Genomic DNA, 216337 nt, shown 5'->3' with positions numbered 1-216337 from the left:
TATCTCTCCCCCCCCCCCCCGTTCTGGACAATTAAAGGGGAAGTTTACCCTTATAACTATTTGGTTTCGATAAAAGGGTATAGTTGTCATCGGGGGGTAATCGTTCACAGGAGATAATTGTCCTAGGGGGTATATTCTGGGGGATAAATTTCCTGGAGGGTGGTTGTCTCTGGGGGAGGGGTATTTCTCGGGGGGGGGGGATTGTCCTTGGAGATAATTGTCCCGCGTGTTATCGACCGGGGGGATTGCCCATGGTGGTAATTCCTAGAAATCATATGTTATATCTGCAGTAGGTTTCTTGAGCGGTAAGCACACTATACGATCTGATTACGATCCGATTTCGAAAGACTTTGCCATAGCATTTGATATGAATATTCAAACATGTAAAAATATTAATAATCGAGGATGTTAGTAGTCGTATGATTAACGAAATCTAGATTTCAAGAGATATCAAGTTTCATTGGAGGAGAAAACAAGCAAAATCAGCTCAGAATCGTAGTAACGGCAGACTAGTATGGTACGATTAACTACGATTAAACGATTAAGACCATTTGGATCGAGGGAGGGGAGAGGGGTAGGTGCCGGTGGTAATATTACACAGTTAACAGAAAGTGGAAAGAAGAAAGTTGTATTGAACCTCTAATTTCAGTTATACATTATTTAATTCAAGTGAAGTGATGTTTCCAATAATTATGATGTGTTACTTTTATGTAGTTCTGTAATGTATCCATTATCCAGTGGTACGTTATGATGAAGATAAGTATACTTCTTTATTGTAAACAATTATGTGTATACCTTGTCCATGATTGTCCAGAATATTCATTTCACTGAGTGAAACAAATAACAGAATAATGATCAGTAAAACAAAAAAGAAAGACATTGCATCCAAAATTGCAATCAATTTGGTCCATTGACTTTTGTTAATCTACCGTCAGACATGACAGAGGCAGGCGCGGATCCAGGAATTTCTTACCGGGGGGGGGGGGGGGGGGGCACACGGGGGGCACCGTGTGGGAAAGAGAACATTATATATATGTGTTTTTTTTTAGTCCCAAAAAAATCGCAACGACTCAGCCAGCCGCTGAATAAGCGGGGGAGGGGGGGCCTGGATCCGCCACTGAGAGGGAATGATTAGGAATAAGGTGTCCCACACCCCTATACATCCCATATCCTCACGCGCTTTACCCCTTCTATATTCATCTATGTTTCCATATACCCTCTCTCTCTCTCTTCTCTCTCTCTCTCTCACACACACACACACACACACACACTCCTCCTCCTCTTCCTCTTCCTTCTCCACCACATTTTTACTCTCAGTTCCTCGGTTTCCAGCCTCCTCTTTCTTTCTCTCTCTCTCTCTCTCTTTTTCGTTCCACCCACTCTGCTTCCGTCCTTTCCCATTTTGTATTTGACGAGTTTAAGCCCCCATCACACCAAACTAGTTATCACTACGTTCTGGAACCGTCCTAGAAAATCTTAAAACGGGTTGTGGTCGGGGCAGAATGTGTAAAAATGTCTATAATACGATCCAAGTTCGTTCGTAAACAGTCCTCATTACATCCATCTCGTTTGTTCCCCGTCCACAGCCAGTTCATATTAAGTTCAGATCGGGTAGATTAGGCAGTCCAAGCCAGGCCGTAGTCAGTTTAAACCCATTATTAACTAGTTCTACCTCGTTCCCAATACGTCCAAACCCATTCTAACTAGTTCGCCACTTGTTCTAACTAGTTTTTAACCCGACCACCCCGTTCAGAAGCAGTTCAACTCTTTCTCATCTCGTTCTGAGGGCGTTCGAACGCGCTCCTAGAGCGTGTGCAATCATGACGTCCTGACTCGGGAGTGAAAAAAACCCAGAGCGTTCTCGCCATTCCTCATTCCCGTTCAACTTCTACGCTTTAGGCTTCGCAGATCAAGACGTTCAAGTCAAGCACCTATCAAACCAAACTAGTTCTCACTACGTTCTGGAAAATGTTGCCAAACGGGCTCAAACTGTGCGTGAACGGAGTGAACGTATTAGCAACTATTTACGATCTTTTTAAGGACTTCATGGACGGGCTCGGACTGGATTGGAAGGGACGGGTGGTCTAGAACTTTGAGCCTGTTCAAAATTCTCCCCGTCCTGCAATTGGACGGAGTGACAACGTACTTAAAACGAGATGGACGTATAACGAACGGAATTGCCGTACTATTAACGGAATTGCCGTACTTCGATCCTACTAGGAACGTGTTACCACGTGATGTGGTCGAGCATCAATTAAGAAGAACGCGATGGGTTTGTATAGCCCTCAAACCAAGACGGGATTGCAAAGCACGATAGAAGCGCGTTCGAACGCACTAAGAACAAGATGAGGACGAGTTGAACTGTCTCTGAACGGGGTGGTTGGGTTATAAACTAGTTAGAACAAGTTCCGAACTAGTAATAATGGTTTGGACTGCTTGTAAATATCAAATTTATCCGATCTGAACTTGATATGAACTGACTGTGGACGGGTACAGACGAGTTGGACGTATTGTGGACTGTTAATGAACGAAATAGGATCGTATTAGAGACATTGGTCCAGTCCAAGCCCTTCCATATAGTCCTTAAACAGGTCGCAAACAGTTGCTATTACGTTCAACTCCGTTCGCACACAGTTTGAGCCCGTTTGGCAACATTTTCGAGAACGTAGTAAGAACTAGTTTGGTGTGATGGGGGCTTTAGGCTCATTCAGATATGACACGGCAAGTTCGCAGTAAGTTGTTGTTGTTTTTGTTTATGACGTAACATGTATTTCTCTAAACCAAATATGTTTAAATACATGAAGCACAGAGCTCAGCAAGTACGTTCAAGTCCTTTGTTTCACGCAGTTACCATTCATTAGCGAGCTTTAGATTCTGACACCAAACGACCTCGACTACGAGTGACGTCATTGTTACATGCTCGTCGTTGAATCATCGTTAGGCCTCTCTTGCTAGCGCTTTAGATTGTCACACGACGCGGTGCCAATGTTTAAACGCATGCGCAGTGATATTCGTTTGTCTCGCGCGACAAATTTGGTATGTTACGCCATATCGATATCGGATTGTAGATATCGGTACGTCTGCACAGCTGTTCGAAGGTCAGCTGTGCAGAAAACTTCCTAATTTCGTCAAAATAGTGAAATTAAATAGGTTGAAGAAACGTGAATGATCAAATTAATAGATATTTGTTGTTTTCATTGCAGTCACATATCTTCTCGAATTATAGTCTCACAATATACTGTAGTCTTCATGGCTGGCTTCGGCATTTGTGTCCAACTCGTAGTCGTTGTGATCACTTCAAGTTAGGCCTAAATTTGCCCGATTCCCGTTGTGTCAATTCACATGCCAGAAGCAGATGGCGCACGCGCAATTCCTCAAAATGACGTCACTCGTAATAGAGGTCGTTCGGTGTCAGAATCTAAAGCTCGCTATTTACACGTTAAAAAAAACTTCGGCTGTGTTTCTGCGGCGGTTTACCGTGCCACATTTGAACACGCCTTTATTCTCTGACTTAGGCGTACCCATAACAAGCGCCCCTAGACTTGTTTGACCTGACCATTTTCCCACATTTTATGCATCTTAAAATATCCGAGTAATTTATTCATGATATTGATTAAATTTAGGAAAAGAACAAAGGGGGAGAAAAATCATAGCAAACAGAAATATGTGAGTAAATAATGAAATGTTTGCTAAAGATCTTGACAGTTTAAATGGGTTGACCTCTGTACGCCGTTTATAATAACTTTGAAAATCGGGAAGTATATCGCAAAAATGTTAAATCAAGATTTGATCGGCTATTTATTTGTGACCGTTTTAACAGCAGATATTTACCTATGCAATTTCACACAGCAGTTTAGTTTTTTTATATTCATTTTTGCTTGGTGCTTTTCCACATCACATCACTGAGTATCCAACAGGCTTTTTTGCCCAATAACAGTTTTTAAGGTCGGCTCAAAACTAAGATTGATGATTATGATCATGATCATCGGGAGAAAAAAGAAAACAGCGGCGGATTCAATTGGAGGCCAAATCAGAAACCCATCGCCCCCCCCCCCCCCCCCCCCCACCAACACAATTTTGGCAGCCTAAAAACGGGGCGAGCGATGGAAGAAAAAAGAAAGAAAAAGGAGTTAAAAGAGGAAAAAGGAGACAAAAGGCTCCCCCCTCAAAAATAATATTTAAAAAAAAAAAAATAATAATAATAACCATAATATCGATAAACTATTTGAAATAAGATTTCCTTTATAACTGCCTACGATAAGCTCCTAAATGACTTGGGGAGTGTTTCACAAAGATCCTAAGTTGAACTTTTCTCTAAGTTGGACTTAACGATTGTGGAAAGCCGTTAGCATCTTTAAAAATATTTTGTAAAAATAATTTTAAAAGGCAAAAAATGTTGATTCAAACATCTATATTTTCCATTATCAAGGGATTTCACGTTTTTAACATGGAATTAATGAAAAGTCTAAAATAGGCCTACTTTAATCTTTGTTTTTGAATATACTGTATACTTTTTAAGGCTACAAATGGCTGTCCATAATGTTTAAGTCCAACTTAGAGTTAAGTTCGACTTAGGATCTTTGTGAAACACCCCTAGATGTCACAATGAATTGAAGGTAGCAGAGAAATTGTAGACCGTGGCCTTGTCTTATAAAGAGTTGCGATTGACCCAGATCAATTGTAAGTCATGTAATATATCGCAAGTTTGCACCCCCTATCTCGTATGTACATTGTTGCGATTGGTATCAACTCTTTATCAGACGGAGCCCAGTAAGCAGCAGAGGATGCTATCATAGAGTATCAGCAACGCCTTTCTGTTTAAAGAAAACACAACAGGGGAAGGATGACATTCTGACCCCAAACCGTCAAGTAATTCCCAGTTTGGAACTGCGTTTAAACCACATATATCTTTTGTATTCTGGGCGCCGTCGTTTAAAGTTGCGATTGATCTAAACTGAGGAGCCTAATACTGCTTCTTGACCAAACCAACTTTACCTTGAAAGAAATTGACCACTTCGTATAAACAGTGGTGTACAAATGGATTATGGCGACCAGAGCAATCAATGATACTACGACAGCCCCCCCCCCCCCACTTCTCCCACTGCCAAACTAGATTTACTTAACCGAACAAGCGAGAGAGCAAAGCGACCGGCTTAGGGAAGTCTCAAGGGAGCTTAGCGATCGAGTATTAGGCCTATGTAGAGTTTCGCTTCTTGAACGTAGATAAGTGGTTTTCTATTCCTTTTCTTCAAAAGGTGAAGTTTTTTAAAAGGTTGAAAGTTGAATTTATTTAAAAAAGTTGAATCCCACTTTCGAAATGGATTAAAGCAATGGGAATTATATTTCGAAGTCGAATTTGGAACCATTTGATAACGCTATTTTCCCCCTGGAGCACAAAATTACGAGATCCGGTGCGACATAGTTATACGAGTCGCGTCCGAGCTTAGAAATGTTTCTATTTCTAATCCATTTTTACATTGCTCATTGGGGCGCATGTATACGCATGCTCTTGCCCCATACATATGTCACTGTAGGTATCCGATTAAGTGGAGGACCTTGGATTGAACAGGATTAATCACAACTCTTAATAAAAACACTGCTCTGGACTCATTCATGCTACTATATTTTCACTGATGATGTATATTGGTTTCCTGAAGAAAATAATACTTGTAAATGTCTAATTATTGTGTCAAAGTATATTTTAGGGATTTTATAAGGAGGGAAGTGATATACCAGCCTATCATTAATTTTGAATCCAATTCTTGTATTATCTTGATGTCACTTGATTTTAATAGGGGGGCATTTCAAAGAAGGTTAGGTGTAGGATAAACGTTCTGGACCACACCATGTACTATGTACATTATTTAGACTGCAAATCATGTCTTTCACATGGGATCAGGCCCTATTGTATGTATTATTTGGCTAAGCAAGTACAAATATAAATAAGTGGAAAATTGCAACCGGTCGCACTATAACTTGCCAATTTCAATAGTGCATTTCGAAATCGAACGGTAAGGTGACAAAATGGGATTTTGAAACACACCTCCCCAAAACTCATCTTTGCATTGAAAGATTAACAATAGTACAAATGTGTTTATTTAGGAAGATAAGTCACGTATTGAACAGTGCAACTGGAATGAGGAAGTTTATTTACACGAAAAATACATGAATGGTAACTAAGGGTGCGTTTATGCTCAGTGTTGAAGGCAGAAGCCGAGGGGGGCATTATGCCCCCCCCCCCCTCCACGATTTTTCGATTGCTCGGGAACGCATATGGATGGCGCCCCGCCGCTTCGAGTCTTGCGCAACTTTTAAAAGAATTTTTTTGAAAATCGGACGTACGGTTACAAGGTCACATGACCTTTTGTCTTTACATTGTGTACAAAACAAATGGAAAAGTCATTTTTCCTAAAAACAGATCAAACATGGGTTATTGGGTCTTGATTAAAGTTTAGGTGGTTGTTTTGGGAGTCAAAATAGTTGAAATGTAGTAAGAAATGAAATAAAACAACAAAAACAATGAAATACATAAGTTGATAAAACAATGAAATACATAAGAAATTATCAAAACAAAGGATAACATAAGGAATAAGCTGGCTCTTCCAATTTGTTTTGGTCGTATTATTATTCAGAGTGGTCTAATGAATATATGTAGTGAAAAAGAATGCTTAAATATGAATAATAGATGATTTATGGGTAAAAATGTGATTTTTATGACTTTATTTGCATAAATTACCATAAATATGCAAATGAGTGAATTTTTCAAAAAATTGAAATTATCATATTATTTTATACACTTCACTTGACATGTGTGCAAACTTTCGCGGCGATCGGCCACTTCGCGGCTGAGATCTTAAGGGGGGCCATAATGCCCCCCCCCCGGCCGTACTAAGATCTCAAATAGCCCGGCCTTTTTAGGGTTAAACACAACTCATGTTCGAAATATATCATATAAACATGAATTAAAATATCATAACAGGTTTAAATATACATAACATACAGAATTATGATATAAAATTGATGTACGTTGACTGTTTTTTAAAATTACTATTATGACATAATGAAATAGTTTAACCAAATTTCTTTTTATCAGTAATTAATCTCAATTTGGGGCTAGTATTTGTTGTATTAATATGCCGCTCATCGGTCAAGGATTAAATAGTAATATGTTTATTTATATAATGATACATGATTGATCAAAAAAATGTGTACATGCCTTTATTAAAAGCAACAATGTGTTCAAACAATCGCCTCAAAGAGTTAATGATTATGATACGGGGTGATGTATATAAATGATACATTGAACATGACTGATAAAGAAAATGTAGAATGGTTTTAAGCTCCCGGTATAACAACATCCATATTCACAGTATAAGAACAATATTTTCCATACATATTTGGGTCGTATACAGGACAATGACAAGTACGCACTAACCCCCGAAAGATTCCCCCACACCCCCACATAAATACACACGAACACAACACTACTACATGTAAACAACTGCAAAGCAATAAATGTACCGTATTTAATACAATGACGTCTGATTATGTATAACTAGTTAAAGGTCATTAAAAAAAGATTTTATTCACAGTTAACTTGAAAATTGAGGTGAAATTTATTTCCATCATCTTGACAATATATACAAAGATAAAACATGGAATTTCATAAACATGTAACAATATCAAAGTTACATATAAATTGACATATTAACAGCATTTAAAATATATAGAAAATAGAAAGGTTTAAACCATAGTACAAATGGAAAATGGTGCATCCGTAAAAGCCAGTAAGGCTTGACAATTGAATGCACCAGGCGCATAACTAATAATAACATAGGCTTGGAGGAAGAGAAAAAAAGGGGGAAAAAAGGGGGAGTATTAGTATTAGAGGTTTGGTCTTAAAATAAATTATGCATTATAAGGAGAGAGAAGATGTTTCTCTTCTTTGGAATGGATTATTAAATCTGACAGACTGTAAAAATGGAGGTAGGGAATTCCACATTTATGGACCAACATAACGGAGAGAATCGGTCAGTGTATTGGACGAAGCATTCCAATGATGGAATTTATCAGCATTTCTTGTGTAGTGGGTATGGACCGCATTGAAAAATCGTTGCATCAATGACGCAATTTGCAATTTATTAATATCATGAATATGTAAAGTATTAAATCTTCTAAATAAAGGTTGTGAGGGAGCTAAGAAAGGGGGATAAGAGCAGAGTCGTAATGTCCTTTTTTGAAGTCTATGTAATTTGAGTAACTTAGAGGGATGTTTTGTCACCCAAACAGAATTTCAATACATAATATATTGCAAAATAAATGCATTATAAAACGTGAAATAGATACGGAGTGGGATAACATATCTTAAGTGAATGATAATACCGACGCTCTGAGAAACCTTTTTTTGTAATATAATTAATATGGGAAGTCCAAGATAGGTTTTCATCGAAAAGTACTCCAAGGTAATTAAAAACTCTACACTGTTTAATTAATCTATTGTTGATTGAAATAGATACATTGTCTCAGGCAAGAATAGTCGCATCGTCTGCAAAAAGTGTCAATTTACATGTATTATGATGTATATCAAAACTAGCAGAGGCCCCAAAAAAGAGCCCTGAGGGACGCCATGTGATATATTTGATTAAAAAAAGACTACTTTCGTCAAGATAACTTTGAAACCATTTGCGAGGTAAACGTCCAACACCGTAAAAATTTAATTTAACTAATAATATATCATGGGGTATAGAAACGAAAGCTTTTTAAAAAAATCCATAAAAACACATATTGTATGATTATTTACATCAACATAATGGACAATTTAATCATATAAATCAAGAATGGCAAGACCTGTGGAAGAATTTTTTCCGAAAGCCATATTGTTCATTAGACAAAATGTTGAAACGAACCAAAAAACGTTATAGTCTATTAAAAACTAATCTTTCAAGTATTTTAGAAAAAGAAGGCAGAATGGAAATAGGACGGTAATTATCAACATTATATGTATCTCCCTTCTTAAACAAGGGAATTACTTTGGCGATTTTCATGTTTAAAGGAAAATCACAATTCTTGAGCGACAGATTACAAATATGTCTTAAAGGTACGAGTAAAAAATTGATTACAGACTGTAAAGATACTATGTCCCTTTTGCAGCCAACGTCAAATTCTATAGAATTTTGCAGGAATTATGAATATGTCATGTATGTCCTATCTGTGAAATTTAAACGTTGGCATGAATTGCAGTGTCCTAATACTCAAATTATGCAAGGAAACCCGTTTACTTGCTAGACTTCACTGTCAGACACTATTGAGTGACTGCCTGACCCTTTTCTTCTTTGGTAATAACATAGATAAAACGAGCTGTACGAGGTACATGATCATTTGTCTCAATCAATAACCCACTACTTGTAATGGCCAACATTTAACTGATTGAATCTTTGCGCAGCATAAAACGTACGACCATCCGCTACAATGATCTGAAAATCAGACTATTACTTACTGGCTCTATAGCTCTTAAGTCGATTCGACAACTAAAAATCGTTATTTCCCCACTTAAAGACATTTCCAATTTTGTTTTAGGAAAGTTCTAAATCAGTATTATCTTTCAAATGCCGTTGGAATTTAACCTTTTTATTTTTTGGACCTGCAAATGGAAATAGTACCTTTAAAAGACGTGTACTTATGTTATCATACCCTGAACTGTTCCCACTAGGCAATTTTTTAACAATATTTAACATTTCAGTGACAGTTACTGGTTTGAAAAATAAACTGTGAACAAAGTTACCTTTTCAAAAATCAGAGAATGAATGATTATAGTCAGGAATGGACTAAATAAGGTTTTCTCCAATGTTGACAAAATGTCATGAAAATATTTGCACTATCTTTTGGTTCATTTACAGTTTTTCCTTTGTATTGCAGCGTTTGATTACAATATTTCAATCAAAGCAGTGCATTCACAGTACTAAGAGTAGAACTGTATTTGTTTGATACAACATATTCTTCATAACTTTTCTAAATTCTTTGTGGAAAAGTAATGCCTTTTTCCCTGTTAATTTTGCCAATGTTTAGCATTTAATTAAGACATTTTGAGAGATTTTGTATTGCCTTCGAAACAGAATTACTCAATTAATCTATGATATTGTTCTCTGTAATTGAAAATCAAGAGACAAACAATTACTGAGAAGCAAATTTGAGTTTTTATAAAGCTTCCAGTTGTCTTAATTTGGGGTTAGTACAAATTCATAATCAGCACCGTCTTTTCTTGTGTTTGCAAACTGCGCAACATTCTGGTTCTCATAATCCAGGTTTGGTGATTGTAGACTTTTTTCTCTTGCTTTTTGGGACGAAGTCGATGAGGTAATAGCGATCTCCTGGTATGTGTTGTCTGCCTCGGGTCTGGGTTTTAGATCCATGTAAGGATCTTGTCTGTTCTTTTCAGTCCTGGCTGGTACTTTGCTTCTGTTACATGAAAATAGTCACATGAATAAATCCATTTTAATCCACATTCACCACTCTCCACCCATGTGTTTAATGGGTACCCGGTAGGATGCAAAAGTCATTGTTGTTTCAGTGCTTAGCATTGTGAGAGTTTTTGAAATAGCGCCTGCCTGAAATGCTCTCCATGGAGTGAAGAAAGTTGTCTGTAAAGTTCTTGATTGAGAAGACTCAAGTTTAATGGAACTTGTTTCCCAATGAATGTTCTTTGCACAATATTGCCCGTAAAGTTGGAATAATAGTTTTACTCTCCTTTTTTCAAGAAATCAATCTGATAATATGGTCTACTCTTGATAGATAAAATTTATTTTCACTCCCAACTTTATTGATTATTTTAAAGAGTCGTAGAGATTGATCAATATAGCTCTGAGAAGGTACACGTATAAACTGTATAATTAAACGAATAATTCCTATTGTCATTTATTTCACGGAAAAGGGTAAAATAAATCACAGGGCAAATAATTAAATCTCTAAATCAATGAATAAACTTCATGATGAATACAATCGAAGATACAGTAGTCTTCAAACTAAACTGCATTAGAAAGGAATGTCGCCATGTTCAAAATTATTGCAGATTCGAAAAGAACCAATTTATGATTTCTTTAAATCTGAATAGAAACAACTTCAACGGTTGAAGTGTGACACTGTTTCGAATGTTTATTCGAAGGTCTAACAACCTTATACCTGATGAAAATTTTCATGAAAAAACTCATGATTTGTATCGTGTATACTAGGAGACAGATTTTTAATGGTAGTATCTTTCTTCAGTTGTTCATTTCGTCTATTCATAACTCGTACAAGGTGAAATACAGGGCTAAAATTAATTACTAAAACCTTAAATTACCTGAGCTGAATTAGCAAGAAAGTAATAGCAACTGCATACAGCAACACGACTACAACAACTACAATCAGGCCGATTTCTAATCCTGAAACACGATCATCTGCCAATGAAAGAGGAAACAACAAACAAGCATTTGATTCTCCATTTTTTTAAAACCAGTGTTTCAACAAATATTCATAATTTGAATAATATTACTTAGCAAAATGATCTATTTTATCCTTATAGATAAAGAAGCGCAATCTGTTTAGGGCTTCAATATTACATCATATCACATACACTGATAACACGTAAGGCCGTGCATCTCAAATTTAAGATTGTTAAACGATGCCTTTAACTTGTTCTAGGACAATTACCCCAAGGACAATTATCCCACATAGACAATTACCTCCCGGCCAATTACCAACGGGACATTTATCCCACAATAGACAATTATCTCCCAGAAATTATCCCCAGGAAGAATACCCCCAAGACACCCTCCCCCCCCCCCCCTTCCAGGACAATTACCCCCGAATTAATTTAAAACCTACTTGTTATAGGGCCGCACTTCTACTGATAATTTACAGGGGGGGTAATTATCCTCGGGTGGTTGACCTTGGTTCTCCTTGTTTGGTTTGGTTTGGTTTGGTTTGGTTTGGTTTTATTTTCCGTATAATAATTCAAATACGTACAAAAATACAATTTACAAATATAATACAAATCAAGAATTAAAAACGGCTGGAATGCTCTATTCACAGCCATTGTTAAAATGACGCCAGGTTGGAGTGGGGAGAATTGTACTAGGGGTAATTTTCAGGGGATGGGGGGGGGGGGGGTAATTTTCTTATGGGTTATTTTCCGGGGGACAATTGTCATCGGGAGGTGGCTTTCCTTGGGCGTAAATTTCTGTGGAGTGTTTTTGTTCTTCGGGGGGTAATTTTCCGGGGCCATTATCCAGGGGGTAATCGCCATAAGTCATTTACCATGTCATTCATGAGACATGAAGAGAACAAAAACCATACAGAAATTAAGGAGAAGAAGAAGAAAATGATATAGATTCTGACGAAATCATCCTCGATAACGATAGCATAATGGATCTTACCACTTGGTAGCGTTCTGGTCTGAATAGAGATGCAGGGACCCGGTCCACCGACTGTCCTTGGACAGACAGTAAACTCATACATCACGTAATGTTGTAAATCCTCAAAAGATTTACTTGTCATCACAAGGTTTTCCCTTTGCACATCTTCCTCTCCCGTTTCACCGAATTCGTAGTCGTAACTTAAGGCTCCGTTCCGGTCTCCGCATGAAGGACTGCTCCAGGAATAATCCAATTTGCCCTTCACGGTGTTATCCACAATGAAGTCTTCAGGTGGCGCAGTTGAAACTATTCAGTGGAAAACGTTACAAATCGAATATCGTGTAGTTACTATATAAAAATATCATACTGATGTACAAAGTAACACCTTGTTTCCCGGACGTTAGTGTAACTATGACTGGTTTATCCAGCAGCCTTCTTTACCGTGCGTCCATTTGTGGCAAATGTAGGGGAAAAAATTGTGAAGCCAGATATACCTTTTTATATCAAAAGACCGATCTCTAACGTCTCTATCCGAAAAATACATCTGATTGAAGGGGGTAGAATCCGGCTTAAATAACATTGCGGGGCACAGTAGAGTTTAGTTCAGGAAAGTGTAAATGCATGAGTGGCTGAATCTGCCAGGACTTTTGAATTATTTGTATAAGGGTAGCCACCACTCCCTTTTTCACGTGGTTTTCTGTCTTTGTGTTTATTGGATCATGTTTTGATATAAACATGTACTAGTGATCAAATAGAAACCGGGAAGATTATATTCTGGCAAGAGACGCAAACCCATAATGGGAAATATCGCAGAAATCCGGCGACCGCTTCACCCCTAGAGTTTATTAAACGTAAGGCGACCTCACACCCGACGCACGGGCGCCATGGAATCGCTCTACGGCATGTCTACGGCGAACCTAGAAATGAAAACAGTTATAAAATCGCGTTATAATCCCACGGCGACTCGTACGGCCTGTAAAGATAGGGAGGTGCCCTAAGATGACCCTAAGGCCGCAGCAGATTCTCTGCGGCCGCCGCAAGTATCTGTCGATTTCGGGGGCGTACTGTCGCCGCATCCTAGCCGTAGAGCAAATGTGACCTAGGCATAAGCAAGATACCGCTGACACCTGACCTGGGAGAAGATATCATTAATGAGAGAACAAATTTCGAACACAGCTACCTAGATGTCTTCGGGTTGCCGGGAGAGTAAAGATTTATGCTCAAGACATTTCATGTTTGGATAATTGATGGAAAGTGCACTGTAAATACATTAAAAACCTTTGCTTAATATGTGTCTTTGACTTACTTGACTCAGTTGAGTTGTATGCGATGAAATAGCCTGTTTCTGCATCATAGCCTTCCAGAGTCGAGAGAATAGTAAATTCGTAGGTAGAGTAAGGAAACAGGTCTTCATACTCAATGCTTGTATCGCCTGTTACCTCCCACGTTACTGTATCCGCCATAGAATCGTCGCATTGGTCAATGAGGACGAGCCTACGTGATACGTTGTAGCTCGGAGCACCGCATTGGCTGAATGGCTCTGACCACGTGATCTCCAGGTGGTTGTACGAATCAGAAGTGACGTCAGCACTATCCACTGGTTGAGGAGCTGTGGGCAATACACAAGAATGGGGGGAATTGTTTGAAGGCCTATATAGGTATTGGCTTTTTAGGTATTGTTGGAAAATGTATACACAACTTCATGTTCATCATTCTATACAAGACAAAAGAAATTAAAATTCAAGTTTCACGGCCTCTACTACTTTGTTTCACAGAAAGTTAATCAGATTTGAAAAATCGAAAGCCCGTAGTTCGTAGACATGTCGTAAGGGTCATTGCACAATCATCGCATCGGAACCGCGCGGAGGACTCGCGCTGATCGTGCAGCAAACGCACGATTTTTCGGTGAACTTGGAGGTAAAAAAAGGCTTAAAAACGGCAGGGCGGCTGCACGGTAAACGCACCTTCTATGCGCAACCTTTGCACGGGCTCCGTACGATTTCCGGCGACTGTACGGCTACTGCATTGAAATTGCACGATTACCGTACAATCTCTGAGCAGGCTCCGTACGGATTTGCCCCTGCCTGCCCCCGAGGGCCAATACAAGAAATGTCAGGATGCTAAAAAAAATCGCACAAAAAATCGTAGACTAATTTATCGTACGGCGACCGGGGCAAATGTTATCCAGGCATAAGAGCTATTCATTTATAGTGGCAGCAAGGCCCTTCTTGTAGGCAGCCGACTTCATATAGGGTAGGTGCAGGGAATTGGAGACCCTTCAGCTCATTTACATAATTTACATAAACATGAAAAATGTTACACATACAAAAAGTTTTGTATTCTCTTCAGTAACTTCTTCTCTTTATTTGGTAACAAAATTGTGGGAATGATGAAACTGATTAATAAGATAACATTGATTAATGACGTCAGCACCAAAGTTGTCTCACTACCTACATGTGCAGGTAATAAGGGACAGTTACAAATCAAGACATTTTAAATACAATTTGAACGAAAATGGGATTGTTATGGTTACTTCAAACACTTTTTGAAAGAGATACATGCAGCCAATGAACTTACTTTAATTTTGAAACGATTTTAAAACATTGTGGCCCAAAATATTTCTTTACATGGACAATTAATAACCAACCAGCATCGGGTCATTGACTGTCCTCGGCATACTCAACATTCACAACAAACGACCCCCATCTCTCTCTCTCCCTCTTTCTCTCTCTTCAAACTTCTCTCCTTCTTTTTTTCTTTTAACCTTCCCTTTTCTCTCTTCTAGCATGTACTTGTATGATTATTATTGTTGTCTCGCCGAAATCTGACTCTCTTAATTTTCATTAATGTAATACATGTAATTTAATAGGAATAAAATGTTTATGTAATTATGATCATTTCCATTCCCTGCTCTCTCTCTCCCTCTCTCTCTCTCTCTCTCTCTCTCTCTATCTCTTTCTTCCTTTCTCTCTTTGTACCTCCCCTTTTCTCCCATGCTCTCTCTCTCTCTACTCCATTCGCTTTATCACTCTCACTTTCATGAGCCATATATATTCCCCTGCTCTTGTATATCTTTTGCTAGTACATCCTTTCACGTAATGTACATAAACGAACGCAATATAATTATGCTGTATTGTCATTATGTTACAGATTTATTTACTATGTTTCGTAATACTATTGTACATGTATATAATTTACATCACTGTACCTTTGTGAATTGACCCTTTTAGCATTGTGCTGCTGGTCAATCATTATATACCAATAAATTAATAATAATAATAATAATAATAAATCATGGACCTTGTTTCCCCCATTGCCTGCACACATTTCTGATCAGACACAATTCATAATGTGATGTGCAACACCCATTCAAAACATACATTGGCCATAAATTTTCTATGATGGTTGGCACACTTCATAAACTTTATTTTAAAACTACATTTTAAGAGCCACCCCTAAATGTCTGCATACACCACAACATTCAGTGAAAATTGTGTTTTTATATCAGAGCTAAATTTTACGATCAAAATTGGTTACCTTGGTCAATTTTACCAATTTTCTCGGAGAAAGAACACATTGTAGTCTTCAAAATGAATTGGATATATGCAGTTGTGTTGTTAAAGGCCACAAATGGCGCTATAGCTATATTGGAGCCAACACGGACAGAAAGTGATGGGTTCAAGCTTGGTGGTCTCCAATTCCATGCGGTCTCTAATTCACTGCACCTACCCAACATGTATATTGGTATAGAATCTACATCGAGCGCCTGCGTGTCCACAATAATTTGTGTGGCAATTTCATATTCTTTTAGAAAAGAATAAATAATCTCCAAAAGTTACTTAAGATTATATTTAAGAAATACTGGGAATTCGTCCTCTGTAATAATGAAAAATGAAAAAAGGAGGAAGAAGAAAAAAGATAGGGAGAGAGGAAAAGGGACACACGCCCTCTAAGGACAATGCAAGTATCTCCATCCCTTCGCCCCCCCCCCCCCCCCGATGACATCAGTGTCCCCCTAATGATTAAATTCACGCTACGATTGCGGGTTGGGATATAATGTTAGTAGGGATACCTACCCTGACAGTATGGTTTGACACTGATTGGACCACTCCTCACACCGGCTACAACCTGACCCTCGACCTCTCTTCTAACACTGACGTAGAAATGGTAGTCTCTGAAACCGGAAAGCCCTGTGATTTCAGCAGTACTATCTCCAGTGATAATTACAGGTACTTCGGATTCACCAGTGTTGTCTTTATCTTTCGTCCATGTGTAGTCAATCTGATAGGAGTGTACAGGGCCATTGCCGTAGTCGTAACCATCTGTCCAGGCATTCCAAATGAGCATGACCGAATCTTTGGTGACGTCAGACACCCAAGATGATTCAAGCAGTCGTGGAAGAGCTGTTTGGGTTGATAACAATTTTCTGATTACTTTCTTGGACCTACTCTCTAATCGATATTTAATTTTTCGACAAAGCTCTTTTAAAATCGTGCAGATGAGTTTTTAGTGCCCTAATGCGATGAATTATATGATAGATTTACATGTATCACTATAATATATATATATATATATATGCGTGTTACATATATTTATATTTATATACCTCTTTAGAAGTCTAGCCATCTGATTGGTGAAAATAGCAGTCGTGAATTGAGATATTCCCGCCTACCAGTCAATAGTCTTCTGGAAAAGTGCCTTCGTACCCGCCTACCGGTCAATAGTCTTTTTTAAAGATGCCCGTAGCCCGGGTAACAGGCCGCATAAATAAATTGTGCTCAGATCCCCATTGGTTTACGTGTTAAAATTGTCTTTATACGAGCGCGGACACCATACAGTGCTTGAAACTTTCAGTCATTTTTTCAGTGCAGATTAACAGACAGTGTCTCAGATTTCCCGTGATATTTCAACCGATCTTTACGCAATACAAGGATAAGGTAAGAATGCTTAGTAAACGTTTGTTTTAATTCGGCATTTAAAAGACATATCGACTGCTTTAAAGGGACTTAATAACATTGTTCAGATGAGAGAAAATGGTGCTAAGGTAGTGACTTCAATGCTAGATGTACACTAAAAGATGATCTGAAAGTTTGAGTGAAAAACGGACCATTATTAACCATACAATTTGGGAAAAACTGGTCTGATCGATTCCTTAATATTCCCAACTATATTATTACAATTTAATTACATTTTAGGTGAATATAAATCACCGCAGAGCAATGAATTGGCTCTATATTCCATTCCAGACATGTAAGTGTTCACAGATTTTTTTTATAGCCTGTTTTATGTCTTATTTTCAAGGAAAAACCGTTGGGAAAATTCAAAAATAGTTGGGAGAATTTACTGCTAATCACTGTTAGAAGGTGTTGCACAGTGACAGTTTTTTTTATGAACCTTCAACAATGTTACTGATTCGTGGTTTGGCTGTTTTGTAGGCTCTCGGGAACTAGCACATCGGCGCGCCGAGGGTCATGGTAGGATGTGCGCGCGTTCCCATGAGCCTATAAAACAGCTAGGCCTCTCAAAGCAGTCGATATCTCTCTACTATATACCAAGCATTATTATTAATGTACTTTCTACAATGTATTATACTATATATATATATATATATATATATATATATATGCATGAATGCGTGCGTGTGTGTGTGTGTGTGTTTGTGTGTGTACACAGGTGTTTTTGAATAGTTGTGGTAATGGAACTGCATTGCTACAGAAATAAGAATAGTTGTCGAAAGTCCGCATACTGTCAAGCAAAGTAACATACTATAAAATGATTATCAAAACTTATTTTCGTTTGTTCCATTTTGAATACCACTTTAAAGGACAACCTCTTCAATCCAAGAGATTTAAGATAAATTGGTAACATTTGATAAGTTTACGATACTTCTTCACAAGGAAAAAGGAGGGAAAAATAGGCTCATGAAAATAATGGTAATGCTCACAAGCATTAACGAAGTAATATCGTGAGGTTCTTGTTTTAGATCAAAGGCAACAGACTTGTTTACAGTCCTGTAATCTCTTTTTTTTAATCGAACAAAGATAAATCAATGTGCATGTAATAAAATATGAGAGAAATGGTCTCCCATAAGCTACATGTGATTGATTAATTGTATCCCTAGTCTAAACATTGCTTCATCTTGTCTACTGCAAGTTCTACTATCTTTCCTTTTGGAATTTCCCTTCTTTCCCGAGATACTCCTTTCCTTACCTTGTTGACAGTCTGATCCTGCCCATCCCTCAGCACACGTGACTCCATTTGGACAATGACCATTGGTCCTTTGACAGTCCACACCACCAGCACATTGACATGGATAGCTACAAAGGGTACCAAAATACCCGGATGGACAAGAGAGGTCCGATCTCAAGGCTAAAGAAAACAAGCAAACAAAGCAAAATCATGAAAAGATATGTGACTGACATAAAACTGTTTCTTTCAAACGAAATGGTGCCAAAGAAAAAATAATGTGTTAATATGTCCTTAAACGATGCTGCCTGTAGGGGGCTTTTGTGACAATGAATTATTCGATAATTGGCATTTCGACATTCCATTTTTGCACTACATGACTTAAGAAAAATTACTCTAAAAATATTATATATACATTTGATTGTATTTTTCTAATGATTTTCCAACAATGCATTGAGACAAATATTTATGACTATACAAAATATAGTTGCTCATATTTCTTTTAGATTATGATTATACATTATTAATATACAGTAGGTTTGCGGTTGCACCATGTGTGTGAGAGAGAGATTTGAGGAGTCCTGAAAAGGACTCTGACTCGGTAATCTTTCTTGGAGGAGTGTAGTCCTGAAAAGGACTGTTTGTTATCTTTCTTAGCATATAGTTCTCAGGAGAACTATAGCGCTTGGAGAGGATGAGTGGCTCGACGTTTCGAACAGTGGCTCGACGTTTCGAACAGGTTGACTATCCGTCGTCAGGAGTACAAGCTACATTATTAATGTTGCCCTCATATTTCAGTCCATACATGGTCAGCGGATTATAGCCCCACTGTTCTACAAGTGCTACCTCTAGTGCCAACTTAGGTCGTCTGTTGCAGTGTGGTTCCGTAACTTGCTGCGATGTTGGTTCTACTGAACACTATATAACGTAATGTAGAGTTCAGTGGGTTACGCACTAGGGCAGGAAGTACATCAGTTCAATATCGCTTTAACAGCAGAGACATTGCATCCCCACTAGATCACATTAAAATATAATAATTTAGAAGGACGATCACGAAACATTCTCCAAAGCTTACCTTGACAGTAGGTACCCTCATAGCTGTCTGAACATGTGCCTCCACATCCATTCACACGGTCGCACGTACCATCACAGTTACAATCCAGTTCACAACTAGCACCAAAATGATCACCGGTGCAAGCTTTCGGGAAATATTGAAATATTGTGCCAATGATTAGTATTTGACATTTGCATAAGTGTATCATCCACTGTCATCTTCACCAACCATCCGATGACACCTTGTAATAGGTATATACAAAATATATACTTTTGTGATCTAGAACAACAAAATATGACTCCATTTTCGGTTAGATGGAAACATCAGAGTAAATTGTATTTTGATTTCTCTTGAAACCTTTTGAATTATGAACATTTTCCATTAAATTTATGTTGGATTGCAACCACAAAAAACAGTGCTGTTTATGAAGCTATACTGAAATTTGTAGACAAGGCCAGAGCAATATTTAATGCCGTTTTTATGTTAACGACATAAATAAAAAGTGAAATGTCAAGAAACATACGAATGATGCAGTATAAATAAATAATATACATGTCTGTTTGTACACTGCCAATTAAAGGAAAATGTTGCCAGAAAGCCGTTAATTTATTGTTGTTTTAATTCCATTAGACTATTGTGCAGATTGCATATCTAATCAAAATTATGAAAAATGTACGAATCAACTAGATAGGGGAAATCTTTGTTTTAGATTATTATCATAACAGGGTAAGAGCAGTACTAAGTTAACCAAGCAAGTTTTAAGAAAAAGAAAACATTTTGTTTTTAGAAACACTACTTTTAGTCTTGAGACACGTTTTTGTTCATATACTACTTTTTATCTAAAACTTTCACAAAAAACATTTTCCTGTCCATTTCTAATTTTGGCGACTTGACAACCAAAATTAATTCTTTATTTGTCATCTGTAACTTTGTATGTATGATATCTATGCTTTAACATACCTGTTTGACACCTGTTTCCTCCAAATCCATTGATACAAGCCATCCCGACAGGGTTTGGTGGTGAAAATAACCGGTTTGGGCAGCCGGGGTTACCTCTAGAGCAAACCACACTACATGATTTTCCCCAGTTGTTGTCACCGCAGGCTGGTGAATGGAATGGCGTTTGCATGACCATGAAAACAAAGAAGAAAAGAAAGATTATTTGTTACATTTCAAGTGACACTGCACTGATGAACTTTCTGCCCTAGCGTATTGTTTATTGTACAGCACCATCTCATAGTAAACTTGCCAACGGTCCATAACCTAATTCTCACTTCGCAGATAGACCTACAGCTGACCTGAGACGGCGCTAGAAACAATTCTGCTGTAGTACTTTTAGTGGTAAAGGCCATATCTGTACGGGAGCCTATTCGCATACAAGCTATGCTTTTTATTTTGGATCCCTACATTTTACATTGCTTTTACTTTGCCTGTTATATCTACATATTTCGAAATTTCGTACTTATTTTCCGTACATTATACTTGATTTGAAATCTGTAATAAAATAAAAAAATTCTTGTGTAAAATCTACTTTTACATACAAATATAGGCCTGTATACAAAAAAAAAAAAAAAAAAATTATGTAAAATGTGGAATAAATAAAGTTCTTAACTTCTTATATCCGATATCCGGAACAACTTCACATTAATAGAAATACAAACGTGAAGGAAAAACACATAATTACCACTTCAGTAAATACACAAAAGCAAATTAAAACCTCATTTTCGCACTAAAAACGGTATGATTGATAATATGTAATCTATGGCTAATGAGCTTTCCGTTGATATATAATTCATCTATTTCATGTTTTACTTCCAGCAGGGTCTTTAATGACGTATTTTTATCTCGACGTTACAATTTCCAAAAACTACCTTACAATATCTGCGACCACGATTTTGCAGTTTCGAATATTTCGAAATTATTACGACGCAGTTCTTTTACAGTAATGCTTATTACAAGTTGTAATTCGAAAGGGTTGCAAAAGATGAAGGCCTTTTATACAAATGAAATACAAGAGCAAAAAATCTTAATCAGTGCACCAGTTCATATAATAACTATTAAAAAAATAATTACGCATTTCACAGTTATCTCCTTGGAATCCTGATCGACATACACAATCTCCAGTGACGTCATGACATACCCCACCAGCGTAACACACGGGACAGTTCTGTGAGCAATCCAGACCGTACTTGGAAGATGGGCAACCTTAAAACAGAATGTAGGAAGACAAACCATGACATTTAATCATCTGGTACCCACGTGAGGTCTAAGCAATACACTGCAGCTTACTGTGAACGGTGGCCATGATGACGCAATTCTAGATATGATCCTATCGTGATGCGAGTTCAAGATCAAGAATGACAGGGGACGCTAGGACTTGCTGGTGTCCTCATCTGTAAATGGGATGTTGCTTATATTGTATGGTCTTGATTTTAACGGAAAATCGGTAAAACGATTTTTACAATATATATTTCACTATAGACATCTGACAAAGATTAATCTTTGCATTACATAGAGGGGCGGATCTAGCTTTTTGCCAAGGGGGGGGGGGGGGGTTGACCCCCAAAAATCAAAAAATCGCGCCGTTTTACTGTTTTACTTTTTTGTTCACTTGGCCGTCCAAGGGGGGGGGGGGGGGGGGGTTAACCGCCCAAACACCCTAGATCCGCCCCTGACATATTTTACTGTACGCCGTTATTCAAGAAAAAAATAATACTTTGATGTATCGTTTGCAGTGTGCTGATATAGGAGGTACTTTCCGACGGTTTGTAATTCTGAAGATTTGTAATTTCGAAACATAAATTTTCCATTCCAAGGGTTCATTATTCCGAACATTTGTTTCGTTATTCAGAAGGTTCGTTTATTCAATGGTTCATAAATCTGAAAGTGAAATTGTGTTCGTTATTCCGAAATTGAAATAGGGTTTATACCGACAGAAAAAGAGATATAGGATTTGCTATTCCGAAAAGTTCGTCATTCCAAAAATACTATAGGCCTTCAGGATTTCTTGTCATTTTCGGAATTATAAACCTTCGGAATTATTAACCTTTTATGAAACCTCGTAAGAGTACATGCAACCGGTGCAGTAAGTCGGCAGAATGTTTAAGAAGTGTAGAGGTATTGAATTATGACGGTACCAATCTTCGTTTACTTACTTCTTACGATTAGCTTAAGAATAGCATGTTTTCCTGTTTCTCTGTTACCATCGACGTAGCACTCGTAGATTCCTTCATCTGACTTCCTGACGTCATAGATGGAAACTGACGTCAGTCCATCCCATTTGGTGATTTCACTTCCTCCGTTGTGTCGCCATCTCAAAGATGAAGTGTCTCCAGACTGTGTCGCCAACACGCCGAGAGTGACGATCTCAGCAATCCCTACCGTAATTGATAATTTCTCAGGCCAAACCTCTGAATTAGAATCTGACGATAAAGAGGAAGAATGTAATAGGTTGCATGTGCTTAATGTACATGCACTTTTGGTACACAAACATTGTAATGGGAACGTTTCAACACTTCTACTTTTTAAGAGTTGCTTAGGCCTAAAGAGTCCGTCAGAGGTTCAAGTGTACAATTCTTTACATATTTGGTAATTTCGTTTCTGCTATATTTATGCTCATCTTTAACCAGTGGCATTTTCAACACCCTATTGAACATCCTATAGAATCATGTTCGAACTACGTAATACGTCATGATTGTCAAGTTCGCTAATTGCAATAGGTGACGCACAAGGAATTCGCGCAACAATACAAGATTCGTCTTATTGCATGATTATAATCTGGAGTCTATTCTCCTATTCGATATCCGTATGCATCTACCGAATAAACAAAGTAAAAGTACAAATTAGACCTATATAATTGAGCCCTTCTTTAAAATATATAAATAAAATCCAACAGATCGATTACTTATTCCTTGTGTAGCAATCCACAAAGAACGAATTTGATTACGATTATCACTTTTCTTTGGTAAACTGGCAATAATTTAGTATAAAACCTATGCGTGCTACATGTATCAAAGAACCATACCACCGCGAAATTCGTTCAGCAAGACATTTCGCTCGGTCCATCCCTTGTAATCGACGGACATTCGGTATGCACCGACACGTGCATCTCCGCCACTCGTTTTATCAATATTAGCTCTGAATGAGTCCTGCCGGCTGGTGTCATATTTAATAAACTGTGTTCCTGGAGGCAGCCCTGTGTCTCCCCATTCTTGTGTTATCACTCCGCCGTCCACATTAAAGTAAGCTCCGTGACCAGTCTCTCCTGGTCCCGTGTCCACGTCTCGTCCGATGTAATACGTCAAGGAAAGATCTCCGGTTACATTACTATCCCCAATCATGAATATACCAAGGAAATTATCGCCAGTCGTGCCATCAAAGACACCTCCTTGTTTTAACAAGGCTGTGATGTCCAAAACAGTCACTGCAGTAGAAAATAAAATGTGAAACCGCGAAGTAGTTCTTCAGATAACAACATTTTTCAAGTACACAATGGTACAATTGATATCTCAACTCGAAAAGTTAAAGAAGTGTTCCCATAATATCTAAAACAATATTTGCGGAATAGAAACGTCTTAAATTGTAATGGATGTACAGGCAAATAATAGCGTTGCATGGTTTTACCCAGTGGCGTACGCAGGATTTTTTTTTAAAGGGGGGTGTTTTAAAATGTGAAAATCGCGCCGAAAATTTCGCAACGACTCAGCCAGCCGCTGAATAAGTGTGTGTGTGTGTGTGTGTGTGGGGGGGAGGGGGGGGGTCAGAGAACTCTGTTTTCCCCTTTTTTTGCTCTGGAAATTAGATGGAGGAGGGGGATACTCATTTTTGTCCTTTTTAAAACAATCAACAACATTTGAGTGGGGGTTTACCTCCACCCTGAGTACGGGTCTGGTTTTACCCCATATTTGTGAAATTACGTGCGATTACTAAACGACCTAAAAGAAGGACATGATTTCAATGTTTGGTTCCTACATAATCATATTAGATTTAGCACGAGTTCGTTCATAATCATAAGTCATTTCAAGTGCTCTGAATTGAAAAAATAACATAAAATAGACTTTATAATAAAACATGTATAATAATAATAATAATAATCCGTTTTTTATATAGAATTGCTGTATTTTCTCAACACGCCTCTACATCCCCACCCAAAAGAAAAATTCACTGATTTTCATGAAATTGATTGATTTCTACAAAATTAAAATATATTTCATGATATCGGCCTACCTATACAGATTGTTAAACTTTTTTTAAAGGTAGGAATAATATAACTCCACTGCTGAATTTGAAAGTCGGCGGGTTCCCTTTTTGTTTGTTGTTCTTGTTTTGTAAACTGTACGAGAAAGCGTACGAAAAATGTGAAACCTTGAGGACCCTAACTTCTGCTCGTCTGCCATTTAGGTTACCCCATTACATTTCATTAATTTATGCAATTTCTTAATAGTCTCTATCAGTACAACTTAGACACGGTCACAATTCAAATTTGAGCACTTTCTTTGTGACCATTTACCTTGGCATTGATCTCCAATCCAGCCATCTTCGCACCCACCGGAACAGGCCCCCGTACGAAGGTCACATGATCCTGTAGAGTCGCAGTGACATGTCTCAGTGCATCCTGCGCCATACGAACCATCAGGACATGCTTTAAGGAGATAAAAGAGATAACCAGCGAGAAGAAAAGAGGATCAGTAGGGGTTAAAGGAGGGGAGGTTATGGGAATTCACTAACCCCAAAACGAATTATTCAATCCCCGACCCCTTCCCCCCCCCCCCCGAAAAATTGAAGAATTCATTGAATGTTGTGAGGACCAAAAATTTGTGTAACCTAGCCAGTGCCGGGGTAATATTGAAGCACCATGAGCATCTTGCATGGTCATGATGGTGGATATGTGCTCAATAATATTGAAGAATGTTATGATATTAATATTATCATCAACATTATAATTCTATATTTTTTTAAATTATAGTTGTCATTTAATCATTATTATCATTATAATTATCATTAGTAGTATTATTAGTATCATCGTTGTTGTTGTTATTATCATGATAATCTTCATCAGTGGACCTCTATGAAGAAACATAGTGGTATATAAGTATAAGTATAAGTAGTGGTAAATAAATAACACACTAGAGGTAAACAAATATATAACAAGTAAAATATCAACATCATCAATATTATTATTGCGATTATTATCGTTGTAATCATTTTCATCATAATTTATTAATCGAATGTAGTATGACTTTAATGTATTTCCATTACATATTTAACCATGGCTACGGTACTTTACATGTATAAATATCCAACAAAGGTGAAATCACATCAAATAACGCAATCGTTCCTAGATTACGGAATGCCAAGCAAACATTGCTATGATAACCTGCATGTCATCTGGTTCTCTCTTACCTTGGTCACATCGTAACCCAGTCAATCCTGCAGCACACGAACATCCATACGGATCCGGGAGACAGAACACAGCTCCACTGCAGTCAATCCGACCAGATTCAAGGTTAGTGCAAGATCCTGAACATCCCTGTCCAAATTTACCAGCTTCACATGCTGTATACAATTTTGAATAGACATGACAGAGAGAAGTATTCATAGGTTGTGCTTATTTTTTTACTTTTACAAACATTATTTGTCGTATTATTACAATTCCAAGACAAGGAGAGTGGAAGAAAGGAAGAAAGGGAGAAAGAGACAGAGACAGAGACAAAGAGAGAGAGAGAGACAGTGAGAGACATATATTATAGAGATTGAAAGAGAGGGAGAGAATACTTATGGATTCCTAATTAATTCCATGTATTAATTAGCCAACAATTAAATTTATCTCATTTATGTTTCATGACCCATTTCTAGTAATTCCGATTAGAGACAAGTTATTTTACTTGATCTAGGACTGAGAAACATTCGCAATTAACGATATATATATTATACATGACTACATGATATGGATTAAAGTGCACATTGAAACCCAATCGTAGTTATCATACACTGCAACGTGCTTGGATCAGTAAGTCCTGACTGCTGTGGCGCTATGTAAAAGAATCGGAAGTAGTAGTAGAAGTAGTAGTAGTAGTATTATAGTAGAAGCAGCAATAGTAGTGGTAGGAGTAGTAACAGCAGCAGCACTAGAAGTTGTTGAATTTCTTCTTCTTCAATTTTCTACCTCTTCTATCTCTTTTCATTCTTCCTTTTCTCATTATTATAACTATTATTAAAATTGTTATCTTTAAGTATAATTATTACCATTATTATTATTGTTGTCCCTACCATTTGTTCTAATTACTATTCGCTATAATGTTATCTTTAATATCAATGTTTTTTTCTTGTATTATTATATCAGAGAGTAATAATATAGTATTAATGACTGCTTTGAGAGAAATAGTTGTTTTTATACGCTCAAGGGAAGGTTAGAATTGTGCTATTGCCCCGAGGCGTGCCGAGGGCAATAGCCCAATTGTAACCTTCCCGAGAGCGTTTAAAAACAACTATTTCTCGAATATTAAAGCAGTCATTTATACTTTTATATGCCGAAAAAAAATAGACTAAAAAATAAAAAATAACAAATAAAAAAACTTTTGTCAAAGATGGGATTCGATCTCTTGCGTACAAAAGGCGATGTAACTTAAGTCAGCGCCTTCACCCGCTCGGCTATCGCGCTCTGTTAACATACTTAACAGTTTTCTCTAATATATACATTAAAATGGATTGAAAACGGCTTCGTGTGATTGATGATTCGCGGCTGCTCCATCAATCGGGCCCTTCTTTTACTTTTGCAATGCATATTGGCACGAACTTAGATCAAGATCTATCGGCAGATGTTGTTTTTTTGTTTTGGAAGTTTATTTTCGTCTTCATGTCAACAATGCAAGATAAAATTGTCGGTAAGATCGATCGAGATTCAATTGTATTGAAATTACCTACCAATTATTTGCACACGTACGGTATCCTCGATCGCTCAAACCATCTTTTAACATGTAAACCTATGGAGTTACCATGGAGACTGACCTATTTTCCCAATAACCATGGTTATTGGGAAAATAGGTCTGTTTTTACAGGAACAGTTAAAGTTTATGAATGCAATTTCGACCAATCAGATTGCTGGATTACTTAAGTGAGGTATATAACAAGAATTGTGCCATTATCTTTTTCACTTACCAATTTGGCAGTGGTCACCACTGAAATCGGGAGGACACACACAGCGTCCACTCACATCATCACACACTCCTCCATTGTAGCATGTAGGACATGTGTACTGGCAGCCAGGTCCCCATAGATTATCAAGACAAGCTGTACACATTTTTTAAAGAAGTCATTATATGTATCCCGAAAGACGGTGAACGATTGATTGATCAATAATAAAGAATATCAAAATATAATAGTAAACTATTTGTAGGGATATCATAAATATGGTCAGAAACAAATGGGTTTTTATAAGTTAAAATCTTCAGCTCTTCACACATAATGAACATTAAATATTATCAATCTGTCATATCCTGCTCGTTACGAAAAGATTAAAGAGGGTTTTTAAGTATGATTATTGTGGAGAAGCCAGCCATTAACATGTATCGACAGAAAGCCAGAAATAATTGGATTCCAAATATCATTTGCAACGATTGACATCGAAAGCTCGTTTTTTTTTTGCATGTCAAATAATCGAGTTCTGATGCATTGTTTCATAATCGACTGAACAATGGGCAAAAAATGCATGTTCTGATCAGAGAGAATTAACTGATATCTCCCTGTTCTGATTATCTTTGTATCATTGGAAGACATGCAAAAGAGTACATTATTACCTCTAACAATAAGATTCACGAGTCCTCCTCTATCTGGATCGTCAGAATAGTAGTAATGGTGAATCCCAGCATGGTCTGCTTTCTTAGCCCTACTGATGTAGAGAGCATTCCCATAAACACTAGAAGACAGGTCACTTTGCCTTCCATCTGCGTGATTTAATCTCCACACTAGTGAACCAGTTCCACTAGATAATCCAGGATTCATTACCAGACGAACCTCTTCATCGAGACTTACTGTCACCGTGAAATAATCAGGAGTGAAATGAGCTAAAAGAAAGAGAATACAAATACATCAAAATTGATGTTTCATCTCCAACGATTCCCTGTTACTATATTGTATTTGTTGAAGGAACTTCATTTTGTTTTACACATTTCATGCGAAATCATTTAATTAAGCTTTAATCGTATTCATAATTTTTGTTTATTGTAGTTTTCTATTAACATTTACAGTTTATAAGATAACAATTAATTTCATCTAGTCTCCAGTAAATACGTTTTAACAATTATATATTGAAAGTACATCACTGCAATGCAGTATATAATGGTGAAGTATATCAAATTATTATTTGTATACTTGACGTGTATATGGACCATTTACCAGGTACCCCTGATGGTATTGAACTAATGATTAACAAAACTCAAATTCTCCCTACACTTCGAAATCCAGAGAAGACGTCGATGCTGCCCCATCCCCTAAAGCCTGGATTTGGGATATACAGTATTTGAGATAAACAAAATGGAAAAAAATCCAGAAATACCCTTATTATAAGCAGGTTAACATATTTGATTTTGAAACGTCCTTTTCATAACTGTCCATTTGAAAAAATATATGTGTTCATCTAGAATTCAAGTCGAATACTTTATGACGCACGAGTGCTGTAGGAATATTATCATGGACAATCATCATTAAGCGTTCTAAAGCTTTTGTAGTGCAGTTATCGATAATAAAATATACATAAAATGAGTTTTACATCCTAACGTCCTCTGGAAAGACATTGATCCACATTTTTTATTTTCCACCGATGTGTGAATGTATTGGTTATTATTTATGGGTTAATTATAATTGCAAAGCCTAAATAGGAGAACAGCTAGCATTAATGCGGATGAGGCTTCCCTGGTTTATACAATTTATCGTTATCATTATTAATACTTTATAATCATTATTATTATCATTATTATTATCATCATCATCATTATTATCAATATTATGATTATCATCATTATATATTTTTTGTTCACCGTCATTTCTGATGAAAATAGTGGACGTCTCAGTAGTCCAGTTGTATCTCTCCGCTCGGCATCCGTAAGCACCAAATTTATCTTGATCTGTATTTTGGAAAGTAACGCTTCCCGATGCGTCAATCGTCGATCCTGTAGGCAACCCGCATGCTCCTGCATTATCATCCAGCGAACACCAGGTTGACTGCCTGTCCCCCGTATCCAAGTCCACCGACCTCTGGAAGGACACCATGCTTGTGACGTCAGCCCCATTCAAGATGGCAGCGTAGGATGCTGAGGAGCTGGTATCGTAGATGGGATTGAAGTTGATGCATGTCACATCCAGAATGTTTGCTGCAGGATGGAAGAAATATCAAATGATTTATTCATAAACACGTAGTGCGTAGTGTTTCCTTTTTTGGAAGCAATTGTTTGTTTTTTCTTTTGCTTTCTTCTCTTTCGTCGTTCTTTTTTCGTTGTTTCTTTCCTCGAGAATCGAAGTGGTCAATGTCGAACAAATATTATATGAAGAAATCAACCAAACAAGAAAAGCAAAAAAAAAAAAATTAATATTAACCTGTATTTTGGAAGACATAGATATTGTTCACCTTTCTTTCTTTCTATCTCTCTCTCCCTTTTTTTTTCTCTCTCTCTCTCTTTCTCTCCATGTCCATGCTAAAACAAACGCACAATCTTGCACACCCGAACACATTAAGGCCAACTGACACGGCAATAGAAAACGAATGTCCAAGAATCTCTTTTAAATTACTGCGTATCCTGTGATAATTTTATATTCTTTTTACCAAAGTCATGCAGTACATGTTTAGCGTTAAGTTTTTCTAAAACATGTACAACTTTTCTTTGGACTTAAAGTTCATTTTCAGTATTATTATGGTAATGGGCATGATATTCAGGAAATTCTGAGCGCCATCTAAGAAATGAAATCATTGGATCATATCTCTTGGAATACGATATAGTCCGGCAGCTACTGAGCTACACCGTGTTTTGTTGAAATAAGTTTTTTGTTGTTGATGGATTCTGTTTCCTTAGGCATTGCAGATGACCAAACAGAAAACTGGAACTTTGTCAGTGTTGAACATATTAAGATATGGCCGAAAACATAATGGCCGCCAAAATAGCCTATTTTGAGTAAAAGATGAATTATTTCATAATACAAAGTTTTAAAGCAAATAAACGAGAAAAGAAAACATAATTCAGATCTAAGAACTTCATGAAGTTTGTATAGAGTTTAATATTTCCTTTGCTTGCTAATAATCTGGGAAACGAAAACAATTTGCAGCAACCACGAAGACTATTCATCGATTACAATGACATGTAAATATTTGCTTTGCTTTAGGTAAACATAACAGAAAACTAAATTTGAAGATGACGAAACGAACATGAACTTTAGGCAAATCATGCATGGAATGTTTGTCGTCATAGTAGCAACGAAGATGTGCTTGAGGTGCATAGACAAGCTGTATCGTGTTCGAATCATATTCAATATTTGTTCATGATTAATGATCATGCATTCGATAAGAATGATGGAATAATGTAAACATACACTCTAAAAAATGAAGTGCTAAGTCACGGGTGCTGGGTACATCAGCGACCTATCTCATTTAATTTTTCTTTTGTGTGAAGCACTGCTTTAGCACCTGGAACGCTGGTGCGCCTGCGCATGGAGCGCCAGCACTACCGGTCTTTCTTCAAGTGCTAAAACAGGCAAGGTCACACCTCGGGTGCAATTTCTCGAATTGCACGTGTTTCCAGCACTCATTTTTCTGCTCGTCATCGCTTCCCAAACGCTGCATGCTCGCCAAGGGCTACACTTGGCACGTGTGGTGCAAATTTGTACCCAGCACCCGTGATTTAGCACTTCATTTTTTAGAGTGTACTTCACCCTTTCCCCCTTTCTTATGTATGTTCGTACAGAAATATAAAACGCTTTCAGAGTTTTGTTTTCGTTAAAGCATCCCTATTGTGATTGAAGGACCGTGTCAGCAACAAGGAAGGGTATTGATTAAAAAATATATACATTTTATTGATTTGTTTCCCATTCACCTATCCAATGATTCACTTGTAATACCACTCCAGCAAAGGAAAGAGAGTCAATGCTAATGCGTATTGACCTCTAGCACTGCCTGCTTGCTGTGAGGCGGGTATTATTATATCTATACACATATATACACACCACACATTATTGCATAGGCTGTACACAATCATGTCGATGCAGCTGTAAGCAAAGTTTGACACTAGACTTACAATTCGAATTTTTAAATTAGTCTTTTTAACATCAGTAAGTTACAAAAAATATATTTTACTGCTATTTAGGTGTCATCAATTGCCACTAAAGTACCAATTTTTAGTGAAATCAGTTGAGTTTTGTACAGTGGGGTTTGAAATGTTGAGAATCAAAAGCACAGCTTTTACTACACAGCCAGGATAATGATGCTCCTATGTGTGTGCAATACGGTACAATATTCTTTATCAGGTGGAAAATAAAACATTGAAACCAATATTGAATCATTATTTTGGAACAAAGAGACATGTTAAAAAGCGATAGTTGTATGCTACGTGTCACAAAGACTTTGTTAAGTTTTGCGCTAATATAGCCGAAAAGACTGTTAATGTTAACTATAAACGAATTTATATATTGTGTATTTCAGATTGCTTATTGTGGGAATAAAAACGAATGAAAAGATTAAATAGATAATAAATATTTTGTAGATTAATAGGTCGGGGTGGGGAGAGGGGCAATTTGGCCGCAGGAAGTTACCACGCACCCTTACAAATTAGAAAAAATGAACACAAATTATACATGGAAAATCAGAACTACTTACCACATGTTAATTGTCCTATGAGTGTGACTTGCAAGAAGATAAACCAGTGTAAAGATATTCCACGCATATTAATATCAATCTTTCTTAACAAAGAAAACACTAAACCATCAACTAAAGACCGTCATAACAATTTACAAGCAAGCCAAATTGAGTGTTTCCGTCATTTCTATAAATGTGTGTGGTATCATCCGATTTGATTACTTAATATTTCTTTGCTTTGAATTAGGAATACATTTATTGCATATTGCTTCCTGGTTCATTCTGATTATTGCCTCAGTCACAACACCAAACCGAATCCAAACCGAAGCCAAACCGACCAATTCTTAACCATGGGCGATAGTGTCATTCTTGCTTTGGTCTGTTGTTGATGATCTGATGTTGGTATCTTTGGTATGAAAGGGGTATTAGGTGGGTATTACGTATTATGTTTCTTTAGTTGATAAGATCCTAAAAAAGCTATATGCATAAGACCGCTTAAATGGCCGTTTACCTTGCTCGGCCGTTCAAAGAGCACTTGTATTGTAACACTAAAAACTACTTATTAAGATTCATAAGTATCTATTGTTTGTTTTGAAATATTAAAGAGCATTGATAAGGGGATAAACGAGTTAAACTTTTAAAATGGCAAAGAGCAAACAATGCTAGCACCAAAGTCGTTATGAAGATGCATCAGCACCGCCAAACAATTCCAAAAAGATCGATAAGTGACGAAAAAAAAATCGGCTATTACCCCCTGTGACAATTACCCCCCCCCCCCCCCCCCCCGTCCTGGACAATTAAAGGGGACGTTTACCCTTATAACTATTTGGTTTCAATAAGAGGGTACACACAAAAAGACGGAACTAAGTATGGTGAGTAAAAATCGTAGCTCACTCATTCAGTCGAGAGAATATATATAATAAATGCATTATTTTACACATTTCGTGAATACACCACCTTTCTCTTAGTGAAATTTTACACACATGATATTTTAAGCCAGTATGTGACCCGACCAGCGGCAGGAAAAGGGCCGTTAGAACGGCGATATAACCTGACTACCTGAGTAATTGAAGCATTACTCACCAGTTGGGTTGGAGCGATTTACTAACAACATTTAAATAGGTCAAATAACTCAATAATTTAAAATACTCATTTGCCATGTCACTATAAATGTCAAATTAACAAAACTCATTTCTGTGTGTTATTAATCTCAATTTAATGAGTTAATGCATCCTCGCGGGTAGTTGTCTCTGGGGGAGGGGTATTTTTCGGGGGGTAATTGTCCTTGGAGATAATTGTCCCGCTTGTAATTGACCGGAGGGATTGCCCATGGTGGTAATTCCTAGAAATCATATTTTATTATGTCTATTGTCTGTCTGCAGTAGGTTTCTTTAGCGGTAAGCACACTTTACGATCTGACTACGATCCGATTTCGAAAGACTTTGCCATAGCATTTGATATGAATATTCAAACACTTAAAAATCTTAATAATTGAGGATCTTAGTAGTCGTATGATTAACGAAATCTAAATTTCAAGAGATATCAAGTTTCCGTGGAGAAAACAGGCAAAATCAGCTCAGAATCGTAATAACGTCAGACTAGTATAGTACGATTAACTACGATTAAACGATTAGGAACATTTTGGATGGAGGGAGGGGAGAGGGGTAGTGCCGGTGGTAATATTAGACAGTTACAGAAAATGGAAAGAAGAAAGTTGCATTGAACCTGCATTTTCTGTTATACTTTATATAATTCAAGTGAGGTGATGTTTCGAGTTACCTATAATTATGATGTGTAACTTTTATATCGTTCTTTAGTGTACCCATTATCCAGTGGTACGTTATGATGAAGATAAGTGTACTTCTTTATTGTAATCTTTTTGTGTATACCTTGTCCATGATCGTCCAGAATATTTATTTCACTGAGTGAAAGAAATAACAGAATAATGATCATTAAAACAAAAAAGAAAGATATTGCATCCATGACTCTAATTTGATCCATAGATTTTTTTAATCTACTGTCAGATATGACAGAGGGTCATGGTTAGGAATAAGGTGTCCCACACACCTATACATCCCATATCCTCACGCGCATTACACCCTTCTCTATTCATCTATGTTTCCATATACCCCCCCCCCCCTCTCTCTCTCTCTCTCTTTCACACACACACACACACACACACACACACAAACTCCTCCTCCTCTTCCTTCTCCACCACATTTTTACTCTCAGTTCATCGGTTTCCAGCCCCCTCTTTCTTTCTTTCTCTCTCTCTCTCTCTTTCTCTCTTGTTCCTCCTCCTCCTCTTTCCCCCCTCTCTCTCTCTCTCTCTCTCTGTCTTTCGTTTCCCCCACTCTGCCTCCGTCCTTTCCCATTTTGTATTTGACGAGTTTAAGCCCCCATCACACCTTACTAGTTCTCACTACGTTCTGGAACCGTCCTAGAAAATCTTAAAACGGGTTGTGGTCGGGGCAGAATGTGTAAATAATGTCTATAATACGATCCTAGTTCGGTGTTTTTTCTTAAAAATACACACATAAAAAATATCAAAGGGGGGGTTAACCACCCAACCCCCCCCCCCCCCCCCACCCCGTGCGTACGCGCCTGCTCGTAATCGTTCGGTGTCAGAATCTAAAGCTCGCTATTTACACGTTAAAGAAAACTTCGGCTGTGTTTTTGCGGCGGTTTACCGTGCCACATCTGAACACTCCTTTATTCTCTGACTTAGGTGTACCAATAACAAGCGCCCCTTGACTCGTTTGATCTGACCATTTTTCCACATTTCACGCATCCTAAAATATCCGAGTAATTCATTCATGATATTGATTAAATCTAGGGAAAGAACAAAGGGGGAAGAAAGGATATTGCTAACAGAAATATGTGAGTAAATAATGAAATGTTTGCTAAAGATCTTAACAGTTTAAATGGTTGACCTCTGTACGCCGTTTATAATAACTTTGAAAATCGGGAAGTACATTGCAAAATTGTTGAATCAAGATTTGATCGGCTATTTATTTGTGACCGTTTTAAAAGCAGGTATTTACCTAATTGTATGTAATTTTACACAGTACTTTAGTATTTTTAAATTCATTTTTGCTTGGTGCTTTTCCACATCAAATCATTGAGTATCCAACAGGCGTTTTTGCCCAATAACAGTTTTTAAGGTCGGCTCCAAACTAAGATTGAACATGATCATGATCATCGGAAGAAAAAGAAAACAGCGGCGGTTTCAAATGAAGGCCAAATCAGAAAACTATCGCCCCCCCCCCCCCCCCCCCTCCACCCACACATTTTTGGCAGCCTAAAAACGGGGCGAGCGATGGAAGCAAAAAAAAAGAGTAAAAAGGAGGTAAAAGAGGAAAAAGGAGACAAAAGACCCCCCCCCCCCCTCAAAAAAAATATTTAAAAAATGAATAAATAATAATAATAATTATAATATCGATAAACTATTTCAAATAAGATCTTCTTTAAAACTGCCCACGATAAGCTCCTAAATGACCTGGGGAGTGTTTCACAAAGATCCTAAGTTGAACTTTTCTCTATTAAAGTTGGACTTAACGATTGTGGAAAGCCGTTGGCATCTTTAAAAATATTTTGTAAAAATTATTTTTAAAGGCAAAAAATGTTGATTCAAACATCTATATTTTCCATTATCACGGGATTTCACGTTCTTAACATGTAATTAATAACAAGTCTAAAATAGGCCTACTTTAATCTTTGTTTTTGAATAAATACTTTTTAAGGCTACAAATGGCTGTCAATAATGTTTAAGTCCAACTTAGAGTTAAGTTCGACTTAGGATCTTTGTGAAACACCCCTAGATATCTCAATGAATTGAAGGTAGCAGAGAAATTGTAGACCGTGGCCCTGTCTTATAAAGAGTTGCGATAGACCCAGATCGATTGTAAGTCATGCAATCTATCGCAAGTTTGCACACCTATCTCTTATGTACATTGTTGCGATTGATATCAACTCTTTATCAGACGGAGCCCAAGTAGCAGCAGAGGATTCTATCATAAAGTATCAGCAACGCCTTCTTTAAACAGCAACGTCTGTTTAAAGAAGGCACAATAGGGGAAGAATGAAATTCTGACTCCAAACCGTCAAGTATTCCCAGTTTGGTACTGCGTTTAAACCACATATATCTTTTAAATTCTGGGCGCCGTCTTATATAAAGTTGAGATTGATCTAAACTGAGGAACCTAATACTGCTTCTTGACCAAACCAACTTTACCTTGAAAGAAATTGACCACTCCGTATAAACAGTGGCGTATAAATGGATTATGGCGACCAGAGCAATCAAAGATACCACGACAGCTTCCCCTCCCTCCTCCCACTGCCAAACTTTATTTACGTAACCGAACATGCGAGAGAGCAAAGCGACCGGCTTAGGAAAGTCTCAAGGGAGCTTAGCGATCGAGTATGAGACCTATGTAGAGTTTCGCTTCTTGAACATAGATAAGTGGTTTTCTATTCCTTTCCTTCAAAAGTTGAAGTTTTTTCAAAAGGTTGAAAGTTGAATGTATTAAAAAAAAGTTGAATACCACTTTAAAAATGGATCAAAGCAATGAGAATTGTATTTCGAAGTCGAATTTGGAACCATTTGATAACGCTATTTCCCCCCTGGAGCACAAAATTACGAGATCCTGTGCGACATAATTATTCGAGTCGCGACCGAGCTTCAGAAATGTTTTTATTTCTAATCCATTTTACATTGCTCATTGGGGCGCATGTATTCATAAGGAACGCATTTTCTTCCTTTTCTCCGCTCACCCTTTCCTTTTTTCCACGTATTTAGGCTATCTTCAAATACGCATGCCCTTGCCCCCACATTATGCCACTGTAGGTATACGATTAATTGGAGGACCTTGGATCAAACAGGATTCAGTTCAGTTCAGTTCATTTTATTCAAAACCACAAAAAGCATGATATAATCTGTTACATAAAAAAGAGACTGGTAATAGTACATCAATCAACATATTCTAACTTGATTACATCATAAACTGAATGGTTTTAGAACCTCTTTAGAAGCTAAGCTTGTGAGCGGGGCCCTATAGTCAACAAAATACATACATTTACAGTAAAAAGAATGTAATACCTATGATTATACAATGGATGAAAACACTAAGCTACAGAATATAGAATATACAAATACTCTCTCTCTCTCTCTCTCTCACACACACACACACACACACACACACGCACGCACCCACACGCCCATACACAGCAAACACACTGATGAGTAGGTCCTTAGTGGTCAAAAAGCATTTCAGAATAAGAAATTACTAAGATGCAAATAAAAACTATGTCAGTCTTTCAAGTTGGTACGTTTTAGATAACCTTCTAAAACTAGAAAGAGTTGTACTATTCGTTATATCATCAGGCAGACTGTTCCATTCTTTAATGCAAGAGATATGGAAAGAGGTCAGAGTGACATTTTTTCTTGCAAAAGGCTGATGAATAAGACACCTTTGACGTGTATTATAATTATGAATTTGCGAGTTCTGACGGAATATATCTTTTAATGTACATTCATGAGGCATAGACTTAAGATTAAACATAAACAATATACAATTGAAAGACACAAGTCCACTTAGTGGTAACATTCTTAGTCGAAGGAACAATGGAGAACTTGGATGTCTATAATAAGAATTAGTAATAAGCCGTATTGCCTTCTTCTGCCATACTCTCAACTTATCAAGATATGACTTAACCCTAATAACCCTAATAATCCCCTCCACGATTTTTCTGATTGTTCAGGAACGCATATGGATGGCGCCCCGCCGCACAGTGGGCCAGGGAGGAACCAAAGTGCGACAAAACTAAGTTTTGGTGATTTATTTGTTTCAATTTTTTTTCTTGCCCAGTTGAAAGGTAATACATAGAGGAATACATCAGTGAAATATTTAATTCCGGTATGCACAATAAGGGTATAAATTTACTACTTCAAACAGCAAAATCCTACATATTCACAGTTTTAGTGCAAAAGTGAGTTATTTTATAAATCTTTCAATTCAACATGAAGTTTTTAAGTTATTGATATGAAATTGCTCTAACATATTCCTGATAAATTAATAGAAACACAATCTTCATGATATATTATAGGGTAATTCACTGAAAAATGGACTAATTATCCATGTTTTTTATAAATCCAGAAGAAATGTTTAGATCTCCGCGGTGTACCGCTTACATTTTAATACCATCATTTCCTTTGATGTCTAAGCTTTAAGTTGATACCAAATTTGGGTGCCCGATCTTGCCCGTTGTTATGTTAGAGCCGATTTCCCTTGCCACATTGCCCCGAAAAATGTGCGGCTGAATCATGAAGGATTCGTGGTCATAAATCACGGCGCGAGGGGGCGCGTGACACTTGTTCTGCCACCGCGGACCAAAATAAACACATTTTTCGGGGCAATGTTGCAAGGAAAACGGCTCTAACATAATGTAACGGCGACTTATATTGTTCGACAATAGGAAGTAAAAGTCCCAAAATATATTAGCCCCGTTATATGTTGAAGTTTAGTTGTTAAGGATGGCCGAGATTCAGGGAGAATAAACACTCGAGAGGCAGGAATTACAGTTGAAGAGTTTATTACAGCAAACCCAAACACATTTACAAGGATGGATAAAAGAGAATGTCTTGCGAATCAGAGAGGCAAAATAATGCAGCAGGCGTTAGAACAGGCTAAAAAAATAGACTAACATGACTGGAGACCATTTCAGAACAGGTTGCTCTCTATCCCATTCGTAAAGTACTCTCGCTTCAAACACTGTGATGACAGGCTTGTCACACTAACTGACACAGTTAACTCTCGACAGCTCACTAGTTTCACTCTTCACTGACAGATTCTTCGCTCCTAACTGCCTAAGGTACGAATGCAGTCTGTCTTATATACCCTTCGAGAGAAATAGAGAAAGACCAGTCATGTAGGTCACAAGTATCGCGCTGCGGAGTATTTAGGGAGAAGGGCGTCATTGAGCACATAAATAGAGAGCTCAAAGTCATATTGAGAGAGAGGATACAAGGACAGGAGAAAGTCAAGACAAGAAGCAAGCTGAAAGGGCTGAAGGACAGTGCAAGGTTGAAATGAGAGTTTCGGGCAAACAAGAGAGAAGGGAAAGAGCGAGAGCTCTGAAAGTCAGGCAAAGTCAAAGTGAGAAGGGAGAGAGTGAAAGTTCTGAAAGTGAATGCAAGGTCAAAGTGAGGAGAGAATAGAACTCCGCTGTATGCAAAGCAATTGGGATCGAGCTGGCTGGATTTGTAAAAGCGTTATTATAGCAAGACATCCTTAACATAGACTGGTACAATAACCATGGATAGTTGTAAAGTAGACTAAAGCATGGAATAAAATATATACATAATATTACATCAAATATCTTAACCAAACTGCGTGACAATAATAACGGGCAGAATCGGGCAGCTAAATCTGGTATCAACTTAAAGCTTAGACATCAGAGAAAATGTTGGTAACAAAATTTAAGCGAAAATTCTTGGAAATCCAAATATTTCCTCTGGATTTATAAAAAATAAATCCCCAAACATGAGTTTTGGCGCACTTTAGTTCCTCCCTGGCCCACTGTGCGCCGCTCGCTGAATTTTGTCTTTCGAGTCTTGCGCATCTTAAAAAAAAAAAATTGCAAATCGGACCTACAGTTACAAGGTCACGTGACCTTTTGTCATTGCATGTCAGCCCGAAAATCGCTAATTTTTGTGATTTGTTTACAAAACATATGGAAATGTCATTTTTCCTAAAAATAAATCAAACATTGGTTATTGGGTCTTGTTTAAAGTTAAGGTGGTTGTTTTGGGGGTCAAAAAAGTTGAATTGTAGTAAGAAATGAAATAAAAAAGTTAAACAAACAATGAAATACATAAGAAATTATCAAAACAAGCGATAACATAAGGAATAAGCTGGTTCTTTCAAAAAAAATTGTCGTATTATTATTGTAAATGGTCTAATGAATATATGTGGTGAAAAAGAATGCCTAAATTTGAATAATACATGATTTATGGGTAAAAATGTGATTTTATGACCATATTTGCATAAATTACCATAAATATGCAAATGAGTGAATTTTTCAAAAAATTGAAATTATCATATTATTCTATACACTTCACTTGACATGCGTGCAAATTTTTCGAGGAGATCGGCCGTTTCACGGCCGACATCTTAAGGGGAGTCATAATGCCCCCCCCCCCCCCCGGCCGTACTAAGACCTGAAATAACCCGGCCTTTTTATGGTTAAAAGTGTTTCCCCAAGCAACATTACAATATGTCAAATAGGCCTTTTTATGGTTAAAAGTGTTTCCCCAAGCAACATTACAATATGTCAAATAAGGAAGAATAATACTCTTATATAATGTTATCAGCACTCTTTCAGGTAAAATAAATTTTAATCTAAAAATGACACCTACACTTCGGGACAACTTTGTGCAAACAGCATCTAAATGATTTCTCCTAGATAAATGCTCATCCATGGTTAGCCCTAAGAACTGAACTTTTTCACTAAGCGCAACATCATGACCTCAAACATTAAGAAAAGTAATGCCATCTGGAAGCTTTTTACCCTTGGAGCGAAAAATAACACATTTGGTCTTTTGAATATTCAACAATAACTTATTACAACAATACCATGCATAAAGTTTCTGAATCTCTTGATTCGCAAGTAGTAATACATTATCAGCCTTCTTATCAGCCAACAGCAAGCTGGCATCATCAGCAAAAAGTGAGTATGAGAACCACAAAGTGAGTATCACAACTCTCAATAAAAACACTGTACTGGACTCATTCATGCTACTATTAGATGATGTATATTGATTTCTTGAAGAAAATAATACTTGTAAATGTCTAATTATGTCAAAGTATATCTAGGGATTTTATTAGGAGGGGGAGTGATATACTAGTCTATCATTTGAATCCAGTTCTTTAATTATCTTGATGTCTCTTGATTTTAATGGGGGGAGGGGGCATTTCAATAGGAGGTTATGTGTAGGATAAACGTTCTGGACCACACCATGTACTATGTACATTATTTAGACTGCAAATCATGTCTGTTTTATGTATTATTTGGCTAAGCAAGTGGACATTTGCAACCGGTCGCACTATAACTTGCCAATGTCAAAAGTGCATCTCGAAATCGAACGGTAAGGTGACAAAATGGGATTTTGAAACCTCCCCCAAAACTTATCTTTGCATTGAAAGATTAACAATAGTACAGATGTGTATATTTAGCAAGATAAGTCACGTATTGAACAGTGCAACTGGAATGAGGAAGTGTATTTACACGAAAAATACATTAATGGTAACTAAGGGTGCGTTTATGCTCAATGTTGAAGGCAGAATTAAACACAACTCATGTTTGAAATATATCATATAAACATACATTAAAATATCATAACAGGTTTAAATATACATAACATACAGAATTATAATATAAAATTGATGTACGTTGACTGTTTTTTTAATTACTATTATGACATAATGAAAATATTTAACCAAATTTCAAATTCCTTTTTATTAGTAATTAATCTCAATTTGGTGCTAGTTGTAGTATTTGTTGTATTAATATGCCACTCATCGGTTCAAGGATTAAATAGTAATATGGTTATTTACATAAATGATACATGATTGATCAAAAAATGTTTGCATGCCTTTATTAAAAGCAACAATGTGTTCAAACAATCGCCTCAAAGAGTTAATGATTAAGATACGGGGTGATGTATATAAATGATATATTCTAGATGATCGATAAATAAAATGTAGGTTTTAAGCTCCCGGTTTAACATAATCCATATTCACAGTATAAGACCATTATGTTCCATACATGATTATGGTCGTAAAAGGTCTATCTACAAGGACAATTACAACTTGACACCTACCCCCGGACATCAACCGTATGAAAATTTACCTCCGACAACTACCCCGCCCCTAGGAAAATGACAATTATCCAATAACCCCCCGGAAGTTTTCCCCACAAACATACACACACGCACACACACACATATACAAACACAAACACATTACTACTACATGTAGGAAAATGTATTGCGATATATGTATACAATGACGTCTGAATGTGTGTAACTAGTTAAAGGTCCGCATGGTCAACAACATTTTATTAATCAAAGCAGTACATTCACAGTACTAGGAGTAGACATGCATCTTTTCAATACAATAGCTAGCTATATTCTTCATTAATTTTCTAAATTATATGTGTAAAAGTTATCCTTTTTTTTAGCCCATGTTTAGTATTATTTAATCAACACATTATGTGACATTTTGTATAATTGCTTTCGAAACAAAATAACCGAATTAATCCATTGATGTTGTTCATTGTAAATGAAAATCAAAAGACGGAAAAATGCTGACAAGCAAATGTGTGCTCTTTGAAACTTCCAATTGTCTTAATTTGGGGTAAGTACAGTTTCATAATCAGCAACCTCTTTTATTTTGTTTGTTAACTGCGCAACGTTCTGGTTTTCATAATCCAGGTTTGATGATTGTAGACTTTGTTCTCCTGTTTTGGGGTACGAAGCCGTTGAGGTGATAGCAATTTCCTGGTATGTGGTGTCTGCCTCGGATCTGGGTTTTAGGTCCATGTAAGGATCTGGTCTGGTCTCTTCAGTCATGGCTTGTAATTTACGTCTGTTACATACAAAAAAATCACATGAATAAATCCATTTTAATCCACATTCACCACTCTCCAACCATGTGTTAAATGGGTACCTGATAGGATGCAAAAGTCATTGTAGCTTTCAGTGCTCAACATTGTGACCGTTTTTTAAAAAGCGCCTGCCTGAAATGATCCCCAGGGAGTGGAGAAAGTGGATACATTGTGTGCAGGCAAACCTGAATCCTAATACCGGGAAATACTACATCTGTAAAGCGCTTGGAGACATTGTCGATGTATTTTATATCCCCAATATTATTTTCAGTATTATTAATATGAATGATTTTTATTGAACAACTGAAAAGATATTAAAAATAATACCATATCATATTTATCAAACGTAAAAATATGTTATCATTATAGGCCTTTACAACAATTTTATGTATTAAATCTTATATAGTTATTTTTTTATATTTGCTTTGTTTAGTATGATTTAGTGTTAGTATGATCATAAATCAGGAGAAATCTTCATGATATTTCTAATAAATACAACGAATTCCAATCATTAGGGTATCATATTATTAGACTCAAATAGTTATAATTTCTCAAAATGGGAAAGGACGATTCTTTAATAGAAGGGAACCCTTCCAGATCGAGAAGACTCAAGTTTAAAGAGACTTGTTTCCAAATGGACATATTTCTTTTACACTGTCACCCTTTAAGTTGGAATAATTGTTTTTCTCTCTTCTTTTAATGAAATGATTCTGACAATATGGTTTACTCTTGATAGATAAATGTTTATATCTTCTCAGAGCTTTAATTATCGATTTAAAAAATCATAGTGCTATAACCCTTAAAACAACTCATTAGTTGTATCGTGCATATTAGGAGACAGCTCTTTAATGGTTAATGGTAGTACCTTTCTGCAGTTGTTCATTTCGTCTATTTATAACTCGTAAAAGGTGAAATACAGGGCTAAATTAAATTGCATTAACCTTAGATTACCTGAGCTGAATAAGCAAGAAAGTAACAGCAACGGCATACAGCAACAAGACTACAACAACTACAATCAGACCTATTTGCACTCCCGGAACAAGACAATCTGCAAATGAAAGAGGAAACAACAAAACAAGCATTTGATTTACTTGCTTTTTTAAAACCAATGCTTCAAAAAATATTCGTAATTTAAAGAATAATATTAGACGGTGAATTCTTCACGGGGACAAATTAGGTGATCAGTCGCTTTGATTGAGACATAACACATGTAAAAAAAAAAATCAATGGGTGATTTAGTCTTTCAAAAACATTCCACAAACTCACAATGGAAATTAAATACATGAAATAATTGTTTGAATCATCTGGAATTAGATGTTAGTTTTTCTTTTACTGCATGAATATTCATAACATAACATAACTTATTTCCCTGATGAAAAAAAAATGCTCTCTGTGATCTTGATCCACTGCATAACCTAAAGAGAAACGTGTTTCTGCCATATCTACGAGATAAGAACATCTGGCTAAAACTTGTAAACTGCTTGGCTGGTCTAAATATCGATTATCCTACGAATTCTACAAAACATTTTTCTTAAATAATTAACTTTACTAAGCTAAATGATCATCGTAGCCTTATAGATAGAGATATACAGTATAATTAAATTGACCCATGAGATACATGAACTGCGTGCTTGAACATAGACTGTTATATTATGTAGCTTATCTGTGCGGGGACCTACGGTCTTTCTCGTACATCCAAGGTCATGTTCACATTCATAAACAAATTAGGTGTTATTTTTACACTTTGCCAGAGTAAGTCGTTGCAAGTGGCCATATGCTATATGTATGAAATGAGTATTCACACATACTACATGACATCATTCATAAATTACTGTCCATGGCGGAAATATATCGCGAATTCAATATTTTCATTTAAGTGATACTATGTTGAAGTCAAAGCATTTTAACAGCAAACGTGATTCAGAACAGGTACTTTTTTTTACAACTTTAGGCAAATTTTGCATATCAATTTTGAGGTATAAAGACATTTTTTGAGCTAAATTGAGGTCAATAATGGCTTAAAATGATTTCAAATTGCTAAGAATAGTATCAGCAACACAAAAGAGCACCGAAGCTGTGACTTCATAAAAATCTATTTTTAGAATTCTCAATTTTTTCTTCATTTTCTGAAAGAGCATAAAAACAATGTGCAAATGTCGAAAACCAATTGAATATGTTAATTATTGGCTGAGATATGACCATCTGAATAAAAAGATTGCCTATGGGAACTTAGTGTTATATGCTCTGGCTCCTGATGGTTAGGTGCCAGAGCATATAACAATGTGTTCCTATAGGACATATATTTATTCAAATGTTCATATCTCAGCCAATACTTAATATATTCAATTGTTTTTCGACATTTGGACATTAATTTTGATGCTCTTTCGGAAAATAAAGAAAAAATTGAGAAATTCCAAAAATAAATTTTTGATGACGTCACACTTTACCACTCTATACAAGTAAAACAATTTAATTAGTACATTCAGTACCGAAAGCGCATGCAAAACCGCCCGCGCATGTGCCCACAGGCGCAAAATTGTTTAAATGTTCAAAAAGGTCTGAAACGTGTAGTGAATTGGTCCAATAAGCATTTTGACCAATTTGAAACTTTTACGCACGCGTACGCGTCCGTCATGACGCGTGCACGGACATTTGGTGTAATCAAATGTTTACCCATGACTTCAAGTTTATACATATTGAATACCACTCAGAAATGACAATGTATTACGGAAAAATGGTCAATAATAGAAATGTACAAAATGGCGCCTAGATGACGTCACGCAAAACAATATCTTCGTTGGGATCAACAGTCATGCACAAGCCACATTGTTATTAAACGGTTCTAGGACGATTACTTCAAGGACAATCCCCCCGTAACTACCAATGAAACATTCTTATAACCATTACGACGATGCGTTTGCTGTATCTTATGAAATATCTTATTTATTCATTTATTTTTTTATTAAGATAATTTAGAGTAGGAGAAGGTGAACAAAAATTCAAGAATTTGTTTGTTTAAAGTAAAGTATACAATACTGAACTGGAAACTTACGGTCAGGACCAGTAGTACATGTTTGGTAGGTAGATTCAGTCAAACTTTCAGACCACCCTCCAGGTCCTCCTTCATTGACAGCGCGAACCTGTATTATCAATAACATATGAGTTTATAAATGAAAAAACGTAAATGTTTAATGCATAATATTATGCTTAGTCTCATGGCTCGTTTCAAGATTTTTTGAAAGCCCATTATTCTTGTTTATAAGGATACAAAATATAAAAGTAATTAGAATACAAAAAGCTATAATTTTGTTTAATTTTCAAGAGTTGAGATTATTATTATTATTATTATTATTATTATTATTATTTATTCGACCATAAAAACACATTCAGCATGTACAGTGTATATAGGTGTATACAGAGTGAAATAGGAAAAATACAAAGTAAGATAAAGAAGGAATAGCATGTGGGTCAGGGTGCACAAAAGCGAAATTCTTCCCTGTTGCCGGGGGCATGTGCACCCTCACATTATTGAGAAATATAACTTTATTTCCTTTTAGCCCTTTTATGGGTTTATCATTACTTAATGTTTCATATTTTAACGCTACAATTCGTAAGGATCTCAATCCAATTTTGCGTTATTCTCCAGAAATGTTTTTGTTTTGTTTTAGTTTCTTGATATATTTACAATGCTTGATTCAAGCTCTATGAATTGACCTTCGTTAACATGCGTGATTTTAAATACTTAGTCCGTTTGTCACATTTATATGATCCCGGCAAAGCAAGAGTTCCTTTGGGTAATACATCATATATAATCTTATCATATCTAGAGAGCAATATCCTTTCCATTTCACGTATTAACATTTTACAAGTAATAGGATTAGGGATGATAGCCTGAACGAATATAAAAAGATAGATTACTCGCTCACCTTGATGTAGTACTCCGTTCCCGGTTCTAACGGCGCTATAGTGCATACCATAGGTGATGTTATATAAGTGACGTCAATAGTATCTCCATCCGCTGTGCCACTTGAATAACTGACTGTATAGTGTGTTATCCTGTACATTCCTAGATCTGTATCATCCACGAGAGGCCACTCGATGGAGATTGATGTATCATTCTTTGCCGTGGTAACCGGTACTTCTGACGCCTTGGGTTCTTTAGGATGAGAAATTTAAATTAATTAATATTTCAATTTCATAGTAATATAGGCGTTTGCATTATATAAATACATGTCTCATGATCCAAATAGGCCTATATCTTTTGTTGTGAGCTAAAAAGGCATAACAATTCATATATATACAAACTTGCTGACTCAGACATTTGGATTCATTTCATGGCTGCCTTTACTTTTAAGCTGTCTAGCCAATCATTTTACTTCAAAGTATTTGAAGCGGGAGTCGTTCAGAGCATTCCAGTAGTGAAGTTTTGTTTTGAAAATGATTTTTCGAACAGTGATTATGAACATGCGTTTGTTTTCAATATGCACATTCTAAAAAACGTTTTCAGAGAGTGACCGGCGTTTTTTTCGGCAAATGTTTTCAATATGCACATTCTAAAAAACGTTTTCAGAGAGTGACCGGCGTTTTTTTCGGCAAATGTTTTCAATATGCACATTCTAAAAAAACGTTTTCAGAGAGTGACCGGCGTTTTTTTCGGCAAATGTTTTCAATATGCACATTCTAAAAAACGTTTTCAGAGAGTGACCGGCGTTTTTTTCGGCAAATGTAATTTCGAACGACATGTCAACATCCCACCCAGAGGATTTCTCAGTAACCCACGGTAATGGGACACAATGGACACTTTTTATATCGAATGAACAGCTCCATTAGAGATGCCATAAACGTTAAAGGCGCTTCCGAAAAGGTTCACAAGTGTTGACGCGGCTGCTTATTCAAATTCCACTGGTGCCGGTTGCGGCCGCTTTATCTAAATATACGCGTACAACAATGAGAGGACAGACTGTGCGGATAGCAGACTGCACGGATCGTCCCTCGGACATTGTTTCAGACCATGTAGTTTTCAAGGTCAAATGTCTCCGTCTTTTCTAAAGTTAGTTGTTTACTAAAGAACAAGAACGAGTAAGATGATGATGATGATGATGATATTCCCAGTAATAATATTTTGATTTCTCTTTGTTTTGAGGTGGAGGGGGAAGGGGGTGAAGGGTCGACGGTTCCGACTGAAATACTCTTGAACTCACCTGGTATTGGGAGTGTTGTGACATCGACCGAATCCCAAGCACCGTTCCCTCCGTTGCTAACAGCACGTACCTAACAAGGCAAATATTATAACAAAACGATGATATTAATATCTGAAACGGGTTGCATGTGGTATTTCACGTTACTGTCCAACTGGCTCATAGCATGTCCAAGTATTACAATTTACATCACAAGGGTGTTTTATTTGTGGGACAAAAACTTTGATAAAACCGTGTGAGATTCAATTTTTTTTCTTCAAGATTTAAAAGAAATATCCTTATAAACTGTCACTGTAATCGGGTCCGAGCAGAGACGGCACATTCAGCTGGTGAACCAACTTACCTGTATGGTATACTCTTTGTTCGGCTCTAAATCCGAGAACGAATATATTCTTTCTTCCTCCTCCACTATCATGATGATGTTATCATTATCTTTCTGGATATCATATCTAAAAAATAAACCGTTGATTAATTCCGGTTTCTCCCAGGCGATGATGGTATATGTCTGGTTCGTTGAATCCACATCACTATCGAGATTGAGAAGGCCAGTGGGCTCTGTATTAAAGATAATAATTGTAGTAATAATGCTAATACTAATAGTAATAATTGAATGAAAATAATAATAATAATCCTAAATAGTGGGGTCTCGTCAAGCGCTTATGTTCCGAGCATTGCCACTCATGTCCCTTCATTTTCAGCTTCCATTAAGTGGCTAAAGCATTTTCAGCAGTTGATTCCTGCCGGGTACTCATTCACCTCAGTTGAGTGTCACAGTGGCAAATGCAGATTAATGTCATGACAAAGGACATTAGTATTACAACAGGGTTTCGAACCCCATACCTTATGGTTAATTAGTCCGGAGGCTTACCCACTGAACAACTAAACCTCTACATATCAACACATTCTTCGGATCACTAAATTCAAGATTATATCTATTTATCAGTGTTCAAAAGCATTTTGTGGCCTCCATTGGTTTAGAGAACGCAAGTATGGCTCGAAAATTATTTTGATTGACCCAATTCATTGCGGCTTATATTTGATGAGAGGGTTCGACCAAATAAGCCATTTCGGAGATCCTTTCTGCGCTCGGGCAAATAAATGTAATTTGCACAATACTGTAAAACCCATTGAGACAATGCTGGGTACTTGTTCATAATTTTGTTTGAATTATTCATTTATGCATCGACGGCATGTTCTATGATACACAGGTGGAAGTATCCTTTGTAAGAGGGCAAACAATAGGTATTCATTGAGCACCACCATCACTTTGACAATGATTCTTCTAACATGCGCAAAGTTCTCCATGATTAAAAGATCTTAGGAGATTTATAGGATCAGCTGTACATAAAATATCTCGGAACTTGTCTGTATTATAATAATATGACTAAGGCAAGGAATCAAATTTCATCGGTGGAAATAAACCCAAAATAAAAAGAAAATAACATCCAATCAGTGATAACGATATTCATAATGGATCTTACCACTTGGTAGTGTTCTGGTCTGATTGAAGATACAGGGACCCGGTCCAACGACTGTCCTCGGACAGACAGTAAACTCGTACATCATGTAATGTTTTAAATCCTCAAAGGATTTACTTGTCATTATAAGGGTTCCCCTCTGCACATCATCCCCTCCCGCTTCACCGAATTCGTAGTCGTAACGTAAGGCTCCGTTCCGGTCTCCGCATGGAGGACTGCTCCAGGTATACTCCAATTTTCCCTTCACGGTGCTATCCACTGTGAAGTATTCAGGTGGCCCAGTTGAATCTATTAAGAGGATTAAGTTATAAATCGAATTGGTTATCTGTCCACTTTATATAGTGCAGCTACTAAATGTATCAAAATACTGGTGTCCTAAGTAACACATCGTTATCCCGCCTTAAGTGTGAGCAAGCTACCATGATAGGTTCTTTCAGCAGTATTCTTTACCTTGCGTCCATTTACTTCACCTAGGTGAAGAGTGGCAAATGTAGACAGGTTTCTACCATGCTAGATAGAACTCTTTATATCTGGAGAACAATCTTTAACGTCTCTTTCCGAAAACAATACTTTAACAAGATCTGATTTAAAAGGAGTAGAAACCGGTTTGATTAAGATCGAGGAATATGGTTGTACAAATTTCGCACACAGCAACGTTGATGTCCCACCGAGAAAAACCCGAAAATTCGCAGAGAGTCTTCGGGTTGCCGGTAAAGGGAAGATTTGTTATGATGACATTTCCTAATGGGACAATAATTGCTATAAAGTGCACTGCAAATACTTTAAGACCTATTATTCATATAGTTGATGATCAAACTCCCAGTGATTGATAACATCAGTGTGTTAGGTGAATACCCGAACGATGTCAAACTCCCAAGGAGAACAGAACCCATACTTATGTGTTTTTAACTTACTTGACTCAGTGGAGTTGTATGCGACCACATAGACTGTTTCCGCATCAAAGCCTTCCAGAGTCGCCATAACTGTAAATTCGTAGGTAGAGTAGGGCAACAGATCGTCATACTCGATGCTTGTATCGCCTGTTACCTCCCACGTTACCGTATCCGCCATAGAATCGTCGCATTGGTCAATGAGGACGAGCCTACGTGATACGTTGTAGCTCGGAGCACCGCATTGGCTGAATGGCTCTGACCACGTGATCTCCAGGTGGTTGTACGAATCTGAAGTGACGTCGGCACTATCCACTGGTTGCGGAGCTGAGGGCAACACACAAGAATGAAGAAGTAAGTATTAGCTTTGTAGGTATCGTTTAAAGATGTATACACACATTTATGTTCGTTTTTCTACTTGCACTTAGGGGATGGTATACCAGATAAAATAACTTCAAGTTCAATTATCACGCGTGTGCTTTTTCATGACGATTGTAGAACATTCCATGAACTTTGCGACAAAAAAGTAACAAGTTAAATATAAAAGCCATAGCGGGGATGGAACAGAACTTGAACTTGGTCCCAGAATTGAAAAACTCTTGAATTGTATATGTTTCCTTAATAAATCATTGTCAGAACATTACAGCTATATGTACCTTCATGTTTACTAGTTTTGACCAAGCTAAATCATCTATCGGCCTTCTGTAAAAACTCAAGTTACCTATCCTTTTGTGAATCAGAAAAGAGTGATGTACGGTTATCATACCCTGCTACCGCGTCGTACGATAGTCTGTTAGATTTTTGCGGTGATTCGACTGCTTGGAAGGTATAGGTAATAATGATTAATAATAACTTTCAAATGTAAGTGATGTCCGCGGGTTGATTTAAAATATCGGCATTTTCTTCTCCTTCACCCTACCATAATAAAAGCTGAATTGTATTTAACCAGAGAATCGTAGATTCGACGACCCACAAGAAACCGTAATGCTATGATTACATTTGGCCTGGGATTAGTCTACGGAGCCCGTATTCTGCCCGTATCCCCTTTTCCATGCGGCCTCAATACGGAGGCAGGAGGCGGCCGTGATATTTTCGTACGGATTCACGGGCTCCGCGGGGCTCCACGGCCTCTACGACTTTGTTTCACAGAAAGTTATTCAAAATATATTTGAAATATCGCAAGCCCGTAGTCCGTAGACATGTCGTAAGGGTCATTGCACAATCCTCGCACGGGCACCGCGCGGAGGACTCGCGCTGATCGTGCAGCAAATGCACGCTTTTTCGGTGAACATGGAGGCAAAAAACGGTTAAAAACGGCAGGGCGGCTGCCCGGTCACCGCGCCTTCTAAGCGCAACCTTTGCACGGAAGCTGCACGGGCTCCGTACGATTTCCGGAGACTGTACAGCTACTGCATTGAAATTGCACGATTACCGTACAATCTTCGAGCAGGCTCTGTACTGATTTGCCCCCGCCTGCCCCCTAAGGCCAATACAAGAAATGACAGGAGGCTCGTAGATAATGTTAACACAAACATCGTAGCCCGTATTCTTCTACGATGCCCCCCAAACAAAAAAAATCGCACGAAAAATCGTAGACTAATTTATCGTACGGCGCCCGAGGCAAATGTAATCCAGGCATAAGAGCTATTTATTTCTAGTGGCAGCAAGGCCCTTCTTGTAGGCAGCCGAATTCATATACATATATTGATATAGAATCTACATCGAGCACTTGCGTGTCCACAATAATTTGTGTGGCAGTTTCATATTCTTTTAAAAAAGAATAAATAATCTCCAAAATTTACTTAAGATTATATTTTTAAAAATAGTGGGAATTCGTCCTCTGTAATAATGAAAAATAAAAAATAGGAGGAAGAAGAAAAAAGATAGGGAGAGAGGAAAAGGGACACATGTCCTCTACGGATAATGCAAGTATCTCCATTCCTTCGCCCCCCCCCCCCCCCCGATGACATCAGTTTCCCCCTAATGATTGAATTCACGACTGCGGGTTGGGATGTAATGTTAGTAGGGATACCTACCCTGACAGTATGGTTTGACACTGATTGGACCACTTCTTCTACCGGCAACAACCTGACCCTCGACCTCTCTTCTAACACTGACGTAGAAATCGTAGTCTCTGAAACCGGAAAGCCCTGTGATTTCAGCAGTACTATCTCCAATGATAATAAACGGTACTTCGGATTCACCAGTGTTGTCTTTATCATCCGTCCACGAGTAGTCCAACTGATAGGAGTGGACAGGGCCATTGCCATAATCATAGCCATCTGTCCAGGTATTCCAAATGAGCAGGACCGAATCTTTGGTGACGTCCGACACCCAAGGTGATTCAAGCAGTCGTGGAAGCGCTGTTTGGGTTGATATAAATTTTGTTTAATACTCTCATGGACGTATTTTTTAATTGGTGCACATATAGCACATATAGCTCCGTTTAGTCTCATTTTTTAAAGGACCATTAATATGGAATAGTATACCTCAGGAAATTAAAAAATGCAAAACTCTCAATCTTTTTAAAATTAAATATAAACAATTTCTGTTAAACAAGTATAAAAATCAGTATTAATAGTATGGGCAAATTTTTGATTTTTTTTTTATACTCTAATCGTGTATGATAGTAAGTTTTAATATGTTCTTTGTTTTTTGCTCTGTTCTTTTGTTCTTGTTTTCCTGTATGTGTGTTTTTAGGGGTAGGCTTTTATATAAGGAACTTCCCTCCTTTCTGCCTATCCCAAATGCTCTTATAAATTGCCATTGTATTTGTTACCACTTTCTTGTGTTTTTTAAATATTTTTTATATAACTCCATTCTGTATTTGTATGTTTTAAATGTTTTTTATGAAGAGTGTTGAATAAACTTTGAATGTGAATTTCACAACGCCCGCTATCGTCAGAGTCAGCAGCCATACATGTTAGCCTATGGAATTGTACCAACAACAAAAAAAATCGTTAAAAATTCACTTTTTGTTTAAACGAAAAGCACATCCAACCCGACTTACGTTATCACTAGCGCTTTCATTGGAACCCTCATGTCCCATTGACTTTTGAAAGTTCACCCACCGTAATTTGATCAAAATAGGTTGCAAGCTCCTCATTGCCTATAGTACACATGTGAAACAAGTCGAACTTTGGACTCAGTTTGCCAAGCGATTTTAAGATTATAGGTCAAGCACACGAAGGATAAGAAGCATGAATTATCATAGATCACTTCTGCTTGGTTCATTATGTCCATTTCATCCAACCCCCCACCGTCATTTTTCCATTTAGTAAAAGCAAACATTTTGCCGAGTTTAGCAAAAACATGAATATTCATGAACGGTCAGTCAATACAGCCTTTTAAAGGCCCGGTCACACAGCCTTTCGCGTCTGTATCGCGGGTAAAATTTCGCGATTTTTTTTTTTGCCCGCGGTTGCCCGTGGTGGAAAATGTGCAAAATTAGCTTATCCGCGGTTTACCCATGGTATGCCCGCGGAACAGACGCCGGCGACTGTTCCGCGTCCTTATCGCGGGTGAAGCGCGGCGGTACCACGGCCTACCACGCTTACACGCGGTACACACGCTAATGCACGTGATAACAACGCGGTACAGACGCGGAACAAACGTGCTATGACCGTGCTCCACCCGCGATTACCCGCTAAAATTTCGCGTCCAATTCCGCGTGTAACCACGTCTTAACCGCGGCCGTAGCACGTCCTAGCACGTTCGTTCCGCGTCTGTACCGCGTCTTTACCGCGTGTGTACCACGTGTACCGCCCGCGATTACCCGCGGTCTAAATTTTTGGGTAGCCCAAAACTTTTTCGCGCGGCCAACCGCGTGTGAATTTCTTACCGCGTGTAACGACGGGTAAAGTACGGCTGTATCGCGTCTTTATCGCGACCTCAAAGCGTCCAACAGCGTCTGCTTCACGGGCAGAAATTTTTGGCCGTGATTCGGCCGCGATACGCCCGTGGAGGGCTGTGTGACCGGGCCCTCCACGGGCGTATCGCGGCCGATCGAATCATGGCCAAAAGTTTCTGCCCGTGAAGCAGACGCTGTTGGACGCTTTGAGGTCGCGATAAAGACGCGATACAGCCGTACTTTACCCATTGTTACACGCGGTAAGAAATTCACACGCGGTTGGCCGCGCGAAAAAGTTTTGGGCTGCCCAAAAATTTAGACCGCGGGTAATCGCGGGCGGTACACGTGGTACACGTGGTACACACGCGGTAAAGACGCGGTACAGACGCGGAACGAACGTGCTAGGACGTGCTACGGCCGCGGTTAAGACGTGGTTACACGCGGAATTGGACGCGAAATTTTAGCGGGTAATCGCGGGTGGAGCACGGTCATAGCACGTTTGTTCCGTGTCTGTACCGCGTTGTTATCACGTGCATTAGCGTGTGTACCGCGTGTAAGCGTGGTAGGCCGCGGTACCGCCGCGCTTCACCCGCGATAAGGACGCGGAACAGTCGCCGGCGTCTGTTCCGCGGGCATACCACGGGTAAACCGCGGGTAAGCCAATTTTGCACATTTTCCACCACGGGCAACCGCGGGCAAAACAAAATCGCGAAATTTTACCCGCGATACAGACGCGAAAGGCTGTGTGACCGGGCCTTTAGTACGTAACGTATAGTGAATGGGAATGGGCGATGATCTGTCCAGGAGGTAGAGGTCAGTGGTTTGTGCTGGCAATGTTAACGCGAGCGAAAATGAGACAATCGGAGCAATATGTTGGTATTTGATCCACCGACAGTGCTCTTTCAAGATCGTACAAATTAATTTTGTGTGACATAATGCGATGATGCCATAAATATGCATGCATATATCTAATCGTGTATGGGTGAGCATGTAGGTGAGTGTCTAGTGTGCATGGATGGGTGCGTATAAAGGTTATTGATAGTTATTGTGATGGAACTGCATTGCGACAGAAATTGACTGATAGCGCTAAAAATCAATTTAGACATACGATTATATTTTTTCCCGCCACAGGGATTTTTTTGATTTTCATTTGCAATAAGTATAATATATTCAAGGTAATTTACATTTATAATTATGAACACTCAAGATAAAAGAATTTGCTGAACTGTTGAGTTGACAGAAAATCAACACATTTTCAATAATGTATTTCTGAAATTCATGAAAATAAAATAAATGGAAAAACAATACAAAAGACACATGTTATCGTTTTATTATTGGGCTAAACAATTACACCGTTTTGACCACTGCTAATTTTAGGAAAACTTATCTCAAATATATGCTGTATCACAAAAAAGTTTGCATGCTGTCAAGCAGAATAACATAATAATGATAATACAATGCTCATCAAAATTTCGTTTTCATCCACTGCAAATACCACTTTAAAGAACTATCTCCGCACTCAAAAAGATATAAAGGCAAATTTGCAATATTTGATGAGGTAACAGTACTGATTCACAAGGCCAAAAGAAAAGGCTATTGGAAATTATGGCAACGGTTACATGCAAAAATAAATATTGTCGCGGGGTCCTATTCCTTTTTTAGATATGAGACAGCAGCTTTGTTAAACTTGAATTCTATAATTTTACATTTTATTAAGCAGGTAAAAATCAATGTGCATGTGACACAATGGGAGCGGAACGGGTTCAATGAATCTACATATGATTTATTAATTTCATCCGGAGTCTAAACAGGATGGCTTCATCCTGTTTGCCTGCAAGTTCTTTTCTCTTCCCTTCTTTCCTGAGATACGCTCATATTTACCTTGTTGACAGTCTGATCCTGCCCATCCCTCAGAACACGTGACTCCATTTGGACAATGACCATTGGTTCGTTGACAGTCCACACCACCAGCACAATGACATGGATAACTACACAGGGTACCAAAATACCCGGATGGACAAGGGAGGTTCGATCTCAAGGCTAAACAAAACAAGCAAACAAAGCAAAATCATGAAAAGATATGTGAGTCACATAATAATGTTCTGTGTTCTAATTGCCGTTAAAAAATATTGTAAGAACAAGTTATTAATAACTTTTTCTTTCTCACAAATTATACCAAAGAAAAGTGAATGTTTTATGCCCTTAATCAACGCTACCTGTAGGGGGACTTTATGACAATGGAATATTCAGTTTTCTGACATTTTGAGCGCCATCTTAGGTCATCTGTTGCAGAGTGGTCCCGTCACTCGCTGGTTGGTTCTACTGAACTATAATGCTATGGTCACAACTCAGAGCGGCGACCGACCAATCAGTAGCCTGCTCGGTCGTTTGGCATCGCCAAACGATTTTTGGAGAAGTCGAGCAGGCTGTAGAGCCCCGGCGATGCATGGGCAGTGCCCTGTCGATTTCCTGTCTGTCGCCGCTCGATTTTAGGTCAAAATTGGGCGAAATCAAAGACGCTAGGTCAAAGGCTGCCGACCGATTTTGGACTCGCCGCCGAGTGACTGACTGATCGATCTCCCAGCGGCGACCGGGCGGCGACTGCTCGGCAGCCTTTGACCTAGTGGCTTCGATTTTTGACATAAATCACTCGATGGCGAACGCTCGACTAGGTCGGTGCCCGGGCGGCGTCCGGTTGGGCACAGAGCGTACTTTGGTTGGCGATTGAAAAGTAAGCAGGCGCCGCCCGAATTTTAACTCCGCGCTAAAACTTCAGCGGCAACCGAGCGATGCCCTAAAAACAAGCAGGGGCTGGGCGACCGCCGCTTGGTGCCAGGGCGAAATTGGCTAAAAACTCGCTGCTCGGCCGCCGATCAGGCTACTTTGGGGGTTGTGACCATGGCTTAATGTAGTGGAGTTCAGTGGGTTATGCACTGTTGGTAAGTTGACCTAGGGCAGGACGTTCATCAATTCAGTATCGCTTTAACAGTAAAGACATGGCATCCCCACTAGATCACATAAAAAGAAAATAATTTGGAAGGACGATCACGTAACATTCTCTGAAGTTTACCTTGACAGTAGGTACCCTCGTAGTCGGCTGTACATGTGCCTACTCCACATCCAGTCTCACGATCGCACGCATCAGCACAATTACAGTCCAGTTCACAATTAGCACCAAAGTTCTCGCCGGAGCACTCTTCGGGGAAATATTGAGAGATTATGTCAATGATTATTATTCAAACTGTTCATAAGTGTAACATCCACACTCATCTTCACCAACCACCCGATGACACCTTGTAATAGGTAAATACAAAATATATACTTTTGTGCTGTAGAACAACAAAACATGACTCCATTTTCCTGTTAGATGGAAACATCAGAGTAAATTGTATTTTGATTTATCTTGAAACATTAGGAATTATGGACATTTTCTATTACATGTATGTTGGATTGCAACCACAAAAAACAATGCTGTTTATAAAGCTATACTGAAATTTGTAGAAAAGGCCAGAGCAATATTTGACTGCCGTTTGTATGTTAACGACAGAAATAAAATAGGCGAAATGTCAAGAAACATTATGAAAATATACGAATAAACAAGATAGGGGAAATCTTTGTTTTTAACTATTATTATAACAGGGTAAGAGCAGTGCTAAGTCAACCAAGCAAGTTTTAAGAAAAATAAACATTTTGTGTTTATAAAGTTATAAACACTACTTGTGGTCTAGACTTATCTAAAACTTTCACCAAAAAAAAACATATTCCCGTTCATTTCTAATTTTGGCGCCTTGACAACCAAATTTACCCCTTTATTTTTCATCTGTAATTGTTTAACAAACCTGTTTGACACCTGTTTCCTCCAAATCCGTTGATACAAGCCATCCCGACGGGATTTGGTGGTGAAAATAACCGGTTTGAGCAGCCGGGGTTATTACTAGAGCAAACCGCAGTACAGGATTTCCCCCAGTGATTGTCCCCGCAGGCTTGGGAATAAAATGCCGTTTGCATGACCATGTAAACACAGAAGAAAATGAAGATTATTTGATACACTTATAGCGATAGCGCACCGATGAATTAAATATTGTTTATTGTACAGCCCCATATCACAGGGGTGGATCCACGGGAGGGGGCGACGGGCCCGGGTTCCCCCCCCCCCTCCCCAAAAAAGTAAAACCTGTGATTATTGGGGGGGGGGGGGGTCAAGGGGTGTGTTAAAAAAGGAGTGTTTACTATGGTTTATGTACTTTTCGTGGTTATATAATTCATCTTTTTCATTTTTCACTTCCAAAGGGGTCTTTAATGACTTTTTAAAAATTTTATCTCAACGTAACCATTTCCAAATTGATTTTACAATATCTGCAACACGACTTTGCACTGAATTCGATTATTTTGGAATTATTATGACGTAGTTCTTTGACACTTAGACGTATCATTAGTTGTAATTTGTAATTCTAAAGAGCCAAGAGATGAAGGCCTTATAGAGAATAAAATACAAGAATGGAAAATCTAAATCAGTGCAACAGTTTCTATCAAATTATAATTAATAAATTTGATTTGAAGATAAATATTGATTGAGTAAAAAGAACCAATTTAGTATAGTAAGTTACCAAACAATACATACGTGTTTCACAATTAACTCCTTGGAATCCTGATCGACATACACATTCTCCCGTGACGTCATGACATACCCCACCAGCGTAACACACGGGACAGTTCTGGGAGCAATCAAGGCCGTACTTGGAAGATGGGCAACCTAAAAACACAATGTAGGAAGACAAATCATGACATCTAATCAGGCCTAAAAAAAGAAAATCTTGAAATATACGGTCGGCTTTTTTTTTCTTTTTACCGTTTTTTTTAGGAAAACTAAATTAAGAAACATCAGCCCAAAGAGGGAGATTTTTTTTTTTAAAGTAAAAAAGAAAAAGATTTCCATGTTTTGGCACCTAAAGGGCAATACAACATTTTTTTTTGTGTAGGCCTCTTGTAACCCACGCGACGGCTCAGCAATACACTGCAGCTTACTATAAACGGTGGCCATGATAACGCAATTCTAAATATGTCATATCGTGATGCGAGCTCAAGATCGAGAATGACAGGGGAAGTAAGGACTTGCTGCTGTCCTCATCTGTTAATTGGATGTTGCTTAAATTGTATGGTTTTGATTTCAACGCAAACTCCGTAAAACGATTTTTACAATATAAATTTCACTATAGACATCTGACAAAGATTAATCTTTGCATTACATACAGGGGCGGATCTAGCTTTTTGCCAGGGGGGGGGGGGGGTTGACCCAGAAAATTCCAAAAATCGCGCCGTTTTACTGTTTTACTTGTTATTCACTTGGCCGCCCAATGGAGAAGGGGGGTTAAATCGCCGAAACACCCTAGATCCGCCTCTGACATATTTTACTCGAGAAAAAAATTTATTCGAGAAAAAATAATACTTTGATAAATCGTTTGCAGTGTGCTGATATAGGAGGCACTTTCCGACGGTTTGTAATTCTGAAGATTTGTAATTTCGAAACATAAATTTTCCATTCCAGGGGTCCACTATTCCGAACATTTGTTTCGTTATTCAGAAGGTTCGTTTATCCAATGGTTTATAAATCTGAAACTGACATAGTGTTCGTTATTCCGAAATTAGAATAGAGTTTATACTAACAACAAAAGGGATATAGGGTTTGTTTTTCCGAAGGGCTCGTAATTCCAAAAATACTGCGGGCCTTCAGGATTTCTTGTCATTTTTGGAATTATGAACCTTCTGAATTATAATTTTTTTCATGAAACTTCCTAAAATCATCATATAACCGGTGCAGTAAGTCGGCAGAATGTTTAAGAAGTGTACAGGTATTGACATATGACGGTACCAATCTTCGATTACTTACTTCTTACGATGAGTTTAAGAATAGCATGTTTTCCTGACTCTCTGTTACCCTCGACGTAGCACTCGTAAATTCCTTCATCAGACTTCCTGACGTCATTGATGGTAACTGATGTCAGTCCATTCCATTCGGGGTTTTCACTTCCTCCGTTGAGTCGCCATCTCAAAGATGAAGTGACTACAGACTGTTGCGTTGACACGTCGAGAGTGATGGTCTCACCAATCCCTACCGTAATTGATAATTTCTCAGGCCAAACCTCAGAATTAGAATCTGACGACAAAGAAAAAGAATATAATAGGTTGCATGTGATTAATGTACACGAACGTTTTGTACAAACCAATTAAAATAGGAACATATCAACACTCCCGATGTCTAAGAATTCTTTAAGCCTAAATAGTCCGTAAGAGATTAAAGTGTACAATTCTTTACATATTTGGTAATGTAGTTTCTAGTATGATAGGCTCTTCTTAATCGTGAAACTGATCCATTTTCACTGAAACTCTTTTTGCATGGAAAACACGATCGCAACTATTTTTCAAAAATCAACTCAGGGCAATTTAAACACCCTATTGTACATCATGTTCGAATTATGTAATACGTTATTGTCAAGTTCGCTAATTGCAATAGGTGACGCACAAGGCTATTGAAATCGCCTGAGGGTGATTTTTCCCTGCGATCGTGTCGGAGTTGCTTTCTCACAAAAAAATTATATATACAAAATTCATCTCACATCAATGCAGCCATTGCATGATTTTTTTCTGGAGTGAATGAGTCTAACCTCTTACCTCATACATGAACGCATTATTATTTTGAAACTGCATAGCTTGGGGGGGGGGCTTTTAACCCCCCCCCCCCTCCCAAGTGGTAGAGCCAGTGGAAGAGCCATGTTATTTCTTATGTTATCTATTGTTTTGATAATTTCTTATGTATTTCTTTGTTTTTTAACTCATGTATTTTTTGTTTTGTTTTATTTCATTATATTTCGACTATTTTGACTCCCAAAATAAACACCTTAACGATAAAAAGACCAAATAATCAATTTTTTATCTCCATTTTCGAAAAATACGAATACCATATGTTTTGAACACAAATCACTAATGAGCAATTTTCCGGCTGACATTGTAACGTAGGTCCGATTTTCGAAAAAAATGTTTCAAAAGATGCGCAAGACTCGAAAGAAAAAAGGCATACAATTTCAGCGCAAAAATTGTTTGCGTTAAAAAATTATTGCCTCCCCCCCCCACCCCCAGGCTAGATAGGGTTAAAAACGTTAAAATACAAAAAAAATATCAATGTACCTAATCTACAACAAGTTCAAATTAGACCCATTTTTTAAATGAATATATTCAAATAAGCAACACATCAATTAATTGTGACATGTGTATCAATCTGCACGAAAAACTTATGTTTGGTAATTAAAGTAAACACAAAAAACCAAGTCATGTAAAATGCATCAAACAACCATACCACCACGATGCTCGTTCAGCAAGAGATTTCGCTCGGTCCATCCCTTGTAATCGACGGACATTTGGTATGCACCGACACGTGCATCTCCGCCACTCGTTTTATTAATATTAGCTCTGAATGAGTTCTGCTGCATGGTGTTATATTTAATAAACTGTGTTCCTGGAGGCAGCCCTGTGTCTCCCCATTCTTGTGTTTTCACTCCGCCATCAACCTTAAAGTAAGCTCCGTGACCAGTCTCTCCTGGTCCCGTGTCGACTTCTCGTCCGATGTAATACATCAAGGAAAGATCTCCGGTTACAGTACTATCCCCAATCATGAATATACCGAGGAAATTATTGGTAGCCGTTGCATCATAGACACCTCCTCTTAACATAGCTGTGATGTCCAAAATAGTCACTGCAGTAAAAAAAAAAAAAAAAAAAGGGGGGGGGAAATCTCGAAGTAGTCCTCCAGATAACAATATTTTTCAAGTACACAATGATATCTCAACTCGAATAGTCAAGGAGGTGTTCCCATATAATCTGTAACAATATTTGCGTAATAGAAACGTCTTAAATTGTAATGGATGTACAGGAAAATATTGATTAGCCTGGCGTTGCATGGTTTTACCCATTGGCGTACGCAGGATATTTTTCAAGGGGGTGTTTTAAAATTTGAAAATCGCGCCGAAAATTTCGCAACGACCCAGCCAGCCGCTGAATAAGTATGGGGGGGGGGGAGGGTAAGAGCACTCTCTTCCCCCCCTTTTTTTTTTTGCTCTGGAAATTAGATCGTCGGGGGGGGGGTGGGAGGGTATACTCATTTTTTCCCTCCCCCCTTTTTTTTTTACGATAAAAAAAATGAGGGGATTTAACCCCACATCCCCTCCCCTCCCCCCCCCCCCAACCCCCTCTGCGTACGCGTCTGGTTTTACCCCATATTTGCGAAATTACGTGCGATTACTAAACGACCTAAAAGAAGGACACAATTTCAATATTTGGTTTCTACATAATCATATTAGATTTAGCACGAGTTCGTTCATAATCATTTCAAGTGCTCTGATTTGAAAAAATAACATAAAATAGACTTTATAATAAAACATGTATTCTCTTGTAAATAGAATTGCTTGCTGTATTTCCTCAACACGCCTCTACATCCCCACCCGAATAAAAAAAGAAAAATTAACTGATTTTGATGAAATTGATTGATTTCCACAAGATTTACATATATTTCATGATATCGGCCTACCTATACAAATTGTTCAACATTTTTATAGGTAGGAATAATATAACTCCACTGCTGAATTTTAAAGTCGGCGGGTTACCTTTTTGTTTGTTGTTGTTGTTTTGTAAACTGTAGAAAGTGTACGAAAAATTTGAAACCTTGAGGACCCTAACTTCTGCTCGTCTGCCTTTTAGGTTACCCCATTACATTTAATTAATTTATGCAATTTCTTAATAGTCTTCATCAGTACAACTTAGGCACGGTCACAATTCCATTTTGAGCACTTTCTTTATGATCCTTTACCTTGGCATTGATCTCCAATCCAACCATCTTCGCACCCACTAGAACAGGCCCCCGTACGAAGGTCGCATGATCCTGTAGAGACGCAGTGACATGTCTGAGTGCATCCTGCGCCGTACGAACCAGCAGGACATGCTTTAAGGAGATACAAGAGATAACCAGCGAGAAGAAAAGAAGATCAGTAGCGGTTGTGGGGGGGACATAGTGGCTCTCCACGCCAAACAGTAATTATTTAAGCTGTTTATGTCTTCTTTTTGTAATTTTCTTGATCGTGCGGCGCTGTCGAAGACGAGTGGTTTAATTACGTAATGACTGGAAATGCAAAGGACATAGGTTCAAGCTGCTTTCCGGCTCTAATTCCTTCTAGCAAGACATTAATCTACATTTGCCAATCATCACTCAATTGTTAATGGGTACATGGGGAAAATAATTCATTACATGTTTCGAGCACCGAAATTGGTAGCCTAGCCATGCAGTACTGGGGGAATATTGGAAAGCCTTGAGCACCTTGCATGGTTATGGTAGTGGATATGTGCTCTTTTGAATAATTTAATATTATCATTATCATGAATATTATTATTATTATAATTATTATATTAATCATGAGGCCTATATCATTGTTATTTTTATTATCATTATTATCATTGTTAATGCATTTTAATTATTATTATTATTATTACTATTATCATAATAATAATATTAATAATAATAATAATAGTGGGTTCTTGTATAGCGCTCATGTCTGTCAAACGTGACACTCCTGGCGCTCCCAAATATTACCCTGGCTTTAGCACGGCTGCCATCCGGCACTCTAGCATTTTAAAGGAATTAATTCCTGCCAGGTACCCATTTATATCACCTGGGTTGAGTGTGGAAAATGTAGATCAATATCTTGCAAGGTTGTTGTTATCATCCTAATTATTATTATTAATATTGCTGCTGTTGTTGTTTTAATAATTTGCATCATACTCATCAGATGTTTTACTAGAATATATTACCATTTTGATACTTAATCATGTTTTAAGGTATCATACATATTATACACAAACGTGAAATTAGACCAAATAACGCAAACGTTCCTAGATTACGGCATGCCAAGCAAACATCGCCATGTCATCTGGTTCTCTCTTACCTTGGTCACATTGTAACCCAGTCCATCCTGCAGCACACGAACATCCATACGGATCCGGGAGACAGAACACAGCTTCACTGCAGTCAGTCCGACCAGATTCAAGGTTAGTGCAAGATCCAGAACATCCCTGTCCAAACTTACCAGCTTCACATGCTGTATACAATTTTGAACAGTAGTAGCAACAGTAGTAGTAGTTTTAGCAGTAGTACCAGCAGCAGCATTATCAGTAGTAGTAGCAGCTTCTTCTTCTCCTCTTTCTTCTTCTTCTTCTTCTTCTTCTTCTTCTCTTCTTCTTCTTCTTCTTCTTCTTCTTCTTCTTCTTCTTCTTCTTTTGCTCATTCTTCTTCTTCTCAGTTTTATCATTATTTGTTATCATCGTTATTACTATTATTATAATTATTATCTTTATTATAATAAATATTACTATTACTATTATCATTATTGTCGTCACCATCATTCATTCTATTTATTTTTCTTTATACTGTTATATTTAATATCAATGTTTTTCTTCTTTTATTATTATATCAGAGAGTAGAAGAGCACCATTCTATTCTGCACTTACCAATTTGGCAGTGGTCACCACTGAAGCCAGGTGGACACACACAGCGTCCACTCACATCATCACAGACTCCTCCGTTGTAGCATGTAGGACATGTGTACTGGCAGACAGGTCCCCATAGGTTATCAAGACAAGCTGTAACCATTAAAATAAAATTCATAATCGTCGTGTAGATATTATGCCTGCATCCCGAAATTGAATAATTGATCAAGAATAAAGAATAAAATAAAAACATAATTGTGGAGATATCGTTAATACGGTCAGAAAAAGGATGTATACAAAAGCAAAAAATTCCTCCTCAGAAGTTCACACCTAATGCACTTTACAGAATGACAATCTTTCATATTCTACTCTCTTAAATGACGATGAAAATCATGACGAAAATATCAAAGACAATTTTTTTTTTACATCAAAGGCTCATTTTTAGTTCAGTTCAAAACTACAAATCAATTCAATCTTTTAAGATTTTAACTCGGTATAAACTTTTGTAAAAAATACATCAGTATTGAAAACATCTATTTTTGTATACATAGATACATTTTGATGTGATACACATAATATATATTTATTTACATCATTAGACCGCCATATGAAGTGAAAAAAAGTCATTAAGTAAACATGGTCATTGGCAGGACAAATTCGTGTCCTGCTAACGATTGAACATTAGAATTGTTTGCCCTCTACGTACGTTTACAGGCAAATGGAACTTAAATGCCTCCCAAGAAACAAAAGTTTTAATCATAAGTCATTAGTTGAATTATTTATATTGCTTTGAATTTAGGGTTATGTCTAGGGAAACATTATAAATTTTTATGACGTCCACCTCATTTACCATGTAGGATTATACAATGATTATATATATATAAAGCTCTAAGTCGGGCACAGCTGTACACAAAAAAAAACTTTTTTAAAGACGGATTACCTGATAAAATAGGATTTGGTAAACACAAATGGCTAGAAACAAATATCTTAAGATGATTGCAAGTCAAAAAATGTCTTTGTTTGTACCTTTCCTACAAGTTGTTGTAAATTATTTCTTAATCAACTGACATAATTGGCAGGTAAAACATTTTCTGATTGTCTTTGGATCATTAGAAGACATGCAAAAAATACATGATTACCTCTAACGATAAGCTTCACTAGTCCTCCTTTATCTGGATCGTCAGAATAGTAGTAATGGTGAACACCAGCATGGTCCGCTTTCTTAGCCCTACTGATGTAGAGAGCATCCCCAGAAACACTAGAGGACAGGTCAGTTTGGCCACCATCTTCGTGATTTAATATCCACACGAGTGAACCAGTTCCACTAGATAATCCAGGATTCATTACCAGACGAACCTCTTCATCGCGACTTACTGTCACCGTGAAGTAATCAGGAGTGAAATGAGCTAAAAGAAGAAGAAGAAAAAAAATACATCAACATTGAAGTTTTATCTCCTACGATTCCCTGTTATATTGTTAAATTTGTTGAAGGAATTTCATTTTGTTTTACACATTTCAAGCGAATTCATTTAAAGGTACTATGTCCCTTTTGCAGCCAACATCAAATTCTGTAGAACTTTGCAGGAATTATGAATATGTCATGTATTTCCTTTCTGTGAAATTTAAACGTTAACAGTGTCCTAATATTTAAAGTATGCAAGGAAACCAGTTTACTTGCTAGACTTCACTGTCAGACACTATTGAGTGACTAGCTGGCTTTTTTCTTCTTTGGTAATAACATACATAAAATGAGCTGTAAAGGGTACATGAGCACTTGTCTACATCAATAACCCACTTCTTGTGATGGCCAAAATTAAACTGATTGAATCTTTGTGCAGCATAAAACGTATGACCATTCGGTACAATGGTCTGAAAATCAAGACTATTACTTATTAGCTCTATAGTCGATTTGACAACTAATAGTCATTATTTTCCCACTTGAAGACATTTTCAAGCCCCAACTTTTTTTAGGGAAGTTCTAAATTAGTATTATCTCTCAAATGCCGTTGGAATTTAACCTTTTCATTTTTTTGTCCTGCAAATGGGACATAGTACCTTTAATTGAGCTTTAATCGTATTTATAATTTTGTTTATTGTAGTTTTCTATTGACATTTACAGTTTATAAGATAACAATTAATTTCATCTAGTCTCCAGTAAGTCAATTTTAACAATTATATATCGCAAGTACATCACTTTAATGTAGCGCATATTTTTAGAGTATATCAAATTATTATATGTATACTTGACGTGTATATGCACTATCTACAGGATACCCCTGATGGTATTGAATTAATGATTAACAAAACCCAAATTCTCCCTACATTTCAGAATACAGGGAGGGCGTTGATGATGCCCCATCTCCTAAAGCCAGGATTTAAGATATTTGAGATAAACAAAATGGAACAAACTACCAGGAATACCCTTATTATAAACAGGCTTAGCTAACATTTTTTTAATTTCAAAACCTCCTTTTCATAACTGTCCATTCGACAAAACAGATTTCATCATCTATAATTCAAGTTGAGTATTTTATGAGCCACAAGTAACAATGCTGTAGGAATATTATCATGTAACAAACTAACCAATTATATTCAAGGTAATTTATATTTATAACATAAATAAAATTGGCTTCTCAAGATATAAGTTTTATTATTATTATAGTTATCATCATCATTTTACATTTTTGTTTACCATCATTTCTGATGAATATAGTGGACGTCTCAGTCGTCCAGTTGTATCTCTCCGCTCGGCATCCGTATACACCAAATTTATCTTGATCTGTATTTTGGAAAGTAACTCTTCCCGATACGTCAATCGTCGATCCTGGAGGCAACCCGCATGCTGCAGCACCATCATCCAGCGAACACCAGGTTGACTGCCTGTCCCCCGTATCCAAGTATATCGACCTCTGGAAGGACACCATGCTTGTGACGTCAGCCCCATTCAAGATGGCGGCGTAGGATGCTGAGGAGCTGGTATCGTAGATGGGGCTGAAGTTGATGCATGTCACATCCAGAATGTTTGCTGCAGGATGAAAGAAGTATCAAATGATTATTCATATACACGTAGTACGTAGTGTTTCCTTTTTTTGAAGCAAATGTTTGTTTCTTCATTTTTTTCTTCTCTTTCGTCGTTCTTTTTTTTTTCTCTCCTCGAGAATCGAAGTGGTCAATGTCGAACACATATTATATGAAGAAATCAACCAAACCAGTAAAGCAACAAAAAAAAGTCAATATTAACCTGTATTTTGGAAGATATAAATATAGCTCCCCTTTCTTTCTTTCTATCTCTCTCTCTCCCTTTCTCTCTCTCTCTCTCTCTCTCTCCCTTTCTCTCACTCTCTCTATTTCTCTCCATATCCATGCCAACACAAACACACCCTCTTGCACACCCGCACGCATGAAGGCCAACTGACACGGCAATAGAAAACGAATATCCAAGAATCTCTTTTAAATTACTGTGTATCTTGTGATATTTTTATATTCTTTTTACCAAAGTCGTACATGTTTAGCGTTAAGTGTTTCTAAAACATGTACAAATTTCATTTGGACTTAATGTTCATTTCCAGTATTTTTATAATAATGGACATTGCATTCAGGAAATTCCCTCTGAGCGCCATCTTAGAAATGAAATCATTGGATCATATCTCTTGGAGTACGATACAAACTTTCAAAGCAAATAAACGAGAAAAGAAAACATAATTTAGATCTAAGAACTTCATGAATTTTGTATAGATTCTAACATTTCATTTGCTTGCTAATAAACTGGAAAATTAAAAAGATTTGCAGCAGCCACGAAGACTATTCACCGATTGCAATAACATGTACAAGTTTGCTATGCTTTATATAAACATAACAGAAAACTAAAATTGAAGATGACAAAACGAACGTAAGTTTTAGGCAAATCAAACATGACATGTTTGTCGTCATAGTAGCAACGAAGATGTGCTTCAGGTGCATAGACGAGCTGTATCGTGTTCGTATCATATTCAATATTTGTTCATGATAAATAATCATGCATTCGATAAGAATGATCGAATAATGTAAACATATTATGTTTGGTATGTTTCATGGTACAAAGATCAAGGCGTTATTAATATGCATAGTGCAAGATATGAAGTAGCACATGCCCTAATACATAAGAAAGGTAGATGTGTTGTGGTCTAATGGATACGGCACAGGATTGTGGATCACATGGTTCGCGGTTCGAGTCCCTCCACTGCACTGATGTCCTTTGGCAAGTCCCATGAATTCACGTTTGCCACTCTCCACCAAAGTTTTAGATGGTTGGGGCTGTGAATCTTCATGTGGTTTGATTGGCATGTATGCACTTGTATGCTTGTATAATGGTGACTGGATTGAATATTCCCTAGGGAGGGGAGCGTGTGCGCTTTTATGTGTAGATTAACATTATTTAAATATTTCTTTTTGATTTTTATTTCTGCATTTTTCCAAATATAATAACTGAATAACAAAGAACATCATAAAACAAAATATACAAAAAATAACAATTTCATGTCAACTTTTTTTTTTTAAATATAGATTATGTACATAAATTATAATAACGAGACTTAATATTTCTGTAACATAATATTATGAATTTAAAGTATTATCCAAACTACCTGCTGAAAAAGTGCAGGAGGCCGCAATTATAAGCGATGCTTGACTAGGATGGCGGCCTCAAAAAAAAATTCATAAGGTAAAACCTAAAATGAAAAAGTGTTTAAACGATCTTTGTGTATGAGTTTGTGAGTGTGTTGTGTGTATATTGTGTCCATGGACCGGCGTAAATGATCAAAGTGGAAAGCGCTTAGAAACGTAAGCGCTATACAAAATCGACTATTTACTATCTTGTAAAACAATCACTTAAACCATTCGACCAAACACACACTAATATCGAAAGTGAGTGACTGTTAAGTATCGGATAGTAGTCACGTGATTACTTAAAGGGATATTTGAGTTTTGTTGCAAAGGACGCTACACAAAATATTGTTTTGTGAGATAATGAAAAACTGACTGTCAAATTTGAAAGAACATACAATTTAAATGACAAAATCATCATTGTTTGATCAAAATCAGTTTATAGACGGCTGAAATATCCATAAATATAACGATTTCTAATACTTGTGTACGACCACAAATATTTGATAATTTAAACCAGCCGTTGTAAGCCGTTGAAGAAAAAATAGCGCCTATTGCGTTGTATTTCAGCCAATGCCGATGTTGGCTTTTAGGTGGCTTTTTCGTGTTGGTTATATTACGTATGCTATTATAATAACGGTCACCGTATTTTTTGTTAAGTGGAGCTGAATTGGTATGATCGTATTGGCTAAATATCACACATTTTGGGGTCTAAAATTACCCTCTTAGCAATTTTAGGTCCTAAAAGAGCACTAGAAATGTCATAGATAAGAAAAAGAGCAATAACCATGTACTTTGAAACTCTGTACTCTGAAAACAGAACTCAACTATTCCTTTAATAATAGATTTCTAGAAAGGAGTTGAATATATAGGAATGATTGTATATTGAAAAGAAGGTTGAGTACTGTCAACGTTTGTGTGTAGTCCCATGTTCCCATTGTTTTTTACAGTGTATGTGACTTTCGGTTATTCCATAACATCAATGTGTAGGCCTACTTCAACTTTTATCCAATGTACAGTTTTTGTTAACAGTTTCTTTCTTAGCGGCGAATAATCTAACCACCAGTACTCACTTTTATATGTAAGCGATTAACGGACATCTATGTCAATTTCATCAAATCTTCCTGAAAATTGAAAAACAATTTAAAGCCCTTCCTTTCTTTTCTCAATCCCCTCCCTCTATCTCTCTCTCTCTCTCTCTCTCTACCTTTAATTATGTTGTCACATATACGCACTCTTCTAATACCTTTCAAACTATTCCGTACCCTCTCTTTCCAGACTATGTCTCCCTCTATGTCTCTCTTTCTATCTATTTACCCCTCTATGAAATCATTGGATCATATCTCTTGGAGTACGATACAAACTTTCAAAGCAAATAAACGAGAAAAGAAAACATAATTTAGATCTAAGAACTTCATGAATTTTGTATAGATTCTAACATTTCATTTGCTTGCTAATAAACTGGAAAATTAAAAAGATTTGCAGCAGCCACGAAGACTATTCACCGATTGCAATAACATGTACAAGTTTGCTATGCTTTATATAAACATAACAGAAAAACTAAAATTGAAGATGACAAAACGAACGTAAGTTTTAGGCAAATCAAACATGACATGTTTGTCGTCATAGTAGCAACGAAGATGTGCTTCAGGTGCATAGACGAGCTGTATCGTGTTCGTATCATATTCAATATTTGTTCATGATAAATAATCATGCATTCGATAAGAATGATCGAATAATGTAAACATATTATGTTTGGTATGTTTCATGGTACAAAGATCAAGGCGTTATTACTATGCATAGTGCAAGATACGAAGTAGCACATGCCCTAATACATAAGAAAGGTAGATGTGTTGTGGTCTAATGGATACGGCACAGGATTGTGGATCACATGGTTCGCGGTTCGAGTCCCTCCACTGCGCTGATGTCCTTTGGCAAGTCCCATGAATTCACGTTTGCCACTCTCCACCAAAGTTTTAGATGGTTGGGGCTGTGAATCTTCATGTGGTTTGATTGGCATGTATGCACTTGTATGCTTGTATAATGGTGACTGGATTGAATATTCCCTAGGGAGGGGAGCGTGTGCGCTTTTATGTGTAGATTAACATTATTTAAATATTTCTTTTTGATTTTTATTTCTGCATTTTTCCAAATATAATAACTGAATAACAAAGAACATCATAAAACAAAATATACAAAAAATAACAATTTCATGTCAACTTTTTTTTTTTAAATATAGATTATGTACATAAATTATAATAACGAGACTTAATATTTCTGTAACATAATATTATGAATTTAAAGTATTATCCAAACTACCTGCTGAAAAAGTGCAGGAGGCCGCAATTATAAGCGATGCTTGACTAGGATGGCGGCCTCAAAAAAAAATTCATAAGGTAAAACCTAAAATGAAAAAGTGTTTAAACGATCTTTGTGTATGAGTTTGTGAGTGTGTTGTGTGTATATTGTGTCCATGGACCGGCGTAAATGATCAAAGTGGAAAGCGCTTAGAAACGTAAGCGCTATACAAAATCGACTATTTACTATCTTGTAAAACAATCACTTAAACCATTCGACCAAACACACACTAATATCGAAAGTGAGTGACTGTTAAGTATCGGATAGTAGTCACGTGATTACTTAAAGGGATATTTGAGTTTTGTTGCAAAGGACGCTACACAAAATATTTTTTTGTGAGATAATGAAAAACTGACTGTCAAATTTGAAAGAACATACAATTTAAATGACAAAATCATCATTGTTTGATCAAAATCAGTTTATAGACGGCTGAAATATCCATAAATATAACGATTTCTAATACTTGTGTACGACCACAAATATTTGATAATTTAAACCAGCCGTTGTAAGCCGTTGAAGAAAAAATAGCGCCTATTGCGTTGTATTTCAGCCAATGCCGATGTTGGCTTTTAGGTGGCTTTTTCGTGTTGGTTATATTACGTATGCTATTATAATAACGGTCACCGTATTTTTTGTTAAGTGGAGCTGAATTGGTATGATCGTATTGGCTAAATATCACACATTTTGGGGTCTAAAATTACCCTCTTAGCAATTTTAGGTCCTAAAAGAGCACTAGAAATGTCATAGATAAGAAAAAGAGCAATAACCATGTACTTTGAAACTCTGTACTCTGAAAACAGAACCCAACTATTCCTTTAATAATAGTTTTCTAGAAAGGAGTTGAATATATAGGAATGATTGTATATTGAAAAGAAGGTTGAGTACTGTCAACGTTTGTGTGTAGTCCCATGTTCCCATTGTTTTTTACAGTGTATGTGACTTTCGGTTATTCCATAACATCAATGTGTAGGCCTACTTCAACTTTTATCCAATGTACAGTTTTTGTTAACAGTTTCTTTCTTAGCGGCGAATAATCTAACCACCAGTACTCACTTTTATATGTAAGCGATTAACGGACATCTATGTCAATTTCATCAAATCTTCCTGAAAATTGAAAAACAATTTAAAGCCCTTCCTTTCTTTTCTCAATCCCCTCCCTCTATCTCTCTCTCTCTCTCTCTCTCTACCTTTAATTATGTTGTCACATATACGCACTCTTCTAATACCTTTCAAACTATTCCGTACCCTCTCTTTCCAGACTATGTCTCCCTCTATGTCTCTCTTTCTATCTATTTACCCCTCTATGAAATCATTGGATCATATCTCTTGGAGTACGATACAAACTTTCAAAGCAAATAAACGAGAAAAGAAAACATAATTTAGATCTAAGAACTTCATGAATTTTGTATAGATTCTAACATTTCATTTGCTTGCTAATAAACTGGAAAATTAAAAAGATTTGCAGCAGCCACGAAGACTATTCACCGATTGCAATAACATGTACAAGTTTGCTATGCTTTATATAAACATAACAGAAAAACTAAAATTGAAGATGACAAAACGAACGTAAGTTTTAGGCAAATCAAACATGACATGTTTGTCGTCATAGTAGCAACGAAGATGTGCTTCAGGTGCATAGACGAGCTGTATCGTGTTCGTATCATATTCAATATTTGTTCATGATAAATAATCATGCATTCGATAAGAATGATCGAATAATGTAAACATATTATGTTTGGTATGTTTCATGGTACAAAGATCAAGGCGTTATTACTATGCATAGTGCAAGATACGAAGTAGCACATGCCCTAATACATAAGAAAGGTAGATGTGTTGTGGTCTAATGGATACGGCACAGGATTGTGGATCACATGGTTCGCGGTTCGAGTCCCTCCACTGCGCTGATGTCCTTTGGCAAGTCCCATGAATTCACGTTTGCCACTCTCCACCAAAGTTTTAGATGGTTGGGGCTGTGAATCTTCATGTGGTTTGATTGGCATGTATGCACTTGTATGCTTGTATAATGGTGACTGGATTGAATATTCCCTAGGGAGGGGAGCGTGTGCGCTTTTATGTGTAGATTAACATTATTTAAATATTTCTTTTTGATTTTTATTTCTGCATTTTTCCAAATATAATAACTGAATAACAAAGAACATCATAAAACAAAATATACAAAAAATAACAATTTCATGTCAACTTTTTTTTTTTAAATATAGATTATGTACATAAATTATAATAACGAGACTTAATATTTCTGTAACATAATATTATGAATTTAAAGTATTATCCAAACTACCTGCTGAAAAAGTGCAGGAGGCCGCAATTATAAGCGATGCTTGACTAGGATGGCGGCCTCAAAAAAAAATTCATAAGGTAAAACCTAAAATGAAAAAGTGTTTAAACGATCTTTGTGTATGAGTTTGTGAGTGTGTTGTGTGTATATTGTGTCCATGGACCGGCGTAAATGATCAAAGTGGAAAGCGCTTAGAAACGTAAGCGCTATACAAAATCGACTATTTACTATCTTGTAAAACAATCACTTAAACCATTCGACCAAACACACACTAATATCGAAAGTGAGTGACTGTTAAGTATCGGATAGTAGTCACGTGATTACTTAAAGGGATATTTGAGTTCTGTTGCAAAGGACGCTACACAAAATATTTTTTTGTGAGATAATGAAAAACTGACTGTCAAATTTGAAAGAACATACAATTTAAATGACAAAATCATCATTGTTTGATCAAAATCAGTTTATAGACGGCTGAAATATCCATAAATATAACGATTTCTAATACTTGTGTACGACCACAAATATTTGATAATTTAAACCAGCCGTTGTAAGCCGTTGAAGAAAAAATAGCGCCTATTGCGTTGTATTTCAGCCAATGCCGATGTTGGCTTTTAGGTGGCTTTTTCGTGTTGGTTATATTACGTATGCTATTATAATAACGGTCACCGTATTTTTTGTTAAGTGGAGCTGAATTGGTATGATCGTATTGGCTAAATATCACACATTTTGGGGTCTAAAATTACCCTCTTAGCAATTTTAGGTCCTAAAAGAGCACTAGAAATGTCATAGATAAGAAAAAGAGCAATAACCATGTACTTTGAAACTCTGTACTCTGAAAACAGAACCCAACTATTCCTTTAATAATAGTTTTCTAGAAAGGAGTTGAATATATAGGAATGATTGTATATTGAAAAGAAGGTTGAGTACTGTCAACGTTTGTGTGTAGTCCCATGTTCCCATTGTTTTTTACAGTGTATGTGACTTTCGGTTATTCCATAACATCAATGTGTAGGCCTACTTCAACTTTTATCCAATGTACAGTTTTTGTTAACAGTTTCTTTCTTAGCGGCGAATAATCTAACCACCAGTACTCACTTTTATATGTAAGCGATTAACGGACATCTATGTCAATTTCATCAAATCTTCCTGAAAATTGAAAAACAATTTAAAGCCCTTCCTTTCTTTTCTCAATCCCCTCCCTCTATCTCTCTCTCTCTCTCTCTACCTTTAATTATGTTGTCACATATACGCACTCTTCTAATACCTTTCAAACTATTCCGTACCCTCTCTTTCCAGACTATGTCTCCCTCTATGTCTCTCTTTCTATCTATTTACCCCTCTATGAAATCATTGGATCATATCTCTTGGAGTACGATACAAACTTTCAAAGCAAATAAACGAGAAAAGAAAACATAATTTAGATCTAAGAACTTCATGAATTTTGTATAGATTCTAACATTTCATTTGCTTGCTAATAAACTGGAAAATTAAAAAGATTTGCAGCAGCCACGAAGACTATTCACCGATTGCAATAACATGTACAAGTTTGCTATGCTTTATATAAACATAACAGAAAAACTAAAATTGAAGATGACAAAACGAACGTAAGTTTTAGGCAAATCAAACATGACATGTTTGTCGTCATAGTAGCAACGAAGATGTGCTTCAGGTGCATAGACGAGCTGTATCGTGTTCGTATCATATTCAATATTTGTTCATGATAAATAATCATGCATTCGATAAGAATGATCGAATAATGTAAACATATTATGTTTGGTATGTTTCATGGTACAAAGATCAAGGCGTTATTACTATGCATAGTGCAAGATACGAAGTAGCACATGCCCTAATACATAAGAAAGGTAGATGTGTTGTGGTCTAATGGATACGGCACAGGATTGTGGATCACATGGTTCGCGGTTCGAGTCCCTCCACTGCACTGATGTCCTTTGGCAAGTCCCATGAATTCACGTTTGCCACTCTCCACCAAAGTTTTAGATGGTTGGGGCTGTGAATCTTCATGTGGTTTGATTGGCATGTATGCACTTGTATGCTTGTATAATGGTGACTGGATTGAATATTCCCTAGGGAGGGGAGCGTGTGCGCTTTTATGTGTAGATTAACATTATTTAAATATTTCTTTTTGATTTTTATTTCTGCATTTTTCCAAATATAATAACTGAATAACAAAGAACATCATAAAACAAAATATACAAAAAATAACAATTTCATGTCAACTTTTTTTTTTTAAATATAGATTATGTACATAAATTATAATAACGAGACTTAATATTTCTGTAACATAATATTATGAATTTAAAGTATTATCCAAACTACCTGCTGAAAAAGTGCAGGAGGCCGCAATTATAAGCGATGCTTGACTAGGATGGCGGCCTCAAAAAAAAATTCATAAGGTAAAACCTAAAATGAAAAAGTGTTTAAACGATCTTTGTGTATGAGTTTGTGAGTGTGTTGTGTGTATATTGTGTCCATGGACCGGCGTAAATGATCAAAGTGGAAAGCGCTTAGAAACGTAAGCGCTATACAAAATCGACTATTTACTATCTTGTAAAACAATCACTTAAACCATTCGACCAAACACACACTAATATCGAAAGTGAGTGACTGTAAAGTATCGGATAGTAGTCACGTGATTACTTAAAGGGATATTTGAGTTCTGTTGCAAAGGACGCTACACAAAATATTTTTTTGTGAGATAATGAAAAACTGACTGTCAAATTTGAAAGAACATACAATTTAAATGACAAAATCATCATTGTTTGATCAAAATCAGTTTATAGACGGCTGAAATATCCATAAATATAACGATTTCTAATACTTGTGTACGACCACAAATATTTGATAATTTCAACCAGCAGTTGTAAGCCGTTGAAGAAAAAATAGCGCCTATTGCGTTGTATTTCAGCCAATGCCGATGTTGGCTTTTAGGTGGCTTTTTCGTGTTGGTTATATTACGTATGCTATTATAATAACGGTCACCGTATTTTTTGTTAAGTGGAGCTGAATTGGTATGATCGTATTGGCTAAATATCACACATTTTGGGGTCTAAAATTACCCTCTTAGCAATTTTAGGTCCTAAAAGAGCACTAGAAATGTCATAGATAAGAAAAAGAGCAATAACCATGTACTTTGAAACTCTGTACTCTGAAAACAGAACTCAACTATTCCTTTAATAATAGTTGTCTAGAAAGGAGTTGAATATATAGGAATGATTGTATATTGAAAAGAAGGTTGAGTACTGTCAACGTTTGTGTGTAGTCCCATGTTCCCATTGTTTTTTACAGTGTATGTGACTTTCGGTTATTCCATAACATCAATGTGTAGGCCTACTTCAACTTTTATCCAATGTACAGTTTTTGTTAACAGTTTCTTTCTTAGCGGCGAATAATCTAACCACCAGTACTCACTTTTATATGTAAGCGATTAACGGACATCTATGTCAATTTCATCAAATCTTCCTGAAAATTGAAAAACAATTTAAAGCCCTTCCTTTCTTTTCTCAATCCCCTCCCTCTATCTCTCTCTCTCTCTCTACCTTTAATTATGTTGTCACATATACGCACTCTTCTAATACCTTTCAAACTATTCCGTACCCTCTCTTTCCAGACTATGTCTCCCTCTATGTCTCTCTTTCTATCTATTTACCCCTCTATGATCATGGCAATGATAAGTCTTACATTTTCCCCATAATTGCTGAAAACGTGACCGGCATCACTGACGACACCACTGCCCTCAGCTCTGGGGCGGCCGGGAAGGATCAGCGGTAGAAAAAGGGCCGTAAGAACGGCGATATAACCTGACTGACTGCGTAATTGAAGCATTACTCATCTAGTTGAGTAGGAGCGATTTACTTAAAACATTAGGTTAAATAACTCACTTATTTAAAATACTCATTTGCCATGTCACTATAATGTCAAGTTAACAAAACTCATTCCTGTGCGTTATTAAACTCAATTTAATGAGTTAATGCATTCAGTAAAGTGTGTCACTATAGTGTCAAAATGTATTTGCCTATTTGAGTAAGATTACCCAAATATTTCTGTGTGTGTACAGCCGAAAAGACAGATCAATAGGTCGGGGCGGGGAGAGGGGTGATTTGGCAGGAAGTTACCCCGCACCCTTACAAATTAGAAAAAATGAACCCAAATTATACATGGAAAATCAAAACTACTTACCACATGTTAATTGTCCTGTGAGTGTAACTTGTAAGAAGATATACCAGTGTAAAGATATTCCACACATATTTATATCAATCTTTCTTAACAAAGAAAACACTAAACCATCAACTAAAGACCGTAATAACAATTTACAAGCAAGCCAAACGGAGTGTTCCCGTCATCTATAAACATGTGTGTGCTATCATCCAATTTGATTACTTAATATTTCTTTGCTTTGAATTAGGAATATATTTATTGCATATTGCTTCCTGGTTCATTCTGATTACTGCCTCAGTCACAACGCCAAACCGAAACCAAACCAAAGCCAAACCGACCAATTCTTATCCATGGGCGGTTGTATCTTCTTGCTTTGGTCTGCTGTCGATGATCTGATGTTGGTTTCGTTGGTATGACAGGGGTATTACTACGTATTATGTTTGTTTAGTTGATAAGATCCTACAAAAGGTATATGCATAAGACCGCTTACATGGATGTTTACCTGGCTCGGCCGTTCAAAGGGCATGACTTGTAACATTAAAGACTACGTATTAAGATTCATAAGTATCTATTGTTTGTTTTGAAATATTATAGAGCATTGGTAAGGGTATAAACGAGTTAAACTTTTAAAATGGCAAAGAGCAAACAATGCTAGCACCAAAGTCGTTATGAATATGCATCAACACCGCCAAACAATTCCAAAAAGAACGACAAGTGACGAAAAAATCGGCCATTACCCCCTGGGACAATTACCCCCCCCCCCCCCCCCCGTTCTGGACAGTTAAAGGGGAAGTTTACCCTTAGCTTAGAATTGTAGTAACGGCAGACTAGTATAGTACGATTAACTACGATTAAACGATTAGGACCATTTGGATGGAGGGAGGGGAGAGGGGTAGTGCCGGTGGTAATATTTTAACAGTTAACAGAAAGTGGAAAGAAGAAAGTTGTATTGAACCTCTAATTTCAGTTATACATTATATAATTCAAGTGAGGTGATGTTTCGAGTCACGTATAATTATGATGTGTAACTTTTATGTTGTTCTTTAATGTATCCATTATCCAGTGGTACGTTATGATGAAGATAAGTGTACTTCTTTATTGTAAACAATTATGTCTATACCTTGTCTATGATTGTCCAGAATATTCATTTCACTGAGTGAAACAAATAACAGAATAATGATCATTAAAACAAAAAAGAAAGACATTGCATCCAAGATTGCAATCAATTTGGTCCATTGACTTTTGTTAATCTACCGTCAGACATGACAGAGGGTCATGATTTGGAATAAGGTGTCCCACACCCCTATACATCCCATATCCTCACCCCTTCTCTATTCATCTATGTTTCCATATACCCTCTCTCTCTCACACATACATACACACACACACACACACACACACACACACACACACACAAGAACACCTCCTCCTCTTCCTCTTCCTCTTCCTTCTCCACCACATTTTTACTCTCAGTTCCTCGGTTTCCAACCCCCTCTTTCTTTTTCTCTCTCTCTCTCTTTCTCTCCTGTTCCTCCTCCTCCTATTTTCCTTCCGCTCTCTCTCTCTCTCCCTCTCTATCTTTCGTTCCACCCACTCTGCCTCCGTCCTTTCGCATTTTGTATTTGACGAGTTTAAGCCCCCATTACACCAAACTAGTTCTCACTACGTTCTGGAACCGTCCTAGAAAATCTTAAAACGGGTTGTGGTCGGGGCAGAATATGTAAACAATGTCTATAATACGATCAAAGTTCGTTCGTAAACATTCCTCATTACGTCCATCTCGTTTGTTCCCCGTCCACAGCCAGTTCATATTAAGTTCAGATCGGGTAGATAAGGCAGTCCAAGCCAGTCCGTAGTCAGTTTAAACCCATTATTAACTAGTTCTACCTCGTTCCCGATACGTCCAAACCCATTCTAACTAGTTCGCCACTTGTTCTAACTAGTTTTTAACCCGACCACCCCGTTCAGAGGCAGTTCAACTCTTCCTCATCTCGTTGTGAGTGCTTTCGAACGTGCTCCTAGAGCGTGTGCAATCATGACGTCCTGACTCGGGAGTTATAAAAACTTAGAGCGTTCTCGCGATTCCTCATTCCCGTTCAACTTAAACGCTTTCGGCTTCGCAGATCAAGACGGTCAAGTCAAGCACCTATCACACCAAACTAGTTCTCACTACGTTCTGTTCAAAATTCTCCCCGTCTTGCAATTGGACGGAGTGACAACGTACTTAAAACGAGATGGACGTATAACGAACGGAATTGCCGTACTATAAACGGAATTGCCGTACTTCGATCCTACTAGGAACGTGTTACCACGTGATGTTGTCGAGCATCAATGAGGAAGAACGCGCTGGGTTCGTTTAGCCCTCAAACCAAGACGGGATTGCAAAGCACAATACAAGCGCGTTCAAACGCACTAAGAACAAGATGAGGACGAGTTGAACTGTCTTTGAACGGGGTGGTTGGGTTATAAACTAGTTAGAACAAGTTCCGAACTATAAAAATGGTTTGGACTGCTTGGAAATATCAAATTTATCCGATCTGAACTTGATATGAACTGACTGTGGACGGGTACAGACGAGTTGGACGTATTGTGGACCGTTAATGAACGAAATAGGATCGTATTAGAGACATTAGTCCAGTCCGAGCCCTTCCATAAAGTCCTTAAACAGGTCGCAAACAGTTGCTATTACGTTCAACTCCGTTCGCACACAGTTTGAGCCCGTTTGGCAAAATTTTCGAGAACGTAGTAAGAACTAGTTTGGTGTGATGGGGGCTTTAGGCTCATTCAGATGTGACACGGCAAGTACGCAGTAAGTTGTTGTTGTTTTTGTTTATGACGTAACGTGTATTTCTCTATCTCAAAACCAAATATGTTTAAATGCATAAAGTACAGAGCTCAGTACGTTCAAGTCCTTTGTTGCACGCAGTTACCATTCATTAGCGAGCTTTAGATTCTGACACCGAACGACCTCGACTACGAGTGACGTCATTGTTATATGCTCGTCGTTGAATCCTCGTTGGGCCTCGCGGTGCCAATGTTTAAACGCATGCGCAGTGATATTCATTTGTCTCGCGCGACGGATTTTCTATGTTACGTCATATCGATATCGGATTGTAAATATCGGTACGTCTGTACAGCTGTTCGAACGTCAGCTGTGCAGAAAACTTCCTAATTTCGTCAAAATAGTGAAATTAAATAGGTTGAAGAAACGTGAATGATCAAATTCATAGATATTTGTTGTTTTCATTGCAGTCACATATCTTCTCGAATTATAGTCTCACAAAATACTGTAGTCTGCATGGCTGGCTTCGGCATTTGTCTCCAGCTCGTAGTCGTTGTGATCACCTCAAGATAGGCCGATTCCCGTTGTGTCAATTCACCTGCTAGAAACAGATTGCGCATGCGCAATTCCTCAAAATGACCTCACTCGTAATAGAGGTCGTTCGGTGTCAGAATCTAAAGCTCGCTATTTACACGTCAAAGAAAACTTCGGCTGTGTTTCTGCGGCGGTTTACCGTGCCACATTTGAACACGCCTTTATTCTCTGACTTAGGCGTACCAATAACAAGCGCCCCTAGACTCGTTTGACCTGACCATTTGTCCACATTTTATGCATCCTAAAATATCCGAGTAATTCATTCATGATATTGATTAAATATAGGGAAAGAACAAAGGGGGAGGAAAGGATATTGCAAACAGAAATATGTGAGTAAATAATGAAATTTTTGCTAAAGATCTTAACAGTTTAAATGGTTGACCTCTGTACGCCGTTTATAATAATTTATTTGTGACCGTTTTAAAAGCAGGTATGTACCTATGTAATTTCACACAGCAGTTTAGTTTTGTTTTATTCGTTTTTGCTTGGTGCTTTTCCACATCACATCACTGAGTATCCAACAGGCGTTTTTGCCCAATGACAGTTTTTAAGGTCGGCTCAAAACTAAGATTGATATTCATGATCATGATCATCGGAAGAAAAAAGAAAACAGCGGTGGATTCAATTGGAGGCCAAATCAGAAACCCATCGCCCCCGCCCCCCCCCCCCCCCCACCAACACAATTTTGGCAGCCTAAAAACGGGACGAGGGATGGAAGAAAAAAAAAAGGTAAAAAGAAGGTAAAAGAGGAAAAAGGAATCAAAAGGCTCCCTCCTTAAAAAAAAAAATAAACTATTTCAAATGAGATCTCCCTTAAAACTGCCTACGATAAGCTCCTAAATGACCTTGGGAGTGTTTCACGAAGATCCTAGTTAAAATTGTCTCTAAGTTGGACTTAACGATTGTGGAAAGCCGAGAGCATCTTAAAAGTTTTTTGTAAAAAATGTTGATTCAAATCCATTATCAAGGGATTTCACGTTCTTAATATGGAATTAATAAAAAATCCAAAATAGCCCTACTTCAATCTTTGTTTTTGAATAAATACTTTTCAAGGCTACAAATGGCTGTTCATAATGTTTAAGTCCAACTAAGAGTTAAGTTCGACTTAGGATCTTTGTGAAACGCCCCCAGATATCAAAATAAAGTGAAGGTAGCAGAGACATTGTAGACCGTGGCCCTGTCTTATAAAGAGTTGCGATTGACCAAGATCAATTATAAGTCATGTAATATATCGCAAGTTTGCATCCCTATCTCGTATGTACATTGTTGCGATTGGTATCAACTCTTTATCAGACGGAGCCCAGTAATAGCAGCAGAGGATTCTATCATTGCGTATCAGCAAAGCCTTTTTGTTTAAAGAAAACACAACAGGGGAAGGATGACATTCTGACCCCAAACCGTCAAGTATTCCCAGTTTGGAACTGCGTTTAAACCACACATATCTTTTGTATTCTGGGCGCCGTCGTTTAAAGTTGCGATTGATCTAAACTGAGGAGCCTAATACTGCTTCTTGACCAAATCAACTTTACCTTGAAAGAAATTGACCACTCCGTATAAACAGTGGCGTACAAATGGATTATGGCGACCAGAGCAATCAATGATACTACGACAGCCCCCCCCCCCCCCTCCTTCTCCCACTGCCAAACTAGATTTACTTAACCGAACAAGCGAGAGAGCAAAGCGACCGGCTTAGGGAAGTCTCAAGGGAGCTTAGCGATCGAGTATTAGGCATATGTAGAGTTTCGCTTCTTGAACGTAGATAAGTGGTTTTCTATTCCTTTTCTTCAAAAGGTGAAGTTTTTTAAAAGGTTGAAAGTTGAATTTATTAAAAAAAGTTGAATCCCACTTTCGAAATGGATTAAAGCAATGGGAATTATATTTCGAAGTCGAATTTGGAACCATTTGATAACGCTATTTTCCCCCTGGAGCACAAAATTACGAGATCCGGTGCGACATAATTATACGAGTCGCGACCGAGCTTAGAAATGTTTCTATTTCTAATCCATTTTACATTGCTCATTGGGGCGCATGTATACGCATGCTCTTGCCCCATACATATGTCACTGTAGGTATCCGATTAAGTGGAGGACCTTGGATTGAACAGGATTAATCACAACTCTTAATAAAAACACTGCTCTGGACTCATTCATGCTACTATATTTTCGCTGATGATGTATATTGGTTTTCTGAAGAAAATAATACTTGTAAATGTCTAATTATTGTGTCAAATTATATTTTAGGGATTTTATTAGGAGGGGAGTGATATACCAGCCTATCATTAATTTTGAATCCAATTATTGTATTATCTTGATGTCTCTTGATTTTAATAGGGGGGCATTTCAAAGAAGGTTAGGTGTAGGATAAACGTTCTGGACCACACCATGTACTATGTACATTATTTAGACTGCAAATCATGTCTTTCACATGGGATCAGGCCCTATTGTATGTATTATTTGGCTAAGCAAGTACAAATATGAATAAGTGGAAAATTGCAACCGGTCGCACTATAACTTGCCAATTTCAATAGTGCATTTCGAAATCGAACGGTAAGGTGACAAAAGGGGATTTTGAAACACACCTCCCCTTAAACTCATCTTTGCATTGAAAGATTAACAATAGTACAAATGGGTTTATTTAGGAAGATAAGTCACGTATTGAACAGTGCAACTGGAATGAGGAAGTTTATTTACACGAAAAATACATTAATGGTTACTAAGGGTGCGTTTATGCTCAATGTTGAAGGCAGAATTAACCCTAATAAGGCCGGGGGGGGCATTATGGCCCCCCTCCACGATTTTTCCGATTGCTCGGGAACGCATATGAATGGCGCCCCGCCGCTCACTGATTTTTTTTCTTTCGAGTCTTGCGCAACTTTCAAAAGAATTTTTTTGAAAATCGGACCTACGGTTATAAGGTCACATGAACTTTTGTCTTTACATGTCAGCCCGAAAATCGCTCATTTTCGTAATTTGTGTACAAAACATATGGAAAAGTCATTTTTCTTAAAAACAGATCAAACATGGGTTATTGGGTCTTGTTTCAAGTTTAGGTGGTTGTTTTGGGAGTCAAAATAGTTGAAATTTAGTAAGAAATAAAATTAAAAAAACAAAACAATGAAATACATAAGTTAATAAAACAATGAAATACATAAGAAATTATCAAAACAAGGCATAACATAAGGAATAAGATGGCTCTTCCAATTTTTTTTGTCGTATTATTATTTAGAGTGGTCTAATGAATATATGTAGTGAAAAGAATGCTTGAATATGAATAATAGATGATTTATGGGTAAAAATGTGATTTTTATGACTTTATTTGCATAAATTACCATATATATATGCAGATGAGTGAATTTTTCAAAAAATTATCATATTATTTTTTACACTTCACTTGACATGTGTGCAAACTTTCGCGGCTGAGATCTTAAGGGGGGCCATAATGCCCCCCCCCCCCCCGGCCGTACTAAGACCTCAAATAGCCCGGCCTTTTTAGGGTTAAACACAACTCATGTTCGAAATATATCTTATAAACATAAATTAAAATATCATAACAGGTTTAAATATACATAACATACAGAATTATAATATAAAATTGATGTACGTTGACTGTTTGTTTAAATTACTATTATGACATAATGAAAATATTTAAGCAAATTTCAAATTCCTTTTTATCAGTAATTAATCTCAATTTGGTGCTAATTGTAGTATTTGTTGTATTAATATGCCGCTCATCGGTTCAAGAATTAAACAGTAATATGGTTATTTATATAAATGATACATGATTGATCAAAAAAAATGTTTGCATGCCTGTATTAAAAGCAACAATGTGTTCAAACAATCGCCTTAAAGAGTTAATGATTATGATACGGGATGATGTATATAAATTATACATTGAACATGATTGATAAAGAAAATGTAGAATTGTTTTAAGCTCCCGGTATAACATCATCCATATTCACAGTATAAGAACAATATGTTCCATACATATTTGGGGTCGAATAAAGTTTATCTACAAGGACAACTACAACTTAACACCTGCCCCCCCCCCCCTCCGGACGCCAACCGTAGGAAAATGTACCTCCGACAACTACACCGCCCCTCGGTCAATGACAAGTACACACTAACCCCGGAAGATCCCCCACAAACATACACACGAACACAACACTACTACATGTAAACAAATGCAAAGCAATATATGTACCGTATTTAATACATTGACGTTTGATTATGTATAACTAGGTCCTGCGGCATGGTAAACAAGATTTTATCCACAATTCACTTGAAAATTGAGGTGAAATTTATTTCCATCATCTTGACAATATATACAAAGATAAAATATGGAATTTCATAACATGTAACAATATCAAAATTACATATAAATTGACATATTAACAGCATTCAAAATATATAGAAAATATAAAGGTTTAAACCATAGTACAAATGGAAAATGGTGCATCCGTAAAAGCCAGTAAGGCTTGACAATTGAATGCACCAGGCGCAAAAGAAATAATAACATAGGCTTGGAGGAAGAGACAAAAAGGAAGAAAAAAAAGGGGGAGTATTAGGATTAGAGGTGTGGTCTTAAAATAAATTATACATTATAAGGAAAGAGAAGATGTTTCTTGTAAAGTCTTTTGAATGGATTATTACATCTGACAGACTGTAAAAATGGAGGTAGGGAATTCCACATTTATGGACCAACATAACGGAGAGAATCGGTCAGTATATTGGACGAAGCATTCCAATGATGGAATTTATCAGTATAGTGGGTACGGACCACATTGTTGAGACTAAATAGGAGCATAAGGTTTGGAGGTAGTGAGTTTGAGAAAAATCGTTGCATCAATGACACAATTTGCAATTGATTAATATCATAAATATGTAAAGTATTGAATCTTCTAAATAAAGGTTATAAGGGAGCTATTGAAAGAGTCGTAATGCCCTTTTTTAAGTCTATGTAAGTTGAGTAACTTAGAGGGATGTTTTGTCACTCAAACAGAATTGCAATACATAATATATTGCAAAATAAATGCATTATATAACATGAACAAGATACGGAGTGGGATAACAAATCTTAAGTGAATGATAATACCGACGCTCTGAGAAACCTTTTTTGTAATATAATTAATATGAAAAGTCCAAGATAGGTTTTCATCGAAAAGTACTCCAAGGTAATTAAAAACTCTACACTGTTCAATTAATCTATTGTTGATAGAAATAGATACATTGTCTGAGGCAAGAATAGTCGCATCGTCTGCAAAAAGTGTCAATTTACAGAAAGTGGAACAGTTTACAATATCATTGATGTATATCAAAACTAGCAGAGGCCCCAAAATAGAGTCCTGAGGGACGCCATATGATATATTTGATTAAAAAAAGAACAATGAGAATTTACAGATGTAAATTGCTTCCTTTCGTCAAGATAACTTTGAACCCATTTGTGAGGTCAACCTCTTACACCGTAAAAATGTAATTTAACTACCGGTAATAATATATCATGGGGTATAGAAACGAAAGCTTTCGAAAAATCCATAAAAACATATATCGTATGATTATTTACATCAACATAATGGACTATTTTATCATATCAGATTACACAAATGTGTTAAAGGTACGAGTAAAAAATTGATTACAGACTGTAAAGATACTATGTCCCCTTTGCAGCCAACATCAAATTCTATAGAATTTTGCAGGAATTATGAATATGTCATGTATGTCCTATCTGTGAAATTTAAACGTTAGCATGAATTGCAGTGTCCTAATCAGGGGCGTAAATCCCGGGGGATGGGGGGGGGGGCTGCATCCCCCCCCCCCCTGGCTTGAAGTAGGGGGGGTGGCCTGTACAATCATTCCCCCTGAGATTACACCAAAAAAAAGAGAGAAAAAAAAAGGAAGAAAAAGAAGAAAACAAAATGTGATTGTTTCACTTTCAGCATAATGCATGAGAAATTAGTTTTTTTTAATGTATGTATAACTGTATAGCCTACACGTAAAGAGTAGTTGCGCGACGTGCGCGAACAAGCACTTCATAAACTTCAGAATAATTTTTCGTTATTTTGCAAGGTATTATTATAGCCTAGACGTAAAGTGCGCCAGCGCTAAAAAAAGTGCAATTATGTACAGTAGATGCCCGGCTCCCCCCCCCCCCACTCAGTGTTATTTAGGGTACGAGTATGCTCGTTCCCTCCCTTTGAAAGCACCCCCCCCCCCCTATCTCAGGACTACCAACATTTCTGAATCCCCCTTTCGCCGGCTTTTCGCTGGCTTTTCCTGCCTTGGAGACCCCCCCCCCAAAAAAAAATAATAATAATAATAAATCCGGAACACTGCTAAATGTACCACCCCCCCCCCCCCCCCCCCAATTTCAGGTGAGCTCTAGTCGATCGAGGGGGACTGGGGGCTGGGGGCCAATGTTTTTACTTTTCAAAATGAAATATTCCTGAATGAGCTTTCAAAGCTAGCAGGAGTTTCAGGAATTTGATACCGGGATTCGATCAATTTTTCTATGATATTCAAGATATTTTATAACCCCCTTTTTACATTTCTCAGGAGTCCAAAGAGAGAGAGAAAAAAACCCACCCCCTTTTTAAAGATATCTCCGAGTGAAAAGTCAAATACACCCCCTTTTTTTTTTTACAATTCTCGGGCCGGATTTTCTCGCGCGAAAAAATACCCCTTTCCTGGAGATTTTAGGAACGCGCATGCGGTCCCTCCGACCCCGGAGTGTGTGTGTGGGGGGGGGGGTGGGTAGATGAAGACTGAAGTTCCAGACCTGGCGTGTTCAAGACTTACAGTGGCCGTTTGTCTCTTTAGTTATTTCAAGGTAAGCCTGTACACATTCTTATTATTTTTATATTTGAGAAAGGATTCGGCTGATGAAATTAAAGAATTCATTAGATTTAAATAATAAACACAGTACATGTATCATTATATGAATTCCAGAAACATTTTTTAAGAGGTGTGAAAACTGTGGACGCATCTGATTGAGAGTGATGAATAATACGGTAACTGTTGCATTGCCCAAGTCCTACTCGGTGGTTGACATTTGTTCACACCTAAAACTTAAGGGACGAGGGGATGATATTTAACGGCTGCAATGCATGTGATGTTTGTGTAGGTCTATGAATGAATTAATTTGTTGTTTATATTGAATGAATTGAATTGAATTCAGATAATTAGGGCTTAATAAGAGTCGAAAATGGTGCAACGAATCGTCTTCTTTTTATAATATTTGAATCAAACGTCTAAGCTTTTCGCGCTTTGCGCGGGAAGGGGAAACAGAATTCAGACGAGAATTAAGAGTCGAGAACAGTATACCCAATCGTCTGCTTTCTCTAATAATTTAAGGAAACGTCAAGGCTTCCGCGCTTCGCTCGAGAGGGGGAATTTAATTCAGATAAATAGGGCTTATTAAGAGTCGAAAACGGTGCAAGGAATCGTCTTCTTTCTGTATATAATAATTAAATCAAACGTCTAAGCTTTTCGCGCTTTGCGCGGGAAGGGGAAACTAAATTCAGGTGAGAATTAAGAGTCGAGAACAATACACCCAATCGTCTGCTTTCTCTAATAATTTAAGGAAACGTCAAGGCTTCCGCGCTTTGCGCGAGAGGGGGAAACTGAATTACGATAAATAAGGCTTATTAAGAGTCGAAAACGGTGCGACGAATCGTCTTCTTTCCGTATAATAATTAAATCAAACGTCTAATCTTTTCGCGCTTCGCGCGGGAATGGGAAACTGAATTCAGACGAGAATCAAGAGTCGAGAACAGTACACCCAATCGTCTGCTTTCTCTAATAATTAAAGGAAACGTCAAGGCTTCCGCGAGAGAGGTAAACTGAGTTCGTTTGCGCGCGCGCGTGTGTGTGTGCGTGTGTGTGTGCGTGCGCGTGTGCGTGTGTGTGTGTGTGTTGTGTGTTTGTGCGTGTGCGATCGCGCGCGCTTGCGTAAATTAGTGTGGGCGCGCGTGTGCTCGTGCTAGTAAGTGATGGCTATCGCCGATCATCCCCCCCCCCCACCCCTCGGTACGGATTTACGCCCCTGGTCCTAATACACAAGTTATGCAAGGAAACCCGTTTACTTGCTAGACTTCACTGTCAGACGCTATTGAGTGACTGCCCAGCCCTTTTTCTTCTTGGTAATAACATACTTAAAACGAGCTGTAGGAGGTACATGATAATTTGTCTCAATCAATAACCCACTACTTGTAATGGCAAAAATTTAACTGATTGAATCTTTGCGCAGCATAAAACGTACGACAATCCGCTACAATGGTCTGAAAATCAGACTATTACTTACTGACTCTATAGCTCTTAAGTCGATTCGACAACTAAAAGTCGTTATTTCCCCCACTTAAAGACATTTTCAAGCCCCCACCCCCTTTTTTTTTAGGGAAGTTATAAATCAGTATTATCTTTCAAATGCCGTTGGAATTTAATCTTTTCATTTTTGGGGCCTGCAAATGGAAATAGTACCTTTAAAAGACGTGTACTTATGTTATCATACCCTGAACTGTTTCCCCTAGGCCATTTTTTAAACAATATTTAACGTTTCAGTGACAGTTACTGGTTTGAAAAATAAACTGTGAACAAAGTTACCTTTTTAATAATCAGAGAATGACTGATTAGAGTCAGGAATGGACTCAATAAGGTTTTCTCCAATGTTGACAAAATGTCATGAAAATATTTGCACTTTCTTTTGGTTCATTTACAGTTTTTCCTTTGTATTGCAGCGTTTGATTACAATATTCCTATCAAAGCAGTGCATTCACAGTACTAAGAGTAGAGCTGTATTTGTTTGATACAACAAATTCTTCATATCTTTTCTAAATTCTTTGACGAAAAGTAATGCCCTTTTCCCTGTTAATTTTGCCAATGTTTAGCATTTAATTAAGACATTTTGAGAGATTTTGTATTGCCTTCGAAACAGAATTACTCAATTAATCAATTGATATTGTTCTCTGTAATTGAAAATCAAGAGACAAACAATTACTGAGAAGCACATTTGAGTTTTTATAAAGCTTCCAGTTGTCTTAATTTGGGGTTAGTACAAATTCATAATCAGCACCGTCTTTTATTGTGCTTGCAAACTGCGCAACATTCTGGTTCTCATAATCCAGGTCTGATGATTGTAGAGTTTTTTCTCTTGCTTTTTGGGACGAAGTCGATGAGGTAATAGCGATCTCCTGGTATGTGTTGTCTGCCTCGGGTCTGGGTTTTAGATCCATGTAAGGATCTGGTCTGTTCTCTTCAGTTCGCGCTTGTACTTTGCTTCTGTTAAATGAAAAAAGTCACATTAATAAATCTATTTTTAATCCACATGCACCACTCTCCACCTATCTGTTTAATGGGTACCCGGTAGGATGCAAAATTCATTGTTGTTTCAGTGCTCAGCATTGTGAGCGTCTTTAAAATAGCGCCTCTCTAAAATGCTCCCCATGGAGTGATGAAAGTTGTCTGTAAAGTTCTTGATTGAGAAGACTCAAGTTTAATGGAACTTGTTTCTCAATGGATGTTCTTTGCACAATATTGCCCGTAAAGTTAGAATAATAGTTTTACTCTCCTTTTTTCAAGAAATCAATCTGATAATATGGTCTACTCTTGATAAAAACAATTTATTTTCACTCCCAACTTTATTGATTGCTTTAAAGAGTCGTAGAGATTGATCAATATAGTTCTGAGAAGGTATAAACTGTATCTCTATAATTAAACAAATAATCCATTTTTTCATTTATTTCTCGGAAAAGGGTAAAATAAATCACAGGGGAAATAATTAAATCCCTCATTCAATGGATAAACTTTATGATTAATACAATCTAAGATACAGTAGTCTTAAAACTGAACTAAACGTTACCAAATGCAGACTCGTAAAAACCCAATTTATAATTTCTTTAATTCTGAATAGAAACAAACTCAACGGTTGAAGTGTGACACTTTTTTGAATGTGGATTCGTTAGTCTAACCAGGCGCGGATCCAGGATTTCTCAGGGGAGGGGGCCCAACTTTTTTTTTTTTTGCTCCCGAAAATATGAAAATCGCGCAGGCCAAAAAGTCGCTCAGTGGGGGGGGGGGGGTGGGGGGGGGGGGTAGTGACCACATTTTTTGTTGGCCCTCGTAAATATGAAAATTTGCACCCCCCCCCCTTGAACTAACAATCACGTTTTTTTTTCCAGGGTGGGGGGGGGGCGGCCCCCCTCCCTGGATCCGCCACTGGGTCTAACAACCTTATACCTGATGAAAATGTAGCTGACCTATCTTGTTACAAGTAGTACAGTGCTTTGTTCAAAAACTCATGATGTGTATCATGTATGCTATGAGCCAGATATTTAATGGTAGTATCTTTCTTCAGTTGTTCATTTCGTCTATTCATAACTCCTAAAAGGTGAAATACAGGGCTAACATTAAGTACTTAAACCTTAAATTACCTGAGCTGAATATGCAAGAAAGTAATAGCAACAGCATACAGCAACACGGCTACAACAACTACAATGAGGCCAATCTCCAATCCTGATACACGAACATCTGCCAATGAAAGAGGAAACAACAAACAAGCATTTGATTGACCCTCATTTTTAAAACCCATGTTTAAATACATATTCATAATTTGAATAATATTACTAAGCAAAATGATCTATTGTAGCCTCATAGATAAAGAAGCGCAATCTGTTTAGGGCTTCAATATTACATCATATCACATACACTGATAATATGTAGGGCCGTGCATCTCATATAACATTGTTAAACGATGCCTTTAACTTTTTCTAGGACAATTACCCCAAGGACAAACTTCCCCGGCCTATTACTAACGGGACAACTATCCCACATAGACAATTACCTCCCCAAAATTACCCCCAGAAAGAATACCCCCAAGACACCCCCCCCCCCCCCCCCATCCCGTTGAAAATTACCCCCAAGGACAATTACCTCTCTCTGGGAACACCCCCCCCCTTCCAGGACAATTACCCCCCGAATAAATTTAAAACCAACTTGTTATAGGGCCGGACTTCCCCATTGACGAATATGTGATAATTTACAGGGGGGGGGGGGTAATTATCCTCGGGGTGGTTGACCGTGGTTCTCCTTGTTTGGTTTGGTTTTATTTTCCGTATAATAATCAAATGCGTACAAGAATACAATTCACAAATATAATACAAATCAAGAATTAAAAACGGCTGGAATGCTCTACCGAGAGCCATTGTTGAAATGACGCCAAGTTCGGGAGAATTGTACTAGTGGTAAATTTCAGGGGATGGGGGGGGGGGGGGGTAATTGTCCTAGGGGTTATTTTCCGGGGGACAATAGTCATCGGGAGATGGCTTCCCTTGGGCGAAAAGTTCTGTGGAGTTTATTATTCTTCGGGGGGGGGGGGGTAATTTTCCGGGGCCATTATCCAGGGGGTAATCGCCCTGATACGTCATTTACCATGTCATTTATGAGACATAAAGAGGACAAAAACCATACCGAAATTGAGGAGAAAAAGAAGAAAATGATATAGATTCTGATGAAATCAATAGGTGCTCTACTATGCTACAGTGCAGACCACCTAATAACGTCCAATCCTCGATAACGATAGCATAACGGATCTTACCACTTGGTAGCGTTCTGGACTGAATAGAGATGCAGGGACCCGGTCCAACGACTGTCCTTGGACAGACAGTAAACTCATACATCACGTAATGTTGTAAATCCTCAAAGGATTTACTTGCCATCATTAGGTTTCCCCTCTGCACATATTCCTCTCCCGCTTCTCCGAATTCGTAGTCGTAACTTACGGCTCCGTTCCGGTCTCCGCATGGAGGACTGGTCCAGGTATACTCCAATTGTCCCTTCACTGTGCTATCCACTGTGAAGTATTCAGGTGGCGCAGTTGAAACTATTCAGTGGAAAACGTTACAAATCGAATATCATGCAGTTACTATATGAAAATATCATACTGATGTACAAAGTAACACCTTGTTACCCGGACGTTAGTGTAACCATGACTGGTTGATCTAGCAGCCTTCTTTACCGTGCGTTTATTTTGTTTTCCTCCTAGGTGAAGAGTGGCAAATGTAGGGGGAAATATTGTGAAGCCAGATATACGTGTTTTCATCTGGAAACCGATCTCTAACGTCTCTATCCGAAAAAAAAATACATCTGATTAAAAGGCGTAGAACCAGGCTTAAATAACATCGAGGAGTACAGCAGAGTGATTCACGTTAGAGGGATATGCGCCGCAGTTTTTATGTGAATTATTGCCTAGGTCACATTTGCCGCAGCGGCCGTGCGGTCCAAAATATCTACGGCCAATAGCAATCAAGGGGCCGCCGCAGCATTTCTACAGTTAAATACGGAAGCGGTCACATAATGCCTGGATTACATTTGCCCCGGCCGCCGTACTATTAATTAGTCAACGATTTTTCGCGCGATTTTGGGGGCATCGTAGGAGGCTACGGGCTACGATGTTTGTGTTTACATTATCTACGAGCATCGTGCCATTTCTTGTATTGGCCCTCGGGGGCAGGCAAGGGGCAAATCCGTACAGAGGATGCTCGAAGATTGTACGGATATCGTGAAACTTCAACGCAGTAGCCGTGCGGTCTCCGCAGCCTCCGCATCAAGATCGTTCGGAGCATGTACAGCTTCCGTGCAAAGGTTGAGCGGAGAAGGCGCGGTGGCCGTGCAGCCGCCGTGCTTTTGTTTTTTTGCTTCCATGTTCACCGGAAAATCGTGCGTTTGCCGCACGATCAGCGCGATCGTACATTGACACCTACGATATTTTTAGGAGTACGTGCTTACAAAGTTGTTTAACTTTCTGCGAAACAAAATCGTAGACGCCGTAGAGCCCCGCGAAGCCCGTGAATCCGTACGAAAATCTCCCGGCCGCACGGAAAAGGGGATACGGGCAGAATACGGGCTCCTTAGACTAATCGCAGGCCAATAATGTTTAAGGTTAGATGCACGGCGTATTTTGAATTTGTGGACACAGAAAACCTGCAGCTGCCGTACGGCCTTTGAAGTGATGACGCACGGTCGCCTTGGGTGTTCCTGCGGCGGCCGTAGGTTTTTGACAAATACTAAGGCAGACACAAGGTAGCCGCAAGGTACCCGGAGGCGGTAGAAGGGGGACCAAACGGGGGCCTTGCGGCCAGACTGATTATCCCGCTGCACCCCTAGAGTTGATAAAACGCAAGGCGACTGTACGCCCGACGTACGGTCGCCGTGGAACCGCGCTAAGGCATAGCTTCGCCGAACATCGAAATGAAAACAACTATAAATCCGCGTTATAATCCCACGGCGACCCGTACGGCCTATTAAGATAGGGATGCGCCCTAAGGTGACCCTGAGGCCACCGCAAAAGATATCTGCGGCCGCCGCAAGTATCTCTCGATTTCGATCTCGATCCCGAGCAAATGTGACCTCGGCATATGCAATAAACCGCTGACACCTGACCTGGGATGAAATACCATTAATGAGAGTACAAATTTCGCAAACAGCAACCTAGATGTGTTCGGGTTGCCGGGAGAGGCATGATAAAGACATTTCGTTATGGGGCAATTGATGGAAAGTGCACTGTAAATACATTTAAAACCTGTTGGTCGAATATAAGAAGTTACTCCCGGTGATTGGTAAAATAGTTTTAAGGTGAATGCCTGAACGATGTTGAATTCCCGACGAGAGCCCATGCTTATGTGTTTTTGACTTACTTGACTCAGTTGAGTTGTATGCGATGACATAGACTGTTTCTGCATCATAGCCTTCCAGAGTCGCCAGAACTGTAAACTCGTAGGCAGAGTAAGACAACAGGTCGTCATACTCGATGCTTGTATCGCCCGTTACCTCCCACGTTACCGTATCCGCCATAGAATCGTCGCATTGGTCAATGAGGAGGAGCCTACGTGATACGTTGTAGCTCGGAGCACCGCATTGGCTGGATGGCTCTGACCACGTGATCTCCATGTGGTTGTATGAATCAGAAGTGACGTCAGCACTATCCACTGGTTGAGGAGCTGTGGGCAATACACAAGAATGAGGGAGGTTGTTTGAAGGCCTGTAGGAATTGGATTTTTAGGTATTGTTGGAAAATGTATACACAACTTCATGTTCATCATTCCATACCAGACAAAAGAAATTAAAATTCAAGTTTCACTCGTGTTACCTCAATAAATCACTAGCTATATGCACCTCTATGTTTACTAGTTTTGACCAAGCTAAATCATCTATCGACCTTCTGTAAAAACTCATGTTACCTATCCTTTTGTGAATCAGAAAAGAGTGATGTACGTTTATCATATCCTGCTATCGCATCATACGATAGTCTGCTAGATTTTTGCGGTGATTCGACTGCTTGGAAGGTATAGGTAATAATGATTAATAATGACTTTTAAATGTAAGTGATGTCCGCGGGTTGATTTAAAATATCGGCATTTTCTTCTCCTTCACCCTACCATAATAAAAGCTGAATTGTATTTAACCAGAGAATCGTAGATTCGACGACCCACAAGAAACCATAATGCCTGGATTACATTTGGCCTAAGATTAGTCTACGGAGCCGTATTTTGCCCGTATCCCCTTTTCCGTGCGGCCTCAATCCAGAGGCAGGAGACGGCCGTGAGATTTTCGTACGGATTTACGGGCTCCGCGGGGCTCACCGGCCTCTACACCATCCTCGCACGGGCACCGCGCGGAGGCCTTGCGCTGATCGTGCAGCAAACGCACGATTTTTCGGTGAAAATGGAGGCAAAAAACGTTTAAAAACGGCAGGGCGGCTGCACGGTCACCGCGCCTTCTATGCGCAACCTTTGCACGGAGACTGTACGGCTACTGCCTTGAAATTGTACGATTACCGTACAATCTCCGACCAAGCTCTGTACGGATTTGCCCCCGCCTGCCCCCGAGGGCTAATACAAGAAATGGCAGGATGCTCGGAGATAATGTTAACACAAACATCGTAGCCCCTATTCTTCTGCGATGCCACCCCCCCCCCCCCCATATCGCACGAAAAATCGTAGACTAATTTATCGTAAGGCGCCCGGGGCAAATGTAATCCAGACATAAGAGCTATTCATTTCTAGTGGCAGCAAGGCCCTTCTTGTAGGCAGCCGACTTCATATACATGTATATTGGTATAGAATCTACATCGAGCGCTTGCGTGTCCACATAAATTTGTGTGGCCATTTCATATTCTTTTAGAAAAGAATAAATAATCTCCAAAAGTTACTTAAGATGATATTTAAAAAGTAGTGGGAATTCCTCCTCTGTAATAATGAAAAATTTTAAAAAGGAGGAAGAAGAAAAAAGATAGGGAGAGAGGAAAAGGGACACATATGTTCTCTAAGGATAATGCAAGTATCTCCATCCCTTCGCCCCCCCCCCCCCCGATGACATCAGTGTCCCCCTAATGATTGAATTCACGCTACGATTGCGGGTTGGGATATAATGTTAGTAGGGTTACCTACCCTGACAGTATGGTTTGGCACTGATTGGACCACTTCTTATACCGGCAACAACCTGACCCTCGACCTCTCTTCTAACACTGACGTAGAAATCGTAGTATCTGAAACCGGACAGCCCTGTGATTTCAGCAGTACTATCTCCAGTGATAATTAACGGTACTTCGGATTCACCAGTGTTGTCTTTATCTTTCGTCCATGTGTAGTCAATCTGATAGGAGTGTACAGGGCCATTGCCATAGTCGTAACCATCTGTCCAGGCATTCCAAATGAGCAGGACCGAATCTTTGGTGACGTCAGACACCCAAGGTGATTCAAGCAGTCGTGGAAGAGCTGTTTGGGTTGATAACAGTTTTCTGATTACTTTCTTGGACCTACTCTCTTATCGATTGATGATTGATTTTTATTCGACAAGCTTCCAACATACAACAATATACAATAATAACAGATCAAAAATAAGTCAGCTTGAACAGGAAAACCCACGAAAGCTCGAGAGCTTATTTCCAGTGGGGTAGATATTTAATTTTTCGACAAAGCTCTTTTAAAATCGTGTAGATGAGTTCTTAATGACCTAATGCGATGAAATATATGATAAATTTACATGTATCACTATAATTATAAATGCGTGTTAAATATATTTATATTTATATACCTCTCTTTAGAAGTCTAGCCATCTGATTGGTTAAAATAGCAGTCGTGATTTTAGATATTCCCGCCTACCCGTCAATAGTCTTTTGAAAAAGTGCGCTCGTACCCGCCTACCGGTCAAAAGTCTTCTTTAAAGATGCCCGTAGCCCGGGTAACAGGCCGCATAAATAAATTGTGATCAGATCCCCATTGGTTTACGTGTTAAATTGTCTTTGTACGAGCTCGGACACCATACAGTGATTGAAACTTTCAGTCATTTTTTCAGTGAAGATTAACAGACAGTGTCTCATATTTTCCATGATATTTCAACCGATCTTTACTCAATAAAAGGATAAGGTAAGAATGCTTAGTAAACGTTTGTTTCAATTCGGCATTTAAAAGACTTATCGACTGTTTTAACTCTTATCATGCCACAGGGCTAATCCCCATTGTGCCAAGCCCGAAATCCCCCCGTGCCATGTTATTTTGGAAATAATCTGATTAACGCGATGGTTCTATGAATAGCGAGTGCAAAATACACAGCATGAACAATAACTGCTATTACGAATGCTGCATTGCACGCACAATGGCACTCAAGCGATAGCTCTCTCGCATGGACAAAGCAGTATAACGATAGCGTGCATGCAGCCTTATGGCAGGCTATGAGTTATAGGGACTTAGTAACATTGTTCAGATGAGAGAAAATGGTGCTTAGGTAGTGACTTTAATGCTAGATGTACACTTAAAAATAAACTGAAAGTTTGAGTGAAAAACGGACCATTATTAACCTTACAATTTGGGAAAAACTGGTCTGATCGATTCCTTAATTCTCCCAACTATATTATTACAATTTAATTACATTTTAGGTGAATGTTCCCATGGGCCTATAAAGCAGTCGATATCTCTATACTATATATCAAGCATTATCATTAATGTACGTTTTACAATGTATTATACTATATATATATATATATGCATGTATGCGTGTGGGTGTGTGTGTGTGTGTGTGTGTGTGTGAGTGTGTGTTTACACAGGTGTTTTTGTGTACTTGTGGTGATGGAACTGCATTGCTACAGAAATAAGCAGAGTTGTCGAAAGTCCGCATACTGTCAAGTAAAGTAAAATAATATAAAATGATTATCAAAACTTATTTTCATTTGTTCCATTTCGAATACCACTTTAAAGGACAACCACTTCAATCCAAGAGATTTAAGGTAAATTGGTAACATTTGATAAGGTTACGATACTTATTCGCAAGTTCTACTCTTTTCCCTTTTGGAATTTCCCTTAACTTACCTTGTTGACAGTCTGATCCTGCCCATCCCTCAGAACACATGACTCCATTTGGACAATGACCATTGGTCCGTTGGCAGTCCACACCACCAGCACAATGACATGGATAGCCACACAGGGTACCAAAATACCCGGTTGGACAAGAGCGGTCCGATCTCAAGGCTAAAGAAAACAAGCAAACAAAGCAAATGGAAAGATGTGTGACTGACATAATAATGTTCTGGACATCTGTGACCTAATAGCCGTCAAATAATTATGGTAAGAACATGTTATTGATACAAAACTGTTTCTTTCAAGCGAAATGTGCCAAAGGAAATTAACGTTTTATATCATTAAACGATGCTGCCTGTAGGGGGCTTTTGTGACAATGAATTATTAGATAATTGGCAGATCGACATTCTATTTTTGCACTACACTTTTAATATCTTTAAAACATGACCATACAAATATATATATGAATTTCAAATTATTGTTTGTATTTTTCTTATGATGCATGCATTGAGATGAATAATACAAAATGTAGTGGCTTATATTTTTTCGCATTTTTCCACAAATTCATTAATGTTGCCCTCATATTTCTATCCATACATGGTAAGTGGTTTAAACCCACTACAAGTGCTTCCTCAAGCGCCATCTCAGGTAGCAGTATGATTCCATAACTCGCTGCGCTGTTGGTTCCTCTTAACTCTTCACTCTAACGTAATGTAGAGATCAGCGGGTTACGCACTGTTGGCAAGTTTACAATGATATGACGTTGTGCACTAAAATAACGCTAGGGCAGAAAGTTCTTCCGTTTAGCATAGCTTTAAGTACGGCATTCAGAGACATGATATTCCCAGTAGATCGCATTAAAATCAAATACTTGGTAACAACGATCACGAAACACCCTCTGAAGCTTACCTTGACAAAAGTTACCCTCGAAGCTGTCTGAACATGTGCCTCCACATCCATTCACACGGTCGCACGTACCATCACAGTTACAATCCAGTTCACAACTAGCACCAAAATTATCACCGGTGCAAGCTTTCGGGAAATATTGAAAGATTGTGTCAATGATTAGTATTTGACATTTTTCATAAGTGTAACACCCACACTCATCTTCACCGGCCATTCAATGACACCTTGTTAGGTACATACAAAATATATACTATCGTGCTCTAGAACTACAAACTATGACTCCATTTTCGGTTACATAGAAGGATCAGAGTAAATTGTAATTTGATTTCTCTTGAAACATTATGAATTATGGACATTTTCTATTAAATTTATGTTGGATTCATCATCGTCAATAGTGATCTGTCAGTTTATGACAGGTTCAGTGACTAATTCAAAATTCTATATCAAGTGTCTCTTCAAGTTTCTCTCCAAGTTCCTCGGTCTTGAGCCAACCGTTTCATCGTTTCATACCCTGTTGCTCCACATTGTGTGATTACATACATCGTATAGTAAGCCTTTTACGAGGTCTTCCCCTCTTCTTCTTTACATGAATACGACCTTCTATGACTCTGAGCATCAAGCCCTCATCATGCCGCATTATGTGTCCAAGCCATTTCTCCTGTCTCTCTCTAATCGTTTGAATCAGCACCCGCCTTTCTTGAGCTCGATGCAACACCTCTTCATTCGAAACTCTGTCCCTCCAAGACACACCTAGTAATTTGCGCCAGCACCACATTTCGACCGCCTCCAATCGCTGCATGTCCTTTTTTGTGAGTGTCCACGTCTCAGCCCTATACAACAGTACACTCCATACTAGAGACTTTACAGGACGCTTTCTCAAACTAAGGTCAATGTTGTGGCTCATCAGGATATCTTGTCTTCGAAAGAAGGCAGCTCTTACCAGAGCTGAGCGCAAGTTGACCTCTTTGGCAGACTTGCCATCCTTAGTCAGCACACTGCCTAGATACTTGAAGTGGTTCACTTGCACCAGTCTGTTGTCATTTATCATGATATTTATTTCTTTTTGTCTTGCCTTTACTTATCATCATCAACTTCGTTTTCTTCTCGCTGATTATCATGCCATAGCTCCTGACCACTTGATCCATCTGTACCATCTGTCTGTGAAGACCATCGTCAGTGACAGCGAGCGTGGCCTCATCAGCAGCATACCGTACAGACCTAATCAACACTCCTCCAACGATCACTCCTTCTTCTAACATTGCCAGAGCTTCTCTTACCATTGCCTCTGCATAGATATTGAAGAGAAGAGGAGACAGAAGGCATCCCTGACGTGTTCCACGTCCAATGACGGCTGGTTCAGAGACCCCACCTCCAACGCGAACGCTAGCAGTCTGAGACATGTACAAGGGTGCAAGCAGTCTACGGTCTTTCCAATCAACACCAGTGGCTGACAGCACTTCCATCAACCTAGTCTAATTGATACGATCAAATGCCTTTTCGTAGTCCACAAAACAGATATATAGGTCCTGATCATGCATGCTGTATACATCTCTCACTTATTATTCTCATCACAGCGATTGCTTCTCAAGTACCGACCCCTTTTCGAAAGCCAAATTGGTCAATTCCAATATAATCTCTGGACCTCGCTTCAATCCGATGGTAGAGTACCTTTAGTAATACTTTTGAAGCATGTGATACCAGGCTGATAGTGCGGTGATCCTCGCATCTGATTGCCTTTGTGGTCTTCTTAATAGTTATCAACTGGCTTCTTGTCCAATCATCTGGCCAGATTCCCTGTTCATATATTTGTTGACATAGTTCAGTCAGTGCCATTATACCAGCTTCCCCCATATTCTTGAGCATTTCAGCCGTAATGTTGTCTTCACCAGCCGCCCTTTTCTCCTTTAACTGACAGACTGCAGCACGCACCTCTTTTGGAAGTAAGGGAGGTCCAACGCCATCCGCCATGACATAATCTTTCATTTCCAAGGGCAGAGCGACTGGTTTATTGTCCCTTGCATACAACTCCTCTACGTACTGACGCCATCTCTCCTCTATGTCCCGTTGGCTGGTTAGCAGTTCTCCATTCACATCCGGAACCCCTATTTTGTTGTTCTTTCCTTTCCCTTTGTTCATATCGTCACTAAGAACTTTCACTTTATTGTACATAAGGTCTGTTTTCCCCCTGCGGTTTAGATCCTCTAATTCCTTGCATTGTTGTTCCCACCATTTAGTTCGTGTTGTGTATGTAGCTCTTCTTAGTTCGTTATTCTGTGATCCATCTTATCTATCAATTCCTCCGTTATCCATGGTTTACGGATCTTCTTTCTCTTACTGAACCCAACGTTTTCTTCAGCACTACCATGCAAGGCATCTTTTAGATTTTCTCATTCCTCTTCAATCGAGGGCCCCTCTGGGAGTTTTCTAGAGTTCAGCCGGGATTGGACACCACATTCATACATTAATGCATTCTGTTTCAGCTTTGCATTATCTATTTGTGTCACTTTACAGCTCCTCCTCATCTTCTTTAGTTTCAGCTGCACTGTCATCAGCACCAAGTTGTGATCCGAGTAACAGTCTGCGCCTGGACTTCTTAACACTATTCTTGTACCGCTGGTTCACACGAATATAGTCAATCTGGTAGCGTGCAATATCCCCAGGTGCTTTCCATGTATAGCGACGTCTAGGGTGCTGCTCAAAGAGAGTGTTGGTAATCACCAGTTTCCTCCTCTTGCAACAATTGGATTGCAACAACAAAAACAGTGCTGTTTATGAAGCTATACTGAAATTTGTAGAGAAGGCTAGAGCAATATATAATGCCATTTTTATAATAACGACAGAAATAAAAAGTGAAATGTAAAGAACATACAAATGATGCATTTTAAATAGATAATAAACGTGTCTGTTTGTACACTGCCAATTCAAGGAAAATGTTGCCAGAAAGCTGTTAATTTATTGTTATTTTAATTCCATTATACTAATGGGCAAATTAAATATCTAATCAAAATTATGAAAATGTACGAATCAACTAGATAGGGGAAATCTTTGTTTTAGATTGTTATCATGAGAGGTTAATAGCAGTACTAAGTCAACCAAGCAATTTTTAAGAAAAAGAAAACATTTTTTTTAAGAAACACTACTTTTAGTCTTTAGACACGTTTTTGTTCATACCCTGCTATTTATCTAAAACTGTCACACAAAAAAAACATTTCCCCGTCCATTTCTAATTTTGGCGCCTTTACAACCAAAATTATTTCTTTATTTGTCATCTGTAACTTTGTATGTATGATATTTATGCTTTAACATACCTGTTTGACACCTGTTTCCTCCAAATCCATTGATACAAGCTATCCCGATAGGGTTTGGTGGTGAAAATAACGAGTTTGGGCAGCCGGGGTTATCACTAGAGCAAACCACAGTACAGGATTTTCCCCAGTTGTTGTCACCACAGGCTGGTGAATGGAATGGCGTTTGCATGACCATGAAAACAAAGAAGAAAAGAAAGATCATTTGTTACACTTAAAGAGAAGGTTGAGTTCTGGGAAGTGGTGAATAATAATTTGTGAGCGTTATCATTGGTTTATGTGAGTGTGGAAGAACATCAGATAAAATTTGTTCCCTAAAAAGTATGGCTATTCAAATGCCTTAATATTCTAAATATGGCATGTAACATTATAACAATCGGGAGGGATTTTTATGTCGCATGTTCATGTAGTCCCATATACATATTTATGTGTATAGTGCTTGTAACTTTACCAAGACTGGGCCAATTTTCTTATCATTGTGATGTTTCCAGAACCTTGCAGTACACACCAATACTTATATGCTACATGTTCAACCTTTTCTGAAGGATTCCACACCGTTTTTTCTCGATGCAATCGCATGATCGGAACTCAAGTTTATCTTTAAAGGCCTTATCCCATGAATAAACAACTTCATATCGATAGAAAATACAAGTATAAAGGAATATCAAATATTTGCATTTTATTAATGCACAAAAGCATAATCAAATCTCATTTTCCGCACCGTTTAAAATTACAGGTCAACAGGGGTTAAATTTGCAAGAGTTACGGTGGCGGCATAACACGTGAACAGTGAATATGATAGGCTCTACTATACAGCTGAGGCGATAAGCCTTGCTTAATTATACAAATCACTTCACATAAGTTTTGTTTTGTTTTGTAGCATTGTTTTATTGTATCCATTCAGTACAAAATATATAAAAACAAACATACAACTTCATTGATTTACATAACGTATCGAAATATAAAGGAAATTGTACATCCCTCAAAAAATACATAAGATAGTTTAATACACGGTACATGTTTTCAAATTAATTATACTGAACGAATATTATAAATCAAAGAGTTGCGCACAGACAGACACACCACACACGCTCACATACTCAGACACACATACAAACTTACATATCCCCCTCCCCCTTCATTCCAAAGCTCAACCAAACCATCCTCCCTTCCCGAGCATTCACATCCACACATTTGTTGGAAATCCTGTCTCTCCATTTTCCTTAATACTAAATTATATTTTTTTTTTTAAATGTCTGAGTCTGAGAAATAAGTATTTTCCTCGCCGTCCTTAACTGTGGAAATTGTCCCATTTTCTGAAGTGAAGAGTTAAAGTGCCCCTCTCCCCCGCTAATTCCTTTTCTTCTTGCCTATTTTCTATGATTCTTTTTTTAATTCCTTGAGGAATTGGGGGTCTATTTTTAGTTGAACTATATTTAAAAATCATATGATTTGTTAAAAAAATAATGTGATTTAACAGTTGTTCTTCTCCCGTATTGGATCTTTTTATCCCGATATGAATTTATTGCCAGTGTAGATCTTTTAACGCTGATAAAGCAAAAAGGTCACCGCAGTCCTTCCAAATATTTGCTACCTTTTCACACGTAAAAGACAGATGTTCATAGGTCTCTTCGTGTTTATTGCAAAAGGAGCAAAGATTGCTCACTGCATGTTTGAAAGTGTATAGATGCTTATTTGTTTAAAATAAATTATATAACATTTTATATTGAAATTCCCTCAGCTTTCTGTCCAGAATGGATTTTCTGGGTCTTAAGAAAATTGTTCTCGTGTCATTTTCGACCAAATTGTATATACGTTCTAAGTTGCGTGTAGCATAAGATTTTTCCGTTCTCATTTTTAACAATGTACTATAGATCTATTTTGATGTTATGCCTTGCAAAAAGTGAGGTTTTCCGATAATAATGATTTCTAAACTTAATTCGGTATCCTCACAAGGATGTTTATATATATTCAAAGAGTTTTCCATGAGAATGGAATGTCTTTATATAACTGTTTTATTAGGTGGTCTGTTGTCAACAGACCACCTATTGATTTCGTCAGAATTTTCTTTCTTTATATTTATTTATCTATTTATTTTTATTTATTTCTCCACTTTTTTGTGCAACCGATTTCTCAATATCCATCAACCCAATTTCTCTCAATTTCGACACAGTCATAGGTAATCATCATGAGACGTGACAGGAACATTTTGAAGGTCATCAAATTATCGTGACGTCATCCAGGCGCCATTTTGTGAAATCACATTATCCATCATATCTTCATGATGCGTACTCAAAGTTCATTCATATTCATATCACATATACTTCAGGTTAAGAGTCAACAGGTCGTCTCATCAAAGGTCACATAAAGGTCATGACGCGCACAAACGCGCGCGTCAAAATTTAAAATTGCTCAAAATCACCTAACTATTAAACGAGAGTACGAATCAGGTCATTTGAAGCATTTCAAAATTTTCCGTCCGTAAGTGTCCCCGCGCGCGGTGTGCGCGCTCACAGCGCGCAGAAAAGGTCAAATTCAAAATGTTTACATGATTTGGATTCCTCTTAACGTAATTGACAATTTACATTAATTTCAGTCACTCTTCATATTTCATAAGGCCGTGAGCGTGCGTCAAAGTTCAAAATCCGCGCGTACTGCTATGGGCAATATAGTGCAAATTTGATCAAAAAAATGCCATTTTAAAAATCGAAATAGCTCTTCAGATAGTCCATTGACCCCCAATTTTTATATCATGGTTGGAGAAAGCATGAGTTGGAGATATGATTTCATACCACCCTGACTCGTACAAAGTGAAATAAAGTCATCATATTGGCATCTAAACTCAAACAAATGTATTTTGTTGATGACGTCATTTTTGTCTTTGTTTATTTGAGATTATCTCACTTATCGGTGATCGATTTTCTCCCAGATTTTGATATGTTGTAGCTGAGATAATTCTCTATCAGAAAAATGTCATTTATTTTTCATTTATTTGACGTCATCATAGTAAAATATTTGATTAAAGGCGACAATGCATAATTTGTCATATTTGCGTGTTATGTCTATGGGAGGTCACTTTTTTGAAAACATGCATCTGCATGACAATGTGTTTTGACCAGTATCTCGGTTATTGTTTAACAGTTTTCTCCCAAATTTTAGTATGTTGTAGCTTAGACTATTTGCTCTCTAAATATTTCCTCATTTTTTCAATCAGATGTCAGGATCATGTTCATACTCATCATCGTCATCATCATCATCAATATCATCATTATCATCATCATCATCAATGTCACCATCATCATCATCATCATGGTCTGAAGACGATGATCATCAACATCACCATGATCATGATCATTATCATCATCATCATCATCATGGTCTGAAGATGATGATCATCAACATCACCATGATCATGATCATTATCATCATCATCATTAACATTATCGTTTTTATCATCATATAACATTTTCATTATCATGATCATCATCACCTTTACTATCATGATCATCATCATGTTCATCATGATCATCATTGTTTACATGTCTATATAACTTCTCCCATTTTCAAATCTATCATAAGACTTAGACAGACCACCTTATTCGTCTTCGTGACGAATTAAATTTCTAGTTATATTTATTTCAATGTTGTTTAAACCCATTTTCTTAAATTCTGTGATAGATTTCAATTCACCTTTCCTATCAACAATATGATATATATTTTTTTTAAATTTCAGGAATAAGTCTTCATGGAAATATATTTGCCCATGAATGCGGATACATCTATTATTGTAAATAATTTGAATTCTTTTTTAAATTTCGTTCTTAAGCAAAACGGCTTTTGTTCCCAGCCAAGCCTCTAGCATGCTACGGTAAAAATCCGTTAATGACAGTGCAAGTAAATCTGGCGATACATCACTGAAAAATATCAAGAGGCCGCCATATTATCTAGTCAGGTATTTAAAATAACGTTTCCAAATCATATTTGAAGCTCCTGTTATAAGTCTTTTCATCCACATGATTCTTTGTGTTCGAATAAATAATTGAAAATCTGTCAATTTGAGACCTCCCTTATCGTAATCTAAAAACATAGTACTCCGTTTGATTTTGTCTTTTCAATTCCATAAAAAATCAAATATTAACACTTCAATTTAACGGAATGCCCAAGGCGGTACAGGTGTGAGTGATGATACATATTCAAATTTTGATAGAACAAAAGTCTTAATTAGTTGAATTTTCCCCATCAAATTCAAATCTCTTTGTTTCCACCGCATAAGCAGCTTTTTAATTTTACTTAAGATTTCTTTGTAATTAATTTTTTCCTGGCTTTCCACGTTCTAACGTAAACTGTATACCTAATATCTTTACAATATTTACTGTCTTACTAAATGGAACTATTACATCTTTATCCGCGTTAGGACCCAACAATAATACAAAGATTTTGTCTCTATTCATCTTTAATCCAGACATATTTGCAAAACTAGTAAACAATGAGTTTAGTCTATTAAAATATTCAATATCTTGAACAAACAACGACATGTCATCTGCATAAAGAATTTGTTTAACGTGAATATCATCAAAGGGAACCCCATGAATAGCCGAGTCGATGCGGATTGCGCGATCAAGAATCTCAATGCAAAGTAAAAATAAATAGGCAGACAAAGGATCACCTTGTCTTACACCTTTCTGAATAGAAAAATATCCAGTTGATACGTTTCCATTGAAAACACAACTTTGAGCCTTATTATAAATTATTTTCACCAATTTACACAATATCGGTCCAAAACCAAAGGCTACTAACACCTTTTGTAAAAACATGTGTGAAACCGAGTCAAGGCTTTTTCAAAATCTATCGCTAACAAATAAACAGGTATTTTATTTTGAGTTGTATGAAAGATCATGTCGACAATTAACCGAATAGCTTCACCTATATTTCTGCCCTTTGGATATCCCACCTGATCAATCCAAATAAGTTGATGTCATCAAGTCGATATATCGCTAGTTTCTAGGTCGACAACTTTCGATTTTTAGAGCTTCATATTTCAAGTTTTCAGAGAGCTCTTGCTCCTCTGACATACAATTAAATATAGCATGAATGGTATATCATTGTAATATAATGGTTTATTAACTTTTCGTGGATATATAATTCATCTATTACATGTTCCACTTCTAAAGGGGGTCTTTAATGACTTTTTTTTTTAAATCTCAATGAAACAAATTCCTAAACGATTTTGCGATTCGATTATTACGGAATAATTACGACATAGTTCTTTAATTTATTGGAAGTTGTCATTCGAAAGGGTTTCAAAAGATGAAGGTCTATTATAAAATAAAATACAAGAACGGAAAACCTTAATCAGTGCGTCGGTTCCTAGAAAATTATAATTAATAAATTGTACTTGAAGAATATGGATTGAGTAAAGAGAAACAAGTTACCAAATAATACTTACCTGTTTCACAATTAACTCCTTGGAATCCTGATCGACATACACATTCTCCCGTGACGTCATGACATATCCCACCAGCGTAACACACGGGACAGTTCTGTGAGCAATCCAAACCGTACTTGGAAGATGGGCAACCTTAAAAAAAAGAATGTAGGGGGAAAAATCATGAAATTTAATCATCTGGTACCAACGTGACAGCTCAGCAATACACTGCAGCTTACTGTGCACGATGGCCGTAATGACGCATTGTCATATATCCTATCCTGATGCGAGCTAAAGATCGGGAATGACAGGGAAAGCTAGGGATCCTGTTCATTATGTATGGTTATTACTTTAACGCAAAACCTGTGAATCAGTTTTTTTTTTTTTTAATATATATATTTCACCGTGGACATATTGCAAAAGTGAATGTCTTCGATGATGTAGATTAAACCAAATAAGTGTATATGCCATTAATTTTTGCATTTCATATATTTCTTTACGCCGTTGTTTGAAAAAAAAACTTTTATGTATCGTGTACACTGAGCTAATATGGGAGGAACTTGTATTTCCCGACGGTTTATACTTCCGAAGATTCGTAATTTCGGACCACAAATTTCCAAAACAAGACAGGGGGTTCAACTTTCCGAACATTTGTTGCGTATTTCAGAATGTTCTTTGATTGGATAGTTCATAGTTCCGAAAATGAAATAGCGTTCAATGTCCGAAGGTGTGTAATTCCGAGAATGAAATAGGGCTCATTATTCCACAAATGATATAGTGTTCGTTATTCTGAAGGTTCGTATTATTCCGAGAAAAAACAGTAGGCCCTCACGGTTCCATGTCTTTTTCGGAATTATGAACCTAATGAATTATGAACCTTTCATGAAACTTCGTTAAAATAGTACATGTAACCGGTGCAATAAGTCGGAAGAATGTTTAAGAAATGTATTGTAATACTACGTTATCAATATACGTTTACTTACTTCTTACGATAAGCTTAAGAATAGCATGTTTTCCTGTCTCTCTGTTACCCTCGACGTAGCACTCGTAAATTCCTTCATCTGACTTCCTGACGTCATAGATGGTAACTAATATCATGCCATCCCATTCGATGATGTCACTTCCTCCGTTGAGTCGCCATCTCAAAGATGAAGTGTCTACAGACTGTGTCGTTGATACGTCGAGAGTGACGGTCTCGCCAATCCCTACTGTAATTGATAATTTCTCAGGCCAAACCTCTGAATTAGAATCTGACAAATAAAGATGAAGAAAATAATAGGTTCCATATGCTTGTACACAAACTTTTCGTATATAGGACTTGTAATATGAAAACTGCAGCAGTTCTGTTGCCTAAAAGATGCTTAGGCCTAAATAGTCCGTCAGAGATTTAAGTGTAGAATTCTTTACATATTTGGTGATATAGTTTTGGGTATATGACAGGCACATCCTAATACTGGAAATGATCCACTTTTTGTCTTACTGCAACTGATCATATATAGAATTGGTCTTACTACAATGCAGCCAGTGTTTGATTATAATCCGGAGCGATCGAATGTGTCTATTCTCCTGTTCCATACACGCACGCATAAAAAACTAATATATCCTCCTACCTAATCAACGTGAAAGTACAAATTAGACCTAGCTGATCGAGCCCTTATCCTTGATAAAGGTAACACATCCATTACTTATTACATGTGTCCCAAACTACAAAAATAACTTTTATTTGCTATCATAATAATGGTTGCTACTGTTCTGTGGTAAAGTGGCAAATAAAAGTAAAAAATAAAAGTATTAATAATGCTTAATGAATCAAACGACCATACCACCGCGAAACTCGTTCAGCATGAGATTTCGCTCGGTCCATCCCTTGAAATCGACGGACATTCGATATGCACCGACACGTGCATCTCCGCCACTTGTTTTATCCAGTGCAGCTCTTAACGAGCGTTGCGCTGTATGGACTTCGTTAGTAAACTGTGTTCCGGGAGGCAGCCCTGTCTCTTCCCATGCTTGTGTCACCGCTAAGCCATCAACCTTTAAGTAAGCTCCGTGACCAGTCTCTCCTGGTCCCGTGTCGACTTCTCGTCCGATGTAATATGACAAGGAAAGATCTCCGGTTACCGTACTATCCCCAATCATGAATATACCAAGGAAATTATTGTCAGCCGTTGCATCATAGACACCTCCTCTTAACATAGCTGTGATGTCCAAAATAGTCACTGCAGTCAAAAAGGGGAAAATCTCGAAGTAGTCCTCCAGATAACAATATTTTTCAAGTACACAATGATGCAATTGATATCTCAACTCGAAAAGTTAAAGAAGTGTTCCCATATAATCTGTAATAAATTATATTTTGCGTAATAGAAACATTTTAAATTGGAAAGGGTGTACAGATATTAGAAATCAAATATTGATTACCATGGTATTGCATGGTTTTACCCCATATTTTCGAAATAACGTGCGAATTACTAAACGACCTAAAAGAAGGAACAATGTCAATGTTTGGTTCCTACATAAATCATAATGATTTCAACTGTTCTGATAAGAAAAAAATAAAACATTAAAAAAGACTTGTAATGAGAATTGCTTGCAGTATTTTGTTTGACACGCCTCTACCGTCCCCAACCCCCACACAAATAATAACATGAAATTGATTGATTTCCACAAAATATCCATATAGTTCCTGATATACCAATAAAGATTGTTAAAGACCGTCACCACTACTGGGCAAGAAGGGATTAGACCACACAGCGAGCCATCGAGGTCACTGTGACAGGTGGCTATCTCATTAACTCAGCTCTCATTTAACATAAGAAAAAGAGGATTATGGGGGACCAACAGGCACCGATTGGGGAAGTTTTCTATATAGAGGGAGCAAGAAGCTACAAGTATGGCAGTGTGCCTTTAAATTGTTACATAGGACGGGATAATATAACTCCTCTGCCACCTTTTAAAGTCGGCGAGTCTGTTTTGTAAACTGTAGAAAGTGTACGAAAAATTGAAACCTAGATGACCCTAACTTCGGCTCGTCTGCCATGTAGGTTTGCCCATTACATTTCATTAATTTATGCAATTTCTTAATAGCCTTGATCAGTACAACTTAGGCAGGCGCGGATCCAGGGGGGCCGAGTGGGCCTTGGCCCCCCCCCCCCCCCCCGCAAAAAAAAAAAAAAAAAAAAGAGAGAGAGAAGAAAGGAAAAGAAGGGAAAGGGAAAGAGGAGAGAAAGGGAAAGAAAAAAGAGGAAGAAAAAAGAAAAGGGGAAAGAAGGAGATCGGGGGGGCCGAAAGAGCCTTGCCTCCCAGGCTGTTGACCCCCCCCCCCCCCCCCCCCCAATCAAAAAAATAAGAGAGAAGGAAGGAAAGGGAAAGAAAAAAGGAAAAGAGGAGATACTGGCGTACGGATAGAGGGGAGGGGGCTTGGGGGAAATCAAATTCAAACGTGGTTTATTTCTAATTCCACAACGGTGGATTACAAATAATGCTGAAATTACTTAATTTCCGAGATTTTTCCTCACTTTTTAGTAAATTATACGTTTGTATGTGTTTGTTGGAAAATGACAAATTCCTAAATTTACAGCCAGGTAAGAAATATGATTCTTGAGATTCCTACATGTCAGGGTCCGAGGTACGGCAGGGATCGGGAGCCTCGAGCTCCCTCCCCCCCCCCCTACACTTTTTTTGAAAGAGTATATTAAAGAGAAATAAAATAGAATGAGAGCAAGAAAGAGAGAATAGTTAACTGCCCGTTAAAAAAATAATGAGGCATCAAAATATGCTCATCTGAACTGGATTAAATACCTAAAACCCCTAAGTTTCCGGGGGCTCTGCCCCCATGGACTCCTCCTATAGGGCCCTACGGGGGCCCATAGATGCTTATCTGACGGTAATTTAATGCCTAAAACCCCTGATTTTGGGGGGCTCTGCCCCTTGTAACCCACGCCAATAGTGTCCTGCCAGTGTCACAAAATAATAAGGTATACAAAAAAAATGCTCATCGGACCTTAATTAAACGCCTAAAACCCCTAAGCTTCCAGGGCCGGCTCCGCCGTCTCGACCCCACCAGGGGCCCTACGGCGGGCCCCTGAATGCTTATCTGACCGTAAGTTATTGCCTTAAACCCCTGAGCTTACGGGGTCGGACAAGGTATCAAAATGTGTTTATCTGACCGCAGGCACGTAGCCAGGGGAGGGGGGGGGGGGCGTAGGAAGAAAAAGGAGCAGACAAAGGATATCTTTGAAATTCAGAATCAAGCACGGTACAGCAAATCGTCTTCTTTCTCTCTTAATCTTATGTAACGTCAAAGCTTCCGCGCTTTGCGCGCGGGAGGGGGGGGGGAATCTGAATTCAAACGAGGATTCAGAGGCGAGAACTATAATACGAATCTTTGATGATTTAATGAAACATAAAAGCTTCCGCGCTTTGCGCGGGATACAGGGGGAACTAAATTCAGCGGTGGATTATTTTCGAGAACGGTACAACGAATCGTCTTCTTTCTCTAATGATTTAATGAAAATTAAAAGCTTCCGCGGGAGGGGGGACCTGAATTCAGACAAGGAATAAGAGTCGAGAACGGTACAACGAATTGTCTTCTTTCTTTAATATTTTGATGAAACGTCAAAGCTTCCGCGCTTCGCGCAGGAGGGGGAGGGAGGGGGAACTGAATTTAGACAAGAATTAAGAGTCGAGAACGGTACAACGAATCGTCTTCTTTCTCTAATTATTTAATGAATCGTAAAAGCTTCCACGCTTCGCGCGGAAGGAGGAAAACTGAATTTAGACAAGAATTAAGAGTCGAGAACGGTACAACGAATCGTCTTCTTTCTCTAATGATTTAATGAATCGTAAAAGCTTCCACGCTTCGCGCGGAAGGGGAAAAACTGAATTCAGACAAGGATTAAGAGTCGAGAACTGTACAACGAATCGTCTTGTTTCTCGAATGATTTAATGAAACGTAAAAGCTTCCGCGCTTCGCGCGGGAGGGGAAAAATCTAAATTCAGACGAGGATTATTTTCGAAAACGGTACAACGAATCTTCTTCTTTCTTTAATATTTTAATGAAACGTCAAAGCTTTCGCGCTTCGCGCAGGAGGGGGAGGGGGAGACTGAATTTAAACAAGGATTAAGAGTCGAGAACGGTACAACGAATCGTCTTCTTTCACTAATGATTTAATGAATCGTAAAAGCTTCCACGCTTCGCGCGGAAGGAGGAAAACTGAATTCAGACGAGGATTAAGAGTCGAGAACTGTAAACGAATCGTCTTGTTTCTCGAATGATTTAATGAAACGTAAAAGCTTCCGCACTTCGCGCGGGAGGGGGAAAATCTAAATTCAGACGAGGATTATTTCGAAAACAGTACAACGAATCGTCTTTTTTCTCTAATGATTGAAAGAAACTAAAAAAGCTTCCGCGCTTCGCGCGGAGGAGGGGGGGGACCTGAATTCAGACGAGGATTAAGAGTCGAAAACTCTACAACGAACCGTCTTCTTTCTCTAATAGTTAAATAAATCGTAAAATTTTCCGCGCTTTGCGCGGGAGGTGAAAAACTTAATTCAGACGAGAATTTTTTTCGAGAACGGTACAACGAATCGTCTTTTTTCTCTAATAATTTAATGAAACGTCAAAGCTTCCGCGTTTCGCGGAGGAGGGAGGGAGAAGGGAGGGAGGGAGAATATAATTTGAAAAGGAGGAAACTCGCCCCTTCCTGCACCGACCCCCCCCCCCCGCATTACGTCACTGTTGGTCACCATTACGTACCAATATTTGGCTCGCAAAATTTCAAATTTGGCCCCCCCCCCCTAAGAAATCCTGGATCCGCGCCTGAACTTAGGCACGGTCACAATTCCAATTTGAGTACTTTCTTTATGATCCTTTACCTTGGCATTGATCTCCAATCCAGCCATCTTCGCAACCATTAGAACAGGCACCGGTAAGACGGTCGCATGTTCCTGGAGAGACGCAGTGACATGTCTCCGTGCATCCTGCGCCGTACGAACCATCAGGACATTCTTTGTGGAGATAAAAGAGCAAGTAAGAAGAAAAGAGGATCAGTAGCGGTTATGAGGGGGGGGGGGCATGGGGGCTCACCACGCCAAAAAGTAATCCTTTAGCCCCCCCCCCCCCCCTAAAAAGAATATAATTTGAAAAATAATGAAAATTGTAAATAAATACATGAATAAATAAATACCAAATTAGTAAAAATTAGTAATAAATGATATCAAGAATCATTAAAAACAATTATTAATTCTAAAGAAAGGCCGCCCCCTTACAATAAAACTACCTAAGCCCCCTATGCCGCTCGACCCTCATTGCATCATGTGCCATACTAGGCATCGAGATGTGCTTTGCGGAGATAACAGAGATAAACAGCAAGGAAGAAAGAGAATCATCAGCGGCCATAGCGGCATCAGCGGCATTAAGGATCTCGACCCCCCAAAGTAAATGTTCAAGCCCCCCCCCCCCCCCTCCCCCAATATTATAAACATCAGAACTACCGAAACCCCTAATACCTCCCCTAAATTATTTTTCTATAGCCGCAACTGAAGAGGGTAAAATTATTAGGTGATACGTTCGTAGACGTATCACCTTTTGATTTCGTCAAGATTTTTATTATTTATTTATTTATTTATTTGTTTATTAGGTGATACGTAACGAAGTCTACGTATCACCTATTGATTTCGTCAAGATTTTTATTCTTCTTCTTCCTATTATTCTTCCTCGATTTTTTTCGCAGGATATCTCAAGACTGAATAAAGCCATTGTCATGAAACTTGCCATGATGATAGATCTTAGTCTAACTTAGAACTGCGTGACTTTTTAGAGGGTCAAAATTATCATGACGTCATCCAGGCGCCATTTTGTGAAAATCAACTTATGATCATATCTTCATAACGGAAAGGAATTTCTCATTCATATTCATCATGATTAAGATCGATATCCGTCCGGTCAATTTCAGGTCAATAAATGCGCGCAAATGCGCGCGTACGCGTTTGTGCGCGCGTTAACGCGCACGTAAAATTTTAAATTGCTCAAAATCGTCTTAAACTTTTTTTGCATACGTTTCAGGCCATTTAAAGCATTTGACAAAAAATCATGCATACGCGCATGCGCGCGCGTTTTTTGCGCGTACTAGCATTTTGCAACATAGAATCGCCGAATTTTCTCTGTCATCATATTTGGCACATTTTTCCAAGCATTTTGATAATTTGTTCACCTTTTATTAACGCAATGAGCGTCCGTCAAAGTTGACAGCACGCGCGGATTTGCGTTATCTTTATCCACAATACATGGGCAAAAACATGCCTATATAAAATTCATTGTAACTCTTTAGAATAGATAGAAACTTCTAATATTTTTTCATATTTGGATAGATTATGAGTCGGAGATATGATTTCATGTCTCATTTGATCCTCAATTAACTCATGACGTCATCATAATGGCCTCCGAACTCAAAATTTTAATTTGCACCTTATGACGTAAGCATATTTTTGGAAAACTGATTGTATCTCTGTAAATATTGGTTGAATTTGTTTCAAATTTTGATATGTTCTAGCTGAGACAATTTTCTACAAATGCACTTTTCACAATTTTTATTTTTGACAAAAGTATCATGGTGTATTTTTGCGATTAAAGGAGGCATGTCAATTTTTCACATTTTGCGTGTATTCTCTATGGGACATGACTTTTTCTCAAAAGTGGATTCTACATTTTTGTCTTTCGCGAGCAAAATCTCTGTTGTTTTAGCTTTGTTTTCGCTGAGCTTCGAAAATGTTGTAGCTGAGACAATTACCTTTTAAAATGTGTCATTTATTTTTCGATTAGATGCCGGGATCATGCTCATATTTTACTTGCAAAGTAGGATTTCAGAATTCCATTTCCCGTTTACGTGTAATTTCTATGGGAAATGTTTTGGTATATCGGTAACGCTCTTGACTTCCAACCTCGAGATCCCTGGTTCGAGTCTGGGTGTCTCCAACTATTTTTTTTCCACTTTTTTTTTCTATTTGACCTTTCACTGTACCATCTCCTTTGATTATTAAAACATGTAGATTCGCAAATAATGTATAAAACAACCCTATTTACTTTATTATTACCCTATTTTCACTTATTCCATTACTTTTTGCGTGTAATCCCTATGGGAGATGACTTTTTCTCAAATCTGGATTCTACATTCCTGTGTTTTGAGCAACATCGTCGATATTTCTGCTTGGATTTTGTTGATTTTTGAGTATGTTGTCGCTGAGACTTTATGCTATCTAAATCAACCCTCATTTTTTGTAATAAGATGTCAGGATCGTGCTCATGATCATGATCATGATCATTATCATCATGATCATCATTATCATAATGATGATAATCATTTATCAATTACATTTTCATTTCTTTGAATAAGATAAAATCGTCAAAATGTGTTCTTCATGATGTAAATTAGAGTCAAAGGTGTAACTGGTTACTGTACAGGGTCAAAGGTCATATATTGTTTCAATCTATCTTCCCTAGATTCCTGATCAAGAGGACGCAATTTAAACTTGACATATGGATAGATCATAATAGGAAAAGCATTTTATAAAATAATATATCGTGTAATGCATTATTCGTTATGTAAACCATTATCATACGTATCACCTAATTCGTCGAAGTGACGAATTAAAGTCTAGTTAGTCTTGTTTTTATCAATATCATCAGATTCATCAAATGTATTACAAGACCATTTATATGTACTTGACGTACATTGAACTATAAACAAAAGTGTTATTAGACTGAATGACGCAATCGTTCCAAGGTTATGGCATGTCAAGCAAACATCGCTTTGCATGATAACCGTCATGTCATCAGGGCCCCGTTGCACAAAACCTACCATTGATGGTAACTTTGCCATCAATGGTAAGGACACCTTGATTTTGATTGGCTGTCGAGCACTGTTACCATGGTAGTTGCCATTGATGGCAAAGTTACCATCAATGGTAAGTTTTCTGCAACGGGGCCCTGGTTCTCTCTTACCTTGGTCACATTGTAACCCAGTCCACCCTGCAGCACACGAACATCCATGCGGATCCGAGAGACAGAACACAGCTCCACTGCAGTCAGTCCGACCAGATTCAAGGGTAGTGCAAGATCCAGAACATCCCTGTCCAAACTTACCAGCTTCACATGCTGTATACAATTTCGAATAGACATGAAAGAGAAAAGCATTCATAGGTTGTGCGTAGTAGTGGTAGTAGTAGCAGCAGCAGTAGTAGCAGCAGCAGTAGTAGTAGTAGTAGTAGTAGTAGTAGTAGTAGTAGTAGTAGTAGTAGTAGTAGTAGTACAAACAGCAGTAGTAGTGTTAGAAGAAGTAACATCAGCATTAGTAGTTGTGGAAGTAGTAGCAGTAGTAGTAGCAACTTCGTTTTCTTCTTCTTCTCTTTTTTCCTTTCTTCTTCTCATTCTTTTTCTTCTCATTATTACAATTATTATCTTTATTATAATAAGTATTATTATTACCATTATTATTATTATTGTCACCACCATTTGTTCTAATTACTATTCTTTATAATGTTATCTTTAAAATCAATGTTTTTCTTCTTTTATTATTATATCAGAGAGTAAATAACAAGAATTGCGCCATTTTTTGTTTTCACTTACCAATTTGGCAGTGGTCGCCACTGAAACCAGGTGGACACACACAGCGTCCACTCACATCATCACAGACTCCTCCATTGTAGCATGTAGGACATGTGTACTGACAGCCAGGTCCCCATAGGTTATCAAGACAAGCTGTAACCATTAAAAAAAGTCTTAATCGTCGTGCAAATATTAGTCCTGCATCCCGAAAGTGAATCATTGACGGATCAAGAAAACATAATATTTACAAAAAATGCATTTGTAGGGACCTCGTAAATATATGGTCCAACAAACGAAAAAAACATAAACAAAATCTTCAAAACTCCACACAATGAACATTACATGATATCAATCTTTCATTCTCTACTTTCTTAAATGAAGGTGCAAACCATTACGAAGATATCAAAGACGCTTTTCAGGTATAATTGTAGTTTTGAAAAGGCATATATATCGACAAAAAGCCAGAATAGTCGGATTCCGAATATCAATTCAAGCTTATTTTAAATTCAGTTTAATTCAAGTTCCTTATTTTAGATTCCATTTTCGTAGAAAACATTTGTAAAAAAACTTCAGTTGAAATCATGCAATTCTAAACATAAAAAACATTTGAATGACATAAATATTTATATATATATATATATATATATATATATATATATATATATATTTACAAATATATATAGGCGTGAAGAAAATGGTCTAGGAACGCGAGACGTAGCTGTATATATATATATATATATATATACACAGCTGTACACACACAAAAAATTTCGTCGAGACAGCTTCCCGGATAAAATAGGATTAGGTAAACTTAAATGGCTGGAAACAAATATCAAGTCAAGTTAATTGCAAGTCAACGTCTTCGCTCCCACATGTGAAAAGGACATGATTACCTCTAACAATAAGCTTCATTAGTCCTCCTTTATCTGGATCGTCGGAATAGAAGTAATGGTGAATACCAGCATGGTCCGCTTTCTTAGCCCTGCTGATGTAGAGGGCATCCCCAGAAACACTAGAAGACAGGTAAGATTGGCCACCATCTTCGTGATTTAATATCCATTCTAGTGGACCAGTTCCACTAGATGATCCAGGAGTCATTACCAGACGAACCTCCTCATCGAGACTTACTGTAACCGTGAAGTAATCAGGAGTGAAATCAGCTAAACGAAAGAGAAGAAAAAATACATCAAAATTGATGTTGTATTTGTTGAAGGAACTTCATTTTTACACATTTCATGCGAAATCATTTAATTGAGCTTTAATCGTATTCAAAATGTTGTTTATTGTAGTTTTCTATTAATATTAGAGCATGGGCGTAGATCTGTAATTGATACCTATTGTTTAGGGGGTGATCTATTCATTCATCCCCCCTGAACAATAGGTATTACGTAAGGATTGACGCCCTTGTATTACAGTCTATAATCGTTACAAGATAACAATTTATTTCATCTAGTCTCCAGTGAAAAAATGTTACCAATTATAGAATGAAAGTACATTATTGCAAATCAGTGTATATTTGTAAAGTATATATCAAATTATTATTTTTACACGTGACGTGTGTATGCACCATTTACAAGATACCCCTGATAGTATTGAATGAATGTCTAACAAAACTCAAATTATCCCTGGAGTTGCGCATTCAGGGAGGACGTTGACGATTCCCCCATCCCCTAAAGCCTGGATTTGGGATATTTGAGATAAACAAATATGGAACAAAATCCAGAAATTCAGTTATTATTAACAGATTAGCATTTTTTATTTCGAAACCTCATTTTCATAACTGTCCATTATTTTGACAAAATATATTTCATCATCTAGAATTCAAGTCGAGTACTTTATGATGCACAAGTAACAATGCTGTAGGAATATTATCATGTACAACTCTCATTAAGCGTTTTAAAGCTTTAGTTGTGCACTTATCAATGATAAAATATACATACAATGCATTTAATATCCTGACGTCCTGTGGCTAGACATTGATTCAATTTGTTTACTTTTCACCGAGGTGTGTAAAGTAGGTCCCTGGCTAAAAATGGGGTAATAATGATTGCAAGGCCCTTAGGGAGAACAACATTAATGCTGATGAGGCTACCCCGGGTAATACAAATTATCGTTATCATTATAATAATTATTATTATTTTAGATATCATTATCATTTTTAATTTTTGTTCACCATCATTTCTGATGAATATAGTGGACGTCTCAGTCGTCCAGTTGTATCTCTGCGCTCGGCATCCGTAAGCACCAAATTTATCTTGATCTGTACTTTGGAAAGCAACTCTTCCCGATGCGTCGATCGTCGATCCTGGAGGCAACCCGCATGCTCCTGCATCATCACCCAGCGAACACCAGGTTGACTGCCTGTCCCCCGTATCCAAGTATACCGACCTCTGGAAGGACACCATGCTTGTGACGTCAGCTCCATTCAAGATGGCGGCGTAGGATGCTGTGGAGCTGGTATCGTAGATGGGGTTGAAGTTGATGCATGTCACATCCAGAACGTTTGCTGCAGAATGAAAACAAATCAAATGAGTTTTCATATACACGTAATGTTTCCTTTTTTGGAAGCAAATGTTTGTGTTTTTTTTTTTTTTCTCTCTTTCGTTTTTTTTTTCTTTTGCTCGTCTCCTCGAGAATTCGAAGTAGAGAATGTCGAACAAATATGAAAAAATCAACCAAACCAGAGAAGCACAATTTAAAGTCAATATTAAAGGTATTACAAAGTTTTGGGAAATTTTGAAAAATGGGTGGATAGTGATTCTTTACAATTTTGATATATTTGGATGCCCCTGTGGATGTATTAAAAACACTAGAATCTTTAGCCACTAAAACACTCTGCTTTCGAGAAAAATTGAATATAAAGATTTACCGGTGCTCCCGGTAAATTTTGATAAATTTCGAATAGCTCCTACGTCCGTACAATGGTAGCTGCGACCATGAAAATATCTGAATATGTAGTTGTGGTTTATAATTTCCGAACGGGAATAGCTAATCGGTCGATTTTAGTCAGGAAACATTGTTTTATAGCTTAATTAATATATTGACCTTGAGAGGGGGCTATACAACATAAAGTGTTTATTATTTACAATTTCATAACTTTTAGAGTCGGTTTCGACCGCGACAACGATCAGTGAATATTGTAGGATCGCACATGCTTCCAATATGTTCATTTGAACCAAATTCACGACCCCATACCAAAACTTTGTATTACCTTTAACCTGTATTTTGGAAGATATAGAAATTGCTCCTCCTTCTTTTTTTTTTCTCTCTCTCTCTTTCTCTCTCTTCTATCTAATCTAACTCCATGCCAACATACACACAAACACACACACACCCACACGCACACTTTTCTTTTCTTTTTTTTAAATTTTGTTTTATTCCTCCAATAGTGTATTACAAACATACAATAAAATAAAAACGTTTTTAATATTGATTGCTTATACATAAACAAAAACATAATTAAACAACAACTCATATGCAGTATATATAACTGAGCTAAAATTGAAGGTAAACTTAAAGTACATAAACATAAGTTATAAGTAAATTGTACACATTATTCACGTGTGCATGGGCAGACGCACACGCATGCACACCCTCGCACACCCACAAACATGAAGGCCAATTGACACGCCCATAGAACACGAATGTCCGAGAATCTCTTTGAAAATACCGTCTATCCTCCTTGAAAAGTAACCGTGATATTTTCCTATTCTTTTTACCAAAGGCATACAGTATATGTTTATCAACCACCGTTAAGCTTTTCTAAAACATGTTAAACTTTCATTTGATATTAAAGTCCATGTCCAGTATTATTATGGTAATGGACATGATATTCAAGAAATTCCCTCTGAGCGCCATCTTAGAAATGAAATTATTGGATCATTTCTCTTGGAATACGATACAAAGTTACAAAGCAAATAAACGAGAAAATAAAACATAATAGAAAGATTAAATGAGAACTTACCGTTTGAAATTTAATCTTTATTTTAAGAGTAATTTGTAGGGAGAGATTACATGAGAGATCCCTTGATGCGCATGCGCGGTCAATATTTGTAGTACAAATGTACCTACACTTAAAAACACGAGAAAGATTAAGCTAATGAGAATTTACTGAATTCTAAGAGCACGGGAGGGAGAGGCGGGCATGTAATCTCTCCCTACAAATTACTCTTAAAATAACGATTAAATTTCAAACGGTAAGTTCTCATTTAATCTTTCTTTTTTACTACGTAATTTTTCGTGAGAAATTACATGAGACTTTGTAGCTCTGAAGGTACATTTGTTTACCCATGAATACTATGCATGGGTCACAATAACCAAGTAAGGAAAAACAATGACTTGGGGAAGAACCCACAAGTAAACTTACATTTGCGGAAAATACGCAAAATAAAATTACCCTGACTTAAAATTCAGGAGTGAGTTCAAAGCAACTCCAGAAAAGAGGGACAAGCATTCCCTCAAAAGTCTATGATTATGATATACTGGTGTAACAGTTTATTGTCTAAGAGTCCTTGCTCTACGAAAACATCTCAGGTTACATAGAGATGACAAGTGTCCAGTCTGTTAAGAACACTGACTTAAAGAGTTCGCCCCTAGCACTGCTTGTGTGAAAGATTAAGATTATGTGTTGAGGTGCTTGTGAAAGAACTTCCTATTTAATAGCGTACGTTCACTGGACCAGCCCATCTTGCTGAGTAAATCTCAGAAATAGGAATTTCAGACCTCTGTGCTGCCGATGTAGAAACAGCACTGGTCTAATAGGACCAGTAAATGTCCGTATCAATTCCAGCCAAGGACAAAGTTGTATTAAACCATCCGGAATAGTTAGATTACTGACACGTTTATTTAGTCTCTGAAAACTGATGAAGAGATATTTCTCACCTCCTCTAGATGTTTAGTACGAAGCAGATATTGCTTGACATAACGAAACATACATAGTCGTCTATTAACTGGGTATGCTTTCATCTTCTCAGCATACCACTAGCATTGCCTGGACGAAGATCTTTGAGCAATGTAGTGAAAGAGAATTTCACTGAGCTGTCCTTGAAAATCATATTGTCAAGGTTCAAGTTATGAATAGATTGCACACGTTGAGCTGATACCAGTGCAATAAACAAAACAAGTTTAAGTGACTATTGATTTAAAATTTAGCGAATTCGCTGGAACCAGCTTTCTTAAGTAGTTAAGTACCACCTTCACATCACAGATGTGAGAGTACCTTGCTGTTGGAGGCCTTAACTGAAAAGCTCCTTTTAAAATTCGAGACACAAGAATATAGGATCCGTTTGAATAGGGTCCTTCCAAAATGAGAAAAGTTGCTAAAGCACTTCTAGCTGTATATTGAGTGAGCTGTAGCTTGCCCATGCACATGAAACATTTCTGAAAGGAATTCAAGTACAATCTCTGCCGTACTATGCAGGTAGTTCAGTTCTGATTGAACAAAACAGTTTCCACTTCCTTATGTTAACATAATATTGTTTTTTGGTGGAAGCTCGCCAGGAGGCTGCGATGACCTGTACTGTCCTGTTGTTTAGTCCTTTACCCTGGAAATGTCTGCAGAAATCCTGCATCACAACAAATCAAGATGAGGAGAAAGTGGACGAGTTAATTTAGATACTGGCTGCTTGAGGAGGTCATTTCTTCTTTTAAGCAACAGAGGTTCGCCAAGTATTAAAATCCTTCAAAAATGGGAACCAAGCCTGTGTGGGCCAATTAGGAGCTACTAATTGTACTAAATAGACCCGTCGCCTCATCTAATAGTATCTTCTTTGTAAGAATTCGATATCAGACAGAAAAGGGGGAAGGCATACAAATTGAGATGACCCCAATCTATTGTGAAGGCATTTACTATTTTGGCGCCAGGTTCTGGCAACCAAGATACAAATTTATGGAGCTGAGCATTCAGTCTGGATGCGAAAAGGTCCATTTCAGGCAGCTCAAAATAGTCAACAATTTGTTGAAAGGCTTTCTTATCCAACACCCATTCAGTCCTGTCATTGAATTTTCGGGACATGTGGTCAGCCTCAGAATTAAGACGACCTGGTAGGTGTTATCAAGATAATTCTCATCATGCACCAATTCCAAATTTCAGAGGCCATGAGATCGCAATCTAAAATTTGATGCCTCCAAAGTTATTTAATAACTTACTGCTGTTTGATTGTATAATCTCACGAGTACATGTACATCATCGCAAAACACCCTTAAGTCTAGGCCAGCGGCTAGCGTTTCCAAATAATTAATCTCATTATTTTGAGCTCGGTTCAACTCCTGCTCATTCCACCTACCTCCTGTTTTAGTGTGGAGGTTAGTTGTTCCCCAGCTCGAGCCACTAGCATCTTTACATAGCTCAATGTCAGGTTTTTCCCGTCTATTTGGGGGAGAGGGAGAATTTTACGTTCTTAATCTACCAAAGTAATTCATCTTTTGCCTTAGAGGACAGCTTCATAGGTCCATCAAAATGCCCATTATACTTCTTCAGGGCGGCAATCTTATCCCTTTTAAGGAATCGATACAACATGGAACCGTATTGTGCAGCGGGAAAAGTTGCGATCAACTTCCCTATCACTCTAGCAACATCTCGAATAGAGGGTTTATTGACATGAAAGAGAGCTGTGCAGTCTTTGACTAAATCATCCTTCTATCCTCAGGTAGAGAAATTTGCATGATTATTGAATTTAGCATGAACCCAAGGAATTATTTCTCCTTCATTGGGTGTAAGAACTGACTTTTCAGGATGAATCAGGGAATCTAACTCAGTTAGAGTATCTGTAGTTGCAGTTATTGCTGTCTCTGTACGTTACCTGTCTTTACCAATAATTATGGTATCATCAAGATACCCAACTACTACATGACCTGATTGTCTAAGAGAGGCAAGGACATGCTTAAGAAATTTGGTAAACAGTCTAGGTGCCGTGCTAAGGCCATTAGGTAGGGCCTAAAATGAAACAGTTGCCCTATCCACACAAACTTTAAATATTTGTGTGTGGCTTGGAAAAATGGGGACAGAATAATAAGCATCTTGGAGGTCGACTAAAGCAAGGTAACAATATGGAGAAAAGAGATAAATAGCTAGTAGCTACATGAATATCTTCCATCTTGAAATGGTGATACCCCGCCCCCCCCCCCCACTCAGTGTTATTTAGGGTACGCATATGCTCGTTCCCTATTTTTTAAAGCACCCCCTATCTGAGGACTGCCAACATTTTCGAACCCCCCTTTCGCGGGCTTTTCGCGGCCTTTTCCTGCTTTGGAGACCCCCCTAAATCAGGAAAAATACTCAATGTACCCCCCTAAATTCGGAATAATTTCTCAGGAGTCCAAAGAGATAAGAAAAAAAAAGAAAAAAACACCCCTTTTTTGAAGAAATCTCCGGGTGAAAGTCAAATACACCCCTTTTTTTACCATTCTCGGGCCGGACTTTGTCGCACGAAAAGTACCCCTTTACCGGACATTTTGGCAACACGCATGCGGTCATTCCGACCCCTGAGTGGGGGGGGGGGGGGGGCCGGGGGGTGATACTGAAGGTTTATGTAAAGGTCTGAGAGGTTCAAAATCAGACCAAACCCACCATTATTCATGGGGCGAGTGAAAATGTTTGAAATAAATTCGCCTTCTTCATGAATGCTCATTTCAATGACATTCTTATCCAAAAAGCTTCGCAATTTCATTGCTTAAAGCAGCTTGTACTGTTTCATAGGACTTGTATTGGAAGTAAGGCTTAGATATTTTGGGCGGCATGAACTGTGGGTCAAATTCAAGTCTGTACCCTTGCACCGCAGCCAAAATAAAAGGATCTGATGTAATATTGCACCAATAATCATAGAATTGGTTCAGTCGACCTCCAACAAGGTTAAAACTTGACATTTTAGAGTGAGAATCTGTCCTACCTCTTCGAGGCTGGTGCTGTCTAATTCTTCTTGTAGAATTGTCGTTTTGCTCCCAGCCGAGGCGGGGTGCTGCTATGATGTCTGTCCTTCTGATGGAGTGTCTGCCCCTGATGGGGCTGGATTGCCTAAAAAGGCTTGTTGGAACTACATTGTACCAGCCTTGAGGTTTGATCGGCTGGAAAATTGATGTCTGGAGGACAGCGTCCATCCGGCATCATGGTACTTGGACTTGACATTTGGCGTAGGGGTGATATTGATGGCTGTGCTGACTAGAGCTGAACATACTTTGCGGCCTCATCACCCTTGCTGTGGCCTTCTGATGTTCCTGCAAAAATGTTCATTAAATTTGAAAAATCGATCACCAAATAACTGTTTCCCAACCATCGATGTGGGTTAGCAGAGTAGCAGAGGTGCGTGAAGCAAGCGTTCATGTCTACTGATCAGATGCTTGCGAAAGAGTTAAAGGTTCAAAAAAGGCATTGCTCAACAGAGTCAAAGCATCCTGCTGTGAAAAGGAGATAACGTCATCAGACGCATCAAGTGAAGTGGAGAGCTGTACCCTTGTAAAATAAGGTCTACTTGTGGTACAGGATTTTATTTTCCTCAATCTCATTTAGGATTTTCCCCTCCAACTGGTGTGAGATTAAGCAGGTTGCCGAACTGACCAAATCGTTATTAACTGGTTCTCCAATCTCACTAGATTGAGCAAATTTAGCTGCGAGCTTAGGTTCAACTAGCTCTAGATTTACCTCCTTTAATTTCATGTTCAGAAAAATCCTCACAATGATCATAAACCTTAAACTAAGGCTTGACCGGCAAGAGGTTCGTCGATGTCTGAGGTATCCATAAAGTCCACAGCTCGGCTCTGAAAAGAGCGCAAAGTATAAGTTCCCGGCTGCGCCGTGATACATGGTCTGAGGGAGACTTTCCATGATTTTGCCCACAAGAGCTTAAAGGTAAAGACCAGTATTGGCAACGCCCCAATTTCAAAAAATGAAATGGAAGCTCTCATTACCAATCATGTGAAAGAATATGTTTTGACTAATACATGATGATAAAAATTTGCCGGGAAACCGCCTACTAATTCATATATTTGGTAAATTTATTTCTCTCATGGTCTGGTGGGAGAGATAGGGTAGTCCCATATACATCTTTCTGTGTATAGTGCTTGTAACTTTACGAAGAATGGGCCAAATTTCTTATCATTTTGATGATTCCAGAACCTTGCAGATGCTAGATGCTAGATGATCAACCTTTTCTGATCGATTCCACAACGTTTCTTTCACAATGCAATCGCATGACCATTACTGGTCTTTACCTTTATAAGACAGTTAGTTTAAGTTCGAGTCTGTCCAGTCTATCCCCAAAATTGGGTTAGATCTAAACTGCCTTTTGAGGCTGTGGTGATTTCTTTGTCATCTTAGATTTCCTTTTGTCAGATTTGATCGAGCCCCTTTTTGGATTAGTTCTTGCTAGAAGTAAAACTTTGAATCGAGCCCGACGGGCTTCGAATGTTTGTAGCTCGATCACTTGCAGTGTACCGGTACCAACAACGGCAGCTATTACTCCCATGCCCGCGGCCGGAGCTATGGCGTGCGTCTGGCTGTGCCGACGTCTCGCCTGCTGCACTTATGCTGTGGTCTCCGCCGGTGAAAAATACTCTACCAAAAGTCGGAAAATGACGGAGTAACTCCAAAAAGCAAGGAAAAGTCGGAGTAATAAATAAATACTCAATCGGAAATTGTGGCGAACGGCGAAAAAGTCGTTTAGGGTATAAAAACGAAAGAAAACTGTGAGGAATCACAGTCGACGTTGTGTGACCGCCAATTGCAAAACGAATTGACCGCGCATGCGCATCACGGGATCTCTCATGTAATTTCTCACAAAAAATTACGTAGTAAAATTCAGATCCAAGACCTTCATGAAGTTTTAATATTTCCCTTGCTTGCTAATAAAATGGGAAACGAAAAACATTTGCAGCAACCATGAAGACTATTCATCGATTACAATAACATGTAAATGTTTGCTATGCTTTATACAAACATATACAAACATAACAAAAAACTGAAATTGAAGATGACGAAACGAACATGAATTTCAGGCAAATAATACATGAAATGTTTGTCGTCATAGTAACAACGAAGTTGTGCTTCAGGTACATAGACCGGCGTAAATGATCAAAGTGGAAATCGCTTATAAACGTAGAATTAAGCGCTATACAAAGTCGACAATTACTATAATAGTACCAGTCTTGTAAAACAATCACTTAACCCATCCGACCTAACACACACTTATATCGAAAGTGAGTTACTGTTCAGTACCGGAGAGTAGTCACGTGATTACTTAAAGGGATAGTTGAGTTCTGTTGCAGAGGGCGCTACACAAAATATTTTTTTGTGAGAAATGAAAAACTGACTGTTCAGTTCAGTTCAGTTCAGTTTATTTTATTTTTGCACGGCACCAACTTCAGCCAAAGGCTGTTCTTCTGTTGAAAGAACATACGATCAAAATCAGTTTAGAGACGGCTGAAATATCCATAAATATAACGATTTCTAATACTTGTGTACCACCACAAATACTTGATAATTTAAACCAGCCGTTGAAAGCCATTGAAAAAATAAAATAGCGCCTATTACGTTGTATTTCAGCCAATACGGATGGTGGCTTTTTCGTGTTGGTTATATTACGCGCAATCATCCGGCCCATGTATTGTTATTATTATAATGGTCACCGTATTTTGTTTTAAGTGGAGCTGAATTGATATGATCGTATTGGCTAAATATCACACATTTTGGGGTCTAAAATTACCCTCTTAGCAATTTTAGGTCCTAAAAGAGCACTAGAAATGTCATATATAGATAAAAATAAGAACGATAACCATGCACTTTGAAGGCATTTGAGATCTGAGAACAGAACTCAACTATCCCTTTCATTATAGTTGTCTAGAAAGGAGATGAATATATAGGAATGATTGTATATTGAAAAGAAGGTTGAGCACTGTCAACTTGTGTGTGTAGTCCCATGTTCCCATTGTTTTGTACCATGTATGTGACTTTCGGTTATTCCAAAACATCATAGTGTAGGCCTACTTCAACTTTTATCCTATGTACAGTTTTTGTTAACAGTTTCTTTCACAGCGAATAATCTAACCATCAGTACTCATTTTTATATGTAAGCGATAAGCGGACATCTATGTCAATTTCATCAAATCTTGAAAACAATTTAAAGCTCTTCCTCTCTTTTCTCAATCCCCTCCCTCTATCTCTCTCTCTCTCTCTCTACCTTTAATTTTCTTTTCACATATACGCACTCTTCTTACCTTTTCAAACTATTTCGTACCCTCTCTTTCCAGACTATGTCTCCCTCTGTGTCTCTCTTTCTATCTATTTACCCCTCTATGATCATGGCAATACTAAGTCTTACATTTCCCCCCTAATTGCTGAAAACGTGACCGGCACCACTGACGACACCACTGCCCACAGCTCCGGGGCGGCCGGTAAAGGATCAGCGGTAGATAATTAGGGCCACAAGAACGGCGATATAACCTGACTGACTGAGTAATATTGAAGCACCTACTTACCGCACGTTAATTCTCCTATAAGTGTGACTTGCAAGAAGATATACCAGTGTAAAGATATCCCACGCATATTCATATCAATCTTTCTTAACAAACAAAACACTAAACCATCAACTAAGACCGTAATAACAATGTATGAGCAAGCCAAGTGGAGTGGTTTCGTCACCTCAAACATGTATGTGGTATTATCCGATTTGCTTCCTTAATTTGTCTTTGCTTTGAATTAGGAATATATATTTTTTTCATATTGCTTCCTGGTTCATTCTGATTACTGACACCAGGCGCGGATCCAGGGGGGCGAGCGTGCCTTGCCCCCCCCCCCCCAAATAAAAAAAGGAGAGGGAGAGAGAAGGAAAAGAAGGGAAAGAGGAGAGAAAGGGGAAAAAGAAGAGGAAGAAGAAAAGAAAAGAGGGAAGAAGGAGATCGGGGGGAGGACTTGCCTCCCCCTTCCCCCCTCCCCCCAATAAAAAAATAAAAGAGAAGGAAGGAAAGGGAAAGAAAAAAGATAAAGAGGTGATAAAGGGAAGGACAAAATAGGAAGAAGAAAAGAAAAGAAGGGGGATATCAGTTGCAATTTTCCCGCCAACAAGGTGTAGATCGGAGGGGGGGGGGTGGAGAAATAGAATTCAAACGTGGTTTATTTATAATTCCATAACGGTGGTTAACAAATAATGCTGAAATGAGATAATTTTCCTCACTTCATGCGTTTGTTGGAAAATGACAAATTCCTAAATTTACAGCCAGACAAGAAAATGCTTCTTGAGATGCCTACATATCAGGGCCCGCGGAACGGCGGGGATCGGGATCCTCGAGCCCCTCCCCCCACACTTTCTTTGAAAAAGTATATTAAAGAGAAATAGAAAGAAAGAGAGCGAGAAAGAAAAAATAGTTAACTGCCAGTGTCACATTATAATGGGGTATCAAAATATGCTCATCTGACCATGATTAAAATTAATGCCTAAAATCCTAAGGGCTCTGCCCCCTGGATTCCACCTAGGGCCCTTAGGCGGGCCCTTAGATGCTCATCTGACCGTAATTGAGTGCCTAAAACCCTTGAGATTCCGGGGCTCCCCCCATGAACCCCAAGCCAATTAGTGACCTGCCATTGTAACAATTAGGTATCAAAATAATGCTCATCTGACCGTATTAAAATGCCTAATCTCCTGAACTTCCGGGGCTCTGCCCCCCTGGACCCCGTCTAGGGCGCTAAGGCGGACTCCTGAATGCTAATCTGACCGTAAATTAAAACCTTAAACCCATGAGCTTCCGGGGCGGACAAGGTATCAACATATGTTCATCTGACAGCAGGCGCGTAGCCAGGGGGCGGTGGGGTGATCCCCCAATAAACGCCGGCCAAAAAAGAGAGGTGTGTAAAGGAAGAGGACGTAGGAAAAAAGGGGAATAGACAAAGAACATATTTGAAATTCAGACAAGGATTAAGAGTCGAGAACGGTACAACGAATCGTCTTCTTTCTCTAATGAATTAATGAAACGTCAAAGCTTCCGCTACGCGCGGGGGAGGGCAGGGGGAACTTAATTCAGACGAGGATAATTTTCGGGAACGGTACAACGAATCGTCTTCTTTCTATAGTAATTTAATGAAACGTCGAAGCTTCCGCGCTTCGCGCGGAAGGGGGGGGGAATTGATTTAGACAAAGATTAAGAGTCGAGAACGGTACGACGAATCTTCCTCTTTCTCTAATGATTTAATGAAAAGTAAAAGCTTCCGCGCTTCGCGCGGGTGGGCGAAACTAAATTATTTTTGAGAGCGGAACAACGAATCGTCTTCATTCTCTAAAAATTCAATGAAACGTCGAAGCGGGGGAAAACTGAATTTAGACTAGGATTAAAAGTAATAACGGCACAACGAATCGTCTTATTTCGCTAATGATTTAATGAAACGTGAAAGCTGTATTCAGACGAGGATTATTTTCGAGAACGGTACAACGAATCGTCTTCTTTCTCTAATGATTTAATGAAACGTACAAGCTTCCGAGGTTTGCGCGGGAGAGGGGATGAATTAAGACGAGGATTAAGAGTAAAAAAAACTGTACAACGAATCGTCTTCTTTTTCTAATGATTTAATGAAACGTAAAAGCTTCCGCGCTTCGCGCGGGAGGGGAAAAACTATTTTCAGACGAGTAGGCACGTACGGAAGGGGGGAGGGGGTTAGGGGGTAGACCCTCCCCCCTTCGGTTTTTTTATGTGTGTATTTTGGAGCAACCCCCCCCCCCCTTTTCTGTGATTTTTTTTTACAAAAAAAAATATGCCAATGGCTGACCTAAAAAAGGTGACCACACCCCCCCCCCCCCCCCAACGGAACAAAATGTAAAATTTTCAAATTTCGAGACCAAAAAAAAAGTGTCCTCTTCCCCCCCCCCCCCCCCCCCCCCCCCCCCCCCCCCCCCCCCCCGCTTATTTAGCGGCTGGCTGAGTCGTTACGATTTATTTTCGGACCAAAAAAAAAAAAACCCCCCTAAGAAATCCTGGATCCGCGCCTGACTGACACAGTCAGATCACCGAACCGAATCCTAATCGACCGATTCTTAACCTTGGATGGTAGTGTAATTCTTGCTTTGGTCTGTTAATTGTCGATGATCTGATGTTGGTATCGTTGGTATGACACGGGTATTACTTAGTATTATGTTTGTTTAGGAAAAATCTATATGCATAAGACCGCTTACATGGCTGTTTACCTTGCTCGGCCGTTCAAAGGGCACGTGTATTGTAACATCATTTGTTGTCACATATACGCACTCTTCTTACCTTTCAAACTATTCCGTACCCTCTCTTTCCAAACTATGTCTCCCTCTGTGTCTCTGTGTCTCTCTTTCTATCTATTTCCCCCTCTATGATCATGGCAATGATAAGTCTTACATCCCCCCCCCCCCCCCCCCCTAATTGCTGAAAACGTGACCGGCACCACTGACGACACCACTGCCCACAGCTCTGGGGCGGCCGGTAGAGGATCAGCGGTAAAAAAGGGCCACAAGAACGGCGATATAACCTGACTGACTGAGTAATTGAAGCACCTACTTACCGCACGTTAATTCTCATATAAGCAAGGGTATCGATTTGTATCCGTGGTTGGGGGGGATGATAGGTGCCAAAATATTTTCGGCAATGGATCAAAGCAACCAAAGTGGTAGAAGCGTGTGGCAAGTTGCGCAAAGCGCGGAAGCTTTTTACGTTTCACTAAATTATTAGAGAAAGAAGACGATTCGTTTGACCGTTCTCGACTCTTAATCCTTGTTTGAATCAAATTCCCCTTCTGACGTTTCATTAGATTATTAAAGAAAGAAGACGATTCTATGTACCATTCTCGACTCTTAATCCTTGTTTAAATCAAGTTCCCCTTCAACCGCGCGTAGCGCGGAAGCCCTGACGTTTCATTCGATTATTAAAGAAAGAAGACGATTCGATGTACCATTCTCGACTCTTAATCATTGATGTTTGAAATAAGTTCCCCTTCCCCCGCGCGTAGCGCGGAAGCTCTGACGTTTCATTAGATTATTAAAGAAAGAAGACGATTCTATGTACCATTCTCGACTCTAAATCCTTGTCTGAATTCATTTTTGCCCATTCCTGCGCGAAGCGCGGAAGCTTTCACATTTTATTACATTATTAGAATAAGAAGACGATTTGTTGTTTCGTGTCCTTGAATTCAGTTTCCCCCCTACCGCGCGAAGCGCGGAAGCTTTAATGTTTCAATAAATTATTACTCTTATTCCTTGTCTGTATTCATTTTTGCCCATTCCGCGCGTAGCGCGGAAGCTTTCACGTTTCATTAAATTATTAGTAAAAGAAGACGATTAGTCGTATCGTGTACTTTGATGTTTCATTTGATTATTACTCTTAATCCACGTCTGAATTCAGTTGCCCCCTAACAGCTATGCCCTGTTCGATAAATTATTAGAGAAAGAAGACGATTCGTTGTACTGTTCTCTATATTAATCCTTGTTTCAATTCAGTTTCCCCACTAAAAATAAGTTGTGTCACAAATAATTTGTGACATAATAATCTTTCTCCAAAAATGAAAAATGTTTAAGGAAATATCAGGAAATAAAATGAGTGAAAAAAATAAAAAATAAAGATACAATGACGTGAATTTTAAAAAGGGTGAACGGAAACAACATAACAACTAGTGAACTATTTTATAAGTCATACTAATGTCCGAAAATCTTTCTCCTTGTCTCCGATCTCATCACGAAATCGTCACAGAGTTCATCTATGTTTACACTGTCCAGGATTGTCTGATGTGCATTGCAGATTGCTACTTTTGTGCTTCGCGCTTAACATTTAGCTCGTTGCTGTTGATGCTGCGTCTTTGCATTCGGCGCACTGCATTTCTATGATGCTGTTGATTGAACAAATTGAATAAATTCATCAATTCCTGATGAAGCCGTATGAGCGAGAATTCAATTTATTCTTGTCTCATATATGGTTGTCTTATTTACGTCATATATATGTATGTATTATGAAAATGAGATAGCAAAATGTGTATATTGATGGTCATCTTGCGAGTAATAACTATTAACTACTCTCATCGGACTCTCATCATTAATTTTTCTCTTCATTTTTTTTATTTTCTTTTTATGGTGAATTATTGAGGGGGATTATTGTACAGGCCATCCCCCCCCCCCACCTGAAATATTGGGGGGATATATCCCCGCCCCCTCCCCCGGGATCGACATCCATGCCTATAAGTGTGACTTGCAGAAGATATACCAGTGTAAAGATATCCCACGCATATTCATATCAATCTTTCTTAACAAACAAAACACTAAACCATCAACTAAGACCGTAATAACAATGTACGAGCAAGCCAAGTGGAGTGGTTTCGTCACCTCAAACATGTATGTGGTATTATCCGATTTGCTTCCTTAATTTGTCTTTGCTTTGAATTAGGAATATATTTTTTTATTCATATTGCTTCCTGGTTCATTCTGATTACTGATACAGTCAGATCACCGAACCGAATCATAATCGACCGATTCTTAACCTTGGACGGTAGTGTCATTCTTGCTTAGGTCTGTTGTCGATGATCTGATGTTGGTATCGTTGGTATGACAGGTGTATTACTTAGTATTATGTTTGTTTAGAAAAATCTATATGCGTAAGACCGCTTACATGGCTGTTTACCTTGCTCGGCCGTTCAAAGGGCACGTGTATTGTAACATCATTTGTTGTCACATATACGCAATCTTCTTACCTTTCAAACTATTCCGTTCCCTCTCTTTCCAAACTATGTCTCCCTCTGTGTCTCTGTGTCTCTCTTTCTATCTATTTTCCCCTCTATGATCATGGCAATGATAAGTCTTACATTTCCCTCATAATAAAAGTGGTAGAAGAGTGTGGCAAGTTGCGCAAAGCGCGGAAGCTCTGACGTTTCATTAGATTATTAAAGAAAGAAGACGATTCTACGTACCATTCTCGACTCTTAATCCTAGTTTGAATCAAGTTCCCCTTCCCCCGCGCGTAGCGCAGAAGCTCCGACGTTTCATTAGATTATTAAAGAAAGAAGACGATTCTATGTACCATTCTCGACTCTTAATCCTTGTTTGAATCAAGTTCCCCTTCCCCCGCGCGTAACGCGGAAGCTCTGACGTTTCATTCGATTATTAAAGAAAGAAAACGATTCGATGTACCATTCTCGACTCTTAATCATTAATGTTTGAATTAAGTTCCCCTTCCCCCGCGCGTAGCGCGGAAGCTCTGACGTTTCATTCGATTATTAAAGAAGAAGACGATTCGATGTACCATTCTCGACTCTTAATCATTAATGTTTGAAATAAGTTCCCCTTCCCCCGCGCGTAGCGCGGAAGCTCTGACGTTTCATTAGATTATTAAAGAAAGAAGATGATTCTATGTACCATTCTCGACTCTAAATCCTTGTCTGAATTCATTTTTGCCCATTCCTGCGCGAAGCACGGAAGCTTTCACATTTTATTATATTATTAGAATAAGACGATTTGTTGTTTAGTGTCCTTGAATTCAGTTTCCCCCCTACCGCGCGAAGCGCGGAAGCTTTAATGTTTCAATAAATTATTACTCTTATTCCTTGTCTGTATTCATTTTCGCCCATTCCGCGCGTAGCACGGAAGCTTTCACGTTTCATTAAATTATTAGTAAAAGAAGACGATTAGTCGTATCGTGTACTTTGACGTTTCATTTGATTATTACTCGTAATCCACGTCTGAATTCAGTTGCCCCCTAACAGCTTTGCCCTGTTCGATAAATTATTAGAGAAAGAAGACGATTCGTTGTACTGTTCTCTATATTAATCCTTGTTTCAATTCAGTTTCCCCACTAAAAATAAGTTGTGTCACAAATAAGTTGTGACATAATAATCTTTCTCCAAAAATGAAAAATGTTTAAGGAAATATCAGGAAATAAAATGAGTGAAAAAAATAAAATAAAGATACAATGACGTTTATTTTTTTTTTAAAGGGTGAACGGAAACAACATAACAACTAGGGAACTATTTTATAAGTCATACTAACGTCCGAAAATCTTTCTCCTTGTCTCCGATCTCATCACGAAATCGTCACAGAGTTCATCTATGTTTACACTGTCCAGGATTGTCTGATGTGCATTGCAGATTGCTACTTTTGTGCTTCGCGCTTATTAAAGATAATCTTGAGTTCTGGTAAAAAAAAGGAAATGAATTCTCACAGAACCTAACGAAACTTACACTGAATGTTCAAGATTAGAAATAAATGTCATGTGCCAAACAATTTTGGAAGAAAATGTATACTGGCTGAGTAATGAGCACAGAAAGATAAGAAAATCAGGGTAGTACTAGCCCCGACACTATATATGTTGTCCCATATACATCTTTCTGTGTAAGTGATTGTTACTTTACCAAGACTCTGCCACATTTATGATGATTTTGATGACTCCAGAACCTTGCATTACACACCATAACTTACATGCTATATGATCAACTTTTCTGATCCATTCCACACCTTTTCTTTCACAATGCAATCGCATTACCAGAACTCAAGTTTATCTTTAAGCTCGTTTCTGTTGATAATGCGTCTTTGCATTTGGCGCACTGCATTTCTATGATGCTGTTGATTGAACAAATTGAATAAATTCATCAATTCCTGATGAAGCCGTATGAGCAAGAATTCAATTTATTCTTGTCTCATATACGGTTGTCTTATTTACGTCATATATATGTATAATAATAATAATTACAGTGCTTATATAGCGCCTAACACTTACTTTGTCAGAAGTCTCTAAGCGCTCTACAATAATGCAGCATAATTACCCTGGCTTTAGCAGTGCAGCTGTTACGCGTATGTACATGTATCATGAAAATGAGATAGCAAAATGTGTATATTGATGGTCATCTTGCGAGTAATAACTATTAACTACTCTCATCGGACTCTCATCATTAATTTTTCTCTTCATTTTTTTTAATTTTCTTTTTATGGTGAATTATTGGGGGGATGATTGTACAGGCCATCCCCCACCTGAAATATTGGGGGGATATATCCCCCCATCCCCCCCCCCCAGGATCGACACCCATGCCTATAAGTGTGACTTGCAAGAAGATATACCAGTGTAAAGATATCCCACTCATATTCATATCAATCTTTCTTAACAAACAAAACACTAAACCATCAACTAAGACCGTAATAACAATGTACGAGCAAGCCAAGTGGAGTGGTTTCGTCACCTCAAACATGTATGTGGTATTATCCGATTTGCTTCCTTAATTTGTCTTTGCTTTGAATTAGGAATATATTTTTTTTTCATATTGCTTCCTGGTTCATTCTGATTACTGACACAGTCAGATCACCGAACCGAATCATAATCGACCGATTCTTAACCTTGGACGGTAGTGTAATTCTTGCTTAGGTCTGTTAATTGTCGATGATCTGATGTTGGTATCGTTGGTATGACAGGGGTATTACTTAGTATTATGTTTGTTTAGAAAAATCTATATGCATAAGACCGCTTACATGGCTGTTTACCTTGCTCGGCCGTTCAAAGTGCACTTGTATTGTAACATCATTTGTTGTCACATATACGCACTCTTCTTACCTTTCAAACTATTCCGTACCCTCTCTTTCCAAACTATGTCTCCCTCTGTGTCTCTGTGTCTCTCTTTCTATTTATTTTCCCCTCTAATTATGGCAATGATAAGTCTTACATTTCCCCCCTAATTGTTGAAAACGTGACCGGCACCACTGACGACACCACTGCCCACAGCTCCGGGGCGGCCGGTAAAGGATCAGCGGTAGATAAAGGGCCACAAGAACGGCGATATAACCTGACTGACTGAGTGGACCTGACCTAACCTGACTGATGGAGGGGGGCGGGGGGGGGGGGGGTGATGTATTTCTTATTTTTAACAAGTGATTTACAAATGTTGATGTTGTGATTTGATTTTCCGGCATTTTTTCTCCATTTTATTTGTAAGTCATACCTTTTTATGCGTTTGTTGGAAAATAAGAAATTCCCAAATTACAGTCAGGCGAAAAAAGCTTATTAAGAAGCCTTTATGTCATGGTCTGCAAAGTGGCTGGGCTCGAGCCCCCCCCCCCCCCCCCCCCCCAGCCCCCCCCCCCCTCCTTTTTGAAAAAGTATTTAAAAAGAGAAAAAGAAAGAAAGACGGAAAAAAATAATTAAGTGACCTGCTATTGTCACAAAATAAGGTATAAAAATGCTCATCTGACCGTAATTAAATACCTAAAACCCCTGAGCTTCCGGGGCTCTGCCCCCTGGACCCCACCAAGGGCCCTAAGGCGGGCCCCTGGATGCTCATCTGACCGTAATTAAATACCTAAAAACCCCTGAGCTCCCGGGGGCTCTGCCTCCTGGACCACACCAAGGGCCCTAAGCCGGCCCCTGGATGCTCATCTGACCGTAGTTAAATATTAAAACGTCTGAGCTTCTGGGGCTCCCCCCCCCCCTCCACCCTCCTCCTTGGAACACGTCAATTGCCTTACAGAGGGCCCCTGGATGCTCATCTAACCGTTATTAAATACCTAAAATCCCTGAGCTTCCGGGGGCTCATGCCCTTGTCCCCACGCCAGTTTACGCTCTACCTGATCGATAATACTCCACTTTGAAAAACGTTCCGCGGGACCTGCATGTAACGTGTAAGACTGGTGGTGATGCAGATTTTTCGTCTGCACCCCCCCCCCCGAAAAAAATTTTCTCATTACGACACTGCCCCTGGAATATTCCCCCCCCCCCCCATCCCAAACTGCTTCCGGCGCGCCTGTGTAACATTAAAGACTACTTTATTAAGATTCATAATTATCTATTGTTTGTTTTGAAATATTGTAGAGCATTGCTAAGAGGAAAAACGAGGTTTAAAAAGGAAAGGGCAAACAAGGCTAGCACCAAAGTCGTTATGAATATGCATCAGCACCGCCAAACAATTCCAAAGAGATCGATAAGTGACGAACATTTCAGCCATTACCCCCTAGGACAATGACCATTACCCCCCCCCCCCCCCCCCCCTCCTATACAATTAAAGAGGAAGTTTACCCTGATAATTATTTGGTTTTGATAAAAAGCTAAATTTGTTTAAGAGGGTAATTGTCACCGGGGGGTAATCGTTCACAGAGGGTAATTGTCCTAGGGGGTTATATTCCGGGGGCAATTTTCCTCGAGGGTGGTTGTCTATGGGGGGGGGGTAATTATCCGGGGACTAATTGTCCTTGGAGTAATTGTCCCGCTAGGAATCGACAGGGGGAGATTGCCCATGGCGGTAATTCTTAGAAAACGTGTTGTATTCTGTCTGTTGTCAATTTGCTGTATAGGTTTCCTGAGCGGTAGGGTCACTATACAATCTGATTACGATCCGATTTTGAAGGAATCTGCAATAACATTTTATATGAACATTCTAACTTTTAACAATCTTAAGAATCAAGGATCTAAGTTGTCGTATTTTTTTTTTAAATGTAATTTTTTCAAGAGATATCAAGTTCCGTGGAGGAGGAAAAAAAAAGCGAAATCAGCTCAGAATCGTAGTGACGTCAGAATAGTATTACGATTGACTACGATTAAAGGGATCCGGTAACTTTGTCTCAGATTCTGAAACAAAGAACAGGATTTAGTTCTTGCTGCAATGATAATTATAAACCTTTAGGTCAGTAAGGAACCCCATGACTTTTACAAACTGATCGCCTGTCTGATTATCAAGATATATATGATTGGAATTACAAATTTTGAAAAACGTTTGCCAAACGGTTTTCATAACACTACAGTCTATTGGGGAAAACGAGCATGGTAAAACCGGTCACTCAAAGATTTTTACTTTTTTGAGGCACTTCTTGATCATTTTGAAGCGGGAATTTGTTAGGGCTTCAATATTACACGTAGGGCCGTGCATCTCAGATTTAACATTGTAAAACGATGCCTTTAAATACGATTAATTTCCATATCTAACTACTTTTCGTTTCCTCAAACAATCGGATCGCAGGAGGATTGTGTAATGTGCGCTGGAGAATAGAATGTAACTTGGGTATTACATATTATACTAGTCTCCTGTAACCCAATATGGCATGACTTATATTGTGAGTTTCATTGCAGCATTATCCCCCCCCCCCCCCCCCCCACAGCGGCGTCGCTTGGAATGTTCGAATGGAGAAGGGCGGTATTAGACAAGTTAACAACAAATGGCAAAGAGAAAGTTGCAATAAAGCAGTATTTTCAGTTATACATTATATAATTCAAGTGGTTTCAAGTAACCTTTAATTATGATGTGTAACTCTTATGTCGTTCTTTCATGCACCCAGTTTTCAGTGGTAAGCTGTGATGAAGATAACTGAACTTGAAAATTGTTTTGGGGAAATCTTTTTTACATCTTGTACATGATTGCTTTTTTTCTTCATGTTTATAAAAGTATTTATTTCACTGAATGCAAAGAAATAACAGAATATGAAGAAAAGAGAAATTGCATACAATGCTCTAATTTAGTGAGCACATTTTTTTTTTGGCCCTCGAAAATTTGAAAATTTGCACCCCCCCCCCCCCCCCCCTTGAGGCGTCGATGTATGACACCCTCTAACAGAGATTAACAGTAAATTCTCCCAACCGTTTTTCCATGAAAAAAAGACATAAACAGGCTATTAAAAAAATCTGTCTACACTTAAATGTCTGGAATGGAATGTAGAGCCATTTTATTTTTTTTGTGAGATTTCCATTCACCTAAAATGTAATTAAATTGTGATAATATAGTTAGGATAATTTAAGAATCGATCAGATCAGTTTTTCCCAATTTGTACCATAAATAATGGTTCGTTTTCACTCAAATTTTCAGATTATCTTTAATTGTACATCTAGCATTGAAGTCACTACCTTAGCACCACTATCTCTCATCTGAACAATGTTACCAAGTCCCTTTAAAATCAAAAACATTATACAAATCATGCGTGAATGAACATTATTGATACAGTGTAAATTGTCAGGGTGCCCCTTAAAGCCAAGGCTTGATTAATGGGGCCCCCCAATACATAAAGAAATATACATATAATAAACATGAGATGCAAACAAACTTAGTTATAAAAAACATTAAAACATTAAGCACTAAAGATACAGGTAAAGGGAAAAGGGAAAAGGCGAAATGAGAAAACGTAGGGAGGAGACATGTGCATATAAATATTATAGATTATAGAATTTTTAAAATCTAGAAAGTTAAAGAGGGCTATATTAACTAGGAATAAAGGTCGAATACGACAGACAGACAGAAGGGGAGACAAATAAAGAAACAAAGAGAGAGAGATAGAAAGAGGGGGATAAGGAAAAATGTCATGCAGGATAAAAACATCTATGAAAAGAAAGGCAGGAGACAGAGAGACGCGTATTAAAAGAAGGTCTGCAATTTTAGTCTGTTTATATTTTGATTTCCCGTTCGAGAGACCCCTAGCCATTTTGCTCATCGGCCCTCTTGAGGATCCTTTTTTTTGGGGGGGGGGGGGGAGGGGGGGGAGGGGTGAATAACCATGCATTAATCTTAATCTTTATGCTTCCGTTCAATATATTACGTGTGTGGGAGGAAGCGGGGCTAGCTTTTGTCGCCCGTCGATCTGATTACGTATCCCGCATGAACTTTGGTTCTAGTTAACAATATCATGACCGCGACAAAGACTTTTTTTATTTTTTATAGAATAGAATAGAATAGAATGCTCGACAGCGCGTGAGAGAAAAACCACCCATGGTATTTGCATTGCCAATGCTCCTTATTGTCCTTTAATAAAAACGAAAAAATTCATTTCTTTGTTATGAGCTATGCTATAATCAAAGAGTTATTCTGGCACATTCGTGCATTAGCTCCCCATATTGAATTGCAACATAGGTTTTATGTATGTCAAAATACAGTGGTTTGTGTTTTCGTTTCTTGAATATTGACGCAGATGTATGAAATCATATACCATCTTTGCACTTTGAATCTTTGAAAGTGCTTCGGCTCACTTTTGATGACATTTAAAACAATTTTCTCAAGCCAAATAGAGCCGAGCCTAACTTTGTCTGTCTCTGGCTGTGACAGCAGCATTTATAGTGCAGGGATCATGGAGCGCAGCTGAACGTGTAGTCTGCATAGCCTCAGAGTTCAGACATCGACTGTTACTTGTAAGACTAACAAGGTTTTTTATGCAAATAACAAAATCACATGCATGCTCTTACGTACAGGTGGAAGACACGATATGCGGATAGATCGAGCTCTTATTGGTTGCTAGCCTTTGGACAAGGCCTCGCGCGCTGCTTGTCTGCCGAGCAGGGTCTAAAAATAGACTAACGCACCTGGTCCCATAGATCACAGTCGTCGCGCAATTAGTCTATGTATTCAGGCGCGTTTAGGGAAATACAGCACGAGTGCCTTGACTAAAGGCTAATTGGTTGCAGGCTTTGGATGGTTCAAAAGGTGGTCCTCTGCTTGTACAATACCCTTCTGCAGCCACATTTTGTTGGCACATCAAGGCTATGCTGCAAGTTCTGCATCCGAGCATTGAATTTGGGGCCTCAGAAGAAGCATGCATGTCGTACGTGGTCCTGCGTGTAAGGTACGCCATTTTGTTTTGTTTTGTTATTGCTTTAGAATCATGCTACCGCACTAAGATCCTCCCACTGGTGTTTATTTTGAATACTTCTGTCTTTTTGTCATAATGATATGGCGATTTATGTTTCAAGCTTCACCGTAAAGTGTAAGGCGCACAGTCTTTGACTTCCGATCAAGTGTCATTATTTAAAAAAAATTAATACAGCCCTTATGGATCAAAATCAAACTTTCTGTACGAAGAAAACAGTGTAGAATTCGAGAATAGTGACCTATTCTTTCCACTTCAAATTGCCAGTTTTTTGGCCGTAAGTCGATGTTTTCTTTCTTCTTTTTTAATTTATCAGTCTTCCCTCTTCCCACTTGACCGAAGGCCCGCGAGAGCGTAGGTCTGCGAGACCGGATATGAAGACATTTCCGCGATACTGAAGGCTCGCGAGACCGCACGTGAAAATAATATGCCGCCAGCAATTTATCTGGGCCGAATTTCGGCTGCGTGTGGTTGATAAAATACACATCAGTCCCATTCACAAGGCAATGAATACAACATTAAAGTGAGCCTAGTGCACACAGATTTATCATGACACTTTTTTTTGTATGCATCATTGCAGCTGAGGAAGTGTTGTTGTCATCAATGTTACCGATGTAAAATGTGCCCTATAAAATAATGCTTTTGGTGATGACGGTTTGTTTCTTTAGACAATCAATAATCATATGAACTAATTTTGCTAATATAAGGACTTATTCTTTAGAGTAAGACAATAGTTAACAAAATGTAATGGGTTAAATCCAGGACAGGTCTTTGTATTTATTGTGAAGGTACTGTTTTATGTATTAATATCACTACATCAAGTCTCTGATCATGCTACTTACCTAGTAATTTCTATTTTACGACCTGTTGCGATTTGCGAACTATTAAAATAGAGCATTATCTCATGTCAATATTCCACCATCAATTTAGTTATGTGGAGGTGGGGAGACTGAATCCGTAACAAATCTACCTGGAAATCTTCTGAAGGAGTTACAAGAATAGTCATATGGTGTAATGGAAAAGCCTCACCCAAAGTTCTACACTATACATAAGGGGATCAAGATAGAGAGAGAGAGAGAGAGAGAGGGGTGGGGGTAAGTCTGGGACGGAATTGTGGTCAAAATTCGTCAACTTGTCATCACAATGATGGTGTGATTTTTCATAATTGACAAGTGAGTAATTTGTTTTCAGAATTCATATTTTTCATTCCAAGGTTTTCATTTTGTATAACCAATTCATGTTATTATATTGTATTTTGCTCCAAATGTACAAACCCGAATCATTCCATAATAAGGTGCATCGTAAACGATGACATGCCTAGAGGCCGATAAAAGATATATTTTAATTATTAGATAAAGGGATCATAAGCACCAATTTTTACGCTCACAGAAATGATAACCAGATGCTATTGAGTGCGCGCAAGCCGAACTGTGGGTCGTATAACTGCACACATATGGTTTTCGGTCTCGGGGGCGACCCAGGCGCGTCGAGGGGTCATGGGAGGATGCAACGTCCCCTTGAGCCTATAAAACAGCCATTCCTCTCATAGCAGTCGATATATGAAGATTTTCATTCCAAAAGGAGCTAAATCCACTTTGGGTACTTCTGAGTAAATCACCTTTTTTTTATTTCTCCACTTTCCCTTTAGCCATGGACCTTAATGTTGTTATATATTTTAAAGGTGTCACCCTGGACCAATAATATATGATAAGAAAAAATCTACCAGTTTTTCCTGATTTTAACTAAATTTGTATTAAAAATAATTCGTGGATTTGGCTCCTTTTGGAATGAAACATGATATTGTACCTGGAAAATTTCATATTTTCTCAATAAAGTCACTAAAATGTATTCAAATTTAGTAGCAAATCTTTCCTTTTAAATAATAATAGTGAAATCACAACTAAAAAAAACTTTTGAGAAGAAAGTAAACAACATATCACATTTTCATTCCAAAAGGAGCTAAATCCCTTTCATTCCAAAAGGAGCTAAATCCATGTTTCATTCCAAAAGGAGCTAAATCCACAAAATCTAAACATTTAGTAAAAATCATAAATAAGTGGTAGATTTGTTTTTCTTATCATATTATTGGTCCGGGCGACACCTTTAACATATATAACAACATGAAGGTACATTTCTTAAGGCAAAGTGGAGAAATAAAAAAAAAGTGATTTACTCAGAAATACCCAAAGTGGATTTAGCTCCTTTTTGGAATGAAACCGATTTGGATTTAGCTCCTTTTGGAATGAAACATGATATTGTACCTACATTTTTTCATACTTCCTGGTGAAATTTTCGAATGTGATATAGTTTATTTTGTCCCCATGTAGGAAATCATTATTTTAAGACAAATAACTCCATTTTGATAAAATATGGATTTAGCTCCTTTTGGGATCAAGCTCTTCATATCTATACTATTCAATTGAATTTGATCGTGATGGTATGATGGGGGAAGTGTATAAACCTTGATTAGATAGGAGATAAGGCATGATATACAATGAGATAGAGAATATATGGTTTCAGGAAACATTATTTAGTGATTTAAAAACGAAATGGAAGGATGTTTGGTCATAATATGCGAATGACTCCGTGAACTTTACCTTAATAACAATGAAAAACAATTAATATTCGGGGGGGAGCGGGTATTACCTGATGATAAGGAACTTTGGCTCGTCTTTATTGGCGATATACCTCCGCTATCTATCACCATACGACGGACATGGGTGGATATATTTGGGGTTGGGGCACACCATTCCTTTGCCCCTTTTAAACCAGTTATCTTGAGTGTGCAAGTCAAGAATGTGTCTCCGCCAAGGCGCCACCCCCTCCCCCAATCTCTCTTTCTCTCTCTCTCTTATTTTTAGGTTATAAGATATGGTTTCTTTTTCCGTTTAATCAAATTCTGCCACTGTATTATTAAACATGCAATGTTACGTAATATTTACATTTTCTTCATCGCGCCAGAGTTAATGTTCATACATAAATATAAAGTTGAGTTCTAGTCATGCGATTGCATTCTGAAAGAAACTTTGTGGAAGCGATCAGAAAAGGTTGGTGTTCTAGCATATAAGTATTGGTGTGTACTGCAAGGTTCTAGAATCATCAAACTGGATAAAAAATTGGCCCAGTCTTGGTAAAGTTACTGGCACTGTACAAAGAAATATGTATACGGGACTATTCGAACATGTGGCATAACAATCCGTCCCGATTTTTATGATGTTACATTCCACATTTAGAATATTAAGACGTTTGAAGAGCCATGCTTGTCAGGGATTTTCTTCCACATTTGCATAATACAATGAATACGCTCACAAATTATTTGACACCTCTTCCCAAAACTCAACCTTCTCTTTAACGAGCTAGACCACTCTTTTTGCGTATCTGGACAATTAACCCATGGACCATCACCCCCCCCCCCCGGAAAATTACCCCAGGAAAAACTCCCCCCCCCCCCCCAAAGACAGTTACCCCCCTGGAAAATAACGCCCGAGGGGAAACATCGCCTGGGGGGACAATTACCCCCGGAAAATTACACCCATGGACCTCCCATGGAAAATTACCCCACCCCTAAAACTTAACCCCTATGATAATTAGCCCCCCCCCCCCCCCTCGGACAACCAAGGACAACCCTCCCGACGAGAATTGCCCCCCCCCCCCCCCCCCCATTGATAGGTGTCAGTGGAAGCTCCTTATAAAAGTAACGCACAGGCCTTATGACATGGTGTGCATCATAGCAAGTCTAGATAAGGTAGATATACAGAATCTATCCGTGTTTGCAGGGATATGAGAGTTAAAGCCTATCTGCACTACTTTGTCCAGGAGGGATTAGTCCTCCCTGCATGGTCACTGACAGGTGATTATCTCGTCAAATCAGCTCTCAATTAACATAAGAAAAAGGGGACCATGGGGGAACCTATGGTCACCGATTATGCATTGTCTGTTATATAGAGGGCGCAAGTAGCTATAAGTAGTGCAGTGGACCTTTACAACTCTCATCTCCCTGGTGTATGTGCCTCCACCCCCTTTTTGGCTAGTGTTCTGGACAGCTATGTTTGGATCAGCCCCTATCCAAAACGTCAAAGTGATGCCATAAACAGGGGTTCTCAAACTGTTTCTTGGACGGTCCAGATATGATTTCTATGAAAGCTCTATGATCCCAAACATGTGATGCCATTTGCCAGAAAATTCTTCTGGTCGATCGTATACTGGAAAGCCGGGCACGACTCAAACATTGCTCAATTTTGTTTCAGACTTAGACAGTAGACAATCTACTCCTAAATTTTAAAGTAATGGCTTAAAATAATAAGGCTAGTTTTAGGTCTATATCTGATCCAAAAAAGAACAGCTACAGTTTTAAAAAAAAAACAGAGCCGCCAGCGCTTGCACGTGTTTATTTGGATGAATTGCAAAGGGGAGACAAAACCAGATTACAGTACCAGATTATGAACTTTAACTTTCAAAGTTCGCGAATAACAATTAATATTGCAATTAAGAGGAAATGGGTAAAACTATACATTTCTCAACGGCGGTTCCATGATTTTTCAAGAGGGGGGGGGGTCGGAGGCAACGATTGCGCGCTAGCCCTACTGGATTGGGTCAAGAGGAAGACCACGGATACAGAACACATATATTTATATATAAACTATTTATTGGGGCTTATTTTGCTTTCTAACGGATCCGTACAACATGGCAGAGATTAGTGGCAGGGTCCTTGCTAGGGGTTCTAGAGCAGAGTCCCAGGACGCTCTCGAGTTTGGCAATTCAGAACATTTAAGATAGCCGTCGCGTGAGTGATAAAAACTTTAATCCATCCCTTAAAATTAAATATGCTGTGCCCATGCATTGAGGCATTCCATCTCTTGCAGTGATGATGCCCACATTATTGGCCCAAATTCACAAAAGAGGTTTAAACCTTGGTCTCAAAAACCTTGGTCTCAAAAACCTAGTAGGGGATTTTGATAAACCCTTCCTTTGTGAATTCGGGCTAATAAGTTTGGAACTCACTTCTGGTCAAGAGTGGCAGAAGAATCCGTCGGTGTGCCCACGCCTTGAGCCATAATGCATGGCCGTACAGAGGATTTGTTTTATGTTGGGGACCGGGGTAAAATGTAATGAGTTATTGATAGTTTCTTCAATCAATCAATCAATCGATCAGGTTCATCCAGACGTTGGACAAAGCCCTCCTAATAACATTTCCATTCTCTTCTGTCTCTAGCTGTCATAGTCCAAGCGGCCGTTCCCATGTATGATGTTAGGACATCTCTCCATCTTCTCTTCTGCCTTCCTCTTCTTCTCTTTCCCATCCTTGGTGGCCATTCTGTTAAACGATTTGTCCATCTATTGTCCTGAAGTCTTGCTACATGCCCAGTCCATCTTCACTTTGATTCTCTGACTTTCTCCATGATGTCTTTAACCTTTGTTTTCTGTCGTATGACTTTATGATTGATTTTGTCTCGCAGAGATAAATGCGACATCTTTCTCTCCATAGCTCGTTGAGTAGTCACAAGCTTCTGTTCTAGATCCTTTGTCAATGACCATGTTTCTGATCCATATGTCATAGTTGTTAGAATGCATTGGTTGAACATTCTTTTTCTTAGTGACATGGGTATAATTTCTTGTATTTTTTTAATATTTTTATTTGTGGGAACTGCCCCCTACCCTAGCCCCCGCTGCGTACTGTCATGGTTCAGTAGCAAAGCAATGGCCTTGTAATTGTGAGGCCCAATGATCAAAACTGTATCGATGTGCTTTATTAGTGCCCTTTTATGGGGCATTAATCCTCATTACTGTCATTTATGACTTAAGGACGTAGGTCTCCTAGTTGATAAGCATATTAGCACACACTTGCTTTACCAGTCACGCAAAACAAACACTGGCAAATTATTATTCAATAAAATCTGAGAATGTATACTATTATCTTGATCTAATAGGAATAAATCATTGTCAAAATAATTCCATAAATTGGGGTAAAAAAAAAAAATCCAACTTTATGAGCGACAGTGTATATAATTGCATTGCATTCAACAAAAGGTTGTATTAGGAAGTACTTCTATCCTTACGGATAGGGTGCAGTGGGAGAGCCTTTGCCTGGAGTCTTGGGGCGGAGCCCTAGGAAGTTCTTGATTTTTTTAGAAATTTAGGAAATTCAAAATATGGGTAAGATTGTGACAAGTGGCTGGATGCCCACATTTCCTGAAACATCACAAAGTAGAAAGGACATCAATGTGCATTTCTTATATAGTTTGAAGAGTCTTATTATGAGACTACCAGCGTCTTAATATATGCGTACCAGCATATCTTGGTGCCAGGTAAAAATGTCAGAGGAAAAAATGTCAGAGGAAAAAATGTCAGAGGAAAAAATGTCAGAGGTAAAAATGTCAGAGGTAAAAATGTCAGAGGTAAAAATGTCAGAGGTAAAAAATGTCAGAGGTAAAAATGTCAGAGGAAAAAATGTCAGAGGTAAAAATGTCAGAGGAAAAAATGTCAGAGGAAAAAATGTCAGAGGTAAAAATGTCAGAGGTAAAAATGTCAGAGGTAAAAATGTCAGAGGAAAAAATGTCAGAGGTAAAAATGTCAGAGGTACAAGCAAAACAAATGAGTGCCGTCATAATATCTCAGCACTTTATCACTCAGAATGTCAAGACGTACAGCTACTGCATGGGCTAGTCTATTATATTCCTTTCTAAATGGATGTGTTGTATATCGTACATGTCCTGAAGATAATATAATGTGGAAAATAGATTTTGACATTTTTTTTTGGGGGGAAGCAATCAGAGGTTAATCATCTAGCATAAACATGTAAGTATTGGTGTGTAGTGCAAGGTTTTGGAGTCATCAAAATGATAACAAATTTGGCCCAGTCTTGGTAAAGTAACAAGCACTGTAAACAGAAAGATATTGATATGGGACTACACAAACATATGGCATACAAATCGGGCAGGCATACAAAGATGTTACTTGTTATATCTGGGATATGAAGTCATTTGAAATAGATTTTCAGGGAATAACTTTTTTCTTTGATGTTCTATTACACTTGCATTGAACGCTCACAAATAATTTTTTTTTTACCTTTCCCCAGAACTCAACCTTCTCTTTAATTGATGTAACATGGGCGGCTTTCTGCTTTGTATCGGAGTAACAAAGCTGCTTATTGATTTTCTCCCAGACTATTTTATACCGCAATAGTAATCGACAATATTTTATTGCAACGCGCGCACTTCGGGAATGTGATGGTGCGGTTAGCATTGATAACATGGCTTTCTGCTTGTTTCAGAGTATCAAAATACCAAGCCCTCAAGAAAGTGGAATTGTCGGAAATATGCATTTATTGGAAATTACATATAATAGTAGACATTGCCACGCAGTTAAAATGTCCAACAATCTTCAAATACGAAGGAGAAGTAGGAGGGGGAAGGTTCATAGATATCTGATCCTATTTTGGGGGCTGTACTGACTTTTCTTTTTATTTAATGATTACACCATGGAGCGACAACTCAGCCTATAAAACATGGCCAAACTTATCGATTTTAGAAATCTTTTTCCCCAGAAGTTTGCTCAGTGTACCAGTACCATTTGCTTATACAAAAACATAATATACTGGTATATAAATATTGAATAAGGCAGACTAATGGGACGTGGATGGTGTACTCCGAGTTTCAAGCCTTGCAAGCGGTCATCAGACAACTGATAGCATTCTTCAAAGTACATGATTCCTCTACAACCAGGGCTCAAATTAATTTTTTGGGGCTCAAATTAATTTTATGTCCACGGGGGCTCTTCCCCCCAAAAAAGAGCCCCCGTGAGCCTTCTCACGGGGGCTCTTTTAGTACTGACGGGGGCTCTCTGTTATACAAATATCCATTGAATTGGTACCTATGATACTCCTCAATTATTTGCTATTTCATCATTATCATTTCAATCAGCATTTTCCCTCTTACAAATTTACAAGCTACATAGCTGTTACTGGCCTGTGTATATAATATATACGCATACAACACTGATCTTTATGATGTCTTTAACGTGACATATCTTCTTCTCCCCTTGCAAACGAGAAAGAAAACAAGGTCATTAAAAGGGATTAAGCGACAAATAATGATTGTGATTCAAATTGATGCGAATATTTGGTTGAATAAGCACTGCTATTCACCCGAATCTTCTTTGTAAAAACAACTTTTACAATTCTCAGCCATGCTTACTGAGTTGAGACGTTCCATTCAATGTAAAATACTCATTACAGAATACACTTCTCCTAATCTGAAAGTGATCTTACAACACAGTGGCAGATTTGCATGGCTGAGATTTGTAAAAGTCGTTTTTACAAAGAAGATTCTGGTGAAAAGCATTGCTTATTCAAAAAAATCCTTGCATCAATTTGAATCACAATGATTATTTGTCGCATGATCCTTTTATTAAATAACCTTGTTTTCTTTTTTTTTTAATGATTACACCATGGAGCGACAACTCAGCCTATAAAACATGGCCAAACTTATCGATTTTAGAAATCTTTTTCCCTAGAAGTTTGCTTAGTGTACCAGTACCATTTGCTTATACAAAAACATAATATACCGGTATATAAATATTTAATAAGGCAGACTAATGGGACATGGATGGTGTACTCCGAGTTTCACGCCTTGCAAGCGGTCATCAGACAACTGATAGCATTCTTCAAAGTACATGATTCCTCTACAAGTTACAACCTTGGTATACGCTCAAAATAAGACTTAACTAATACAATACAATAAGACAGCGGTGAAATAACGACTGCAGAATATCCCTCGCTGTTCTTTTTCGATAAGCCTGATATATAGCCCGGGTGTAAACATAACAATCTTGTCACATGCTTTTGTTTTTATTTTAAACTCTGACATTTTTACCTCTGACATTTTTTCCTCGACATTTTTACCTCTGACATTTTAAACTCTGACATTTTTACCTCTGACATTTTTACCTCTGACATTTTTACCTCTGACATTTTTTCCTCTGACATTTTTACCTCTGACATTTTAAACTCTGACATTTTTACCTCTGACATTTTTACCTCTGACATTTTTACCTCTGACATTTTTTCCTCTGACATTTTTTCCTCTGACATTTTTACCTCTGACATTTTTACCTCTGACATTTTTACCTCTGACATTTTTACCTCTGACATTTTTACCTCTGACATTTTTTCCTCTGACATTTTTTCCTCTGACATTTTTACCTCTGACATTTTTACCTCTGACATTTTTACCTCTGACATTTTTACCTCTGACATTTTTACCTCTGACATTTTTTCCACTGACATTTTTACACCGAGCCCATATCTTGGGGGCTTGTGTTTACTTTAAGATTATACTACGAGTCGCAGAGACGGGAAGTTCTTTTTTCTCTCCACCTATGTTCTGGGAGAAGCACACTCCAGTCATTCTGAATGTCGAAGTGATGCAGTAAGGTCCGAATTACATAACATTGCAGCAGAAAGTTTTTAGTCATTTTGTGGAACAAACTACAGGCCCAATTCGGTAAGAATACGATATCTATTTCTATATATGTTATTTAATATATATTAATATGCTAGGATGTATCTTAATATAATCTCAGTCGAGTTTGGTAGAATTTTATAGGAGTTTCGTAAAGATGATGTTAGATGTTGTACCTATAGCTTTTAGGAGTAGACAAAGAGATGAGTGTGTATAATGTATAGTGTAGAAAGCCCAGTTCTTTGTCGTTATCAGCAGAAGTTACAGTACATTTTATTGTTTCAAAGTAGCAAATATTCTGCAACGATGTAGGTGATTACTGATTAATTATATAGTTCATGTCGAATTTAGAGCAAAACTAAGTGTTTAGGAAAGATACAATTTTCTTTGTTAGTTATTTAGCATAGGATTAAGCGACGGACCGCGTCTGAATGCGGCCCTGTTCGCACTCAAAAACGTTTGCTTGTGTATACCGTTTAATAGTTTACTGCATAGTTTCAATGCAGGGTGTGTTCACATAGAGATTTAATCCAGTTTAACTTTAATCTTGTGTCATATAATAGTGTGTAGTAATCAATATCTTTAATTTAGCTATAGAGTTTTTACATGCTTACATGCTGAAACATGTGTTCAATATTTGTTTGTTTGTTTATTATCATTACAGATTGTTATCTGAAGGTTTTACCGAAGATATGAAAGTGAAGTTACGAGTTGCTGAAAAAAACAGAAGTTTGTTTGACTTTAGCAAATTGTTTCCAGTGTTAATTTTCATCGGTGTGCCTTGTGAATGACAACAGTTGGATTTTATTGTTAGACGAAACTACTTCATATAAAATAAAGATTTATGAAGGCAGCCAGAGAAGAAGTCGAACAGCACTCCAAATTATTTGATCTTTCTGCGCCCTACTAAATGTCCAATCACTTTTGTCAAGTTAATATACCAACAAATATATCAGCAAATAGGCAGCCAAAACGTTATCGACAAAAGTATTATCCGATTGAATATAATGAATTGGTTCCTATTTGCCATGCATGCCTTCCCTCAAAACGTGTAGCTCCTGTTCAAACTATTGCTCAACCAAAGAGATACTACAAACCCCAAACTCTATCGGCACAAACACTTGTCAGTCGTTGTGCGCAACAGTGTGTGCAATGTGAGACTACGAAATGTTATGTAGGTCCATGCTAGTCTGCAGGCACAAACCCTGGTCAGTCGTAAAAGTGAGTCTGTACTATAAGACTACCATAGGCCATGTACTGTAGCTGCTCCTAATTAGGTAGCTGGGCTAGGCTTATCTCAAGGCACAATAATTTTGTTGTTAAAGTGTCAAATTAGGGTCTGTGCTTGCAGACTAGGTCCATGCAGAAACTGATAGATCGAGAAGCTTTAGGAAGTGTGGTAACGTCTCGGATTACAGTCTGTCCTTGTTGTTTACTAGCTCCGCATATCATGCCCACGAAAAGACAATGACAATTTATCTACTCGCCTGTAGAACCAAAGATATCCTCCTTGGTAGAACATAAACAGATGACAACTAGAGGCCAGACATCATCAATTTCTTCCACGAGTGACGACGATGGCGACGTCGTGGTTGCAGCAACACTGGGGCTGGGTGGTCACCGGTGCGACCTGCATCGCCTTCTTCTTCAGCTATGGTTTCATTCTCTCTTTCAGTATCCTCTTCGTCACGTTCCAACGAGAGTTCAGAAGCAGCGCAACTGCGACGGGTAAGCATAATGTTGCAATATGAGATTGGTTTAATTATATCGCATATTAAAGAGCGTCAATACTACTGGGCCAGAACGGATTAGACCACACAGCGAGGTCACTGACAAACTCAGCTCTCAACTAACATAAGAAAAAGAGGGTCATGGGGGACCAACAGGCACCGACTGGGGAAGTTTTCAATATAGAGGGAGCAAGTAGCTACAAGTAGGACAGTGGGGCTTTAATAGACAGAGTTTATTTTATTCGCTAAAATCCGGACGCGTCTTAATAAAAAAAGTTTGCGTTTGATCCCGATTGATCGCTACCTCTCATCAAACTCATACTGTCCATTCTAATATAATTTAAAATGTATTTGGCATAGCATAGACATCAAAATCACATCTCTAAGATGAATATTTCATGATGGTTATTTAAATGGTATTGACGGTCATCTTGGGCGCCAATTTGAAAACAAGCACTTTCCAGGGGTCCTATTTTCTTAGATGTTTAGTATGTCATTCCTGATGTCAAACACGTACTACAGTTAACCGTTAAAAAACATTTTGTTGCAATGTTTGGGCTCAAACTGTGATATGGCTAGAGCGTGCATGTCTGCACAGCGCCCTTGTCTGCACATACCCGCATATATCTATAACTGCATAATTCTAATAAATTGAAACACTCAGTGCATCTTTATCATAGCGTCATAATTCGTGCGAATCAACACGAGTAAAATTTATTGAGAATTATATCTAGTTTAAGTTTGTTATTCTCAAGCCTCGAAATTGAATTTCAAACTGCGGGTAAAAATTGAATGCGTAGACGTGGGAATCTCCGCTTTTGTACTAGTCAAAATGACACTATTCTTTTGAAAATAACATTGATCTTGTTTGAATTATTTTCATTTTCTAGTCTAATTCTAGTTGGGTAGACACAGGGCTCCCTATCAGAAGAGGGGAGAGAATCTATATACAAGTGTTTACAGCAAAGCTGAGACCCTAAGTACTGAGTAGGGGTTCCCAATACAAGATGGAGTTCCAAGTTAACTTTATATCCCCAATTCCAAACGAGGAAATGGCTTTGTGATCATTCCTTGAAACAAAAATGGTCTTATATTCCCGATAAGATATAGTGTTCTAAACAATGCCGATCTACTTCAAAGCACCGCTCTATTTCATATGTTTGTTTGCTTTATTGCTTTATCGCTTATCGTGCAGCAGTTTATTCGAGTGCATGTTCTTAAATGTGATCTCAATTCCCGATAAGATATAGTTTTCTAAACCATGACGATCTAATTCAAAGCACCGCTCTACTTCATCTGTTCGTTTGCTTTATTGCTTTACTGCTTTATCGCTTATCATTCAGCAGTTTATTCGAGTGCATGTTCTTAAAGGTAAAGACCAGTATAAGCCAGTTCACGGTTGCAGTCTGAGCATGAGCAGATAAAGGTCATTGCAGAACAAATTGTGAAATACACGGAGACGAAATACTGGAAACGTGCTCATGAAAGTTATGTAATCATTATTCATTTATGCACTCCATGATATACAGGTGGAAGTATTCTTTGAAAAGGGGAAACAAAGGCTATTTATGTAGCACCTCCATCGCTGTAGGAGTGATTATTTCAAAATGTACAAAGTGGGACCTCTTCATGTTTTTAAGATCTGTGGATATTCGGGGTCATTGCAGTAATGTGCTAACCGTGAACTGGTCTATTGGAAACGCCCCAATTTCAAAAAAATGAAATGCAAGCTCTTATTACCAATCATGTGAAAGAATATGTTTTGAATAATACATGATGATAAAAATGTTGACGGGAAACCGCCTACTAAATGATATATTTGGTAAATTAGTGTATCTCTCGCCTGTTGAGAGATACAGATGCACGTGTCGCGCACGTGTGTGTAGTCCCATATACATATTGTACAGTGATTCTAACTTTATGAAGACTTGGCCAAATTTCTTATCATTTTGATGATTCCAGAACCTTGCCGTACATTTATGCTAGATGATCAACCTTTTCTGATCGATTTCACAATGTTTCTTTCACAATGCAATCGCATGACCATAACTGGTCTTTAGCTTTAAATGTGATTGTATTCTAAAGTGTGCTGAAAGATTGGTCATAATTCTATCAAGAACAACGGTATTTTCACAATAAAAAGCGGTCGATGACAGGAAAACTCGCATCGGTGTCTCTTTCTCATCGAACCAAAATATTAAGGGGGTGGGGCTGGAAATTATATTTTAGCTGTTAATATGAAAGAACATTTGTGCGCGCGCGCGTGTGTGTGTGTGTGTGTGTGTGTGTTTGTGACTTAATTTGCTTCTGCAAACAGCATATGCAATGTGTCTCATTTGATACATTCAATTCATTCTCTTACTTTAATACTTTTACGCAAGTCGATTTTGCACTCTCGCAAACAATAGGGACTTTTAGATTGAGTGGACGAGAACACGACGAACGCCTGCTGATCATGCGTGTCAACGTACTCAACTGCCCATATTAGGGACTTTTAGATTCAGTGGACGAGAACACGACGAACGCCTACTGATCATGCGTGTCAACGTCCTTAACTGCCCATGTTGGCTACAATTAGAAATCTTTTAGATTGCACTCAACGATATACATGCATGCAGGAAGTAACACTATAAACATCACGGACAAAGAAAGAAGACAAAATATACAGTTCCTCATTCTACCCTCAACAAAAGAACATCACTTTACTGCTATTATGTAAAAATGTGTAGAACAGGTGAATATGCATGTGACACCTGTTCTACACAGTTTTACATAATAGCAGGGAAGGGATGTTCCTTTGTCTACCTGAGGAACTGTATATTTTATGCGCACGCGGCATACTTGTACCTTGAGCATGTAAAGGCGCTATATAAATATCAATATGTATGGACTAGATTTAGGAAAATCAAGGTTGACGCATTCTCGATCGCCGACTGAGCGACGTAACGCATACGCAGTGCCTTAAAACGACGTCACACGTTGCAGTCAAAGCTGTTGACGTGCAAATCTTAAGTCCCTAATGACTACAATTATAAATCTTTTGGATTGCACTCGGCGATATACATGCATGCAGGAAGTAACACTATGAACATGACGGACAAAGAAAGAGGACAAAATATACAATTCCTCATTCTACCCTCAACAATAGGCCATTTTCGTAATGTAACCATATGTACTGCATACAGGCGCGGATCCAGGATTTCTTAGGGGGGGGGGGCCCAAATTTGAAATTATGCGAGCCAAATATTGGTACGTAATGGTGACCAACAGTGACGTGATGCGGGGTCGGTGCAGGGAGGGGCGAATTTCCCCCTCCCTCCTCCGCGAAACGCGGAAGCTTTGACGTTTCATTTAATTATTAGAAAAAGAAGACGGTTCGTTGTACCGTTCTCGAAAATAAATCTCGTCTGAATTTAGTTTTTGCCCTCTCGCGCGAAGCGCGGAAAATTTTAGGATTTATTAAATTATTAGAGAAAGAAAACGATTCGTTGTAGAGTTCTCAACTCTAAATTCTCGTCTGAATTCATGTTCCCCCCCTATCGCGCGAAGCGCGGAAGCTTTTAAGTTTCCTTAAATCATTAGAGAAACAAAACGATTCGTTGTACCGTTTTCGAAAATAATCCTCGTCTGAATTTAGATTCTTCCCCCCCCCCCTCCCGCGCGAAGCGCGGAAGCTTTTACGTTTCATTAAATCATTAGAGAAACAAAACGATTCGTTGTACAGTTCTCGAAAATAATTCTCGTCTGAATTTAGTTTTTCCCCTCTCGCGCGACGCGCGGAAAATTTTAGGATTTATTAAATTATTAGAGAAAGAAAACGATTCGTTGTACAGTTTTCGAAAATAATTCTCGTCTGAATTTAGTTTTTCCCCTCTCGCGCGACGCGCGGAAAATTTTAGGATTTATTAAATTATTAGAGAAAGAAGACGATTCGTTGTAGAGTTCTCGACTCTAAATTCTCGTCTGAATTCAGGTTCCCCCCCTTTTAAGTTTCCTTAAATCATTAGAGAAAAAAAAACGATTCGTTGTACCGTTTTCGAAAATAATCCTCGTCTGAATTTAGATTCTCCCCCCCCCCCCTCCCGCGCGAAGCGCGGAAGCTTTTACGATTCATTAAATCATTAGAGAAAGAAGACGATTCGTTGTACCGTTCTCGACTCTTAATCCTTGTCTAGATTCAGTTCCCCCCTCCCTCTCCCCCTCCTGCGCGAAGCGCGGAAGCTTTGACGTTTCATTAAAATATATGAAAGAAGGCAATTCGTTGTACCGTTCTCGAATCTTAATCCTCGTCTGAATTCAGTTCCCTCCCCCCCCCCCCCCCCCCCCCCCCTCCGCGCGAAGCGCGGAAGCTTTTACGTTTCATTAAATTATTAGAGAAAGAAGACGATTCGCTGTACAGTTCTCGACTCTTAATCCTCGTCTGAATTCAGGTCCCCCCCCCCCCCCCTCTTGCGCGAAGCGCGGAAGCTTTTAAGTTTCATAAGATTATGAGAGAAAGAAGACGATTGGCTGAACAGTTCTCGACTCTTAATCCTCGTCTGAATTTCGATTCTCCCCCTCCCGCGCGAAGCGCGGAAGCTTTTATGTTTCATTAAATCATTAGAGAAACAAGACGATTCGTTGTACAGTTCTCGACTCTTAATCCTCGTCTGAATTTAGTTTACCCCCTCCCCCTCCTGCGCGATTCGCGGAAGCTTTGACGTTTCATTAAACTATTGAAGAAAGAAGGCGATTCGTTGAACCGTTCTCGACTCTTAATCCTCGTCTGAATTCAGGTCCCCTCCCCCCCCCCCCTCCCGCGCGAAGCGCTCAAGCTTTAAAGTTTCATAAGATTATGAGAGAAAAAAGACGATTTGCTGTTCAGTTCCCGACTCTTAATCCTCGTCTGAATTCAGGTTCCCCCCTCCCGCGCGAAGCGCGGAAGCTTTTAATTTTCATTAAATCATTAGAGAAAGAAGACGATTCGTTGTACCGCTCTCGAAAATAATCCTCGTCGGAATTAAGTTCCCCCCCCTCCATCCCGCGCGAAGCGCGGAAGCTTTTACGTTTTATTAAATCATAAAAGATTGGTATAACCGTTCTAGTTCCCCTCCCGCGCAAAGCGCGGAAGCTTCACGTTTCATAAGATTATGAGAGAAAAAAGACGATTCGCTGTACCGTTCTCGATTGTTAATCCTTGTCTGGGGCGGCGGCGAAGCCGGCCCCGGAAGCTCAGAGGTTTTAGGCGTTTAATTAAGGTCATATGAGCATATTTTTTTTTGTATACCTTATTATTTCGTGACACTGGCAGGTAACTATTTGGCGTTGGGTCCAGGGGGCGGAGCCCCCCAAAATCAGGGGCTTTAGGAATTAAATTACCGTCAGATGAGCATCTAAGGGCCCGCCGTAGGGCCCTTGGTGGGATCCAGGGGGCAGAGCCCACGGAAGCTTAGGGGTTTTAGGCATTTAATCACGGTCAGATGAGCATATTTTGATGCCTCATTATTTGTTAACACTGGCAGTTAACTATTCTTTCTTTCTTGCTCTCATTCTATTTTATTTCTCTTTAATATACTTTTTCAAACAAAGTGTGGGGGGGGGAGAGCTCGAGGCTCCCGATCCCCACCGTACCTCGGGCCCTGACATGTAGGAATATCAAGAATCATATTTCTTGCCTGGCTGCAAATTTAGGAATTTGTCATTTTCCAACAAACACATACAAACGTATAATTTACTAAAAAGTGAGGAAAAATCTCGGAAATGATGTAATTTCAGCATTATTTGTAATCCACCGTTGTGGAATTAGAAATAAACCACATTTGAATTTGATTTCCACTAACCCCCCCCCCCCCCCCTCCCTATCAGTACGCCAGTATCTCCTCTTTTCCTTTCCCTTTCCTTCCTTTTCTCTTATTTGTTTTATGGGGGGGGGGGGGGTCAACAGCCTGGGAGGCAAAGCCCTTTCGACCCCCCGATCTCCTTCTTCCCCCTTTTCTTTTCTTCTTCCTCTTCTTTCTTTCCCTTTCTCTCCTCTTTCCTTTCGCTTCTTTTCCTTTTTTCTCTTTTTTTTTTTTTTTTTTTTTGCGGGGGGGGGGGGCCAAGGCCCGCTCGGCCCCCCCCCCCCTGGATCCGCGCCTGACTGCATAAGTGTTTGTGAAGTGCCTTGATTCAAATTATTTCGTTCACCTGTTAGGAATAATAGTATTTTAATAGTCAGAATTAAACTGCATAATATTAAGTGTTGCTAGGTAGGTCAAACTATAATGTTTGTCCAACCTGGCAAACCTTATGTATGCAGTTCGGATTCTGTCTATTGAAATACTATTATTCTTATCAGGTGAATGAAATAATTTGTATTGGGTCAATTCACAAAGACTTAAATTTGGTCACATTACGAAAATGGCCTATTGCTGTGGTAGGACATCCCTTCACTCCTATTATGTAAAAATGTGTAGAACAGGTGAATATGCATGTGACACCTGTTTTACACATTTTTTACATAAAAACAGGGAATGGATGGTCCTTTGTCTACCTAAGGAACTGTATATTTTATGCGCACGCGGCATATACTAGTACCGTACTAGATTTAGGAAAATCAAGGTTGACGCATTCTCGATCGCCGACTGAGACGACGTGACGCATGCGCAGTGCCTTAAAATGACGTCACACGTTGCAGTCAAAGCTGTCGACTTGCAAATCTAAAAGTCCCTATTGCCTCCTGTTCCAAGCGTGAACACATACCACACAAAAGTGATACCAAACGATTCGGGATATAACACTTTTTAAAAACATGTATAATAACCTTTCGTTCATACCTGACTTTTAAAATAAAGGACAGTTTTCTGAGTGTAAACTTTTTTCTGCACTCATGCAAAGTTGATCTCTTTCCGGGAATCACGAGGTGCGAATCTTGATTCATTTAAATTAGATCACAGAATTGTACAAATGTAGGAACTAGTCATACTCTTTATGAAGCTGTCGATAAACTGTTGGGAAACGTGTGTAATGCGTAATTGCGTATTGTAGATATTAGATAAACATATGCCAAGTATTAAGACTAAAGGGGTGAAGCAAAAACACTCACCAGAAATTCTTGAGGTGTAAAAGATATTGGCTCAACGATCACTCGTTACGTATTTTATCTTGTCTTGTTCCAGAATTCAAGCAACAAATGCACTCATGCGTGTCGATCTGTAACTGATACCTATTCATCAGGGGGGATGATCTATTCATTCATCTCCCCTGATGAATAGGTATTACGTAAGGATCGACACCCATGAATGCACTCATGCAAAGTTGATCTCTTTCCGGGAATCACGTTGTGCTAAATTTGATTCATTTAAATTAGATCACAGAATTGTACAAATGTAGGAACTAGTCATACTCTTTATGAAGCTGTCGATAGACTAAAAGGGTGAAGCAAAAACACTCACCATGGCTTAATGATTTTATTTTTGAATGGATAAAACAACCTGATAAATGACGAAGAATGTAACTAAGAATGAAGAAGATTGGAAAAGTTATTGAAAGATGAGGAATAAAGTTACATATGAAATTTTTAAAAAGGTTGATAGTGCATTGGTAAAATACTAAACTACAATTACTATTGTATGTGAATTAATATGTTTTGTTTTGCTTTTGAACCCCATGGAAGAACAGGACCATTTTGAAAATGTAACTGAAATGGGCTATCCAGTATCCAACCGTTTGTACATACTTGACACATTTACTTACTTTCTTATCATTTGAGATGTGCTTTATATGTATGTTTTTAAAACTTGTAAGTATATATGGATTTCGAAAATAAGCACAAACATAAAACTGTCCAATTTCTGTCCAATTCCCCCCCCCCCCCAAAGACTCTACTTGTATTTGTCTTTAAATCCCCACTGTACTACTTGTAGCTAATTGCTCCCTCTATATAGAAAACAATGCCTAATCGGTGACCAGTGGTCCCCCATGATCCTCTTTTTCTTATGTTAATTGAAAGCTGAGTTGATGAGATATAGACACCTGTCAGCGACCTCCCTTGGTGGTCTAATCCCTCCTAGCCAAACTAGTACAGACGGCCTTTAAGATTAGGAACCTCTGTCGTACAATAATGTCGTGGGTGGGGGTTGGACCTCGCTAAGGACCGGTAGTATCAATGATGAGACAGGACAGCAGATATAAGGGCATTGAAGTTTATTCTGTGTCGTAAACAAAAAACCCTGTAAAGATACAGAAAAAGCCAGTGACAAATCACTTGTACCACATTACAGATTCAAATAGTTCAATGTCATCTCTCACATACATATTCAATATGCATGTATTAACCAAAACGGACTTCTAGTCCTCGAAGAATCATATATTGTTACTAACAATATATGTATGTCTCGTACTTTAGTTCGAGATTCCTCATATTCAAATAATGTTTATCTAAATATTCAAAGCATCTTAATCATCAAAACATCTTAATCATCAAAGCATCTCAGTCATCAAGCAGATATAAGACAATACAATTACACTTAACTCCATAAAGTGCATTATCTTATCAAACCCTCTGATAAAGAATCAATTCACTCCCTCGATAAATCATCCTTTATAATATTATTTGAAAGCATTTACAAAATATGGTAAAGCATTAATCAGAAAGCTCAATAATATTACTATACTATACTGCATTATAAACATCAAAAGTATCACTGTTTGATTAAACATATCAAACCAATATCAAAAGTTGCCTACCTAAGGTCAAACAAATGTCAAGCAACAAGCTGCAACAACCAGACTGCAAACTCCACAGTCACTCACTACCCGTCACTGCTACGAGCAGAAATGCACTCATCACCTACATGAAGGCCTGGACCAGCTGTAGTCCATATCTCCCAGCTGTAAATGAAAAGTCAATACACCCGTAACCATAGAAACCTACATTGAAAATACACTAAGTATTAAATATATACAATGTAACATGTTATCTACGGAAAAACTTTATCAAGATTCAATATCTAAAAAAAAAAAATCTCATACCATAAGTCGGTATCTACGAAGCATGGGCGCCGCCATCTTTGTATACAAAATGCTGCCCTCTAAGTTCATAACTACAAAAACTAACTGAGTTGATAATTCTCTTCAACTACTAAAAACAAGCAAGTTTCTGCACTTGTTATTATTAAACATTAAATAATTAACAAAGCAAATACAACAGTGATTCCACTGTCTATTCTCAATCTCAACAAATATCATTTGCAATTTCACTGATAGCTTTGAACTTGTTACATCGAAAGACGTTTCAAAAACGTTTACATACAACATAAGAATTGTGGCAAAACTCATCCATGCACTCCAATTAACCGAATGCAAAATACTATACAAACTCTGTTCCGAATCCTAAGTAACTTCAAATAAGATTAAATTGCATTTACAAGTACAATTGCATTTACAAGTATAAATTCACTAGGATCTCGAAAACCAAAGTCTTGCCCGACCTAGAACACGTCCGTACACGTGGATGCTCAATTGGTGTCTGAGCAAACTACACCCAAGATAGAGCTACTCGCCCATGCCGCGTACGTACGTACGTTAACATACGGACTAATTCATGCATACAATAAAAAAAAAGGAATGTCACTGCCACTTGGCCTAATGTCATTACGCAATCTAGCGTACAACTGAAATAAACACCTGACTCAGCTATGCATGTCACATTATACTATGGAAAAGGAATTTTCCAAGTGAAAAAACATCAGATCTAACCTCGATCCTTAACACTTAATTGGAAGCAGAATATAAATTTGCCTTAAACTTGAACATCATAAAATAAAGACTTTCACAAATTTCCAACTTCCGACATTACCATAGGACAAGGAGGAAAGGGGGTTGTACAATTAATTAATAATGATTTCCTTTTCCTTGTCACAGCCTGGGTCGGATCTCTTCCATTCGGCCTTTCCGCCATCGTCGCACCGGTGGTCAACCTCCTCATCGAACGAATCGGCTACCGGGCGGTGGTCATCATCGGGATATTAATGATCTCGCTCGGGCTAATCTTGACTTCCTTCATGCAAAGCCTTGCTCCGATGTTCTTCACCTACAGTATCCTCTTTGGTTTCGGAACGGGATGCATACTGATGGGGTCTTTGAACCTTATCCTCAAGTACTTCCCACATAAGAACGCAACTGGCGGAGTCGTGCTGCCCATGGCATCTTCTAATCTAGGTGAGAAATTAGGGACTTTTAGATTTGCGCGGACTGATACGTGTGACGTCCATTCAAGGCAGTGCATTAAAAGGACGTCGATCGTAGCAATCCACGTTGTCGTTCGGCAAAAAGTCGCTATTGTCCGTGTGCCGAGAAGAGGTGCTTGAGACTATCGAATGTAACAAACCCGACAGAAAGCATATCATGAGTACAGCCCTAAATGTAACCCCTACCCCGATCCCTAGGTAAAAAGGATGTAGATCGACCCATATGACGAAGGGTCGGTAACAAGTGATTACTGTTTCACATTCATTGACTTTTTCTATTAATTTTCTTTAAAACTTGCAAATATAACTTTATTTTATTGTATTATATTTTGAATAATGCCAGGTTTCAGTTATTTAACTTGTTAAATTCAGTTTTAATCAGTTAGTTGTTTAGTAATAGTTTAATGGTAGCTTAGCCTAGTAGTAGCTTAACTTTTTTCTTCATCTTCGACCACTTTGAAGAAAAAAAATATCGTTAGATGATGAGGTGTGGCAATCTCTCAAGAATTAAGCTTATAGTGTCATACCTCTGTACGCACTGTATTATTTACAATTGCAAATGTATATAGTGATCGTAATCTAGTTTTTATTACCATGATGGTCATTATCATACTATGTAAACTTTCGAACCGTGCAGAAATAAATACTGTAGTCACGTAAGACAAATTGAAAAATAAAGTAAAAGCGTGTTAACGATCCTACAAGCCATTGCTAACTGATATGACGTGGGGCCACTGGAACATAGGATCAGTGGGGCGCAGGACAAATTTGATGTCGGACTGATGGAATGTTGGAACAAGTGGAGGGGACTACAGAGACGCCCTGAGCAGTATAAGAACTTCATTTTACCTGACTGTCCTCTTTTTCCAGTGAACCGAAATGTTGTCTTTAGCACCTCTTACCCATGGTCCTACCACTCATTGCCCTTATCGGACGTACGAAGGAGATCCTCTTGAGGCTCCCCAAGAAATATAAAAATATAATTGATTTCATTGTTTCTTTTTCCTGTTTCTCCAGGAATGTTGTCCATTGGACAATTCACGTTCTATTTTGAGAATAAATTCGGCTGGAGGAACACCTTGAGGGTCAGTGCCGGTATGATTATCGGAATCGCTCTTCCGGCGGTCGCTTGGGCCCATCGCGAGCCTACAAGATCAGCAACACCGGGGGAAAATAATGATATCGACGATGACAGTGATATGAAGCTCAAAGTTGGCGATATAGGGGACAACAGAACCGTCCAAGTTTCCATCGGTGGAATCAAAGACGACTCTGCTGTTATGGAAAAAGTAAAATCTGAGACTGAAGAATGTGATGAATCCAAATACGCTGATTATGCCGTTTCTACCCCGAACAGTAGAACATACACAGACAAATTTGAATCAGAAAAAGTCGAAGACGACGCGGATAACGGTGAACAAAGAGGCAAGATTTTACCATGCAACGACAACTATCAAAGACTTACTGAAACAATGACTAGTCAATTTAATAGAAACATTAGGCATAGTATAGACAAAGGGAAGATATCGACCACGACGACCAGTAACTTGAAAGCCCACTTTATTGACGAGAGCATTGATGAGCACGCTACTTCGAGTATGGCAAGGCGTATGTTGATTGCCTTGACTTTCCCCGACGTATGGTGCTTGGCCCTAGCGGTCTTCGGCTACGGTTTAACAAATTCCTTCTTCATCATACAAATGGTGAGGAATACCTTTATGCGTTAGTATGCTATTACCCTTAACAGTTCACATAAATCCGAATCATTTGCGATTCATTTAGAAATCTAAGTTAACGTGATATAGCATGGACCGATTACGTAGTAGTTCAATGGATGGAGGTACAAATTAGGTAGTAAGAATCGTCATATGACCGAGCCCTTAATTCTCAATGAGGTACAATAAGTATTTTGATTACACCATCATTATTTGTTGTAGTGAAGAAGTTCTTATCTCTCGTAAAATTGCGAAAGTGTGCACCATCATTATTCCCGCTGCACAGTGCATACGAGGAGCCTGTGGCCCGATTTCACAAAGCAAGGTTTGAGCTCAAACCTCCTTTTGTTTCGCCAAACCTCCTTTTGTTCTTTACAAACCAGGTTTGTAAAAAACGCGTAAAACGCGTCATATGTCGACGTACGAAAACCAAGGTTTGTCGACAAACCTCCTTTGTGAATTCGGGCCTGTGAGTTTCAGTCAAATTATATTATACTAGTCAATCTAGTCAAAACATGTGGTACTTTTAGCAGAATGGAAATGAGTGTAAAAAAGAAGTGTTTATCACGTCATTCTCCATAGAACATTTCTGGCTAATACATCACGCACTGTTCAGTAAACCAAACGTTTTTATATGCGACACTTCGCCGAGTCTGCACCTGTCAATGACGCCACGCAATATGGACTTTTAGATTTGCACAACGACAACGTGGATTGCTACTATCGACGTCCTTTTAATGCACTGCCTTGAATGGACGTCACACGTATCAGTCCACGCAAATCTAAAAGTCCCTAATCTCACTGAACTGAACTGAACCGAATGGCTGAATTGAAATAAATATTTTGGCATTCCCTTTGTACGTTACTCGCCCATGACGAATCAAAGAATGCGTCAGGCGTTGACGCAGACTCATGTAATAAATGTTAACTCGCGTCAGTCAGGTGCTAAGGTCATTAATGTGACATAAATTACTCTGAATGGAACGAGCCACTTTCGGTGATAAATTGCCGTTGTATTTACATCATCACCTTTGGACCTAAACAGTTTTGTTATTTATTTCATTTCATGTCCGACCATGTCTTCAGATCTGCAACATGACGCTCTTCTTATGTGCATGTTATAACCTTGTGAATCTTAACGCCACCCCTTTCAATAATTTTTATTCAATCTTCTTTTATATGAATAATTTCTCGTTCCCTCTTCTTCCAGGTGAGTTACATGATGTCTTTGGGCTTTACAGAGGAGAATGGTGCACAGGCCGTAGTCGCCCTCGGGGTATCCATGATAGTCGGTAAAGTCACATTGGCCCTTATATCGGACTATATCCCGTTCCATCAACTCTACCTCTCCACCTTGGCCAGTGGTCTCGGCATCACCGTCATGATCTGTCTCCTGCAGGCTCCAAGCCTCTTCGTTATCATGTGCATGATCGCCGGTAAGTATGGGGCCATTCCCCGGATAATAATTGTCCCAGCCCAGAACAATTACCACCACCAAGAACAATTACCCCTAGCATGATTAACCCTCGGACAATAATTACTCTCTGAAATAAGCTCCAGCCCCCCCCCCCCCCCCTCCGGGACAATTATTCCCAAGTCAAACGCTGCAATTAGGGGTCATGGCTGGGATGGATTTTCAGGAGGGAGCAGCGAGAACAATCATATCAAAACGTTGGAGCTTAATGGACCCTATTGGAATTGAAGAAATGAATCAGCCATGCTTTGTCCACACGATTATCCCTATCTCTGTGCAGCCGGTATCGTTCCACCACTGTACATTGTATCAAGTGCGTGGACCGTGACATACACTGTAGGCGACACATTTCTCAAACTAGACCATCTCACCAAAAACTTTCGCTCGGTAAAGATGTGATGGTCTTACATCTTGGAGACGCGGGGGGGGGGGCAACATTGACCAATCAAAACGCGTTTTATGGTTGGAAAGATAAAATTACATAGAAAAAAGAATTTCTTAACCTAAAAATTAGAAGAAGGCGGTATGCAAAATTGTGACATGGTAATGCAGCTCTGTTTGTTGCCCGACCCGTTGATTTTACACAGAAAAGGAGCTGAAAATAATAGTAAAAAAACGCAATAGTAAATCATAATTAAATAGTAATTTGTTTGCGTTACTAGATCGGTAGTGCCGTTAAAGTGATTCAAACCACGTACCTGTACCATGTGATCCGCAGTCATTTGACATTATCTACCAGACAGCGACACATCTACTGAGCACGACACCGATGAATCGCTATCTAATTAGACAACTGTTTCGTTTCATTCTTCTAGTACTTGGTTCGACCGTTTTCAGCATATCAGATGCTCTTCCTTACTTTAGTCCGAATCTCGTTTTTGGAGTAGCGAAAGGGCGGGAAACTTCAGCTGTCTTGGTCTTCATGCATGGACTAGGCATGATAATAGCTTCAGTCCTCGGTAAGTATTTTTTCCTGTAATCTCGTAATAGGTGTTCTTGTGTTATGCTTGGGTGCTGAGTACGGACCTCCAGCTAGCTCGGGAAAGCTTGTCGTAAACTCGTGGTAGGACTCGGAATGGCTCAGTATTGCTCCAAGGAACTCGGGCTGACTCGAGCATTTACAGCGTCCCTGCGAGTTGCCGCGAGTTGTGCCGAGCTTTCCTGACATTTTTCACAAGTACTCTTTGTGAAGTATGCAGAGCTGCTTCAGGGATTGGCTTGTCACGTGAATTGTGCTTAACTTTGGGAAAGTGTCTCAAATAAGTAGTTACGGCAGACAACCTTCACCCCACCCCTCAAAAAATTTAATTAGTGAGATTAATAATAAATAATCAAACATTGAGAATGAAAAGGAAGGTGAGGAGAATATCTGAAGAAAACTGGTTTCAGAAAGATGCAACAGATTTCGAACGTCTTGCCCTACATAACAACAACAACAGCAGATATTTATTTCTTTTCAAATCAAACATTATGGTCGAATCTCGACCAAGAAAGGAATCATTACAGACAATGAAGTTCGAATTGTTATTATCATTAGTATTTATAAAAAACGATATTGCAGACTTTACCATCTTCCTTCTTTTCCTGTAGGTGAAAGCTTGGATCAAACAGGATCGTACAATGTAGCGCTATACATGTGCATTGGGACATACGCCATCTGCGGCCTTTTGTGCATCATGGTACCTGTTTACCAACAATGCATGGTTACAGATCGTTATGTCATGAAATCATGGAAAGGATTCAACAGGAAGAAAAGAAGAGAAACTACATCGAATCCTGAGATCCTGGAGGATCTGTGATATAAGGATTAAAGTAGACATTGATTCAAAAGAAACTTGTATGTCACATGACAGCTCATGATATTTATTATCCATAAAATGAGTGAAATTAGGCCAGGCAGTAACTTGGATGTACAATATTTATCGTTTGAATCCAGTGAAGTTGATGAAATTCACCCATGCCTGCTAATTCACTTTAACAGGCGAGTCGGGCATAGTATATAGATGGAAAATACATCACGATCAGTGTTGCTGCAGCCATATAGTTAGCCTTTAGACAAGGCATCGTGTCTGACAATGATATCTGACACCGAGCGACTAAAAAGAGACTAATCACGAAAACCCGAGTGAACGCCAGAGTGGCGCACTTGATCGCGCGTTCCTCCCGGCTCTCTAGAGGATATCTATTTGTCGCCGGGTGTAAAAAAAGGCTACCATATAGTAGGCCTACACACCTTATTCCATGCCCATGGGGGCCTTGTTTTCTTCGTCTCTTAGTTTCGTGGTCTTCCGCCATGATGGAGAATATACAAATCAATTTAGGTGAATTTTAATTACTATTATTAATCTGTACATGAACAGCTGATCGAACGAACAAGGAAAACCCTTTGCGTGCATTTATACGCTCATTGATTTAATATGGCGACCACAGATGCAGCGACCATATCATAGAGTGTCCTTACAAAATGAAAGATTTAGGTACAAACGGAAAGAAAAACCGAACGCACAGAAGAACCAAATTGTTTACCCATTCTAATCGACCCAACTATACTATTATGCTCAACTATTGTAGTTTAACTATTTGAAATGAAGTTCGCCAAGTTATGCCAACTTACCACATTGCGGAAGGATTTTTTCCCAGAAAGCGCAACTGGATATCCGTTGTTCCTTTTGTATGGACTCATATCATTAGATGACACCATACTAGCAACTTCTATCGTTCTCTTCCGTTCACGCTTCGATCGCAGTTGGAAACCGGTGGAGAAAATGATATTTTTAGGAGTAATTTCCGTCTCTAAACAAATCTAAAATAGGTAATGTTTACAACGGAAAATGTTGTGAAATATTTTTCCAGAATCCTTCACTGACCAAGATATGAAACAAACCCTGAGAACTATGAAATGTTTGATTTGATGTGATTATGTTGCTCAGTTTAATTTAAGCACGAATGTTAACCGGCAATATTACTTGCATATTGTGTTAATCTTCATTGATATCTTTCATATGTATAATTTCTTTCATCAGTTTCATGTAATATGCAACATTAAACTTTCTTTCTTGTTTAGTTTATCTGTATTTAATACAGAGAACATACCGTGTAAAATAATCAAAGCATGCAACAAACTTATTCGGCAAAAGTCATATAGACTCCATGGAGTTGGGCACGAGCTTTTGTTTGTTTTCGGGACCAATCACCAATCGCCTACGTCATACTATTTTTATGGCGTTTTATTGGTGTCTTTTTGGCGAGGAAATGAACGATGAAAAATTCATGTTTTTGGGGTTGCTAAGAGTGATTAAGTATTCTAACAATCTGAAATATTTTGTTTTGAATTCATGAGGTCATAAGCTTTCCATTGATTTATATTTAAATTTTGGTTGAAGAAAAACAAAACATGTTAGAACTTGAAAAGTGGTCTTTTTGTTCACCGTAAATTATGCATAAGAATACGTCCGCTTATTTATATCTGAAGTGTAAGAAATATGCATACATGTCATGGCAATGATTATATTTATATGCTTGTAGCGGCTCTTACATTCGCCCTACTTGTACCGTACATTCATGTCTCCAGTATTCTACCGTGCCTATCACCTCTTGCATGGCACGTCAACTTTCTCTGCCGTCTCCAGCAGGCTGGCAGTCTTCCAGTGAAACAGTTTAAATCAAGACCCGACATGGCCCCTTGGTTCTCCGCTGGGAGCTGCCAGTATCTGCCAGCTTGGCTACACTTTGCAAGTGTACGTCAGCCTCATCAGTACCTAATAAACTTAACGAAAAGGGAATACTTTCTTTCATGTATTTTATTATCAGTGCAACCTTGCTTCCTCGTAGCTAAAATAAAAAAATAAGAGTTATGTTGTGTGACGAGTGAACACGCTTTCAAATATCCATTCACAATACCTCACACTCATATTTCTACATGCTTATATATATATATATATATATATATATATATATATATATATATACTTAAATGGTAGTACTAGTTATGATAACATACAAATATTGTAAGGGTCTCAGAGGTTTTTATCGTTTGTTTATATAAATTAATTTTAGATGACCAGTTCATTAACAATACAAATCTAACACTTACTTCACCTGCACACACCCACTTGCACACACCCACTTGCACACACTTGCACAATTTGTCTTAATTTCTTTCCTCTTTTTATTCAGATACTTTCTGAACAATTTTTTTATACGTGACACTCTATTCCCATTACATACTCTTATAACAGCGCCATGTACCCCCCCCCCCCCCCCTTTCCCGGCCGCTATCGACTCAAGCATTCTTGCTTATGATAGTTGGCCTCTGCATCTATCTTGATTATTTTTTACTTACCTCGATACTTTCAAGCTTTCAATTATGCATTTTCTATTTGTGTGTATTTAAGTTGTCACTCTTTATGTTAATCAATTATATTATTTACTATTATTGTTATGTGAATGTTTTATATTTGATTTATCAATAAATGCAGAAACATATGCTTAAAAAAAAATAGGTAATTGTGTTTGGGTACACTAGTTTTTATTCAACTTTTTCCATCGTACACTAGTCCTTTTAGTGTTGCGTATCAGTTTCATCACCGAATAAAATGAATAAATCTCCTGAAGTAGAAAGGAGAATTACGAAATAATGCAGTGCTCCTTATTTTAATGACTCAAAATATTATTATAATGAAATTTGTGTTAATAGCCCAGTACTGTGAGTCAATGCTAATTGTTTCTTCTCCATAAGAAATAGCATTTTTGTCGTATCAATGCAGCATGGATCATCAATAAATCAGGCTTGTCGAATGCAGATAGATATCACATTAAGCCCTGTTGAGAGATTATTCTTTAAGATTACCATTATTAATTTCAAAAACATCCCTTGGTATCGGCATACAGTACTGTGTATGCATTGATTTGATCATTTGCACAATGATTACAGTCAGTAGCCTAGAATATGATGATAAACATGGCACATTTTGCAATAGTGTCTTAGGCTCAAAGTTAACATTTTGATGCCTCTGATTGCCTCCTGCTCTAATTTTAAAGAGGCTCAATGATACGTGATTCAAACCAATGCTTAAACATATTGTTTGTATATAATGCAGTCCAATAATCATGGTCAGCACATTTTCACAATGTATTATATCTATGTAGCCAACAATATTACCATAAACGTGAAATCAAGATAACGGCATTATTTTTCAAAAATATGACAATTTTCCTAGAAATTTGATATATAAATTCAGTTATAGCACCAATAAAAATGGTTTCGTGTCCTACCAGCCTTAAAGGTAAAGACTAATTGTGGAAACGCCCCCCTCTCAAAAAATGAAATGGAAGCTCTTATTACCAATCATGTTAAAGATTATGTTTTGACAACTGCGAGATGACAAAAATTTTGCTAGGAAACCGCCTACTAATTGATATATTTAGTAAATTATCATATCTATCCGGACTGGATAGATATCGCGTAGTCCCATATACATCTTTCCGTGTACAGTGCTTGTAACTTTACCAAGACTGGGCCAAATTTCTTATAATTTTGATGATTCCAGAACCTTGCAGTACACACCAATACTTATATGCTAGATGATCAACCTTTTCTGATCGATTCCACAACGTTTCTTTCACAATGCAAACGCGTTACCAGTACTGATTTATACCTATTTATCAGGCCACCTTTCGTCCACTCCTGTTTCTTGGAATTTTGATTATTCACACAATTTCTTGTTTTTTGCTGCTTCGAAATCACTGAAGCGAAGATAGTAAACGGAGTCCCTATTCGGTGAAGGATCATTCTTTTCATCAAAGCCAAAAGTGCCTTTTAAACTCAATAATGTGGGCATCATCCCCATCGAATCTTATGTCCAGTATTAGTGGCGTGTTTTGGTACCAAGAATCCATGTACCAAGAATCCCTATTTTCAACAATTCTGTAAAACGATGATTTTCTAATTGAGTGTATGTAATGTGTGGATGGTTTGGGTGCATGCGTGGAGCCAGGTCATAATCTTTTCTCCTTTTCTGTCCTCTCTAACTACACCTGAAGCATTGTTTTGGGTGTGCACCTAATCATTCTACCACTTTCTTTTCTTCTTATTTATTTCCTTGTCTATCTCCTTATCTCTATCTCCTTAATTCCTCTATCTCTATTGTATACATACAGCTGACTTCACGCATGCCTGCACACACACATGCATACATGTAAATTGATATGTTATGCTCTGATCACAACTCTAGTTTTTTGCATGTCTTGTCATGTAAAGCAGAGTCATTTTCATGATAACCATTTTTCGAACAGTTGATGTCTTTTGCCATGCTTTTTTGATCAATTTTTTAATCAATTTTTTTAACCAATGTCAATATTTCAAATGTCAGTATTAAGTGCAATAATGTAACCTATAACAGTAAATGTCTTTCAACTCAACAAATCTGTATTTTTGAGAAGAACTGTCTTTTATGATAGTGTTTAAATGCCTTTCACTCTGTCCATAATGATGCGAAACAGTAATCTTTTAATCTTTTAATGGATGAACAACGTATCTTGAGTGCGTGCATGAATGTCAGCTGCTATGTTCTTTCTCCCTCCCTCTTTCCTCCTTTCACCTGAAACTTTGTTTTAGGTGTGCATCTCCCCCTTTTCTACCACTTGTTCTTATTTCTCCTCTCTTCTACACTGTATCTCTTTGTATACATGTACCTGACTTCGTGCACGCCCTCTTACATGTTTTTAGCATGTTATGGCCGCTGTCCCATGACACATGTATATGTATATGTAAACGTGAAATGGCTAAGGCTAGGTTCCTTATTTTCTAATTCACGCTGTTCAAACGAAAATAAATTATTTTCCATCGCGCTTTCACCCACCTGCTGAAGAAAACATATAAATTACTTTCCAAACACTTATAGGGGAGCACCGCTCATCTAGGACGGCTGCGGACGTCTCGTTTACTGGCACCAAGTAACACTACACCAGCGCTCAAAATACAGCACATTTTTTATTTTTCCCGAAAATTTGAGAATTTGACCGATCGATATGTCGTTCCGTTGGGGGGGGGGGGGGGGGGGTAAGGTCACCTTTTTTTTGTTACCCGTTAGCACAATTTTTTGTTCAATTAAAAAAAACAAAGGAGGGGGGGGGGGTCTTCCAAAACACACAAAAAATTGAGGGGGGGTCGTATTACCAATCATGTGAAAGAATATGTTTTGACTAATACGTGATCATACAAATTTTGCCGAGAAACCGCCTACTTATTTTTTTGTTTTCCTTTTTTTCTTTTTCTTCTTTTCTTCCTCTTTCTTCCTTCTCAATTCTTTTGCGCCGCCAGTGGGGGGGGGGGGGGATAATGCCTTCTCATTGGGATCATATACCTTTCCTTCTTGCCTTTGGTATCAATAGAAAATTGAAAAAAGGAAAATATAATACCAGGATATTATACATAGATAGATAGATAGATAATGTATTGGTCCATATTCACAACATAGAAAATTGGCCTCCACTGGCAGCAAATGAACAAAATACAAAGTAGTTACAAAATAATTGATAAACACTTAGGTGTATACGTCACATAATGTACATAAATTCACACGAAATCATGACATTAACAAAAAAATATATAAATTACATAGTAATAGGGAAAACTTAAGAAAGGAGTCGACATTTGAAGATTGAGAAGAGAGAAAAGGGTTGTATTAAAGGGGAGACTAGATTGAGGAGCAAAAATAGTAAGAAGAGAGAGAGGGAGAGGGGGACAGCTAGAGAGATATATATATAGAGAGAGAGAGAGGGGGGGAGGGAGAGAGAGAGAGAGAGAAAGATAGGAATGAAAGGTGGAGGAGGTGGAGGAGGTAAAGAAGAGAAGAGGATATAAAATAAATAGAGGGAGGGGAAAGAAAAGGAAAAGGAAGGGGGATGAGTTGTACACGACACATGTAGATAAATTGTTTACTGTCTATCTGAAAGGTAAGTTTCGCAACGTGTCTGCGTCGGATTCGCAGGTCCCCGCGAAGCGCGCGGACACGACTGACTCCACCCAACACCCGCCAGGAACAATCGTATCCCATCAGGCAGAATGCGAATAGGCCATTTTCGTAATATGTAACCAAATTTAATGCATAAGTCTTTGTGAAGTGCCTCAATACAAATTAGTTTGCTTGAGCTCACAAGAAACTGTGTATTTAGGCATGTATAAAAAATTCCTGCTCCATTGACCGAATAGAGTACGTTGGCCTTGGGGGCAACTTTAGGGCTGTACGTCGCCACCCTCACACCGGATAACCTTTTCGTGGTTGAATGATCTATTATTTGCGACGTGTTTTTATGATTTCGTCGGTACACGTAATGAAATTGAATCATAACTCTAATCTCACAACTGCTCCAACATTAACGGTTCATCACTCGTGAGCGTAGTAGGACGTATGGCCCTTCTGCATTTCAACAAATGAGCCAGCGAGAAAAAGGTAGGCATACAACATACTTTTCTGATTCATCTTTTTCGAATTCATCTTTTTCGGATTAATCTTTTCTGATTCGACTGATCAGGCCACTATAAAAATAAAAAGATTGTTTAACCATACCTGATGGCACTCCAGCAAAGCATAGATAGTCAATGCTAATGCGTATTGACCTCTAGCACTGCATGCTTGCTGTGAGGCGGGTATTATTATAAAAATTAACAAATTAATTATCAAATTAATTTTTTTGTCCACGGGGGCTCTTCCCCCGAAAAAAGAGCCCCCGTGAGCCTTGTCACGGGGGCTCTTTTATTACTGACGGGGGCTCTTTTTTATACAAATATCCATTGAATTGGTACCTATGATACTCCTCAATTATTTGCTATTTCATCATTATCATTTCAATCAGCATTTTCCCTCTTACAAATTTACAAGCTACATAGCTGTTACTGGCCTGTGTATATAATATATACGCAGGGCTCAAATTAATTTTTTGTCCACGGGGGCTCTTCCCCCGAAAAAAGAGCCCCCGTGAGCCTTCTCACGGGGGCTCTTTTATTACTGACGGGGGCTCTTTTTTATACAAATATCCATTGAATTGGTACCTATGATACTCCTCAATTATTTGCTATTTCATCATTATCATTTCAATCAGCATTTTCCCTCTTACAAATTTACAAGCTACATAGCTGTTACTGGCCTGTGTATATAATATATACGCAGGGCTCAAATTAATTTTTTGTCCACGGGGGCTCTTCCCCCGAAAAAAGAGCCCCCGTGAGCCTTCTCACGGGGGCTCTTTTATTACTGACGGGGGCTCTTTTTTATACAAATATCCATTGAATTGGTACCTATGATACTCCTCAATTATTTGCTATTTCATCATTATCATTTCAATCAGCATTTTCCCTCTTACAAATTTACAAGCTACATAGCTGTTACTGGCCTGTGTATATAATATATACGCATACAACACTGATCTTTATGATGTCTTAACGTGACATAGCTTCTTCTCCCTCTGCAAACAAAACAGAAAACAAGGTTATTTAATAAAAGGACCATGTGAAAAATAATCATTGTGATTCAAATTGATGCGAATATTTGTTTGAATAAGCACTGCTATTCACCCGAATCTTCTTTGTAAAAACAACTTTTACAAATCTCAGCCATGCTTACTGAGTTGAGACGTTCCATTCAATTTAAAATACCCATTACATAATACACTTCTCCTAATCTCAAAGTGATCTTACAGCACAGGGGCAAAATTGCATGGCTGAGATTTGTAAAAGTCGTTTTTACAAAGAAGATTCTGGTGAAAAGCATTGCTTATTCAAAAAAAATCCTTGCATCAATTTGAATCACAATGATTATTTTTCACATGGTCCTTTTATTAAATAACCTTGTTTTCTGTTTTGTTTGCAGAGGGAGAAGAAGCTATGTCACGTTAAGAAATCATAAAGATCAGTTGTATTATGCGTATATACATATGATACCAGAACAAAGGTCGATTATCAGAATGTCATTTTGGAATACCTCTATACAAATACCACATTGTCTTTAGCCCGTATCAGTATTAGTATGATCCAATATAAAGCTTTTATTCTTTATTTAATTCAGTATAATGCTTTTCCTCAAAAATAGTTTTGCTATTTTTTTAGGGTTGAGACGCTAAGAAATGGTTTCAAATGTACATTACACGAACCCTGAACCATTGCAAAATGATGGTGGTTCTCTCTCTCTCTCTCTCTCCCTCTCTTTATTTTAATCATGCATTATCAACTACATATAGAGCAGCAACCAAAAACTTAGGGTTATCTGAGATAGGTGAAAGTAAGAGTTTAAAAAAAGTCATGCTAAAACGGCGCTTCACTTCCCCCCGCCTTCTGAAAAAAAATAAAATAGATTAGTAGTCCTCCTCTCCAGAATCCCCCCCCCCCCCCCCGCTTTAATATCACATTTTCACTTGGCAGCCCAAGGGGGCCGGGGGGTGGGAGGAGGAAATTTGAAAAAGTGCAAAACAAATTGTATAGCATATACTGAATAATGACTGCAACACACTTTTAGGCTCTGGAAGGCCCAAGAGTGCAGCGTTTAGACTAATAAAATTGCAAAAAAAAATCTCGCTCGGTCGCTACGCTCCCTCGCATAACATCCTCGTAAAAAAAAATCGCATTTCGTCCCCCCGGTCATTAACAGAAATCGCCGCCCCTGATTTCACGACATTTTGGTCTTCCTCTTCTCCTCAAAGGGGACTTTTAGATTTGCGTGGACGTGGACGTGGATGTGTTACGTCCTTTTAAGGCACTAGCTGGCAATCACATGTGACATCCTTTTAAGCACTGGCAGTGCCTTAAGGAGGTCACACGTTGCAGTCCACGTTCTCATCGTGCAAATCTAAAAGTCCCTAATATTGATTTACTGGTCGAGGTTCATTATTTGCTGACAACGAAAAACTTCTCCAGGCCATGACCATGTTTCTGCCCTTGCCCGATCGCCTCCAGCTCCAGCAGACATGGCGCGGCAGCGTGCACACGCACCGCTACTAACGGCGCAGTAGGCCTATAACCACTGCTGACGGCGGCACTGCACTGCGAGCTGAATCGGTAATAATAGGCCTATAAAACGAGAAATCTTGCACACTAATCTTAGTTCCATTTCATTGGTTTGAGGTTTGAAAATTGAAACTCAATATTGTGTTAAAGTTATAACAGAAAAGATTATCTTTATTTTATAATTCCACAGGTGCGATTTTTAATTTTGCAATCGCCCCCGTGAGCAACCTGACGGGGGCGATTTTGTAGCTTACGGGGGCGAATCGCCCACCGCCCCCGTGTATTTTGAGCGCTGGATATGACCCCATTATGATAACTAAATTCTTATGTTTGTAGATACGCAGGATATAATGAACAACCAAGGATACCAAACTTTCAAATTAAAAATCCTCCAAAATGATAGCATGGACGTCATGTGTTCCCTCTTGAAACCAGAGCATGCCGCGGTGTATCCAGCTGAAAATACAATGGCGTCTTATTTTTTTTACAAGCGACGGATTCCTTTTTTTGTAATCCTTGCACTTTTCATCAAAATAATACCATGCACGGAGTTTAGAGTGAGGCAATAAATTAAACATTTCGCCTGAGGGTATTGAAGTAAGAGAAATAACTGAAGAAAAGATGACAAAACAGGCACTGAAATTGTGAGAGATGTCATGGGACATCGTCTGCCTGTGCACATCATGTTCAACATGTGACGTCATATCTCATCAGTGACCGGGGAGCTTTTCAGCTATGCCGGGGCTGTATCTAAGCGTTTTGTAGGGCAGGTCCAAGCTATCACGCAGCACACTAATTACATTAAAAATTAATTAAAGAGTTGGTCAGAACTAAAACTTTCCACAAATGAACTAGCCCATAATAGCCACAGACCCATACCAAAAGATAGCCATATAAATAATTTCATCTGTTGTTATTTTTTGTTCAAAGTCTCTGAATGTCCCGTACGTCACAATCCAAATAGCTTGGACCTGTCATGTAACAAAACATTGTCCTAGATACTAACGGCTTTCCATAATCATTAAGTCCAACTTAGAGATAAGTTCAACTTTGAGTTTGTGAAACACCCCTGGGCCTAATTCTTTATTAATATAAGATTCACTCTTATACGAATAGTGCATTGGGTTCTTAACGTGCAAAGGTAGTGACTCTTCTCTACACGGGGCCTCCATTTAACGTCCTTTCCGAGGGACGGAGTGTTTTCCACTAAACATAACCTGCGTCTCAGAGTTCAACTCTATGAACAATGGAAGGGGCACGTTAACACACAACGCAGGCTTCAGCCTTACACTAAAACAAGTAATAAGTACCTTTTTCCGCATATGACACAAAAGATTCTTTCTTTAAAGTACTTTCTTTAAATCATTTGAACAAAAATAAATATTTGTTTTAATATTTTCCTCCAATTTTGGAGCTATGATCCAATACGAAGTAAAGACTCTGATAACCATTTTCCATTAAAAATAATTATCTTTTAATCCGTTAACTGTAAGATACTGTTCATGGTTACTAAATCACGCACAAATAAAATATTTTATCGTATCCAATTTCTAAATAGCAACATTCTTCCATTATGTCTTATAATATCGTTAAACCATAACATTTCTTTACATTTCTCAATACAAGAAATAATCTGTTTATTTTGCTCTGACAATTTTTCTTTTTTTTAGAGGTAAAATAGACATACAATACTTCACGATAGAACTCTGGAATTTTGTTTTTCAAAGCTAAAACATATTTTAGATCACATTTACAGTTTTGTATAACCAAACTACCATCCAGTTTATCAAACCAATAATCAAACATCCATTTCCACTTTGATTTTGTTTCATCGAGGTATCTTGGTAACCATTTCAACTTTAAAATGTTTAAGTGTAACCGTAAATATAGCCATCTTAAATCATCAATCACATTTAATAAAGCCCTCTTTACTTTAGTAACTTTAAATCCCCAAAGAGAGTCCATCAACAATGTATCATTTTTTAACCAAATCAATAGGACAAAAGAATCTGAGTAGTGTATACAATCTTTGATAATATTAGTGTTTTTTAAATAATTATCTTGCCTTTAAATGTAAGACTTCTTTGTTTACAAATATTCAAGAATTTTTCGATTTCATCTATTTTATCTAGTGACCAATTCTACTCATGACTCAAAGATTCATTTTTTGAGAAGAGAATACCAAGAGCTTAAACGTAATTTTCAGTCCAGGTAATACCACAAATCTTGTGTAAAGGTTCCTCTCTGCTCCAAACACATTGCCTGTGTTTTATCCTTATTTAATTTTACACCTGAAAATTTTCAAAAATCTATAATATAATCTAAAACTCTCTTCCTGAAATAACATTTTCAACGAAAAGTGTCATACCATCAGCTAACTGGCCTAGTTTTAATTTCATTTGAATTTTCTCCAAGACAAATTCCTATAAAGCCCCACTGCAATACTTACAGCTACTTGCGCCCTCCATATAGCACACAATGCATAATCGGTGACCGTTAGTCCCCCATGGTCCCCTTTTTCTTATTAATTGTGAGCTGATTTGATGAGATAACCACCTGTCAATGACCTTACAGTGAGGTCTAATCCCTCCTGGCCAAACTAGTGCAGGTAGGGTTTAATATAATCATTACCCCCTTATCTAATTACTGAGTATTTCGATCGACCAAATAACAAAGAACAGAGAAATGAGGGACACCAATTCCCAATATCTACCTCGTTTCCTTTCTTATATCATAAGGTTATAATGCCAATACATCCTTTCTTGAAACCTGCATTTAGACTTTCCATTACCAGGTCCTGAAAGTCTTCCCCCAAATCACTGTAAATCTATATTTAATTCATCTCCCCCGGGGGTTTATTAAGTTTCATATTTGTCAATGCCTGAGTAATTTTTCAGATTTTGTTATTTTACCTTTACATAAGTCAGCCTCCTCTTTTTTCAACTTTGGTCCTTTTATATTTCGAAGATAATCCATAATCTTACCTTTGTTTTTATCTAATGAGCTATATAATTCCAAATAGAATGTATAAACATAGTTTATTATCCTACTCATATTATGTTCACTTTTCCTTCCTATGTTTATGTTTAATATATTTTTTTTTCCTCCTCTTCAAAGGCATTCATCAATTTTTCATATTTTCTTTCTACAATTATAATATCAGCCGTTTCCTTTCTTTTAAATTGTTTTGCAAAATATAAAGAATATTCCTTTTTTTTTAATAATTTTTTACACAACTCCAAAACGTATGATATATCTTTTTCATATTTCAACATTTATTTCACCACACAAAAAATATTTTTTGATTTGAAGAATTATATTTATCATTAAAGAGAAGTGAATTGTTAAACTTCCAGTACCCACTACCTCGAATGACATTATCAATAGCCATTGTAACAGAAACTGCACAATGATCGGGACATAAACCATCTGCAACAAGCCAAACGTCTATTACAGAAGTCATTTTAGGATATTTATTTCTATTCGTGAATTATTTCGTTTCGGGGTGCAATTTTCGCCATACTAATTTAAATGTTTTCACCATTTGATTATACTCTGATAACTTTTTATGAATAGATTTTGCTCCAAGAGTATCAAAATCTGGTTTATTTACACAGTTGTAGTCACCTCCAAATACTAATGCATACGCCTTCAAGTCACTTTGTGATTGAACCTCGTTGCTCAATCGTTGAAGAAGAAAAAAAAACGTGTCATGTTTCTTTTTTGTGGGGGCGTACACAAGTACCAGACATAATTGTCTGTCTCCAATACATGTAATAATCAATAGTATTTGTCTATCCTTAACTATACCGCTGAAATTGATACAAATATCTAAAAATTTCTTTACACAGTAACGAAACACCTTTTGCAATGGTTGTTTCTGAATGATTGAGTGAAAACACTGTCCCTTGCATTCTCTCTTAAGTTTTTCTTCCAGGTCCTGTGTAAGAAAAGTTTCTTGCAGAAGCAAAACATCGGCGTTTTTTCAGCCATCGAAATATTACGTTTCTTTTTCTATTATTCATTTTTCCCCGCACACTAAGTGACAAGAAAGTATTTTCTATTTGTATCATATAATCAGGGAGGTCACATGCCCTGATATAATCATTTGGTTTTCAGTTTTAGTTACTCGAACTATTTTTTATTTGAACCGGTAGTCGGTTGATTCATATCCATGAGTTCATACTGGAATTACTCTAGCGAGCCCTAGGGGGGGGGGGGTGCTTCACAAAGACCAAGATCGACTTTAAAGGTAATACAAAGTTTTGGGAATTTTGAAAATGGGTGGATAGTGATTCTTTACAATTTTGATATATTTGGATGCTCCTGAGGATGTATTAGAAGCACTGGAAAATTTAGCCCCTAAAACACTTCTGTTTTCGTGAAAAATTGAATATAAAAATTTACCGGTGCTCCCGGTAAATATTGATAGAATTTCGAATAGCGACTACGGCCGTACAATGGTAGTTGCGACTATGAAAATCTCATAATATGTAGCTGTGATAAATAATTTCCAAACGGGAATAGCTAATTGGTCGATTTTAGTCAAGAAACATTGTTTTATAGCTTAATAAATATCTTGGCCTTGAGAGGGAGCTATACAACCTAAAGAGTTTATTATCTAAAATTTCACAACTTTAGACTCGATTTCAACTGCGACAACGATCACTGAATATTGTAGGATCGCATATGCTTCCAATATGTTCATTTGAACCAAATTCATGACCCCATACCAAAACTTTGTATTACCTTTAAGTTGGACTTAACTATGACAGGCTATTCATGCCACTAGTTGCTCTCACTATCGGTCTCTCAATTATGATCTTAAGATAATATTTGTTCCTTCAATAATGAATTATCAAAAAATATAGATTTAAGACCTTTATTTATACGTCCCTTGAGAGACCAATGCCAGTGAATGATGAGAGCAAATAGTGGCATGAACAGCCTGCCATAGTTAAGTCAAACTTAAAGTCGATCTTAGTCTTTGTGAAACACTCCCCAGATCTATGCAAGCTTTTGTAGCTTCTTAAGGATGAAAATGAGTTCGTACTGGAATTACTCAAGCGAGCCCAGACCTTTGCAACCTTTGTAGCTTGTTAAAACTTGTTAAAAACCTCAGAGCAAATTTGCCATGGAAATTTAGCATTTTTTATTGAAAACAAGTTTTATCAAACAGGGCCCTGGACGGTGTTATTTTTTTCATAAAGCCGTTGTCACAACTGGCCGCTCACCACTCTGCGTCTTGTCTACAATAGATTTTGCAGAAATTCCCAGGCACGCTGAACACGCAAGAGCCTATAGGGAGGGTTTTACGAAATGTCCAATAATCTCACAGTTTTTATGACTCCACGTGACGCGCGCAGCCGTTGTACTTCTTTGCAAACCTCGCAAGGGCTTCTTGCGAACATCACACTCGGGCTACTTGCGAGGGTTCACGGAGCCGCGTGGCGCAGTACACAGCCATATGGAGCCGTCGCTCGGCATTCGCAAGGCACCTGCACGGGGATTGCGAACAGGGCGCCAAAAACAAGAAACGTCGTATAAAGAATCATCGTATAGCGAACAGGGCGTCCACACCACACACACACAAGAACAAGTAATCCGAAACGTCGTATAGGTGCGCAGTTTGTTACTGCGGTCATGAAACGGTCACGTTAATCCCCGCCTAGTTATAACGTTCTAGTTCGACCATACGTCCACACACAAAACATTCCATGATTCTCTATCGAGTTCTAGTTCGAAACGATGCCCAGACCCTAGTTTCATCATACGACGTTTCTTTATACATGTACGTCTGTTTATCTGTCTCCTTCTCATTCCCTCTCTCTTTCTCTCTCTCTCTCTCTCTCTCTCTCTGTATACACACACAATTTCATCGAACGGCTCTCCCGATACGGTATAGCTTTACCGTTTCGGGATAGCTATACGATGAATTTTGTGTGTCTGGACACGGGGTTAGGCACAAGCTCATCGCTTAAGCGCGTAACACACGAGGCGTCATTTAGGATTGCGTTAGGGTGCTGTTGGACGTGCAAAATGAGATCGAGTGACATCTCCTTTTTTGTCTTTCCATGTCCCCTACTCTCTTTCTCATATCATACCTTTGTCTGTCCGTCTGTCGTCTGTCTAAAAAAAAATCTCTCTAACTGTTGTTCTTCGGCCTTTCTCTCTGAACCAACCCCTCTCTCTTTCTCTCTCTCTCTCTCTCTCTATCTCTACCTCTCTTTCTCTCCGTCTGTTTATCTGTCTCCTTCTCTCTCTCTCTCTCTCTCTCTTTCTCTCTGTCTGTCTCTGTCTCTCTCTCTTTCTCTCTGTCTGTCTCTGTCTCTCTCTCTCCCTCTTTCGGTCAGTCTTTAACAGTTCAGAATGGATATGACGTCATCAAATCACTGGGATAAAATCCATGCAACTACTTCGGGCAAACTCAAGGGTCAGGCTCTTCAAACAGCATATAACAACTGGAGTCAGAAATACAACCAGGTAACAAATAGGCCGGTATTCAAATTATATCAACATTAATTTGGTTTCAACCCAAAAAAAAGTAGTCTACCTTCTCATTCCATAAAATGTATCATAATACGTGAACAAAATTCATTTCAACATGAAATTTTAATTTCATGACTGAATTTCGTTCATTCATTTGGGGTGACGTTAATACCATTTTTTCAGAAAAACAAACAAATTTACACTTGGCGCTCTATTATTAGCCACTGTACTAAGCTCAACTTGGCCTAGTCTACTATAATGAATAAGGAGCCCTATACTTTTATTAGTTATAATTAGAATATTACGGGACTTTCAAGAGGAATCCATTTCATGCGGCATTTCTGGTATTATTAATCCAAACTGATATAATAATAATAATAATAATAATAATAATAGCTCACATTTATAATGCGCCTAATACTTTGTTTCTAGGCGCGGAACATATTATAATACAGGCTAGTTATGAGAATGCTCACACATTACGGTCAAACCTGTTTATCAAGGTCTCTAAATCAAAACAAAAAGTGGCCTTTCTAGACAGGTTTCACAACACAAAATCTCTCTCGATGGAGATGAAATACATGGTCACTATACATAGGTCGTAATTATAGGGAGATGGCCACTAATACACATTTTACTATAGTGTTTATCTTCACTGAAAATTTTGTCAACAGGACTATGAAAAAGCGGCTTACAATGGACCAAAAATCGGAGCAATGAAGATGGCTGAGATTATCCATGACAAACATTGTCAGATCCTGGATGTAGGCTGCGGTACAGGGCAAGTGGGAGAACTGGTAAGAGCAATACCCGAGTCCCAACTAGTTGACCGAGAAAAACCGAATAGGAAATGACATTGCTCCGAACTTGGCCGAAAAGCCACGATTCTGTCAATCGGCGGTGGTTTGGATTAGAGTTTATTCAGGCAACTGTTGAACCGATTACGACTAAGCAAATAAGGAGAAAATGAGCGGGATAGTGAGAAATTAATAGAATAACGAAGGAACAGTCGATATATTAATCAATGGAATAATAGATGGATGAACTAATTAATTTGAAATAAACACTGGATATATATTTAGTAAGTGAATAAATGAATAAATAAATAAATATTTTCATTATTTGATTTCAGATGGCCAAGCATGGGTTTACCAACATCCATGGGGTGGATTTTTCCGAGAAGAGCATTGTAGTTGCCAGAGCAACCGGCTGTTATAGCAGTGTTCGTTATGCAGATTTATTGAATGGCGGCATACCCGACAAAGACAGTTAGTGTTTGTTTGTTTAAGAGTCTCTATTGTCGTACTACTACTACTACTGCTGCTGCTACTACTACTACTACTACAACTATACCATTACTACTACTACTACCACTACTACTAATACACTTCTACTACTATACTTCTACTACTAATAGTACTACACTTCTACTATTGCTGCTGCTACTACTACTGCTACTAATAGTAATAATAATAACCTATGTATGGCGCATTTCATCTTCAGAGAAAATATCAATGCGCTTTACAATAATAAAACAACAAAATGACAGATAACTTCTAATTCATGAACTGAAGAAATATCAAATTGAGAACAAAAATTAATCATAACACTTATCAACATCAATTACAGAGAAATGAAATCAAATTTGACAAAAAAGTAATTATGTAGCTTTAATTATAATGAAATACAATGATGCAGTTTAAATGAAATAAAAAAGAATTTTTGAATAAATATTGCTGATACAACTTTTGCTACTACTACCGTAATACTGCTACTTCTACTCTAGCCTTTTGACAAAGCCTCATGACTCTGGCTATTTTCCACCCCAATCAGCGGCTGAGATGATTCTAGAGACCCGGGGTGAACGCGCGTTAGAGTGGCTTCAGCCGCGAGGCCTTTTGTATTCTGGATTTACTTGCTCTGCATGAATTATTCATGACTTTGGATTTAATGACCAATCAGAATGGCCATCTCCCAGTTGATTTCGTTCGTGATTCATTCATTATCAAAACATTATCAAAACATGTAAGAAAAGGTAAAAGACGTAAATTAGTTTTGCTTATGAGATGAAAATATAAATGATTGAAACAAAATATCACATCCAAATCTACTTTACATGCAAAATTACTACAAAATAGGAAGCATTTGATGACTTGAGCTATTGTAAGAGATAATTAGACTTTCCCTGTATATAAAAATGAACCAGTCCAACTCGTTTCGTTCAATGTTATAGGTATTCATACTACGTAGAGTTTACTGTGAACGGGATGAATAACATATATGCCGACGTCACGCGATGATACGTTCGGTGATTGGACGCTACCATTTCGGTAAGAGAATTCCAGTCGTAAACAATGATTAACATAAGAAATCTCAACCAGATTACTAAAGGCTCTTTGACTGGGCCACTCGCTCTGGCGTTCACTTGGGTTTTCGCGATTAGTCTTTTTTTAGTCGCTCGTCGTCTATCTGACATGAGGCCTTGTCTAAAGGCTACTACTCTTCCTACTCAGTGGCGTACGCAGGATTTTTTCAAGGAGGGTGTTTGACAATTTGTAAATCGCGCCGACCGATATTTCGCTCAGTGTGGGGGGGGGGGTAGTGAGAGGGACACACTTTTTTTTTTTAGCCCCCGCAAATGTGAAAATCGAGCCGTCCAATATTTCGGGGGGGTAGGAGTATTCATTTTTTTTTCAAAAAAATTGAGGGGGTTAACCCCAAAACATCCCCCCCCCCTGCGCACGCGCCTGCTCCTATATACTACTGCTACTGCTACTACTACTGCTGCTGCTACTACTGCTGCTACTACTACTGCTGCTTCTATTATACAACTAATGCTGCTGCTACTCATACGATTTACCGTCCTTTTTAACATTTTCCATTCAATTTCATCTCTGTGCACTTCAGTTTCGTCCTAGGAATCCGGGATCGTGCTAATGTCAAACTTAATTTAGTCATTTGTCATTCAAATTAGTCAATGGTCGATCAATATAAACACTTCTCCATTCATTTTCGTCTGATTTCATTGGAATTCGTCTCACTTGGCGGTCCGCGGTAGAATTTAAATCAAATTCGTTTTTGAGCCATCAATTTGAAGAGGGTTTCATTCAAATTCGTCGCATAGACAAGACCTTTAAACGAACAAGTGACGGATTTCAATAGTGCTTAATCGAAATGGATTGCAAAATTACGAAATTGATTCATGCAATAGTGCGTTGGCAGCCGAGGATGACGAGCTTGATTTGACTTTAACGAAATTGGATGTAAAATGATGAAAGTGATTGACAATATCGTTCGAAAATGAATGACAAATGTCGAAATGGACTATGAGATGTGCAAGAAAAGGAAGATTCAGGACGAAATTGAATGAAACACGTATGAACTTGAATTTTAAAAAAGTGTTAAAATGGACGGGAAAACCTATACTACTACTGCTACTACCACTACTACCACTAATCATGATTATGACGATAAGGATGATGATTATCATTATGATAATTATAATAATTATAGTAATGATGATAATAATTATAATACCATTAATAATGATAAAAATATTAATGATAATAATAATGATAACAGTAATAATAACAATAACATTTAATGACAATAATGATGATGATTATAATAAAATTGACTAGCTTTTTCTTTATTGATATATGGTTTTTCTGTCACAAGTAATGTCAGTCGTCAGGTTCCTTCTTTTTAGTGATATACAATCTCTTAGGTGTGGAAATGTCTATCCAAACTTTCGTTGGGTTACATTTACACAACGATTTATTATTGAAATACAACTTGTCTTATGTAAGTGGTCCGTTTAAGGCGATATGTGAACTTCCTATTCGAATTTCAGATGAATATGATGCGTTGGTAACAGTGGGAACATTCGTACCGGGTCATCTGAATACACCATGCTTTCAAGAGTTCACCCGAGTCGTTAAACCAGGTAAACCATTTAATCAACTTGAATATGATGCTAGTTATTTGCGTAGATGTGAAGGGGGTAGGGGCACGTACCCCAATTGAATGTCAAACAAATGATAAAGTGACAGGAGCATAAAGCAAGGAGATAGAACGTGAAGAACTGGAGAGGGACGAGAAAGGAAGAGACGTTATTAGGCCCCCTTCCCCGAATTGACCTGTTTGCTAATATTATTCATACTTTTTAACAAGATTTGGTAACCGAGTGTTCGGGAGAGAAACATGCATACATTGAAATTCAAAGTAAACAGGATTATTGCTGTCCCTGTTTATTCACATATGATTTACCAAGAGACCGGTGCCCCCCCCCCCCCAAAAAAAAAAAAAATAATAAATAAAAAATAAATAAAAATAAAAAAATAAAATAAAATAAAAAATAAATAAATAAATAAATAAATAAATAATAAATATAAATAAAAAAAATAATAATAATAATGCAAGTGCCACTTCAATTGTTGACCCCCGCTTCGCCACTAGATATTACTCTAAAAGGATGATGATGATGATGATGATGATTTGGTTTGATTGTACTGGTCCCTCATGTTATATTAGTCTTGCGGTACACACATCTTTTCTTACAACTTGTCCTCATATAATTATGTTACAATACTGAAAAGACGGTCTAACAAAATGCAAATGAATTCGAGGGAAATAGGCATAAAATCCTTTACTTTGTTATCTGCCGACGCATTTTTAAATGGTTGCTTTCCAACAAATAATGGCATCATAATTTGCTCGTATGCTTGTGTTTATTCTAATATTGCTTTCCGATATCTTTACTCTTCAATGTTAGTCATTTTATGAGTCATGTTATTTGATTTTCATTTGAAGAGTGTAGTAGTATTGTAACTGTGTTACCCTTAGTGACTTGCCATTCAGCAGGGGCGGAAAGAGCACAAGTAAAACTGCAATACTCAATGAAGTGGGCGAATTCTTAATGTTGTGTATTAAACTATGAAAATTAGGATCCAGTCTCTCCCTAAATCCGTCACTGGAATACCCTCCTGGAGAAGGAAGTCATTCTTTTCTTTTAATAGAGTTGTTTTTTTATTTTTTTATTTGTCGTCAATTTGATATGTTTTTTAAAAGTGTTTTTGTCTTTATATTTGGCAGGCGGTCTGATTGTGATAGTAATGCGAGAAGCATACTTATTTGATTCACCAGAGTTTAACCAGCTCGACTCGGCCGTAGTAAAGTTGAGTAAGAACGGAACATGGAGGTATCTCAAAAGAGAATGGGTCCCCAACTACATTGGTGATTTGCCTGGGATAATTTTCGTTTTACAAACTCCTGAAATTTAAGGTCCGGTATAGGCCTACATCGATATCACCTCCTTTAAATCACAAGAACTCCACGACTCTCCATAAATCAACGGAGGGGAAATTCAGTGATGTACTGTAACTATAACATCATAAAACACATTCATTATTATCATTCTCTTCCACCGTTGACAAATTATTTTATTTCGCAATAATGGTTTGGTCTCATCACAGAGACTCCATGCCGTACTCTAAAGAGATAGTAATGTCGCCCTCTACACTGTTAGAACAAGTATTAACATTCAAGTTGGTTAAAATTTTAATCAACCACGGATTACCATTATGAATCACACAGCCTGTTGATTAATGTTTAAACTGTAGTTGATTAAAAAAATAATCGTTTATTGGTTTAAAAAATGTGCTCAATGTTGGTTAAAATGGTGTTGATTAAACTGTAACCCTTTGTTGATTAAAACTTTAACCTTTTGTTGGTTAATTATGCTTTGTTCGGGGCTGATTGGTTAAACTTACATGGGTCGTTGGTTAAAATTGTAACCATTGTAGGTTAATTCTGCTTTGATTCCCACGTTGTTGGTTAAACTTTAGTGGGTTGTTGGTTACAGTTTTAACCACTGTTGGTTAAACTTACGGGGGTTTGGAGGTCTTATCCTCGTGTTCGCAGGTAATAAATTGTTTTAATATGATTATCATCAATGCTAAGATTGTAAGGAAGAAGTGAAATAAGGTTCTTGCTCAAATTAAAAACGTTTTGTGTCCCGGGCCCGTAGGTTGTAGCCCAACCAGTATTCAGTAAGTATAACGGACGACCTACCCAAATTGCATGCATATTAAAGACGCTTCACTTCATGATGACATTTTATTTTGTATTTAATTGTTTTAAACAATTAGATACAATTAGATTTAAAAAAACAATATAGTCATTATTCATGCATGCAATTTGGGTAGGTGATCCGTAATACACTTCTCCTTCTTTGGGTCTGCCTCCTTCACAGTGTTGACGATTCTTGCAGACTGATGAGTGTGTATGTGCTTACGAGAGCCAGGTGCATGGTGCAATGCTCACATAATGGTGCAAGTAAAAAGTTACTTACTGGTTGAGCTACGTACAGCCTAACGGGACACAAATCGTTTTTGATTTGAGCAAGAACCTTATTTCACTTCTTCCTTACAATCTTAGAATTGATGATGATAATATCAAAATAATTTCTTACCTGTAAACACGGAGATAAGACCATCCAAACCCCCATTCCCTCAGCGTCCTCGCGACAACCTCCATTGTATTTGTTGATTTTGTTGCACGCGTACAGCGTATACTTTGCATGTACTTGTATGAAGTGTCGAGCGATCGCTAGCTACGCGCTTCGATATCGTTCCGTTGGGTCACCTGACCAGTACTTTAATCAACATTGATTAAACTTTAACCGGAAGGAGGCTATCATTACTGTCGGAATTTTGTTTTAATCCATGCTGGGTTACAATGTTTGCCAACAACTTAGACTTAACCAACATAGTTTAAAAGGTATAGTTTTGATCAGGGACGTGATAGAGAAGGACTGGAATCAAGCCGCTCTCCTTTGACCCCATGCTCCAAGCCGCCGAAAAGTTGTGCGCTAATCTGCAACTGCTGACCAGGTGGTGAGATAAAAGAGCGCATAAATTTTAGGATTTAGAATTCCTACATCAGAAAATGGTATCACAGCAACTGTTCGCTGTCCCTTTCAATGATTTCTCATCCATTGTTGAATGTGTAGAGAGTAGAATAAGCGAACACAAACTTGTGTAATTTCATCCTTTTTTTTTTTAACTTCAAAAATACAAAAAACACGCAAAAACACGCATTAGCAAACTTAATGTTATTGAAGATTGTGAATCATGGATCAAATAACGGGACTTTAAAGCATGCACAAATTAGCGCATTATCCTAAACTATTGAGTTTTTGTCAGGATGTAATTTTTCTTTTACCAACTCTGGCACACAAATTATAGGAAGGACGGAGTTCTAAATTTGGAAATGTGTTTGATGCACTATTCCCAATACAATCCCTATATAAAGTTTTTGATTTACACTAAAATTTTGCCAGTAATTTAATATTTTATAATAAATGTAAAACTGGTGCCTGGCTTCCGAAAGTCCCCGCAGTGGAAGCGCGGTTCGGAGCATGGAAGTTCAAAGCCAAGTGGAATGTTACACATCCCATTGTTACGCTTTAGAACTCACGAATGCGTTGAATAAATTACAAAGTTTTCGCCGGCTTGATTCCAGTCCTTCTCTATCACGTCCCTGTTTTGATCAACACTGTTTTTAACCAACGCAAGATTAAAAGTAAATTTTAATCAACACTACATTTTTAACCATGGTTGAGCGTTTTTAATCAACAATTTTTTAACCCGCAGTTTGTTAATACTTGTTTTAACAGTGTATCGGCATCGTTTAGAATAATGACGACCCCCCCCCCTTGCTTTCTTACGTCATATCGAAGAGATCGGCTGACGAGTTCTTGTTTTAAATTCAAGTAACTTTTTAGTAACACGAGAGGCCCCTGGTGACAATAAAGTTGAATAAAGCAAAGTTTGCTGTTTCATAAACTCCCTTCATTTGATCCTTGTTTTCTTGATAAATGATTAAGAACGGAACCTTTACGTATCTGAAAAGACTGTTGGTCCCCAATTACCTAGATATGCCTTGGATATTTTTTTGTTTTTCCAAACTCCTGAAATTTAAGGCCCAGTACAGGCCTCTATCGCCTTTTTAAAATCACAATAACTCAACGGCTCTCGAGAACTCAATGGAGGGGGAATTCAGTAATGTATTGTAATTATGCCTTATGATATCATTCTTTTCCACCTTAAGCAAATTATTTTATTTCGCATTAATGGTTTGGTCTCATCATAGAGACTCCTCGGGGTACTCTAATGAAATAGTAATGTCGCCCTCTATCTACATCGTTTTGTATAATGACGCCCCTTGCTTTCTTACGTATATTAAAGGATTCGTATATGTTTAGGAGCTCTTGTTTGAAATTGAATTAACTTGTTAAATTACACGAGAGCCCCTGATGACAATAAAGTTGAATAAACCACCAAATTTCCTTCATGTCTGCTGTTTCATTATTAAGTGCCTTCATTCGATTCTTGTTTTCTTTATAAATGATTACTATAATGGATGTTGGAAAGCGACTTTGATTTAAAAGTATGCCTAATCAGTGAGGTGACTCACGCCCCGTCCCTGGCCTAATATAAATTCATCCTTTACATCAAACTACTCTCACTGGAGGAAAGCAGAAAAATCAGAGAAGTGTAGTCTAGTGAAAGTATGAATGAAATCGGACAAAAATGAGAAATGTATTAATTCTCGAAAGTCGTAACTACTATAGGTTTTTGGGCTCTCCAAATTGGCTGAATCGGTAATGTCTCTGCGATGTAGTGGTAGACAACTTTCCCATTTGTTCAAACACAAACTAACTGAAATTTCAATTTTTCAAAAATTCATGACTCAGGAGGATCTTTTCTCTTTAGAGGACTTATAATAATAATTATGCTATCGATAATATATTTTGAGTGGTGCCCCAAGGGAGGAGGCATTAAGGAGAAACATAGAAAATACACGACAAACGGGAAATTTATCCAAATATAAAACTGCCAATTTGAGATTCGCATAGACTTAGGGATTTTATATTTCAAACATTCATACTTTTCTTATTATTGGTCCAATTTATGTATATTTCTCTTACATGTCTGCTTATATACAAATTAACCTAATAACCTAGTAATATAAATATCTATTATACATGGAATGATCACGTTAATAACTCGTATGAAATATGATAAATATTAACATAACTCATTAATTATGATAAATATTATCATTATCAGAAATATTTTTGATGCCGCATTTGTGTCACTGGCAGGTCAGGGGGGGGGGGCATTTTTTATTTTATTTTTTTAAGGTAAAATTTACGTTACTATCCTATTTTTTACCGGTTTGGGAGGCTAGGGGGGCGGGCCGATAGAATCGGCCCGTGGATCCGCGCCTGTCCAAAATAGCACACACAAAATCTCGGTGAAGAAAAAAGGTTCCTCCCAATATTGAGGAGGAAATAATGAGCAGAACGGGAAGAAATCGAGAGAATGTCATCACGGGATAAAAGTCAGTAACAGCTATGTAGCTTGTAAATTTGTAAGAGGGAAAATGCTGATTAAAATCATAGGTACCAATTCAATGAATATTTGTATAAAAAAGAGCCCCCGTGAGAAGGCTCCTTACCCCCCCCCCCCCCCCCCCCCCCTGCTTATTTGCCGACTGGCTGATTCGGTGATAAATATTTTCTCACGAATTGGGCCCCCTATTTTTGACCCCCTCTCTTTCCGCCAGCTGAATCCGCCCCCCCCCCCCCCCCACCCCCCTCGCCTGGATCCGACACTCACTATGAACATGACAGACAATGAAAGCGGACAAAATATACAGTTCCTCAGGTAAACAAAGGAACATCCCTTCACTGCTATTATGTAAAAATGTGTAGAACAGGTGTCACATGCATAATCACCTGTTCTACACATTTTTACATAATAGCAGTGAAGGGATGTTCCTTTGTCTACCTGAGGAACTGTATATTTTGTCCGCCTTTATTGTCTGTCATGTTCATAGTGACTGTGAAAGACTTGCACACATGCACTATGCCCTACAATTATACAGAAACCACATACACTCGATTTGAAGCCAGCATTTCATGCATGGCATACAAAACACAAAGAAGGGCTTATCCAAGGCCTCCCTGTGTATTAAAGCGGAACTCATAATGACAAAAGACGAACATTCTATTGAATGTAATTTGGGGTTTGTTATGCTTTTAAATCACGAATATTTCAGTCTCGTGTGTAGTCGTACTACAAGATGTACAGACGAGGACGCAATTGCACTCTTATTGTGGTTTTCTGTTGGTGGTAGCTATACATTTCCGTATATGGACCAAAAGAAAGTGAGTATGAAGATATCTACAAGGGTAAATTTATTGTCTGTTTTACCAGCATTTTCTTCAACATGATATATAGATTGCATTTACCTCGAATTGTCAAAAACGGTAGTGTAAGGAACTTAGCCGATCAAGGACCTCCGAAGTTTCATAGGTCTTCGTCTGGACGATTTGCAGGTTATAGGTGGACGAGTTCCTTTTGTTCGCTACACTCTCTTTTTCAGTATGGCATTACTGCTATTAGATAAATAAAATCTTCACATGTTCGAAATAGTCTTAGGAATCAGCCAAGTCGCATTAGTAAACATTTAAACTGTATTTAAAGTAGCCGCGTGGTTTTGTTTGGGCCGATCCTTAAGTTTTGTAAAATAAATCTTTAGTATATGACTACTGTTTCGAATACCTTTGTTGTTTTTTCGAAAGACTTACAGGCCTGTGTCCCACAAGTTTTCGACCTTAACTTTTGACTTCTTAGAAAAGTATCTTATGACAATGATTTTAGAATTAATATCTGCATGGGAATGGATTTTATGGCCCGTATTCTGAAGTCGTGTCTAACTCCTGTTTAAATAAACACCACTTGTCTAAGTCCTGTCTAAGTCCCGTCTAACTTTAGTCACGAAGTCGTGTCCAACTGTTTACGTATTCTGAAGTCGTGTTTAAATAAAGTTAAACACGAAGTCCTGTCTAAGTCCTGTTTAACTTTAGACAACTGCGAGGGGTTGTTTAAGTCCTGTTAAAGGGCGCGATTCTGCTGCTTTTCAACGTATACTGTACACTCTACTTGCTGACCCCGAACTTGCGGGGGATAACGATGGTACGCATTATGTACCATAACACACAAATATTCTGCACTTCTTTGGGAAACTTCTCGGCCATTTGTGAAAAATAAAACAATTCACTTACTTTTCACTCGTCGCCAAAAATACGTTCGGTGCCTGGGCGGTCGCCGCCCGGGCACCGACCTAATCGAGCGTTCGCCGTCGAGCGATTTAGGTCAAAAATCGAAGCTGCGAGGTCAAAGGCTGCAGATCGATTTTTACCTCGCCGCCCAGTGACCGACTGATCTCCCAGCGACGACAAGCCAGCCACTGGGCGGCAACCGCTCGGCAGCCTTTGACCTAGCGGCTTCGATTTTTGACCTAAATCGCTCGACGGCGAACGCTATATTAGGTCGGTGCCCGGGCGGCGACCGCCCAGGCACCGAACGTATTTTTGGCGACAAGTGAAAAGTGAGCAGGCGCCGCCAAATTTTAACTCCGCCCTAAAACTTCAGCGGCGACCGAGCGATGCCCTAAAAACCAGGCGCGGATCCAGGATTTCTTAGGGGAGGGGGCCCTTTTTTTTTTTTTTTTTGCTCCCGAAAATTTGAAAATCGTGCCGGCCAAAAATTCGCTCAGTGGGGGGGAGGGGGGGGGGGGGGGGGGGGGGGGGTAGTGAGCACATTTTTTTTTTTTTTGATCGTCAAAAAAAATTTCAATTTGCACCCCCCCCCCCCCCCCTTGAGCGCCAGGGGGGGTCCAACCCCCCAAAAGGTAAAAATCATGTGATTTTACATGATTTTTTTTCTTAAGGGGGGGGCCCGGCCCCCGGGCCCCCCCCCCCCCCCCCCCTGGATCCGCCACTGCTAAAAACAAGCGTCGCCCGCTGGCCGCCTCTCGGTGCCCGGGCAAAATTGGCTAAAAACTCACCACCCGACTGCTGAGCAGGCTACTTTTTGGTATGTAACCATAAACCATAGCTTTAAAGCGCGTACACACATAATTTCATAGTATGGCTATCCCGAAATGTTATAGCTATATCGTTTCGTGATAGCTTTACGATGAATTTTGTGTGTGTGGACATGGGGTTAGGCTCAAGCTCCTCGCTTGCCAAGCACGTTGCGCACGAAGCGTCATTTAGGATTGCGTTAGGGTGCTGTTGGACGTGCAAAATGAGATCGAATGACATTTCCTTTTTTTCCATGTCCCCTACTCTCTCTCTCTCATATTATACTTGTCTGTCCGTCTGAGGTCTGTCTATCTTTATAAATGTCGTTCTTCGGCCTTTCCCTCTGAACCCCCCCCCCCCCCAAATCATCTTTCTCTCTCTCTCTCTCTCTCTCACTCTCTTTCTCTCTCTTTTTATACTCCCCCCCCCCCCATCTGTCTCTCTCTCTCCCCTCTCTCTCTCTCTCTCCCTCTTTCAGTCAATATATAACAGTTCAGAATGGATATGACTTCATCAAATCAATTGGATGCAATTACTTCGGGCAAAATCAAGGGTCAGGCTCTCCAAACAACATACGACGACTGGAGTCAGAAATACAATCAGGTAACAGAGAGGCCAGTATTCAAATTATATCAACTTTTATTTCGTTTGAACCAAAAAAAGTAGTCTTTTCATTCATTAAAATTATTATAATACGTGAACAAAATCCATTTCAACGTGAAATTTAAATTTCATGACTGGATTCATTTTGTTCATTTATTTCGGGTGAATTTAATAACTTTTTTTCAGAACAAACTTACATTTGGCGCTCTATTATTAACCACTGGACTAAGCTCAACTTGGCCTAGTCTACTCTAATGAATAAGGAGCCTTATACTGTTATTAGTTATAATTAGAATATGACGGGACTTTCACGAGGAATCCATTTCATGTGGCATGTCTAGTATTATTATTCCAAACTGACATAATACAGGCTAATTATGAGAATGCTCACACATTACGGTCAAACTTGTCTATCAAGGTCTCCAAAGCGAAACATAAAAGTGGCCTTTCTAGACAGGTTTTACACCACAAATTCTCTCTCGATGGAGATGAAATACATGGTCACTATACATAGGTCGTAACTATAGGGAGGGGGGCCACTAATACAGGTTTTACTATAGTTTTAATCTTCACTGAAATTAACCTTTTCTTTAATTCTTTAACAGGACGTTGCCAAATCGGCTTACAATGGACCAGAAATCTTAGCGATGAAGATGGCCGAGATCATCCGGGACAAAGATTGTCGGATCCTGGATGTAGGCTGCGGTACAGGGCAAGTGGGAGAACTGGTAAGAGTAGTATAGGGACTTTTAGATTTGCGTGGACTGATACGGGTGACGTCCATTCACGGCAGTGCATTAAAAGGACGTCGATCGTAGCATAGACCTATTGTCTTGGTGCGAATCTAAAAGTCCCTAATAATACCCAAGCACCACCTATAGGTCGACATCAGACCAAGAAAAACCGAACAGGAAATTACATTGCTCCAAACTTTGCCGAAAAGCCACGATTCTGTCGATCGGTGGTGGTTTGGAGTTGGGTTTTTTCCGGCAACTGTAGAACCCAGTAGCGTACGCAGGATTTTTTCAAGGGGGGGGGGGGGGGTTAACATTTTTTTAAAAGGCCGAAAATTTCGCAACGACTCAGCCAGCCGCTGAATAAGCTGGGGGGGGGGGGGGGGGGGTAAGAGCATTTTTTTTTTTGGGGGGGGACGGATCTCGGAATTTGAAAATATGACCGATCGACATTTCGTTCCGTTGGGGGGCGGAAGTCACCTTTTTTACCGTTAGCATGATTTTTTTTTTTAAACAAAAAAAACACAAAGGGGGGGTTCCTCCAACATAAACACATACAAAAAAGGAAGGGGGTTTAACCCCCCCCCCCCCCCCGCTGCTAACGCGCCTGGTAGAACCGATTACGACTAAGCAAATAGGGAGAAAATGAGTGGGATAGTGAGAAACTAATAGAATAATGAAGGAACAGTCGATATATTGATCAATGAAATAATAGACGGATGAATTGATTAATTAATTTGAATTTAAATATATATGTATAAATCAGTAAATTAATAAATAACTAAATATTTTCGTAATCTGATTTCAGATGGTCAAGCGTGGGTTTACCAACCTCCATGGGATGGACTTTTCCGAAAAGAGCATTGAAGTTGCCAGGACAACCGGCTGTTACAGAAGTGTTCGTTATGCAGATGTATTGAATGGCGGCATAACAGACAAAGACAGTCAGTGTTGTTTGTTTATTTGAAGAGTGTCTATTGTCGTACTACTACTGCTGCTACTGCTACTACTATACTATTACTACTACAATAACTACTACTACTACTACTACTACTACTACTACTACTACTACTACTACTAAGTACTATACTACTACTATTGCTACTACTACTGCTACTAATAGTAATGATAATAACCTATGTATGGCGCATTTCATCTTCAGAGAAAATATCAATGCACTTTACAATAATAAAACAACAAAATGACAGATAACTTCTAATTCATGAACTAGAGAAATATCAAATTGAGAACAAAAATTAATCATAACACTTATCAAAATCAATTACAGAGAAATAAAATCAAATTTGACATAGACAGTAATTATGTAGCTTTAATTATAATGAAATACAATAATGCAGTTTAAATGACATCAGAAAGGATATTTGAATAAGTACTACTGCTACTACCTTTGCTACTAATACTACTACCGTAATACTGCTACTACTACTGCTACTAATACTACTACTTCTGTGCTACTACTATTGCTGCTGCTACTACTACTGCTGCTAATACTACTACCGTAATACTGCTACTACTACTCCTACTAATACTACCACTGCTGCTACTATACTACTATTAATGCTAATGCTGCTACTGCTACTATAGGATTTCCCGTTATTTTAACATGTTTCAATTCAAATTCATCTCTGTGCACTTCAGTTTTGTCCTAGGAATCCGGGATCGTGCTAATTTCAAACTTAATTTAGTCATTTTTCATTCAAATTAGTCATTGGTCGATCAATATAAACACTTGTCCATTCATTTTCGTCTGATTTCATTTGAATTTGTCTCACTTGGCTGTCCGCGGTAGAATTTGAATATAAAATCCGTCTTTATGCCATTATTTTCAAGAGAGATCCATTCAAATTCTTTGCATAGACCTTATAATAAACGAGGGACGGATGTGAATGACGCTTTGATGAAATCGACCGCAAGATGACGAAATTTATTCATGCAATTGTACATTGGTAGCCGAGGTTGACGAACCTGAATTGACTTTGACGAGATTAGATGCAAAATGATGAAAGTGCCGGATGGACGGCATCGTTCAAAAATGAATGACCAAAGACGAAATTTACTATAAATGTGCAAAATAAGAAAGTTTCGGGACGGTATTGAATTAAAAAGACTTATGAAATTGAATGAAAATGTGTTAAAATGGACGGGAAATCCTATACTACTACCACTACTACCACTGATCATGATAATGACGATGATGCTGATGATGCTGATAGCAATACTACTTATAACCGTAGTAAAGTTGATACAAAATTATGATAAGAATAGTAATGAAAATAATCCCAATAATAATGATAATCATAATACTATACACTGTCCTGAGAGGTTCTGGTTGAAACTATGGGCAAGAGGTGACTCCAATAGTGCCCCAAAGCAAATGGTACTATTAGAGCCACCGAGGCCTTTGGTTTTAACCAATACCTCGAAAAGAAGACAGGGTTTATTTGTTTTATATCCTGCTTTTTATAAAATCGAACTTTTTTTTTTTTTTTTTTAACATTTTAAACATTTTATGTTTTAGTGAAATGTATTAAATTAAAAAGAAAATTCGAAAAAATGTAGACAGAAAATGAAACATTTTAAATTTGTACAAGTTAAAAGAAAAATAAAGTTAACTCCAAAATTGTTGGCATATTTCTGGTCACGTGAAGAGCTATCAACCATTCAGTATTTCCAACCATTCAAAAACCAATACAGGATATAATAATATTTATAATAATGATAATAATTTCATGAACATTTACCTTAGGTATATGAGTAACTAGTTTGTTCTATATTGATATATGGTTTCCTTCTGTCACAAGTTATGTCAGTCGTCAGTTTTGTTCTATTCATTGATATACAATCTCTTAGATGCGGAAATGTTTATCCAAACTTTAGTTGGGTTACATAAGAGAACGATTTATTATTGAAGTATACAACTTGTTTTCAGATGAATATGATGCGTTGGTAACAGTGGGAACATTCGTACCGGGTCATCTGAATACATCATGCTTTCAAGAGTTCGCCCGAGTCGTTAAACCAGGTAAACCATTTAATCAACTTAAACATGATGCTAATTAATTGCGTAGATGTGAAGGGGTAGGAGCACGTACCCTAATCGAATGCCAAAAAAGTGATAAGATGACAGGAGTAAATAAAAAAAATGTTTAAAAAAACAACAACAAGGAGATAGAAAGTGAAGAAAGGGAGAGGGACCAAAAAGAAAGCAAGGATAGGCCCCTAGCTAGCCTTTCCCGAATAGACCTGTTTGCTAATTTTAATCATACTTTGTGAACAAAATTTGGAAACCGAGTGTTTGGGAGAGAAACATGCATCAATTTAAATTCATAAGTAAACATGGCTATTGGTGTCTCTGTTTACTCACATGTAATTTAAGAAGAGACCAGCGCCCCGCCTAATGCAAGTGCCCTTTCAAAAGTTGACCCCCGCTTCTAGTACGTCACTAGATATTACTTTGAAAGGATGGTGAATCATGATTTCGTCTTATTGCACCGGTACCTCGTTTCATATTAGGCTTGCGGTGCACACGTCTGTTCTTTCAACTTGTCCTCATTTATGTTACATTACCGAAAAGACGGTCTAACAAAATAAAAATGGATTGGAGGGAAATAGGCATAAAATCTTTTACTTTGTTATCTGTCGATGCATTTTTAAATGGTTCCTTTCCTACAATTTATTGGCATCACATATTGCTTGTGTGTTTGTTTCTATGTATTTTGATATTGCTTTCCGATGTCTTTCCTCTTCAATGTTAGTCATTTTTATTTAATTTAAATTTGAATAGTGTAGTAGTATTGTAACTGTGTTACCCTTAGTGACTTGCCATTCAGCAGGGGCAGAAAGAGCACAAGAACAAATATAATATGTGTATAGCGCCATGAGTGTCAGAGCCTGGCGGATACCGGCGCTATATAAATAGCCATATTTGTTTTATTATTATTATTATTAATACACAATAAAGAGGGAGAATTCTCAATGTTGTGTATTAAACTATGCAAATTGGCACCCAGGTTCTCCCTAAATCCGTCAATGGAATGCCTTCCTGGAGGGGAAAGTCATTCTTTTCTTTTAATAGAGTTTTTTTTTATTTGTTTATTTGTCGTCAATTTGATTTTTTTTTTAAAGTGTTTTTGTGTTTTTGTTTTATTTGTCTTTATATTTGACAGGCGGTCTGATTGTGATAGTAATGCGAGAATCATACTTATTTGATTTCCCGGAGTTTAACCAGCTCGACTCGGCCGTAGTAAAGTTGAGTAAGAACGGAACATGGAGGTATCTGAAAAGAGAATGGGTCCCCAACTACATTGGTGATTTGCCTGGGATAATTTTCGTTTTACAAACTCCTGAAATTTAAGGTCCGGTATAGGCCTACATCGATATCGCCTCCTTCAAATCACAAGAACTCCACGACTCTCGATAAATCAACGGAGGGGAAATTCAGTGCTGTACTGTAACTATAACATCATGAAACGCATTCATTGTTATCATTCTTTCCCACCGTTGACAAATTATTTTATTTCGCATTAATGGTTTGGTCTCATCATAGAGACTCCTTGAGTTACTCTAATGAAATAGTAATGTCGCCCTCTAAATATCGGTATCGTTTAGAATAATGACGACCCCCCCCCCCCCCCCTTGCTTTCTTACGTCATATCGAAGAGATCGGCTGACGAGTTCTTGTTTTAAATTCAAGTAACTTTTTTAGTTACACGAGAGGCCCCTGGTGACAATAAAGTTGAATAAGCCACCCATATGACGTTTAGGTTTGCTGCTTCATAATTAACTCCCTCCATTTGATTCTTGTTTTCTTGATAAATGATTAAGAACGAAACCTTCACGTATCTGAAAAGCTTGTTGGTCCCCAATTACCTAGATATGCCTTGGATAATTCTTGTTTTCCAAACTCCTGAAATGTAAGGTCCGGTACAGGCCTATATCCCCTCTTTAAAATCACAAGAACTCAACGGCTCTCGAAAACTCAACGGAGGGGAAATTCAGAACTGTATTGTAATTATACCCACATTCATAATATCATTCTTTTCCACCTGTACTGTGACAAATTTTTCTATTTCGCATTAATTAATGGTTTGGTCTCATCATAGAGACTCCATGGGATACTCTAATGAAATAGTAATGTCGCCCTCTATCTACATCGCTTTGTATAATGACGCCCCCTTGCTTTCTTATGTATATTGAAGATATCGTGTTTAGGAGCTCTTGTTTGAAATTCAATCAACTTGTTTAGTTACACGAGAGCCCCTGATGACAATAAAGTTGAATAAACCACCACATTTCCTTCTTGTCTGCTGTTTCATTATTAAGTGCCTTCATTCGATTCTTGTTTTCTTTATAAATGATTACTATAATGGATGTTGGAGAGCGACTTTGATTTAAAAGTACGCCTAATCAGTGAGGTGACTCATGTTCCGTCCCTGGCCTAATATAAATCCATCCTTTACATCAAACTACTCTGGAGGAAAGCAGAAAAATCAGAGAAGTGTAGTCCCCCCCCCCCCCCCCCCCCCCCCCCCCCAAGGTTATACCATGCGTGTTACCAAAATTTCCGGTAAAGGGGTACTTTTCACGCACCAAAGTCCGGCTCGTAGTACACAAAAATCTGGCCCGTATTGGTATGGTATGGTATGGTATGGTATTTATTTCATTCTTCATAAAAAAACATATAATACAGAGTATTAAAAAAAAATATATATATATACATGTAGAAGGGTAACATTACAGATAATATGAATACAATAAAATTAACAACTAGTTAAGAAAAAAAAAATTATGTATTGACTTTACACACCGTACTTATGGGGTGTTTTCAAAAGGAGGAAACATGCATATGCGTACCCTAAATAACACTCAGTGGGGGGGGGGGGGGGGCGGGGGGGCGGCAGTGTAGTCTGGTGAAAGTGTAAATGAAATCGGACAAAACTGAGAAATTTATGAATTCTCGAAAGTCGTAACTACTATAGGTTTTTGGGCTCTCCAAATTGGCTGAATCGGTAATGTCTCTGCGATGTAGTGGTGGACAACTTTCCCATTTGTTCAAACACACAAACTGACTGAAATTTCAATTTTTCAAAAATTCATGACTCAGGAGGATCTTTTCTCTTTAGAGGACTTATAATAATAATTATGTTATCGATAATATATTTTTAGTGGTGCCCCAAGGGAGGAGGCATTAATGAGAAACATAAAAAATACACGACAAACGGAAAATGTATCCAAATATATCAAACTGCCAATTTGAGATTCGCATAGACTTAGGGATTTTATATTTCAAACATTCATACTTTTCTTATTATTGGTCCAATTTATGTATATTTCTCTACATGTCTGCTTATATACAAATTAACCTATTACAAGGGTTGGATTGCCCTTGGCCGTGAAAGTAGTAGGATTGTTGAACTATCAGTCTCAGAAAATTAAAAAAGGAGAACATAATAAGGTTTCTGTTTGCACCGCGATACAGATAGGCTTGCTGTTTGGCCGTGGTCATTAATGAAGGATATTTTTTTTAAGAAAAAAACTTCTCAACAAATTATGCAGTTGTCCAATCCAATAGATTGCATACATATCTTTTGCTTCGTGCCTGGATTCCTTCTTGAGGCTTACATGACAAACTTGGTTCTCTCCCTCTCTCTCTCTCTCTCTCTCTCTCTCCCTCCCTCTCCCCCTCTCTCTCTCTCCCTCTCTCTCTCTTCCTCCCTCTTTCAATTCCACTGATCCAAAGACAGGCACTCAAAGTACATTAATAATATTCTAGAACACCTTCAATTATTTTTTTCATTTCGACATTTTATTCCAGCTCTTACATTCTGCGACTTACGCATATTCATAACATTCATTATTCATTCGTATAAATACATAACATATTTCATAGATACAGATACACAGTGAGACAAAAGTTCCAAATTTTTGTACTTTGTGCAGATAAAGAAAAATGGTATTATAGAATAAAATGATACATCAAGATGAGGAAAAAGGATGTATAATTATTTCTTAAATCCAGTAAATCACATTATCTTATTATACTGAGACTACCATTATTTTACATGCCACCCCCCCCCCCCCCCCCACTTAGTTAATAAGAATTCGTGATTTTTTGATATTCATTATTTGTTTCCCTTTTGTTGGCATTAGATATCTATTGCAAGATTTTGTTCTTGCCTTCAACCCCCCCCCCCCCCCCCAAATAAGCTTTGAAATGTCTAGGATTTCTGGTAATGCATTTTGATTATATGATTTGATTATCGACTGGTTACGTCATGAGTTGCATTTCCAAAGTATTCAATTTTAAAACTATCTATATTATGATGGTTAATTTGATAGAAGCGTCCTAAAGCATTAAGCACCATGCTAAATTAATGTCCAGAAGAAAAGCAAAAAGCAAAAGCAACGATTCACATACAACAGGGAAAAGGGTCATCATGTTGAAGCATGTATTTCTTCTTTTCCTTTTTATGAAATCGCAATTTTTGCATTCCGTTTTTTGGCATAGTAATATAAATGTCTATTATACATGGAATGATCACGTTAATAACTCGTATGAAATATGATAAATATTATCATAACTCATATTAATTATGATAAATATTATCATTAGAAATGCGACGAACATATGATTAAACATTGGGGTCACACACGTGTTTGCTTTGCAGACTTACATGTACAATACTCAAATGCATTACACCCGCAAGCGAATGACATATTCATAAGTGATGACTCAGTTGTTTATTTCAAAAAGTAAATAAATATCATTTATGTAATGTACATATCAACATTTATATAACAGCTGCAACCAAGCAGTATATACACTTAATTGCTTTTCAAGAGTATTTCATCTTGGTTTAAAGGCAAGTAGTTCTTAAATAATTTCATACATCACATACACATATACACTTTAACACTGCTTTCCGGTTGTTGTTATTACGGAAAAGTAAAAAGTTATGACTGTACTGTCAGTTGATTCCAATAGCACACTTCTTGATAAAGTGACAGCACTTCATCGTCAGGACTTTAGGAGCTTGGCGACGACATATTCTCAACAAACTATCCTCAGTACAATATTTAAATCAAAGTATTGGTTGTTATAATTGCAATGATGGCCGTCCGTTTCTTGTTTAACCAAGACTGGGCAGTAACTTTTAAGGCTTCCATGTTAAAACGTAGACATCACAAATTCAATTCACTCTGCAGTAAAATCATAACCAAAGAAGTACAACAAACAAATGTACAACCAAATAGAAAACTTGAAATTTACATCTCTTTGTGCTTGCTGGAAGATAAAATAACTTTAAATATACAAGAATATGTACAAGGTATTGCTACATGTATGTGAATGGTTGTTCTCTCTTACAGTCACCATGCAATCGTTATGTATAGTTGGGAGATGGTAGATTTTAGTTGGAAGGCTTCAATACAAATAATGATAGAGGGGTGTCTCTAAAATATAGTAAGACGAATTATTTTCATTGACACATTTCCGACTGAGTAAATGGTTACGTCATGAATAAATATGATTACATTTGCTAGCACGTCATGAGTCGACCTGAAGATGGAATTGCACATTACTGTTTACAGAACATTTTATTCCACTTAATTGATTTCACTGGCTATCATTCATTCATGTGAAATCCACCTTCTCAGATTCTATAAATAATCATGATAAATGAGAGTTTAATCGATGTTTACAGGTTAGAGTGATGATAATCAAATGATGGTTATCTTTGATAGCACCTATTATCAGCTTACCAAGAAATGTTTTCTATTTGTATGGATACTGAGGAAGTTAGGTAGCTACATGTATTTTAGCTCCAAAAATGAAATTTAGGGTACGCTTAATTTGATCAGCTCTTCCTATCCTCAACCAGTCCCGTATTCAATGAGTTGTGAACTTGTGAAGTATTCCTTGTGATGATTGTGATAATTCGTTTGGTAGTAATAAATAACATCTTTGCATATTTAAATACAGTTTACAATTGCAATGAATAAGCATCTTCTCCCCAAAAGTTGTCAGTTTCGAGGAGAATATTCATGTATGGGAGGTGGCACTATATATGAAGACTTCTTACGTCACAATGGATAGAAACTATTTTCGAATCTTAGCTCTGTACTGAGAGGCGATCGTGATTTTCTTGATTTCTTCCATTTACCAAAACCCTGTAACAAGGAGGACGGCACATCTTGTTTTTCTCCATCTAACCATGGAGTTAACTCCATGATCTAACATAACCCTTTTACAAGGCGGACGGCAGATCTCGGATGCTAGCGGCATCGAGTTAGTCTTTAAGCCATTGGGGAGGACGGATTCCCAGTTTCAGATCCTGCTTTGTAGCCTTGCCTTCAGATCTTCAAAAAGGCTGTTCAACTGTTCATCAAGGTATTGTTGACAGAAGAACTTACTAAACAGTTTCAACAGGCGAAAGCATCTCCATCTCACCCTCATCTCCCTACCCATGGACTGCAGCATCGGCGCAAAGCCCGCAGCCATGGTAACAAACAGTCTCTACGTCAAAGGCACAAGGACCCTTATACCGTGCTTCCAACTCCTCCGACAGCACCTTGTAAGTGGAAGGCATTAGCATCAATGGTCTGCATGGGGACGACTCCGTTCGGGTGAAGGGGGTAGCCTACACCACCCTCTAAGTTCTTCTCATTCTTCTCGGGGATGCTTGGGTCTAGAACACCTCCCATGGTGGTACCGAACTGCCTGTGAACCTCAATGGCCTCACGCCTGTCAGCAAGATGGAGGGGTCCCCATTCTGGTCGAGGAGTCACCATGTATTTTATCCTCTGTAAGAAAGGGAGGAAATAAAACCATCATTAGTTTATAAGTAATATCTAGAAAATAACTAACGAATTTTACGACATATTTTGTCTTTTAGGTAAAGTTAAAATGAATAGATAAGGGGCCATTTTGGGGGTGAGGGGGTAAACATCTTAAAGGAAAATGGATTCTAAGTGATCATAATTAGTATGCAGGTAAATCTTGGCTAGAGCCCAGATATTTCAACTTTATTTTATTCCCTGAACCTCAAGAGACAGAAATGGTACTTACATCGGCAAAACTTCCACCAGCCCTGATGAACTCGAAGGCCCAGACAGCTGGGATGCAGACGAGAGATGAAGAGATCATAAGCCAGCCAATGACGTGGGCCCAGGTTGGGAACTCGTAATCGCCAGCAGTGGGGAATTCCCAGGTTGCCCAGTTGAAGCCAAGAACAAACAGGAGTACACCGGGAGTGATACAGCACCAGGTAAGAGGCCAGAAGTTGAAGAGTGGATGATCGACGATCCTGTCACCGAGCATGGTCCTGATGTCGTTGAGGAACCTCCTGGCTCCGTAGATCCATCCGATACCGATGCACTCACAGAGACCGAAGATCAGCAGGGCAAAGTCAGCGGCGTACTTGTCCATGAGGATAACCCAGTATCCACCAGCCTGGGTGACGCAACTCAGACCAAAGATGAACCCGAGGAAACAGTAGACGAAGACGACGAGATGCTTCTTCTTACGGAGGGAGGGGAACTCGTCAATGATGGCAGTGGTGACAGTCTCGATGATGCAGAACTGGCTGTCCATACCGAGGGTTATGAGCATGAAGAAGAAGAGGATAGCCCAGAGAGGAGAGATGGGCAGGAGGGTTACAGCCTCCGGGTAGGCAATGAAGGCAAGACCAAATTCTGTATTGGAAAATGGAGAGTGAAGAAATCATTAGAGTCTGAATGCGCATCTTGTAACATTGAATGGAGAGTAAATTTTACACCATGAAAGTTGAGTACTGAAGTCAGAGTTTTGTTAAGTTAGTTTTTTCTTTTTAACAATATTCCTAAGAACATTTGAATGACTTGACAATAACCCTTTTTATTGATTCCATAATTTGAATCTCTAACAAAATCTCCAAATACATATAATTGATAATGAAATATAGTCAATGGCTTTGAAAGTATCTGGCAAATTATAATTCCTTGACTGATCTACAAACTTACGTTCATCAATGACGCTCTCAACGGGTTTGTTCAGGACATGAGCCATGTGACCCAAGATGGAGAAGATGACAAAACCAGCAAAGATGGAAGTAGCACAGTTGGCGATGGGGACGATCATGGCATCGCGGAAGCAGTTGTTCTTGAACTTGTTGTAGGATGAGAGGGTGATGAGCCCGCCCCAGGATGCACTCAAGGAGTAGAAGATCTGCACGGCAGCATCCTTCCATACCTTGGCGTCCTTGAGGAGGTGCCACTGGGGGGTGATGAAGAACTTGATGCCATCGATCTGTCCCTCCAGGGTGATGCCCCTGATGAAGAGGATGAAGAGGACGACATAGGGGAAGGTGGCGGTGAAGTAGACAACCTTGCCTGAGGACTTGACACCCTTCACCAGGCAGAGGAACATGAGGGACCAAGCGAATAGAAGGCACAGGGTCAACTGCCAGCTGATCATGCCAGGGTCGCCAATGTCACCAGATTCGTTCAACATGGCATACCTGCGAGAGACCAAACAAAAGGGAGAGAACATTGATTAGTTTTCATTAAAAGGCAAGTAATGAAGTGAAAATTACTAGGATACAGTTTATAAGCTCCATTTATTCTGCATCCAATCGTAAGCATTGAATGTCTTGAAGATAAGAAGAAAAAAATTCTTCATGGAGATTGGTTAGTTTGATGCTCAAGCATGTGTATTTCTTAGCCTGTAATAGCGCCATCTGTTGATACAATCTGCTCAATCCAAACTTTCCTCCATGAAGGACAACAAATTCACTCGGACACCTCTTCACATCCGGCCTCAACGGTTGGTCAATAATGCATGGATGATTAATTTTAAATGGAGGAAAACTAATTACTAGAAATAATCATAGCACAGAGTTCAACAATCCCTACGTCACCAAGTCACGTTTATAAATGTTAATTGTTTAATCAAGCAGCTTCCGCATAGCGCGTGTGATAAGAACAAAAACGAAAGGGGCGTCTGCTATTTCGTGTCAACTTTGTTCCACTTTTGGCCATATTACTATCAACGTTCTAAGTTTGCACGGTCGAAAAAAATTAACATCTATTCAGGGCTAACTTTTTGTTTTGTTTGTGTGGTTTTTTTATATATACAACATCTGCAAATAATTTGATTTACAGAACCGATCAAATCAAGATAAAGAGATTGATCAAATTCATTATTTGGATTCCTTACTTGTAAAATTCGGCTGAGGCGCTCTGTCGGCTAGCCTGCAGGGGGTCCAGGTAACTGGTGATGTTGCCGTCGTCGGAGTAGGTCACGTTATAGCTCTCCATCTCCGCGTCCGTCAGGTTGCCGATGGGGACACAAGTGTTGTTCTCGGTGACGATGCCGTCAGCCTCGATACACTCCTTAACGAGCTGGGAGCAGAACTTGGTGTTCCAGGCATGGTGACAACCCTCCCATGGAAGGACCCTGGCGAACGATTTGAAGAAGTAGAAGAGCGAGTAGGTGATGATCACGTTGTAGTAGATACCGACGATTGCCGATACGACCACCATACCATAGCCGACACCTGAGGGAGGAGGAAAACAGGATAATTCTTAAATGTGGGCTCTTAGTTTCGAAGCCTTTTGATATATATATCATAATGTTATATGGTTTCCTCGAAATAAAGTTAAGCTTTTTCGAAGTATCCATGATCAGACTTCACCTTAATATATTATTATAATATTTTGCACTCAATCCCTAATATCTTGTATAACTTAAAAACTTACAAGATAGATGGATACTAGAGATCGCCGGGTTTAATTATACAGAACCAAATATTTTTTTCTTCACCTTCTCCTCCTTATATGGCTTCTAAATAATGGCAAGTTTTCTTCTTATAACGAGTTATTAGACTGAGATCACTTTCATAACAGTTCTTCATATTATGTCATGACAAATGAAGATTAAACAGTGGAAAAGCTATTATAGTACAGTAGTACACCCCAATCCTTTTTTTTCCTCTGATTCCGACTTCCGCTATAATTTTGCAAAGAAACCACACTCTGCGGTCACAAAACCACTCGCGCGGTCTGCAGCAAACGCCTAAAAGCACTAAGCACACTGATTCTGATTGGTCAATGGGTACTTACCTCGCATAAGAGGCACTGCGTTCCATGCCCTGATTGGTCCTTTGCTGCAGTACTGCCCGAAAGCCAACTCGAGGAAAAAGAGAGGCACACCGGCCAGACACAGCATCACAAGGTAGGGGATCAAAAACGCTCCTGAAAAATACAATAAAAACTAAAGTCAAATATTACTCAGGATGAAGATTTGGGGAAAACTGACTCATCAGTTTGCATGCGCATGAGACCGAATAATGGTAAAAAGCAGTGACGGAAATAAAGCTTGTGGAATTATACATGTATAATAATGATGATTACAAATAGTATCGTCTGGTATTTGCGGGAAAAAAACATATTATAAAATGTTACGTTTTCTTTGTTGTATTGTTTTGGGGTTATTAAATCTTTAAATTGAAAAGAAGAGCGATAATAATACTCATAACCCTTATACGCAATGCGAGGAGAAATCAAGAGTAAAGTGTAAAATGAACTCATTTTTTTTCTTTAAATCAAATCTTTTATTAAGTGTATTTCTATTTTTTTTATATAGGCCTATTCAATAAATGTAAATACAGAAATATAGGAAATATTAGGAATTTAATCAGGGTTTAGAAAATTATATCTCGGATATGGAACATCTTATCCTGATTTTCATTTCCCCGTACAAGAATACGTCGTACTTCTAATATTTCGGGAATGTTCCACGTCCGCTTTTTTCCGCAAGGGTAATTAGCGGCTGCCTGGGCGACTACGTCATGGAATTTTCCCCACGCTCTTCTTTGCCAACAAAGCTCAGTCACCCAGTGATGACGATTACTCATGAATATTAATCATAATAGCCGAGCCCTCGGAATCCGAGGCATTCATTGGCTCGCTGTTCTATTGACGTCACAATGGTTAAATATTGATGATGTGTGTCATTGACGTAGTGCCCACGCTCTCTATGGAAAGTTTTTCAGAGAAGGCGGGTGAATATGTAAATGTGGAATTGGCGCGCAGCCAAAGGGCTGGGCAACCGGCATTTTCTTGTTGTGAATTTCTACCGGCGTTTTGACCAACATCAACAAAGCATGCAGCATGGGCTTTCGTACCGGCTTTTTCGGTACGCATTTGTTTCTTGTAAAAAATGTATAATATCATCTTGAGTAGAAATATTAGAGTACAGTATTCAACTTCAATCTTATTCCGATGAAGATATTCCTCTTGTTTATTTACAAACGATGCTCCTCATGAATATATCAATGAAAGAATTAAATATTGTATTGCAGACAAGGCAATATGATATCTTTTCAGGTCTAAAATATGTTCGCATTCTTTCACGAGTTATATTAAACAGACATTCCCGTACTTGCATTTTGATACAATTTCTTGCTGTTCAATAGTCGGGATACTTCATAATTATAATATTTTACAGCAGAACTGGTGTATGATGATGATTTTAACTAGACTAGTAGACAATTCAACAACAATAACATTCCTCGTAGAAAAATCTTCTATGTCTCGACACTTTCTTTCCGTTTGGCCTTTTCTTGCACGGTGCACCCATCTCAACATCAACATCAACATCAACATAACAAATAAAGATCCATTATCCATCATTAAAAAAAGTAATTCTAACTCACCTCCACCGTTAGAGTAGCAAAGATAAGGAAATCGCCAGACATTCCCGAGACCGACGGCGTATCCGATGCAGGAGAGTAGAAAATCGAGATGATTCGTCCAGTTTCCGCGCTCATCGACTTCTTCCGATTCGATCGTTTCTTTCTGGGGAGTGTCGGGAATATTGCTAAGTTTCATCGTTAGCGGCTGCTGTTGCGGCTACAAGAAAGCAAGAAGAAAAAATAAAATGTTAGAATTAGTATAGTTTCGCAACAAGCAAATATTCGGTTGTAATATCGTAGAGTTGAAATTCAAACATTATCTGTTTATGTTTCGACCATCACCGATCATTGACTCTTGATCTCTTTGCATGTTGAGTTGAAGTGTTTGAGGAGCATATTTTTTATTGTAAGGGTGTTACAATTTGAATGAATGATTATGTTCTATCTTGCGAGGATGGTTTTCTTTTCTAAGTTTCTAAGTTATCTTGACCACTATTAGTAGCAGAGCATGGTAAATATGGTAAGTAAGCAGGACATTCTTGGCTGGAGGAAACACTTACAAAACGTTTAGGTTATTCATTATAATTATTTGATATCATCTTCTTCAAATTTAATAAATCATTATAAGGACACTTTAAATAAACAAATAAATGAGAATGAATAACTATAATGAAAATGAACTCAACTTACCATTTCGGTATATGCCGTTTTCTCTGACTTCGTCTTCTCAGACATGTTGTCTTGATGATGATTCCGATTTGATCAAAACACTGAAGATGTAAACATGAAAATCACAACAAAACAAGCGACCAACACGTTTTCAACCAATTCAGTCTTTTCAGTTTCAAAACGAATAATAATCAGGCAAGGAACAAATTATGATAAATATCCAATGTTGTTGCTCTCTTAGAGCGAGTAGACTTATGAAAGTGTAAATCCGGAGTAAAGTTGCAAGCGAGATGTTACTCCGATGAATTCTTGATTGTTTCTGGTGATTTTCCGTGTGAGCCGTTACTATATACCCGTATACCGGCGCGGAAAGTATACTATTAGTAAACACGAGCATGTGCTCAAGAAGGGTAATGAATATTCATGACTACAAATACACGTTGTTGATTCGGCACAATCACATCACATGACATGCTTTGCGCGCGTGATCAACCAAATAAGGACGTCTGGGAGTGGCCTACCGCTATGAATGACCTTACTCGGAATAATACTCAACGTCGTGCACGAGAATAGCTATGTGCTATGCGGGTCTCGTGATTTGGTTTCCCTGGAAAAGTGAATGTATGTGTCGATGACCGAAACATTAGTCATGAAGCAATTATCATAATTGTAGCAGTATATTTCTCTCAAAAATGTAAGATATGTGTATACATGTAAATAACTACTAATTATTGTATAATAATGTGAGTCTGTCATACAGTAAGACTTTTCGTATACGAAAACTATTGTGCGTATATATAGCTCCAGTCAGTCCAATACTATAGGTGCTGTAACTACAACTACTAAATACGAAGTGGTATATTGTATGTGTTTACATGCAACGTTGATGGAAACTTATGAAAAAATCACTTAAAAGCATTATTCAGCAATCATTATACAAAATAATGTAAATATTTCCTTGTTGTGGTGGGGGCCCTCGGTGAACGCCCTCGTGTGCAAACAAACATTGCCATGCGGGCGGAAGTATGTGGTCCGGTTTTTTTTTTGGAGCTATCTCTGCATGCTTGTTACTTGCATGCTGTTGTTTTGGTACAGGTATAGGCCTATCTGTTTATTATTATTTGTACCATCACCATTATTATCATTTTCATTATTATCATCGTTGTTATCATCATTATTATTTCCATTATTATTTCCATTATTATCAATATCATTATTGTTATTATTTTCATTACTATTTGTATTTGTATTATATTTTCATCATCATTATTATCCTTGTTATTGTCGTTATTTTATTAGTAGTATTATTATCCTTGTTATTGTCATATTTTATTATTATTATTAGTAGTAGTAGTAGAAGAACTGTAGTAGAATTATTGTTATTATTGTTATCATCATTAGCAGTAGTAGAAGTAGTAGTAGAAGTAGTAGTAGTAGTATTGTTATTGTTGTTGTTTACAATAAGTGTCTTGTTTTAAATATAATGTTTTCACATTTCTAGTGAGATGCAACCAATTTGGTGATAGAAATAATAGTAGTAAACTTAATAAAGTTAATTATGATTAATACTTTTTTTTAATATTTTAGAACTTTGAGGAACTTGAGTGCATCGTATAGGCAATGTGGTCCTTGCGGTTTTACCACGCATGCACTTCTTTTCCTCGTTTAGACTAATTTTTGAGGGTCATATAATCATCATGACCATCAAACATTGGTTTCATTCAAAGTATCGTTTTAGTTACTTGGAAAATGGAAATGCAGGGATAATATCACCAAATATGCTATAAAGTTGGAGGAGTGAACGACCGGGTGGAAGTTGTGGAGGCGGATATGCCTGTACCGCATCCAGGATGAGCGTAAAATTCTGTCGGATCGAGGAAGTTGAAATACAGTAATGGTTGCATGATCTTTTTGGTAAGCTGCAGAACCTCTAACTTGATTTAAGAAGTCTAATCTTAAATGAAAAATTAAGATTAGTTTTTTTTATTATTCGCAGTAAATGCATACAGTCACAAACATGTCTGTGTAAAGAGAGATGGGGATGTATAACAACTCAGTGCGTGTAGTTGATATACCTTCAATAATTATGCGTGCAAGTTGGAAGTGAACATTTCTGTTTCATTTCAGATTGTCACGAATGGAAATATAATTTATGTCATCTCTTCAATAAGGACCCCTGTCTGCCTCATGAATTTATAAAAATATAGTTTTTTGTAATGTCTCTGTTTTCATCAACGCATATCCATTCCAAACAAAAAGGCTTTATGCAATATAAAAAAAACCATGACACATTTTTCTTGACAAAACGCATTTTTATTTATGTTCACTTTTTTGCTATGTCACGGAAAAGACATAATATTAGTTCAGGTCAGGCGAAAATCAACGAAAAAAATCCAGGATGGGAAAGCATGTGCATAATTATATACCGGTACTACCGGCTTTTTTTATGGGCGGAATCTTCCCTTTAGAATTTGACCCCTTTGTGTTTTCTTCTACTACAGTACTAGTACAATAGAACGGATGGAAAAGAGCGTTCATTCATAAAACCGCATTGACAGACATTCCAAAGACCCAATCATAGTCACAGGACTTTTGTTTACTGATAGTTTTGAAAT

General features: G+C 38.2%; 8 protein-coding genes and 3 long non-coding RNA genes across 16 annotated transcripts; 2 read left to right on the top strand and 9 right to left on the bottom strand.

Moving 5' to 3' along the window:
• Positions 1 to 9896: 9896 nt before the first annotated feature.
• Positions 9897 to 11419, bottom strand: LOC115928888. The gene is made up of 2 exons (XR_004066271.1): positions 11336 to 11419; positions 9897 to 10455 (listed from the first exon to the last, which is right to left on the bottom strand). It is a non-coding gene; the product is annotated as an uncharacterized LOC115928888 (long non-coding RNA).
• Positions 11420 to 11545: 126 nt separating this feature from the next.
• LOC105443118 (angiopoietin-1 receptor-like) lies at positions 11546 to 30354 on the bottom strand. The gene is made up of 15 exons (XM_030995894.1): positions 30333 to 30354; positions 29664 to 29996; positions 28425 to 28691; positions 26032 to 26184; positions 25139 to 25270; positions 23654 to 24031; positions 22785 to 23051; positions 21703 to 21834; positions 20590 to 20733; positions 19651 to 19773; positions 18600 to 18758; positions 16466 to 16792; positions 13696 to 13998; positions 12411 to 12695; positions 11546 to 11550 (listed from the first exon to the last, which is right to left on the bottom strand). The coding sequence occupies exons 1-15, from the start codon at positions 30352 to 30354 to the stop codon at positions 11546 to 11548; spliced, it is 3030 nt and encodes a 1009-aa protein (XP_030851754.1).
• An 11306-nt stretch (positions 30355 to 41660) lies between these two features.
• LOC105436734 lies at positions 41661 to 68157 on the bottom strand. The gene is made up of 20 exons (XM_030995893.1): positions 67765 to 68157; positions 66212 to 66478; positions 65094 to 65225; positions 64532 to 64684; positions 63403 to 63534; positions 61897 to 62292; positions 60433 to 60699; positions 59167 to 59298; positions 58385 to 58528; positions 57616 to 57741; positions 56427 to 56585; positions 52732 to 53058; positions 50720 to 51022; positions 49809 to 50093; positions 48671 to 48882; positions 48331 to 48400; positions 47056 to 47285; positions 46182 to 46269; positions 44081 to 44177; positions 41661 to 43110 (listed from the first exon to the last, which is right to left on the bottom strand). Exons 1-20 carry the CDS (start codon positions 67994 to 67996, stop codon positions 42870 to 42872), a joined length of 3993 nt encoding a protein of 1330 aa, XP_030851753.1. The 5' UTR covers positions 67997 to 68157; the 3' UTR covers positions 41661 to 42869.
• On the bottom strand, positions 68007 to 101563 carry LOC105443128. Its single transcript, XM_030995892.1, has 8 exons — positions 101242 to 101563; positions 100167 to 100364; positions 99270 to 99428; positions 97353 to 97679; positions 95601 to 95903; positions 93503 to 93787; positions 92340 to 92436; positions 68007 to 68097 (listed from the first exon to the last, which is right to left on the bottom strand). The coding sequence occupies exons 1-8, from the start codon at positions 101561 to 101563 to the stop codon at positions 68007 to 68009; spliced, it is 1782 nt and encodes a 593-aa protein (XP_030851752.1).
• A 184-nt stretch (positions 101564 to 101747) lies between these two features.
• On the bottom strand, positions 101748 to 102299 carry LOC115928566. The gene has a single exon (XM_030995891.1). It carries the CDS (start codon positions 102297 to 102299, stop codon positions 101748 to 101750), a length of 552 nt encoding a protein of 183 aa, XP_030851751.1.
• Positions 102300 to 102668: 369 nt separating this feature from the next.
• Positions 102669 to 130142, bottom strand: LOC105444456. Its single transcript, XM_030995890.1, has 11 exons — positions 129961 to 130142; positions 120668 to 121000; positions 119388 to 119654; positions 118516 to 118692; positions 117892 to 118044; positions 114768 to 114899; positions 110717 to 111112; positions 109877 to 110143; positions 108915 to 109046; positions 103472 to 103615; positions 102669 to 102928 (listed from the first exon to the last, which is right to left on the bottom strand). Exons 1-11 carry the CDS (start codon positions 130130 to 130132, stop codon positions 102669 to 102671), a joined length of 2433 nt encoding a protein of 810 aa, XP_030851750.1. The 5' UTR covers positions 130133 to 130142.
• Positions 130143 to 152362: 22220 nt separating this feature from the next.
• LOC590650 lies at positions 152363 to 171831 on the top strand. Of its 3 annotated transcripts, none has more exons than XM_030996823.1 (7): positions 152363 to 152509; positions 153961 to 154195; positions 164080 to 164376; positions 165423 to 166108; positions 167331 to 167556; positions 168410 to 168553; positions 169185 to 171831. In XM_030996823.1, exons 2-7 carry the CDS (start codon positions 154045 to 154047, stop codon positions 169391 to 169393), a joined length of 1713 nt encoding a protein of 570 aa, XP_030852683.1. In that variant the 5' UTR covers positions 152363 to 152509; positions 153961 to 154044; the 3' UTR covers positions 169394 to 171831. The 3 variants fall into 3 exon arrangements, with proteins under 3 accessions (XP_030852683.1, XP_011662759.1, XP_795340.3); XM_011664457.2 differs by having other exon boundaries at positions 153132 to 154195; XM_790247.5 differs by lacking the exon at positions 152363 to 152509 and having other exon boundaries at positions 152920 to 154195.
• Positions 162346 to 163330, bottom strand: LOC115928834. The gene is made up of 2 exons (XR_004066243.1): positions 162904 to 163330; positions 162346 to 162386 (listed from the first exon to the last, which is right to left on the bottom strand). It is a non-coding gene; the product is annotated as an uncharacterized LOC115928834 (long non-coding RNA).
• Positions 171832 to 175444: 3613 nt separating the features above from the next.
• LOC577900 (methyltransferase-like protein 27) lies at positions 175445 to 203680 on the top strand. 4 transcript variants are annotated; one of them, XM_011664459.2, is made up of 6 exons: positions 175445 to 176047; positions 184957 to 185076; positions 185757 to 185879; positions 186215 to 186350; positions 188936 to 189028; positions 190177 to 191969. In XM_011664459.2, exons 2-6 carry the CDS (start codon positions 184963 to 184965, stop codon positions 190362 to 190364), a joined length of 654 nt encoding a protein of 217 aa, XP_011662761.2. In that variant the 5' UTR covers positions 175445 to 176047; positions 184957 to 184962; the 3' UTR covers positions 190365 to 191969. The 4 variants fall into 4 exon arrangements, with proteins under 4 accessions (XP_011662761.2, XP_003724314.2, XP_030852682.1 ...); XM_003724266.3 differs by having other exon boundaries at positions 184947 to 185076; XM_030996822.1 differs by lacking the exons at positions 184957 to 185076; positions 185757 to 185879; positions 186215 to 186350; positions 188936 to 189028; positions 190177 to 191969 and adding exons at positions 197502 to 197626; positions 198232 to 198354; positions 199169 to 199304; positions 201311 to 201403; positions 202548 to 203680 and having other exon boundaries at positions 175793 to 176047.
• LOC115928833 lies at positions 193944 to 205064 on the bottom strand. Its single transcript, XR_004066241.1, has 2 exons — positions 204744 to 205064; positions 193944 to 194098 (listed from the first exon to the last, which is right to left on the bottom strand). It is a non-coding gene; the product is annotated as an uncharacterized LOC115928833 (long non-coding RNA).
• Positions 205065 to 205164: 100 nt separating this feature from the next.
• On the bottom strand, positions 205165 to 214056 carry LOC575259 (sodium- and chloride-dependent glycine transporter 1). The gene is made up of 7 exons (XM_775027.5): positions 213744 to 214056; positions 213075 to 213270; positions 211480 to 211611; positions 210575 to 210914; positions 209380 to 209876; positions 208448 to 209073; positions 205165 to 208182 (listed from the first exon to the last, which is right to left on the bottom strand). The coding sequence occupies exons 1-7, from the start codon at positions 213786 to 213788 to the stop codon at positions 207919 to 207921; spliced, it is 2100 nt and encodes a 699-aa protein (XP_780120.1). The 5' UTR covers positions 213789 to 214056; the 3' UTR covers positions 205165 to 207918.
• Positions 214057 to 216337: the final 2281 nt, after the last annotated feature.

Source organism: Strongylocentrotus purpuratus, unplaced genomic scaffold, assembly GCF_000002235.5.
Source record: "Strongylocentrotus purpuratus isolate Spur 01 unplaced genomic scaffold, Spur_5.0 spur5_scaffold_3, whole genome shotgun sequence".
Classification (NCBI taxonomy): Eukaryota; Metazoa; Echinodermata; class Echinoidea; order Camarodonta; family Strongylocentrotidae; genus Strongylocentrotus; species Strongylocentrotus purpuratus.
This window is presented reverse-complemented; position numbering and strand designations above follow the sequence as displayed.

Excerpts from the sequence above, each read along its gene's own strand:
- LOC590650 (XM_030996823.1), top strand. The coding sequence starts at position 154,045 with ATGGCGACGTCGTGGTTGCAGCAACACTGGGGCTGGGTGGTCACCGGT. Across the intron at positions 164,377-165,422 it reads CATGGCATCTTCTAATCTAG|GAATGTTGTCCATTGGACAA; the intron begins GTGAGAAATTAG and ends CTGTTTCTCCAG. Across the intron at positions 168,554-169,184 it reads GATAATAGCTTCAGTCCTCG|GTGAAAGCTTGGATCAAACA; the intron begins GTAAGTATTTTT and ends CTTTTCCTGTAG.
- LOC575259 (XM_775027.5), bottom strand. The coding sequence starts at position 213,788 with ATGTCTGAGAAGACGAAGTCAGAGAAAACGGCATATACCGAAATG. Across the intron at positions 209,877-210,574 it reads GCCTCAGCCGAATTTTACAA|GTATGCCATGTTGAACGAAT; the intron begins GTAAGGAATCCA and ends GGTCTCTCGCAG. Across the intron at positions 209,074-209,379 it reads TGAGAGCGTCATTGATGAAC|AATTTGGTCTTGCCTTCATT; the intron begins GTAAGTTTGTAG and ends TTTCCAATACAG.
- LOC105436734 (XM_030995893.1), bottom strand. The coding sequence starts at position 67,996 with ATGGTGTCCTTCCAGAGGTCGATATACTTGGATACGGGGGACAGGCAG. Across the intron at positions 64,685-65,093 it reads TGGTGACCACTGCCAAATTG|CATGTGAAGCTGGTAAGTTT; the intron begins GTAAGTGCAGAA and ends AATTGTATACAG. Across the intron at positions 53,059-56,426 it reads AGGATCAGACTGTCAACAAG|CGCTTCCACGACTGCTTGAA; the intron begins GTAAATATGAGC and ends CAACCCAAACAG.
- LOC105444456 (XM_030995890.1), bottom strand. The coding sequence starts at position 130,132 with ATGTTTGAGGTGACGAAACCACTCCACTTGGCTTGCTCATACATTGTT. Across the intron at positions 118,045-118,515 it reads TGGCGACCACTGCCAAATTG|CATGTGAAGCTGGTAAGTTT; the intron begins GTAAGTGAAAAC and ends AATTGTATACAG. Across the intron at positions 109,047-109,876 it reads TCTTAAGCTTATCGTAAGAA|GTTGCCCATCTTCCAAGTAC; the intron begins GTAAGTAAACGT and ends CTTTTTTTTAAG.
- LOC105443118 (XM_030995894.1), bottom strand. The coding sequence starts at position 30,354 with ATGTGTTCGGGTGTGCAAGATT. Across the intron at positions 26,185-28,424 it reads CGTGAATCTTATTGTTAGAG|CATGTGAAGCTGGTAAATTT; the intron begins GTAATAATGTAC and ends AATTGTATACAG. Across the intron at positions 24,032-25,138 it reads GATTGGAGATCAATGCCAAG|CCTTGTTAAAACAAGGAGGT; the intron begins GTAAATGGTCAC and ends TGGACATCACAG.
- LOC577900 (XM_011664459.2), top strand. The coding sequence starts at position 184,963 with ATGGATATGACGTCATCAAATCACTGGGATAAAATCCATGCAACTACT. Across the intron at positions 185,077-185,756 it reads GGAGTCAGAAATACAACCAG|GACTATGAAAAAGCGGCTTA; the intron begins GTAACAAATAGG and ends TTTTGTCAACAG. Across the intron at positions 185,880-186,214 it reads CAGGGCAAGTGGGAGAACTG|ATGGCCAAGCATGGGTTTAC; the intron begins GTAAGAGCAATA and ends ATTTGATTTCAG.
- LOC115928566 (XM_030995891.1), bottom strand. The coding sequence starts at position 102,299 with ATGAACAAAGGGAAAGGAAAGAACAACAAAATAGGGGTTCCGGATGTG.
- LOC105443128 (XM_030995892.1), bottom strand. The coding sequence starts at position 101,563 with ATGTCTCAGACTGCTAGCGTTCGCGTTGGAGGTGGGGTCTCTGAACCA. Across the intron at positions 95,904-97,352 it reads TGCCAAACCATACTGTCAGG|CTCCTCAACCAGTGGATAGT; the intron begins GTAGGTAACCCT and ends TATTGCCCACAG. Across the intron at positions 92,437-93,502 it reads GTCCAGAACGCTACCAAGTG|ATGTTCGTGTATCAGGATTG; the intron begins GTAAGATCCGTT and ends TTTCATTGGCAG.